This window comes from Aotus nancymaae, unplaced genomic scaffold (genome assembly GCF_030222135.1).
Source record: "Aotus nancymaae isolate 86718 unplaced genomic scaffold, 86718_ANA_hifiasm-v0.15.2.pri h1tg000046l, whole genome shotgun sequence".
NCBI classification, from domain to species: Eukaryota; Metazoa; Chordata; class Mammalia; order Primates; family Aotidae; genus Aotus; species Aotus nancymaae.
In genome coordinates, this window is record NW_026988460.1 from 29,942,501 (window position 1) to 30,159,978 (window position 217,478).

Sequence of the window (217,478 nt, forward strand, 5' to 3'; positions counted from 1 at the left end):
GAACACAGAGGAAGCCTCCCTCACCCGCCCGCTGCTCACCTGCTGTGCTGCCTGCCCAGTTCCTAACAGGTGAGCCGGGCGCGGTGGCTCACGCCTGTAATCCCAGCACTTTGGGAGACTGAGGCGGGTGGATCGCCTGAGGTCGGCAGTTCGAGACCAACCTGACCAACATAGAGACACCCTGTCTCTACTAGAAATACAAAAATTAGCCTGGCATGGTGGCTCATACCTGTAATCCCAGGTCCTTGGGAGTCTGAGGCAGGAAAGTCGCTTGAATCTGGGAGACAGAGGTTGCAGAGAGCCAAGATCATGCCATTGCATTCCAGCCCGGGCAACAAGAGCAAAACTCCGTGTCAGGAAAAAAAAAAAGGCCAGGTGCAATGGCTCACACTTGTAATCCCAGCACTTTGGGAGAATGAGGAGGGTGAATCACCTGAAGTAAGGAGTTTGGGACCAGCCTGGCCAACATGGTGAAACCCTGTCTCTACTAAAAATACAAAAATTAGCTGGGTGTGGTGGTACATGCCTGTAATCCCAGCTACTCAAGAGGCTGAGGCAGGAGAATTGCTTGAACCTCGGAGGTGGAGGTTACATTTACCTGAGATCGCACTGCTGCACAGAGTTAGACTGCCTCAGTTTAAAAAAAAAACAGGCTACAGACTGGTACTGATCCATGGCCAGGAGGGTTGGGGACTCCAGATGCAGACAAAATATAATGATCAAATCAGGGTAACTGAGACAGTCACCACCTCAAATATTTATCTTTTGTTTAGGGAACACGAAAATCCTTCTCTTCTAGCCATCTTGAAATATTCAAATAAATTCTCATTGACTGTAATTTCCCTTGTGCACTATTGATTACTGTAACTTATTCCTTCTATCTAGGCCTTCCTGTCTTTCATTCATTCTTTTTTAAAATTGTTTTTATTTATTTCTGAGACAGTCTCTCTTTCTGCCAGGCTACAGTGCAGTGACATGATCTCGACTCACTGCAACCTCCACCTCGTGGGTGCAGGCGATTCTCCTGCCGCGGCCTCCTGAGTAGCTTGGATTACAGGTGTGCATCACCATTCCTAGCTAACTTTTTTATTTTTAGTAGAGATGGGTTTTCACCATGTTGTCCAGGCAGGTCTCGATCTCCTGACCTCAAGCAATCTGCCCACCTCGACCTCACAAAGTGCTGGGATTACAGGCATGAGCCACAGCACCTGGCCATTCATTCATTCTTCCATTCATTCATTCCACCAATAACTACTGCCTGGTTATCATATACCCGGCAGGGTTCCAGGCTCTGGGGAAACAGCAATGAGCAAAACAAAGTTGCTGCTCCCTTAATGGATCCATCATTCTAATGAGGGGGAAAGAGACAGGTGATCCATAAACAAACCATTAACACAGACAGCACATCAGGTGGAGAGCGCTATGAAGAATAAATACTAAAGCAGGTACGGCCAGGTGCAGTGACTCACACCTGTAATCCCAGCACTTTGGGAGGCTGAGGTGGATGGATCCCTTGAGGTTAGGAGTTCAAGACCAGCCTGGCCAACATGGTGAAATACCATCTCTACTAAAAGTACAAAAAAAAAATGACCCAGGCATGGTGGCACCTGCCTGAAATCCTAGCTACTCAGGAGACTGAGGTGGGAGGATTGCTTGAACTCGGGAGGTGGAGGTTGCAGTGAGCTGACATTGCACCACTGCACTCCAGCCAGGGGAACACAGTAAGACTCTGTCTTCAAAAATAAAAAAGTAAAGCGAAATCAGGTGCAGGTGTAGAGTGCATTAGCACGAGCAGGGGTGCTGTGGTGCTGGTGAAGGTGGTCAGGAAAGGCCTCTCTGTGAAGGTGTTAGACATGAGGGCTGAGCCTGGGGACTCCTGGGGAGAGCAGCACGGGAGGGCTCTAGGTGTTGGTCCCATTTGTCGTCCTTTCATTTAGTTTAGTTTTGTTTTTGAGACAAAATCTTGCTCCGTCGCCCAGGCCGGAGTGAAGTGGCACAATCTCGGCTCACTGCAACCTCCACCACCCGGGTTCAAGCCACCTCAGCCTCCCAAAGAGCTGAGATTGCAGGCATGAGTCACTGTGCCTGGCCTATGCATCAACATGTTTAAATTCTTCTGAAAGCTGTGCTTTAGGAAGAGTGTTCTGTCAGCCATCAAAAATAAATGCCAGAATGGCAGGATAAGGATCACATCAGTGACAGGGTGGCTGTGGACATCTGTTGGCCAGCAGCAGGAAAGCCACTCAGACCCTGGATTCTACCTCTGCAGCCTGCCTGCACCTGAACCTTCCTCCCTACATCAGAAGCCTGGAACTCTCTGAACAGCAGACCTCACCAGCTGCTGCCACCTTCACCAGAATGCTGTGATTAATTCATTCACGCGGAAGACAGCAGGAACCCTGAGAGAACAGGATCCAGAATGTGTGGGTTTTGATGGACAGGGTGGTAGGATCTGGGAGGCTCCACCTACCTCACCTCCTGACCCCCACACTCCTTCCCAGTCCTGCTCAGCAGAGAGACTAGAGTGACATCACCAGAAATGTAGATGCTTTGAAGGACACCAGTGACATGGAGAAGAGGAGGCCAGAGGTCCACAAGGTGCCCAGCTCCTGGCCTCAGATGCCCAGGACTCTGTCCAGAAAGGCTCCCTCCCAGTCATGGAACTTGATGGTCCTTGAGTTCCTGAGGATAGAGCTGGTTAGCCGGGCCCACAAGTCCTTCTGCCTCATTTGCTCTCCTGGGATTGGAGGGAAGAGAGAGATGAAGACACAGCTGGTCCAGAATTCTCCTCTGCACCCTGACAGCCACCCTGCAGCAAATCCCACTGATCTCACCAACTGCATCCCAAAGCTGTCTGCCTCTCTGCATCTCTGACCGTCAGTCCTGATCCATCCACTGTCATCCTGTGGCTGGACTCCTGCAGGAGCTGTCCCAGGACCACAGCCCCAGGGAGGCAGCTTCTGATGCCCAGACAACAGAGGCTGCCCCTGAGCCCACCTGGGTATGGCACCATCAGGAAGGCTACCTGGAGGTGGTGTAATGCCTGAGATACATCTTTTTTTCTTTCTTTCACATTTTTGGTGGAGTTAGGAGGGTCTCACTATGTTGCCCATGTTGGCCTCAAGCTCTTGGGCTCAAGTGACCCTCTGCCCCTGGCCTCCTAAACTGCTGGGATTACAGCCTGAGCTACACCTTAAATGACCAGGGGGTGGGTTCTGGGCAGGCAGAGGATGAGGGGATGGAGCTGGGAAGAGGATGTGGAGGCTTTGAGACAGGGGGCAGCAAAAACGCAGGCACAGGGAGCAGCATGACTCAGAGGACACACAGTGTAGCCAGAGGAGTGCGTGGGCAGGGTCACTTGGCACTTTAGGGTCAGGCAGGAGTTCGGGGTCTCCCGTGCTTCACTGGGGGAGGGGGGCATCATCAGAAGGCAGCTGCCTGGAGAAGGTTTTTTGTTATGTTTTAAGATGGAGTCTTGCTCTGTTACCAGACTGGAGTGCAGTGGAGTGATCTCAGCTCACTGTAACCTCTGCCTCCCGTGTTCAAGTGATTCTCCTGCCTGAGATTCTGGAGTAGTTGGGACTATAGGTGCCTGCCACCATGCTCAGGTAATCTTTGTATTTTTTAGTAGAGATGGCATATTGCCACGATGACCAGTCTGGTTTGGAACTCCTGAACTCAGGTGACCCACCTGCCTTGACCTCCCAAAGTGCTGGGATTACAGGCGTGAGTCACTGTGCCCAGAGGAGGCCATGCAGGAGGCTGGAGAAATGGTCCAAGTGACAGATGGACATTGGGACAGCTGGGCCTAGAGAGGAAATAAGTTCCTTCCCTCCCTCCATCTCTCCCGCCTTTCTTTCTTTTCTTCCCTACTCCTTTCTTCTGCTCTCCTGCCCTTTCTTTCTGCCTTCTCTCCTTTTTCCCTCCCTCCTCCCTCTCTTCCTTCCCTCCCTCATTCCTTCTCTTCCTCTTTCAACTCTTTCCTTCTCTCCATCTGTCCTCCCCTTCCCTATCTTTTCTTCCCTCCCTCCTTTTCACTCCTCCCCTCCCTCCTTTCTCCCCTCCCTTCCTTCTTCCCTTCCTCTCTCCTTCCCTTCTCTCCTCCGTCATTTCTTCCATAGTTCTCAAACACTGATCCAGCACCTTCTGCATGCCCAGCCTTAACTTCATACTGAGTCTGCCACAGTGAGTGGCCCATGCTGCTGTGGAGCTTCCAGTCTAAGGAGAGCGAGGCCATCGGCCCCTGCCAGGTGCTTCCTGCAGGGTCCTTTAGGAAGTGGGAAGAGCTGGGGAAAAGCAAAAATGAACCCAGGACAGGCCAAGAAAGGGAGCTGCTGGGAAGAGAGGTATGGGTGGGCCATGTCCTTGCTGGATGGTGGTGAGGGAGGTGGCCCTGACTGCAGGAGATGCTGGAGGTGACAAGGGTCTTCTGGAGTGAGGGTGGTCCAGGTGGAGGGAACAGCTAAAGCAGATGCCTGGAGAGATGTGTGAACATCAGGCAGGCTTGAGGATGGGGAAGGGTAGTAGGTGGGAAGGGAGGGAGACCAGTAGAAGGTGAGGCTGGAGGCAATGAGGTAGCTCAGGGCAGGCCTGGTGGGCCACTGTGGGGCCTTTGGCTCAGACTGAGGAAAATGGGGCAACTGTGGGTCTAAGCAGAGGAGGGTGCAATGGATTCACCTCACACATGTCTCCTGTGGCTGGAAGTGGAGAGAGGCTGGGGCAGAAGTAGGGAGTGAGCCAGGGCCTTGCTGTTGGATGCATTTTAAAGATGATGCCAAGCAGATCTGCTGACTGATGGGGTGCAGGAGAAAAAGGCATTGATCTGACCCAGGGCCTGGGGTCTGAACATTGGAGGGAGGAGCTGCCGTCCACTGCGATGGGGAAGGAGCGGGGCAGGTCTGCACAATGGGCCACTCACAGAGACAAGAACAAAGCCAGACCCACCAGCTCCCACTCAGCTCTCCCCTCCCCATTGCCCACACCAGGGCCTGTGTCCTCCTCCCTACTTCCTGCCTGGTCCATCCCTTTCCCAAAATCCAAACCTGACAGTGATTCCTCTTCTTGGTGATGAAGAAATTCAGAGGGAGGAGGCTCAGGAAGACAGTGAGGGTGGAGGGACCCAGGAGCTGGGGACAGAGGGGACAGAACATCAGGAGATCCCAGGGAGCCCAGTTCCCAGAGGCGTGTGAGCCACAGCAGCTCCATGTTGAATAGGAGCTGGGTAAAAGGAGGCTGAGACCTACTGGGCTGCATTTCCAGGTGGTGAAGGCATTCTAAGTCCCAGGGTGAGACAGGCAGGCAGCACAGGATACAGGTCACAGAGACCTTGCCAGTAAAACAGGCTGCAGTAAACAAGCCAGTCCAAAACCCACCAAAACCAAGATGGTGACCAGAGTGACCTCTGGTCGTCCTCACTGCTACATTGCCACCAGCACCATGACAGTTTACAAATGCCATGGCAGCATCAGAAAGTTTCCCTATATGATCTAAAAAAGGGGTGTCATGAATAATCTACCCCTCATTCATCATGTCATGAAGAAATAACCCTGAAGATGGGCACCAGCGCCCTCTGGGCTGCTCTATGGAGTAGCCATTCTATCTTTACTTTCCTTAAAAACTTGCTTTTTTAGGAAAGAATAAACTTGCTCTGTGGCTCACACCTGTAATCCCAGCACTTTGGGAGGCTGAGGCAGGTGAATCGCCTGAGGTCAAGAGTTCGAGATCAACCTGGCCAACATGGTGAAACCCCATCTCTACTAGAAATATAAAAATTAGCCAGGTGTGGTGACATGCACCTGTGATCCCAGCTACTCAGGAGGATGAAGCAGGAAAATCACTTGAACCTGGGAGGAGTAGGTTGTAGTGAGCCAAGATCACACCACTGCCCTCTACCTAGCTGGGGCAACAGAGTGAGACTCCATCTCAAAAAACAAAAAAACAAAACAAAAAAGTGTGCTTTCACTTTACAGACTCACCCTGAGTTGTTTCTTGCACGAGATCCAGGAACCCTCCCTTGGGGTCTGAATCGGGTCCCCTTTCCTGTAACACAGCTGCAGATCCTGAAGGGGGTCAGACTTGGGTCCTAAGATGCAGAGTCGGGGAATGTGATAAGGGCAGCCACCAGGTCCCAGGGATCTGGGCTCATGGGGGTCTGCTGGGTCAGGAGGCGCCTGCTTAAGATGGGGATCTTCAATGTCAAGGAGGGGAATGGCCACTTACACGATGGGGAGAGGGTTATATTCAAGACAGAACATGCACACACGCGAGTAGGACTGGGGGCTGTTCCTGGCCACAACAGTGAAGTTGAAACCTCTGGAATCAGGACCGGGTTCAAATCCTGACTCTGACACATGTGAGTGTGGCCTTTGGGCAAGTCGCCTCTCTAACGTTCAATTCCCTTGTCTGGAAAATGGGAACAGAGTTGTCCTCATTTTGCGTGTTTGCTTATTACATTTAAGTATTTTTCTAATCTTCATTTTACCCTCATGAGGGTTGTCAGACTTAGCAAATCATCATACAGATGCCCAGTTACCTTTGAAGACAAAGAGTGAATAAGGTTTTAGTTTAAGCCTCGTGCATTGTTTGGGACATACACTGAGAGTCCGAAACTCTCACTTCACTGGATGTCCTGTTTTCTCTGGCAACCCTGCTCCTCACCAACGTGGTGCTTTTGGGATAGTTATCTTCCCCCTCTCAGCTTTGGTTTCTATATCTGGAAAATGTGGAAGTGGGAGGTAGAATAAATGATTTTTAAGTTGCTGTGACTTTCTAAGAGTCCTTCACAGGTTACTTGACCCCATTCTCTCACCAAGCCCCACCCCAACTCCTGTCTGCATGCCTCAGTTTCCCCTCTCAGTCTGTAGGAATACTATTTTTTTTTTTTGAGATGGAGTCTCGCTCTGTTACCTAGGCTGGAGTGCAGTGCCACAATCCTGGCTCACTGCAACCTCTTCTTCCCAACCAATTCTCCTGGCTCAGCCTCCCGAGTAGCTAGGATGACAGATGTGTGTCACTATGCCTGGCTAATTTGTGTATTTTTAGTACAGACAGGGTTTCACCATGTTGCCAGGCTGGTCTCGAACTCCTGGTCTCAAGTGATCTACTCACTTCAGCCTCCCGAAGTGCTGGGATTACAGGTTTGACCCACCCCACCCAGCTCAAAGAAAGTAGAACAGTATTTTTAAATGTTCTCAGTTTGTTTCATTTATGCAGCAATGGCGTCACCTGGTGGCTTCATGGAGAAGTGCCCTGAGGGTAAACCACCCACAGCAAGGGTTGGAAAAACACTCAAAGGAATCTGACAGAAGATGATCATCTCTCTCTGGGGGAAAAATGGTTCATTAAACTGTAGCAACCCCAGTGTCCACCCCTCCTTCACCAGGATCTCATGGTGATGTTAGGAGCTATCTACCAAGAGGCAGGAAAAGTGCACAGGGAAAGTGACACGGTGCATTATCTGCGGATATCTTGGTCTTCTCTGAATTTTTTTTTTTTTTTTATGGGAAGTCTTGCTCTGTCCCTCAGGCTGGAGTGCAGTGGTGTAATCTTGTCTAACTGCAATTTATGCCTCCCAGGTTCAAGCAATTCTCCTGCCTCAGCCTCCTTAGTAACTGGGATTACAGGTACATGCAACCACGCCTGGTTCATTTTTGTATTTTTAGCAGAGACAAGGTTTCGCCTTCTTAGCCAGGCTGATCTTGAACTCCTGACCTCAAGTGATCTGTCCACCTTAGCCTCCCAAAGTGCTGGGATTACAAGCATGCACCCCCATGCCTGACAGAAGGATCAGGTTTTCTCAGTTTATTTTTATTTTTTAGATGGAGTCTCACTCTGTCACCCAGGCTGGAGTACAATGGTGTGGTCTTGGCTCACTGCAACCTCCACTTCCCCAGATTCTCTGGCCTCAGCCTCTCAAGTAGCTGGGACTACAGGCATGTGCCACCACACCTGGCTAAGTTTTGTATATTTAGTACAGATGGGGTTTCACTATGTTGGCCATGATGGCCTTGAACTCCTGATCTCAGGTGATCCTTCCACCTTGGCCTCCTAAAGTGCTGCGATTACAGGCATGAGCCACCGTGCCTGGCCATGGGTTTTCTGGAACCAAAGCATATTCCTTGTCATGTTTAACAGAATTGTGCCCCAGCCCTGTACTTTCCTTGATTCATCCTCCTTTGAATAGCGAACCTCTCAAAAGCCATAAGGAACATGGAAGAGCCACTGGCCGGGTAGGCTGGGTGGTGGCAGGGGGGCTGGGGTCCCAGCAGTTGGTATCCCCTTTCCCAGGGTGTACACATGGCCTCAGGTACCTGTCCTGTTATCTCTTAGGTCAGCTCATCGACACAGTCTGGGTGAAAAAAGGAGAACAGATTTTGTTTTCATCCATGTTCGAAGCCAGTATCACCAACCACAACATTGCTGTCAGTGCATGCCTGAGCCACCGGTAGCCTAGAAATATTGGGACCTGGTTTATTAATTATACACCTGCCAGACCCAACCCAGCCAAAACATGAAATCGACCGGGCGCAGTGACCCACATCTGTAATCCCAGCACTTTGGGAGGTCAAGGCGGGTGGATCTCCTGAGGTTAGGCATTTGAGACCAGCCTGGCCAACATGGTGAAACCCCATCTCTACTAAAAATATAAAAATGAGCTGGGTGTGGTGGTGCACACCTGTAATCCCAGCTACTCCGGATGCTCAGGTGGGAAAATCACTTCAACATAGGAGGTGGAGGTTGCAGTGAGCTGAGATCGAACCACTGCACTCCAGCCTGGGCAGAGCATGAGACTCCATCTCAAAAAACAACAGTAACAACAACAAAAACACAAAATCAAACCCCTGCCCTTTTGATTTTTATTTTTTATTTTTAGAGATAGAGAGGGACTTCCCATATTGTCCAGGCTACAGTACAGTGGTACAGTCATAGCTCACTGCAGCCTCTTACTCCCAGGCTCAAGCAGTCCTCCCACCTCAGCCTCCTGATTAGCTGGGATTACAGGTGCATGCCACCATGCCCAACTAACATTTGTGTGTGTGTGGAGATGGGATCTTACCATGTTGCCCAGGCTGGCCTCAAACTTTGGGCTTCAAGTGATCCTCCCATCTCAGCCTTCCAAAATGCTGGGATTACAGGCATGAGCCTCTGTTCCTGGCCAAAACCTAATTACACATTCATGAATGACCAAGGACATGAGCTACTGTGTCCTTTAACAATGAAATGGATTATTCCTTGGATATAACTTGGCTGGGGATGCTATAACAAAGTGCCACAAACTAAGTGGCTTAGAACAAGACAAATTTGTTGTCTCAGGCCAGATGCCATGGCTCATGTCTGTAATCCCTGTACTTTGGGAGCATGAAAGGATCACTTGAGGTCAGGAGTTTGAGACCAGTCAGGCCAATAGGATGAAACCCCATCTCTACTGAAAAAATACAAGGCCGGGAGTGGTGGCTCACACCTGTAATCCTAGCACTTTGGGAGACTGAGGTAGGCAAATCATGAGGTCAGGAGCTCGAGACCAGCATGGCCAACATGGTGAAACTCTGTCTCTACTAAAAATACAAAAATTAGCTGGGTGTGGTGGCATGCATCTGTAATCCTAGCTACTCAGGAGGCTGAGGCAGGAGAACTGCTTGAACCCAGAAGGTGGAGTTTGCAGTAAGCTGAGATTTCACCACTTTACTCCAGACTGGGGGATAGAGCAAGAATCCATCTCAGAAAAAGAAAAATTAGCCAGGCATGATTGCATGTGCCTGTGTTCCCAAGCTACTCAGGAGGCTGAGGTGGGAGGATTTCTTGAGCCAGGGAGAATGAGGCTGCAGTGAGCTCAGATCATGCCACTGCACTCCAGCCTGGGTGACAGAGAGAGACCCTGTCTCAATAAACCAATAAATAAAATAAAAGTTGTTGTCTCCCTGTTGGGGGGCTGGAAGTGTAAAGTCAGGTGTCTTTAGGCCGGGCTCTCTCTGGAGGCTCTGGGGAAGAATCTGTCCCAGCCTCTCTCCTGGCTCAGGCATCCCTTGACTTATAGTGGCCATCGACCTTCTATACATGTCTGTCTCTGTGTGCAAATTTCCCTTTGGGCAGGCACAGTGGCTCACATCTATAATCCCAGCACTTTGGGAGGCTGAGGCAGGATTGCTTGAGCCCAGAAGGTCAAGATCAGCCTGGGAAACATAGTGAGATACCGTCTCTACATAAAATACAGAAAATTAGCTGGGCATGGTGGAGCACACTTGTAGTCCCAGCTACTCAGGAAGCTGAGGTGGTAGGATCACTTGAGGCCAGGAGTTCAAGACCAGCCTGGGCAACATAGTGAGACTTCACCTCTACAAAAACAATAAAAAAAAATAGCTCGGTGTCAGGGTGTGCACCTGTAGTCCCAGCTCCTTGGGAGGCAGGAGCACAGAGTGAGCCCAGGAGATCAAGGCTGCAGTCATCTGTGATTGTGCCACTGCACACCAGCTGGGCAACAGCAAGACCTAGTCTGTCTCAAGATTAAAAAAAAAAAAAAAGGTTTGCTGATCCAATGTGGGGTCATTTTTTAAAATTTTAACTGTATTTTTTTATATTGCTTAGCTTTTCCATGTGAACTCTGTGGTTATAACCAGAAAATAGCAGTCACATTACTTTTTTTTGTTTTTTGAGATGGAGTTCTGATCTTGTTGCCCAGGCTGGAGTGCAGTGGCATGATCTCTGCTCACTGCAGCCTCTGCCTCCTGGGTTAAGCGATTCTCCTGCCTCAGCCTCCTGAGTAGATGGGACTACAGGCGCATGCCACCCTGCCTCACTCATTTTTGTATTTTTAGTAGAGACAGGGATTCACCATGTTGGTCAGGCTGGTGTCAAACTCCTGGCTTCAAGTGATCTGCCCGCCTCAGATTCTCAAAGTGCTGGAATAACAGGCATCAGCCACTGTACCCGGCCATATTTATCTTTTTGTCCATGAAATGACCAGCATTTCAATTTTTGTTTGTCTTGTTTTGTTTTTCTTAGGTGAAAACAAACTGGCAGTTATAATTGGGGAGGACAATTTGCATTATGGGAATCTGGGAGTCATGCCAAGTTCCATAACCAAAGTTGGTAAAAAGAAACTGGGGTTATGGGGTGGGGGCGGTGGCACACACCTATAATCTCAGCACTTTGGGAGGCCAAGGTGGGTGGACCACCTGAGGTCAGGAGTTTGAGACCAGCCTGGCCAACATGGTGAAACTCCATCTCTACTAAAAATATAAAAATTAGCAGGACCTAGTTGTGGGTGCCTGTAATCCCAGTTACTCATGAGACTGAGCAGGAGAATCACTTGAGCCTGGGTGGGGGAATGAGACTCTGTCTCAAAAAAAAAAAAAAAAAAAAAAAATTCATCCTTTGATGCAAGGCTGGTTCAACATACACAAGTGTATAAATGTAATTCACCACATGAACAGAACCAAAGACAAAAACCACATGATTCTCAATAAACTAGGTATTGATGGAATGTATCTCAAAATAATAAAACCTATTTATGACAAACCCACAGCCAGCATCATAATGAATGGGCAAAAACTAGAAGCATTTCCGTCAAACTCTGGCAATAGACAAGGATGCCCTCTCTCACCACTCCTATTCAATATAGTACTAGAAGTTCTAGCCAGAGCAATCAGGCAAGAAAAAGAAATAAAGAGTATTCAATTAGGAAAGGGGGAAGTCAAATTGTCTCTATTTGCAGACAACATGATTGTATATTTAGAAGAGCCCATCGTCTCAGCCCAAAATCTCCTGAAACTGATAAGCAACTTCAGCAAAGTCTCAGGATAGAAAATCAATGTGCAAAAATCACAAGCATTCCTATACAACAATAACAGACTTAAAGAGAGCCAAATCAAGAACGAACTGCCATTCACAATTGCTACAAAGAGAATGAAATGCCTAGGAATACAACTAACAAGGAATATAAAGGACCTCTTCAAGGAGAACTACAAACCACTGCTCAACAAAATAAGAGATGACACAAACAGATGGAGAAACATTCCATGCTCATGATTATGAAGAACTGATATCATGAAAATGGCCATAGTGCCCAAAGTAATCTATAGATTCAATGATATCCCCATCAAGCTACCAATGGCCTTCTTCACAAAACTGGAAAAAACCACCTTAAACTTCATATGGAACCAAAAGAGAGCCCCCATAGCCAAGTAAAATCTAGGCAAAAAGAACAGAGCTGGAGGCATCACACTACCTGACTTCAAACTATACTACAAGGCTACAGTAATCAAAACAGCATGGTACTGGTACCAAAACAGAGATATAGACCAATGGAACAGAACAGAGGCCCCAGAGGCAATTCCACACATCTACAACCATCTGATCTTTGACAGACCTCACAAAAACAAGCAATGGGAAAAGGATTTTCTGTTTAATGAATGGTGCTGAGAAAACTGGCTAGTGTTGTGCAGAAAGCAGAAACTAGACCCCTTCCTGACACCTTACACTGAAATTAACTCCAGATGGATTAAAGACTTAAACATAAGACCTAACACCATAAAATCCCTAGAAGAAAACCTATGCAAAACCATTCAGGACATAGGCATAGGCAAGGACTTCATGAAAAAAACACCAAAAGCATTGTCAACAAAGGTCAAAATAGACAAATGGGACCTAATCAAACTCCACAGCTTCTGCACAGCAAAAGAAACCATCATTAGAGTGAACTGGCAACCAACAGAATGGGAAAAAACTTTTGCTATCTACCCATCTGACAAAGAGCTGATAGCAAGAATCTACAAAGAACTAAAACAGATATACAAGAAAAAAGCCCATTCAAAAGTGAGTGAAGGTTATGAACAGACACTGTACAAAAGAAGACATACATGAGGCCAATAAACATATGAAAAATCCTCATCATCACTGGTCATTAGAGAAATGCAAATCAAAATTACATTGAGATAGCATCTCATGCCAGTTAGAATGGCAATCATTAAAATACCTGGAGACAACAGATGCTGGAGAGGATGTGGAGAAATAGGAACACTCTTACACTGTTGGTGGGAGTGTAAATTAGTTCAACTATTGTGGAAGACAGTGTGGTGATTCCTCCAGGACCCAGAAATAGAAATTCCATTTGACCCAGCAATCCCATTACTGGGTATATATCCAAAGGATTATAAATCCTTCTATTATAAGGACACATGCACACAAATGTTCATTTTGGCACTGTTAACAATAGCAAAGACCTGGAACCAACCCAAATGCCCATCGATGGTAGACTGGACAGGGAAAATGTGGCACATATACAACATGGAATACTATGCAGCCATAAAAAGGATGAGTTCATGTCCTTTGTAGGGACATGGATGAACCTGGAAACCATCTTTGTCAGCAAACTGACACAAGAACAGGAAATCAAACACCGAATGTTCTCACTCATAGGCGGGTGTTGAACAATGAGAACACATGGGCACAGGGAGGGGAGCATCACACTCTGGGGTTTGTGGGGGGGAACTAGGGGAGGGACAGCAGGGGGTGGGGAGTTGGCGAGGGATAACATGGGGAGAAATGTCAGATATAAGTGATGGGGAGGAAGGCAGCAAACCACACTGCCACGTATGTACCTATGCAACAAGCCTGCATGTTCTTCACATGTACCCCAAAACCTAAAACACAACATATATATGTGTATATGGAAAGTTCCCTTTCCACCTCTTTCTTCCAAACAAAAAAAAAGAAAGAAAGAAAAGAAAAAGAAAAATTTGGGTTATTAATCAGTTGGTAAGGAATAACGGTCTTGTTCACAAACTTCAGATCTTTTTTTTGCAGGCTAGAAATCACTCCAGTTAGTAAAATAATAACAGTAACAACAACAGCCAAAATGGAAGAGCATTTAAAATGCAGGAGGTGCTGGTCTAGGCATGTTCATGGGTAACATTATTTAGCATTGAGCATCATCTTAGGAGTACATCCTCATATGATTCCTAACTGACAGGCAGAAAAATTGAGGCACAGAGACCTACGTCGTCTGTCCAGACTCAAAGTGGTACTAAGTGGTGGTGCAGGTGTCACCTGACATTGCCTTGTGCACTGCGCATATCTAATTATCATTTTATTTTTAAGACGGAGTTTTCTTCTCATTGTCCATGCTGGAGTGCAATCTCAGCTCACTGCAACCTCCGCTTCCCAGGTTGAAGCAATTCTCCTGCCTCAGCCTCCCAAGTAGCTGGAATTACAGGCACACACCACCATGCTTGGCTAATTTTGTATTTTTAATAGAGACAGGGTTTCTGCATGTTGGTCAGGCTGGTCTTGAACTCCTGACCTCAGGTGATCCATTCACCTCGGCCTCCCAAATTGCTGAGATTACAGGCATGAGCCACCACGCCGGTTTTGTTTTGTTTTGTTTCTTGAGATGGAGTCTTGCTCTGTCTCCCAGGCTGGAGTGCAGTGGGATGATCTAGGTTTACTATAATCTCCATCTCCCAGGTTCAAGCAATTCTCCTGCCTCAGCTTCCCAAGTAGCTGAGATTGTACTCATGTGCCACCACACTGGGCTAATTTTTGTAGTTTTAGTGGAGTCAGGGTTTCACCATGTTGGCCAGGCTGGTCTTGAACTTCTGACCTCAGATGATCCACCCGCCTCAGCCTCCCAAAGTGCTGGGATTACAGGCATGAGCCACCTCACCTGGCCACTATGCCTATCTCATTGTATTTCTAAAAGGGGAGGGAAAAGAAATAATTATATTTCCATCCTCACAGTAACTCCATGAAGGAGATAATGTCATTTACCTTTTACAAATGTGAAAACAAAAGCTCCAGCTTTTTTTTTCTGAGACAGTGTCTCACTTTGCAGCCCAAGCTTGAGTGCAGTGGCATGATCTTGGCTCACTGCAGTCTTGACCTCTGGGACTCAAGTGATCCTCCCACTTCAGCCTCCCAAGTAGCTGGGACTACAGGGGGACACTGACACACCTGGAAAATTTTTTGAAATTTTTTGTAGGGATGGGGTCTTGCTATGTTGCCCAGGCTGCTCTCAAACTTCTGAACTCAAGCAATCCTCCCACATTGACTTCCTGAAGTGCTGGGATTACAGGCATGGTCACTCCAGCTTTTTATTTCCCAAGGCCACATTAAGTTGTTAGTGGCTGAGTCAAGAGTCCTGGGGGTCTACTGACTCCTACTTCAGTGTTTCTCCAGCTAGACTACAGCCACTGTAATTCCTGGAAATTGTCTGACAGTGGACTGAGATGGATTATTTGGGTGTGTAGCACAAACAGAGGAACATCTCTTAGGAGACTGAACCCTGATGTTCTGATGGGGCCAGGATGTATTCTGGGGAAAGGTTCCATAGCTCCCATCCATGACCAGTGAATAGGAATTAGGTACTAGGCATGGTGGCTCATGCCTGGAATCCCAGTACTTTGGGAGGCTGAGGTGGGTGGATCACTAGGTCAGTTCAAGACCAGCCTGGCCAATATGGCAAAACCCTGTCTCTACTAAAAATACAAAAATTAGCTGGGTGTGGTGGTAGGTACCTGTAATTCCAGCTACTCAGGAGGCTGAGGCAGCAGAATCGCTCGAACCCAGGAGGCGGAGATTGCAGTGAGCTGAGATTTTGCCACTGCACTCCAGCCTGGGTGACAAAACAACACTCAGTCTAAAAAAAGAAAATGCTGGCCATTGGCCAGGTATGGTGTGGTGGCACACATCTGTAATCCCAGCACTTGGGGAGGCTGTGGCAGGCAGATCATTTGAGGTCAGGAGTTCCAGACCAGCCTGACCAACATGGTGAAAGCCCATCTCTACTAAGAATATGAAAATTAGCTGGGTGTGGTGGTGGGTGCCTACAATTCCACCTACTCACAGTGCTGAGGCAGGAGAATTGCATTAACTTGGGAGGCAGAGCTTGCAATGAGCTGAGATCACACCACTGTACTCCAGCCTGAGCAACAGAGCGAGACTTTATCTCAAAAAAGAAAAATAAGTTGGGTGTTGTGGTGTGTGGTCTCAGCTACTCAGGAGGCTGAGGTGTGCGGATCGCTTGAGCCCTGGAATTTGAGGCTTCAGGGAGCTATGGTGGAGTCACTGCACTCCAGCCTGGGTGAAAAAATGAGATCCCTGTTTCTAAAAAACTAATTTAAAAAATTAACAAAATGAGAGACAATAGGATAGTATTCATCACCAATAAGAGATCAATCACATCACCCACTGAATCTTGCCAACATGATCAAACTCTAATCTAATGGGGTGAGCATCAATCCAGCTGCAAATATGCCACAAATACAGAAGACAGAGAGCGGGTTCACCTGCACCAGGGAAATCCAGACTTTGAGAAATGCTACAGGCCCAACAATGTGGAGTTTTCCAAAATCCATAGAAAGGAAAAGGGATAGGCCAGGCAAGGTGGCTCAGGCCTGTAATCCCAGCACATTGGGAGGCCAAGGTGGGCAGATCACAAGGTCAGGAGTTTGAGACCAGGCTGACCAACATGGAGAAACCCCATCTCTACCAAAAATACAAAAATTAGCCAGGTGTGGTAGCACATGCCTGTAATTCCAGCTATTCAGGAGACTGAAGAAAGAGAATCACTTGAACCCGGGAGTCAGAGGTTGCAGTGGACTGAGACTGTGCCAATGCACTCCTGCCTGGGTGACAGAGCAAGACTCTGTCTCAAAAAAAAAAAAAAAAAAATAGAGGAGAAACTTGTAGATTGTGTCTTTTTTTCAATTTTAGTTTTTGGCCGGGCACGGTTGTTCACACCTGTGATCCCAATCTTTGCACTTTGAGAGACTGAGGTGGGAAGATCACCTGAGGTCAGGAGTTTGAGGACAGCCAGGCCAACATGGTGAAACCCCAACTCTATTAAATTAGCTGGGCATGGTCCCATGTGCCTGTAATCCCAGCTACTTGGGAGGATGAGGCAGAAGAGTGGCTTGAACCTGGGAGATGAAGGTTGCAGTGAGCTGAGATCACACCACTGCACTGCAGTCTGGGTGGTGCAAAAAAAAAGGAACTTAGTTTTTGTAGAGACAGGAGTCTCCCTGTGTCTACAGGATTACAGGTGTGAGCACTCACCCAGCCAACAAACTTGGAGATTGAAAGAGGCTTAAAAGACGTAACAGTGCTGGGGAACAGTTATGGGCTAGAGATGCATACTAGGGTGGCTCTACTCTAAAGAAACAGAAAAAAGCCAGGTGTGGTGGCTGACACCTGTAACACAAACACTTTGGGAGGCCAAGAAGGGAGGATTGCTTGTGCCCAGGAGTTTGGGACCAGCCTGGCAACATAGGAAGACCCTGTCTCTACAGAAAAAAAAAAAAAATATGTTTTTTTTTAATTAGCCAGGAATGGTGGTGCACGCCTATGGTCCTGGCTACTCAGGAGGCTGAGGCTGAGGGGAGATGATCACTTGAGCCCAAGAGGTCAAGGCTGCAGTGAGCCATGATCGCACCACTGTACTTCAGCCTGGGTGACTGAGCAGGAACCTGCCTCAAAAAAAAAAAAAAAAAAAAAAAGAGAGAGGAACAGAAAGAAGCAATTACTGTGAATGTCAGGGTTGGGGAATACTTCTGGAGAGAAGGGAGGGGCTGGCACTGTGCCCATCTCCAGCCCCTTCTGGAAGTACAGAGTCTAGTGGGGAAGACAGCAGCACAAGCGGAGATTCAGGCTGCAGCACCAGGAAGTTCCTTTCCACCTTCCTGGCTCCTTGCCCTTTCCTTTGGGTAATGGGAGCATGATTTTCTTTCTTCTTTGCCTTTTTAACTAGGTAGAGTTTCTGACAGGGGAATTTATATACAGGATGTATAGCATCAACATGAACAGCCAGCTGGAATTGACGGCTTCGTTGATACCCCAGCCAGGCACATCCCTGATTCCTCTGCTAAGTACATCTGGATGTTTCTGCTGTCCAGAATTCTCAGCCACATGCTCGGTGCCCACTCCCAGATTCTAGAAATCCCCTGACATTGCCCCCAAAAGGAGAGACACTCACTCACAATTCTGCATAGAAATTATCTCTATGTGTCTTTTTTTTTTTTTTTTTTTTTTTTTTTTGAGACACAGTCACTCTGTCAATCAGACTGTAGTCCAATGGTGTGATCTCAGCTCACTGCAACCTCTGCCTCTGAGGCTGGAGCAGTTCTCCTGCCTCAGCCTCCCAAATAGCTGGGATTACAGGCACCTGCAACCATGCCTGGCTAATTTTGTATTTTTAGTGGAGATGGGGTTTCACTATATTGGTCAGGCTGGTCTTGAACTCCTAGTCTCAAGTGATCCACTCACCTAGGCCTCCTGAAGTGCTGGGATTACAAGCGTGAGCCACTGCACCTGGCCCTTTCTGTGTCATCTCCCTAGGCCAGCCTCTGCATGTTTTGGCTTGATGAGGCTGTGGCTGTCCAGCTGGCTGCCTGTCATCTTTAGTCTCTGTGTCTCCTCGATCCTTCTCAGCTGCCCATAAATTCATTTTCTTTTATTTGTTTTTTTCTTGACCTGGAGTTTTGCTCTGTCACCCAGGCTGGAGTGCAGTGGCATGATCTCAGCTCATTGCAACCTCTGCCTCCCAGGTTCAAGCAATTTTCCTGCCTCAGCCTCCCAAGTAGCTGGGACTACAGACACATGCCACCATGCCTGGCTAATTTTTGTATTTTTAGTAAGATAGGGTTTCATCACATTGGTCAGGCTGGTCTCAAACTCCTGACCTCAGGGGATCCACCCACCTTGACCTCCCAAAGTGCTGGGATTATAGGCATAAGCCACAGTGCCTGGCCTCAACTTCTAAACTCAGCCTGAGTGGGCTTCTCTTGCTAACAGCTAAGAACTCTGACCCTTACAGCCTTCTCCCACCCAGCAGGAAGTGTTTGGATGTTTCTGGATCTAAAATCCAAGTGTCTAAGCCTAGTATTAGTTCCAAGTGCAGAGGGTCACACAATTTTTTGACTTTACAATGGCACAAAAATGATCACATTCAGTAGAAACTGTGCTTCCGGTAGCGATACAACATTTCTGTTTTTCACTGTTAGTATAGAATTCAATAAATGCATGAGGGCCAGGTGCAGTGGCTCATGCCCTTAATCCCAGTATTTCAGGAGGCTGAGGTGGGAGGATCACTGGAACACAGGAGTTTGAGACCAGCCTGGGAACATAGTGACACCCTGTCTCTATAAAAAAGATAAACATTAGCCAGGTGCAATTCTGTGCACCTGTAGTCCCATCTACGTGGGAGGCTGAGGCAGGAGGGGGATCACTTGAGCCCAGGAGATTGAGGCTGCAGTGAGCTATAATCATGCCACTGCACTCCAGCCTGGGTAACAGAGCAGGACCTCATCTCTTAAAAAATAAAAAATGTAGGCCGGGCATGGTGGCTTATGCCTGTAATCCCAGCACTTTGGGAGGTTAAGATGGGTGGATCACAATGAGGTCAGGAGTGCAAGACCAGCATGACCAACATGGTGAAACCCCATCTCTACTAAAAAGATAAAAATTAGCTGGGTGTGGTGGCATGCGCCTGTAATCCCAACTCCGCAGGCTGAAGCAGGAGAATTGCTTAGAACCTGGGAGGTGGAAGTAGCAGTGAGCCGAGATTGCGCCATTGTACTCTAGCCTGGGAGACAGAGAAAGATTCGGTCTCAAAATAAATAAATAAGTAAATAAAAATTTAAAAGTAGGCAAACCATTGCTTCATGAGGCCAGCATTTCTGTTTGGGATGATGAGAAAGTTTAGAAACAGATGGTGGCACTGGTTCCACAATATTGTGAATCTACCAAATGCCATTGAATTGTACACTTAAGCATGGGTACATTTATCCAAGTTTATTATCTATTTCTACAAACATTCATGAAGTCTGGACCCCTGAAATGTCAAAGTCATGATCCAAGGTGGGGAAGGGTGAGTGGGTTTTGTTCTCCTTTCAGTACTGCTTGGTTTGTTCTCAACCTAAAGTCAGCTGGGCTAACCTCCAATGCTTGATAGGGTAGGTGTGTGACATGCATTTGCAGGCCGGGCATGGTGGCCCACACATGTAATCCCTGCACTTTGGGAAGCTGAGGTGGGCAGATTGCCTAAGGCCAGGAGTTCAAGACCAGCCTGGGCAACATGGTGAAACCCTGTCTCTACTAAAAATACAAAAATTAGCTAGGTCTGGTATGGTGCTTGTAGTCCCAGCTACCCGGTAGGCTGAGGCAGGAGAATCACTTGAACCTGGGAGGCAGAGGTTGAAGGCAGTGAACCAATATGGGATCACTGTACTGCAGCCCAGGCAACAGAGCCAGACTCCACCTCCAAAAATAAAAATAAAAATAAATAGGCCAGGTACCGTGGCTCATGCCTGTAATACCAGCATTTTAGGAGACTGATACAGGCAGATTACCTGAGGTCAAAAGTTTGTGACCAGCCTGGCCAACATGGTGAAACTCAATCTCTAGTAAAAATACAAAATTTACCTGGTGCTCATGCCTGTAATGCCAGCCACTCTGGTGGCTGAGGCAGGAGAATCACTGGAACCTGATAGGCAGAGGTTGCAGTGAGCCAAGGTTGCACCACTGCACTCGAGCCTGGATGACAGTGTGAGACTCTGTCTCAAAAAAATAAATAAATGCATTTTCAACTTAGTATATTTTCACTTTTTTTTTTCCATAGAGACAGGATCTCTCTGTGTTGCCCAGGCTGGTCTTGAACTTCTGGGATCAAGCAATCTTCCCACATTGGCCTCCCAAAGTGCTGGGATTACAGATGTGAGCTAATGCACTTGGCTGCTATTACCAATTTATGATAGATTTATGGGGACATGACCCCATCTTGAGTTAAGGAGCATCTGTAATCATGCTGAAAATGGGGGTGACTTGTGTGAGGATATGGGGGAGTGTCACAAAACATAAGGGGACCAGGGCCTGCAGGGGAACACCACCGGCTGCCACTGGCTCAAACCCAGGGCTCCCTCCTCTGTGTCTCCTGCTGCAGGACAGACCCCAGGCTCACAGCTCTGCAAATCTATGCTGTCTGCATTGCAGGACTTTGAATCCACAGCTGGGGGTTGTGGGTGATGTTGGAGCAGGAGCAGGGCAGCGGGGACACATCAGGGGTTGCACCTGCAGCCACATTTGAAGAGCAAGTTCATTTTCTTTTTCCTTTTTTTTTTTTTTTTTTTTGAGACGGAGTTTCACTCTTGTTGCCCTGGCTGGAGTGCAATGGCATGATCTTGGCTCACCACAACCTTAGCGTCCCACATTCAAGCGGTTCTCCTGCATCACCCTCCTGAGTAGCCAGGATTACAGGCATGCACTGGCATGCCTGGCTAATTTTGTATTTTTAGTAGAGATGGGGTTTCACCATGTTGGCCAGCTGGTGTCAAACTCCTGACCTCAAACGGTCCACCTGCCTCAGCCTCCCAAACTGCTGGAATTACAGGCGTTAGCCACCGCACCTGGCCCTGGTTGCCCTGTCCTGCCTGCTGGCTCTGTACAGCCTCAGCTTCACTTCCCCCCACCCCTAGGTGATAGAGAGCAACCCCCACTCCCTGGGGTTCTAGGCCACCTTCTATGAGAGCGGTTACAAGTTACATGGGAACACCAAGTACAAGCTGGTGAGCTATGTCCCCACCAAACCTCACTGCACGCCCCCCAAGGGCCCCCTCTTCCTTCTTCCCTTACCAGCATAAGGAGCTGAGGAGTTTCCAGAGGACACAGCCCCTGGCCCTGCCCCGTGGTGGGAAGATGATCAGGCAGCCATCACCTACACACCTGACTTCATTGAAGTGTCACATGGGTCAGGGGCGGTGTGAGCTGGTAATCCCAGCACTTTGGGAGGCTGAGGTGGGTGGATCACAAGGTCAAGAGTTTGAGAACCACCTGACCAACATGGAGAAACCCCATCTCTACTAAAAATACAAAAATTAGCAGGTTGTGGTGGCATGTGCCTATAATTCCAGCTACTCAGTAGGCGGAGGTAGGAGAATCACTTGGACCCGGGAGGCAGAGGTTGCAGTGAGCTGAGATGCTACCACTGCACTCCAGCCTGGGTGATAGAGTAAGATCCCACCTCAATAAATAAATAAATAAAGTATCACATGGGAGATTCCCACATGGCATGACACGGAGGAGCCTAACCCAGCCTGAGGCAGGGCTGGAGATCTGAGTTAGCTGAGAAAACTGAGGCATAAGGATTTAGTGGGGGCAATTTCCACAGGGCAGGGGCCTGACCAGCTGCAAGTCAGCAACAGCAAACTTCTTTGACCAGGCTCATCACATCTAGATGAGTGAGGAAAACAATCACTCCTCACTGTGGGTCCCCAGAACTCCGGGACCAAGGGAGTGGGAGCCATCATACTGGGGCCATTGTTTCCGTGAGCTCCCAGAAACCTTTCACAGGTGGTGGGATTAGAACGGAGCAGCGCTTGGCTGGAATCCCAGCACTTTGGGAGGCCAAGGTGAGTGGATCGCCTAGGGTCAGGAGTTGGAGACCAGCCTGGCCAACATGGTGAAACCCCAGCTCTACTAAAAATGCAAAAATTAGCTGGGTGTTGTTGCACTCACCTGTAGTCCCAGCTACTCAGGTGGATGAGGCAGGAGAATCTCTTGAACCTGGGAGGCAGAGGTTGCAGTGAGCCAAGATTGCATCACTGCACTCCAGGCCTGGTTGACAGAGCAAGACTCCATCTCAAAAAAAAAAAGTTGGGGCAGGGGACAGAGTGGGGCTCAGTGGCCTCCAGGTTCACCTCTCCTCCAACACCCCATCTCTCCCACAGTCCTGAGTTGGGGGATGCCATGGTGTTCCACAGGTGCACTTGGGATTTTCTCTGCTGACCCCACAGAATATTTACCTAAAACAGAAGCAGCACTGTGGCAGGACCGACCCAACTTCACTTCCAGGTATGCTGTGTCCTGGACAGAGGTGGGGACTGGGCTGCCTATGGGGAGTCCCTTAGCAGGAGCAGAGAGAAGCAGGCCTGAGATCATAACCCCAGCTGAAGAACAGTAAAACAGGATGATTAAAACACTATACAAGAGCCAGGTGAGGTGGCTCACACCTGTAATCCCAGCACTCTGGGAGGCTGAGGTGGGCAGATCACCTGAGGCCAGGAGTTTGAGACCAGCCTGGCCAACATTGTGAAACCCCATCTCTACTAAAATTACAAAAATAAGCCAGGTGTGGTAGCAGGTGCCGGTAATCTCAGTTACTCAGGAAGCTGAGGCACGAGAATGGCTTGAACCTGGGAGGAAGAGGTTGCAATGAGGCCAGATCATGCCACTGCACTCCAGCCTGGGTGACACAGTGAGACTCCATCTCAACAACAACAACAACAACAAAACACTTTACAAACTGTGGTCTCTCAAAACACTTGCACACAGCATTACCATTTGCTCTAACAAAGCCACTGCCATCCATCCCAAAACAATAGAAAGCAGGAACTCAGGGAGGTATTTGCACATCTGTGCTCATAGCAGCATGATTCACAGCAGCCAAAAGGCAAAATCAACCGACGGGTCCACCATGAGATGAAAAGATAAACACAGTGTGATCCATCTGCACAGCAGAATATGACTCGGACTTAAGAAGGGAGGCCAGGCAAGGCGGCTCATGCCTGTAATCCCAGCACTCTAGTAAGTCACGGTGGGTGGAGACTCTGTCTCAAAAAAATAAATACATACAAATAAAGAGAAATAACAAAGGAAGTGAGAAGATATCATGAGTGACTCTAAGTAAGGACTGAAAGCATTCTCAGCTGCTGATAGCATTACTACCAGCCAGTTCAGTTATGTTCCTTTTCCCAGCTGGGAAGACCTGCACTTGTCTCCTGGGGCTCACCTTTCTGTACACCAGGCCAGTGATGGCCGACTGCAGCCTTATCTGCAGCACCTCGGGCAGGTACGTGTTCTGCTGCTTAAACAGAGTTTGCAGGCAGGCCGAGAGGAACATCAGCACCTCGAGGAGGTAGCCCTTCCAGGCCGGAGACTTGGGATCACCAATAAACTCCAGGAAAAGACTTGCAGGGGAAGGAGGGAGAAGGTACAGCTGATGAGAGGAGGTGCCCATGTGTGTTGCCTTTGCCCAAACCAGGCCAAGTGTGGAGGATTGGTTGACGTGGTTGACTTTTTCACAATTATGATCTCGGTTATTTCCCCCACTTTTGATGCTTCTTTTCAATCTTACTGCAGCTCCCCAATATCAAGAGATGGAGTTTTCTCCCCCCTTGTTATGGGCTAAATTGTGTCCTCACAAAATTTGTATGTTGAAGTCCCAACCCCCAGTACCTCTGAATGTGACTGTATTTGGAAATAGGGCCTTTAAAGAGGCAATAAAGTTAAAATGAGGTCATTAGGCTGGGCCCTCATCCAGTCTGGAGTCCTGATAAGAGGAGAAAAGGTAGACACACAGGGAGACACCAGGGTGGACACAGAGGAAAGGCCATATGAGGATGCAGGGAGGAGGTGGCCAACTGCACACCAAGGGCAGAGGCCTCAGATGGACCAACCTGCAGATACCTGATCTGGAACTTCCAGCCTCCAGAATCATGAGGAAAATACATTTCTGTTGTTGAAGCTACTCAGTCTGTGATGCTTTGTTATGGCAGCTGAGCAGACACCACTTGAACCTGGGCTGGCCACAAAACCACCTTTGACCAACAGAGTAGAGTGGAGGTAAAGCTATGCTGGCTCTGAGCCTCAAGAGAAAATGTGGCTTTTGGCCTATTGCTTAGAACCCTCCCAAGCAGCCACATGAACAAATCTGAGCTAACTTTTTGGAGGATAGGAACCCACATGGAACAGAAAGCCAACCCTGTTTCAGACACACAACTGCAGGCACATGAGAATACCCAAAGAAAAGAAGAAGCACCCAGCAGAGCCCAGTCCACATTACTGACCCACATTACCATGAACTAAATAAACGAATGCTTGTAATTTTAAGCCACTCACTTTTGGGGCATTTTACAGGAAAATCTAATTGATGCAGTCAGGTAGGAGCTTGCTTATTTGCCCTTTTGGGGGACAGTCACTTTCTCATTAATCATTTCCCTTTTTCAGTATCCTTCTCACCCACCCTCCAGTGTCCTGAGCACCAGATCTATAGACAGAGACATGAGAGGTGAAGCCCCCTGACCCTGGAGGGATGCCATTAAGAGACCACCAGCCTTAGCAGAGCTCCTGAAGTCTGGACTCACCTAAGCAGCTTGAGGACAGTGAACCTGAAGACATGACTGATGAAGAGGCTGTGGGTCCCAGCAGGAAGGTAGAATGGAACACCTGCCAGATGGCCCTCAGCAGTGGGTCCCACTGCCTCCCTTTCTGCCATAGGAATGGCTCAGTCTCTGGAGATTCCATGCCACTGCCTCCTTTCCTTTTAAACACTATTGCCTTGGTGTGTCTTAGAGGAAGGGAGAGGCAGGATCTGGGTCCCATTTTATACTCTCAGCCACCAACAGCAGGGCCAGGCATTAAAAGCTTGTTTTCCTAACAATGGGCATAGATGGGTGTGGATCCAGCCTGGGTCCCTCACCTGTGCCTCCTTATCACCCTGAGTACCCATTTAACAGGCAGTCACAGGAGTTGTGGGGGAAGGGCAGGAGGGCAGCCCTGAGGTCTCTTAGATGGCCATGGGAAAGCACACACGTTGAGCACCTACTGCGTGCCAGACACTTCCCAGTCATCCCAAGACCCCCGGCAAGCCAAATGTTGTTCCCATTTCACAGATGAGAAAACTGAAGCTCAGAGAAGTGAACTTGTCCAAGGGCACACAGCTGAGAAGTAAAAACTGGGATTCAATTCCATCTCTCTGCCTCCAGGGCCCATGCACTTTTCTTTTCTTTTTTCTTTTGAGACGAAGTCTCACTCTGTCACCCAGGCTGCAGTGCAGTGCTGAGATCTCAGCTTACTGCAACCTCTGCTTCCTGGATTCAAGTGATTCTCCCACCTCAGCCTCCTGAGTAACTGGGATTACAGGCAAATGCCACCACACCCAGCTAATTTTTGTATGTTTAGGAGATGGGATTTCACCATGTTGGCCAGGCTGGTTTCGAACTCCTACCTCAGGTGATTCAGAAGCCTCAGCCTCCCAAAATGCTGAAATTACAGACCTGAGCCACTGCACCCAGCCTCCCATGTATTTTTCAATCTATCATGTTGTCAACCTGGAGGAAGAACAGCACCCCCTCTTCCACATGCACAACCAGCCAGCCCTTAGGTGGTTTTGAACAGGTGGAGAATCACAGCTGATGTGCATGGGGCCTGGTGCTCTGGCTCTGGGTAAAAGAACAAACAGAGGTTCAGGCTGCCTCAAACTCATAAGATCCCCAGCCTTTTGCCATAAACAGGGGCACAGAGAAAAGCTAAAGTGAGGAAGGGAAGGGAGGTGGTAAGGGGAGGCCCAAGGGCCCCTCCGGGGCAGGTCGGAAGCCCTGGGCCATAATGGAGATGCTTAGGCTATGGAGATGCTTAGGCTATGTAGCTGCTGACAGCCAGTCTCTGTGTGGTCTAGGGTAGGTAGACTGCTCCCCTCTCTGTGTGTGAGAGGTTGGGTGTGGTCCCCACTCTGAGTCTCTGTAAGGTTATCAGTAATTGCTTGCTTGCTCTTTTGAGACAAAGTTTCACTCTTGTTGCCCAGGCTGGAGTGCAGTGGCATGATCTCAGCTCACTGCAACCTCCATCTCCCAGCTTCCAGTGATTCTCCTGCCTAAGCCTCCTGAGTAGCTGGGACACACTCCCATGCCTGACTAATTTTTGTATTTTTAGTAGTGATGGGGTTTCACCACATTGGCCAGGCAGGTCTTTAACTCCTGACCTCAGGTGGTCCACTTGCCTTGGCCTCCCAAAGTGCTGGGATTATGGGTGTGAGCCAACATGCCTGGCCACTTATGAGTAATTTCAATCCCCATTACAAATCTCTGACCCGGGGCCACATGCAGACATCAGCTCTTTACATGAAGGAGCTCACTGACTTCCCTGGACCCCCTTGCCAGGTGGGTATTATTAGACTCTCCATTTTACAGAAGGGGAAGGAAGCTGAGGCCCTGAGGGGTGGTGATAGCAGCCCGAGGTCCCACAGCAAGGGCAGAGCAGGAATTGGAGCTTGGATCTTGACTTATGGTTCCCAGAGTGTTTCTTGTGCACTAAGGACCCCCAACCCCACCATAATAATAATAGTAATAATAAAGAAGCATAACAAAAATCCCCTTGTGAGCTCAAGTGGCAAGCCCCTTCCAGGCCAAGGTCTTTGTCCCTCATTGCTGGCCTGATCTGGTGTTTGGTTTGGCATCTATGGAGGGCTGTGGCTCAGCTCTGTTACTGAGTGGGCAAGGCTTGCTGCTCACAGGTATTTTGGCATTTGGGTCTCAAAGCCAAGAAGATGCCCCTTCCATGCAAAGAGCATCCCTGACCACCCTTCCTGTCTGACCCCACCATTTCATTCATTGCCTTCACAGCCTTGGCCGTGGCACCAACCCTCTTTGTCTTGTTAGAACCCCAGGTGGGTAGATTTTGCCTGAGTTTTTTGCCAAGATGTCCCTAGTATTGAGTCCAGCTCATGCACACAGTAGGAACTCAATAAATACTTGTCAAATGAATGGGAAAAGCAGACTGAGTGATATGTGTAAAAGGGCCTAAGAGTGCCCAGTACATACTGTTATAAACATTTACAGAAGGAAGGATGGAGCCTGGCTGGGTGGACAGAACTTGGCTTTGGAGCCAGGAGACTATGGTTCCAATGCCAACCCTGTCTCCTCTCCTCTGAGCCTTAGTGTTTCAATCTGTAAAATAGGGTCAAGGAAGAGTTGACTGGGAAGTTTTCTTTCTGGCTGGAGATTTTACTCAGTTCTGTTCTAGCTGTTTGCCTGGAGAGTCACTGTGTTCAGCCTGCAGGCTCCAAAGCAGGTGTTTTCCTCTTCTGGAGGTCTCATGTCCCATCAAGAAAGAGGTCCAGATTGCTGTCTGATGTCTGGTCTCTGGGCTGAAGTCCATTTAGGGCAGGACTCACAAATGACTGTGGGGCAAGGCAGGGGGTGTGCATGAGTGGCATGGGCAAGGTGTGAGTTGGGGGATACAAAAGGGAGTGGTGGAGGCCGGGTGTGGTGGCTCACACCTGTAATCCCAGCACTTTGGGAGGCTGAGGTGGGCCAATAACCTTAGGTTAGGACTTCAAGACCAGCCTGATAACCTGTGCAACATGGAGAAACCCAGCCTCTAATAAAAAATACAAAACTTAGCTGGATCTGGTGGTGGGCGCTTGTGGTCCCAGCTACTTGGGAGGCTAAGGAAGGAGAATCATTTGAACCTGGGAGGTGGAGCTTGCAATGAGGCAAGATGGTGCCACTGCACTCCAGCCTGGGTGACAGAAGCAGAGAGAAGGAGGGAGGGAAGGAAGGAGGGAGAAAGGGAGGGAGAGAGGGACGGAAGAAAGGAGAAAGAAAGAAAAAAGAAAGAGAAAGAGAGAGAAAGAAAGAAAAATAGAAATAGAAAGAAAGGAAGGAAGATAAGAGAAAGAAAGAAAGAAAAAGAAAGAAAGAATAAAACAGTAACACTCTACTTATCATAGTCACGTTGCAGAAAAAAGAAAGAGAGAGAGAGAAGGAAAGAGAAAAATAAAGGAAGAATGAAAGAAAAGAGGAAGGAAGGAGGGAGGGAAGGGGGGAGGGAAGGAGGGAGGGAAAGAAGATAAGAGAGAAAAGAAAAAGATACATGCACACATATGCTTATTGCAGCATGATTCCCAATAGCAAAGAACCAAAACCAACTTAAATGCCCATCGATGGTAGACTGATAAAGAAAATGTGGTACATGCACACCATGGAATATGATGGAGCCATACATCGATGAAGGTAAAAGGCATTATCTTACATGAACTAACAGAGGAACAGAAAACCACATACTACATGTCCTCACAAGTAGAAGCTCAACATTGTGTACACATGGACACAACAGACACTGGGACTTATTTTAGGATGGAGGGAAGGGGAGGATCAGGACTGAAAAACTACCTATCAGGTACTGTGCCTACCACATAGGTGACTAAATAATCTGTACACAAATCCCCAGTGACACCTATGTAATAAATCTGCACAGGTACCTCTGAACCTAAAATAAAGTTTAAAAAAAACCTGATAAACTAAATCAAAAGAAAGCATAAGGAAAGGAAAATGTGAGATAAAAACCAAAAAATAGTAGATATAATAAATAGTTTGGTGCCTTGAAAAAAAGGAAATAGACAAATTAGTAAGAAAGGAAATAAGCACAAAGCCAAAAAAGACAAGAAAAACATTATAAGTTAACTCTAAGAGACTATTTTACACAACTCTGTGCAACTATATTTGAAATCTGCATTGATTACTATCGAATACAACTTCTCAATCATAAAAATGTCCTACATCTGCACTGTTCAATATGTAGCCACTAGCTACGTGTGTTGAGTGAACACTTGTATACTTAAATGTGGCTCATGCAACTAAGAAATTGAATTTTCCTGATTATTAATTTACTTAATTTCTAATTATAATTGCATTCTAATTAGTTTAAATTTGAATAGTCTCATGCAGCTAGTGGTATTGTATCAGAAAGCACAGAATATGAAATTGAAATTTTCTTAAGACAGTGCTATTTACCAAAGTTAAATCCAAAAGAGTATTTATTTTTAAAAAAAGCTTAAACAGAGCAACTATACAAAAGAAATAAAGTTATTAAAGAATCTCATTCTCTCCCTCTGACACACACACATACACGCGTGCATGCACACACACACACGGGTGTTACAAGGAAAAGGAAAGCTCTTCTTTATAACACAGAACAGGACTTTGACAAATTACTACTCATGACTCAAATCATGCTGCAGACTATTTTCCTGCAGTCCATGAGCTAATAATTTTTACACAGCTAAAGAAAAAACAGAATATGTAACAGAGACCATATGTGGCCCACAAAGCCTAAAATACTTAGAATGTGGCTCTTTACTGGAAAAATATACTGGCCCCTGATCTAGAAAAATGCCTGAAATTTAAAATCACTGTTTTGCAAATACCACCAAGGTAATATGAGATTCTGGCATGAAATTACTCCTAACACTACACATTAACATATTGTTAGGAAAAGGACATTCATATATCTCTATTACCCATCAAATGTTTATTAAGTATGGAATTTAAAATAAAGAGATGAAACTTAGCTTCACAAATATTGAGACACAGTGACATTATAAACTTCCTGATGTAATGCAATGGGAAACGTAACATTTGCCTAAACATTTTATCTAATCCAGAAGAACAGTTAGATGAATCCAGTTTGTGAAACATTCTTTGAGACAATTAGTCTGGACCCTTCAGAAATATCAAGGTTGTAAAAGATGAGGGAAAAAGATGGAGAGGTAGCAATATTCTAGACTGATGAAAATAAGAAACATGACAAAAAAATCCAACATATGATCCCTAATATAAAGAATATTTGAGAGCAAGTGGATACATTTAAATTTAGACTGTATACTACATAATATTAATTATCAGTAGCAAATGTCTTGTGATTGTTATAGTGGTAATATAAAAGAATGTGCTAATTTGGGGAAAAATACCGTAAGTATTTTTGTAAAATCTTGACGTCTGCAGTTTGACTTCAAGCAGTTCAGAACTCCCCAAAGTGTGAGTGTGTGCATGTATATTTACGTGTGTTTAAGAGAGAGAAAATGAGTGTGTATGTGAAGAGGAAAAGAGACATAGAGACACACAAAACCAGTCCCAGAAAATGTTAATAATTTGCAAATCTAAATAAAGGGCACATGTGTCTTTACGGTACTTCTTTTTCAACTTTTCTGTGTTTGAAGTTAAAAGTTGGAAGAATTTTTTTTAAGGCATTTGTTTATTCGGGGTGAACATGATCTTCAAATTTATTTTCTAGATCTTGGTTTCCTGTAGTTTTTAATACTTTTCTGCCACTTGATTGCCTTATGACTAAAATAAACTTAGCTATGAAAGAAAAACTGTGTAGCCATAAAGCCAAACAATTGCTTCACTGAATAGGAAAAGAAAGTATGAAGTTTATTGGCAAGTAATATTGTTATAAATTGTTATTCTGCTAATACAGTATAACCAATTATTACCTTGTAAAAGTTCTTTGAAACCAACAAGAACAAAGAGACAACATACCAGAATCTCTGGGATACAGCTTAAGTAGTGTTAAGAGGGAAATTTATAGCACTAAATGCCCACATAAGAAAGTTAGAAAGATATCAAATCAACAACCTAACATTGCAACTAAAAGAACTAGAGAGGCAAGAGCAAACTAATCCAAAAGCTAGCAGGAGACAAGAAATAACTGAGATCAGGCAAGAACTGAAGGAGATAGAGACATAAAAAAACCCTCCAAAAAAAATCAACGAATCCAGGAGCTGGATTTTTGAAAAAATTAACAAAATAGATAAACCCTAGCTAGATAAATAAAGAAGAAAAGAGAGAAGAATCAAACAGAGAGAGTGAAAAGTTATTAAAGGAGATATCACTACTGACCCCACAGAAATACAAACTCAGAGAATACTATATTACCTCTATGCCAATAAACTAGAAAATTTAGAAGAAATGGATAAATTCCTGGACACATACACCCTCCCAAGAATAAACTGGAAAAAAGTCAAATCCCTGAATAGACCAATAAGTTCTGAAATTGAGGCAGTAATTAATAGCCTACCAACCAAAAAAAAATCCAGGACCAGATAGATTCACAGACCAATTCTACCAGAGGTACAAAGAGGAGCCTGTACCATTCCTTCTGAAACTATTCCAAACAACTGAAAGAAGAGACTTCTTTCTAACTCATTCTATGAGGCCAACATCATCCTGATACAAATACGTGGCAGACACACAAAAAATACAAAACTTCAGGCAAATATCCCTGATGAACATCAATGTGAAAATCCTCAATAAGATATTGGCAAACTGAAACCAGCAGCACATCAAAAAATTTATCCACTATGATAAAGTTGGCTTCATCCCTGGGATGTAAGGCTGGTTCAACATACGCAAATCAATAAACATACCACATAAACAAAACCAAGGAGAAAAACCACATGATTATCTCAATACATGCAGAAAAAACCTTTGATAAAATTTAACAATGCTTCATGTTAAAAATGTGCAATAAACTAGATATTCATGGAACATATCTCAAATTATTCTTAAACCTTTCTAAAGTTTAGAACTAGAGGGAATACTTTCAAACCCAATTTTGGGGCCAGTATCATTCCTATGTCAAAGTCAGACACGATAAGAAAACTAAAGGCCACTTTCTAAGATGAACATAGATGGAAAAATCATCACTAGAACACCAGCAAAATGAACTCAAGAACACATCAAAAAAATTGCATATAATGACCAAGTTGGATTTATCCCTGTCTCAACATTGTTTTTATCATGAAACAATGGTAAAGAGGCTGAAGAGACAACTTAAATACTGAGAGAATAGATTTACCAACCATAGTCTCTCTTAAAAGTTTAATACGTAAAATATGTAAGGAATTCAAACAACCCAATAGCAAAAAAAAAAATAATAACCTGAATAAAAAATAGGTAAAGGACCTGAACAGACTTATCTCCAGAGAAGACATAAAAATGGCCAACAAGTACCTGAAAAGGTGCTTGACATCACTAGTATTCAGGGAAATACAAATCAAAACCACAATGATTTATCCTCTAACATCTGTTGGGATGCTTGCTATGAAAAAGTCAAGAGATAAGTGGTGGTGAAGGTGTAGAGAAAAGGAAACACTTGTAAACTGTTGATAGGAATGCAGATTTATGTAGCCACTTTGGAAAACTTCACAGAGCTTCCTAAAAGAAATCCAATGTAGAACTACCATATACTAATTCATTTAGAATTACCACAGTAATCCCTCTTCTGGATATATACCCAAAGAAAATGAAATCACCACCATATAAGGATATCTGCATGTCCATGCTTTTTGTAGAATTATCCTCCTTAGCTAAGGTAGGGAAACAACCTAAGTGTCTACTGAGAGAGGAATGGACAAAGAAACCATGGTATACATATACAACAGAATACTATCTGGCCTTATAAAGGGAGATCCTGCTATTTTCAGCAACATGGATGACCCTAGATGTTCAGTAAAATAAGCCAGATATAGGAAGACAAATACTACATGAACTCACTTATATGTGGAATCTTAAAAAAGTAATAATAAACACAAAGCAGCAGAGTAGAATGGTAGTTGAGAAAGGTACAGAAGAAATGGGAGATATAGGCCAAAGGGTACGAATTTTTTATTTACACACGATGAATACGTGTAGAGAACTAGCATACAGCATAAGCACCAGAGTTGATGATATTGCATTGTATATACTGGAAATTTGTTAAAACAATAAATTTTAGACACTCTTACACACACACATAAATGTAAAAAGGAAAGGTAACTATGGAAGATAATGTAGTAATTTATTAATGTATTTGACTGTTATAAGCACTTCACCATGCAGATGTACACGAAAACATGTTGTACATCTTACATTTATACAATAAAAATATTACTCATCATTATTATTACTGAAAAATAATTTTTCATAGAAACTTAAAATATAAATATTAACTGTATATGTATTTTAAGCATTTCTCAGTATTAATTTTTAACATGGTGAATATTAATAGAACCCACATAAATTATTACTAAAAATAATGTCTGATCCATTCTACTGAGAGATCTTCAGGGAAAATATTACAGTGGTCTGGGTAAATCTTTTTTAACTCTATAAATAGTTTTTGTGGACAAAATTACCAAGTCAAAAAAGAATTTGCCTATGAATCATCGATTATTTCAGTGTCCTAGGCATCTCTAAAAATAAGCTGCAAGACAACCTGAACCTGGAAAATAATTGAAATTTTCCCCATTCAGATGTATTCTTTTTGTTTACTGATAACTGTAGGAATTTTTAGAAATCAAGTTGCATTCTAGATGTTCACTGCATTCAATAGTATGGATGTCATGAAAATGTTCCCTTATTAATCTGTATGCTTAATCATTAAACTGTATTATGAAGTAAATACTCAATAATTCACTTGAAATGCTCCTCTCTAGTTACTGCAGATTTGAGTGTGATTATTTAAATGTCACCAAATGAGACAGAGTAGGATGATTACCAATGAGCTGCCCATCTAATATATTCCTCTTGAAAGGCATCAAAACTCATGTGCTTGCAGGTAAGAAGCATGATATAATTATTTCATTTTATCTTAATAAAATATGCTTCAGTTTACTACTGTGAGCCAGGGAGGAGTGAAGAGAAAGTGGAATGGACTAAAACCTCTGAGAAATAAAGCACAGCTAAGGAGACAGCCAGAAAAGTTGCAGTTCTGAAATTGGCTGCTTTCTCTCAAATACTAAGAGACTTTGTTTCACATAGAGATTAGCTTATTTTTCCCACAAAGGTGGAAGGGGACATTTGGAAATTAAAAAAAAAAAAAAATCACACACTGGTGTATAGGAAGAAAAATTTAACAATACAGTGAAACCCCTGGATCTTTCATACTGATATGAATTAAAACATAAGACATATATATCCTGACAAAGACCAAATGTACAATTATATAAGCCAATATTCATCATCTTTCTCAACATCATCATCCACTGAGTGTTTACTGTGTGCCAACAAGTTAAGTGCTTTCAAGGCAACCCCAGAAAAACCTTTATGAGCCAGGTACCTTTATGAGCCCCTTGTTTCAAATGAAGAAATTAAAGCCTACAGAAGTTGAAAATAACTGGTCCAAAGTGGCTAAGCTACTAAAGATCTTCTCACTCCAAAGTCCCAGTCTTCCCAAAGAGGAAAAAAGAGATTAACGTGGCTCTAGAATAAGAATACTGTGTAGTATTTGGATAAGAAAATGAGCATTACAGGAAGAAGGAGAAAGCACACAGGATGAAGAGAGAAGAAAACAAGTTATGTTTGTGGTACAATTAGGAGACTGACAGAGTCAGTGGAGCATTTGTACTGAGAAATGGTAGGAAGCAAGCTAGAATAGAAGACTGTGGGCAAGTCAGTCAAGTAGATTTAAATGCCAGTCTAAAACCCAGGGCAATTGGAAGCCATTGCACATTTTTTATCAGAGTCCAATACCTGAATAATCCTGTGTTTGTTTTAGGAAACCACACAAGATCATCAGCATTTACAGCTAAAATTAATTTTATTGACAATCTGGTTAAATACCTTTAATTTAGAGATTAGACACTGAGACTTATGTTAAGGATCCCTACTCTTTGCTAATTAAATGTCAAGATAAGTGAACATTATATTTAGCTGAGAAAAGAAATATCCAGTAACTGCCTTTTGAATATGAACCTTTTAATTACTGTTACATTATTTTGTTCCTTGAGATTCTGTGATCTTCTAAAGAAAACAGATTCTTATTTTTATGGTAGGAACTTTAAGAATGTAGACACTTAGTGAAGAAGTAATATAAGTGGTATCAATAAGAGAAAATGCATTTAGGAGAAGTAAGTGACATGAATTGGGGGAAAGTCATAGGCCCATTATAGCCATGTTCCCCAAGACCCCCAGAATGTGCTTCACCCACAACTACTCACTAACATGGTGGCTTTAAAGTGAATGCCATGGAGCTTGCTAGAGCAAGGACCATGGAGAATACCAATCAGAAAATGCCTCAAGTCACTTGCCCATGTAAGATATCTCCCCTTTCAGGCTCTTTTCATTCTGCACTTTCTCAATAATCAGCTACATCTGATGCTCTTCTTGTTTCATTTCATTCATTTTTTTTAAGAGATAAGAAGCATGAGATTACATGAAAAGACCTAATCTATGTTTGACAGGTGTACCTGAATGTGATGAAGAGAATGAATCCAAGCTGGAAAATACTTTTCAGGATATTATCCAGGAAAACTTCCCCAAACTAGCAACACAGGCCAATATTCAAGTCCAGGAAATACAGAGAACACCACAAAGATATTCCTCAAGAAGAGCAACCCCAAGGCACATAATCATCAGATTCATCAGGGTTGAAATGAAGGAGAAAATGCTAAGGGCAGCCAGAGAGAAAGATCGGGTTATCCACAAAAGGATGCCAATCAGACTCACAGAAGATCTCTCAGCAGAAACCCTACAGGCCAGAAGAGAGTGGGGGCCAATATTCAACATCCTTAAAGAAAAGAACTTTCAACCAAGAATTTTATATCCAGCCAAACTAAGCTTCATAAGTGAAGGAAAAATAAAATCCTTTATGAACAAGCAAGTACTCAGAGATTTCATCACCACCAGGCCTGCCTTACAAGAGCTCTTGAAAGAGGCACTAAACATAGAAAGGAACAACCAGTACCAGCCACTCCAAAAACATACCAAATAGTAAAGAGCACCGGATGGCCGCTTAGGAGGAACTCGGGAATGCAGCTCCGAGAGAAAGCACAGAGGGTGAGTGGACGCCGTATTTCCAGACTGATTTTTACTGCCCACAGACCAGGAGATTCACACGCAGAGAAGCCACACGGGTCGCCAGCGCCGCTGGCACCGCTGGCTTGAACGGCGCAGCCGCTGGGCCGGCACCCTGAGGCAACGGCTCACTGTACAAAGTGAGAGAGTCTGAGTCCCCTATAAGCCAGCAAGGGGAGCTGAAACGGGGAGCCAGGCCAGCGCCACGAATCTCAGAGCCGCGGCTTTAGCCAACGCAGCGGCTCCGGAGGCAGATCAGACGAGACGGTGTCCCCTCTTACCCAGCAAGAAGACCTGAAACACAACTGAAACCGGGACGGTCCAGCTCTGTGGAGGAGGGGCGTTCTCCATAGGCACCCTGCTGTTCCCAGGGCAATCTACTAAAGCAATCCGCCACTACAGAGACTCCGTCACTACAGGGGCGGGCCAACATAGCGGAAGCAGTTCTAACTACACCCAGAAGTTCACACGGAAGCTGGGTGGAGCCCACAGCAGCTTAGCGAAGCCTCTGCAACCTGAGTGTGACTAGGCTGCCACCTTGTGGGCAGGGAAAACAGCAACCGCACAGGGGAACATCATAAAACCGTAACTCCCTGGGACAGAACACCTGGGGGGAAGAGCAGGGGGTTTATGAGTTCTGCCACAGCAGACTTAAAATTACCAAAATCAGAAAGACAACAACTACAAAGTCAACAGGTGGATAAATCCACAAAGATGGGAAGAAACCAGCGCAAAAAGGATGAAAACACCCAAAACCAGAACACTTCTCCTCCTACAAGGGATCACAACTCCTTACCAGCAAGGGAACAAGACTGGATGGAGAATGAGTGTGATGAAATGACAGAATCAGCTTTCAGAAAGTGGATAATAAGAAACTTCCGTGAGCTAAAAGAACATGTTCTAACCCAATGCAAAGAAACTAAGAACCTTGAAAAAAGACTTGACGAAATGCTAACAAGAATGGACAACTTAGAGAGGAATATGAGCGAATTGATGGAGCTGAAAAACACAACACGAGAACTTCGTGAAGCATGCACAAGTTTCAACAGCCGAATTGACCAAGCAGAAGAAAGGATATCAGAGGTCGAAGATCAACTCAATGAAATAAAACGAGAAGGCAAGATTAGAGAAAACAGGGTAAAAAGGAATGAACAAAGTCAACAAGAAATATGGGACTATGTGAAAAGACCTAATCTACGTTTGATAGGTGTACCTGAATGTGACGAAGAGAATGCATCCAAGCTGGAAAATACTCTTCAGGATATTATCCAGGAAAACTTCCCCAACCTAACAAGGCAGGCCAAGATTCAAGTCCAGGAAATACAGAGAACACCACAAAGATACTCCTCTAGAAGAGCAACCCCAAGACACATAATCATCAGATTCACCAGGGTTGAAATGAAGGAGAAAATACTAAGGGCAGCCAGAGAGAAAGGTCAGGTTACCCACAAAGGGAAGCCCATCAGACTCACTGCAGATCTCTCAGCAGAAACCCTACAGGCCAGAAGAGAGTGGGGGCCGATATTCAACATCCTTAAGGAAAAGAACTTTCAACCCAGAATTTCGTATCCAGCCAAACTAAGCTTCATAAGTGAAGGAAAAATAAAATCCTTTGTGAACAAGCAAGAACTCAGAGAGTTCATCACCACCAGACCAGCTCTACAAGAGCTCCTGAAGGAGGCACTACACATAGAAAAGAACAACCAGTACCAGCCACTCCAAAAACACACGAAAAGGTAAAGAGCATCAACACAATGAAGAATCTGCATCACCCAAAGGGCAAAACAGCCACCTAGCACCAAAATGACAGGATCGAATTCACACATAACAATATTAACCCTAAATGTAAACGGACTAAATGCCCCAATCAAAAGACACAGACTGGCAAATTGGATAAAAAGCCAAAACCCATCAGTGTGCTGTATCCAGGAAACCCATCTCGCATGCAAGGATACACAAAGGCTCAAAATAAAGGGATGGAGGAAGATTTACCAAGCAAATGGAGAGCAAAAAAAAGCAGGAGTTGCAATTCTCATCTCTGATAAAATAGACTTTAAAGCAACAAAGATCAAAAGAGACAAAGAAGGACATTACATAATGGTAAAAGGATCAATGCAGCAAGAAGAGCTAACGATCCTAAATATATATGCACCTAATACAGGAGCACCCAGATACATAAGGCAAGTTCTTAAAGACTTACAAAGAGACTTAGACTCCCACACAATAATAGTGGGAGACTTCAACACACCATTGTCAATATTAGACAGATCAACGAGACAGAAAATTAACAAGGATATCCAGGACTTGAACTCAGACCTGGAACAAGCAAACCTAATAGACATTTACAGAACTCTCCACCCCAAATCCACAGAATATACATTCTTCTCAGCACCATGTCACACCTACACTAAAATTGACCACATAATTGGAAGTAAATCACTCCTTAGCAAATGCAAAAGAACGGAAACCATAACAAACAGTCTCTCAGACCACAGTGCAATCAAGTTAGAACTCAGAATTCAGAAACTAACTCAGAATCACACAGCTTCATGGAAATGGAACAACTGGCTCTTGAATGTTGACTGGATAAACAATGAAATGAAGGCAGAAATAAAGATGTTCTTCAAAACCAACGAGAATGAAGACACCACATACCAGAATCTCTGGGACACATTTAAAGCAGTCTCTAGAGGAAAATATAGCAATAAGTGCCCACATGAGAAGAAAGGAGAGATCTAAAATTGACACCCTATCGTCAAAATTGAAAGAGCTAGAGGAGCAAGATCAAAAAAAAACTCAAAACCTAGCAGAAGACAAGAAATAACTAAGATCAGAGCAGAACTGAAGGAATAGAGACACAAAAAACCCTTCAAAAAATCAATAAATCCAGGAGCTGGTTTTTTGAAAAGATCAACAAAATAGACAGACCACTAGCCAGATTAATAAAAAAGAAAAGAGAGAATAACCAAATAGATGCAATAAAAAACGAGAAAGGGGATATCACCACAGATTCCACAGAAATTCAAACCATCATCAGAGATTATTACAAACAATTCTATGTACATAAACTAGGAAACATGGAAGAAATGGATAAATTCCTGGACACTTGCCTCCTCCCAAGCCTAAACCCAGAAGAAGTCGAAACCCTGAATAGACCAATAATAAGGTCTGAAGTTGAGGCAGCAATTAAGAGCCTACCACCCAAAAAAAAGCCCAGGTCCAGACGGGTTCACAGCCGAATTCTACCAGACATACAAAGAGGTGCTGGTACCATTCCTTCTGAAACTATTCCAAATAATCCACAAAGAGGGAGTCCTTCCCAAATCATTTTATGAGACCATCATCCTGATACCAAAACCCGGCAGAGACTCAGCAAGAAAAGGAAACTACAGGCCAATATCCATGATGACCATAGATGCAAAAATCTTCAATAAAATACTGGCAAGCCAATTGCAACAGCACATCAAAAAGCTTATCCACCATGATCAAGTAGGATTCATCCCGGGGATGCAAGCCTGGTTCAACATACCCACGTCTATAAATGTAATTCACCACATAAACAGAACCAAAGACAAAAGCCACATGATTATCTCAATTGATGCAGAGAAGGCCTTTGACAAAATTCAACAGCCCTTTATGCTAAAAACTCTCAATAAACTAGGTATTGATGGAACGTATCTCAAAATAATAAAAGCTATTTAGAACAAAACAACAGCCAATATCATACTGAATGGGCAAAAAGTGGAAACATTCCCTTTGAAATCTGGCACTAGACAAGGATGCCCTCTCTCACCACTCATATTCAATGTATTACTGGAAGTTCTAGCCAGAGCAATCAGGCAGGAAAAAGAAATAAAGGGTATTCAAATAGGAAAAGAAGAAGTCAAATTGTCTCTATTTGCAGACAACATGATTGTATATCTAGAAGACCCCATGGTCTCACCCAAAATCTCCTGAAACTGATAAGCAACTTCAGCAAAGTCTCAGGATACAAAATCAATGTGCAAAAATCACAAGCATTCCTATACACCAATAATAGACTTAAAGAGAGCCACATCAAGAACGAACTGCCATTCACAATTGCTACAAAGAGAATAAAATACCTAGGAATACAACTGTAAAGGACCTCTTCAAGGAGAACTACAAACCACTGCTCAATGAAATAAGAGAGGACACAAACAGATGGAGAAACATTCCATGCTCTTTGTTAGGAAGAATCAATATCTTGAAAATGGCCATACTGCCCAAAGTAATTTACAGATTCAATGCTATCCCCATCAAGCTACCAATGACCTTCTTCACAGAACTGGAGAAAAACACCTTAAACTTCATATGGAACCAAAAGAGAGCCCATATAGCCAAGTCAATTCTAAGCAAAAAGAACAAAGCGGGAGGCATCACACTACTGGACTTCAAACTATACTACAAGGCTACAGTAATCAAAACAGCATGGTACTGGTACCAAAACAGAGATATAGACCAATGGAACAGAGCAGAGGCCTTAGAGGCAACACAACATATCTACAATCATCCGATCTTTGACAAACCTGACAAAAACAAGCAATGGGGAAAGGATTCTCTGTTTAATAAATGGTGTTGGGAAAACTGGCTAGCCATGTGCAGAAAGCAGAAAGTGGACCCCTTCCTGACACCTTACACTAAAATTAACTCCAAATGGATTAAACACTTAAACATAAGTCTTAACACCATAAAAACCATAGAAGAAAATCTAGGCAAAACCATTCAGGACATAGGTGTAGGCAAAGACTTCATGACCAAAACACCAAAAGCATTGGCAACAAAAGCCAAAATAGACAAATGGGACCTAATCAAACCCCGCAGCTTCTGCACGGCCAAAGAAACAGTCATTAGAGTGAATCAGCAACCAGCAGAATGGGAAAATATTTTTGCAGTTTATCCATCTGACAAAGGGCTGATATCCAGAATTTACAAAGAACTAAAACAGATTTACAAGAAATAAACAAACAAGCCCATTCAAAAGTGGGCAAAAGATATGAACAGATATTTTAAAAATGAAGACATACATGAGGCCAACAAACATATGAAAAAATGCTCATCATCACTAGTCATTAGAGAAGCTCAAATCAAAACTACATTGAGATACCATCTCACGCCAGTTAGAATGGCGATCATTAAAATATCTGGAGACAACAGATGCTGGAGAGGATGTGGGGAATTAGAAACATTTTTACACTATTGGGAGTGTAAATTAGTTCAACCATTGTGGAAGACAGTGTGGCAATTCCTCCAGGACCTAGAAATAGAAATTCCATTTGACCCAGCAATCCCATTACTGGGTATATATCCAAAGGATTATAAATCATTCTACTATAAGGACATATGCACACGAATGTTCATTGCAGCACTGTTTACAATAGCAAAGACCTGGAACCAACCCAAATGCCCATTGGTGATAGACTGGACAGGAAAAATGTCACACATATGCACCATGGAATATTATGCAGCCATCAAAAACGATAAGTTCACATGGACATGGATGAACCTGGAAACCATCATTCTCAGCAAGCTGACACAAGAACAGGAAATCAAACACCAAATGTTCTCACTCATAGGTGAGTGTTGAACAATGAGAACACATGGACACAGGGAGAGGAGCACTACACAATGGGGTCTGTTGGGGGAAAATAGGAGAGGGACAGCATGGGGTGGGGAGTTGGGGAGAGATAGCCAGTGGAGAAATGCCAGATATAGGTGTAGTGGAGGAAGGCAGCAAATCACACTGCTACGTGTGCACCTATGCAACAATCTTGCATGTTCTTCACATGTATCCCAAAACCTAAAATGCAATAAAATAAAAAATAATAATAATAATGTATTAGTAATGGCCTACTAATTGTAACAATTTAATCATATTAATGTAAGATCTTAATAATAGGGAAAACTACAGGCAGGGGATATGGGAACTCTCTCTACAATAGTCTCAGTTTTTGTGCAAATGTAAAACATTGAAAAAAATCACTTTTTTTTAGAAAAAGTAAGTTAAAAGAAATTTTCTCTTTCAACAAAATTCTGAACTAGATGATCTGCAACACCCTTCCGCTGTACAACAACCAGATTCTGAAAAACAAAACAAAACAAAACAAAAACTTATCTATGCATTACTGAACTTGAGGGAAGTAGGAGAAATTTCCATGTGTACTGCTGACATCTCACCCTCCAGATCTCTGCCCCACAAATAAATGAAACCTTGTGATAGTAAGCAATTAAGAATAAAAAGAGGCCGGGCACAGTGGCTCACACCTGTAATCCCTGCACTTTGGTAGGTTGAGGCAGGCAGATCACAATGTCAGGAGTTCAAGAACAGCTTAGCCAATATAGTGAAACCCCATCTCTATTAAAAATACAAAAATTAGCCGGGCGTGGTGGTGGATGCCTGTAGTTCCAGCTACTTAGGAGGCTGAGGCAGGAGAATTGCTTGAACCCAGGAGGTGGAGGTAGCAGTGAGCCGACATTGTGCCACTGCACTCCTGCCTGGATGACAGAGTGAGACTCTGTCTCAAAAAAATAATAATACATAAAAAAGAGTACAAAGGTTAAGATGAGAAAATGCCAAGGGAATTGAATTCAGAAAACAAACCTTACATCAACGGCAATATGGAAGAGCTAAATTTGAGACCTCTGTGCTAAGCTAAAAACTGAAAGAGGCTAAAAGTGGACTGGTATCACCCCAACAGTCCTACCAGATTCAAACACAGATCTTCTTCAAGAAAAATTTCCTAGTTGAGCCCACCAGATTCCCAGGTTAAGATTAAAAAATGTGAATTCACCAGCAAAAATCACCAGACATAAAGGAAGCAACTCATTGTGAGTGTAAAATTAGAAGATATAACAAATATTTAGACCTCCATGAGATTCAGATATTAAAATTTTATCAGCTGTGAAATATAAAAAATCTATTTAGAAAGAAATAGACATAAGGGACAGAATCACAACAATGAGCCATCAACAGGAGACCATCAGGAATGACCAGGCAAATGTGACAAATAATCAAATGACGCTTTTAGATATTGCACACGTTTGTTGAAATGAAAATACTCAATGAATAGGTCAAATGGCAGATTAGAAACATATAATTAGTAAACTATAACATATCTGAGAAAATTATTCAGAATGAACATAGAATGGTTAAACAGTAGAGATGTTAGACTGAAAAGATCTGACATCTCAAAAATCAGATTTCAAGAAGGATTTGAAAAATTGAGAAGCAATATTTAAAAAGTTAATTTCTTAGAATTTTCCAGAATTTAGGAAAGATACAAATGTGTAAGTTCAAGAAGCACAGTGCATCACAAAGAGGATAAATCTTTAAATATATTCCTAGAGCTGTCATATATGGCAAAACACCAAAGAAAAAAGAGATCTTTAAAGCAGGCAAGAGGAAAAAAAAGACAGATAACCTACAAAGAAGCAATTAAAGTAGGTGTTTTAGTAGCTACAATGAAAGTCAATATGACAGTAAGTAATTAGCAGAATTTGGTGATAATAAACCCCATTATAATGAAACTTTGGATCCAGCATGCTTGGTTATTCATGATCAATTACTCACTAATAGAACTGCTAGAACTATGGCAGATACTTAAGAAGAGAATACAGAGGGATAGCAGACCACTACTATAAACTATGAGATATCACCCCACGCAGAATTCCTTTTTACTTTTTTTTTTTTTTGAGACAGAGTCTCACTCTGTCACCAAGACTGGAGTGCAAATGGTGTGATCTCAGCTCACTGTAACCTCCACCTCAAGTTCAAGCGATTCTTCTGCCTCAGCTGGGTGCCACCACACCCAGCTAATTTTTGTATTTTTAGTAGATATGGGATTTCACCATGTTGACCATGGTAGTCTCTTTTCTTTCTTTTTTTTTTCTATATATGGGAATATAGGAGTGCCCAGGGTGGTCATAATTTTATTTTATTTTTTTAAATTAATTTAATTTATTTATTTATTTATTCTGGAAGAAAGAAATAAAGAAAAAAAAGAATGAAGAAGAGGAAGAAAAAGGAAGAGAAAGAGAGAGAGAGAATGGGAGTATTGCTTTCTTGCCCAGGCTAGAATGCAGTTTAGTAATGGGTATTGAAAACCTCTTTTATACCAATAATTATACTTAATGATGTAGACAGGAAGGAATAAGGGAAGAAAATAACAAACAAGCAGCCAACCAATATTTCATTTAAACCTATGAAATGCTATGCGATTACTGAGGAGTGATTTACTTTCAATTATGTAGTCACTTTTGGAATAGGTGTGAGGTGGTAATGTACGTTTTGTGTATTTGAAGTGGAGAGTTCTATAAATGTTTATTAAGTTTACTTGTTCTGGGTCTGAGTTCAAGTCCTAGATGTCCTTGTGAATTTTCTGTCTCATTGATCTATAGAATCATTAGCTCTTCTTGTTACATTGATCCTTTTGTCATTATGTAATGTCCTTCTTTGCCTCTTTTGATCTTTGTTGCTTTAAAGTCTACTTTATCAGAGTCAAGAATTGCATCTCCTGCTTTTTATTTATTTGTTTATTTTCACTCTCTGTTTGGTTGGTAAATCTTCCTCCTTCTCTTTGTTTTGAGTCTTTGTGTATCATTGCATGTGAGATGGGTCTGGATGCAGCATACCGATGGGTTTTGGCTTTTTATCCAATTAGAATATATATAAGTTTAATACTGCCATTTGATGGTAGCTGGCTGTTTTGCCCATTAGTTGGTGTAAATTTTTCATTGTGTTAATAATGCTCTTTGCTTTTTGATATATTTTTGGAAAGGCTAATATTGGTTGTTCCTTTATATGTATAGTGCTTCTTTCAGAAGCTCTTGTAAAGCAGGCCTGGTGGTGGTGAAGTCTCTAAGAACTTGTTTGTTTGCAAAAGATTTAATTTTTCCTTCACTTGTAAAGCTTAGTTTGGCTGGATATGAAATTCTGGGTTGAAAGTTCTTTTCTTTAAGGATATTAAATATTGGTCCCCACTCTTTTCTGGCTTGTAGGGTTTCTGCTGAGAGATCTGCTCTAAGTCTGATAGGTTTCCCTTTATGGGTAACCTGACCTTTCTCTCTGGCTGCCCTTAGTATTTTCTCCTTCATTTCAACCCTAATAAATCTGGCGATTATGTGCCTTGTGGTTGGTCTTCTTGAAGAATATCTTTGTGGTGTTCTCTGTATTACCTGGAGTTGAATATTACCCTGCCTTGCCAGGTTAGGAAAGTTTTCCTGAATGATATCCTGAAGAGTATTTTCCAACTTGGATTCATTCTCTTCATCACATTCAGGTACACCTATCAAACGTAAATTAGGTCTTTTCACATAGTCCCATATTTCCTGGAGACTTTGCTCATTCCTTTTTATCCTTTTTTCTCCAATCTTGTCTTCTTGTTTCATTTCACTGAGCTGGTACTTGACTTCTGATATCCTTTCTTCTGCTTGATCAATTCGACTGTTTAAACTTGTGCATACTTTGTGAAGCTCTCGTGTTGTGTTTTTCAGCTCCATCAATTCACTTATATTCCTCTCTAAATTGTCCATTCTCGTTAACATTTTGTCAAACCTTTTTTCAAGGTTCTTAGTTTCTTTGCATTGGGTTAGAACAAGTTCTTTTAATTCACAGAAGTTTCTTATCACCCACCTTTTGAAATCTGCTTCTCTTAATGGAATACACTCGTTCTCCATTAAGCCTTGTTCCGTTACTGATGAGGAACTGTGATCCCCTGTTAAGGGAGAGGCATTCTGATTTTGAGTATTCTCTGCCTTTTTAGGCTGGTTTCTTCCCTTCATTATATATTTATCCCTCTGTTGTCTTTGTAATTACCAACTTTCTAACTAGGTCTCTGAGCAGACGTCCAACTTGTTGATTCCCAGTGCCGAAATCTGAGCAATCCACTGCGCCGGCCAAAACAGCGGTGTTAAGATTGATGGTGCTTTAGCCTAGGAATCTCCAGACTCTGCACCAAGAACTGCCACGCTGAGGTACCAGCAAAACTGCCACACCGGCCACAAGAGTAGCCCTGGTGATCCGTGGGGCTCCTCTGCTGGGAATCTCTTGGCCCGTGAGCAACAAAAATTCATCTGAAAGTGTGGCGTCCTCTCGTTCTCTGTGCTTTCACTGGGAGCTACGAGCCTGAGCTTCTAGTGATCAGCCATCTTGGATCTCTCTCCGGCCATGGTAGTCTCAAACTCCTGACCTCTAGTGATTGGCCGCCTCAGCCTCTCAAAGGGCTAAGATAACAGATGTGAGCCACCAGGTCCAGGCACCTTTTTCTTTCTTTTTTATTTTTAATTTTTAAAATTTTATTTTATTATTTATTTATTTACTTATTATTTTTTTAGATGGAGTCTTACTCTGTCTTGCCCAGGCTGGAGTGCAGTGGTGCCATCTTGGCTCACGGTAGCCTCCGCCTCCCGGGTTCAAATGATTCTTCTGTCTCACCCTCCCTAGTAGCTGGAACTACAGGCATATGCCCCCATACCTGTCTAATTTTGTGTTTTTAGTAGAGATGGGGTTTCACCATGCTGGCCAGGCTGGTCTCGAACTCCTGACCTCAAGTGATCCACCTGCCTCAGCCTCCCAAAGTGCTGGAATCATAGGCATAAACCAATGTGCCCAGCCCTATTTTCTTTATTTTACTGCTTTAGAAAGAGTCATAGTTGCATATTGATTTGTCTCTAGGATCAAGTCAAGGGGATAATGAAAATGACTCATCAAGAATATGTGAAAGACAAAACTCCATGATGCCATGGAGGAATTTGCTGCCACAGACGCTAAAAAACAATATACAGGCCAGGTGAGGTGGCTCACACCTTTAATCCCAGCACTTTGGGAAGTAAAGGCAGGTGAATCACTTGAGGTCAGGAGTTTGAGACCAGCCTGGTCAACATGTTGAAACCCTGTCTCTACTAAAAATACAAAAATTAGTCGGATATGGTGGCAGGTGCCTATAATCCCAGCTACGTGGGAGGCTGAGGCAGGAGAATCACTTAAGTTCAAAAGGCGGAGGTTACCATGGGGCACGGTAACACTAAGAGACACCCTAAGGGATCTCCTGTATTCCACACATACTCTTCTTTAGCTCCATTATAGGGTAGTAGTCTGATTTCATTTCGATAGTCAATCACCCCAGCCAACACTGTAACTCCCTTCTTAGCCTGTTGACTTAGAGGAAGGAGAAGCCAAAAGTGGCCAGGTGGCAGTCTTAACTTCCAGTTTGATGGAATCATTGCTGTGTGTCTTGGTGGCAGCATTCCTCCCTCTGGAACTAAGACCTCTAGGCCAGCAGAACAAATGTCATAGGAACAGAAAACAAAAATATTGTTAGTAGGTCACTAGGGGTGATTGTGAGTGATGCCACTTTCTCTTCCACCCCTTGATTCCTGGACCTGTGAATACTAACTATGGGAGAAACAGTACCATATATTGGATGCTGATTCAAAACATACCCAGCCTTCTGGAGAACTTTGCCCCAGCCCTGCAAAGTATTATCACCTAGTTGGCATTGTACCTGTGACTTCAAAAGGCCATTCCACCATTCTTTTTTTTTTTCCTTTTTTCTCAACATGGATATGTTCTGCCATTCCACCATTCTATCAATCCAGCTTCTATAGGATCATGAGGAACATGGTAAGACCAATGAATTCTATGAGCATGAGCCCACTGCCACACTTCTTTAACCATAAAGTGAGTGCCTTGGTCAGAGGCAACACTGTGTTGGAATACCATGACACCTTCTTTGCAGAAGCATTGCATGCAGGATAGGCAAACCCATATCCAGAGTGTCTATTCCAGTGTGGACAAACCTCTGCCCTTTCCATGATGGAAGAGGTCCAATAAAATCAATCTGCCACCAGGTAGCTGGCTGATCATCCCAAAGAATGGTGCCATATCAAGGGCTCAGTGTTGGTTTCTGCTGCTGGCAAATTGGGCACTCAGCAGTGGCCGTAGCCAGGTTAGCCTTGGTGAGTGGAGGTCCATGTTGCTGAGTCCTTGAGTAACCTCCAACCCTGCCATGATGGCCACTTTGTTCATGGGCCCACTGGGCAATGACAGGGTTGGCTAGGGAAAGAGGCTGAGTGGTGTCCACAGAATAAGCCATCCTATCCACTTGATTATTAAACTCCTCCTCCGCTGAGGTCAACCACTGGTGAACACTCACATAGGATACAAATATCATCTTCACAGTTTTTGATCACTCAGAGAGATCCATCTACATACTTCTTCCCCAAATTTATTTGTCACCAATTTTCCAATCATGCTTCTTCCCAGTCCCTGATCATCCAGCCAAATCACTGGTTGAAGCCCATGAATCCGTATGTAATCGCACATCTGGCCATTTCTCCTTCCATGCAAAGTGCACAACCAGGTACACTGCTCAAAGTTCTGTCCACTGAGATGATTTTCCTTTACCATTGTCCTTCAGGGGTGTTCTAGAAAGGGACTACAGTGATGCAGCTGTCCACTTTCAGGTGGTGCCTGGTGCCCTGGTCTTCTCTTCCTCTGTCAACTGATCATAGGGAGCTCCCCATGAGGCCATCAGTGCAGACTAGGTAAGAGAAAGCAGGGTGGCAGAAGTGAGGATCATGGACATTCAGGCCACTTTGTCATGTAATGTGCTTGTGCCTTCAGGACCTGCTTGAGCCCAGTCGTGTATATACCACTTCCATTTGATGATGCAGTGCTGCTGTACATGCCCAACTTTATGACTAGATTGGCCAGAAAACACCCAGTTCATGATAGGCAGTTCAGGTCACATGGTAACTTGGTTGACTCACAGTCAAACGTTCATTTTCACCAAGGCACAGTAACAGGCCAAGAGCTGTCTCTCAAAAAGACAGTAGTTATCTGCAGAAGATGGTAGGGCCTTACTCCAAAGGCCTGGAGGTCTCCACTGTGATTCACCTATGAGGGCCTGCCAAAGGCTACAAAGAGCACCCCTATTTCCCACTGACACCTCAAGCACCATTGGATCTGCTCGGTCATATGGTCCAAATGCCAAAGCATAAATGGGCCAGAGTAACACACCTGAATGAGGAATGTATTGCCTCCAAAATCCAAATAGGCCCACTAGGTGTTGCGCCTCTTTCTTGGCTGTAGGAGGGGCCAAATGCAGCAACTTATCCTTCACCTTAGAAGGAAATTCTCAACAGGCCCCATACCATTGACCCCTAGAAGGTCCCTGAATTTTTAGTTGATTTCTTTGCTTTTTTTAAGATGGAGTTTTGCTCTTGTTGCCCAGGCTAGAGTGCAATGGCACTATCTCAGCTCACTGCAACCTCCACCTCCTGGGTTCAAGCAATTCTCCTGCCTCAGCCTCCCAAATAGCTGGGATAACAGGTGTGCGCCACCATGCCTGGCTAATTTTGTATATTTTTAGTAGAGACAGGGTTTCATCATGTTGGTCAGGGTAGTCTCGAACTCCTCAAGTGATCCACCTGCCTTGGCCTCCCAAAGTGCTGGGATTACAGGTGTGAGCCACCACACTCAGCCTCAGTTGATTTATGTCCCAACCCCTGGCATGAATTTCTCACCAATAAGTCGAGTGTTTGCTACTTCTCACTCACTGGGCCCGAAGCTTTTGATGCAAGTCCCAGAGTCCAAAGTCTGAAAAACCTGGAGTCTGACGTCCAAGGGCAGGAAGAATAGAAGGAAGCATCCAGCATGGGAGAAAGATGAAAGCCAGCTGTTTTGTTCTAGCCATGATGGGCAGCTGATTGGATGGTGCCCACACACTGACAGTGGGTCTGACTCTCTCAGTCCACTGACTCAAATGTCAATCTTCTCTAGCAACATCCTCCCAGACACACCCAGAAACAATACTTTACCAGCTATCTGGGCGTCCTTCAATCCAATCAGGTTGACACCTTATATTAACCATCATAGCATTCTAGAGGAATTCATTTTCACCATGTTTGAAAAATTTCATATTTCAAAATTGCTTGTGCAGGATCTGGATTTTAAATAAACTTTTTAAAAAAATTTTTTTGAGCTGGAGTCTCACTTTGTCCCCCAGGCTGGAGTGCAGTGGCGCCATCCCAGCTCACTGCAACCTCCACCTCCCCATGTTCAAGCGATTCTCCTGCCTCAGCCTCCCAAGTAGCTGGGACTACAGGTGTGCACCACCACGGTTGGCTAATTTTTGTAATTTCAGTAGAGACAGGGTTTCACCATGTTGCCTAGCCTGGTCTCAAACTCCTGACCTCAAGTTATCCACCTGCCTCGGCCTCCCCAAAGTGCTGGGATTACAGGTGTGAGCCACTGTACCTGGCCAAATAAACATTTTTTAAAAATTTACTTTGGCAACAGGTTCATACAGTAGAGACTTGTGCCAGCCTGAGGCAAAACCAAATGAGAAGAGTGAGGTGGACAGGTTACAGGGTCAAATTGAGATGTGTCTAATCCTCCAAAGACAGGATATCTCAGTGAAGTCCCCAAGGCAAAAGACGTCAAAGTCTGAGGACAACAGATGGGTTTTATTACTGCGAGTGGAGCCAGATCATCTTTACAAGGGTTGGGCCTGAGATGGAGCATTTTGTTTTTTGTGGGTTTTTGAAACATGGTCTTGCTCTGTCACCTGTCACCCAGGCAATAGCACCATCATAGCTCACTGCAGCCTTGATTTCCTGGGCTCAAAGAATCCTCCCACCTCAGCCTCCCCAGTAGCTGGGACTACAGGTGCATGCCACCACATTCAGTCTCATCACACTCACCACACTCAAAAAGAAAAAAATTTTTTTTTGGTAGCGATGGGGGTCCCACTGTATTGCCCTGGCTGATCTCAAACTCTTGGCCTTAAGCAATCCTCCCACCTCAGCCTCCCAAAGCACTGGGATTACAGGGATGAGCCCCCATGCCTGGCCAAGACTGAACATTTTGTATGGGACTTCTCTTCCCCCAGTCCAACTTTTTTTTTTTTTTTTTTGAAGTTACAGGGTCTCATCATGTTGTCCAGGCTGGTTTTGAACTTCTGGGCCCAGGCAATCCTGCCTCAGCCTAGCAAAGTGCTGGAGTTACAGGTGTGAGCCACTGTGCCTGGTAGTCCATTATTTTTTTGTGTGTAAATATGGTTTAAATGATTAAGTACAGGCTATGGCAAACAGAAGGAGCTAGTAGATATAAGCATTAGAATAATTGTATAGGTATTCGTTTTTCATTCAGCATAATGGAATACTTCATTCATTCAGCAGTTGACATCTCATAGGGTTTGTGCTTCAGTGCTACAGACATCAAAACACCTCTCAGCTTCCAGGAGCACACTTTTTATTGGAGAAGATGAAATTGACAAGCATGAACACAGACAGCTTTGCTCAGAGTGTGCCAAGAGCCCGGAGGGGCTGTTGGAACATATTAGAGTGGACTTAGCTTTTCTGAGAATGGAGAGGGACAGTAATGCTTGAGTTTGTCACCCAGGCTGGAGTGCAGTGGTGCTATCATGGCTCACTGCAGCTTTGACCTCCCAAGCTCAAATGATCTGCCCGCCTTGGCCTTCCAAAGTGCTGGGATTACAGGCATCAGCCACCTCGCCCAGCCAAGACTGTATTTTTCATTATTAATTGACAGCTGCTTTTCTGGTTGCTACATTAGTCTATTGTGAGTTTGGTTAGCATGAGCCAGTCTCCGTATCTCATTACTACTGGGAGCAAAACAGCCTCCATACCATTTTTTCTTGGACAGAAGAGTTTAGATTTATTATATTAATAATGAAGGTTCTTCGAATGATTCAGAGTTTTATAGGGGGCCAATCTAGATTTGTGATGCATGACATGTGTAGCACAGACGGAAAGTAGAGAGCCCTGTAAGAACATCACTGCACTATTGTAATCGCCCAATGGGTTCATCTTGCCCACTGCCTAGACAGCAGATTTATCAAGACAGAAGAATTGCAATGGAGAAAGAGTAATTCATGCAGCGCTGGCTGTGCTGGAGACCAGAGTGTTATTATTACTCAAATCGGTCTCTCTGAGCATTCAGGCATCAGATTTTTAGGGGGTGGGTGGGTACAGGCTTTGGAAGTGAGGAATGCTGATTGGTCAGGTTGGAGATGGAATCATAAGGGGTTGAAGTGAGGTTTTCTGGCTGTTTTCTGTTCTTGGGTGGGATGGCAGAACTGGTTGAGCCACGATTGTGGGTCTGGGTGGTGTCAGCTGATCCATCGAGCACAGGGTCTGCAAAATATCTCAAGCACTGCTCTTAGGTTTTACAATAGTGATGTATCCCCAGCAGCAATTTGTGGAAGTTCAGACTCTCGGAGCCAGAGGCTGCACAACCCTTAAGCTGTACTTTCTAATCTTGTAATTATTTGTTAGTCCTTGTTGGAAATAGATGCTAGGTGCCACAAAGAAAAATTAGCACTGAGACAAATGATCTTTCAGCAAAGCAATTTTTACTTCCTGGACTGCAAGACGGGTACCCTCGCTAGCCATCGTGCCACGAGACTACAAAGAACAAAGAAAAACAGACAAATTTATCCCTTACGCATCTGGGGTCATCCTTACTGCTGTGTCTGATCTCCGTTGGTTGGAGCCAGACCTCACAATCTAAACTAAACCCGATTGGCTAATTATTTAAAACTTTTCTAAACAGGTAAAAGCAATGGAGAGCTGGGACATGCCTGTGAGCACGTCCAGCACAGATATCTTGGTTAAAGTACAAGGACTTAGAATGTACTACGTGCCTATAAGCATAGCATGTCTAACAGCTACATAGGATAGGGCTTAATAAAGAGTTATTAGCACACTTATAATTTATTTTTTAACAAGAAAGGAAACTTTAAAGAGGAACTTTTCTACTTCCCACAGTTCTGCAAAGGCAGACTGATCCCTAGGCAAAGAGGGGGTCTTTTTGGGAAAGGGCTATTATCAATTTTGTTTCAGAGTCAAACCATGAACTGAATTCCTCCCCAAAGTTTGTTTGGCCAATGTCCAGGAATGAACAAGGACAGCTTAAAGGCTAGAAGCAAGATGAAATCAGGTCTGATTTCTTTCACTGTCATAATTTCTTTCATTATAATTTTGCAAAGGCAGTGTCACTATTGCAAATCCAGTCCATTTGCAGTACTGTGGCCCCATCCCAGACACAGCTTGGATCCATTTACTTCTCTCTATCCCCACTGCCACCACTCTGGTCAAAGCCACTATCATTTCTGCCCTCATTCCCTATAATATCCTCCTAACAGTCTTCCTGCTTCCTCTTTTTCTCCCACTAAAATTAATTCTCCATGTGGCAGCTAGAGAATTTTTTTTAAATAGCTTTATTGCAATATAATTCATCCACAATAAATTCACCCATTTAAAGTATAAAAACAAGTGAGTTTTCATATACTTACAAGATTGTACAACCATTGCTATTATCTAATTTTAGAACAGTTTTATTAACCCCACCCCCAGAAAACTCCATACTCATTAGCAGTCATTTCCCATTCCTCCTTTCTTCTACCCCTAGCAACCACTCATCTACTTTCTATCTTGATAGATTTGCCTATTCTGGACATTTCACATAAATGGGGAAACATACAGTATGTGATTTTTTTGTGTCTTGCATCTTTCACTTAGAATCATGCCTTTTTTTTTCTTTTTTATATTTTTATCCTACAAGCTTTTTTCTACTTTCATATTTATTTATGTATTTATTTAAAGAGACAGGTCTTCTATGTTGCTAGCCTCAAACTCCTGGGAATAAGTGATTCTCCCACCTCAGCTTCTCAAGTAGCTGGCACTACAGGTGTGCATGACCACGTTCAGTTTTCTTTTCTTTTTTTCTTTCTTTCTTTATTTTTTTTTCTTGAGATAGAGTCTTTTTGCTCTGTAGCCCAGGCTGAAGTGGCACCATCTCGGCTTACTGCAACCTCCATCTCCCAGGTTCAAGCAATTCTCATGCCTCAGCCTCAGGAGTAGCTGGGATTACAGGAGTGTGCCACCATGCCCAGCTAATTTTTGTATTTTTAGTAGAGCCTGGTTTTCGCCTGTTGGCCAGGCTGGTCTCAAACTCCTGACCTCAGGTGATCCACCCACTTTGACCTCCCAAAGCGTTGGGATTACAGGCGTGAACCACCACAACTGGCCTAAATACCACATATACTTTGCCCATTCATCTGTTGATGGACACAGGCTGGTTCCATATTTTCGCTATTGTGGATAGTGCTGCAGTAAACACGTGAGTGCAGGTATCCCTCTAATATGCTGATTTCTTTCCCTTTGGATAGATACTCAGAAGTGGGATTGGTGGATTGTATAGAAGTTTCCTCGTTTCCTTCCTTCCTTTCCTTCTTTCTTTCCTTTCTTCCTTTGGTGAGTGCAGGTACCCCTTTGATATGCTAACTTTTTTCCCTTTGGATAGATACTCAGAAGTGGGATTCCTGGATTGTATGGTAGTTTCCTTCCTTCCTTCTTTCCTCCCTCCCTCCCCCTTTCCCCCCCTTCCCCCCTCCCTTTCTTCCTGATTGAGTCTCACTTTGTTGCCAAGGCTGGAGTACAGTGGCACTGTCTTGGCTCACTGCAACCTCTGCCTCCCAGGCTCAAGTGAGTCTCCTGTCTCAGCCTCTCACGTAGCTAGAATTACAGGCACACACCACTATGCCCGGTTAATTTTTGTGTTTTTAGTTGAGATGGGGTTTCCATATGTTGGCCAGGCTGCTCTGGAACTCCTGACCTAAAATGATCCACTCACCTCGGCTTCCCAAAGTGATGGGATTACAGGCGTGAGCCACAGCGCCTGGCCTCAAGTCATGTTATTGGAAACTAGAATTAACAATTAGGAGAGACTTTAGAAATCTAGACACGCAGTCTTGTTTTATAAATGCAAAACCAAGGCCTAAACAAGGTTTGTCTGGGGTATGGAAGGGTACCTAGGTCTGTTCTGAGATCTCTAATTTCCATGACAGCTTCTTTTTCATTTATAATATTGATTCGTTTTACTCCAATGTCATGCTTGCCCTCCGCTCCCCCCGTCTATCCCCAAATGACTAAAACGTACAGATGTTTGCTTCGTTCTCGTACTTTCTTATCTTTGTTGAGCTTTCTTCCTAAAATGCTTGAAACGGGCCCTCAAATGGAAGGCGAGGACGTGGTTAGGAAGGCCGGCAGTCACACACCAGAAAGGAACTCTCTATATGTCCGCTGGCTCCTTTGTCTCTTCCTCCTTCACCGTCAGGGTTCCTCGTTCCCCTGTGGCCCCCTCCCTAGCCCTTCCTCGCCCGTCAGCCAGTCGCCCAGTTACCAGCTCCCGGAGGCTCCGCCCCCTTCAGGGACCAGATGCCCTGACCCAAGATGGCGCCAGGCGCTTCGGCAGTTAGGGAAGTGAGCTCACGCTACTCCGGAAGGGAAGGCGGGGAAGGAGCAAGAGGGTGGCTGACCCACTGTGGGGCTGTGGGTGGGGCGGCGACCGCGGCCGTGGCATTCACGCTTGGATCTGGAGTGAGCGCGAGAGACTCACCGGCTCCCGGAAACCCGGTCGAGAGCCCCGGGCCAGGGGCATAGGAGGAACTTGCCCCGAGTGGCTCGCCTCTGGCCCTGGGAGAGGCGGCCCCGGGAGCCGGCGTCCCGCCCCCGGAGGCCTCCTTCACCGACCCTCCTCCTGGGCTGCGTGCTTCGGCCCAGGCTGTATCTTGGGGGCTGCGGCGGGAACCGCCGTGCGGGCTTGATGGGACCCACTGCCTGAGGACCGGCCGGAGGAGAAGAGGGAGCGCGGCGGGTCAGCCCCGAGGTTAGGCCGCGGGTCCCCTGTCCGTGGCGCTTCGTCCTTTTCCCAGCCGTGTTGGCTACAGAATCTGCGACCTCCCCGCGCTCCTTCTCTTTCGAGTATGTCACCTAAGTCCTCTCGCCGGATGATTTTTCCTCCTTGCTTTTGCCGGAAAGGAGAAATCCATATCTGAAGGATATCTGTCCTTGTCGCTTCCCCTGCCCTCTTAAAAGTTTAACTTCAGTGGAAATGTGTATCTTCCTTTTCTGGACCATTTGACAGTCCCACTCCAGCCGCCGTCTGATTTAGCAACCGGGATCATAATCAGATCAAATCTTTAAAAAAAAAAAAAAAGTCACCTACGAGACAACAGAATTGTTCCTTCTCGCTCAAGAAGGGCAAGTGGACTTTGGCGTTAAGATGCAGGGGGGTGAACCAGTGTCCACAATGAAAGTCTCGGAGAGCGAAGGAAAACTGGAGGGCCTGGCCACAGCGGTGACCCCGAATAACAAGAACAGCAGCTGTGGAGGTGGAATCAGCAGCAGCAGCAGTAGCAGCAGCAGCAGCCGTGGTGGCAGTGCAAAAGGCTGGCAGTACAGGTAGGTCCTTTCTCCAAAATTATTTCCTGAGGTGGAGATAGGGGTGAATATGCCGGAGGCTGCATCCCGCAATTGTTGAAAGATAAAGTTTTTTCATTGGCTTCCAGAAGCAACTGATACATCTGGTTTGGATCTGGGACCTCACCTAAAAGATTCATTTGTTCATTCAACAGGTATTTATTGAGGGCCTTTTGAGGAATACAGAAATGTATCCCCAAACTTCCTCTACAACCAGAGAGTCAATGCTTCCTCTGATTTAATTCTGTACTCACTTCTGCTTTTGCCTGTGTTGCAATTTATTTACAAGCCAGCCTTCTCTGATGGATTGCGAAGGCAGGAACTGTTTAACTCAGCTTTCTCGAGAGGAGAGGCTAGCAAATTCTGGTGCTCAAAACTTACTTACCCAGAGATTGGAGTAACTCAATCAGAAAAGATTCTTGCCCTGAGGGTATTTGTGACTTGGACAGGGTCATGTATATAGATAATTTGAATACAAGGACAAAGGTAGAGCTCCTAATGCCTCTGATAAACTAAACCTGAGCCTGGAGATGTTTCAGTTTGCTTTGCTCAGGCCACTTCAGTGCTCTGTCTTGATGAGAAATTCTACGTTTGTTAATTTTTCACTAACATGAATAAACAACTTAAGGAACAGGAAGACAGTCCTGGAGAGGCAACAAGTTTTGTTTTTGTTTTTTTAATACATAAAGTGTAGGGAGAAAGAACTATACAGAACCTTAAGAATGAATGAAATAAACCAGCACATCCCATCCTATTGGAACTAAAGGGATGAATTCTTAAGTTTTGATTTACGCCTGTGTGCCTAACTGTAGTCCTTTTAGCCCTTGTGCTTATTTGTGCTTGTGTAATTTGTGTGAAACTTGGAAGGGGTTAAAGCCAAGATTTTTGTGAGGGATATACATTTATCATGAATAATATTCATATGTATGAAATATGCATGACTGTATTAACATACAGAAGTGAAATGTAGAAGATTATAACTTTTTTTGAGACAGAGTCTGGCTCTGTCACCCAGGCTTTAGTGTGGTGGCAGGATCTCGGCTCACTGTAACTTCCACCTCCCAGATTCAAGCCATTCTTGTGTCTCAGCCTCCTGAGTAGCTGGGATTACAGGCATGTGCCACTATACCTGGCTAATTTTGTATTTTTAGTAGCGACAGGGTTTCACCATGTTGGCCAGGCTGGTCTCTAACTCCTGACCTCAAGTGATCAGCCCTTCTCTGCTTCCCAAAGTGTTGGGATTACAGGCCTGAGCCACTGTGCCTGGCCAGAAGATATTAACTTTTTATTGGTAAATGACTATAGGATAAGAAAATATATTCAGTTTCTGTGAGATGTCTAAGCTCACTTTTGGAATCAGCATGATGTTTTGTGTGTGTGTGGCTTTAGACTGATTATGTAAGATTATCGATTACTTGAGAGATATATTTTGATAGTACCTAAGAAAGCAAGATAAAGGAATTCCTAGTAATCAGTGGTCAGTCTTCTGATACTCAAGCTCTGAAACCCAGCCTCGATTAAATTGAAAAGTGAAATAGACTTCTTAGCACTGGGGAGAGTTGTCATAAAGCCATGCACTTCACTAATATACTTATATCTGGACCCCCATTATTCCTTAATCCCTTACTTGGGGCATTATTATTATTATTACTATTATTATTTTGAGACGGAGTCTCTGTTGCCTAGGCTGTAGTGCAGTGGTCAGATCTTGGCTCACTGCAACCTCCACCTCCTAGGTTCAAGCAATTCTCATGCCTCAGCCTCCTAAATAGCCGGGATTTTAGGCACTTGCCACCAAGCCTGGCTAATTTTTGTGTTTTTAGTAGAGATGAGATTTCACCATGTTGGTCAGGCTGATTTTGAATTCCTGGCCTCAAGGGATCTCTGCCCACCTTGGCTTCCCACAGTGTTGGAATTGGGGCATGAGCCACCACACCTGGCCTTTAGGGCCTTATATAATGGTTATATAATTTTTTATTTTTTAAAACTTTTTGTAGAGATATGAGGTCTCACTATATTGCTCAGGCTGGTTTTGAACTCCTGGACTCAAGCAATTCTCCCATCTCAGCCTCCCAAAGTGTTGGGATTACAGGCTTGAGCGTATGATTTTCATACTAGAATCTGTTGAAAACACAAATGAGAAAGGTTTTTAGGGGAAATGTAACAGAGGAAATGGCAACTGACAATGTAGGGCATCCAAGGAAGATTTGAAAAATTGACATGTAGACTCAGGTACATTACTTCCTAGTACAATAATCATGGTCGTAATAACCTTAAGTTGTCCAGGAAAGAACTCTCTGTTTAAGAGGCAGAGAACTGTATGATACAGTGGTGAACAGTTTAAATAAAATCCCTTAAATTAAAAAAAAAATGCTGAAGTGTCTGGACAGTTCAGTTATGTGGAACTTTTCTTAAATAATGAAGATAAATAAGGCACGATGACTGCATTTACATCCCAGCATATCTTTTTATTTTAATGTGGCTTGTCCAAGGCTAATCTTTCAATGTGGCTCTCAGTCTAATTTCTCTCGTTGTCCTCTAGGTCATAAGCAGTTTTCCCTATTGTCCTGTATTGCTTCCTCTTCCTGGTTTTTTCCCTTGAGACTCAGTCACTAGACTTGATTGATTGATTGACTGATTGATTAGTTGACTGGGACTTGCTCTTTCACCCAGGCTAGTGTGAAGTGATATGATCTTGGCTCAACTGAAACCTCTACCCCACTGGGTTCAAGCGTTACCCCTGCCTCAGCCTCCTGAGTTGCTGAGATTACAGGTGCTCACCACCATGCCTGGTTAATTTTTGTTTCTTTTGTTTTTTGTGTTTTTTTTTTAGATGGAGTCTTGCTCCGTCGCCAGGCTGGAGTGCAGTGGCACTACCTCAGCTCACTGCAATCTCTGCCTCCCAGATTCAAGCGATTCTCCTGCCCCAGCCTCCCAAGTAGCTGGGACTACAGGCACGTGCCACCACACAAGGCTAGTTTTTGTATTTTTAGTAGAGATGGGGTTTCACCATGTTGACTAGGATGGTCTCAATCTCTTGACTCTGTGATCTGCCCGCCTCAGCCTCCCACGGTGCTGGAATTACAGGCGTGAGCCACCGTGCCCGGCCCAATTTTTGTATTTTCAGTAGAGGCAAGGTTTCATCATGTTCACCAGGCTAGTCTTGAACTCCTGACCTCCGGTGATCTACCTGCCTCTGCCTCCCAAAGTGCTAGGATTACAGGTGTGAGCCACGGTGCCTGGCCTTCAGTCCCTATAGTTTAAAAACAAAACAACAACAATAACAAAAACTAAACTAATCTTTCCTTCTTGAAAGCAGTTTATACTCACTGTCTCCATTTCTTTCTCATTTATTGCCCAACTTATTTATGGCAGTTGGCCCTGTCCTCACCAAAGAATATAAGTGAAAGGTGTTTTTGGTATCTTAGTCCAACTTACTACTCTATGTAAGTATATGCTGTTAGAATTATTTTAATTTTGGCCGGGCATGGTGACTCATGTCTGTAATCCCAGCACTTTGGGAGGCCAAGGTGGGTGGATCACCTGCGGTCAGGAGTTCAAGACCAGCCTGGACAACATGGTGAAACCCCATCTCTACTAAAATTACAAATATGTTAGCTGGGCATAGTGGTGGGCGCCTAAATCCCAGCTACTTGGGAGGCTGAGGCAGGAGAATCGCTTGAACCCAGGAGGCAGAGTTTGCAATGAGCCAAGATTGCACCACTGCACTCCAGCCCGGGTGAGAGAGCGAGACTCCATCTCAAAAAAAAAAAAGTATTATTTTAAGCTCTTTTTTTTCTTTTTTTGAGACAGAGTTTCTGTCACCTGGGCTGGAGTACAGTGGCGCGATCTCATCTCACTGCAACCTCTGTCTGCCAGGTTCAAGTGATTCTCCTGCCTCAGCCTCCCAAGTAGCTGAGACTACAGGCATGCGCCATCATGTCCAGCTAATTTAAAAAAAATTTTTTTTTTTTAAATGTAGAGACAGGATGTCGCCGTGTTGGCCAGGCTGGTCTTGAATGCCTGATCTCAGGCGATCTGCCCGCCTCGGCTTCCCAAAATGCTGGGATTACAGGCATGAGCCACTACACCCAGGCTATCTTAACGTTTTTTGACGCTACTTTCTCTTGGTTTCCCTTTTACTCATTTGACTATTCCTTTCTCAGTTCCAGTGGTTAATACTTTTCTTTGAAGGCTAGTGTGATAGTCCAATGTCTTTTCTTATGCTACGTGCTTTCCATTTGTCTCATTCTCTTCCATAGCCTCAGCTAATAGGTTCTTGAGTCAGGAAACCTCTCTCTGGAACTCCACCTGCCTACCTGAACATTTCTATTAGGTATCCCATTAGTACTTTTAACTCTAATATCTACTATAATTTGCTACTGTCTCTATTTTTTAAATGGAGACTTCAGGTTATATCTTATGGAGGGGTTGAAATTTAGGGAAAACCTTGTTCAGAACCTTGGCTTTGGCTTTGCAGACTTAGGGATTTAATTAGCATAATGTTTTCAAGGTTCGTTCTGATCCAGACCCTAAGAGAGGGTTCTTGGATCTCACGCAAGAGGGAATTCAGGGAGAGTCTGAAGTGCAAAACAAAAACAAGTTTTTTAGAAAGTAAAGAGGTAGCCAGGCATGATGGCTCACTCCTGTAATCCTAGCACTTTGGGAGGCCAAGGCAGGTGGGAGGCCCAGGCAGGTGGATCACTTGAGGGCCAGGAGTTCAAGACCAGCCTGGGCAACATGGCGAAACACCATGTCTACAAAAAATACAAAAATTAGCCAGGCATGGTGGTGCAAGAGTCCCAGCTGCTTGGGAGGCTATGACACAAGAATTGCTTGGGCCACAGAGTGAGACTCTGTCTCAGCAACAAAAAAAAGTCAAGTGGTGAAAGAACAGTTACTCCATAGACAGTAGGGTGTTCCCAAAAGTAAGAGGAGGAACACATCCATCCTAGGTACAATGCTTGTATGTTTAGGATTTAAAAAGATCATGGGGAGAGAGATGTGCTTTGCTACAGTGGTTTGTGATATAGGATTAATTTTCTTAATTACTACATTTTGCAAGGATCAATATTATTATCTTTAAAGCAAAATTAGGAATGCCTTTGTTCTCAAGATATAGCGATATTAGGACACTTGCAAGTCTGAGTCTGTTTCGTAAACATTATCAATCTGTTCCCTTAATCGTAAACATCTAGAAGCTAGGAATACCTTTCCGGGAATGCAGCCTAGCAAGTCCCAGCCTCATTTTCCCAGCCCTCACTCAAGATGGAGTTGCTCTGGTTCAAATGCCCCTGACAGAAAGGTTGTAATTTTTTCACATCCTAACTATCGCTTGTTATTGTCTGACTTCTTAGTTTTAGCCATGCTAGTGGGTGTGGGTAAGTGGTGTCTCACTGTGGTTTTCATTTACATTTCTCTGATGACTAATGATGTTGAACATCTTTTCATGTAATTACTGGTCATTTGAATACCATCTATGGAGAAATGTCTATTCAGATCCTTTGCTCATTTTATTTATTTATTTATTTATTTATTTTGAGGCGGAGTCTCACTCTTTTTGCCCAGGCTGGAGTGCAATGGCATCTTCTCGGCTCACAGCAACTTCCACCTCCCAGGTTCAAACGATTCTCCTGCCTCAGCCTCCCAAAGTGCTGGGATTACAGGCATGAGTCACCGTGCCCGGCCAATATTTTTATTTTTAAATTGAGACAGGGTCTCACTATGTTGACATAAATTCCTGACTCTGGCAATCTTCCCACCTTGGCCTCCCAAAATTGTCGGAATGTTTAAGTTTCTTATCTAGCCAATCTTCAGAGATATGGGGTATTGGAAATATAGAAATTGTCTTTATGGTATCCAGAATGTTTTCACTTCTGTTACTGCATTTAATCCTCACAACTCTGGAGGAAGGTAGGGCATTATTATCCCTATTTTGCAGTTGAAGAAAACAAAAGTCTCAATGACAGTATAGACTTAGACAATATATTATATGTAGTTATATATTGCATGTAGCCAAGGTTACGTAGCAAGTGGAAGAACTTTATTTCTACATATTTACATAGAGATATTAAAAGTAGATAAACTCTCTAAAAGGAATGAATAATTACTGATAATAACTAATTTGGTACATGGTTGGTTTTATGGTTTACTGGTGTTCTAACTTATGTAACAAATATTTTTGAGGCTCTGCTATGTTTGAAGTACTGTTAGTTAATGTCAAATTAATGTGCACACGCAAAACAATGTAAGTAGGAATTCTAAGGCTTATTTTGGGAGGATCTTCAAAATAATCAAGAAAAGGAAGGACATCAGTGAGATTTGCAAAATAATCTCAGGATGGCCTTTTAAAAAAAAAAAAAATTTTAAATCAGAGTCTTGCTCTCTTGCCCAGGTTGGAATGAGGTGGCAAATCTTAGCTCCCTACAACCTCTGCCTCCTAGATTTAAGTTCAAGTGATTCTCCTGCCTCAGCTTCCTGAGTAGCTAGGATCACAGGCATGTGTCACCACACCGGGCTAATTTTTGTATTTCTAGTAGAGAAGGGGTTTCACTATGTTGGCCAGGCTGGTCTCAAATTCCTGACCTTAAGTGTTCTGCCTGCCTTGGCCTCCCAAATTGCTGAGATTACAGGCATGAGCCACCACACCCAGCCCTTTTGAAAAATTAAATTTAAGAACTTATTAGATTAGCCTTAAATTTTTTGTTTTCAGAGTAATTTATATTCATATGATGTGAGCTTTCTTTACCATTTATAGACAAATTTCCCAATTCTGGATCTTCCCATTTTCATAGTGAATATTCACAGTTTATAAAATGTGCATATTTTCATTATTTTTATATTCTTCATGTCAGCATGTAGAGAAATTCACAAATCTGCAAATATGCCACCTGCTTATTAAAATGGGCAGAAGGGAACTATTCAAAAGAGGAACTGAAAGACAAACCAGGGTGTTTGATGGACCTCCTCACTAGCTAACCATATTAACAGATAAATCTGTCTTCCTCATTAGCAAATAGTTATGCTTTTCAATAAATGTGTAAGAGTCTGCAAATGTATAGTATAGAAATAATTTTTGTGGTCAGACCACAATAATTTTGTGGTTTCTCCCACTGTCAATACTATTATAAGGAAAAGTGCCTGTTTGCAAATGGGAAAAGGAGAGTGGCCTAAAGATAAATAAATGTTTACAATTTTAGAGGTTTTACCTCTTCTTTTGAATTGATTTGAAGAAAAAGTCATAAATATTTTTTCTTTTTCTGCAGGGGTTAAAGGAAAATTGATATATATATTTCTGTACTCTAGTTTTTGTTTTCTGTATCTGAAATCCACTATAGGTGCTGGTAATTACAAGAGAAAGATGTTTGTAGGCATGTAACTGAAAACTATAAAATATTGTTCCAAAATCTAACGAAGTATACCAAGCCTTGAGGAGCAAGATGTGGTTTATTATAGTATGCCCTGATTTCTTCATTTCCTTACATTTTTGCACTACATATCTAAAAACAGCTTATTTGAGTTCATGTTTTCCATAGAAGTTCTGCTATTTCAGAACTAATCAAATAGATTAAGGTTGGAATATGCCAGTTAGTCTTTTTACTCCTTTTTGGATAAATCACATAATTTAGATCCTGGAGGAAATTATCTATCAGGCTAAAATTCTTATGATTTTGCTTTTGAATTACATGAATTGTCAGCCTTGACCAAGTAGTTATTGAGGAATTACCAGCTACCTCAATCTGAGTTAAGCTTTACATTGTACAAAATCATTTTTTAAAAGTTTTTTTTTTTTTTTTTTTTAATTTAAAAATAGAGATCGGAATCTCACCATGTTGACCAGGCTGGTCTCGAACTCCTGACCTCTGGTGATCCACCTTCCTCGGCCTCCCAAAGTGTCGGGATTACAGGCATGAGCCACCTCGCCTGGCCAGGTGGTATTTTGTTTTTATGCTACAGAGTTGTCTGAAAGATAGTTATAGAGATTCTTTAAACTCTAAACTTCGTGAGTATAGGGACTTAATGTGAATTTGTGCAATGATGGTCTTAAAAGACGGTATTATTTTTCTTTGTTCATAGTCTTTAGACACTAGTTCATTGAAGGATATATTTGAAAATTATATTGGCTTGTAGATTACTATTATCTTCTCTTTCTACTATTACCTTGTCTGGTATAGGTATGCTTGCGTGCGTGCGCGTGTGTGTGTGTGTGTGTGTGTGTGTGTGTGTGTATTTTCAGCTCTTTAAAAAAAAAAAGTGATTGGAGATCCAAGATGGCCGCTTAGGAGGAACTCGGGAATGCAGCTCCGAGAGAAAGCACAGAGGGTGAGTGGACGCCGTATTTCCAGACTGATTTTTACTGCCCACAGAACAGGAGATTCACACGCAGAGAAGCCACACGGGTCGCCAGCGCCGCTGGCGCCGCTGGCTTGAACGGCGCAGCCGCTGGGCCGGCACCCTGAGGCAACGGCTCACTGTATAAAGTGAGAGAGTCTGAGTCCCCTATAAGCCAGCAAGGGGAGCTGAAACGGGGAGCCAGGCCAGCGCCACGAATCTCAGAGCCGCGGCTTTAGCCAACGCAGCGGCTCCAGAGGCAGATCGGATGAGACGGTGTCCCCTCTTACCCAGCAAGAAGACCTGAAACACAACTGAAACCGGGACGGTCCAGCTCTGTGGAGGAGGGGCGTTCTCCATAGGCACCCTGCTGTTCTGTACCAAGGCAATCCGCCACTACAGAGACTCCGTCACTACAGGGGCGGGCCAACATAGCGGAAGCAGTTCTAACTACACCCAGAAGTTCACACGGAAGCTGGGTGGAGCCCACAGCAGCTTAGCGAAGCCTCTGCAACCTGAGTGTGACTAGGCTGCCACCTTGTGGGCAGGGAAAACAGCAACCGCACAGGGGAACATCAGAAAACAGTAACTCCCTGGGACAGAACACCTCGGGGGAAGAGCAGGGGGTTTATGAGTTCTGCCACAGCAGACTTAAAATTACCAAAATCAGAAAGACAACAACTACAAAGTCAGCAGGTGGAAAAATCCACAAAGATGGGAAGAAACCAGCGCAAAAAGGATGAAAACACCCAAAACCAGAACACTTCTCCTCCTACAAGGGATCACAACTCCCCACCAGCAAGGGAACAAGACTGGACGGAGAATGAGTGTGATGAAATGACAGAATCAGCTTTCAGAAAGTGGATAATAAGAAACTTCCGTGAGCTAAAAGAACATGTTCTAACCCAATGCAAAGAAACTAAGAACCTTGAAAAAAGACTTGACGAAATGCTAACAAGAATGGACAACTTAGAGAGGAATATGAGCGAATTGATGGAGCTGAAAAACACAACACGAGAACTTCGTGAAGCATGCACAAGTTTCAACAGCCTAATTGACCAAGCAGAAGAAAGGATATCAGAGGTCGAAGATCAACTCAATGAAATAAAACGAGAAGGCAAGATTAGAGAAAACAGGGTAAAAAGGAATGAACAAAGTCAACAAGAAATATGGGACTATGTGAAAAGACCTAATCTACGTTTGATAGGTGTACCTGAATGTGACGAAGAGAATGCATCCAAGCTGGAAAATACTCTTCAGGATATTATCCAGGAAAACTTCCCCAACCTAACAAGGCAGGCCGAGATTCAAGTCCAGGAAATACAGAGAACACCACAAAGATACTCCTCTAGAAGAGCAACCCCAAGACACATAATCATCAGATTCACCAGGGTTGAAATGAAGGAGAAAATACTAAGGGCAGCCAGAGAGAAAGGTCGGGTTACCCACAAAGGGAAGCCCATCAGACTCACTGCAGATCTCTCAGCAGAAACCCTACAGGCCAGAAGAGAGTGGGGGCCGATATTCAACATCCTTAAGGAAAAGAACTTTCAACCCAGAATTTCGTATCCAGCCAAACTAAGCTTCATAAGTGAAGGAAAAATAAAATCCTTTGTGAACAAGCAAGAACTCAGAGAGTTCATCACCACCAGACCAGCTCTACAAGAGCTCCTGAAGGAGGCACTACACATAGAAAAGAACAACCAGTACCAGCCACTCCAAAAACACACGAAAAGGTAAAGAGCATCAACACAATGAAGAATCTGCATCACCCAAAGGGCAAAACAGCCACCTAGCACCAAAATGACAGGATCGAATTCACACATAACAATATTAACCCTAAATGTAAACGGACTAAATGCCCCAATCAAAAGACACAGACTGGCAAATTGGATAAAAAGCCAAAACCCATCAGTGTGCTGTATCCAGGAAACCCATCTCGCATGCAAGGATACACAAAGGCTCAAAATAAAGGGATGGAGGAAGATTTACCAAGCAAATGGAGAGCAAAAAAAAGCAGGAGTTGCAATTCTCATCTCTGATAAAATAGACTTTAAAGCAACAAAGATCAAAAGAGACAAAGAAGGACATTACATAATGGTAAAAGGATCAATGCAGCAAGAAGAGCTAACGATCCTAAATATATATGCACCTAATACAGGAGCACCCAGATACATAAGGCAAGTTCTTAAAGACTTACAAAGAGACTTAGACTCCCACACAATAATAGTGGGAGACTTCAACACACCACTGTCAATATTAGACAGATCAACGAGACAGAAAATTAACAAGGATATCCAGGACTTGAACTCAGACCTGGAACAAGCAAACCTAATAGACATTTACAGAACTCTCCACCCCAAATCCACAGAATATACATTCTTCTCAGCACCACATCACACCTACTCTAAAATTGACCACATAATTGGAAGTAAATCACTCCTCAGCAAATGCAAAAGAACGGAAACCATAACAAACAGTCTCTCAGACCACAGTGCAATCAAGTTAGAACTCAGAATTCAGAAACCAACCCAGAACCGCACAGCCTCATGGAAAATGAACAACTTTCTCCTGAATGTTGACTGGATAAACAATGAAATGAAGGCAGAAATAAAGACGTTCTTCGAAACCAACGAGAATGAAGACACCACATACCAGAATCTCTGGGACACATTTAAAGCAGTCTCTAGAGGAAAATATATAGCAATAAGTGCCCACATGAGAAGAAAGGAGAGATCTAAAATTGACACCCTATCGTCAAAATTGAAAGAGCTAGAGGAGCAAGATCAAAAAAACTCAAAACCTAGCAGAAGACAAGAAATAACTAAGATCAAAGCAGAATTGAAGGAGATAGAGACACGAAAAACCCTTCAAAAAATCAATAAATCCAGGAGCTGGTTTTTTGAAAAGATCAACAAAATAGACAGACCACTAGCCAGACTAATAAAAAAGAAAAGAGAGAATAACCAAATAGATGCAATAAAAAATGACAAAGGCGATATCACCACAGATTCCACAGAAATTCAAACCATCATCAGAGATTATTACAAACAACTCTATGCACATAAATTAGAAAACCTGGAGGAAATGGATAAATTCCTGGACAGCTGCCTCCTGCCAAGCCTAAACCAGGAAGAAGTCGAAACCCTGAATAGACCAATAACAAGGTCTGAAGTCGAGGCAGCAATTAAGAGCCTACCACCCAAAAAAAGCCCAGGCCCAGATGGGTTCACAGCCGAATTCTACCAGACATACAAAGAGGAACTGATACCATTCCTACTGAAACTATTCCAAATAATCCAAAAAGAGGGAATCCTTCCCAAATCATTTTATGAGACCAACATCATCCTAATACCAAAACCTGGCAGAGACTCAACAAGAAAAGAAAACTACAGGCCAATATCCATGATGAACATAGATGCAAAAATCTTCAATAAAATAATGGCAAGCCGATTACAACAGCACATCAAAAAGCTTATCCACCATGATCAAGTAGGATTTATCCCGGGGATGCAAGGCTGGTTCAATATACGCAAGTCTATAAATGTAATTCACCACATAAACAGAACCAAAGACAAAAACCACATGATTATCTCAATTGATGCAGAGAAGGCCTTCGACAAAATTCAACAGCCCTTTATGCTAAAAACCCTCAATAAACTAGGTATCGATGGAACGTATCTCAAAATAATAAAAGCTATTTACGACAAACCGACAGCCAATATCATACTGAACGGGCAAAAACTGGAAGCATTCCCTTTGAAATCTGGCACTAGACAAGGATGCCCTCTCTCACCACTCCTATTCAATATAGTACTGGAAGTTCTAGCCAGAGCAATCAGGCAAGAAAAAGAAATAAAGGGTATTCAATTAGGAAAGGAGGAAGTCAAATTGTCTCTATTTGCAGACGACATGATTGTATATCTAGAAGACCCCCTCATCTCAGCCCAAAAGCTCCTGAAACTGATAAGCAACTTCAGCAAAGTCTCAGGATACAAAATCAATGTGCAAAAATCACAAGCGTTCCTATACACCAATAACAGACTTAAAGAGAGCCAAATCAAGAACGAACTGCCATTCACAATCGCTACAAAGAGAATAAAATACCTAGGAATACAACTAACAAGGAATGTAAAGGACCTCTTCAAGGAGAACTACAAATCACTGCTCAACAAAATAAGAGAGGACACAAACAGATGGAGAAACATTCCATGTTCATGGTTAGGAAGAATTAATATCGTGAAAATGGCCATACTGCCCAAAGTAATATACAGATTCAATGCTATCCCCATCAAGCTACCAATGACCTTCTTCACAGAACTGGAAAAAACCACCTTAAACTTCATATGGAACCAAAAGAGAGCCCGCATAGCCAAGTCAATTCTAAGCAAAAAGAACAAAGCAGGAGGCATCACACTACCAGACATCAAACTCTACTACAAGGCTACAGTAATCAAAACAGCATGGTACTGGTACCAAAACAGAGATATAGACCAATGGAACAGAACAGAGGCATCGGAGGCAACACAACATATCTACAACCACCTGATCTTTGACAAACCTGATAAAAACAAGCAATGGGGAAAGGATTCCCTGTTCAATAAGTGGTGTTGGGAAAACTGGCTAGCCATATGCAGAAAGCAGAAAATGGACCCCTTCCTGACACCTTACACTAAAATTGACTCCAGATGGATTAAAGACTTAAACATAAGACCTAACACCATAAAAACACTAGAAGGAAACCTAGTCAAAACCATTCAGGACATAGGCGTAGGCAAGGACTTCATGACCAAAACACCAAAAGCATTGGCAACAAAAGCCAAAATAGACAAATGGGACCTAATCAAACTCCACAGCTTCTGCACAGCAAAAGAAACAGTCAATAGAGTGAATCGGCAACCAACAGAATGGGAAAAAATTTTTGCAGCCTACCCATCTGACAAAGGGCTGATATCCAGAATTTACAACGAGCTAAAAAAGATTTACAAGAAAAAAACAAACAAGCCCATTCAAAAGTGGGCGAAGGACATGAACAGATACTTTACAAAAGAAGACATACATGAGGCCAACAAGCATATGAAAAAAAGCTCATCATCACTGGCCATTAGAGAAATGCAAATCAAAACTACATTGAGATACCATCTCACACCAGTTAGAATGGCAATCATTAAAAAATCTGGAGACAACAGATGCTGGAGAGGATGTGGAGAAATAGGAACACTTTTACACTGTTGGTGGGAGTGTAAATTAGTTCAACCATTGTGGAAAACGGTGTGGCGATTCCTCAAGGACCTAGAAATAGAAATTCCATTTGACCCAGCAATCCCATTACTGGGCATATATCCAAAGGATTATAAATCGTTCTACTATAAGGACACATGCACACGAATGTTCATTGCAGCACAGTTTACAATAGCAAAGACCTGGAACCAACCCAAATGCCCATCGATGATAGACTGGACAGGAAAAATGTGGCACATATACACCATGGAATATTATGCAGCCATTAAAAACGAGGAGTTCGCGTCCTTTGTAGGGACATGGATGAACCTGGAAAACATCATTCTCAGCAAACTGACACAAGAACACAAAATCAAACACCACATGTTCTCACTCATAGGCGGGTGTTGAACAAGGAGAACACATGGACACAGGGAGGGGAGCACTATACATGGGGGTCTGTTGTGGGGGAGTGGGGGGGACAGCGGGGGGGTGGGGAATTGGGGAGGGATAGCATGGGGAGAAATGCCAGATATGGGTGAAGGGGAGGAAGGCAGCAAATCACACTGCCATGTATGCACCTAAGCAACAACCTTGCATGTTTTTCACATGTACCCCAAAACCTAAAATGCAATTAAAAAAAAAAAAAAAAAAAAAAAAAAAAAGTATTTTATTTGTTTATTTTGAGACCAGGTTATGAGACTGGGTAATTTTTAAATTTTTGTTGGAGATGGGGTTTCACCGTGTTGCCAAGGCTGGTCTCAAAACTCCTGGGTTCAAGCGATCCACCCACCTCTGCCTCCCAAAGTGCTGGGATTACAGATGCGAGCCACCAAGTTGATTCTGAAAATATTACTGATATAAATTATACTCTTTGGAGGAAAGAGAACATCTTTGTATTCTTCCCTAGCTAAGCACAATTCCTGTGCTTATCGTTTAATGAAGTGATTTGTGTCCAGACTTCTTCAGTAATTAATATTTATGAGTATTTTAAGAAAAGCTTAAATGTTTGGATTTGTTGAGAGAGAGAAGGAACAATCAAGAGAGCTTTCTTGGTGTCTCTTCTAACACTAATCTCATATCATGAGGACCCGACTCTTATGACCTCATCTGAACTTAATTATCTACCAAAGGCCCTATCTCCAAATGCCATGAGAGTTCGAACTTCAACATAAGAATTTTGGGAGGATAAATTTAGTTCATTCTGCCTTTAATAAATTCTCTGTTGATGAACATTTAATTTGTTCCCACATTTTGCTATTACAAATTATGCTGCAGTTAATAACCTTTGTACATGTGTCATCTTGCAAGCTTATGAATATAACTGAGGGGAAAAATACCTAGAAGAGGAATTGCTGAGTCAATTTATAATCTTGACATTTATTGTCTGATTTCTCTTGATTGGGGTATATGATGCCATGAGTGCCTATTTCCCAATAGCCTTATCAGTGTAATTTGTTAACAGTTTTTATAACTTTCAAATTGATACAAATTTAAAAGTTTGATAGGTTAAAAAATGCTATTTTCATGTAGTTTTAATTTCTCATTATGAGTGAAATTTTAACGTAAGATTTTGAGTGGGATTTTATCCTGTTTTGCTGTCATGGTACGTAGTGATTCCATTTAAATCAGCAGTTAGGGCTGGGCACGATGGCTCACAGCATTTTGGTGGTTGCTGGGATGGCGAAATCCCAGCATTTTGGGAGGCTGAGGCTGGCAGATCACTTGAGGCCAGGAGTTTGAGACCAGCTTTGCCAACATGGTGAAACTGTATCTCTACTAAAAAGACAACAATTAGCTAGGCATATTGGCACATGTCTCTAATTCCACCTACTCAGGTGGCTGAGGTAGAGGATGGCTTGAGCCTGGGAGGTTGTAATGAGCCGAGATTCCACCACTACATTCTAGCCTGAGTGACAGGGCAAGACTCTGTCTCAAAAAAAAAAAAATCAGCAATTAGAAAGATTCTATACTAAATATAGGACTTACATACCTTTTGAATATTTTTTTAATTGTTAGATTCTTGGTAACTCAGATGTGGTTTCATTTTAGAGTACACATTGTTTATTTTAAAGTAATATTTTAAAATTTTCAGATGGTTTTATAGCTCTTCAAGATATGGAATTATTTGATTATATGAATATTTGTATTTGTAATTGGGAGGTGCTCAATTTCAATAGGGAGTTTCAGTAGTCAGTGGGAGTTTGAAGGTATAGATTTTGATAGCTAAAATTATGATGAACACTATTATAAGGAATCCAACTCAGGAAGCTGACACAGGAGGATTGCTTGAACCCAGGAGTTCAAGTACAGCCTGGGTAAGATAGCAAGACCTTGTCTCTTAAATGAAACCTTTTTCTTTTCTGTGTCTTTTTTTTCAATAGTATTTCAATAATATTGGTAGGTATTTTAGGAGAAAACCTGAATGTTTGAAGTTGTTGTTACTTAGATCATAAAGATGAAATTTTTGAAAGAAGACTTGACTCAGGTAATAAATGAATGAAAGTGAACATTACCTGGTGCTTCTTGTATGCCATTCACCTGCTTTTTTCTGTTTAATAAGGAGAAAGGGAAATGCTTTTCTGCTTTTTCTTATTACTTTCAATTTAGAAAGATTAAGTCTAAAGGGAGAATACATTCTTTGTTCCTAGTTCATGGATTATGCTATTATGGACAAATACTGTGTTATTATAAGTATATTTTGGAACTAGGCATTGTTTGAATCCAAAGAGGTATCTACAAAGATAGAATAGACATTCAGATGGGGGTGGTGGCAGTGAGATTTTTAGTGATCTCTCATTCCGTTGGTCTGTGGTGTCTTGGTCTCGTTGAAATGGCTACTGAGAAGATGTTTTAGAAGTATACGAGGTATCGGCTGGGTGCAGTGACTCACGCCTATAATCCAGCACTTTGGGAACCCAAGGTGGGTGGATCACTTGAGGTCAGGAGTTTGAGACCAGCCTGACCAACACGGTGAAACCCCCTCTCTACTAAAAATATAAAATTAACCAGGCATGGTGGCACATGCCTGTAATCCCAGCTACTCTGGAGGCTGAGGCAGGAGCATTGCTTGAACCCGGGAGGTGGAGGTTGTGGTAAGCCAAGATCACACCATTGTACTCCAGCCAGGGCAACAAGAGTGAAACTCCATCTCAAAAAAAAAAAAAAAAATAAGCAGCATATGGGACATAAGTAAATATTACTATGTCAGTGAAATATTGTACTAAAAAAAGTTCTACTTTTCTCTAAAAGTTTTAATGTGAAATATAATGTTGCCCTTATTTTCAGACTTCATTTGAGAAATAACAGTTTTCTATTGAACAAAACAAAACCTTTAGCATTTTGATTTTTGAGGATCTTTTTTAGTTGTTATTGAGACAGGGTTTTGCAATATCACCCAGGCTGGAGTGCACAGCTTACTGCAGACTTGACCTCCTGGGCTCAAGCAGTCCTCCCACCTCATCCTCCCAAGTAGCTGGGACCACAGGTGCATGCCACCACACCCAGTTAATTTATTTTATTTTTTGTAGAGACAGGGTCTTGCCATGTTGCCCAGGCTGGTTTCTAACTCCTGGGCTCAAATGATCCTCCTGCCTTGGCTTCTCAAGGTGCTAGGATTACAGGTGTGAGCCACTGTGGGTGGCCATTGAGGGTCTTTTACACGCATTTTAGTTTAGGCTGAAAAGGGCATCTCACTTACACATGAGAAAACTGAGGCCCAGAAAGATTAAGTGATTTCACTAAGGTCACTCATGGAGCCAGTCAATGGGAAAGTCAAAATGAAATTCTCTGTCCCACTTAGGTGCTCATTCTGCTGTGTAACACTACCTCACACTTAACCTCACACTTAACTTTTTTTTTTTTTTGAGATGGAGTCTCACTCTGTCACCCAGGCTGGAGTGCAGTGGCATGATCTCTGCTCACTACAACCTCTGCCTCCCAAGTTCAAGCAATTCTCTTGCCTCAGCCTCCTGAGTAGCTGGGATTACAGGCATGTGCCACCACGCCTGGCTAATTTTTTTTGTATTTTTAGTAAAGACAGGGTTTTGCCATGTTGGCCAGGCTGGTCTCAAATTCCTGACCTTAAGTGATCTATCCGCCTTAGCCTCTCAAAGTGTTGGGACTACAGGCATGAGCCACTGTGCCCAACTTTAACTTTTTAAAAACAGAGATAAGAGTTTCGTTCGCTGTGTTGCCCAGGCTGGTCTCAAACTCCTGGGCTCAGACAGTCCTCCAACCTTGGTCTCCCAAAGTGCTGGGATTATAGGTCTGAGCCACCACACCTGGTCACACTTAACTTTTAGAAACTTAATTTTCAACATTGGAGATGTTGAAAAGCCTACTAGTAATGTCCAAACATCCTGTTAATAGGTAAAAGCCGCACCCTGTTTTTGCTGGCAGACAATGCTGTCATAGCGCTGGTGTGGGGAATCAAGCCCCCTTTACATGGAAGGCTGAGAGTTAAATTGGTGAAGCTTTTTTGGAGAGTAGGTTAGCAATATCTATAAAAACTAAAAATGCATCTAGTTCTCACCTTGCAATTTCACTTTTAACAAATATACACAAAGATCTGTATAACTCGGTTCATTGCAGCATTGTTTGTAATAAAAGCCTGAAAATGTCCATTGGTAGGGGGAGTGGTTAAATTTGTAAATGCTATACAATGGTTTACTGTGCAGATGTTAAGGATGAGTTATGTGTTGAAATGAAACCATTCCTGAGAAAACTGTTTCATGAAAAAAAGCAAGCTGCAGAACAGTCTATATAATTGCAGCCATTTCCTTAAAAAACAAAGTTGTGTGTGTGTATGTGTGTGCTTGTAGGTGCATAGATTATTTTTGAAGAGGCATGCAAGACATTGAGGGAAGTCCTTGCCTTTGTCTGGTATAAACCCAGTTGGACATTAAAGTGATGAGAACAGATTTTATTCAGTAGCTACTGACAGGGAGGGAAAGAGCTGAGCTGCCAAGGCGATTAGGCATTTTGAAGGGAGAATGAAGGAGAAGGGAGAGTGGGGCCTCGTAAGAGTCAGAGAAGTAGAAAGTTACCAAGAGTTGACCAATGTAATGTGATTAGACCAGATTGTGTTTTGCTAGCTGGCAGTTACTGAAGTTAGGATTCTCTCCTCCCATAGAGACCGGGAAATAGGGGCCCCATCCTTCCTGATGAATGTATTTCAAAATAATGGCTTTCAAGTCCCTGAGAAAGACACTTCTGACTTTTAAGAGATGCATATGCACAATTGAAAGCCTCTTTAATTGTTTTTATTTTAATTAAATTTATTTATTCTGAGACAGTGTCTCTTTAAGTCCCCCAGGATGGTGTGCAGTGGTAAGATCACAGCTCACTGCAGCCTCCAACTCCTGGGTTCAAGCGGTTGTCTGACCTGAGCCTCCCAAGTAGGTGGGGCTGCAGGCATGTGCCACCATGCCTGGCTAATTTTTGTATTTTTTGTAGAGATGGGGTTCCACCATGTTGCCCAGTCTGGTCTCGAACTCCTGGGCTCAAGTATCTGCCTGCTTTGGCTTCCCAAAGTGCTGGGCTTACAGGCACAAGTCACCATACCTGGCCTTTATTTTTGTTTTTGAGACAGGATCTTGTTCTGTCATGCCTATGCTAGAGTGCAGCGGCATGATCATAGCTCACTGCAGCCTTGAACTCCTGGGCTCAAGTGATCCTTCTCCCACAGCCTTCTGAGCAGATAGGAGTACAAGCACCTGCCCCCACGCCTGACTGATTTTTTGGCTTGTTTGTTTTGATATGGAATCACCCAGGTCACCCAGGCTGGAATGCAATGGTGCAATCTTGGCTCACCTCAATCTCTGCCTCCTGGATTCAAACAATTCTCCTGCCTCAGCCTCCCAAGTAGCTGGGATTACAGGTACCGGCCACCATGCCCAGCTAATTTTTGTATTAATTTTTTAAATAATTTTTAGAGATGGGGTCTTGTTACATTGGCCAGGCTTTTCTCAAACTCTTTGCTTTCAAGTAATACTCCTGCCTTGGCCTCCCAAAGTAGAGGTGTGAGCCAATGCACCCAACCTGTAAACTTTTAAAAAAATGCCCCAAGAAAGGGAAGTCAGGAACCTATGGTCAGATGTTGGCTAGAAAAGATGGTAAATTCTCCTGGCAACATTGAACTTTCTCAGGCAAGTAATTTAGTGGGGGACTGGGGTCATCCTAGGGATGCAGCCTTATGCTGCTAGAAACCAAGTGAGAGTTTTGGTCAAGTCTCTTACAGCAGAGATTTGGATGGAGTTGTTAGGTGCCGAGAAAGTTCTGTAGTTCTTACTTCTGAAAAGGCGAACTGGCAGCTGGAAGATAGGGTTGGATAAGAAACTTTTCTCTGTAATAAACATGTAATACTTGCTGGGAGACAATTCATCATGCCTCTCTTATGTTCCTGCATGTCTGTGAGCAGAGGTAGTGTCATTTGTTCTGTACTATTTTTTTTCAAGATTGTTTGTATGGCAGACAGCCTTGAAAGTTAGAGATTGTATCTCCCTCCAAAACAAATATCAGGTTTATTTACTGTCTAGTATGATAATGTCTCTCTCAAGCAGAAGTCAGGCCCACTTAGTGTTGATTAAAAGATTCGAGTTTCCTAAGCTTTAAGTTCCTTTCCTGTAACATCACCCACTGCATACGTAGGCATCACATGTTCCTCAGCAGTTGCCCTGTGTGATTGAGCTGATAATCTGTCTATTGCTGTTGCTGTGAGAACCAAAGTCTTTGTCTCTAATTTAGGAGTCTTATGTCCTCTGCCAGCATATATGAAACTGTGGCAAGTTAATTTGTTAGCTTGCAAGTAGGGTAAATCTCAAATACTTTGTAGTTGCTGACAAAATACCTACTGGAAAAAATACAATAATTATTTTTTAAAATAAGGTTGGGTGTGGTGACTCATGCCGAGTGGAAGTCTGAGGACCTTTTAGGTCCCATTATTCCCATTTGAAAGTGTCAGGCTAACAAGGTAAGAAAGATAACTAATCTAGAAAATGACCAGTTGGAGCTGGGTGTGGTGGCTCACATCTGCAATCTCAGAATGCCGAGGTCGGAGGATTGCTTGAGCCTGGGGAGTTCAAGGCTGCAGTGAACCATGATGATACCACTGTATTTCAGTCTGGGCAACAGAGTGAGACCCTGACTCTTAAAAAAAAAAAAAGAAAGAAAAAGGAATCCTTTGTCTGCAGACCTTTGCCTGCAGAAGAATTGACTTCCTGGAGTGGAGAGAATCAATATTTCTTGCGCTTACCATGTTGAAATATACTTCAAATATACAGAGGTTGATCAACTGATGAGTGAAGAAAATGTGAGATATATACATGCTGGAATGCTACTGAGCCATAGGAAAGATTTAAAGTGTTTTGCAGCAACTTAGGTAGAGCTGGAGGCCATTATTCTAAGTGAGGTAACTCAGGAATGGAAAACCAAATACCCTCTGTTCTCACTTATAAGTGGGAGCTAAGCTAAGTTATAGGTATGCCAAGACATATAGAGTGGTATAGTGGACATTGGAGACTCAAAATGGGAGAGAGTGGACAGAGGGGTGAGGGATTAAAGTACATATTGAGTACAGTGTACACTACTCAGATGATGGTTGCACTAAAATCTCAGACTTCACTATAAATTCATCCATGTATCCAAAAACCACTTGCAACTCAAAAGTTACTGAAATTTAAAAAAATACATGTTTTTAAAAACACAAATATATAGAGGTTGAAATGTATTATTTCTTATTCTCTCCTCGTTATAAATCTGCAAGATATTTGTTCTCGTCCCCATTTGGAGATGAAGAAATCCAGGTTGAGATTCAGTGCTGTTTGCCTAAGGTCACACTGAAATTTAAATCCTAGGTGTTAAGCCTGTGCTCTTTCCAAAGCTCCCTAACTTTGCAGAGATACTAGAGGTAACTTTCTACTTTTCCATGTAGGAGTTTCTTCCATCATGTCTTCATTCAGTCTCTGTCATCAAATGGCCAGTTAGTTGTCTGTGATAATTGGATTAAGTATAAGTTTTTTCTTCTCTTCTTTCTTTTGATTTTTATAGGCAAACATTTTATATAGCTCTGCTTCTCAAACTTTGTGAAATATCTCTAAAAGTATAAGACAGTACCCTCAAGGCATCTAGTTTGTGATTGATTGATTGATTGATTGATTTTTGAGATGGAGTCTTGCTCCATTGCCCAGGCTGGAGTGTAGTAGTGCGATCTCGGTCCACTGTAATCTCTGCCTACCCGGTTCAAGTGATTTTCCCACCCCAGCGTCCTCTGAGTAGCTTGGACCACAGGTGTGCACTATCACACCCAGCTAATTTTTGTATTTTTAGTAGAGATGGAGTTTTGCCATGTTGGCTAGGCTGGTCTTGAACTCCTGACCTCAAATGATCCACCCACCTCAGCCTCTCAAAGTGCTGGGATTACAGGCATGAGCCACTGTGCCTGGCCTGAGAAAGGGTCTTGCTCTGTTTCCCAGGCTGGAGTGCAATGGCATGATTGCAGCAGCCTCAACTTCCTGGGCTCAAGCAATCCTCCCATCTCAGTGTTCTGAGTAGATGGGATTACTGGCATGTGCCACCCTGCCTGGCTAATTTTTAAATTTTTTGTAGAGACTAGCTCTCACTGTGATGCCCAGGCCCTAGTCTCAAACTCCTAGCTCAAGTGATCCTCCTAAAGTGCTGCTGGGATTATAGGTGTGAGCCAAGGTGCCTGGCCTCTGAATATTCTTGACCACAGACTTATCTTGAAACACTGTCTCTGGTTTCTGTCTTTCCATACTCCTAGTTTTCTTCCCACTACTCAGCTGTTCCTGATCTCTTCTCTGTATTCCCCTTTCCTTAAAACTTTTCCTTAGAGTTTTCTCTTAGACCCTGTCCCATCTCTTGCCATTTAGTAATATTTCCTGAGTGACCTTCTTTACTGCTGTAGCTTCAAATACCAGTTATATGCTTATATGCTGATGACTGCCAAGCCCTAATCATGCTGCCTTACTGGATGTCTCCCTGTGTAGTCTTGCAGGTCCATTAAATTTAACATTTTAAATTGGAACAAATCCAAAACTTCTCTATGATCCCTATCTCAATGAAGGCATTAGTTATCTACCCTGTTGTTCCAGCTGGAAATCTGAGTATTGCCCTTGTCCTTTCTCTCTCACCTTCATTCTTTCTCTCACTTCACATCTACTCATTCATCAGATCTAGTCATTTCAGCCTTCTCACTCACTACTGAATCCTGTGTGTTTGTTTAATGCCTTTTTTATTTGTTTGGTAACTGAAAATGTAGTCCCACTGTGTGTCTTTTCCAGTAGCAGGAGCCCATATTACTGTCTTTTTCTTCGAGGAGATTTATTTCTCTTAGATTAGATTATAGATTTGGGATGGAGAGTTATTCCCTTTTGATTTTATGTTTTTCTATGGTTTTTAGAGTGCTGTGAATTTGGTAGGTATTAAGTAATTGCTTTGAATTGAAAGGATTTGAAACTGTTTAAAAGGTAGCTTAATTTTGAAAACTTTTATATATCTTAAGTCTAATAAAGAGAGTTAAGAAATAAGTATGTTATGGTAATGGAGATTAAAGAATTGAAGGAATTTTTATTAAGATATTTAAAGGAAAATGAGTATCAAACTAAACAATATAATAAAGCCACTTGGCAAAATTCAGTTAATCAGCTATTTTCATAGACTATCAGCTTCCACTACTAATCTCAATTAAATGTTAACAAATTTAAAAGATCAGAAATATACCCAATTTGTTGACCAGTGAAGTTTTTGGAGGACTAAAGAAGAAATTAACTTTTTCATAGCTTATTTTTCAGTGTATTAGTCTCTTTCAGACCATCACTTCTATTTTATAGAATCTAAAATAGTATAATTAGATATGTGGTATGTTCCCACTTCAATAGCTAGATTTTATTCATATTAACAGACACATTAAATCTTCTATAAAAATTTGCACATTTTATTTCCTTTATTGTTTTTAGAGGTGGGGCGGGTCTCGCCATGTTGCCCAGGCTAGTCTCAAACTCCTGGACTCGAGGAGTTGTCCCATCTCAGCCTCCTAAAGTGTTCAGATTACAGACATGAAGCACTACACCAGGCCCTAAACTTTCACACATAACTCAATTATAAGAAGGTATAAGAAAAGAAAGTATGAACAAAAGATGTTCAGTCACAGAGTGCTTTTTATGCTGACCACCAGATGGCACGGTCGTTCCACACCAGCCGTTTACCTTGAATAGTGGCTATTTCTTGGGATACATGGAAAAGGGGAAGAATGAGGGAGGGACATTGGAACCAGCTGTTCCAAAGAATAGGATGTTTTCAAGTTGGTTCTTTGTAACCTGGAGACAGCTGTTTTATATAATAAAAACAGGCTAGCAGTTTACCCTTGCTTATTTGAGTTCCTGGTTCTTTTGAGACTGACTTTATGCTACTACCAAATAAACCATGTCAGTATCCTTATAGTTTTTTTTTTTTCCCGGAAAGTTAACTCTTTAGGTGTATGAGTCAACAAAATGCTAACAACATTAGAAAATTATACACAGAACATTACTCTAATGTGAAATATGAAGATACACTTAGGGCCAGGCGCAGTGGCTCACACCTGTAATCCCAACGCTTTGGGAAGCTGAGGCAGGCTGATCACTTGAGGTTAGGAGTTTGAGACCAGCCTGGCCAACATGGTGAAACTCCATCTCTACCAAAAATACAAAAATTACCTGGGCACGGTGGCAGGTGCCTGTAGTCCCAGCTACTTGGCAGGCAGAGTAAGGAGAATCACGTGAGCCCCAGAGGCAGAGGTTACAGTGAGCTGAGATCACGCCACTGTACTCCAGCCTGGGGGACAGAGCAAGACTCTGTCTCAAAAACAAACAAACAAAAACAAAAAAGATATACTTAGGGTCTTCTTAGCGATTGATGTTACTGAAATTATACACTTTTAAAAATTCATGGCTCATGCCTGTGATCCCAACACTTTGAAAGCTGAAGCGGTAAGATCACTTGAGTCCAGGAGTTTGAGACCAGCCTGGGCAACATAGTGAGATCCCATCTCCAGAAAAATTAAAAAATTAGCTGGTCATGATTGTACATTCCTGTAATTTTAGCTACTCACGGTGCTGAGGTAGGAGGGTCACTTGAGCTATTAAATGAATGAAATAAATAACTTAGATATGACCAAAATGGGGGAATACCTTCAGTAAGTAATAATGAGAGTAGCAACTAAATAAAGATGATATATTTTATTTTATTGCTTTGAAATAAAAATTTTATTTTTCTTAGGTATAAAAAGTATATATAAGGTTTTAAGAAAGTTTTGCCCCATAGTTCACATACATTTGAAGAATATATACAGTCTTAGAACCAGAGGAATTGAACTATAATTGAGTTGTGATGATGTCTTTATTACATGCTAATGGCTATGACTTGACACTTACCTAGTAATGAAAGCTTGGTGTAGAGAACCTAGATTAAGGAGTAATTCCCAAAATGGCGAATTAGGAAATATCTTGGCACTTTGAGAAAATATTTAGGCTGCATACTGCCTCAGACCTTTTATGGATTGATGCAGAATGTAGCAAATATTCAGATTATGGAGCAACAAATATTCAGATTATGGAGCAACAAATATTCAGATTATGGAGCAACAGGACGAAATGGACAAAGAGTAAGTTTTTCTGGTGTTTTTGTTTTGAGATGGAGTCTCACTCTGTCACCCAGGCTGGAGTGCAGTGGTGAGATCTCGGCTCAATGCAACCTTCATCCCCTGGGTTCAAGTGATTCTCCTGCCTTAGCCTCCCAAGTAGCTGGGACTATACATAGGCACTTACACCACACCCGGCCAATCTTTGTGTTTTTAGTAAAGACAGGATTTCACCATGTTGGCCAGGCTGGTCCCAAACTCCTGACCTCAAGTGATCCTCCTGCCTTGGCCTCCCAAAGTGCTGGGGTTACAGGCTCAAGCCACTGTGCCTGGCCAGTCCATTTATAATATATTTGTTTTATGTTTATATAATTTTATATTTGTATACCAATTTTACATTTGGAATGTTTATAATAATATGTAATTTATGAGTATTGCACTTGTTTTGAGGAAATTGATAAAGTCCTGTAGATATGTAATTTGGGAAATTAAATGCCTCTGTTGACCTATATGTTTTATTTCTGAGTAAAATTTGAGGCATTTATATAGCGTATATGTATCTAAAGCTATTCTGAAAATTGTACCATTATCTTCCTGGGATTTCTTCTAATTTTTACTAACTCTGGCTTCTTTTTCTTTTTGAAACAGTGATCACATGGAAAACGTGTGTGGCTATTTAATGAAGTATACCAACCTTGTCACTGGGTGGCAGTACAGGTAAGTGTGATTATTTGTGTCACATCAGTCTCTCCTAAGAGACCAGAAATAAGGCCTGATGATTTTATATTTTGATATTACTTCAGACAAACATGGCTGGGAAACCTTTTAGAGAAGGATTTGCCACATTTTCGAAAAGTTTGGTGACTTCTTCTCAGAGGGTGGGAAAAGTTGATATCTGTCCAAGTGGCAGCCTCTAAACGCCTCAGTTGTTAATGTTGTATTAGGACTAGAATCGCTTGTTCACTTGCCTTGGCCATTTTATACTTGCAGAAATTAGGTTCCTAGGGAAAGAGAGGTAGGGGTTTGGAGGTAGCAAACACATTTGTGTTAGGTTCCTGTCTTGTGCCAGATTCACAACTTCTCTGGGATCTTGGAGAAATTATGTAACCAACCCAAGGTCACACATGCTGTCAGGAAGCAGGAAAACCAGCTATCTCAAATTCTTTGTAGAATTGGTAGTTGTGGGGCAGGCATATTAAACTGGATCAAATTGTCTACCAAGTTCTAGTATAGAACAGGCTAACATGTAGAATGCCAGACTTCTCCAAACCCAAACATGAATTTTTTTTTTTTGAGATGGAGTCTTGCTGTGTCACCTAGCTGGATGATCGTGCAATGGCATGATCTCGGCTCACTGCAACCTCTACCTCCCAGGTTCAAGTGATTCTCCGGCCTCCTGAATAGTTAGAATTACAAGCATGTCCTACCACACCTGGCTAATTTTTGTGTTTTTTGTAGAGATGGAGGTTTCACCATTTTGATCAGGCTGGTCTCGAACTCCTGACCTCATGTGATCCACCTGCCTTGGCCTCCCAAAGTGCTGGGATCACAGGCATGAGGCGTCACACCTGGCCACCCAAACATAAATTTTAAAAGTTTAAAACTTTTTAGAGTTACTTTTTAACTTAATTAATTACTTTTTGGAGAAATGGTACTTGCCCAGGCTGGAGTACAGTGGTGTGATCTCAGCTTACTGTAACCTCCACCTCCTGGGCTCAAATGATCCTCCTGCCCCAGCCTCCCAAGTAAGTGGGACTACAGGCATGCACTACCACATCCGGCTAATTTTTGTATTTTTTTGTAGAGACAGGGTTTTACCATGTTGGCCAGACTGGTCTAGAAGTCCTATACTCAAGCAATCTCAACCCATCCAGCCCTTTTAGAGTTACTTTCTTTTTTTTTTTCTGAGCTGGAGTCTCTCTCTGTTGCCCAGGCTGGAGTGCAGTGGTGTGATCTCGGCTCACCGTGATCTCCGCCTCCCAGGTTCAAGCAATTCTAATATCTTAGCCTCCCAAGTAGCTGGGATTAGAGGCACATGGTGCCAAGCCCAGCTAATTTTTTGTATTTTAGTAGAGACATGGTTTCACCGTGTTGCCCAGGCTGGTCTTGAATTCCTGAGCTCAGGCAATTCATCTGCCTCAGCCTCCCAAAGTGTTGGGATTACAGGTATGAGCCACCACCTCCGCTGTAGAGTTACTTTTTAAAAAGGGGGCCTGGCACGGTAATCCCAGCTACTCAGGAGGCTGAGGCACAAGAATCGCTTCAACCCAGGAGGCGGAGGTTGCAGTGAGCTGAGATGACACCACTGCACTCCAGCCTGGATGACAAAGAGTAACTCTATCTCAAAAAAAAGAAATTATTACATTTACTTAAATTGGAATTTCTGAAGTATATTTTTGAAAGTAGTTAGTCTAGAACCAAATCAGAACATTATTTTCCAAAGTGTGTATTTCATCAAATTCTTTTCCAGAGTGTATCAGCATTTCATCATTTAGTTTCAAGTTCCTTCTGCTTCTGCATCTCCAATTGCAGCCTTTTCATTTTTAAACAGAAATAATCTTTAGTTTTGACCTATTTAATGATACATTCACAAAATCTTTTTTACCTTGTTATTCTCATTGTATATTTCACTGATTAAATCTTAAATCAGATGCATATCTTGCTTAGCATATCTTGCCTTAACTTCAAAGCTCATATTTTGATTTATTTCCAGTTAATTTTAATAAAAATTTTCACTACCATTTGTCCTTTGGCAGTTTACCCTCTGTTAATTAATTATGGGGAAAAATCTTTCTCTGAAAGGATACGATATCTTTGCTTCCTTTCATGCATTAACTGATAGGTCTATTACTTAATAAATGCCTCTCCCTCAGCTGAAGGGTTTATATCTTTTATTAAACTCATTCAATTTTTAGTAATCTTCACTGCTAGAAAACTCAATCTAGTGTTTCCAAGTACTTCTTGAAATGCTTTTAAATTTTATTTTTTTAATAGCAAAACCCCAAAATGTGTAAGGGTTGAAATTTGCTTTGCTTTAGTTTGCTGAGGGAAAATGTTTACAAATTATGGATTTTAAAAAATCATTACAGGTTTTTTGTTTTAAACAATGAAGCTGGGCTGTTGGAGTACTTTGTGAATGAACAGTCTAGAAATCAAAAACCTAGAGGAACTTTGCAGCTTGCAGGAGCTGTAATATCACCCAGTGATGAGGATTCTCACACCTTCACTGTAAACGCTGCCAGTGGGGAACAATATAAACTCAGAGGTATGACCAAGATATGAGAATTAATTCTGTGATTTTCTTCTATTTTTGAGCCGTTGGTGTATTACGTGCTTTCATTTGGGCTTTGTAAATGGTAACTACTCTTGTCAGTGATATAAGTACAATATTCCAAACCTTGAAACTGCTTTGAGAATTTATGAAATCTGTTGTAATAAGTAACTTTTTTCAAGTGGGACAATGTATGTTTGTTTAGGACTGGCCCCTCTAAAAAGCGGTGCAGATGAAACTCTACTGAAAATCTAGAAACATAGACTTTAAATGATATTTTTTTATGTATTTCTCTCTTTTACTTGGTTTGGTTTATATGCCCTCTTTGCAGTTTTCAGTAACTAATGTACATTATTGGGATTTATTTTAATGTCCATATTCATTAAGATAATGGGCCAGTGCAGTGGCTCACGCATATAATTCCAGTACTTTGCGAGGCCAGGGTGTACAGGTCATGAGGTCAGGAGATCGAGACCATTCTGGCCAACATGGTGAAACTCTATCTCTACTAAAAATACAAAATTTAGCCCAGCGTGGTGGCAGCGTGCCTGTAATCCCAGCTGCTTGGGAGGCCGAGACAGGAGAAATCGCTTGAACCAGGGAGCTGGAGGTTGCAGTGAGCCAAGATCGTGCCACTGCACTCCAGCCTGGCGACAGAGTGATATTCTGTCTCAAAAAAAAAAAGTGTAACGTCTGTTAAGGTAAATGTAATTTGTGTAGAAGTTTTTTATTTAATAAATACACAGACTATAATGGTAATCCTAAGTGGGTGTGCTCCTACAGATGTGAAAGTATTGATTACACATCAAATAATTAATAACAGGGTCCTTTCTTTAGATAAGAACCCATTTTTATGAGTTACAACGTGTCAGTCTCACATCCTCACCTCACTGCATGTAATTTATCCTTTTAATGAAGTAGCCACATCCAGCTACTGTGTTCCCTAACAAGGTTGGTGCTTTGGCCTCTTTTCTGCCTCCCTCCAGTCAGGGAAGTTTGCTCTAGTGAGAGCAAGACCAGTATCTGTGCATCAGTGATATGATATTCATACTGTAGGTGATGAATTGTGTTCCAAAATAAATAAATATAAAATAACTTTTACATTCTTTTAACAGCTACAGATGCAAAAGAGCGACAGCATTGGGTTAGCAGACTTCAGATATGTACACAACATCATACTGAAGCTATTGGAAAGGTATGTAGATTTATATACAATATTAATATACAAAAATTAGAAGGGATTTTTTTATTTTTTACCTTTTAAAATTGAGATGCTGTTCACATACTGTAAAATTCATCCTTTTAACGTGTGTATAATCCTGTGGTTTTTAGTATATTCACAAGGTTGTTCAACCATTGCCACTTTCTTTTTTTTTATTTTATTTTATTTATTTATTTGTTTATTTATTTTTTGAGATGGAGTCTCACTCTGTGGCCCAGGTTGGAGTGCAGTAGCACGATCTTGGATCACTGAAACCTTCACCTCCTAGGTTCAACTGATTCGCCTGTTTTAGTCTCCTGAGTAGCTGGGACTATAGGCACACACCACCACACCCAGCTAATTTTTGTATTTTTAGTAGATACAGGGTTTCACCATGTTGGTGAACTCACCTCAAGTGATCCACCTGCCTTGGCCTCCTAAAGTGCTGGGATTATAGGCGTAAGCCACCACGCCCTGCCCCATTGCAACTTTCTAATTTCAGAACATTTTCATCCTTCCCACCAAAAGATAAAAAACCCAGAGCCATTAACAGTAACTCTCTGTTCTCCCCTTCCCAATCCTCTAGCAAACACTAATATATTTTCTGTACCATGGATTTGTCTATTCTGGGAATTTTATGTAAATTGAACCATGTAATAGGGGGTTTATTGCATCTGGCTTCTTTCATTTAGCATAATGTCTTCAAGGTTCATTCATGTTGTTGCATGTATCAGTACTTTATCCCTTCATTCCTTTTTAAAGGCTATAGTACATAAAAAAAAAAAGGTAATATATCTATACAATATTATGCACTCAGCAATATAGTACATTTCCTAGTGGTCTCGATCTCCTGACTTGATGATCTGTACACCTTGGCCTCACAAACTACTGGAATTACATGTGTGAGCCACCATACTGGCCCATTATTTTAATGAATGTGGATATTAAAATAAATCCCAATAATGTACATTAGTTACTGAAAACTGCAATATAGTACACATCCTAATGTACTATATTGCTGAGTGCATAATATTGTATACCTTTTTAAATGTACTATATTGCTGAGTGAATAATATTGTGTAGGTATACTACTTTTTTTTAATCCATTCATTGGTTGGTGGACATTGGGTTATTTTCATTTTACAGATATTAGGAATAATGCTGCCATGAACACTTGTGTTCAAGTTTTTATGTGAACATATGGTTTGATTTCTCTAGGGTATCTATCTGGGCCAAACTGTTTTCCAAAGTGGCCACACTATTTTACGTTCCCATCAACAATGTCTGGAATTCTAATTTCTGTGTATCCTTGCCAACAATTGTTATTGTTCTTCAAAAAAATTATTATGATTATCTTAATGGATATGAAGTGGAATCTATTGTGGTTTTGATTTCGTTTTTCTAGTGACTAATCATGTTGAGCACCTTTTCATGTGCTTATTGGTTAATCATTTGTGTATCTTCTTTGGAGTGTTTTAAAAAATATTTTTCAAGGCAAAAGGATAGTCTTACTACTTGAAATCTGAAGTTAGAGATATCTGAAAAGTAATATATGGGCAGCAGATTTAAAGGATTTCATACCTAGGTGATGACAAGTTGTGTTTTACTATTTTTTTTTAATCTGGTGGTTTCTCCCAGAAGTGACTTTTTAAAACCTGTTTGTAATTTCGGCCTAAAACCTAGTCTTCAGAAAATCCAACACGACAGCTTTTCTCATACTGCAAGATTCTAGTCGTTGTCAGTGAGAAAGTACTAGTTTGTATCAAAGGATACTTGGCATGTTACATTAGGAATTGTACTATATTGCTGAGTGCATTTTTTGTGTTAATCATGGTGTTTAAGGCTGGGCACGGTGGCTCATGGCATGTAATCCCAGCACTTTGGGAAACTGAGGTGGGCAGATTACCTGAGATCAGGAGTTCAAGACCAGCCTGGCCAACATGGCAAAACCCTGTCTCTACTAAAAATACAAACATTAACTAGGTCTAGTGGCACACACCTATAATCTCAGCTACTCAGGAGGCTGAGGCAGGGGAATCACTTGAATCTGTGAAGCAGAGGTTGCAGTGAGCCAAGATCACACCACTGCACTCTAGCCTGGGTGACAGGCTGAGTCTCAATCTCAAAAAATAAAAAAATTAAAAAAAAAAACCATGGTGTTTAAAAATCTGAAATCAGAAACTTTTTGTTATTCTAATATTTGTAAAATGTGAAAGAATATTTTTTGACAGCACAAAGCTGGAAAATAATTTTCTAAATAAATTATCAGTTTACTTTGGGATATGTAAAATGTTTAAACTTTAAGTATCTCAGATTTTATCATCTTCGGAAATGTTCTTGTAATCTGTTCAGTTAATTTAGTTTAGACATTGCTCATGTGTAAGTCTTAAGTGTAGTTTGATGGCTAGACATTCTAAATTAAAGAAGAAAACAAAAGCAATGATTTTCTTTGTCTAACAGAATAATCCTCCTCTGAAGTCACGGAGCTTTTCACTTGCTTCTAGTGGTAATTCTCCTATATCGCAGAGGAGACCAAGTCAAAATACCATTTCTTTTTTTAATGTTGGACATTCCAAACTGCAATCAGTGAGCAAAAGAACTAATTTACCTCCAGACCATCTTGTGGAAGTCAGAGAAGTAAGTATGAATTAAAGTCAAGTTAAAATGTACAAAATGATCTTATCTGCTTGGTTTTGTCACACAAAAAAAATCCCATAAATATTGTTTGTGTCTTTCAAGGGCCTTCATTGTTTCCCATCTAGTGTGCTGAGATAATTTTTATTGTTTAATTCCTGAATATATAGAGTGTCTTAAGTTTCCTCATGTCTGTTAGCTATATACTAGATACGTGGTCATTTTTCAGAAGTCTGTATCTTTAAATTCTCCAGTAAAAGTACAGACTTTTTTGATGTGAATTTTATGATCAAAAGGGTAATTAAGCCTAGCAGGAAGGCTACATAGCCAAACAAGTGATTCTTTCAAAAAACAAGCAAACTGATATAGACCAGGCATGATGACTCAAGGCCATAATCTCAGCACTTTGGGAAGCCAAGGTGGTAGGATCGTGGGAGCCTAGGAGTTTGCGACCAGCTTGGGCAACAAAGTCAGACCCTGTGTCTAAAAAAAAAAAATTTTTTTTAATTTTAGCTAGGGGTGGTGGTGTGCACCTACAGTACCAAATACCCAAGTAGCTGAGGTGAGAAGACCCCTTAAGCCCAGGAGTTTGAGGTTGCAGTGAGCTATGATTGTGCCACAGCACTCCAGCCTGGGTAGCAGAGTGAAACCCTGTTGCAGAAAAACACAAATGGTGGCTGGGTGGGTGTCCCATGCCTGTAATTCTAACACTTTGGGAGGCTAAGACAGGAGGATCGCCTGAGCACAGTAGTTCAAGACCAGCCTGGGCAACATAATGAGATCTGTCTCTAAAACAAACAACACACACACACACACACACACACACACACACACACACACACACAATTTTATGGCTGGGCACTGTGGCTCACATCTTTAATTCCAGCACTTTGGGAGGCCAAGGCAGGTGGATCATGAGGTCAGGAGATCGAGATCATTCTGGCCAACATGGTGAAAGCCTGTCTCTATAAAATACAAAAAATTAGCTGAGCTTGGTGGCGCATGCCTGTAGTCCCAGCTACTTGGGAGAATGAGGCAGGAGAATTGCTTGAACCCAGGAGGCGGAGGTTGCAGTGAGACAAGATTGCACCACTGCACTCCAGCCCGGGTGACAGAGTGAGACTCCATCTCAAAAAAAATTTATATATATATATATATATTTTAATTTCAAACATATAGAATCATTAAATCCTTGATGTTGCCTTATATCACCATTTCTCTTTCTTTTAAACTGTGTACCAAATAATTCTAGTTAATAAAGCATGCAGCTTGTTAAGTTCTAAATATTCCAGACTTTGCTTGCTGAATTAAATTTGGTAGGGCTTATAGATATCTATATGAATTGGTGAAAACAATATCATAAATCACACCCAAATGATTCAAAGTAGGAGGTTAGGAGAATGTAACTGTCAAGGTATTTTGGGTTGTATTTATAGATGAAGAAATTGATGCGGCAAGATGAAGTAACATGCTTGAGATACACAGACAATTGCTTTTGATTCACTTTCTAATCCTGTTATGTAAACAAATTATGGTTACAAAAGACCCTTTTTCATAAAACTCTGTATTTTTAGTATTCATGACAATGGTATTCCATTTATAGACAAATGTCAGTGTTCGTCTTTTTTTTTTTGGAGACAGAGTCTTGCTCTGTTACCCAGGCTAGAGTGCAGTGGCGCGACCTCGGCTCACTGTAGCCTCTGCCTCCCGGGTTCAAGTGATCCTCTCACTTCAGCCTCCCAAGTAGCTGGGACAACAGGCATCTGCCAGTACGCCTGGCTAATTTTTGTATTTTTAGTAGAGACAGGGTTTTGCCATGTTGGCCAGGCTCATCTCAAACTCCTGACCTCAGATAATCCACACGCCTTGGCCTCCCAGAGTGCTGGGATTACAGGCATGAGCTAATGTGAGCAGCCAGTGTTTGTCTTTTGAGGAAACCAAGATACTTCTACCTTTATCTAGAGTGGAAGAGAAGGAAACATTAAACATGATTAAGATCCAAGACACAGAATAAAGAAAAGCATTTAGGGGCAGCCTTATGTCATAATGTATTATTTAACCCTTAAAAACTAAGCAGCCACGAAATTCTTGGAGCTTTTCAATCATGGCTAGTGATGGGAGTTTGAGGGGGGCTTCTGGGATGCTGGTAATGTTCTGTTTCTTGGTCTGAGTGTTGGTTACCTTGTGTGTTTAGTTCATCAAAATTCATTAAGCCCATATACTTGTGATGTGTAGCTGTCTGTACCCTGTATGTCCGTATACTTCGGTAGAAAGTTAGAAACAAGCAAAAAGTGCATAGTTGAAGTTGTCATGTCAATATTTAACATATAACTGGCACTTGAGAGTGGAAAGAATGAGTCCCTGTTTCACAACTACCTCTTCGGGAAGGTTCCAGCATTAATTTACAGAATTGGCATAGTTTAATGTCAGTCTCTCCTTGAATTATGGCTCTAGTAATTACTCTAGGGTTTGGGTGGTAACCATGGTTTGGCAGTCCCTGTGTCACTGCCACTCCTTCACCCCCACACATGCCAAAAAAAAATGTATTAGCTGAGTATCTGTGTCTTCATTAGGTTAGTATTTTTGCATTTAAGAACCCAACAAACTGTAAGATTAAGTCAAACTATAAGATTATAACTACATTAGGAACATTCCTATATTCCAGTGGAATAATTTTGTTTCTGAGAAAACAGTCCTTTTGGAATGTTTATATTATTTTTTATCCTCCAGACAAATATTAAACAAATACCTCCAGAACCAGTTTTTCCTTTAAATTTTAGTTTATTGCTGATATAAAGTCATTAAAACCTAGTCTCTGGAGGCATATTGTTTTCTAGTCTATTTATTTATTTAGAGATGGAGTTTTGCTCTTGTTGCTCAGGCTGGAGTGCAGTGGCCTGATATCGGCTCACTACAACCTCCGCCTCCTGGACTCAAGCGATTCTCCTGCCTCAGCCTCCCAAGTAAGTGGGATTGCAGGCACCCGTCGCTACGCCTGGTTAATTTTTGTATTTTTAGTAGAGATGAGGTTTCACCACATTGGCCAGACCAGTCTTGAACTCCTAACCTCAAGTGATCCACCTGCCTCGGCCTCCCAAAGTGCTGGGATTACAGGTGTGAGCCAACATGCCTGGCCAGCTTTTGTTTTAAGTGGGTTAAATACTGATATTATTAATATTTACCTTATTAGAAATTAAAACAGGAGTTAAAGTAACTTGTTAATTTTTAAAAAAATAATAAACAAACTACATGTTAGCATAAATAACATTTTTATGTCAAAGTTATCTTTTCCAAAACAAAATCATTATGGATAAGAGTAGGTTGTTTTACATTTTTGCAGTTCCTTCAATGTCTGGCCTTAGAGAACACAGTGGAATTCTTATATCAGTTTCTGTATTCAATCTGCTGTAGTATGTTGTTTTGGTTGGACTACATGATGAAAATTTGGCCATTTACAGATAATGTGTTTGGAAAAAAGAGGAACATTGTAATAGCATTTTTAGCTAATTGTGGCTATTCTTTGGTACTATACCAAAACTTGACAACTGATAGTTTCTTAAATGTTAGATGCAGAGTGGAATCTAATACATATCAGTGAACTTTTTGTATTTTGTTACATGAAAATCCATTGGTCTATCCTGCACTTTGAATGGATCTTTAACCCCTCCATGATTTTGTAACACTATGCATTCATTAGTCGTTTCAGAGACATTAGTTTACAGAGTTATGCAGATCTTGCAAATATTGATCCATTTTATTATTATACAATTTCTAAAATTCACATATATTAACATCCCTTGTGTCATCGAAAAAGTATTGGGAAGCTGTCAGATATACCAGATAAGGTTGTCCGAAATACTCATTTTCATTTTAAAGCTCAAATTTTGTAATTGGTAACAAATACAGTCGTTTCTTTAATTGATAGGCTCATTTTATTCAATCTTGAGAAAATGTCTACCTCATTCCCCAAACATGAATCTCCATAGTTTCTGTCATTCTTTCACATCAGAATGGTAATCTGTGAAAAAAAAAAAAATAGTTCAGCTTACAAGTCGGTCATACAAATGCTTTTCCCCAGGCAACCTCTGTGTGTTGGTATGTGACAGAAATGCTTTTTATGTACTTCCCACTTTTTATATAGAGATTTTTAAAATTGTGTACTCAAGTCAAGATGTAGTAAATTTAATGATTTTTACTGCTTTTACAAGGACATTCTTAAGTAAATTGGCTTTTTTTCTTCCTGTGAGTACATGGCAGGTAAAGAATACAGTGACCACTAGTGGGTTTGGTGTCACTGCCTTTTCCTTTTTACTAATGTTCTAGCAGTTTTACCCACCATTGCTTTTACACCATTAATGCAGATGTTACCACAGTGAAAAAGGCAAATAACTTCTTTTTTTTCTTTTATTTTTCTATTTTTATTTATTTTTTCCACATTTCTCTTGACTTTGTAGCTTGGCAATTTATTTGAATTATTATAAAAATAGTTTGACTTCACAGACTCTCTGAAAGGAGTCTCACGGGGGTCTCTGCAGAGCACACTTTGAGAATTACTGTACCAGAATTATCCAGTTCCAGGAGGTTGTGTTACAAAGATATAAATTGTTCTGAGTTTGAAAGGAACATTTTAATCAAATCTGTGAGTAAGTTTAGCATTAGATTAGGTAGCAGTTGGTAAAAGCAGTTAATTCTTGTGAGTAGTATCATATTGTACTTAGAAATGAATTTATTACAAAAGCTTTACTTTATTAAAATTATCTGTTTCCTATTTACCATTTCTTATTAGTACTACTTATCAGTTCCCTTCCTTTTCAGTGCATGCTTCATGCTGGTACTATGCTATACCCTAGGAGTAGCTCAAATGACCAGTCTAGTAAGTGAGACAGAAACTTAAAACACAGATGATTAAAATCACAATTCTAATTCGGTTTTCAGACAAACTGTGTGTCACCTGAATGATATCCTCCTATCACTATGATTGCCATTGCTAGCTACAAAACGTAGGTGCACCAAGTTTTCAGCTTTCTTGAAGTTTTCTTTTTTAAAGAAACTGGTTTTATAGTGTCAAGGAACAATCGCTAAAACAGTTTCACAAATCACTTTTCCATTTCTTTGAATATATTTGATCAGCTAATTAGCTTTGGAGAGAGCCATTACCAACTTTTAACATTTATGCTATAATTATATACTTTATTTTAAAGTAGACTCTGTAAGTCATATATATATGCACACACACATATACACACACTATATATACTATATATATATCTTACTATAGGTATATATCTTACTATATAACTTGCAGAATTGGCTTTAAAGCATGTGCGTGTGTATGTGTGAATATGTATATACATACATACACTTTATATATATATAGTATTAGTCCATATTCATGCTGCTGATAAAGACATACCCGAGACTGGGTAATTTATACAGAAAAAGAGGTTTAGTGGACTTACAGTTCCACATGGCTGGGGAGGCCTCACAATCATGGCAGAAGGCAAGGAGGAGCAAGTCACATCTTACATGGATGGCAGCAGGGAAAGAGACAGAACTTGTGCAGGGGAACTCCTCTTTATAAAATGATCTGATCCATAAGACTTATTCACTATCACAAGAACAGCACAGGAAAGACCTGCCCCCATGATTCAGTTACCTCCCACTGGGTCCCTCCTATAACATGTGGGAATTCAAGATGAGATTTGGGTGGGGACAAAGCCAAACCATATCATTCCATCCCTGGCCCCTCCCAAATCTCATGTCCTTACATTTCAAAACCAATCATGCCTTCCCAGCAGTCTCCCAAAGTCTTAACTTATTTCAGCATTAACTCAGAAGTCCACAGTCCAAAGACTCATCTAAGACAAGGCAAGTCCCTTCTGCCTATGAGCCTGTAAAATCAAAAGCAAGTTATTTACTTCCTAGTTACAGTGGGTGTTCAGGCAATAGATAAATACAGCCATTCCAAATAGGAGAAATTGGCCAAAATGAAGGAGCTACAGGCCCCCTGCAAGTCCAACATCTAGTAGGGCAGTCAAATCTTAAAGCCGCCAAATGATCCCCTTTGACTCCATGTCTCACATCCAGGTCTCACATCCATGTCTCACATCTCACTGATGCAAGAGGTCAGTTCCCATGGTCTTGGGCAGCTCTGCCCCTGTGGCTTTGCAGGGCACATCCTCCCTCCCAGCTGCTTTCATGGTCTGGTACTGAGCGTCTGTGTCTTTTCCAGGCACATGGTGCAAGCTGTCAGTGGATCTACTATTCTGAGGTCTGGAGGATGGTGGCCCTCTTCTCACAGCTCCACTAGGTGGTGGCCCAGTAGGGACTCTGTGTAGGGACTCTGACCCCACCCACATTTCCCTTCTGCACTGCCCCAGCAGAGGTTCTCCATAACAGCCCCGCCCCTGCAGCAAACCTCTGCCTGGGCATCGTCTGAAATCTAAGTGGAGCTTCCCAAACTCCAATTCTTGACTTCTGTGCACTAGCAGGCTCAACACCACGTGGAAGCTGCCAAGGCCTGAGGCACCTGAAGCCCCTGAAGCCACAGCCAAGCTCTATGTTGGCCCCTTTCAGCCATGACTGGAGCAGCTGGGACACAGGGCACAAGTCTCTAAGCTGCACACAGCATGGGGACCCTGGGCCCGGCCCATGAAACCACTTTTTCCTCCTAGGCCTCTGGGGGTTGCCATGAAGACCTCTGACATGCTCTGGAGACATTTTCTCCATGGTCTTGGGGATTAGCATTCGGCTCCTCATTACTTATGCAAATTTCTGCATGCAGCTTGAATTTCTGTTCAGAAAATAGGATTTTCTTTTCTATTGCATCATCGGGCTGCAAATTTTCTGAACTTTTATGCTCTGCTTCCCATATGAAACTGAATGCCTTTAACAACACCCAAGTCACCTCTTGAATGCTTTGCTGCTTGGAAATTTCTTCCACCGGATACTCTAAATCATCTCTCTCAAGTTTAAAGAAATGCCACCAGTTTCTTTGCTAAAACATAACAAGAGTCAAAGGTGACTCCAGTTCCCAGCAGGTTCCTATTTCCATATGAGATCACCTCAGCCTGGACTTTATTGTCTATGTTGCTGTCAGCATTTTGGGCAAAGTCATTCAACAAGTCTCTGTGGAGTTCCAAAATTTCCCACATTTTCCTATCTTCTTCTGAGCCCTCCAAACTGCCCGAACCTCTGCCTGTTACCCAGTTCCAAAGTCAATTCCACGTTTTCAGGTATCTTTTCAGCAGCTCCCCACTCCCAGTCTAATTTACTGTATTAGTTCATATTCATGCTTCTGATAAAGACATACTTGAGACTGGGTAATTTATACCAAAAAAGAGGTTTGATGGACTTACAGGTCCACATGGCTGGGGAGGCCTCACAATCATAGCAGAAAGTAAGGAGGAGCAAGTCATGTCTTACATGGATGGCAGCAGGCAAAGAGATAGAACTTGTGCAAGAGAACTCCTCTTTATAAAACCATCAGATCTTATGAGACTTATTTGCTATCATGAAAACAGCATGGGAAAGACCTGCCCCCATGATTCAGTTACCTCCCACTGGGTCTCTCTCACAACACATGGAAATTCAAGAAGAGATTTGGGTGGGGATGCAGGCAAACCATATCATATATGTACTTTTTTTGAGAGACAGTGTCTCATTGTTGCCAGGCTGGCATGCATAGCTCATTGCAGCCTTGAACTCTTGAGCTCAAGCAGTCCTCCCACCTCAGCCTTCCAATTAGCTGGGATTACAGGCACATGCCACCACACCCAGATTATTTTTACATTTTTTTGTGGGTTGGGTTTTTTTTTTTTTTTTTTTTTTTAGAGATGAGGTCTTGCTATGTTCCCAGGATGGTCTTGAACTCAAGTGACCTTGGCCTCCAAAGATACAATTATATTTTAAATTTTTTTTTTTCTAGCCAAGAACATTACTTTCTTAGACCACTTCTAACACCAGTACTAGCAGGTGGCTGATTTGGGCCTTTTACACAAGGAAGCATACTATTTTCTCTTTCAATTGTTTTTATATTGTGACTTCTGATTATACTGTGAATGTCTTAAGATTTTTTTCCTTTGTTAAACTTTTATTGGCTTATAGCACAAATCAGAAGTGTACCTCTTGTAATTTCTATATAACCACCTCCTGGATCAAGAAGTTAAATGTTATGAGCACCCTAGAGGTCATTTCTATGCTTCATCATAACACCTTTCCTCACTATCCTGACTTCTAACACCATAGATTTATTTTGCCTATTTTTGATACTTCTTTTTTATTTTTTTGAGACAGAGTCTCTCTCTGCTGCCAGGCGGGAATGCAGTGGCACAATCTCGGCTGACTGCAACCTCCAACTCCCTGGTTCAAATGATTCTCCTGCCTCAGCGTCCCGAGTAGCTGAAATTACAGGCATGCACCACAATGCCTGGCTAATTTTTGTATTTTTAGTAGAGACAGGGTTTCACCATGTTGGCCAGGATGGTCTCGATCTCCTGACTTTATGATCTATCTGCCTCGGCCTCCCAAAGTGCTGGGATTATAGGTGTGAGCCACTGTGCCCGGCCTTTGATAGTTCTAAAACTGGAATTATGTAGTATGTACTCCTTGGGGTATGGCTGCTTTTCAGCTCACATTGTGTGTTTGAGATTTACTTAGGATGTTCAGTGTAACTGTTTCTTTTCATTGATGTGTAATATTCACTGTATGCTTATGCCATAATATTTTTATCCATTCTGGTGTTGATGGACATGAGTTGCTGAACATATGCATGTATATCTCTTGGTTAGGTAGCTAAGAGTGTAATTGTTGGATCATAAGTGATGTTTACTTATGTTTAGGAGATATTGCCACACTGTATTACAGTGGTTCTACCTATTCATAAGTTTGGATTAGTGGGAGTTGGCTCCTAAATTTGTATACAAAAACATTTACACACACACACAGCACACTGTATATGCATGTATAAGTGTGTATGTATTAATAAATACCATCATACCTACATACAGTTTGTTCTCTTAAAACCTTTTTTTCTGGAAAGGGTGAATATTTGATCCTTAACTATGGTACACGTTTTCAGGGACTATTCCATATATGACACACTGATTTGCTTAGTAGGATCATTTTGCACACCTCTTTCACTCACCCCCTGATGAGCTGTATTAAAAATCACCTGGGCTGGGTGCAGTGGCTCACACCTGTAATTCCAGTACTTCAGGAGGCCACAGTGGGTGGATCTCTTGAGCCTAGGAGTTGGAGACCAGCTTGGGCATCATGGTAGAACCCTGTTTCTACTAAAAAAAAATACTAAAAATTAGCCAGGCATGGTGGCACACACCTGTAGTTCCAGCTACCTGTAGTTCCAGCTACCTGGGAGACTGACGTTTGAGGATCACCAGAGCCTGGGAGGTCAAGGCTGCAGTGAACCATGATTGCACCACTGCATTCCAGCCTGGGCAACAGTGAGACCCTGTCTCAAAAAAAAGAAAAAAAAATCACCTGGAACAGAGCCTCTGAAAGCTAAAAGAGTCTGTCCACTATATAGAGTTTATATGTGATTTTAAACTAGTGTCCAAAGGATGGTCAGTTGGAGAACCTTGTGCTTACATGAAAGTCATTAAGCATCATAAATTCAGTTTTCCTCTAAAAACTTGACTTGCTCATTAATCACTGTTACTCCATTGGCTATGTTAGGAAAACTGGCAAGGCTCCTAATAAGAGCAGAGTGTATTAAAATCTTTTAAACTGAAAAGCTTGCATCCAGTACTTGGTCTAAAATCAGCATAGCAGGACCAGAAAGTTTGGTTAGGAAAGAGGAAGCAGTTAAGCCATTATGCACTCATAGTAGATTCAAATTGAGTCTGACCAAAGGTATAAGAAGTAACTTGTTGAGAGCCCAGACTAGAACTTAATTTAACTTTGGAATGAAGTATTTGATTCTGCTCCTAAGGATCTTCTGGAATCTTTCTTTTTAATAACATGTATAAATTTAATATGGCTTAATACTCTTAATAAAAAGTGCCAGGTATTTTAAGTTTTGTTGCTTCCAAAGAAAAACTGCAGCTGCCTTATCTTTTTTTCTTTTTTCTTTTCTCTAATCAACACCTTGCCTTTTTTTATTTTTATTTTTATTTTCTTGCAGCTGCCTTATCAGTTGAGCAATGGTGCTCAATTGATAAGCACCATTAAATGTTCATTAAATGAAAATAGCCGAACAAACTTTTAAAAAGCCTAATATGTTTTTGTTTGTTTGTTTTTGTTTTTGTTTTTGAGACAGGTTTTTACTCTTTCGCCCAGGTTGCAGTTCAGTGGCGTGATCATGGCTCACTGCAGCCTCAACCTCCAAGGTTCAAGTGATCCTCCCACTTCAGCCTCCCAAGTAGCTGGGACTACAGGCGTGTACTATCATGCCTGGCTAATTTTTTTAAATTTTGTTTAGAGATGGGATCTTGCTATGTTGTCTAGGCTGGTCTTGAACTCCTGGGCTGAAGTTATCTTCCTCAGTTATCTTACCTCAGCCTCTCAAAATGCTGGGATTACAGGTATGAGACACCATGCCTGGCCTAATACGTCTTTAAAAATGGCTCAGAAGTTGACTCTGGTAATTAAAATGGCAACTGTATGTATACGTGTTATACAGAAATCATAAGTAGGACCCACAGAACTGTTTTTTCCTTAGATGATGTCTCATGCTGAAGGACAACAAAGAGACTTAATTAGAGGAATTGAATGCCTTCCTACTTCTGGCCATCTTAGTTCCTTGGACCAGGATCTCTTAATGCTCAAAGCTACTTCCATGGCAACTATGAACTGCTTAAATGACTGCTTTCATATTCTCCAGTTACAGCATGCATCACATCAGAAGGGCTCATTGCCTTCAGGTAAGTTGTCGATTAAAGGTAGGGCTTCACATTGAGGGCCAACACATGGAAGGGACTGCATTTATTGTAATTCTAATTTCAGAAAATCTTAATTTAAAAAAAGGAAAAGAAAACCAGAGCCTATTGGTTTTTAATTATCATGCTGATATTATACAAATTCTTCTTGATTGTGCTCTTTTGTGAATCTAAAATGATTTTAGGACTAATGTCTAAATATCATTGATCATTCCTGAAGAGACCTCAAGCTCAGCATGTCAAAAACTGAACTCAAAATGTGCATCTCCTATATTTCTGTTAAAATTGGTGGCATTGCTATCCATCTGTTCATCCAGTTGACCAAAGTAGAAATTTTGCCATTATTTTTTGAGTTTTGGCTTAGTCCACTTTTCATCATTATTTTCATGTATGTAAAAGTCTATCAGTCACTCCAGTCTGAAAAATAATGTATAGCTGGGTGTAGTGGCTCATACCTGTAATCTCAGCTACTTGGGAGGCTGAGGCGGGAGGATCCCTGGGACCCAGGAGTCCAAGGCTGCAGTAAGCTATGATCCCACCACTGCTCTCCAGCCTGGGTGACAGAATGAGAACTCATTTAAAAAAAAAAAAAAAAGTATATGTATTTGTTGAAATTAATTGTGCTAGGGAAATGTTACTGCAGTGGACTATAAAAATGAGTCTTTGTATAAATAAGATGCTCATCACATTGTGTGAGCAGTAAATTAACAGTGCTAGTGATGGTAGAAACTTAATATCTTACATCTCATTGTTCTCTTATTTAACTAATTCACCTTACTCATAAGAGAAAAATACTTTAGAAAGGTAGAGTCTCTGCTCAAGAGACAGTTTCCCTTAGTCAAATGGATATAGAATGGACCTCATCCTCTTGTGTGCCTAAATTCAACAATTCTTGCCAACAAACTTTTTAATGGCAAGTGTAGTTGTAGGTCAGGGCACTGTTGAGAGAGCCCAATCAGTTACGTATTTTCCTCTTACAGAATTCATAGTCCACTTAGGGAAGAAACATGTAAATATACATATATTTACAAAGTAAGTATAAAATAATGTGTAGGGTGCTACTACCAAAAGGAACAAACTGGGAGAATAGCTGAAAGGATGAAGAATTCTGATAGATAGAGGTCTGAGAAAGCCACAGAGAAGCTGCAAAGACCGATGCGTTTAGGAGTGAGAGGTAGAGGTAGAGGTAGAGGCATTCCAAAGAGATAGAAGAGCCTAAATCGTGAGTTGTGAACGTGGATTTGTGGCTTGAATTGTAAGTAGTTCAATATAAATTTTCTCATCTTATAAAGCAACATACTCATTGTAGAAAATATTGTAGAGTCAAAAGAAGAAACAAAAAACATGCATTGTCCCATCAACCAGAAACCATCACTGTTGATATATTAGTATACTCTTCCTCCCAGGTTTTCTCTTTTTTCTTCCTAGTTTTTGTTTCTTTTGCCCTGTTGTTATTAGAAAATATATGTTTATATCTTTTTTCACTTTATATCAAAAATATTTTCCAATTATATGCTATTGATAAAATTTTTATTGGCTGAATTTATATTCCTTTGAGGAGATAAATGTACTTTGATTTACTTAACTGTTTCCCTGTGTTGAACATTGGATGAGTTATGCTTAGCTGTGAAATTTGGGTTAATTCTAATGTTGGTAATCATAATTCTCAGTCAAATGAAACATAGTTTGTTTCCAGTTTGTACTACTTAATTATTTGTTTCTTTTTAAGACAATATATTTTTTATTTTTTCTCACTTTGTTGCCTAGCCTGGAGTGCAGTGGCACCATCATGGACCACTGCAGCGTCAACCTCCCTGGCTCATGCCATTGTCTTGCTTTGCCCCCCAGGTAACTAGGACTACAAGCACATGCCACCATGCCTTATTCTTTTTATTTTTTACAGAGATGGAGTCTCTCTGGGTTGGCCAGCCTTACTTAATTTTTTAAAAGTACGTCAAGTAACACAGTGCTAGACATTAGATGCTCAATAAATACTTGATTAATTAAATACTAAATTTCATAGTGGCTCACGCCTATAATCCCAGCACTTTGAGAGGCCAAGGCTGGCAGATCACCTGAGGTCAGGAGTTCAAGACCAGCCTGGCCAACATGGTGAAACTCCATCTGTACTAAAAATACAAAAATTAGCTGGGCATGGTGGCAAGCACCTGTAGTCCCAGCAACTGGGAGGCTGAGGCAGGAGAACTGCTTGATCCCGGGAGGCAGAGATTGCAGTGAACTGAGATCATGCCATTTCACTACAGTCTCGGCAATAGAGTGAGACTGTGTTTCAAAAAAAAAAAAAGACATTACATTTCCTATTCCTGTATTTCTGCAGCAGTAGTCTGAGCATCCCTTATTATAGCACTCTATAACCAAGCTTTTGTGAAACCTAGATCAGCCTCTGAAATCAAATGGAACATTTTTCATTATTGATTAGGCATAGAATCCACTTTGTTAAACTAGTTGAGGGTAACAAGAGACATTTGAATCATTAACCGAGAAGATGACAGGTCTCCAAATGTGACCACTGTCTTCATTGGGTCAGTTATTATTTATTCAGTAGAAGAGTCTTTCAGTTTAAGTTATATGGGGCTTTTTAAAAATGATTTCAAAAAAGGACATGTATTTGCAATTCTTAAATTAGATCCAGGGGATTATTTTGATTGGTTAGAAAAGTGTTGCTGAGAGTAAAGCTCAATCCCAAATAAAACTAATTTTACTATTTCACAATCCCAGATTCCTCCTGTAGTGGTGACTCCCTAAGGCTAATTGCATACTTTTTAATCGGTAGAAGGACAAGGACAGCAAATCAACTGTTAGGTCGATAATATACTTCGTGATTTGCAGACTTGTCCAAGAAGTGAATTCAGTCCTATTCAGGGGTTGATTTCTTTTAAATAGTATCTGATACCAAGTTTCAAGTTGCTCTGTTTTAAAATACCCAATCATGGTACTCATGCTAATGAAATATAAGTGGCTGTCTTGCAGGGTCTCTTAACTGGTTGAATTGCTTTTAGTCTTGTAGGCTTGAAACAACATTGTCAAATAAAATCCACATCTGCTGAACTTTCTAGATTATGAGCAAGTTTCAGCGAAAGTTTTCTCTTACTTCATCAGGAACGACAATCGAGTGGTTAGAACCAAAGATATCTTTATCAAACAACTATAAAAATGGAGCTGATCAGCCCTTTGCAACTGAGCAGAGTAAGCCGGTGGCAGTCCCAGAGGAGCAGTCTGTTGCAGAATCTGGACTATTAGCAAGGGTAAGGTAATATAAAAATATGATTTTGATGTGAAAAATTAGGTATTGCTGAAAAAGGGTCAGTTTTCTTTTCATTATCAGGGCATGCATGTCAACACCTGAGCAATATTCTTGATGATTCTAAAACATTTTAAACTGCATTGTTTTTGAAAAGGTCTCTTATATTAAACTTGTGGTATTTTCCAGGTGAAATTATGTGCTTTTTTAACTTTTAGTTTACTTTTGCTTGATAAAAATGTATTTTAAAAATTGAAATTTATGTTTTTCTAGAAAACAACTTATTTAATGAGATTTGTACAGTGTTTATCTCTTAGATTTCTTAACCCATTATCTTAACATTGTTTATTTTAAGTTTATAATCTTAAAAGTTGTCTTTTTCATAATAAGCACTTTACCAAGCCAATTGTTTCAAGTATTACCCTACTTAAAATAGTACATAATCTTAGGTTTATATTTTTACAAACTATTCATTCCACATTTCTTAGAAGCTGAAGAGTGTTTTATTCTATTCATAATCTACCACTGTAACAAATCATATTGATTTTTTTTTGCCTTTTGTGTTCACATCTGTTATTTTGAGCTATTTTTACTTGATAAGCATTTTCCTATGTTGTCAGTACAACATAGGAATAATTAAAGATTGAAATAGTCTATTGAATAAATGTCCCTACGGTTGAATATCTAGCTTGTTTGGAGGGTTTTCTTTTTTTAATTTTAAATAACACTTATTATCTCATTTCCATTTTTTTTCTCCTATTTTTTGGGTTATTTCTTTAAGTTATATTACCAAGTAGCATTACTGAGTCAAGAGTAATGCACAGTTTATGGTACTTTATATATTTGTAAGTTGCTTCTTAAAAGAAATATATGACACAGGGACTTCCAAAGTTGGCGAAAGTGTTAGCTTGATAAGGCAGGCAGTGGGGGCAAGGGTTGGCAAAGGGAGAAGAAAAAACAATAATGTATAAAATGCTTTTTTCTCTCTAGCTGTTTGACTAGCTCATTTGTGGAATCAGCAGTTAGTAAGTATTTATTAAGCTATCTGGTATATGAGAAGTCCAATGCTAGGAATTAGAGGAGAAGCACAAATTGGAAGATACAGGTTTTTCACTGAAGAGACTTAAAATCTGCTTGGAGTCACAACATATACACAGAAACAGTGAGATGATAATATAAAGCAATGTAGTTTTTAAAAAAATGATAGCATGTAGACTATTGGGATGGGGCATTCAGAGAAAGGAGGAAGACGTTGAGTGGGGTACATGAGACATGTTTTGGAGAGAAAGTGGGATTGGAATTGGGCTTTGAAAGGAGACAGGATTTGAAGAGAGGAGGAAGAGAAAGGAAATCTTGAGATGGAGGACTAATACTAGCAAGGATCCTAAGGCATGTGTATTTATTGAGGAGAAAGCTTGCCTGGTAGTTTTAAACACAAAATATGCCATTCACTAACATGTGGACCAACTAATTAACCACTCTTAGCTTCAAGTTCCTCATCTGTAAGGTAGGGGTAATAATACCTTGTAAGATTGTTAAGAGGATAAAATGAATTTAGTAGAACACCTGGCTTATGGGAAATGATCACAGTATTTTCAGATTTTACAACTCTACATGGCACTATTCATATTGTCCTCTGTGAAATGAAACTTCCAGGAGCACTGCTGCATAAAATACAGTGTAAATTGTGCCCCTAAAGAACATAAAAATCATGCAGATGGATTTAGTTGGCAATAGGGTCATGATCATGGGGAAGAATGTGCTATGTTTAAGAAGATTGGAACATGATAGGACTGGAATAAAATGTGAATAGAAGGATGTGGAAGTAGACATGAAGACAAATGAATAGATTATGTGCATTTCAAATGAAAACTCAATTGGGTTGTGCATGACTAGATAAAGGACTGGATCAAGTCAAGTCCCAAGTTTTTGAGCCTAAATGATTAGATAAAATTGTGGTGCCATTCACAAAGTAAAATTAGGAAGAAAGAACCTTTTGAGAGAAAAGGATTAGTATAACTATAAACATGTGAATTTTACATGAGAGGAGGATATGTGATTATAAATGTATATAAAAAGCAATTAAGGGGTTGGGTGCGGTGGCTCACACCTAATCCCAGCACTTTGGGAGGTCGAGGCAGGTGAATCACTTGAGGTCAGGAGTTTGAGGCCAGTGTGGCCAACATGGTGAAACCTCATCTCTTAAAAATATAAAAATCAGCCGGGTATGGTGGCTAATGCCTGTAATCCCAACACTTTGGGAGGCCAAGGTGGGCGGATCACAAGGTCAAGAGATCTTGACCATCCTGGCCAACATGGTGAAACCCCGTCTCTACTAAAAAAAAGACATAAAAATTAGCTGGGTGTGGTGGTGCGTGCCTGTAGTCCCAGCTACTCGGGAGTCTGAGGCAGGAGAATTGCTTGAACCGAGGAGGTGGAGATTGCAGTGAGCCGAGATTGCACCACTGCACTCCAGCCTGGCACCTGGCAACAGAACAAGACTCTGTCTCAAAAAAAAAAAAAAAATAAAAAAGGGCCAGGCATGGTGGCTCACGCCTGTAATCCCAGCACTTTGAGAGGCCAAGGCGGGTGGATCACGAGGTCAAGAGATCGAGACCATCCTGGTCAACATGGTGAAACCCCATCTCTACTAAAAATACAAAAAATTAGCTGGGCATGGTGGCACGTGCCTGTAATCCCAGCTACTCAGGAGGCTGAGGCAGGAGAATTGCCTGAACCCAGGAGGCGGAGGTTGCGGTGAGCCGAGATCACGCCATTGCACTCCAGCCTGGGTAACAAAAGCGGAACTCTGTCTCAAAAAAAAAATAAAATAAAATAAAATTAAATTAAAAAAAAATATATATATATATATATATAAATTAGCCAAGTGTGGTAGTGTGTGCCTGTAATCCCAGCTACTTGGGAGGCTGAGGCAGGAGAATTGCTTGAACCTGGGAGGTGGAGGTTGCAGTGAGCCAAGATCATGGCACTGCACTCCAGCCTGGGCAATAGAGCAAGACCTTGTTTCAAAAAGAAAAAAGCAATTAAGGGTGTGGTGGCTTACATCTGTAATCCCAGCACTTTGAGAGGCTGAGGTGGGTGGATCATTTGGTCAGGAGTTCAAGACCAGCCTGGCCAACATGGTGAAACCCCATCTCTACTAAAAATAAATTAGCTGGATGTGGTGTGGACGCCTGTAGTCCCAGCTACTCTGTTGTCCTCAGCTACTCTGTAGTCTTATGCCTGTAGTCCTCAGCTGGAGGCTGAGGCAGGAGAATTGCTTGAACCCAGGAGTTGGAGGTAGCAGTGAGCCGAGATTGTACCACTGCATTCCAGCCTGGGCAACAGAGCGAGACTTCATCTCAAAAAAAAATAAAAAGCAATTAAGATAATGGAACCAAAGCTTTGGAGATCCCTATTAGAGCTAGAGATATAATTTGTAAGTGAAAAATGATAAACTAAAGGTCGGATACACCAACCTCTTTATTCATCTAAATGAGAGCACAAAGCATATTGGGGTCAGGTTAGAGACAAGGCACAGAGGTAAGAAGGTCACTGTATTTCCAAATCTTTTGAAACGATGAGTTGACCAAGTATATCACCTACTGTAAGTGGAAAACAAATAACCACATAGATAAAGATTTTTCTTTTCTAATTTCCTGGGCCAGGTGCAATGACTCATGCCTGTAATCCTAGCAGTATGGGAGGCCGAGGTGGGCAGATTGCTTCAGCCCAGGAGTTCAAGACCTGCCTTGGCGACATGGCGAGACCCTGTCTCTATTAAAAAAAAAAAAAAAATTAAAAAATTAAATTTCCAAAGACAATTAGACTCCATCCAAGCACACCAGAACAAACTGAATTTTCCAAAAGCTTCACAGGTGACTTCTTTGAAATACGTGTTAATATAAGCTGGATACCTATATTATAACAGTGGACTTTTTTGCTGCCAGCTAAGAGAGAAAGTAAATCCCAGTGAGACTAGAATGAAGCCTGTAGTTTCTTCTTGCCTCAAGTCAGAAATTAGAAAGACAGAAATGGAGTTTATATGAGTTTTGTAAAATACTGTGGTTCCTCTTTCCCATGCAATCTCCAATAGTGTGAATTCCTAGAAACTCGATAGCTTTTGCCACTGTATTTGCTAACCATTCTGAGTTTATAGGGATTTTATACATTTGGACATGTTTATTTGAATTTTAGTAATGTATTTTTACCTTAAGCTTTTCTTTAAGAAAGGCATAATGACCAAGAAGAGATATTTCAAAAAGAAAGCAGAGCTTCCAAATTCTTTCACTCACACCAAGATTTAGAATCAGCATTTAAGTATTCAGATACTTTTTTTTTTTTTTTTTTTTTTTGAGACAGGGTCTCTCTCTCTCGCTCTCTTTTTTTTTTTTTTATTTTGAGACAGTGTCTCATTCTGTTGCTCAGGCTGGAGTGCAGTGGAGCCATCTTGGCTTACTGCATCCTCTGCCCAGCGATCCTCCCACTTCAGCCACCCAAGTAGCTGGGACTAAAGGCAAAGCTACCACACCTGTCTGGTTTTTATATTTTTTGTAGAGTTGGGGTTTCACCATGTTGCCCAAGCATGTCTTGAACTCCTAAGCTTAGGCAATCCAGCCACCTCAGCCTCCCAAACTGCTAGGATAATTGGTATGAGCTACCTTGCCTGGCCTGATTTCTCTTTTTATATTCTAATAAGTGATATGACTTTTTATAGAAACAAAAACTGTATCCTTTTAAATAGTTTTTCTACCAGGTTAAGTTTTATTTCTTTAATGTAATATTATTTTCATTGGAGAACATTCTAAACCATAAAATAAACTATAGCATTAAAGCTATATTTGCATTATTTGTGGCCAACTTCTGACCTCAGATGTAATGGTACCTTTTCAGAGAATTGGAGAACTTTTTTAGTTTGTTTGAGACAGGGTCTTACTCTGTCACCCAGAGTGAAGTGTAATGGTGCAATTATGGCTCACTGCAGCCTCAATCTCCCAGGCTCAAGTGATCCTCTCATCTCAGCTTCCCAAGTAGCTGAGAATACAGGTATACACCACTATACCCAGCTTTTTTTTTTTTTTTTTTTTTCGGTAGAGACAGGGTTTCCCCATGTTGCCCAGGCTGGTGTCAAACTCCTGGGCTCAAGTAATCCACCTGCTTCGGCCTCCCAAGGTGTTGGGATTATACATGTGAGCCACCATGCCTGGCATGGAGAACATTATTTAATCAAGACCTAGAAAGGTTTTTCTCAACATTTGATTTAATCTCCTATAATATATTTGGTGTCCATAAACATTCACAAGTATACTTAAACAATGTTGTATAACTGATTTAGGCTACGTAACAGAAAATACCTTCTCACACTCTTACTAGCCGTTAAAAACGGGAATTGAGAAAGCCTTTGAGATCTCTCCTGAAGGTCATAAAAACAGAAGTAATTCTGATAAATGTAAATGTTAGTTATTTGAGTGGTCTTAATATAAGGAAATGAACTAGATCATTAATTGCTTTATCAGAATGTGAGCTGATACAGATTTCATTGATATAAGGGAGGAGTAAAAAGGATAAAGGCAAAAGAATATTCAGAAACCCATTTTTTTTTAACACTGTCACTATATTTTATATTTTTCATGTTTTGAGAAAATGAAGTTCTTGATTTTATACCTGATTAGGATTTTTTTTCTTTGAGACAGGGTCTCACTCTGTAGCCCAGGCTGGAGTGCAGTGATGCAATCTCGGCTCACTCCAACCTCCACCTCCCAAGCTCTAGCAATCCTCCCACCTCAGCCTTCCATGTAGCTGGGACCACAGGTGTGCGCCACCACTGTCAGCTAATTTTTTGTACTTTTTGTAGAAATGGGTTTTGCCATGTTGCCCAGGCTGATCTTGAACTCCTGGACTCAAGCAGTTCTCCTGCCTGGGCCTCCCAAAGTGCTGGGATTACAGGCGTGAGTCACTGGGCCCGGAGGGATTTGTTTTCTTTGTCTAGAACAGATGGCTTCTTGTATGATAGGATTTGATTGTGGGAGGGAAAAATCAAAGATAGACATTAACAAAATCATTTCCTTTAAAATCCTTGTAACTTAAAATGTAATAGAATACCAAAAGTTATACTATATAAAGCCCTCTCACACAGAGATACTAACAAGGTTTTCCACAGAGCTGTTTTATTGATTGATCTATCGATTGATTGAAGAGCTGTGCAGATAATTTTTTGTGACATTATGACTGCATAAGCAAATACAGGGTTTTCATTCTTATACTTAAGCATTCTCCTCAACCCTAAGACTTCCTCCTAGGAACTTCAAGAATGAGCATATATCAAAATATATTCATGAGCAAATATCAAAATGTAGGTTATAGGCTGGACACCTCATGCCTGTAATCCTAGCACTTTGAGAGGCCATGGCGGGCGGATCCCTTGAGCTCAGGGGTTTGAGACCAGCCTGGGAAACATGGTGAAACCACATCTCTACCAAAAATACAAAAAATTACCTGGGCATGGTGGCCCATGTCTGTGGTCCCAGCTACTTGGGAGGCTGAGGTGGGAGGCTCACTTGAGCCTGGGAGACAGAGATTGCAGTAAGCTAAGATAAGCCACTGCACTCCAGCCTGGATGACAGAGTGAGATCTCCATATCAAGGAAAAAAAAAAAAAAAAAAAAAATATATATATATATATATATATAAAATACACACACAAACATATTTATCACTTTATATAATTACCTTATGTGTGTATATATATATATAAAGTGATATATGTCACTTTTAATATTATTGTTTTAAGTTAAAAAATGGCAAATATTTAAGTCTTAAAACATTTGAACTTAATTACAGTAGTAGTGCTGTTTCCAGTCTGATGCTTAAAGCCTGCAAGGCCTAAGAGTCAGATAAGACATTGTTCACTGTTTTTGAAAAATTCTGTTTTTTTTTTTTTGAGACGGAGTTTCGCTCTTGTTACCCAGGCTGGAGTGCAATGGCGCGATCTCGGCTCACCGCAACCTCCGCCTCCTGGGTTCAGGCAATTCTTCCTGTCTCAGCCTCCTGAGTAGCTGGGATTACAGGCATGCGCCACTATGCCCAGCTAATTTTTCGTATTTTTAGTAGAGACGGGGTTTCACCATGTTGACCGGGATGGTCTCGATCTCTTGACCTCGTGATCCACCCGCCTCAGCCTCCCAAAGTGCTGGGATTACAGGCGTGAGCCACCGCGCCCGGTCGAAAAATTCTGTTTTATTCCCAAAAAAGAAAAATAGTTCATATGTGATATATATATATATATATATATCTCAGAACTGCAATATGGTCAATATCAGCAATAATGGGGGTCTTTGAAGGAAATTTATTCCATGGACAAATAGTTATATTTCTGAAAGATTTTTGCCCATACTCAGATTCACTTAAGTCAAATGTAAATGTCTTCATGTCTGATATTTATACTTTTGTTCTCAATGGATATGAATAGGTAGTTCAGCTACTAGACTTTTGCTTTGTTTTCCATCAAGGAGCCTGAAGAAATAAATGCAGATGATGAGATAGAGGATACATGTGACAACAAAGAGGATGACTTGGGAGCTGTAGAAGAACAACGTAGTGTCATTTTACATCTCTTGTCACAGCTCAAACTGGGCATGGACTTAACGAGAGTAAGTAATGACATAAGCTTGCTATGGAGATTGTTAAGGACTGCCAGTAATTGTTCATGTTCATGTCAGGGCTTTTTATTTTTTATGATTTTTTTTTTTTAAGTCTCCTGATCACCATTTCTTATTTTCATAAAAAATGGCTTTCTTGGCCAGGCACAGTGACTCACACCTGTAATCAGACTGGTCTTTAACTCTTGATCTCAAATGATCCCTTCTCCTCGGGAGGCCAAGGCGGGTGAATCATTTGAGGTCAGGAATTCAAGATCAGTCTGGCCAACATAGTAAAACCCGTCTCAGGAGGCAAAGGCAGGTGGATCACTTGAGGTCAGAAGTTCAAGACCAATCTGGCCAATGTGGTGAAACCCTGTCTTAGGAGGCTGGGGCAGGCAGTTCACTTGAGGTCAGGAGTTCAAGACTAGCCTGGCCAACATGGCAAAACCCCATCTCAGGAGGTGGCTGAGATAGGTGGATCACTTGAGGTCAGGAGTTTGGGACCAGCCTGGCCAACATGGTGAAACCCCACTCTACTAAAAATGCAAAAATTAGCCAGGTGTGGTGGCCTGTAGTCCCAGCTACTCAGGAGTCTGAGGTGGGAGGATCACTTGATCCTGGGAGGTGGAGATTGCAGTGAGCTGAGATCATGCCACTGCACTCCAGTCTAGGCGACTCTATCACAGGAAAAGAAAAAAAAACAGGGCTTTCTGGCTTTTTTGTGCAGCAGGAAGTTGTCTGGCAAGTAATACCAATCAATCATCTTTGAGTTTCAGAACAAAATTAAAGGGATCCATTGGTATACTATACTGGAAAATGTAGAGAAAATTATGTAATCCTACAAAACTATGAAAGGCATTGACACTTCCACTTACTTCCCACATGTGGATCATATATTTGGGGTATTATCTATAAAAGGAATCTGCAGACTTTTTCTGTAAAGAGCCAGATAGTAAATATTTGTAGCTATTTGGACATAGGTCTCTGTTGTAGCTATTTAACTCTGCCTTTGTAGTATACAAGCAGCCACAGACAATATGCTGGATTGGGCATGGCTATATTGCAACAAAACTTCATTTACTAAAATAGGCAGCCAGATTTTACCCCAAGACTACAGTTTGCACATACCTGGCCAAAAGCTTTACTACTTTAAGTGTCATCTGAAGACCAGTAGCATTGCCATCACCTGGAAATTTGTTAGGAATGCAGAATCTCAGGCCCCAGTCCCAGACTTAGTGGACCAGAATCTGCATTTGAATAAAATCCCTGATGATTCATATATACATTAAAGTTTGAGAAGCACTAATCTGTAGTTTTAAATTTTAGACCAGTTTTCTCTGTTGCCAGTTTATTTAACTAGTGTGCCTTAATTTGTCTTAACAATCCATGACATTAATTTAAAAAGCAAATCAGATTCAAAACCTATATATGTCAAATATTTATTACTGTAGGATTATTTACTTTGAATCACTGATGAAACAATTTTGCATTAGTATGGAATTTCAAAATTGACTTTAGGAGTTAGGTATTAATTGGAGATTTTTTGATGCCATTGAAGGTAGATTTAAAACATTGTCTCCAATGAACTGTTCATCTAAAAATATAAATAGAAAGCATAAGAAGAAGACATTTTAGGAATTAACAAAGAAACCGTAAAGCTTTCATTTATCTAGCTTCAGTATTTCAACTGGGAATCACTTCTGTTCTAGAAATGTTTTTATATTAATGGTTTGGAAAAGACCTCATAGTTATGAAATTGGTGAAAAATGAATAGTCTTCTGGAGGGGTTCTTTGGTATTCGTTAGTATGGTGTTTGCAGTCCCTGAATAGATTTGGATTTATAAGGCACAAGAACAGCACTGAGGTTTATGAGGCATAAGTGCATTTGAAAAAAATGTGCTACGATAGATAATAACCCACATAATAAAAGTTCTCTCATGACATGAATAACTGCATATACTATACTTTCTCCACATTTGTACCTTGTTGATTAAAAAGTTATATGTGGCTGGGTGTGGTAGCTCATGTCTGTAATCTCAGTACTTTAGGAGGCCAAGGCAGGTGGATCACATGAGCCCAGGAATTCAAGACCAGCCTAGCCAACATGATGAATCCCTATCTCTACTAAAAAATACAAAAATTAGCTGGGCATGGTGGTGCATGACTATAATCCCAGCAACTAGGATGGCTGGAGGTGCAAGAATTGCTTGAACCTGGGAGGTGAAGGTTTCAGTGAGCTGAGATTGTACCACTGCACTCCAGCCTGGGCAATGGAGCAAGACCCTGTCTCAAAAACAAACAAACAAACAAAAAAGTTATATGTGTTACACATCACACATATATTACGTTAATATTAACCAACCACAAATTAAGAACATTTACACATTAATGGAATTATACTTTTCAGGCAATATTAAAGAGCCTGGTGGCTGGGCGCAGTGGCTCACGCCTGTAATTCCAGCACTTTGGGAGGCTGAGGTAGGCAGATCACTTCAAGTCAGAAGTTGGAGACCAGCCTGGCCAACATGGTGAAACCCCGTCTTTACTAAAAACAAACAAAATAATTAGCCAGGCAGGGTGGCATATGCCTATAATCTCAGCTACTCGGGAGGTTGAAGCAGGAGAATCACTTGAATCCAGAAGGCAGAGTTTACAGTAAACTGAGATTGCACCACTGCACTCCAGCCTGGACAACAGAGCTAGACTCAATCTCAAAAAATAAATAAAAATAAATGAAGAGCCTGGTGACTAAACTGCAGTCACAGCTACCTCTTATCTTAACACTTATTTATCGACTATTTACTAGGCCCCTGTTATATTCCAGACAATGTGCTAGGTCTTGGGACAGCAACAAAGAAGATAACCATGGTCCTAGCCTTCATGTTGTGAATAAGTAATGTACATTTTCCCTACTGCTCATTTTGTTCCTTTTTAAATAATATTATGGAATTAGTATAAACACAAAAAATTTTAGAAAATCTGTCGTTTCACTACCCTAACATAACACAGCTCTCACTTTGGGTATTCCTGTTCAGTCTGTCTTCACGCTGTCATAGTTATATGCAATTTTATTTCCTTTTTTAAGTTAATTTGTGTGTGTGTGTGTGAAATGTGTTAAACACACAGAATACTGAATAGAATACATATAAACATTCAAAGAAAAAAGATAAAATGAATACCCACCTATCTTCCTCTGACATTGTTATAGAACAATGCCTGAACTTGGAATCTCTGAGTTTACCTCTCGTTTATAGTCTTCTACTTTGTCCTCCATAAAACAATTTACTTGACTTTTGTGTTAATTATCCCTCTACTTTTAGCTATAGTTTTACCACCTTTTTGTACTTCATAATGATGATTAGGAAAAAATGAATAGCTAACACAAGCTTAGCATAAGGAAAAGACCATGTTGCCATTCATAGAAAGACAAGCTAAACATTTGCATCTCTGGCTTTAGCATTTTATAAGTTACTGAGAAAGTTTAGAACAGCCGTTTCTGGTGAAATTAGAAGGCAAAGTTGTGAGTCCTGTAAAATATACATCCCAGAGTGTTTGGTGTGAGCCAGCTACAGGACATCATGCAGGAATGTGGGCTGGGTGAGTGAGCTGTTCAGTATTTTCAGTTTCAAAGCAAACTGACCTACCTCTAACTCTCAGGAATAGATTGAAGTGAGCAGGCATCTGTGGGGGAAATGAGCATCTTCAGCCAATCCAGATAGCAGAACATGGAGAGGAGAATTAGAAATTCATCAGCAGATAGTCAACACAATCCAAATACAGATAAACTTGGGATCGGTTTCACTAGGCTATTCTATCCTCAGGTTTGAAAAGATGATAAAATGGCATCATGAAACATGTGGATGACAGTCTTCAGTATGTCTTTCTCTTGAGTCACATCATTCTAATCTGGACCAGGATTTCCTTTAGCTTTCTCTTTGACTAAATCTGTTTACTGTATCCATTTCTTCTTTCTTGGTTGCCTCTCATTTTTTGGAGCACATCCTCCTTTAATTTCTCAGAAAGGTCTGTGAGAAGCAAATGTGAAAATGTGCATCCGAAATGTCTGTGTTGCCTTCATGTTTGATTGCTGGTTTAGATATAATATGTTACTTGTGGCTGGGTGCGGTGGCTCACACCTGCAATCCCAGCACTTTGTGAGGCCAAAGCGGGAGGATCACTTGAGGCCAGGAGTTTGAGACCTGCCTGGCCAACATGGAGAAATCTTGTATCTACCAAAAATACAAAAATTAGCCAGGCATGGTGGCACACACCTGTAATCCCAGCTACTCAGGAAGCTGAGGCACAAGAATCACTTGAACCTGGGAGGCAGAGGTTGCAGTGAGCTAAAATTGCGCCACTGCACTCCAGCCTGGGTGACAGAGCAAGACTCTGTCTCAAAAAAAAAAAAAAAAAGAGAGAATTTGTTACTTGTAAATAATTTTCTTTTATGATGTTGTCTCCTTTCTACAGGGTTCTAATAAAAAGACTAAAGTCATTCTGATTCCTGATCTTTTGTTGGTGACTTGTTTTGTATGTTTTTCTCTCTGAAATTGTTTAGAATCTTCTTTGTCATGTATTAGTATTGTGACATTGATGTAGGTTTCTTTTATCCATTGTATCTGGGCACTTGGTGGGCCTTTTCAGTGTGACAACTCATGTTTTGAGTTCTCTGAAATTTTCTTAAATTATTTCTTTGATGATTGTATTAGGGTTCTCTAGAGGGACAGACTAATAGGACAGATATATATATATATATATGGGAGTTTAGTAAGGAGTATTGACTCACACAGTCACAAGGTAGAGTCCCATAATAAGCCATCTGCAAGATGAGGAGCAAGGAAGCCAGTCTGAGTCCCCAAACCTCAAAAGTAGGGAAGCCAGCAATACAGTCTTCAGTCTGTGGTGGAACATCCAAGAGTCCAAAAGCTGAAGAACTTGGAGTCCGATGTTCGAGGGCAGGAACCATCCAGCACAGGAAAAAGATGGAGACCAGAAGACTAAGCCAGTCTAGTCCTTCCATGTTCCTCTGCCAGCTTTTATCCTAGCAACTGATTAGATGGTGCCCATCAGGATTGAGGGTGGGTCTGCCTGTCCCAGTCCACTGACTCCAATGTTAATCTCCTTTGGCAACACCCTCACAGACACACCCAGGAACAATACTTTGCATCCTTCAGTCCAATCAAGTTGACACTCAGTATTAACCATCACAGTGAATTTTCTTTCTTCCATTTCTTGTTTGTTTGTTTGTTTTCTCTGAAATCCTTATATGGCCATTGGACTTCCTGGTCTGGTCTTTTATTTTTCTCTCCTACTTTTGTTTTTCTGTCCTTGTCTGTCTTCTGTGTTTTGGGGAGATTTCCTCACCTTTTATCTTTTAACACTTCTTTTGACTTAATTATCGTTATGTTTTCTTTTTTTTTCTTTTTTTTTTTTTGAGATGGAGTTTCGCTCTTGTTACCCAGGCTGGAGTGCAATGGCGTGATCTTGGCTCACCGCAACCTCCGCCTCCTGGGTTCAGGCAATTCTCCTGCCTCAGCCTCCTGAGTAGCTGGGATTACAGGCACGCGCCACCACGCCCAGCTAATTTTTTGTATTTTTAGTAGAGGCGGGGTTTCGCCATGTTGACCGGGATGGTCTCGATCTCTTAACCTCGTGATCCACCCGCCTCGGCCTCCCAAAGTGCTGGGATTACAAGCGTGAGCCACGGCACCCGGCCCTATCGTTATGTTTTTAAATTTTCTGAGTTTTTAAAAAAGCATTCTTGTTGTGTATATATATATAATACCTTCTTAATTCTCTGAAGATAATATTTTTTATTTTTGTTTTTTCCCCTCCTCTGAGATTTCTGTTTCCTCCAAGTCTGTTTATTTTGCTCTTTGTATTTCTAGTTAGAGGTTTTGTCAGAAATCAGTATTTCTTTTCTTCCCACAATTAAGTTTAGGGAAACTAAAACCTGATTTTAAGCTTTAACGCTTAGGTGGCCCCTGTGTTTTTCATTGTCTCATAATCTGTATGGGCCATTTGTTGGGAAACTTGGTGTCAGTATCATTAGGTTTTTCCTCTGAGTTTAGTCAAATTTCCCAGAAAAAAAATTTTTTCATCTCATACTTGGTGAGTCAAAAGGAGTTAAAAAAGAGAAGAAGCCTGCATGAGAGAGGGCGTTAATAGCTAACGTTTAGTTTATATGGAGTTATTAAATGCCCTTGTGATCTGCCACTTGGTATCCACTCTCTTAGAAGTCCTTGCTATTCTCCAGTCTAGAGAATAGACCACCTTGTTTAACTATCCGGAGGCTAAACCTCTAGACTTTGAGGTCCAAGAGAGGATTTACTAACAATAAGTTACTAGAGTTGGAGTAGCAATAAATTACTAGAGTGGAGTTGAGGGGATGAGTTAGCCATCTAATGCTTTGCATACAGATTTTACTCAGTTATTTTTATTTTAGCATTTGTCTGAACCCCTAGATCCAGAGGTACCTAGTGCTGTCAGTTCTTGAGCCTCTTCAGGAATCTGTGCATATTGTAAACTACTGCCTAAGATTCAGCTTACTAGTTAGGAACTCTGAAAGTTTTGTTGTGTTTTGTCTACTTTCCTGGTATCTCTGGGTTTGTCTTTATATGAAGTTAATATTTCAATGGAATTTCGGTAGAAAGTGAAATTAAGATGCATGTGTTCAATTCACCAGCTGAACCTGCAACATCCACTGTCTTTGTATTATTTGTATCATCTTCAAAACCATCTTTTTAAATGACTATAATAGTCAAGTTTCCTTCTTCAGTTAGCTAAAACCATAGTTTAAAATGCAGGTTGTTCTGATTATTTTTTCACATTGCTTTTCCTTCATTCAATTATTTATTTCCTAAGGTAGATTCTTGGAACAGTAAGTACTAGGCTAAATGGGTAAGAACATCTTAGGGCTCTTGAAAAATATTGCCAGATTTTGCTTTCTCAAAGCATTGAACCATTTTGCAGTGCCTCTCCAACTCTGCTTTAAGTAAAATATTTAATCTTTCTTACACTTACCTGGTTTTAAGATGAAGTATATGTTGCGGGTTTTGCTTTGGTCTATGATCTCTTTAGTCTATTCTCAGGGAATAAGATTTATTGACCCTTCTCATGTCTTGGTCATTCATCTACAATTGATTTTGACATAGGAAAGGAGAAAAGGCATGGCTAACATTTACTTTGAGTTTTAACACCATTTTCCTTGTGCTACTTTTATCTAGTCTAGAAATTTGAGGGTTTTTTTTTTGAAGCTTCTTCTGACCCTCTTGAATTTATGTTTAGTCTTGGGTAGGTTTGCATTTCCTCTTAAGTATGCTTTTTTTTTTTTTTTTTTTAAGATAGGGTCTCACTTTGTTGCTCAGGTACAAGTGCAGTGGTGCAGTCATGGCTCAATATAGCCTTCACCTCCCAGGCTCAAGTGATCCTCCTGCCTCAGCCTCCTGAGTAGCTGGGGCTACAGGTACAAGGCACCATACCCAGCTAATTTTTGTCTGTTGTAAAGACAGGGTTCCACTCTGTTGCTCCAGCTGTTCTCGATCTCTTGTGCTGAAACAGTCCTCCCAACTTGGCCTCCCAAAGTGCTGGGATTATAGCAATAGCCACTGTGCCTGGGCAAGAATGCTTATTTTTTTAATGTGACTAAGTACTTTTTCTTTGTGAATTTATTTTTAACACCCATCTAGAATGAAATGTTTTCAGAGAGAGAGAATAGTTGTCTACAGATATGCTACACGTGGATTAAACTGCCCTTATTTTGTTGATTGTTGTTGTTGTTTTAGGTGGTGCTTCCTACATTTATCCTAGAGAAGCGTTCCTTGCTGGAAATGTATGCAGACTTTATGTCTCATCCAGACCTATTTGTAGCCATAACTAATGGAGCCACAGCTGAGGAAAGAATGATTCGCTTTGTTGAGTACTACCTTACCTCATTTCATGAAGGCCGTAAGGGAGCCATTGCTAAAAAACCGTACAATCCTATCATTGGAGAAACATTTCACTGTTCCTGGAAGATGCCAAAAAGCGAAGTAGCATCCAGTGTTTTTAGTTCTTCCACCAAGGGAGTCACAAATCATGCTCCTTCATCAGAGGAGTCTTTGAACCAGGTGGGATCAGACTGTTATACAGTCAGATTTGTTGCTGAACAGGTTTCTCATCATCCTCCAGTCTCAGGATTTTATGCAGAATGTACAGAGAGGAAGATGTGTGTAAATGCGCATGTCTGGACTAAGAGCAAGTTCTTAGGCATGTCAATAGGCGTGACAATGGTTGGAGAAGGTAAGTAGAAAAATTATTTTATATTTTTTCTCTGAGCAGCAATGAAAGTTTATTTTAAAAGACTTCAGAACAGTAAAGAAAGGAAAGTTCGCTTGGAAGAAACCCACGCAGGCATATGAAGGTCAAGTGCCTGTTTTATAATTTTTAATATCCAACTACAATCTTAAATTTAGGAACCCTAGATAAATATTAACTCTAAGTTTAAAATGTTACTGCTTTTTCACCCCAGTTCCTGGAGTATTCTGGAATGCTTCTTGCGGGGGATGGGAGGAGTATATCTATGAACTAACATAAATTCATTTTAAATTTTTTTTTTTCTGATTTTAAATATTTCTTTTTTGAGATGGAGTCTCACTGTGTCACCCAGGCTGGAGTGCATTGGCGCGATCTGGGCTCACTGCAACCTCTACGTCCTGGGTTCAAGCAGTTCTTCTGCCGCAGCCTCCTGAGTAGCTGGGATTGCAGGTGCCCGCCACCATGCCCAGCTGATTTTTGTATTTTTAGTAGAGACAGGTTTCAGCATGTTGGCTAGGTTGGTCTTGAACTTCTGACCTCTGGTGATCCACCCACCTCGGCCTCCCAAGTAGTGGGATTGCAGGCATGAGCCATCATGCCTGGTAATTTTAAATATTTCTTATCAAATATTTGGAAAACTAGAAAAGTATAAAGGAGAAAATAAAAGCTTCTATAATGCCTACATCCAGATATATATGATTTAATATTTTATACTCTGTGTGCTTATGTACATACTTTCAGCCTTATAAAATTAAAATTAATAATATGTATAGTTTCGTGTCCTGCTTTTTAAATTAAGTATATTCATTTTCTCATGTCATTGATAAAACATATTTTAATGACTGCATAATATTCTATGAAGTACATTTTCTATCTTTTATTTAAACATTTCCCTCTACTTTGGACATTGAGGTTGGTCCCAAATTTTTATTATTATAAAAACCACAATAAACTCTTCTAGGTAAATCTTTTTAAAAAAATTTTTTTAATTTTTTTTTTTTTTAGAAATAAGGTCTTTCTCTGTTACCCAGGCTGAAGTGCAGTGGCCCGGTCATGACTAACTGCAGCCTTGGCCTACTCGGCTTAAGCCATCCTCCTGCCTCAGTCTCCCAAGTAGCTAGGACTACAGGCACACACCACCCATGCTAAGCTAATTTTTTTAATTTTAATTTTTAGAGACACGGTCTCAATATGTTGCCCAGGCTGATCTTGAATTCCTGGGCTCCAGTGATCCTTTGGCCTCCACCTCCAAGCATTAGCCTATAATCTCAGTACTTTCGGAGATGGAAGCCAGAGGTGCTGTTCATAGAATATTTTAAAATATATACTGATAAAATTTAATTCTACTTCATCAGAAGATTATGAAAAAATAATTTTTGGAAATACAGTGTTTGTTGGCCAAGAATAGAATATGAAACAAAAACACAAATCTTCACAGAAATTATTCAAGAGTTAATGAAAATGTAATGATAGGAAAAAACTACCACTTTATGTTAAAGGAAAGCTCTTATGCAAAGAATACTTTGTTCTGAATGTAAACTTACAATGTAAGCATGGCATCATTAAGCCTGTGACTCTTAATAGTTTGATATTGTGTTATAGTCATTGTGCAGAAAATATCTTCTTTTTCACTTTTCCCCATTTTTAAGTTCTGTTGTAATATGTCTTACCAATCTCCAAATAATATTTCAAGTTAATTACAACTTTTATAACATTAGAAAGTACTCTCTCTCTGGTTGTTTTTATTTATTTTTTTATTTTCTTTTTTTTTGTAACAAGTTCTAGCTGTCGCCGAGGTTAAAGTGCAGTAGTGCCATCTTGGGTCACTGTGACCTCTGCCTCCCAAGCTCAGGCCATCCTCCCACCTCAGCTTCCAGAGTAGCTGGGATTGCAGGCATACACCACCACGCCCAACTAATTTTCATATTTTTTGTAGAGACAAGTTTTGCCATGTTGCCCAGGCTGGTCTCAAACTTCTGAGCTCAAGTGATCCACCCACTTTGGCCTCCCAAAGTTCTGGGATTACAGTTGTGAGCCACCACACCCAGCTGAAATTATTCATATTTTATTAGTTTAAAAAAAAATGTTTGCCATCTTTGGTTATAAGCTCCCTAACAGTAGCCTTAAGTACTTCATAGATCAATTTGCTCATTCTGTAAGTGAAAAAAAACTGAAGTCTACAGGTGAAGGGACATGTGTAAGGTCATAAAAGTTAAGAAATAGACACATTTAGAACCATATTCTTTGATACTCTCCCAAAGGACAGTAACTCTTAACAGTTTATGTAACCTTAAGAATCTGGAAATGGTAGCCTCTCACTCTACAAGAAAGGAAATACTTCAAGAAGTGAAGAAAAGCCGAGCACAGTGGCTCACACCTGTAATCCCAACACTTTGCTGGGCCAAGGTGGAAAGATAGCCTGAACCCAGGAGTTGGAGACCAGACTGGGTAACATAATGAGACCCTATCTCTACAAAAATAAAAATAAAAAAATTAACTAGACATAGTGGCTTGCTTCTGTAATCTCAGGTACTTGAGAGACTGAAGTGGCAGGATCACTTGAGCTCAGGAGATTGAGGCTACAGTGAGCTGTGATCATGCCACTGCACTCCAACCTGTGTGACAGAGGAGGACCTTGTCTCAAATGTAAAAACTTAAAAAAAAAAAAATGGAGAAAGCATTCATATCTTAATCATGCTCTAATTATAAAAGAGGTATGTAAATAATTTTTGATTAAATGCTGTTATATATTAATGGAATATACTGGAAATTAAATGGTTACTGTTACTCTCAACAGAAAGTGTGTAAAAATCAGGAGTGGGGCTGGGCATAGTGGCTCACGCCTGTAGTCCCAGCACTTTGGGAGGCCCAGGAAGGTGGATTACTTCAGGTCAGGAGTTCGAGACTAGCCTGGCCAACATGGTGAAATCCCATCTCCACTAAAAATACAAAAAATTAACTGGGAATGGTGGTGGGCATCTGTAATCCCAGCTACTCAGGAGGCTGAGGAAGGAGAATCACTTGACCCGGAAGTCAGAGATTGCAGTGAGCCAAGATCACACCCCTGCACTCCAGTCTGGGCAACAGGGGCAAAACTCTGTTAAAAATATATATATATATTTTAGGAGCATTAGAGGAAACTCTTGAAATGTTTCCACTGTAACATTTACTGGGCCCGTGAACCTCAAAGGGACAGAAAGATCATAGTGAAAGTAACCTTAATTCACTACTACCTTGTAATGATGTCAGATATAGTTATAAATGAAGTCAATTTCATTGAAAGTTAAATGAAGATTAGGAAAAATGATGATGTTTATTTACTAGACAGGAAAAAAATAATATGGATTTCTTTGGTAGCTGTTTCTTTAAAAAGATGTTAACCACCCTCATGTTTTCATATTCAGGTATCCTTAGTCTGTTGGAGCATGGAGAAGAATACACATTTTCTCTACCTTGTGCATATGCCCGGTCAATTTTGACTGTTCCATGGGTAGAACTGGGTGGCAAAGTCAGTGTCAACTGTGCAAAAACTGGATATTCAGCCAGCATCACTTTTCATACCAAGCCATTTTACGGTGGTAAACTGCATCGGTAAGAACATTTTAATGATATTTAGTTCTTATTCTTCCACTTTGATTTTGTATTAAAACTCCTTATTCTTTTTCTCCTCTGTTTTATGTGAAGTTGGATTTGTATTCATGTTAATTTCTTGTTTAAAATATTTCATCTTTTTTTTTTTTTTTGAGACCGAGTCTCACTCTGTCGCCCAAGCTGGAGTGCAATGGCGCAATCTCAGCTCACTGCAACCTCCGCCTCCCAGGTTCTAGCAATTCTCCTGCCTCAGCCTCCTGAGTAGCTGGGACTACAGGTGCACGCCACCATGACCGGCTAATTTTTGTATTTTTTAGTAGAAACGGGGTTTCACCATATTGGCCAGGCTGGTCTTGAACTCCTAACCTCGTAATCCACCCACCTCGGCCTCCCAAAATGCGGTGATTTCAAAAGTAAGCCACTGCACCCTGCCAAATATTTCATCTTTTAAGGCATTCTGAAAATTATGCTCTATTTTTTCAAGTAGTAACATTAAGATATCTACTCTTTTAAAAACTTTCCTGATTAAGTAACTAGTGAGATTTACAATAGAATTTCTAACGAATGAACATGCAGTCTCTGGCCCAATTCTGCCCTTATTGGGATACAGATTTGTATCTGGACCTCAGTGAGGGCAGCTATAGCTACAAGTTAGGGTGGAAACTATCTAATCATGAGGAATGGTTCAGGAAGCACAATGATCGAAACCAGTGTATGTGCTTCAGTAGATGCTTAGGTGGAAGCAACTTGCAGTGATAAATTTCCAGATTCAGCCCTTCTTATTCAGTGATGTTGATGTATATCTTTTTCTTTCTTTCTTTTTTTGTTTTTTGTTGTTGTTGTTGTTGAGACAGAGTCTTATTCTGTCACCCAGGTTGGAGTGCAGTGGCATGATCTTGGCTCCTTGCAGCCGCCTCCTGGGTTCAAGTGAGTCTTGTATCTCAGCCTCCCAAGTAGCTGTGATTACAGGCATGTGCCACCATGCCTGGCTACTGTTTGTATTTTTAGTTGAGACGGGCTTTCACCATGTTGGCCAGGCTGGTCTCGAACTCTTGGCTTCAAGTGATCATCCTCCTTCGGCCTTCCAAAGAGCTGGGATTACAGGTGTGAGCCACCACATCCAGCCGATATTGATGTATTTCTTAGTCGCATGTGATTTTTTAGTCGCGAGTGGATCACCTGAGGTCAGGAGTTTGAGAGCAGCCCGGCCAACATGGCGAGACCCCATCTCTACTAAAAATACAAAATTAGCCAGGTATGGTAGCGCATGCTTGTAATCCCAGCTACTCAGGAGGCAAGGCTGGAGAATCGCTTGAACCCAGGAAATGGAGGTTGCAGTGAGGTGAGACCGAGCTACTGCACTCCAGCCAGTACTCAGGAGGCTGAGGCAGGAAAATCGCTTGAACCTGGGAGGCAGAGGCTGCAGTGAGCTGTGATCGTGCCACTGCGCTCCAGCCTAGGTGACAGAGTAGGACTCTGTCTGAAAAAAAAACAAAAGGAAAAGAAAGAAAGAAATAGACTTTCCTATTCTTTTTTTTTTTTAAGAGACAGGATCTCCCTGTGTTGCCCAGGCTGGTTTTGAACTCCTGCACTCAAGCAATCCTTGGCCTCACAAAGTGCCAAGATTACAGGCTTGAGCTACCACACTCAGCCAACTTTCCTATTGTTGACACCTTTTCTTCTTTGCACTTACAGACTATTGTAACTAATGTCTTCTTCATGTGTTTATTTAATGCCCATGCCTCCTTCCTCAGAAATAGCCTAGTTTTTTTTTAACTGCTTTCTGCAATTGGAACAGACACATTATCTGCTGTCTGCATTTGGTATAAATATATTATATTCTACCTGTCTTCCCTTACTCCCTCATTTTCCACATCTATCTCTGATAGCCTACTTAACTAATCCCCATTCTCATGCCTACCTTCTGTTTCCATTTTCTACATTCACTCTAGGATGCCTGTATATATAGTGTGTGGTGTAATATCATAAAGATTTTAGAATATATATATATGTGTACATATACATTTATACATTTATTTATATACTTTTCTGCATACTAGAAATACAGAGAAATAAAAATAAAGACTCTCTCTGCCTACAAGAAGCTTTCTGCCTAAGATTAGAATCCAGAATACTATTTTTAGAAAGCTTTTGTAAGGCTTTAGGAAAAACTCATATATAATAGTTAAAAACAAAGTCTGTCATAATACCATAAGGATGGATAAGCATAATGGTACTGTGAAGCTATGATTAGATGATTACTATAGCTAAAAAATCAATTTTTAGTTCTGATTCATCTGTTAAAGCAAATAAAGAAACATGATGCTTAACTTACTTCCCATTGTCTGATAAAGGAAGCATATCACTTTTTCAAGATAGACAAACTATTTTCCTGGCACTAAATTCTAAAGGGATTTGTTGCATGTGTCCTTACATAGTGACATCGAGTAACAGAATAGACAGTGTCTTCTTCATTAGCTCTCCATAAAATGTAATTACCCTTAATGTGAATTTCTTGTATATACCATCAATGAAACCCAAAGCTAACTTTGAGTCAATATTTTCTATCTGAAGCTAAGTTAACATAACCAGTGTTTTTCTGGTATCTCAGGGAGCGCTAGAGACAGGGTCTAGAAAATCTAAAAGGCTGACTTGTCAAGTCTTTAAAAAGCAAGAAAGCATATGTTTTATTATTTATCAATTATTCTCACTTTAGAGATGAATGGGATAATAATTTAAGATTTAGCTCTTTGCTAACTGTCTTAAGGGCAGCATACTCTGTATTCTGTGTCATTTATTGGTACAAGATGTACATACTTGAGATGTTGTGGCTTTAGTCAAGAAACCTTTTTTTCTTTGAAAATAAAATTTTAATTGCATTCTCACCCGCATATAGGGCCATCTCATTTCCATAAGCCTGAGCTGTGGAGAGAGGCAAAGTTTTTGTCAAGGAGAAAATTCTGATCTGTTCAAATGCCTAGGCAAGTGCTTTGTTGAAATCTTAGATTTCTGTGTTAGAAATATTTTTTAAGACGGCCTTTCAATTGCCTCAGTCATAATGGATCAATGATAGTCCCAGATAAATTAATAATTCAGTTACTGTTGGACAAAGAGATAACGAAATTGTTACTTTTATTTATTTGTTTATTTATTTTTATTTTTGAGATGGAATCTTGCTATGTCGCCCAGGCTGGAGTGCAGTGGTACAATCTCAGCTCACTGCAACCTCTGCCTACCAGGTTCAAGCGATTCTCCTGCCCCAGCCTCTCAAATAGCTGGGATTACAGGCATGCACTATGATGCCCAACTATTTTTTGTATTTTTAGTAGAGATGGGGTTTCACCATCTTGACCATGGTGGTCTTGAACTCCTGACCTTAAGTGATCTGCCCACCTTGGACTCCCAAAGTGCTGGGATTACAGGTGTGAGCCACCTCGCCCAGCCAAAATGACTGTTTTGAGACGCAAAGCTTAGCAGGGAATGAGGATATGTCAAATTGACATATTCCAGTGAAACCAGAGATTTGATCACAACTTTAACTTCTTGTCTACTACTGATGGTCACATTTAAAAATTTACTTAAAACAAGTAAATAAGTGTTTTTATAAATATTACCTAAAATATGTGACTAGGTAGGGCGAAGTGTCTCACACCTTTAATCCCAGTAATTCAGGAGGCTGAGGCGGGTAGATCACTTGAGGTCAGGAGTTCAAGACCAGCCTGCACAACATGATGAAATGCCGTCTCTTCTAAAAATACAAAAATTAGCTGGGTGCAGTGGCATGCACCTGTAATCCCAGCTACTAGAGAGGCTGAGACACGAGAATCACTTGAACCCGGGAGGTGGAGGTTGCAGTAAGCCAAGATCATGCCATTGCACTCCAGCGTGGACGACAGAGTGAAACTGTCTCAAAAAAAAAAAAATCTTGTTAGCCATATAAAGGAGAGGTATTAGTTTTATAGATGAGAAAATTGAGACTCTTTAAGACCCTCAGCAGAACTGGTCTATCTGATCCAATAACCATTTCCTTTCTACTCTTACCAGGCAAGCTTTTAAAGAGCTATCAATTATTTTACAATTTCCCTAAGATTAAGAATCACTTTCCGTAAGCTAACTTCTTTTGCCTCGTGTTCATCATTGGCGTAACTTTTTAAATGTACCTGTCTTACAGTAGTTTGGTACAAGCTTTTACTTCCTAAATTCCTAAGCTCCGCCTTTGTATCTTCTGTTCGTGCAGGAAATCTATGCTGATGCATGTAAGTGGAATGACAGATTAGAATCTGAGCAGAAGTTTATTTCTTTGGGTTATTTTCTCAGTTTTCTTTAGTCCCGTAAAATATTTCTCTGAAGTACCTAATTTTTGTTTGTATATCATAGCTACAAAATAATGGTAATGTCAGGCCTCAGGTCAGGTTGTTTTAAGGAAATTTGTACCTAGAAGTATTGGGAAGAACTTGGGCTTTGGAGTTCATTAGACATGTATTCAAATCCTGCCTCTGTTATTTACTAACTGTAAGATTTGGGGGCCAGGTATAGTGGCTCACACCTGTAATCTCAGCACTTTGAGAAGCTGAGGTGGGAGGATCACTTCAACCCGGGAGTTTAGTAACAGCTTGGGCAACATAGTGAGATACAGTCCCTACAAGAATAAAAATAAAAAAAGCTAGCTGAGCATGATGGCACATGCCTGTAGTTCATGCTACTAAGGTGATTGAGGCGGGTGGATGGCTTGATCATAAGTGGTCAAGGCTGCAGTGAGCCATGATTGAACCATTGAAGTCCAGCCTGGATGATGGAGCAGGACTTTGTCTCCTAAAAAAAAAAGAGAGAGAGAGAGATTTGAGGCACCTTACCTAAATTTTTGAGGCTTAGTTTCTTCATCTACTGAAATGGGATAGTCACAAGGCTTGACAAATAAGTTAATTTATGTAAAATGCCCAGCATATTTTAAATGTTCAAAAAATGTTAACTTCCCCTCCATGCACACACAGGCATCCTCTTGTGTATGTATGCTTTTGCTCACTCTTACTCTACATAGTAGGATAAGATAGTATAATTGAGGTTTAGTTTTCTCATTCATTAATTCAGGCAACATTTGTTAAAGTGCTTACTGTTTATCAGACACTTTGCTAAGTGCTAACTGGGGATGTAGAGATGAGACCCATTCCATGCCTATTATAGAGCTTACAGACCGGGGGAGGGGCAAGGATGGCAAACCAATAATAACATTACTGTGTGATCAGTTCCCTGAGGACATACAATGTAAGTAAAGAGCTCAGGCCATTAGTGACACCTGTTTTTGTACATTAAATTTTACTGGAACACAGCCATGCCCATTCATGTACTTGTTTCTGTCTGCTTTCGTGCTGCAGTGAGAAAGTCAAGTAGTTTTAACAGACTGTCTGGCCTGAGAATCCTAAGATATTTACTTTCTGGTCCTTTATAGAAGAAGTGTACTGGTCACCTTAGACTGTTGTAAAGAATTGTTATAAGCAAAGTGATGAGGCCTTCTTCCTCCTTGTACTCCTTTGCAAGCTTCTCATGGCCTGCCTGTAGTGTATGTAATTCCTGTCGCCTGCCCCACTTCACTTCGTGCTGTTTTTGCTGTGTAGCTGCTGCAAACAATACGAACCCTGTATAACTCAGCAGTCATGAACAGGGCCCTAAGATTGTCCACTGGAAAGCTTTATGGGAGATAAAAATAACTTGAGAGATGTGCTGTGGCAGTAAAAGAAAGATCAAGTAAGGAACTGATTATCTTAGGATATAGTTCTGGGTATATGTGGATGGGAAATGGACTAAATAAATGTTCAGTGTCGCTTCCTCATATCCTGTTTGGTAGAGATAAATTTTCAAGGAAGGAAAGGATGTTGGCAAGTGGGATCAGAGAGGAAGCATGCAATGACTTCACAAGAAACATTCACACTGGCAAGAGACCCTTAGCTGGGCAATTATTTAAATGTGTATTATACTTTGAGGCATAACCCAGAGTAGTTCCCTCCATGGCTCTAATCAAGCTGACCAATAGTCATGGTGTTCTTTGTGTCCAGTGAGCTACAACTACTCTTTTTTTTTTTTTTTTTTTTTTTTTTTGAGACAGAGTCTTCCTCTGTCACCCAGGCTGGAGTGCAGTGGTGCAGTCCTGGTTCACTGCAACCTTTGCCTCCCGGGTTCAAGCAATTCTTGTGCCTCAACCTCCTAAGTAGCTGAGATTACAGGCTGTCCCACCATGCCCAGCTAATTTTTTTGTATTTTTAGTATATAAAATTACTCTTTTTTTTTTTTTTTGAGATGGAGTTTCGCTCTTGTTACCCAGGCTAGAGTGTAATGGCGTGATCTTGGCTCACCGCAACCTCCGCCTCCTGGATTCAGGCAATTCTCCTGCCTCAGCCTCCTGAGTAGCTGGGATTACAGGCACGCGCCACTATGCCCAGCTAATTTTTTGTATTTTTAGTAGAGACGGGGTTTCACCATGTTGACCAGGATGGTCTCGATCTCTTGACCTCGTGATCCACCCACCTCAGCCTCCCAAAGTGGTGGGATTACAGGCTTGAGCCACCGCGCCCAGCCCATAAAATTACTCTTAACTCTTAATTTTGAATGTTTGATTTGCTCTGATACTCCAGAGATCTGGCTTATAAATAATTTGGTTACTGGGCTCCTTACACCTCTCTGTTGAACTGAGTTTACAGACCTTTACTGCAAAAGCTGAAACTGTGGACTCCCTGAATTCTACTTTGTCCTTCTTGGTCCCTTAGCTTATGCCAGACAGATGCTACTTGGGATTCCTGAACTGTCACTTGAACCTCTAGGCTTCGGTCTTTTGGATTTTTTTTAAATCTAGATAAGCCATATTCTCTGGCACACTGATTCGACCCTAACATTTGCCTATCATTCCCTAAGTTCTGAACCTCTATCTAATCTGACCCTGTTGTTATCTGTGTCCTATAGTGAACATAAAATACTTCACTAAAAATAATTACAGGCCAGGCGCGGTGGCTCACACCTGTAATCCCAACACTTTGGAAGGCTGAGGCAGACAGATCATGTGAGGTCAGCAGTTTAAGACCAGCCTGGCCAACATAGTGAAACCCCATCTCTACTAAAAATACAAAAATTAGCTGGGCAGGATGATGCACACCTGTAATCCCAGCTACTCCAGCTACTTGGGAGGCTGACACAGGAGAATCACTTTAACCTGGAAGGTGGAGGTTACAGTGAGCCAAGATCACACCACTGCACTCCAGCCTGTAATAATAATAATTACAAAATAATAAAAATAATAAATACAAATATAATAATAATAATTACACCCGTTCCTATTCCTAGCCTGTTCCTATTCATGTATTTGTGCTGCATCAATACAGCTATCTGTTGACTTAAACAGCCATATATATGGCTATTTTATATATATGGCTATGGTGACTCTTGATTAAACTTCAATAGCAGTAGTGTTTAAGGTCTCTCTGAGTTCTATGGTGATAATGATAGCTTTTATATACCAGTGCTCTTTTAATTGTTCTCTTTTAGCAAGATGATTTTTAATATTTTAATGTATTCTTTTATATTTTTCTATCTCTTATTGTTTTGTGTGGTTTCTAAATTTAAAATTAGGCTTATATAGTTTAAACAGGATTGATGTATCCAGAACTTCAAGTGTAGGAATGCCAAATATTTCAATAAATAGAATTAACTAGAGAAAAGAAGTTAAATAGATTGTAATGTTGTAACATTTTTTAGACCATAATAAAGAAACTATTGATATTTTTCATATTTCTATTTAATTTAGTTTTGTTTGTAGCTCCTGGCATTTTTTCTAAAGATTAAAATTGATGTTTGAACAAATTATGAAGGAAGCTGTCATAGGACATACAAATAATCTAACTTTAGCACTGACATATCGAAGTGAGGTATATAGCTAATTTCAACAGGATCCACAGGGTATGTTCTTGAGTTTCAGATCTAAGAAGCAAACATGATATCACTTATTAGATCATATCTTTCTTTTCTCTCTGCTTCTAGGGTTACAGCTGAAGTAAAGCACAACATCACCAACACTGTGGTATGCAGAGTGCAAGGGGAATGGAATAGTGTTCTCGAGTTTACCTATAGCAATGGAGAGACAAAGTATGTGGACTTGACTAAATTGGCAGTGACGAAGAAAAGAGTGAGACCTGTGGAGAAGCAGGATCCGTTTGAATCCAGGTATGTCATCCTTGCATCCAGCCAGGAAAGAGTCAGAAGCTCTGAATCTTAATCTAAGCCTTTTCACTAACTGTTGACCTTGGGCAAATCACATCACCAGTTTGCATCAGCTTCGTAAATCGAAAGCGTTAGTCTTGTCTGATGTTAAACACCTTGCCAGCTGTGAGATTATATGATATACAGTCACATTTTAGTAAAAGCCAAACATTGTAAATGGAGCAAAAATATTAAAAATATTTACTGTCAAAGAATGACTGTCTATATCATAAAAACTTTATCATAAAAAAATTTGTAAAATTATTAACAAAAAGGCAGACACCCCAATACAAAAAATGGGCAAAGGATGTAAAGAGGTAGTGCATGAATACAGGAACGTCTGGTCAGCCAAGGAAGTGAAAAATTGTTTGGGTAATCAGAATTCAAAGGTACAAATTAAACAATAAGACAAATTAGGTTTTAAAATAATACCTCTTTGGGGAAAAGGTGTGAGCAAATGGGCATTTTCATACTGCTGATTAGATATTAAACCAGTATAATCTTCAGAGAGAGTATTTTGGTAGTATGTGTCATAGGCCTTAAAAAATAAAGTGGATCTATATGTGTTAATAAAGTATAGCTTCCAAAATGTGTTGACAGTGGTTGCTTCTGGAAAAGAGTTCTGGGATCTGGAATAGGAAAGAGACTTAATTTTTACAAGATTCCTCTTTGTACTGTTTAAATTTTATATCATGAGGGATTATTACTCTTATCAATTAAAAATAGAAAAAAAAAAGGGAATACAGGGAACCACTAAACATCTTACATTAAGATCACGTAAATAGAACCAAACAATTTTTAACTAGGTGTGAAAGGGATTAAATGTCCACATTCAAACATTCAGAGTGGTTAAAAAAATACAGCAATAATGAATTTTTAAAGAATTCTTTCAGGGATTTATCCTAAGGAGAAGGTCTCAAAGTTTGCTTTACAGACCCCCATTACAGATCTGCATTACAGATGCCCCCATTTTCAGGGCATCTGCAAGTTCACAATTTTTTTGTAATAATACTAAGATGTTATTTGCCATTCTCTGTGGGCTCTTATGATGGTGTAAAAGGAATGCTATGTGTAGCACTGGTGGACCTTAAGACTAATCTAGGCAATGGCACCAAACGTCACAGGCAGTCATTATGTTCTTCACTGCCCTGTACTCTCATACTCATGCCACTTTCTCTTAAGACGTCCTTGAAAAAGCAATAGAAATTATTAGTTTTATTAAATCTGGACCACTGAGTACATGTTTTTGTTTGTTTGTTTTGAGACAGGGTCTCACCCTGTCGCCCAGGCTGGAGTGTGGTGGCACGATCTCAGCTCACTGCAACCTCCACCTCCTGGGTTCAAGTGATCCTCCTGCCTCAGCCTTCTGAGTAGCTGGGACTGCAGGCATCAACCACATGCCTGGCTAATTTTTTGTATTTTTGGTAGAGACAGGGTTTCACCATGTTGGCCAGGCTGGTCATGAACTCCTGACCTCAAGTGATCCTCCTGCTTCAGCCTCCCAAAGTGCTGGGATTACAGGCGTGAACTACCATGCCTGGCTGAGTACATCTTATTAGTATTCTGTATGACAAATTGGAGTATATGTAAGCATTTGTGCTGGCTACTGAAGAAATACAGTGTTTATCTGGAGGAAGAGCACTTGTATAATTATTTGATTCACAAGCAGAACTAATCACTTTGTTCATGAAATACCATGTTTACTTAAAAGAATGACTGACAGACAAACTATGGTTATTCTAATTTCAAAATTGAGTAGAGTAGGTATTTTACTTGTAAATGAAAGACCTGAACGTGATACTTCAAGAAAAACAATTGACATTATTTGTTACTAATAATAAGATTTGAGCTTTGAGGCAAAAGTAGAATTTTAGAAAATGTTATCTGCCACCATGAACTTGAAAGCTTCCCAATTAGAGTCATCTGGTGAACTTGGTGGTGATATTATTGAATGTGATTTTTAAAAATATTAGACAATGAAATATGTCAACATCTGAAAGATCTGCATAACTCATTGAACCAGTATTTTGCAAATGACCGATGCATGATATTATAGAATCATGCATGGATAAATGAACCATTCAAGGTGCACATTAGATACGTGGATTTCCATATAAATTATTTGAAAAAATAATTGACATTCTTAATTTTCCACATTGTAATTAGCCTTTTTAAAATTACCACTTGTTGAGTTTCAATACATTATGAAACAATTGAATTATTTGAAAACTTTGTTAAAATATTCTTCTCTTTTCAAACTATCTGTATTAGGCCAGATTTTTCTTTTCTTTTCTTTTCTTTTCTTTTCTTTTTTTTTTGAGACGGAATCTCACATTGTCACCCAGGTTGGAGTACAGTGGCACAATCTTGGTTCACTGCAACCTCTGCCTCTTGGGCTCAAGCGATTCTCGTGCCTCAGCCTCCCAAGTAGCTGGGATTACAGGTGTGCACCACCACACCCAGCTGATTTTTTAAAAATTTTTAGTAGAAATGGGGTTTCTCCATGTTGATCAGGCTGGTCTCGAACTCCTGACCTTAGGTTATCTGCCCACCTTGGCCTCCCAAAGTGCTGGGATTACAGGTGTGCTCGAGCCACCATGCCCAGCCCAGATTTTTCTTATATATGCTTTAACTGAAACAATATATCACAGCAGATTGAATGTATGGGCAGATAAAGAGATGCCTCTGGGCCAGATGTGGTAGCCCATGCCTGTAATCACAGCATGTTGGGAGCCCAAGGAGGGTGTGTCACTTGAGGTCAGGAGTTCAAGAGTAGCCTGGCCAACTTGGTGAAGCCCTGTCTCTACTAAAAAATACAAAAATCAGCCAGGCATCTCTACTAAAAATACAAAAATCAACCGGGCATGGTGCCACACGCTTATAGTCCCAGCTACTCGTAAGAGGTTGAGGCACAAGAATCGCTTGAACCCAAGAGCTGGAGGTTGCAGTGAGCCACGATTGCACCACTATACTCCAGCCTGGGTGACAGAGCAAGACTCTGTCTCAAAAAAAAAAAAAAAAAGAGAGAGAAGACATGCTTCTGAATTTTATTTGCTAAAATTTTGTAATGAATTTTATAGTTTCTATATACATGAGGGATATTGCCCAGTTCTTTTCTTTAGGGAAAATTTTGAATTACAAATTACATGTTTAATATATAGGGCCATTAAGGTTTTCTATTTCTTTCTTTCTTTTTTTTTTTGAGACGGAGTTTTGCTCTTGTTACCCAGGCTGGAGTGCAATGGCGCGATCTTGGCTCACCGCAACCTCCGCCTCCTGGGTTCAGGCAATTCTCCTGCCTCAGCCTCCTGAGCTGCTGGGATTACAGGCACGCGCCACCATGCCCAGCTAATTTTTTGTATTTTTAGTAGAGACGGGGTTTCACCATGTTGACCAGGATGGTCTTGATATCTTGACCTCGTGATCCACCCGCCTCGGCCTCCCAAAGTGCTGGGATTACAGGCGTGAGCCACTGTGCCCAGCCAAGGTTTTCTATTTCTTCAATGAGCTTTGGTAGTTTGTGTCCTTTAAGGAATTGGTTCATTTCAGCTAATTTGTCACATTTATTGTCATGTAGTTCCTAATAATATCTTTTTTTAAAATCTGTGTAGGATCTGTAGTAATATTCCCATGCGTATTCCTTATATTTGTAATGCCTTTTTTTCTAATCAGTGTGACTAAAGGTTTATTAATTTTACTAAAAGAACCAGATTTTGGCTTCACTGATTTAGTCTGTTTTTGTTTTCTTTCTCATTGAAATTTGCTCTTTTATAAAATTTCCTTTTTTTCCACTTACATTGTAAATCACTTACTGTTCTTTTTTCTAATTTCTTACAATGGAAGCTTAAGTCAGGAGTCAGCAAACTTTTTCTGTAAAAGTCCAGACAATAAATATTTTAGCCTTAGTGGACCAGATAGTCTCTGCCACAGCTACTTAACTCTGCCATTGTAACATGAAACATCCATAGACAGTAAGTCAATGGTTAGACATTGTTACGTTGCAATAAAAATTTATTTATAAAAATGAGCAGTGGCCATAGTTTGATCCCTGGTTTAAGTCATTGATTTTTCTTCTTTCCTAAATGTTTAATGCTATAAATTTTCCTCTAAGGACTGCTCTATTTCTATCCAATGACTTTTTATGTGTTTTCTTTTCAAAATATTTTCTGATTTCCTTTGTGGGTTTTTTTTTTTTTTAACTCATGAACTTATTTACTAATGTGTTGATAATTTCTAAATGTTTAGAGATTTTCCAGTTATCTTTCCATTATTTTTTTCTAACTTAGTTTCATTTTGGTCAAAGAATATACTTTGTATGATTTTAATTTAAATTTATTTAGATTTGTTTAATGATTCTGAGTATGTTCTATGATTCTGAATATGTTCTGTCTTGGTAAATGTTTCCCCCTTTTTTTTTTTTGAGACAAAGTAGTGTCTCACTACCCAGGCTGGAGGGAGGGCGGTGGTGCAATCTTGGCTCACTGCAACCTCCGCCACCCTGGTTCAAGCGATTCTCATGCCTCAGCCTCTTGAGTAGCTGAGACTACACCTGGCTAATTTTTTGGCATTTTTAGTAGAGATGGGGTTTCACCATGCTGGCCATGTTGGTTAAACTCCTGGCCTCAAGTGATCCACCCACTTCAGCCTCCCAAAGTGCTACAATTATTTGTGAGCCACTGCACCTGGCCTTGGTAAATGTTTAATGTGTACTTGACACAAATATGTATTCTTGAGCCCAGGAGTTTGAGACCAGCCTGGGTAACATGGTGAAACTTCGTCTCCACAAAAAATATAAAAATTAGCTGGATGTGGTAACATGTGTCCATAATCCCAGCTACTCAGGAGGCTGAGGTGAGTGTGTTCTATAAATATCAGGCCAAATGAGTTGACAGTATTTTTCTAGTCTTCTGTAGTCTTACAGATTTTCTGTGTATTTATTCTATCAGTTAAGTTTAGTTATTGAGATTGGTTATTAAAATTACCAATTACAATTGAATATTTCGCTTTGTAGTTCTGTAAGTTCTTCATTTTATTAGAAGTTCTGTTGTTAGGGCAGGTATTTATATTTAGGATTTTTTTTATGTTTTTGTTTTAATGTCTTTTATTTATGGAGAGTTCATATAAATTCATTTTTATATTTGAGCCATCTCATATTTTTTTAAAGTAAACTTGATATTTTATTTTCAGAAATGTGTTAGGAAACCTTTTGGAGCCATTTAGATACATCTGTAGCCTTAAGTCTTTAAATTATAAGACTTTTGTAATAGTAGAGTTATGTCTTCTGGATGTTTTGGGTTTTTTTTTTTTTTTTTTTCTAGATAGAGTCTCTGTTGCCCAAGCTAGCATGCCGTGGTGAATTCTTGGTTCACTGCAGCTTTCAGGCTAAAGCAGTCTTCCCACCTCAGCCTCCCAAGTAGCTGGGACTCTAGGCATGTGCCACTAGACCCAGCTAATTTGTATATTTTTTTGTAGAGACAGAGTTTCACCATGTTACCTAGGCTGGTCTGAAACTCCTGGGCTCAAGCAATCCGCCTACCTTGGCCTCCCAAAGTGCTGGTATTACAGGGGTGAGCTACTGTGCCCAGCCCTTATGAGGTATTGACCCTTAATCATTATGAAATGTTTCTCTTTATCCCTGGTAGTAGTCCTTGTTTGAATTCTACTTTGATATTAAAATTGCCTCTTTAAGAAAACTTGAGGGCAAGGTGGCTCATGCCTGTAATCCTAGCACTTTGTGAAGCTGACGCAAGCAGATTGCTTGAGCCCAGGAGTTCAAGACCAATTTGGGCAATGTGGCAAAACCCTTTCCCTACAAAAACTACAAAAATTAGTCAGGCATGGTGGTGGGCACCTGTAGTCCTACCTACTCAGAAGGCTGAGGTGGGAGGATCACCTGAGGCTGGAAGTCAAGTCTTCAATGAGCCATGAGTATGCCATTGCATTCCAGCCTGGGTGACAGAGTCAAGACCCTGTATCAAAAAAAAAAAAAGGAAACTTGGCCAAGTATAGTGGATCATGCCTGTAATCCCAGCACTTTGGGAGACCAGGGCAGAAAGATCACTGGAACTGGAAATTTAAGACCAGCCTGGGTAACATAGTGACACCCCCATCTCTATTGAAAAAAACCAAAACAAAACTTTATCCGAGTATATTTTATATATCATAAAATTCACCTGTTTCAGGTGTACCATTCAAAGATTTTTAGTAACTCTCTGGCTGGGCTTGGTGGCTCATGCCTGTAATGCCAGCACTTTGGGAGGCTGAGGTGGGCGGATCACTTGAGGTCAGGAGTTCAAGACCAGCCTGGCCAACATGGCAAAACCCTGTCTCTACTCAAAATACAAAACTTACGCGGGTGTGGTGGCACATGCCTGTAGTCCCAGCTACTCTGGAAACTAAGGCGGAAGAATTGCTTGAGCCCAGAAGGCAGAGGTTGCAGTGAGCTGAGATGGCACCACTAAGCACTCCAGCCTGGGTGACAGTGAGACCCTGTCTCAAAAAAAAAAAAAAAAAAGATTTCTAGTAACTTTCTTGAGGAGTACAATCATTACCATAAATCAGTTTTAGAATCTTTTTATCCTACCGTAAGATCCCTCATGTTCATTTACAGTTAATCCCCATTACCCTCCAGCCCAGAGAACCACTAACTTACTTTCTGTCTCTATAAATTTGCCTTTTCTGGATATTTCATATAAATCATAAAATATGTGATCTTTTATTCCTGGCTTCTTTCCTTAGTATAACATTTTTGAGGTTCATCCATTAAGTTTGTTTTTTGTTTTTTTTTTTTTGAGATGGAGTCTCGCTCTCTCACTAGGCTGGAGTGCAGTGGCATGATCTCGGCTCACTGCAACCTCTGCCTCAGCCTCCTGAGTAGCTGGGACTACAGGTGTGTGCCACCACACCCAGCTAGTTTTTGTATTTTTAGTAGAGATGGGGTTTTACCATGTTGGCCAGGATGGTCTCTATCTTTTGACGTGATCTGCCTACCTTGGCCTCCCAAAATGCTGGGATTACAGGTGTGAGCCACTGCGCCCGGCCCCATGAAGTATTAATTGCATGTATCACTGGTTCATTGCTTTTTATTGCTGAATAGTATTGCACTGTATAGATATATCACATTTTCCCTATCCATTCACCAGTTGGTGGACATTTCCAGTTTGGGACTGTGATGAATAATACTGCTGTGAACATTCTCCTACAAATCTTTGTGTGGATATTTATTTTCATTTTTCTTGGGTAAATACCTAGGAGTGGAATTGCTGGGTTGTATGGTAGTTTTATGTTTAACAAATTTGCATCTTTTTACACATGTATATCCAGTTTTCCCAGCACCATTTGTTCAACAAACAGTTCTTTCCCTAAAGAATTGTTGTGGCAGTTTTTTTTTTTTTTTTTTTTTTTTTGCTTGAGATCTGTTAAGTTTCCCTCTACTTGTGTGTGGCCTAGAAACTCTCTGGGCAGTGAGTTAGAGCACTCAGAGGATTCCCCTGATTTGTTTCCTTTCTCAAGGATCACTGTCCTGCACTGTCTTTTGTCACTGCTCATTATCTGAAAACCACTATTTTATTATATGTTGCCTGGTTTCCTGGTTGATGAAGGCAGGAAAATAAATGTGTTCCCCATTATTTCATCATGTCCAGAAGCACAGTTGGTCTTGCTTACATTTCAGCTTTGAAAATTTACTTCTCCTTTTACTTGTTAATTTCTAAGTTTTCTAAAAACAAAAATCCTTCTTTTATAACTTGGAAAAATACAATTTTTTTAAAATTAAAAAGCAGAAGCAGCAGCATCCTGGACATAACCATGGGCAGCATAGTATCATTGTTCCTAGAATTCATAAGCTCGAAATTGTAGTTATAAAATTACTGTAATTTTGAGGGTATTGATTCTGTTTAATTATCGCTTTTAAAGAATGTTTGTAAAATATGTGGTTTTTGGATTACAGGCGATTGTGGAAAAATGTGACAGACTCTCTGAGGGAGTCTGAAATTGATAAGGCCACAGAGCATAAGCGTACCCTGGAAGAACGTCAGAGGACTGAAGAAAGGCATCGTACTGAAACAGGCACGCCTTGGAAAACCAAATACTTTATTAAAGAGGTATGCTGTACATGTGTTCAAGATAAAACATATCTACTTGGTGAGAACTTTGGCTTACTAGGCTTTGTTGAATTGCTATCACTTATACATCTTTATTTTTAAAAATAGTACAACTATATATAAATACCAACTGTTTTTGAGACCAGCCTGGGTGATCTGTCCCAAAAAAAGAGCCGGGAGCGGTGGCTCACGCCTATAATCCTAGCACTTTGGGAGCCTGAGTTGGGTGGATCACTTGAGGTCAGGAGTTCAAGACCAGCCTAACCAACATGAAAAACCCCATCTCTATTAAAAATATGAAAAATTAGCCAGGTGTGGTGGCACGCGCCTGTAATCCCAGCTACTCGGGAGGCTGAGCAGGAGAATGGCTTGAACCTGCTCAGCCATTCTGAGCAGGTTGCGGTGAGCTGAGATCGTGCCATTGCACTCCCGCCTGGGCAATAAGAGTGAAACTCCAACTCAAAAAAAAGAAAAGGTTTGGGGGTGGGGGCAGATAAAAGACACCATGAGCAGATTCTAAGAAAGAAGAGTTTCTAAGCAAGAACATCTGTATATCATTAAAATGAGCTCTGGGGCCAATCGTGGTGTTGTGGGTCTATAGTCCCAGCTGCTCAGGAGCCTGAGGCAGGAGGATCACTTGAGCTCAGGAGTTTGAGGCTCCAGTGAGCTATGACTATACCACTGCATTCTGGCTTGGGAAACATAGAAAGACCCTATCTCTTTTTTTTAAAAAAAAAAAAAAAAAAAAGAGCTCTGGAAGCTGAGAGTAGAGAGCTATATCTGTAAAAGATACAACCAGTGAGATTTTACAGGATGGATACCCTGATTCTTGCTGCTGACATGACATGTAAGCTTTCTCCTTTTTTTTCTTTTTCAGACAGAGTCTGGCTTTGTCACCTAGGCAGGAATGCAAGGGTGCAATCTTTGCTCACTGCAACCTCCGCCTCCCAGGTTCAAGTGATTCTCCTGCCTCAGCCTCCCAAGTAGCTGGGATTACAGGCGCATGCCACCACACCTGCTAATTTTTGTATTTTTAGTAGAGGTGGGGTTTCACCATGTTGGCCAGGCTGGTCTCAAACTCCTGACCTCAGGTGATCCACTCACCTGGGCCTCCCAAAGTGCTAGGATTATAGGTGTGAGCCACTGCACCTGGCCAGCTTTCTACTTTTCATTTATTCCTTATGTGACAGACAGTAAGCATCTACCTCTTAATCTTTGTTTCACACTTTGTGATGTTGGACAGATAGATGCAGAAAACTGTAGCAAGATATGGCTATTCCGTTAAAATAGTGAATTTCTGGATGGTCTTGAGTAACTGCCTGATGGAACAGTAGATTGGAGATGTGGACTCAGATTTGGGCTCATTTGGGTGGGGCATGGTGTCTTCGGCCTATAATCAATCCCAGCTACTCAGGAGGCCAAGGCAGGAGGATCACTTGAAGCCCAGAGCAGACTGGGCAACATAGCAAGAACTCATCTCTAAAAAAATAAATATAATAAAAGTATTTGGGCCCATTTGGGTGATAAGATGTAAGCACGGTTTTCTAAGTGGTATGCCAGGGCACAGTGGTGCAGCAGATGCTTTAGAGTGGTCATGGTATTAGCACCTAATGGTTGCTATTGTGAAAGAGGAATTATTCTGCACAAAGTAACTTTATTCAGTACTGTTGGAATAGGTGAGAGAGATCAAACTCAATTCTGAATATAGCAGTAACAAATGGGGATTTATAGCCCACCAGCAGGGTGTGGGAGTAGGTGAAAAATTACTAAGAGGAGCTTAGTTAGGTATTAAGGGTTGGGTGAGAAGAGCTTGATTAAATATCAGGGCTGTGACATTCTCAATAAACTGGGTTTATCAGGATTCTTTGCTAAAACTGGGCTCAGCAGGCCAAGGACAAGGCCTACTTAGTCAAAGGAGCCTGACTAGTTTTGGAGAAAGTCTTTGTCACAGTGAGCCAAATAATTGCCAGCCTTAAATCATTTTTCAATCAAGGTAAATATATTTTCTTAAAGTTGTTTAATAACAGTAAATTGAAGTTGAAGGAGACGTAGGACTTAAGGACAGAGGTTCAAATCTGACCTATTTTGCCTAGTCTCGTAAACACTGAACTCCAATCTTCACTACCTTGGTCTTAACTCTGCGAAGTTCCCACTCTAGTGGACTCCTTATGCATTTGCAACAGCTCCTCACTATGCTCTTCTCCTGTCTTTAGTTTACTCTTGCTTTTTTTTTTTGAGACAGGGTCTTACTCTGTTGCCTAGGCTGGAGTGCAATGACACGATCTCAGCTCACTGCAACTTTCTCCTGGGTTCAAGTGATTCTCCTGCCTCAGCCTCCTGAGTAGCTAGGCCTACAGGCACCCGCCACCACACCCAGCTAATTTTTGTATTTTTTTGATAGAGACGGGGTTTCACCATGTTGGCCAGGCTGGTCTCGAACTCCTGACCTCAAGTGATCCACCCGCCTCTCAAAGTGCTGGGATTACAGGTGTGAACCACCACATCCGGCCTCTTTAGTTCACTCTTTGACTCTAACTTTGTCTTCTTTTATTATCCTCTTTCAGGGAACCTGGGAAATCTAATGGTAACAGAGTCAGGACAAAAACAAAACCAGCACTTAGATATTAGAGATGCCAGTGGAGATGGGGAGAACAGTTAGTACCTTCCCTATCATTTGTCTGCTCCACTTGCTGTCCATAACTCTGTGAGTGAGGCTCAATCCGTAGTGTCTTGGCGAAATTGGCAAAGTTGCTACAAATGGTTCTTGCAAAATTAAATGTTCATGGGTCACAAACTAGATCCTCCCATACCATACCTTCTAACCTAAATCCTAGCTAAACCACAGGCATTGTTTGATGTTTTAATCCCAGAGACTTTATTCCTTCACAAAAACTCGTTTTTTTTTTTTAAGACAGAGTCTTGCTCTTTCGCTCAGGCTGGAGTGAGATGGCGCAATCTCGGCTCACTGCAACCTCTGCCTCCCTGGCTCAAGCAATTCTCCTTCCTCAGCCTCTCAAGTAGCTGGGATTATAGGCACGTGCCACCGCGCCTAGCTAATTTTTGTATTTTTAGTAGAGACAAGGTTTCACCACATTGCCCAGGCTGGTCTTGAACCCCTGACCTCAGGTGATCCACCAAAGTGCTGGGATTACAGGCGTGAGCTACTACGCCAGGCCACAAAAACTCTTTTTAAATGTGAAAATAGAATTTCATTTCAGTGAAGGTGTTGCTTCTAGTTTTGGTTACTGATTTTGAAAATACTAGAGGGATGATTCTTTATCTTTTTATTTGTTTCAGGGAGATGGCTGGGTTTATCATAAACCGCTTTGGAAAATAATTCCAACAACACAACCAGCAGAGTGACACATACTGTCTAAAACTCAACCAAATGAGGTTCTTCTCTGTTTACCCTAAATCCTCCCAGAATGGAGTCATTGCACTGAATGACCTGCTTCCTGATTGGGCAGACTGAAACTAGCTAAATCTGAATGTACCTACTAGGGCACCATAATACTGCAGCAAGACCAAAGTGGTAAAGAAACACAGTGGACCTCTTACCAACCTGTTCATGTGATGTGAGCAATACCATCTTAACTTGTTACCTGAATTAGTAGATGAATCTTTTATCCAGTTCTTGCTCCTAAAATTAAGTTTAAATCCCCTATTTTTGCACAGGGGTAGCAGATACACGCAACAATGAGAACTCGGTGACTTTGATTTCTTTGTAGTGAAAAGTGAAGTCTCTGTTTCAGAGTTTGTGTCTTTCTTTCTGTCCATAACTGAAGTATTCACTACTCTTATAAACCAACCAAGAGGAGGAGAAAGATGACCCAGAAGTGGATTCAGCCATTGTGCCTGAAATCAGTGTTTAAAAAAAAAAATCAACCAGGTTGTGGTTAACAAGGCATTCTATTTCCTCAAAAAGACTGTGTGCCTATGTCTGAGGAATTTATCCATTATCCACCTCTGTTGGAACTCTCTTTTAAAAAGTACATTTATAGATTGATTAGAATTATAACCATGGAGAATTTTTTCTTCTGAGCATTTTAATATACTTGAAAACAACATTGACTTGAAAAATTTCAGAACATTTTTCAGTACCTAGTTTTATTAAATATTACACTTGAGACAATTTTTAAAAATGTGTTCATGTCAATATGATGAGATTTTAGCCTTTCTCCAGAACTAAGGCATTAAAGAAAACAGCAAATATTGAGAAAACTGTTACTTTTTTCCTTCTTTTTTTTCACTTCTAGGTTAATATCCAGTATTATGTATTATCCTTTTGGATAAGTATGCTTTATTTTACCTTTCTTAAAATAAATGATTCTATTCATATTTGTCAGTAATTCAGAACTTAAATGTGTAACTGAACATGCATGTAAGGCATGGTTTTAATTTTCGAGGAAACTTAAATGCTAAAGAAAGAGAATGAAATTAAGAGGTATCAGGAAAAAAGATCAGGAAGTTGTGTATTCAGGTACAAATCTTTTTTTAAATATTTTGTTGAGGTTGAAGAATTGCTGGCAATTAAAAGAATAGAGCTAATTATGGCTTTCATCATTCATTCATGTATTTATTGAGCACCTACTTATGGTGCTCAACACTTGTTACTGCAAGCTACCTTAATTTCCCAAGAGTGGTGCCTTACTCTGTTTTTTCTGACATGGTCTTCCAATCAGTGTGTATAACATACCTGTTGTTCATCAGCCATTTTAGATGGCTGTGTCTGTTGCATCATCATAAGAAGTTTAAGCTTTGTGCTCTGATAAATTGTGTTCTGTTAAAGCGGTTAGTAGGATGAAAACAGCAAAACAAAAATTTTTTCAACAAATTGTAAATTATAAGAAAAAGAGTTGGTTTGTGTACAACAATTTTAATGATTTACTTGTTCATTTTTGCTGTGAAATGCACTGAAAAAAATATCAAAATGAGTTACAGTTCCTGTGTTGGGAAAATTGACAAATAATAAAACTAGAGAAGAATGATGCTTCTGTCTCTTTTATAAATAGAGAGAAATGAAGAGTTTATATTCAGTAGAGTTATTGCCCTGTTCATTTGGGAGGGGCATTGATTTTTTGTTTAAGTCCTTCAGGAATCTTCAGCTAGGCAGTAAATTTAATAAGAGTTTCTAAAAATCAAGATGTTTAACTTATAAATATTCTGGAGATAGAACAAGAATATAAAATGAGACCAGGTTGATCTGCATGCAGTAGCATTTACAACTAATTGATCACAACCAATTATAGATTTCTTATTTTGTTTGTTGTGAAACAGAGTCTGACTCTGTCACCCAGGATGGAGTGCAGTGCATGGCTCACTGCAGTCTTGACCTCCCGGGCTAAAGCAATCATCCCACCTCAGTCTCCTGAGTAGCTGGGACCACAGGCACACACCACCACACCCAGCTGATTTTTGTATTTTTTTGTATAGACTGGATCTCACTATGTTGCCCAGACTGGTCTTAAACTCCTGAGCTCAAGCTGTCCTCCCACCTCGGCCTCCCAAAGTACTGGGATTACGGGTATGAGCTACCATGCCCAGCCCGCTTTACAAATTTCTTTTTTCCTTCCTGCTCCCACTGCTTAACTTGATTAGCCTAAAAACAGAAATAAAAATTTTTAAAAATAAAATGAAACCAGAGATTTTTGTTTCATTTGAACTGTTTGAGTACTATATTAATCCACTTTCACACTGCTGATAAAGACAGATAAAGACATACCTGAGACTGGGAAGAAAAAGAGGTTTAATTGGATTTAAAGTTCCACATGGCTGGGAGGCCTCAGAATCATGGTGGGAGGCAAAAGGCACTTCTTACATGGCAGCAGCAAGAAAAAATGAGGAATAAGCAAAGCAGAAACCCCTGATAAAACCATCGGCTCTCGGGAGACTTATTCATTACCATGAGAACAGTATGGGGAAAACTGCCCCCAGGATTCAAATTATCTCTCACTGGGTCCCTCTCACAACTGTAGGAGTACAATTCAAGATGATATTTGGGTGGGGCCACAGAGCCAAATCATACCAAGTGCCCATTTATTTCTTTGGATTGTTGAGCCATTTTAAGAATTACTGAACTAGTAGTTTTAGTGGCCGGGTGCAGTGGCTCAGGCCTGTAATCCCAGCATTTTGGGAGGCCAAGGCAGGTGGATCATGAGGTCAGGAGATGGAAACCATCCTGGCTAACACGGTGAAAAAAATTATCTGAGCATGGTGGTGGGTGCCTGTAGTCCCAGCTACTTGGGAGGCTGAGGCAGGAGAATTGCTTGAACCCGGGAGATGGAGGTTGCAGTGAGCCGAGATTGTGCCACTGTACTCCAGCCTGGGTAACAGAATGAGACTCCGTCTCAAAAAATAAAAAAAAATCAAAAAAGAAGTCTTACTTTTAAAATTCTTATGGAAAATAATACATTTATGAGTAATGAAATCTCCCCAACATTGTTGGGTTGAACTCTTTGACAAGAATGAATTATTATGCTTCTGGCTGACTGTTTTACCTTCTCCCTATCTGCTTGCCTTTCCACTGCTCTCCTAGAAACAGGGACCAGAGAGTGAGGAAGGAGCAGCATCTGTTTCCAGAAGCTACAGCTTACCCACCTCATGAGAGCTAAAAGCTTTTTCTATTTTTATTTTTTATCTACACCTTAGTACTATTTGGCTAGGGAAACAAGTCTGTGGCAGTTTTGCCATATTTGTATCTCTTTCATTTGGGCCAAAATTTTAAATGTACACTTCTTTCTGGCTGTTAGCAATTGTGTGTTAAGAAGTCCAAGACTGCGGGACACGGTGGCTCACGCCTGTAATCCCATCACTTTGGGAGGCCAAGGAGGGCGGTTCACCTGAGATCAGGAGTTCGAGACCAACCTGGCCAACATGGTGAAACCCCTTCTCTATTAAAGATACAAAAAATTAGCCGGGTGTGGTGATACACACCTATAATCCCACCTACTTGGGTGGCTGAAGCAGGAGAATCACTTGAACCCGGGAGGCAGAGGTTGCAGTGAGCCAAGATCGTGCCATTGTACTCCAGCCTGGGCAACAGAGCGAGACTCTGTCTTAAAAAGAAGTCTAAGACTGGGCCAGGCACAGTGGCTCATTCTGACACTTTGGGAGACAGAGGCGGGTGGATCACCTGAGGTCAGGAGTTTGAGACCAGCCTGGACAACATGGCAAACCCCATCTCTACCAAAAATACAAAAATTAGCCGGGCATGGTGGCATACGGCTGTAGTCCCAGCTACTTGGGAGGCTGAGGCAGGAGAATCACTTGAACTCAGGAGCCAGAGGTTACAGTAAGCCAAGATTGTGCCACTGCACTTCAGCCTGGGCAACAGTGAGACCGCATCTCAAGAAGAAAAAAAGAAGTCCAAGACTGGAAGTAACAAAAAGAGAGTGTTCCAGCCATATATTTGGGCTTTTAATTTTTTTTCCCATGGTGAGGACACTATTCCTTCTGCAAAATATTTGTATTTAAGCCCTATGTTCATATTCCAGTTAGACAGTTTTTAAGCCTCTAAAGGTAATTTTATATTGTATTTTTGGTAAGTTATGGCTTATCTGTATTGATTTACTGAACTCACTATGTTATGGCCATCATTATCTCTAATACCTGGCTGTCACCAAAAACAATAAGAAGTGGTACTGGGCCAGGCACCCAGTAGTACTGAATTCCTCACCCCACACACAATTCTAATCCTATGCTTAACTCCCACTATGCATGTCTACTACTTGATACCTAACTTTTACAGATTCTTAGAAGGAGTTAATAAGGGAAAAGGCTATATTTTTAGTTTCTTATTTTTGCTTGTTAATATTTCCTTAATTTAAAAAATGATTGCCGGGTGTGGTGGCTCATGCCTGTAATCTCAGCACTTTGGAAGGCTGAGGCAGGTGGATCACTTGAGGTTGGGAGTTTGAGATCAGCCTGGCCAGCATGTGTTGTTTTTTATTTGTTTTGTTTTTTGAGACAGAATCTCACTCTGTCGGCCACGCTGGAGTGCAGAGGCGTGATCTTGGCTTACTGCAACCTCCGCCTCCCAAGTTCAAGCGATTCTTGTGCCTCAGCCTCCTGAGTAGCTGGGATTATAGGCACACATCACCATGCCTGGCTAATGTTTGAATTGTTAGCAGGGATGGGGTTTCGCCATGGTGGCCAGGCTTGTCTCGACTCCTGGCCTCAAGTGAATCGCCTGCCTTGGCCTCTCAAAGTGCTGGGATTACATGTGTGAGCCACCATGCTCAGTTGCGTTATTGTGATTCTGAATATCGTTACATATTTCTCAATTTCTACAGAAGCATCCTCAGTGAGTTTCCTTGTGTGAGAAAATGACACCCTTGTCCATATCACTCTCCATTCCGTAGAGGGACACAACCCTATCTAGCCAAACCCAGAAGGTCGCAGGTGCTTACACAACTTAGAGAGTCAAGAAAACCCAAAAGTAGTCTTTGGGCTTACCTGAAATCTGAATGGAATCTACCACTATGAGATGGTCATAATAGGGACATTGTCATTTGCACAAGTGTTACAGGAAAGGTGTCCTGATCCAGACCCCAAAAGAGGGTTCTTGGATCTCGCACAAGAATGAATTCAGGGCAAGTCCACAGTGCAAAGTAAAAGAAAGTTTATTAAGAGAGTAGAGTAGTAAAATAACAGCTACTCAGGCTGGGCACAGTGGCTCATGCCTGTAATCCCAGCACTTTGGGAGGCCAAGGCAGGTGGATAAGGGCTTGAGCCACCATGCTGGGCCAAAAGAATCTTTTTTTTTTTTTTTTTTTTTTTGAGACAGAGTCTCACTCTGTTGCTCAGACTAGAGTGCAGTGACATGATCAGATCACTGCAACCTCCTGCCTCCCAGGTTCAAGTGATTCTCATGCCTCAGCCTCCCAAGCAGCAGGAATCACAGGCACACGCCACCACGCTTGGCTAATTTTTTGTATTTTAGTAGAGACAGGTTTCACATATTGGCCAGGCTGGTTTCAAACTCCTGGTCTCAAGTGATCTGCCCACCTGGGCCTCCCTAAGTGCTGAGATTACAGGCATGAACCACCACTCCAGGCCAAGAGTAATTTTTTATTTTATTATTTTTCTTTTCTTTTTTCTCACAGTATGCTTAAATTGTGGCTTTTATTTTTTTTTAATGCCTAACTTTATTTTCTAATTTTCCACAATGAACATGTATTATGTGTATATAAAATAGGGGAAAATAACCATCGGATCCATTTTGCCCTGATTTTAACATTTTTTTTTTTTTTTGAGACGGAGCTTTGTTCTTTTGTCCAGGCTGGAGTGCAATGGCATGATCTTGGCTGAGATCAGCCTCCAGCCTCCTCCTCTTGGGTTCAAGTGATTCTCTTGTCTCAGCCTTCGCAGTAGCTGGGGTTACAGGTGCCCGCCACGACACCTGGCTAATTTTTGTATTTTAATAGAGATAGGTTTCACCATGTTGGCCAGGCTGGTCTTGAACTCCTGACGTCAGGCGATCCGCCCGCCTCAGCCTCCCGAAGTGCTGGGATTACAGGCATGAGCCACCGCACCCAGCCCATAACAGATTTATGAACAACTTAGCACTTGGAAATGATTACTGAGCTGAGGTTTTAAAAATGAATGGAAATTTGCTCCCAGGCCAGAGAAAGCATTCCAGGAAGAGAAAAGTGTGTGTTACAGCTTGAAATAACTAAGTGGGCAGAAAAATGTTTCTTTATTTGAAAAATTGAGACCAGACTTTGTATAGAAAGTAGTTCAAGGTACCACAGTCTGTTACAACCAGTGAGCATTTTCCATCCGGTTACCATGGTGAAAGCTTGTCAAGGAAGCAGGTTTGGAAAATTTCAAAAGGGGATGTTTGTAGAAAATTATCAGAGGTCTCCAGGGCTTCATGAAACACAATAGAACTCAAGCCCTGCTTCAACGGGACGCTTCACTTTCCTCAAAGCCTTTCAAGTATTACCTTTTGCTGAATGTGTTACTCAACCTGCTGAAAGTTAATAATTTATGGAGCTCTGATCTTTCCGGGAGAAAACAAACCCGATAATGACAGGCAAGGCAAAGTCAGGTCAGACTACGCCTCCAATTTCTTTTGAGTTTCGTTGGCTTTAGGATCGTCATGCCTACTTCAGGTGTTCACTTTCCCCTTGCCTTTCTCTTTGTCTCTCTCTTCACCAGCTCTCCCAGCTTTATGGGTGTCCTGGCTTAGCAGCTGACCAAGTCCTCTGCAGGCTTGCTTGTCCTCCCACCCCTACCTCCGCCTCCAGCTGCAGCTCTCTGAGCCCTCCAGGTCCCTGCCGCGGCCAGCTGACCGGAGGGGCGGGGCGATGGCGAGTGGAGGGGCGGGGCATCGCTAACGGAGAGACGGGGTGGCCGCAGGCGGGGCGGCAGCGCAGGCGCACTGGGTTCACCGCGCCGAACTGCAGCCATGGAGCAGGCATCTCCGGACCCCGAGCGGCAGCTCCAGCCGGGGCTCTTGGAGCCGCTGGGCCGCTCAGACGCTGGGCTAGGGGTTGCGGTCGATGAGGAAGTGGAGGGGGCCCGAGAAGAGGGCTCCGGGGGCGACACGGTGAGGAGAAGGGGCAGCATAGCCCTTATGGCCTGTGTCGTGGCCTAGCGGGCAGGGCCAGGCTGGGCTGGGCTCGGCTCCGCTGGCGCGGACCGGTGAGCTTGGCCAGGAAGGCCCAGCGGTGAGGGGAAGCAAGGTGGAAAGGCGGGGACCGCAGGTGCAGTAAGGGGAGGCTCGGTGGAAAAGCGGGGTGCTGGATGCGAGGCTAGCGCCAGGCGCTGCACGTGACCGAGGGAAGGGTCGAGACGGCGGAGGAGAGGGAAAGGGACGCGTGGGTGCCGGAGTCCCGGATGGGCGAGGCTGGAGGGGGTTTTCAGTGGTCGCGTAGCCGGGAGATCTGGACCGCGAGAGGAACGCTGATGTTTCAGGCAATTGCTAAGGGGTTTTGTTGGGGAGGGGCTTAAAGGGACGCAGTGGGGAGTGGGCAGCTGTGCTTGAGAAGGAGGGGAATGCGGGACTAGAGTGAGGTGCAGGTCGAGGCAATAAGCGTGGTTGGTCTGGTTCTGCCATCAGGAATTGAAGAAAGTGTCAGCTTCAAGAAAAGGTACAAATGAGAAAACATTTTTTAAACTCCTTGTTTGGCTGTAATTTATTTGGGGGGAAGTGCCATATTTCCCATTGGAGATTTATTGAAATCCCATGTACTTTTTGAAGACCCTTTAGTAATTAGTGATTTTCATTTGCTTGAGGAAAAGGAGAAAAATGTATCATATATGTGTTTCATTTCAAAATGTTTTCATATATAAGGCAAGATTTGTAGACCTGCTTATATTGAAGCCTTTAAGAAACAAACTGCAGTGCTCCACATCAGACCACCCTGCCCAAAGTCTCCTTTTGTGTGCGTTGCTCACACAGCTCACTTCAACCTCGAACTCCCAGGCTCAAATGATCCTCTTGCCTCAGCCTCCCGAGTAACTGGGACTACAGGCACACACTACCACGCCTGGCTAATTTTTTTTTTTTTTTTTTTTTTTGAGTCGGAGTCTATCACACAGGCTGGAGTGCAACAGGCTGGAGTGCAGTGGGGCGATCTCGCTCACTGTAACCTCCACCTCCCAGGTTCAAGCGAGTCTCCTTCTGAGTAGCTAGGATTACAGGTGGGCGCCACCATGTCCAGCTAAGTTTTTTTTTTTTTTTTTTTTTTGTATTTTTAGTAGAGATGAGGTTTCGCTATGTTGGTCAGGCTGGTCTTGAACTGCTGACTTTTGGTGATCTACCCTCCTCGACCTCCCAGAATGTTGGGATTACAGGCATAAGCAACCATGCCCCACCAAATTTTTGTATTTTTTGTAGAGATGAGGTTCCACCATGTTGCCCAGGCTGGTCTGCAACTCCTGGGCTCAAGCGATCTGCCCACCTGAGCCTCCCAATAGTGCTGGGATTATAGGTGTGAGCCATGGTGCCTGGCCTGGAAAGACTTTTAAGTTTAGAGACCAGCTAATAGGGGCTTCAGGATTTGAAGGTTTTGCCTGCTGAGGAATATCTAGGTATATAGGGTAGCATGAAGACTTTTTTGGGTGTACTTTTTTTTTTCTTTGAGACAGCGCCTCACTGTGTCCCAGGCTGGAGTGCAGTGGCACTGTTATGGCTCACTGCAACCTAGAACTCCTGGCCTCAAGCGATCCTCCTGCCTCACCCTCCTGAGTAGCTGGGACTACAGGTGCCTGCCACCACACCTGGCTAAATTTTGTATTTTTTTGATAAAGATGAGGTATCTCTGTGTTGTCCACACTTCCCTTGAACTCTTGGGTTCAATCAATCCTCCTGCCCCGGCCTCCTGAGTAGCTGGGACTACAGGTACACACCACCACACCCTGCCATTAGATATTTAGTTAATATGAAATTGCAACTAGAATATAAAATCTGTTTATGTTATTTTAAAAGATAGTGTATATGTCTTTTATTAATTAAAACAACTCTATGTATATATAGTATAGATATTTGAAAACTCAGGGATGCTATAGTAGAAGTTATAGTTACATACTATTTCCTGACCTTTTTCTTCTTTTTTTTTTTTTTTTTTTTTTTTTTTTGAGCAATCTCTTGTCCTGTCACCCAGGCTGGAGTGCAGTGGTGTGATCTCTGGTCACTGCAAACTTCCGCCTCCCAGGCTCAAGCAATTCTCATACCACAGCCTCCTGAGGCGTGTACCAACACAGCCAACTAATTTTTTCTGTTGTTGAGACGGAGTCTTGCTTTGTCACCAGGTTGGAGTGTAATGGCGCCATCTCGGCTCACTGCAACCTCCACCTCCCAGGTTCAAGCGATTCTCCTGCCTCACCCTCCTGAGTAGCTGGGATTATAGGCATCTGCCACAATGCTCAGCTAATTTTTTTGTATTTGTTTTTAGTAGAGACGGAGTTTCACCATGTTGGTCAGGCTGGTCTTGAACTCCTGGGACCTCAGGTGATCCACTCACCTCGGCCTCCCAAAGTGCTGGGATTATAGGTGTGAGCCACTGCACCTGGCCCTAATTTTTATACATTTAATAGAAACGGGGTTTCACCATGTTAGCCAGGCTGGTCTTGAACTCCTGACCTCAAGTGATCCACCCACCTCAGCCTACCAAAGTGCGGGATTACAGGTGTGAGCCACCGCGCCCGGCCTATTTCCTGACATTTTTGGAAAATACTTGTAAATATGTGTTACAGGAGGCTGTCAGTTAATCACCAAAGTTACGCAGGTTTTTTTTTTTTTTTTTTTTTGAGATGGAGTTTCACTCTGTCATCTAGGCTGGAGTGTAGTTGTCAGCTCACTGCAACCTCTGCCTCCCTGGTTCAAGCAGTTCTCCTGCCTCATCCTCCCGAGTAGTTGGTACTACAGGCCTGCACCACCACATCCGGCTAATTTTTGTATTTTTAATAGAGACGAGGTTTCACCATGTTAGCTAGGCTGGTCTTGAACTCCTGACCTCAGGCAATCTGCCTGCTTCAGCCTCCTAAAGTGCTGGGATTACAGTGGTGAGCCACTGCGCCTAGCCTATGTGGTTTCTTTTTTTTTCTTTTTTTTTTTTAATTGCATTTTAGGTTTTGGGGTACATGTGAAAAACATGCAAGGTTGTTGCATAGGTGCATACGTGGCAGTATGATTTGCTGCCTTCCTCCCCTTCACCCATATCTGGCATTTCTCCCCATGCTATCCCTCCCCAACTCCCCACCCCTCCGCTGTCCCCCCCTCCCCCCAACAGACCTCCGTGTATAGTGCTCCCCTCCCTGTGTCCATGTGTTCTCCTTGTTCAACACCCACCTATGAGTGAGAACATGTGGTGTTTGATTTTGTGTTCTTGTGTCAGTTTGCTGAGAATGATGTTTTCCAGGTTCATCCATGTCCCTACGAAGGATGTGAACTCATCGTTTTTGATGGCTGCATAATATTCCATGGTGTATATGTGCCACATTTTTCCTGTCCAGTCTATCATCGATGGGCATTTGGGCTGGTTCCAGGTCTTTGCTATTGTAAACTGTGCTGCAATGAACATTCGTGTGCATGTGTCCTTATAGTAGAACGATTTATAATCCTTTGGATATATGCCCAGTAATGGGATTGCTGGGTCAAATGGAATTTCTATTTCTAGGTCCTTGAGGAATCGCCACACTGTTTTCCACAGTGGTTGAACTAATTTACACTCCCACCAACAGTGTAAAAGTGTTCCTATTTCTCCACATCCTCTCCAGCATCTGTTGTCTCCAGATTTTTTAATGATCGCCATTCTAACTGGCGTGAGATGGTATCTCAATGTAGTTTTGATTTGCATTTCTCTAATGACCAGTGATGATGAGCATTTTTTCATATGTTTGTTGGCCTCATGTATGTCTTCTTTTGTAAAGTATCTGTTCATATCCTTCGCCCATTTTTGAATGGGCTTGTTTGTTTTTTTCTTGTAAATCTGTTTTAGTTCTTTGTAAATTCTGGATATCAGCCCTTTGTCAGATGGGTAGGCTGCAAAAATTTTTCCCCATTCTGTTGGTTGCCGATTCACTCTATTGACTGTTTCTTTTGCCGTGCAGAAGCTGTGGAGTTTGATTAGGTCCCATTTGTCTATTTTGGCTTTTGTTGCCAATGCTTTTGGTGTTTTGGTCATAAAGTCCTTGCCTACGCCTATGTCCTGAATGGTTTTGCCTAGGTTTCCTTCTAGTGTTTTTATGGTGTTAGGTCTTATGTTTAAGTCTTTAATCCATCTGGAGTCAATTTTAGTGTAAGGTGTCAGGAAGGGGTCGAGTTTCTGCTTTCTGCATATGGCTAGCCAGTTTTCCCAACACCACTTATTGAACAGGAAATCCTTTCCCCATTGCTTGTTTTTTTCAGGTTTGTCAAAGATCGGGTGGTTGTAGATATGTTGTGTCGCCTCCGATGCCTCTGTTCTGTTCCATTGGTCTATATCTCTGTTTTGGTACCAGTACCATGCTGTTTTGATTACTGTACCCTTGTAGTATAGTTTGATGTCCGGTAGTGTGATGCCTCCCGCTTTGTTCTTTTTGCTTAGAATTGACTTGGCTATGCGGGCTCTCTTTTGGTTCCATGTGAAGTTTAAGGTGGTTTTTTCCAGTTCTGTGAGGAAGGTCATTGGTAGCTTGATGGGGATAGCATTGAATCTGTAAATTACTTTGGGCAGTATGGCCATTTTCACGATATTAATTCTTCCTAACCATGAACATGGAATGTTTCTCCATCTGTTTGTGTCCTCTCTTATTTCGTTGAGCAGTGATTTGTAGTTCTCCTTGAAGAGGTCCTTTACGTTCCTTGTTAGTTGTATTCCTAGGTATTTTATTCTCTTTGTAGCAATTGTGAATGGCAGTTTGTTCTTGATTTGGCTCTCTTTAAGTCTGTTATTGGTGTATAAGAATGCTTGTGATTTTTGCACATTGATTTTGTATCCTGAGACTTTGCTGAAGTTGCTTATCAGTTTCAGGAGATTTTGGGCTGAGGTGATAGGGTCTTCTAGATATACAATCATGTTGTCTGCAAATAGAGACAATTTGACTTCCTCCTTTCCTAATTGAATACCCTTTATTTCTTTTTCTTGCCTGATTGCTCTGGCTAGAACTTCCAGTACTATATTGAATAGGAGTGTTGAGAGAGGGCATCCTTGTCTAGTGCCAGATTTCAAAGGGAATGCTTCCAGTTTTTGCCCGTTCAGTATGATATTGGCTGTCGGTTTGTCATAAATAGCTTTTATTATTTTGAGATACGTTCCGTCAATACCTAGTTTATTGAGAGTTTTTAGCATAAAGGGCTGTTGAATTTTGTCGAAGGCCTTCTCTGCATCAATTGAGATAATCATGTGGTTTTTGTTTTTGGTTCTGTTTATGTGGTGAATTACATTTATAGACTTGCGTATATTGAACCAGCCTTGCATCCCCGGGATGAATCCTACTTGATCATGGTGGATAAGCTTTTTGATGTGCTGTTGTAATCGGCTTGCCAGTATTTTATTGAAGATTTTTTGCATCTATGTTCATCATGGATATTGGCCTGTAGTTTTCTTTTCTTGTTGAGTCTCTGCCGGGTTTTGGTATTAGGATGATGTTGGTTTCATAAAATGATTTGGGAAGGATTCCCTCTTTTTGGATTATTTGGAATAGTTTCAGTAGGAATGGTACCAGTTCCTCTTTGTATGTCTGGTAGAATTCGGCTGTGAAACCATCTGGGCCTGGGCTTTTTTTGGGTGGTAGGCTCTTAATTGCTGCCTCGACTTCAGACCTTGTTATTGGTCTATTCAGGGTTTCGACTTCTTTCTGGTTTAGGCATGGGAGGATGCTACTGTCCAGGAATTTATCCATTTCTTCCAGGTTTTCTAATTTATGTGCATAGAGTTGTTTGTAATAATCTCTGATGATGGTTTGAATTTCTGTGGCATCTGTGGTGATATCCCCTTTATCATTTTTTATTGCATCTATTTGGTTATTCTCTCTTTTCTCTTTTATTAGTCTGGCTAGTGGTCTATTTTGTTGATCTTTTCAAAAAACCAGCTCCTGGATTTATCGATTTTTTTGTAGGGTTTTTCGTGTCTCTATCTCCTTCATTTCTGCTTTGATCTTAGTTATTTCTTGTCTTCTGCTAGGTTTTGAGTTTTTTTGATCTTGCTCCTCTAGCTCTTTCAATTTTGATGATAGGGTGTCAATTTTAGTTCTCTCCTTTCTTCTCATGTGGGCACTTATTGCTATATATTTTCCTCTAGAGACTGCTTTAAATGTGTCCCAGAGATTCTGGTATGTGGTGTCTTCGTTCTCGTTGGTTTCGAAGAACATCTTTATTTCTGCCTTCATTTCAGTGTTTATCCAGTCAACATTCAGGAAAAAGTTGTTCAATTTCCATGAGGCTGTGCGGTTCTGGGTTGGCTTCTGAATTCTGAGTTCTAACTTGATTGCACTGTGGTCTGAGAGACTGTTTGTTATGGTTTCTGTTCTTTTGCATTTGCTGAGGAGTGATTTACTTCCAATTATGTGGTCAATTTTAGAGTAGGTGTGATGTGGTGCTGAGAAGAATGTATATTCTGTGGATTTGGGCTGGAGAGTTCTGTAAATGTCTATTAGATTTGCTTGTTCCAGGTCTGAGTTCAAGTCCTGGATATCCTTATTAATTTTCTGTCTTGTTGATCTGTCTAATATTGACAATGGTGTGTTGAAGTCTCCCACTATTATTGTGTGGGAGTCTAAGTCTCTGCAGGTTGTCTTGGTTACAGCAAATTGCCCCGGGAACTGCAGGGTGTTTCCCGATGGAGGACGCCCCTCCCCCACAGAGCTGGACCGTCCCGGGTTCAGCCGTGTTTCCAGTGGGGCCCTCTTTGCCCGGGAATCTCTTGGCTTGCCTCCTTGCCTCAGCTCCCCTTGCTGGCCCAGAGGGGACACAGTCTCGTTCACTTTGCTCAAGGAGCCGCTTCTCCCTGCCCCCGGTGCAGGCCGAGCGGCTGCCCTGGTCCAACCAGCAGCGCTGGGAACCCGTGGAGCTTCTCCGCCTGTGAATCTCCTGGTCTGTGGGCAGTTAAAATCTGCTGCCTTGTGTGCCGCTGTGTCAGCCGAAGCAGCGGCTCTGAGGTTCGTGGCACGTCCTTGCCCGGGGGTCTCCTGGCTTGACTCCCTGCTTCAGCTCCCCTTGCTGGCTCAGAGCCCTATGTGGTTTCTTAAAACAACTCCCTAATTTAGTAATTTATAAAGAGACACAAGTCATTTGGGCAGATATTTCAGAATTACTAGGCATTCAAACAAACATACATTTAGTGCATTCCTTCCCCTTCCCTTGTTCTCCCCTCAAAGAGAAAACCAAACTAAAAACTCATCCTTTGAAGATCTTCACATCCCTTCACCTCTCTCTGTACGCTCTCAGTCTGTCTTCAGTTGAGAATTACTGCAGTATTTTTATGGCCTCATTGTAGCTGTTACTGGTAGGAAGGAATGTGGTCTGGGCACAAAAGTAAGTTAGTTTTCTGTGGGCTATGCACAGTGGGGCTCTACTTTTTATTTAATTCTCATAATTACCTCCAATAGATGAGTAAATGGAACCAGCCAGAAGCTCAGAGAGAAGTAATTTGGCCGCGGTCACAAGCTAGTCAGTAGCATGGCTGGGATTTGAATCTAGGTTCACCTGGCATTGAAATCAGTGCTTTTTCCATTAAGCCATTTTGCTTCATTAAAAAAAAAAAGTTTAAAATAGTCTTGTACATTGTTCCAATACTGTATTTAAAGTATTTAGTGAAGACTAAGTTGTAATTTTTTAGACTAGTCAAGTGCAATAGTGGGAAGGGGAAAACAAGTAGAACAAGGAGTTTCATCTGTGACTGATAGTGTGAAAATCAGTTGAGATAACTTACATTCAGACCAGCCCAAGCTGTAATTTTGCAAAAGACAAAAACGTGTGAAAGATGTGTTGATTTATCCATTTTTTACTAGAAAGATATCTAGGCAAATAGTGTTCAGAGATTTAAAAAAAAGCTTGCTTACCCACCCTTTTTTTCTTTTTTGAGACAGTGTCTTGCTCTGTTGCCCTGGCTGGAGTGCAGTGGCAGAATCTTGGCTCACTGCAAACTCTCCCTCCTGGGTTCAAGTGATTCTTGTGCCTCAGCCTCCCGAGTAACTGGGGTTAAAGTCATGTGCCTCTGTGCCTGACTAATTTTTTATTTTTAGTAGAGAGGGAGTTTCACCATGTTGGCCAGGCTGGTCTCAGACTCCTGACTTCAAGTGATCCACCCCGCCTTGGCCTCCCAGAGTGCTAGGATTACAGGCGTGAGGCACTGCGCCTGGCCCAGCCTTATTTTTGACTGCAGATTTTAAGAGGCAGAGTAATTTGTACGAATTATTTTACCCCAAGAGGTTTTGCAAACTTCACTGCCAAAGAATCACAAGACTCTTGGTTTTATTGCCACTAATCGGGATGCTTTAAACTCTATGTAAGCTCTTTTTCTGTACAAGTACATTTGTTTTTTAAAGCTATCGTTCTATTTAAAATAATTTGGAAAATGGAAAATATGAGAAGGGAATTCATTCTCTTAAGAAAGGAGTAATTAGTCCAAGCAGAAGGAGAGGAAATAGCAAGGGAATGGAAGACAGAGTGCTTTTTTAGATTCCATTGAGTTGGCAGTTAACAGATAGGTATTTGCCAGAGAAAAACCATTTACAGTATTTGCCAGAGAAAACCCATTACCTGAGGAATTCATAAGTGATTTTTAGGGAGAGTGCCTTACACCTGGGAGTGCTGAAGGAGCAAAAACTGGTTAAGCAGCCGGTGGTTAAAAATTCCAGTGCATACTGAATAGTTTCACTGATTGGCAGCAGAGAACTAAGTGGAATAGACCGTAATTGTGAGTAAGGTATGAGGCATTCTGTGGAGAAGGATAACATTAAAAAGGAAGAGAAAATTTATAGGCATAATTACATAATTCATCAGTTTAGCAGCTAATGATAAAAGCATACTCAAGAATTTTTTATTGATTGAGATTGAGAAGAGGTCTCATTTTGTTGTCCAGGTTGGTCTCAAACGTCTGGGCTCAAGTGATCCTCCCACCTCAGCCTCCCAAATAGCTGGGATTACAGGTGTGAGTCACCATGCCCAACTGTAAATACTTTTTTTTTTTTTTTGAGACAAAGTTGCGCTCTGTGGCCCAGGCTGGAGTGCTGGGGCATGGTATCTGCTCACTTCAGCTTTCACCTCCCAGGTTCAAGTGATTCTCCTGCCTGAGTCACCCAGGTAGCTGGTACTACAGCCACATGCCACCATGCCTGGCTAATTTTTGTATTTTTTTAGGAGAGATGGGGTTTTGCCGTATTGGCCAGCCTGGTCTCGAACTTCTGGCCTCAAGCAATCCTCCTGCCTTGGCCTTCCAAAGCAAAATACACTTTTACCTCATAATTAGCATATGCATACTTTCATATGTGATTGCTGTTTCAGGAAACAGTACTTAGCAGCTACTTCATGCAACACTTTCTCATATTTTTTTTTTCCTTAAAAAATTTTTTTCTTTTTAAAGATGAGGTTTCACCATGTTGGCCAGGATGGTCTCAATCTCTTAACCTTGTGATCCGGCAGCCTTGGCCTCCCAAAGTGTTGGTATTACAGGTGTGAGCCACCATGCCCGGCGATATTTTTCTTTTCTGTATTTTTTAATTAAAAAGAAGCACTGGGCTGTATGCAGTGGCTCACACTTGTAATCTCAGCACTTTATGAGGCTGAGGCACATGCCTTGAGACCACGTAGGGCAATGTAGGGACACCCAGTCTACAAAAAATAAAAAACTTAGCTGAATGTGGTGACATGCACCTTTGGTCCTTGGCTACTCATGAGGCTGAGGTGGAAGGATCACTTGAGCCAGGGACGTTGAGGTAGCAGTGAGCCATGATCTTGTCACTGCACTTCAGTCTGGGTGACAGAGCAAGACCTTGTTAAAAAAAAAAGTGTTGGAGGCCAGGTACGGTGGCTCATGCCTGTAAACCCAACACTTTGGGAGGCTGAGGTGGACGGATCACCTGAGGTGAGGAGTTTGAGACCAGCCTGGGCAACATGATGACACCCCGGCTCAACTAGAAATACAAAATACAAAAATTAGCTAGGCATGGTAGCGCATGCCTATAATCCCATCTACTTGAGAGGCTGAGGCAGGAGAATTACTTGAACTTGGGAGGCGGAGGTTGCAGTGAGCCTCTATCTTGCCACTGCACTCTTCCTGCCTCAGCGACAGAGCGAGACTCCGTCTCAAAAAAAAAAAGTGTTAGTCACCACCCACCAAATTAATTTCATAGACCGTGAATATGTTACTCAGTTTGGAACACTGTTCAAACAATGTATTGTTTATTTTAAATAAAAATTAATGTTTTCTGAATAGCTGTGCTGTTACTTAAAAAATATTTTAATAGAAAAAAGCACAAGAGAACAGATCGTGTATTATTACCCTAGTTTTCTTAATTACTGCTTTGGACTGAATGTTTCTGTCTCCCCAAAATTTATATGTTGAAACCTAATCCCAGGTGATGATGTTTGGTGGAAGAGTTTTGAGAGGCGTTTAGGTAATGAGGATGGAGGCTTCATGAGTGGGATTAGTGCCCTTACTACAAAAAAAAGAAAAAGAACCCCAGAAATCTCCTTTCTTCCTGCCATTTTAGGACACAATGAAACACAGCTGTCTGTGAACCAGGAAGCAGACCTTCACCAAATCTGCCAGTTCCTTGATCTTGGACTTTCGGGCCTCCAGGACTGTGAGCAATAAATTTCTGTTGTTTATAAACCACCCAGTCAATGGTTGGTTGTTTTAGCAGCCTGAACTAAGTTATTTACAGCTGAAGTAAGCATCACTATTAGTAAACACATCATTTTTAACCTAGTACCAGCTACCTCTGATCAGTGTAGACAGAGCCCTGAAGGGAAGTAATTTCAGTAGGTGGTTCTTTTTTTATTTTTTGAGATGGAGTCTCACTCTTTCGCCAGGCTGGAGTGCAGTTACGAAATCTCAGCTCACTGCGACCTCCGCCTCCTGGGTTCAAGCAGTTCTCCTGCCTCAGCCTCCCAAGTAGCTGGGACGACAGGCTTGTGCCACCACGCCCAGCTATTTTTTTTTTTTTTTTTTTTTTTTGAGACAGTTTCACTCTTATTACCCAGGCTGGAGTACAATGACACGATCTCAGCTCACCGCAACCTCTGCCTCCTGGGTTCAAGCGATTCTCCTGCCTCAGCCTCCTGAGTAGCTAGGATTACAGGCATGTGCCACCATGCCCAGCTAATTTTGTATTTTTAGCAGAGACAGGGTTTCTCCCTGTTGGTCAGGCTGGTCTCGAATGCCCGACCTCAGGTGATCCACCCACCTCTGCCTCCCAAAGTACTGAGATTACAGGCGTGAGCCACTGTACCTGGCCTAATTTTTGTATTTTTAGTAGAGACGGGTTTCACCAGGTTGGCTAGAATGGTCTCCATCTCTTGACCTTGTGATCCACTCACCTTTGCCTCCCAAAGTGCTGGGATTACAGGCGTGAGCCAACACACCCAGCTCTAGTTGGTTCTTATCGTTAGCTCTGTGACCTATTTCAGTAACACAGAAGCATCACACCTAGAAAAAGGGTGATAAGGAAGTATACCATTATAGTAACGGTGGTTAGCTTTTGGGTTGTGGGATACAGGTGATTTATATTAATTTTTTTCAGTCTTTGTACATTAAGCCTGTTTAATTTTCATCATCAAAAAATTTAAGCCTAAAAATAATGGGGGAAAAGTAATACTTGTGCTCTGGCTATGTGCCAAGCAACTTTAAAAACTCTATATGCAGCCGGGCACAGTGGCTCATGTCTGTAATCCCAGCACTTTGGGAAGCCAAGGCGGGAGGATCACAAAGTCAGGAGATCAAGAGGAGACCATCCTGGCCAACAGGGTAAAACCCCGTCTCTACTAAAAATACAAAAATTAGCCTGGCGTGGTGGCCCGCACCTGTAGTCCCAGCTACTTGGGAGGCTGAGGCAGGAGAATTGCTTGAACTCGGGTGGCAGAGGTTGCAATGAGCCGAGATCACACCCCTGCACTCCAGCCAGGCGACAGAGTGAGACTCCATCTCAAAAACAAATTAAAAAACTCTTTATATGTATTAACCCATTAAATGTTCCCAATGACTTTGTGAATTAGGTCTGTTCAGGCTGCTGTAACAAGGTACCACAGACTGAGTGGCTTATAAAGAATAGCAATGAATTGCTCACAGTCTTGGAGGCTGGGAAGTCCAAGATTAAGGAACTGGCAGATTCAGTGACTGATGAGGGACTGCTTCCTGGCTCATTGTAGGCTGTCTTTTCACTGTCCTTACATGGTGGAAGGAGGAGAGGAACTCTCTGGGGTCTCTAACCCCACTTATGAGGGCCCTACCCTTATGACCTAATCTTCCTAAAGGCCCCACTTCCTAATACCATCACCTTGAGTGTTAAGATTTTAACATACAAATTTTAGGAGGACACAAACATTCAATATATTGCAGGTACTATTATCTCTGTTTTCCAGATGAGGAAACTGAAACACAGGCAGGCTAAATTACTTGCCCAGCCTAGCCATCATGGTGATACCCCATCTCTACTGTTAATAAAAATACAAAAATTAGTTGGGTGTGGTGGCACATGCCTGTAATCCCAGCTACTTGGGTAGCTGAAACATGAGAATCACTTGAACCCAGGAGGTGGAGGTTGCAGTGAGCCAAGATTGAGCCACTGTACTCCAACCTGGGTGACACTCTGTCTCAAAAAAAAAAAAAAAGTGGTATCTGTTGATGCTGCATTGAGGTGAGAGGATTGCTTGAGCATGGGTAACATAGTGAGACCTCGTCTCTACACATAATATTTAAAATAAAATAAAAATTATGTCTCTCTATAAAGGGTCCCTGGTCTCATCTGCCATTCAACAAGCCAGTCCATCTTTAAATCTGTTGAATGTGTCCTTTTAACAATTATGTGTTAATCTTGGCACTGTTCTGTGCTTTAATACTGACAGTTTAAGTAATTTTATATCATCTACCAACCCTACTAGTATTATTGTTGTGTGCTTGTTTGTATTCTCTAGCTTTTATGATAGCTGATATTATACTTTTTTTTTTCCTTCTTCTTAACTGGATTGTATGTCAGGGTAAATTTATGATTCACATGTCTTATCCTTTTGACTGAGGAGATATTAATAACTTTATCAGTATATGCTTTCAGAATTCAGGGAATTTTTAACTGGAGCAGATGGTAAATCAAAATGCTTGGCTGTGGGCCAGAAGGTATTATTAATACATGTATATATGTATGTGTCAACCAGTGAGGGCTTCATAACCAATCCTAATGTTGAGTGGCTTGTGCTTATGTGATTTCTTGAGCTTTCTTTTCGTTGATGATTTCCTTCTGTGTCTCTTATTTTCTATCTTAGTACACAAATATATAAAAACTTACATTTTATAAAAATGGCTTGAGGACTGAGTGATTTGTTTTTGTTGGCTGATGATTTCAGCCTATTGGGTTGGCTCTTTTTCTTTATCTTCTTTTAGCATTTTTACCTTCTTCTGCATTTTTCCTATACATTTTGGGAGTGCTCCATAGTGTATCATCTGTTTTCATTGCTGATTCATATTTTTGCACTGTCACAGCGCTTTCAGACCTCATACTGCCTAGGTTTAATTTTATATATGTAGCTTTTTCTTTTACCTTTTGCTGCACCTATGTTCCTACTTTCATCTCTCCTTCATAAAATACCCCAATTATAATACAGTACAACATTTTAAATTAAGTTAAAACCTACCTCAATTTTGACAGTGAGCAAAGAAGAAAAAAAGCCATAGCATAGCAGTTATCCCGTGGTCTCACTTTTTCTTCCTCATTTAGACTTGGAGTTCGTTTGGGTGTATTTGAAACCTTTCTGCAGTGATGCACTTCCCAAACATACAGCCTAGGGGCTACCAGTGGTGTGTTTGTTGTTTTTTTTCATCCTTTGGTATAGACCTGAGATGTTCTAGTGGGAAAAGAAAGGAGTCTGCTCTTAAAACTGGGCTGCCTCAAGGGTGGAACCTATTAACCACTGCCAAAAGATTAAGTGAATTTAAAGTTTAATGTAAGATGACTCCTGATTGTTTAAAAAAACTTATGCTGCCTGCTTGATAATCTTGCCTTTTGGTGTATGTATAATATTTGACTTTTTATAGAGAGAGATTTGACTTTGGTTAAACCCAAAATTAGATATTAATATTGAGGATCATTTTTATTTGTATAATGTGTTTTTTCTTCAGTTTTAAAAATTGTGTTAAAATACATATGATATAAAATTTACCATCTTGATGGTTTAAAAATGTTCAGTCTTAAGTACATTCACATATATTGTACAACCAGCCTCCAGAACTCCTTTCATCTTGTGGAACTGAAACTGTACCCATAAACCACAGCTGCCAATTATTCCCCCTCCCCAGCTGCTGGCAACCATCATTCTACTGTCTGTATGATTCTGGCTATTCCAAGTACCTCATATACGTGGAATCATACGGTATTTGTCTTTGACTGTTTTATTTCGCTTATCATAATGTCTTCAAGATCCATAATCATGTTGTAGCATATGACAGAATTTCCTTCCTTTTTAAAGATGAGTAGTATTCCGTTGTTTGTATATATTACGTTTAAAAAATCTATTCATCTGTTGATGGACATTTGCGTTGCTTCTACAGTTTACCTGTTGTGAATAATGGTGCTGTGACATGAATATACAAATGTATATTTGAGACCCTGCTTTTAATTCTTTGGGGTATATAGCCAGAAGTGGAATTGCTGGATTATATGGTAATTCTATTTTTAATTTTTTGAGGCACCACCGTACTGTTTTCCACAGGAGCTGCACCACTTTACATTCCCACCAATAGGGCACAAGGGTTTCAATTTCTCCACATCCTCACCAATGCTTATTTTCTTTTTCTTTTTTTGGTTTTGTTTTGTTTTTTGAGACGGAGTCTCTCTGTGTAACCAGGCTGGAGTGCAGTGCTGCAATCTCGGCTCACTCACCAGGCTGGAGTGCAGTGCTGCGGTCTCGGCTCACTGCAACTTCTACCTCCTGGGTTCAAGTGAGTCTCCTGCCTCAGCCTCCCCAGTAGCTAGGACTACAGGTGCGCAACACCACGCCCAGCTAATTTTTGTATTTTTAGTAGAGACAGAGTTTCACCATGTTGGCCAGAATGGTCTCAATCTCGACCTCATGATCTGCCCGCCTCGTGATCTGCCCGCCTCGTGGTCCGCCCGTCTCTGCCTCCCAGAGTGCTGGGACTACAGCCACCTGGCCGGGCCCCAACACTTATCTTCTATTGTTTGTTTGTTTTTCATAGTAGCCATTCTGATAGGTGTGAAGCAGTATCTCATTGTAGTTTTGATTTGCATTTATCTAATGATGAGTGATGTTGAGCATCTTACGTGCTTCTTCAGAGAAATGTCTATTTATGTCCTTTGCCCATTTTTCTATTTTTGAATTGGATTTGTTTTGTTTTGTTTTGTTTTTGAGACAGAGTCTTCCTCTGTCACCCAGGCTGGAGTCCTGGCATGATAGCTCAGTGCAACCTCTGCCTCCCAAGTAGCTGGGATTACAGGTGCCTGCCACCATGCCCAGCTAATTTTTTATATTTTTAGTAGAGACAGGGTTTTGCCATGTTGGCCAGCTGGTTTCAAACTCCTGATCTCAGGTGATCCACCTCTCTCAGCCTCCCAAAGTGCTGTAATTACAGGTGTGAGCCACTGCACCCAGCTGAATTGGGTTGTATTTTGTTGTTGAGTTTTAGGAGTTCTCTATATAGTCTGGATTCATGAGAGAAAATACTTTCTCCCATTCTTTGGGTTGCCTTTTTACTCTACTAATAGTGTCTTTCCCCCATCCCGAGACATTGTCTTTCCCCCATCCCGAGACATAGTCTCACTCTGTCACGGAGGCTGGAACGCAGTGGCGTGATCTTGGCTCACTGCAACCTCTGTCTTCTGGGTTCAAGCAATTTGCCTGCCTCAGCCTCCTGAGCAGCTGGGATTACGGACATGCCACCATGCCTGACTAATTTTTGTATTTTTGTAGAGTCGGGGTTTCGCCATGCTAGCCAGGCTGATCTCAAACTCCTGACCTCAAGTGATCCACCTGCTTCTGTCTCCCAAAGTGCTGGGATCACAGGCATGAGCTACTGTGCCTGGCCTGTCTTTTGATGTGTGACATTTTTAATTTTCATGAAGTCCAATTTGCCAATTTTTTTTTTTTTTTACTGCCTGTGCCTTTGGTATCATATCCAAGAAACCATGGCCAAATCCAACATCTTGAAACTTTTTCCCTGTGTTTTCTTGTAAGAGTTTTATGATTCGGTCTTTGAACCATTTAAAGTTAATTTTTGTATAGGGTGTTAGGTAAGGGTACAATTTCTTTCTTTTTTTGTATGTGGATATTCAGTTTTCCCAGCATCATTTGTTGCAAAAATTGTCCTTTTCCCATCAAACTGTCTTGTCATAAAATTGTTTGACCATATATTCAAAGGTTTATTTCTGGGCTATCCATTCAGTTTCATTGTTCTACATGTCTGTCTTTATGCCAGTACCACACTGTTTTTATTACTGTAGCTTTGTAGTAAGTTTTGAAACCAGGAAGTATGAGTCGTCCAATTTTATGCTTCATTTTCAAGATTGTTTCGGCTATTTGGGGTCCCTGAAGATTCCATATGACTCTTAGGGGTTTTCCTCTTTCTGCAAAGAATGTCATTGGGATTTTCATAGGGTTTGCGTTGAATATATAGATTGCTTTGGGTAGTTTTGATATCTTAATAAAATTAAATTTTCCAAATCATGAATATGGGATGTGTTTTTATGTCTTTTTTTAATTTCTAGCAATGTTTTATAGTTTCCATTGTACAAGTCTTTTACCACCTTAATTCTCAAATACTTTTTGATGCTATTGCAAATTGACTTATTTTTATAATTTCATTTTCTTTTTTTGTTTGTTTTGGTTTTTTATTTTTTGAGACGGAGTCTCACGGTTGCCATGGCTGGAGTGCAGTGGCCTGATCTTGGCTTACTGCAACCTCCACCTCCTGTGTTCAACCTATTCTCCTGCCTCTGAGAATGTCTTAATTTTTCCCACATTTTTGAAGGACAGTTAGCTAGATATAGGATTCTTGATGGACAGTTATTTTATTTTTTAGCACTTTGAAGATATCAGCTCCGTCTTCTAGCCTCCAAAGTTTCTGATGATAAGTTTGCTGATAACCTAACCTTATTGAGGATTCCTTATATCCGATCGGTTGCTTCTCTCTTGCTGCTGTCAAGATTCTGTCTTTGAAAAGTTATAAAGTCTCAGTAAACATCTTATTTGGAATTTGTTGAGCTTCTTGGATATTTATATTTATTTCTTCCATCAAATTTGTGAAATTTTCAACCATTATTTCTTCAGATACTGTTCCTTCCCCTTTTTCTTTCTCCCCTCTCCTTACTACCACAGTGCACATGTTGGTCTGTTTGATGGTGTCATGCATGTCCTTTAAGCTCTGTTTACTTTCCTTCCATCTTTTTTCTGTTCCCCAGACTTGATAATTTCAAACATTCTATCTTCCATTTTGCCAGTTTTTCTTGTGCCTGCTCAAATTTGCCTTTGAACCCCTCTAGTGAACTTTTAATTTTAGTTATTGTACTTTTCAGCTCTAGGATTTCTTTTGGTTTCTTTTTTTTTCTCTTCTCTATTGCCCAGGCTGGAGTGCAGTGGCATGATCTTGGCTCACTGCAACCTCTGCCTCCCAGGTTCAAGTAATTCTCCATGCCTCAGGCTCCTAAGTAGCTAGGATTACATCTGTCCAGCACCATGCCTGGCTAGTTTTTGTATTTTTAGTAGAGATGGGGTTTCGCCATGTTGGCCAGGCTGGTCTTGAACTCCTGACTTGGTGTGATTCGCCCACCTCAGCCTTCCAAAGTCCTGGGATTACAGGCATGAGCCACAGTGCCTGGCCACATTTTGTTTTATTTTTAAGTTTTCTATCTCTTAACTGATACTTCCATTTTGCTCATACATCTTTTTTTTTTTTTTTTTTTACTTTCTCCACATCTTCCTTTAAGTTCTCTAAGCATCTATAAGATGATTACTGTAAAGTCTTTGTCGACCAGGCATGGTGGCTCATTTGAGGCTGAGGCAGGTGGATCATTTGAGGCCAAGAGTTCAAGACCAGCCTGGACAACATGCTGAAACGCTGTCTTTACTAAAAAACACAAAATTAGCCCAGTGTGGTGGCACACACCTGTAATTCCAGCTACTCAGGAGGCTGAAGCACAAGAATCGCTTGAACCCAGGAGGTGGAGGTTGCACTGTGTCGAGATTGCACCACAGCGCTCCAGCCTGGATGACAGAGCTAGACTCTGTCAAAACAAACAAACAAACAAAAAGGAATGAAAAGGGGCTAAAGGGATAAAGTCTTTGTCTAGCAGATCTGTCATCATGTCTTTTTCAGGAGCAGTTTCTGGTGATTTAGTTTTTTCCCTCTGAAGGCATCATACCACCCTGTTTCTTTGTATGCCTCGTGATTTTTTTTTGTTGACAACTGGGCATTTGCATGTAATAATATGGTAACTCTGGACATTGAATTCTTCTCCTACCCTGAGGTTTGCTGTTTGTTATTGTTTTTATTTTATTTTCTAAATTACTGTAGGTTGTCTCCATGCCAAAGATCAGCCTGAGGGAGGTGTAAACTTGCAGTCTTCTCAGATGTTTCTTAGCTTGAGCCTTTTCCTGGGCATGTGTGGTTGTTTTCTAATTGTCCTCATATATCCAGTTGTATTTAAATATCCAATTTTTTCTTTTTAAGAGACAAGGTCTTCTGTGTTGCCCAGGCTAGTCTTGACCTCCTGGATTCAAGTGATCTACCAGCCTCAGCCTTTTTAGTAGCTGGGCTAAAGACACACACTGCCACACCTAGATAAATGTCCAAGTTTAAACATCTGGCTCAAAAAAGGGGGTCAAAAGAAAAATGAAGGGAGGAAAAACAGAATGCCGGCCTTTGATGTCCCCTGGAAGTCACTTCAGGTAGGGCAAGAGGTTTGCAACAATGTGGGGAGGAGCAGCAACAATGGCCACCACTTCTTTGTCTGTGCCTCTTAGAAGAAGCAGTCGGTGATCACAAGACACATCCTGGATGTTTGGAGAACAAGGGTCCTTTTTGCCTACCAGGGCTTCATCAGGCTGTTCAGGAATGCTGCACAGCTGCCTGCCAGGGACTAAGGGATAGGTAGCTGAAATTGATAGAAATTAACCACATCTTGCCATCTAAGCCTTTCCCTGGAAGTTGCAAGCCTTTATCGGACTCCAGAGTTCTCAAATATTTACAGAGTCTGCCAGTGCAGTTGTTGGCTTGGTGGGGAGATGGATTCCTGATGCTTCCTACTCCACCCATCCTCCCAGAATCTTTTTGTCTAACGTGTTTTTAAGATATTTTCTTATGCATTTCTATAGATTACTCTTGGTCACTAATGAAATGTCTAAATTTTAATCATTAAATGTACATAGTACCTTTTAAACTACCTTTGGAAGGCTGTGCGCAGCGGCTAATGCCTGTAATCCCAGCACTTTGGGAGGCCAAGGCAGGTGGATCACCTGAGGTCAGGAGTTTGAGACCAACCTGCCAACATGGTGAAACCCCATTTCTACTAAAAATATAAAAATTAGCTGAGCATGGTGGTGCATGCCTGTAATCCCAGCTACTTGGGAGACTGAGGCAGGAGAATCTCTTGAACCCAGGAGGCAAAGGTTTCAGTGAGCCGACATCACACCACTGCACTCTAGCCTGACAAGAGTGAGACTTGGTCTCAAAAAAAAAAAATAAAATATATAAATAAATACCTCTGGAAAAGTTAATGTACTATTGTATATTGATAAAGAACGACTATCATTTGCTGCTGTCATTTTGCAACCCCTGGCAACTCAAGAAATATAAGAAACTATTTTGAAATATGTAAACCCAATAATGGGTTTAATTTATAGCTGAGGCTTTTTTTCAGTACCATCGTAATTTTTGTTGTTTTATTTATTTTTGTCCAGATGACACACAATAATTTTTGGTTGAAGAAGATAGAAATCAGTGTTTCAGAAGCAGAAAAGCGAACTGGAAGAAATGCCATGAACATGCAAGAAACATATACTGCTTACCTCATTGAAACAAGGTGGGTGATGAAAATTACACCTGGACAGGTATATGTGGAAAGCTTTTTCTGGTAGCTATTGGTGCAGACTCTGTTGTATAACAGAATTAAGGTTTTGTTTTTTCTTTTTTTTTCAGGATTGATTTTGTTTACTTTTTTTAGATACAGGAGTCTCATTCTGTTGCCTGGGCTGGAGTGCATTGGTGCAGTCATGGCTCACTGCAGCCTTAAACTCCTGGAGTCAAGTTTCCTGAATGCTGGCATCTAGGCATGAGCCACCATGGCTAGCTAATTCTTTCTTTTTTTTTTTTTTTTTGAGACAGAGTTTTGCCCTTGCCCTTGTCACCTAGGCCGGAGTGCAATGGCATGATCTCGGCTCACTGTAACCTCTACTTCTTGGGTTCAAGTGATTCTCCTGCCTCAGCCTCCTGAGTAGCTGGGATTACAGGAGCCTACCACCATGCCCAGCTAATTTTTGTATTTTTAGTAGAGACGGGGTTTCGCCATGTTAGCCAGGCTGGTCTCAAACTCCTGACCTCGGGTGATCCACCCACCTCAGCCTCCCAAAGTGCTAGGATTACAGGCATGAGCCACCGCACCTGGCCTGGCAGGCTAATTTTTAAATATTTTTTTTGTTTTGAAATGGAGTTTCACTCTGTTTCCCAGGCTGGAATGCAGTGGCATGATCTTGGCTCACTGCAGTCTCCATCTCCTAGGTTCAAGTGATTCTCCTGCCTTAGCCTCCCAAGTAGCTAGGATTACAGGCATGTGCTACCACATTCAGCTGATATTTTTGGTATTTTTAGTAGAGACAGGGTTTCACCATGTCACGCAGGCATGAACCACTGCTTCCAGCAATTTTTAAATTTTTTGTAGAAACGGGACGTCACTGTGTTGCTCAGTCTGGTCTCAAACTTCTGGGCTCAAGCAATACTCCTGCCTCAGTCTCCCCAAATGCTGGGATTACTGGTGTGAGCCACTACATCCGGCCCCCTTTCTTTACCTTTTAATGGGTAAGCTCTATCTTTTGCTGTGATGCTATTGGTATATTTTAGTGAATTTGTTTTGTGGAGAGAGGGAAGGCTAATGGAATACTTTTGGAATCTGGAATGTTACTTGATACATGCTTTGGTGGATTCCTTGGTCTTAGAGTCCCTGTGCAATTTTGTAAAAGGATACCAGATTCTCAGGCGTGTATGAAGTGAACTTGGGCAGGTGGAAATGGTTAACAAAAAATTCTGGGAGTAGAGAATAAAGTCTGAGTCCTCTTAGGACAGCTGGGAATTACAAAGAAATTAATCAACAAAAAAATTAATTGAGATTGGCGCTTTAGAACTTGGAGTAAATTTAAGAATAAAGGGAAGTAGACACCTTTAAAAAAACAAAGAAAAAGAACTTGGTTAGTAAAAATAGAAAAGACAAAGTAAATTATGGAGTAGGAAATCAAAACTCACCAGAAAAATTGTCTTTTAACCTCATAAGGAAAAAGCTAAAGGAATTAAATTTGTTTTGTCTAAGGAAAGGCAACAGAAGACTCAATTTGTTGTTACCAGTTATAAACAGTTTATATAAAAAATAAAGAATGTACTATTTCTTTTCTGTCTGCAGGGAGTGAGCAGAAATGCTTTCAATTAAAACAAATAGATATGAGAGAATTTTTGATAGCCAGTAAAATAATAGACTACCAAACCTGGCCAGGCATGGTGGCTCACGCCTGTAATGTCTGCACTTTGGGAGGCCAAAGCAGGCGGATAACCTGAGATCAGGAGTTCAAGACCAGCCTGGCCAAGATGGCGAAACCCTCTCTCTACTAAAAATACAGAAATTTGCCAGGCATGGTGGTCCCAGCTACTCGGGAGGCTGAGGCAGGAGAATCAATTGGAGGTGGAGATTGCAGTAAGCTGAGATTGCATCACTGCACTCCAGCCTGGGGACAGAGTGAGACTCTTGTCTCAAAAATAAATAAATCACAAACTAGATCCCCCAAGGGATGGATCTGAGCGCTTTATCCACAGACCTTTATGATCATAGGCAAACCATATGCTATGCAGCTGTGTTCTCATCTGTAAAATGATAATAAATCCTGCCTCACAGGGTTGTCATAAGAATTAAATATGAAAATATACGAAGCCGAGGCAGGAGCATGGCTTAAGCCCAGGAGTTTAACACCAGCCTGGGCAACATAGCTGGACCCCATCTGTACAAAAAATTGAAGAATTAGCCAATGTGGTGACATGTGCCTGTGGTCCCAGCTACTCAGGAGGCTGAGGTGGGCTGATTGCTTGAGCCTAGGAGGTAAAGGCTGCATTGAGCCGTGATTGCACCACTACACTCCAGCCTGGGCGACAGTGAGACTCTGTCTTGGAAAAAAAATAGTATGAAAAGTTCTTTACTTAGTACCTGGTTCATAAGCATTCTGTAGTTATAATTTTAAAGGTGATTGTTTTTATGTGTATGTTTTTGTTTTTAAAAAATAACCTAAGTGTTGCTCTGTTCCTTTTCAGGTCAGTTGAACATACTGATGGTCAGAGTGTCCTAACAGATTCACTGTGGCGGCGATATAGTGAATTCGAGTTGTTGAGAAACTACCTTTTAGTTTACTATCCACATATTGTTGTGCCACCTCTGCCAGAAAAACGGGTAAGAAGTGAAATGGCAGTAGTTTAGAGGTATTCAGCATTTAGGCTATTCTTAATGATTATTTTGTTTACCTAGGCAGAATTTGTTTGGCATAAACTTTCTGCTGACAACATGGATCCAGATTTTGTGGAGAGGCGACGGATTGGTTTAGAAAACTTTCTCTTGAGGATTGCTTCACATCCCATCCTTTGTAGAGACAAAATTTTCTACCTATTTTTAACACAGGTATTTTTCTTGTATTTAGCCTTAGTAAAATATTCATTTAATTTTGGTTTCTTTAAAATATTGTAGAATACTTACTTTAAGGTTCCTTTTGTTAATTTATATGCAATTTATTTTTTATGAATTTCTAATTATTGGATTATGTCATTCTTTTGGCTAACATTTTTCTATTTGAAGATACTGATGATGGTATTTTTGGTATCATTTAAATAATATTAAAATTTGTCTTTAGTAATTTGAAGCCCAGATCTGTAAAATCTTGGGTTCACCTTTTGGTAATCTTTTAGAAGCTGGATTGAATGTTTAATTTTGAAGTGAAAAGAAATTTTTTTAAGTCTCTCTCTCCTATCCTTGCTGAAGTAAGAACAGAATGATAAGAATTTAATTTGGAATATTTGCTTTGCAATAATGATCTCGAAAATTAACTTCAATTTTTAGGAAGGTAACTGGAAGGAGTCTGTGAATGAAACTGGGTTTCAGCTGAAGGTAAGAATATTTCTGTGAAATAATTTGCCATGTTTCTTTACAGTTCCCAGCATAGTGCCATGCACTTAATAGGAACTTGGTATTTATTGAATAAATGAATGCTGGAAATCATCTTTATAATAAATATCATTAGTAAGGTTTTCAAAGAAACACTACAATTCACTTTTGATTCGTGTAATTTTAGTTACTAATGAGACTATAATGGGCAGATTTATTAATTTAATTCTACAAGGAAAGAACATTTTGAAACAGTAATTTATTTTGTTTTGTTTTTTTAGTTAGTGTTTACAGTAATGAAGCAGTAATTTAAATGCAAGTTGTAGATTTTCCCCAGTGTACTCATATTATACTTTGCCCCTTTTTCTTCTACTGTCCTGTTTCCACTTATATCCCTGCCCCTGACAATGCTCACTCTATCAGATATGAAAAAGTCCAAACTTAGTAGACTAAAAGGTAAGCCCTCTGTCATGCTGCTGCTGTCTGTTGAGACATGGTGGCCAGTTTGAAATGGGGACAAAGGAGTCATTTTGAAATAGTTCTGAGTTAGTTTTATCTGTTAGTGATACAGGATTATTTAGTTTTTAATAACAGCTTTTTAAGTTTACTCATTAGAATTAGTGTTTGGGAATGAGATTGTTATCTGGAAATCGAGGAGCATAGTGGTGGTGAGCTGGACACCTTAATTCTATGCTGCTCTTTATGTATTCCTTAAAAGAAATAACAAAGGTTATTATAAACTTTTAAAAGTTTTTAAGCTGGTGTAAACTGAAAATAAATAAGTAGACTAATAGAATATAAATTGATATATAACATAATATAAATTGTTAAATGACTCACATGATAATACAGTACCAAAAGTTTAATATGTCCAGACAAGAAGAAGAAAATTATTTTACAGTAATTTAAAAAACACTTCTCATGCATTGGCAGATAGGTATTTGAAATTTTGCACAAAACAAACTAGAAAGAGAAAATTTTTTTCTGCTAAGAAAATATAAACTAATTCTGTCATAAACTGAATTTATAAATATTTTGGGGATTTTATGATTTTGAGACAGAGTCTTGCTCTGACACCCAGGCAGTGGTGTGATCATGGCTGACTGCAGCCTTGAACTCCTGGACTCAAGTGATGTGCCTGCCTCAGCCTCCCAAGTAGCTGGGACTGCAGGTGCTTGCCACCATACCTGGCTAATTTTAAAATTTTTATTGTGTAGAGATGAGGTCTCACTATGTTGCCCAGGCTAGTTTCAAACTCTTGGGCTCAATTGATTCTCTCACCTCAGCCTCCCAAAGTGCTAGTTTTACTGTGCCCAGCTGTACATATTTTATTAACAGATATACTGAAACAATTAGAATTTTCTTGGCTGTAATTCATCACTTTATGACACTCAGAGGGAATGGTAGAATTTTTGTTTAAGGATGGATTTGAAATAACTTGGAAATTTAAAAACTGATTTATGTTTAGATAGAGTTTTCTGAAAAATAGTTTAAGATCTGTTAAAAGCTAACAATAAGGAAAAGATTAAAATACAGTTGTTTTAGTGAATTATTTTTATATAATAAAAATTTTTTAAATTCCAGTCATTAAGTCATTAGTGTAGTTAATAATTACCTAGTTTTGTCCTTGAATCCAGTTTTTGACCATAACTTTACTGATTCTGAGAAAACTCTTGAGTTTCTCCATCGTTATAAAATTGCTATTTACCAGGTGCCTTGAATCTTATGTGTGGGTGCTACTTAAATATTTAGATATAATGTTTCATTTGGGGGGAGCCTTATATATTGTACTCTTAAAAAGTATTTGAAAGGTAATATTGAATTCAGTATTAATAATTCAAAACATCAGACTTGTAATGAGGTGAGCCACAAATAAAATTGATGGAGAGAATTCAGAAACCCATGTTTCTGTCTGTATTCCTTATTTTGTTGTGGATGTTTCTTGTTTTAAGTCCTTCCTTCCGTTAGGGAAATGGTACCTTTTTGCATAGCCTCATATACATGTGTACATCATACAAATATGAGTTTGTCCACAAACATATGTATATAACGTGTGTGTGTGTCTGTGTATATATATATATATATAGAGAGAGAGAGAGAGAGAGAATGAATGAATGTGTCACGTTTCACATATCTGGAGGTCATATATTTAGCAGTTACAGCTAACCTGATCACAGTTGAAAGCTGGGATTTAAGCAAAACTGACTTTTGAGATGTTCAAGGGGATGTAACATGGCTTCCTGCTATACTTTTCTGCTATACTTTGGTCTTCCTGGAGAGGACCCATTAATTTTATTATAGGTATTCAGACAAACTTCACTGTTTCTTAGGTTACAACATATTTTAGCAGAAGATTAAAAAGTGAGTGGAGACAGGCACATTGTGACAATAGTGACAATTGACAGCTGAGCCTGATAGCAGAAAAGGAGGTAGCTGTGATATGTGAGTCATACATTGCAGTCTGGGTACATTCGGCATGAGGCAAAATCCTTACCCACCTGTAACCCCTGGGGCTTTACTGTGTCATAGATGGGTTCAGTATTAGTTGTTTATAATGGTTACCTGGAGGCCTCAAGAAAAAGTAGAATTTTGCTTGTGTTCACTTAATTCAACGTGTGGTCAGTGGACTGCATGTAACTCAATTGATGGGATTGTTTGTTCAAAATACTGAATTCATCCCAGACATACTTAATCCCATTGCCTAAAACTTGACAACTATTGCTGTAACGTGGTAAAGAAAACTATTTTTAGGAAGATAATTTTAGAAAGATTGTCAAAAATGGTAAAAAAGAAAACCTTTTTAGAATCTAAAGCAGTTTCTTATCTGAGTATTACCATCATCATGTATGCTTACTATGTGCTAAGCACTATACTATAATTATACTATATTTTACTTTGCTGAATGTTGCCTTAGTAACTTTGAGATGAGTCAATATTCCCATTTTTAGGTAAGGAACTCTAGAATGTGACTTAGCCACGGTCATATAATTACAAGTGATAGAGGTTGAATCCAAGACTAACTCAAAGCCCTCCTTAATTACCATCCCATATTACCTCTTCTTGCTTATTAATTATGTAATTACTCTATGCAGAGATGATTGTTAAAGGAAGTGTTGGAAGCTTTATTTTTGTGAAAATGGCGTCATTCTGAATCAGACCAAATATTCATATTTTAGAAGAATATTTGACTTTGGCTCTTGGATTGTTACCCTCAAATTGAAGTGTTATCTTACTTTAATTTTTGTTTTCTCAGTCACATTTAATTTAATGGGTAGTTTTGGCCTACTAGATTAATATTTTCTTAAAATTTTTGAGAGTGATTATTACAGCCAGCAGGATAATCATAAAATTTAGTTTCCTTTTATTTGTGTTCTATTTAACATAAGCATAAGCAACTAATTTTTTCATCATTACTGGTTATTGGCATTTCTTCTTTTTTGAGGGGTGGATATTTATATAAATACTCAAGCTGGGCTTGGTGGCGTGTTCCTATAGTCCCAGCTACTTAGGAAGCTGAGTCAGGAGGATCAGTTGAGCCCAGGAGTTTGAGACTAGACTGGGCAACATAGCGAGACTCTGTATCTATTTAAAAATAAATACACAAAATATAAATACTCATTTTACTTAATTCAGGGAAAGAAGAGCAAAGGGTTTATACCTAAAGTAATGAACATATAAACTAGTCACTTTAATATAAAAGTAACATTTTAACTCAGTTAACATAGTCATGAAAGTATTTTACTAAATAATCCTTAAATGAATTTAGGCTGATTCATAAGAACCCAGGACCCTGCCTCTTCCTTGGAGCAGGGACTACCGGAGCCAAGGTCCAGGCCCTTAGTTAGGATCTCTGTTAATCTCTTTATTGCACAGGAACTCAGAGAGATCCAGTGTAGAGATTCCAAATGCGGGTGCCTGCAGGAAGAGGTACTCTTCTAAGTATTGTGAATACAGTAGTGAATGAGCTAGAAATATTCATAAGCTCCATATTATTGTGGAGCTTGTATTTCAGTGGTCAAAGACATTAAGTTAGCATTTAAATAAAAAACAAGATTAAAATAGTGATAAGTGGTAGAAAGGAAATAAAGCATTGTCCTTGTTAAGGAACATGACAGCAGGGATTATTTTTCAGGGATTACCCTAAGGTGAGTGACCATAAAGTTTATTATCCGAATGGGACCCCATTAGAGAGGAAATAGGGACACTTAAGACTAGAACAACAGTTGTAAACCAGGACTGTCCTGGGCAAACCGGCCCACCTGGTCACCCTTCTTTGAAAAGCTTACATTTGAGCTGAGACATTAGTGATGATAAGAAACCTGCAGTGGAGTCACCAGGAGGCCAAGGAAGAGGAATGTGCCTTGAGAGAGAGGCCCAGGCTGGGTATGCTTTGCTAGGTAATGTGTGGGGGAAGATAAAGCAGGTTAAAGTGTTGACACAGCAGCCTTTTTGCAGTCCAGGGGCCACCTTCAGACTGTGCCTTTTTGTGGCTCGTATATTAATGGTCAACCAAGAATCAAGTGAACAAGATGATTTCAAATAATGCTCTTTTAAAGGAAGTAAAATAGGATTGTAGGAAACAATAATGAATTAAGGGGCATCTTTAGCTGTTGAATGGGGAATCTGATTAGATGGATGATAACCTGTCAGATTTGGAACAGTCCAGGAGATCCAGCTTTTGGGAAAAGTTTCTGGTTTGGTGACATTTCAGGCCCATTTTTTATGGAATCTTGTGAAATGAGCAGGTTGAGTTGGGTGTGGAGATAGACCTGATCTGACAAAACATTTGGTAAGCAAAGGTTAAAATGGTGACCTTTTACATTTATATGACTTCTAAATTGGTAAATTGGTGACTTTAAAAGTAACAAATAAATTGCTGCTGTTAAAAAGTGTGAGATTCAAGAAAAGATACAAATGAATATTTTTTTCTTAGTGTTTAATATAGTTTCATCCTCATTTAAAGAATCATATAGTATACACCAAAAGTAAAATAAATTTTTAAAAAATCATATTTTGCATATGACTGAAGTCATAAACACGAGATCCTTTGGTTTTTAGTGATTTTTAATTTATGCCTTAATTCATAGGTGTTTTTATTTATAAGGGCTTTGACGTATATTAGCTCATTTGTTCTTGAGATGTAAGAAAGGTCAAGAATTTGTGAAATACTGATTTTAGAAATAGGAGAATTCCATAAGAGAATTCCCTAAAATCGAAATAAGCTATTTTAAATAATTCTTTAGATAGCTCTTTAAATCTCTTTTCGTCTGAAGTTCTAGGAGGCTGAACTTGTGAGTAGTGTATTTGTTGTATTTGTTTTTATTTTCTTAGCCAAGTAATCTGGGAAGCCTTAGTAATACTTTTGTTTAGTTTGTTAATTCATTAGCAGTATTTGTAATTATGGGTTGGAAGTTATAATAATGTAAAATTTTCATGGTGGGATTTTCAAAACCAGACCACATTTTGAAATTGATTCCTGATTGAGCTACCTTTTATGAACCCTATAGTTCTTTTACTTTGATTAAAAAAGTTGTTTGGTTGTCTTTTTTTAAATGAGAATTTAGGATAGGACTTAACGTGTACATTTTATGCAATGAAATTATTATTTAGTGTTTATCCCTCTGTTCCTTCTTTGAGAGTAATTATCTAGAAATAAGTGAAGAAAATAGTTAAAAAGTTGTATTGTCTTACAACATTTTCTGCTAGCTAGAAAGTAATTCCTGTCATCTAGCTTGTTTTATTTAGTAATTATTTAAAGTATTTCTGTATTCTTTCTTCTAAAATATAGATTGTGAAAATGAGAAAAAACATTGTACATTTGGTTTAGATTCCATCTGAGAACTACCTTCAGTAGGTGCAGACTCTAAAGCAGTAGTTTCTTTTTTAAGATGGTGTCTCACTCTGTCACCCAGGCTGGAGTGTAGTGGCGTGATCTTGGTTCACTGCAACCTCTGCCTCCAGTTCAGGTGATTCTTCTGCCTCAGCCTCCTGAGTAGCTGGGATTATAGGCACGTGCCACCACACCCAGCTAATTTTTTTGTATTTTTAGTAGAGACATGTTTTCACCATGTTATCTAAGCTGGTCTTGAACTCCTGACCTCACGTGATCCTCCTGCCTCGGCCTCCCAAAGTGCTGGGATTACAGGCGTGAGCCACCATGCCTGGCCATTAAAGCAGTAGTTTCATTTAGTTTATATATACAGATCATTGCTTTTCTTGGCTTAGAGAAAAGGTAAACACTATTTTGACGTGCTCTCTCCCGAATTCTAATAATGCAGTGCTATGTGCCTGTTCATGTATTGGTTGGTGTTTACAGTTGTTTTACTTTGGTACCTTTGAATGCCATGTATTCAGTCTATTTTATATTATGTTTCTGTAGTGTTTTCAAAAATGATTACTAAGCCTTTTTTAGGCATGTTTAATGTGTTTACAACAATTGATATGAAGAAAACTGTACTTGAACATCTTAATTCTAAAGGGAAAGTAAAACTGTTTGAATTTTATACCCTGAAATGTAATTGTATTAAGTGAACAAATTATTTTTTCCAGGCAGACTCCAGGTTAAAAGCGCTTAATGCAACATTCAGAGTGAAAAACCCAGACAAGTAAGGTTTTGTTTTAATAACAGTTACAATGTTGTTTTGAATGGTGCCTATCAATCTATTTAATTTTTCATTTCTGAATGTATGCACTTTATTTGCTAAATATTTTACATATTCACATTTAGTGAAATTCTTTTAAAGTCTAAAATGAATTTGAAATTTGATAACTTGATTGGGTGTATGATTGTGACTGAAGTTTGGTAAAATTAAACCATTTTTTTTCTAGAAGGGTTTATTAAGTGTTGTTACAGGTATCAGAAAAATAAACGTAATTTTAATTTTATAGTTTTCCTTATATGGTTTTACTTATTAAATATGCACTGCTCAAGATGAGAAAATTATATACTTTTTACATACACTTAGTAGTGAACCATCTAGTTTGTATACCAAGAAAATTTGATAGATAAATGTATACTAGCATAATAATTTCATGAAGGTATATAACAAATACTTGATTTTATTAATATCAGTGTTTGTGAAAGCATTTCCATGTTAAAAGAAGCCAGTGTATTCAGATATTACTTAACATAGGGTGGGACCTGTGTATTTAAGATTTTGGTTTTGCTTACTCTTAAAATTTGTTGAATAATTTAAACTACATTATACGGGACTTTACTTGGCAATTTGGTTTGGTTAGAGGAGTTTCTTAGTTTGACATGTGCTTAGGTAGATGAGGCTCTTTTGTTTTGGAGGATCAAATTTATGAGGTCTGTTAGAATTTCTCTAGTGAATCCTTCAGCACTAATTTCTACATTTTGTAAATTCTTACCAAACAAAGGCTAGGTCTGCATATTCTGATGACCTGTTATGCCTGACTTTACAAACCATAACATATTAACAATAATGCCTCTGATTTTTAATATAAATTTTGAATATAAAATATAAATGATTTTATCAATTTTGGTAATTAGGAGCTTGTGATGGTAAATTGATTTTTCTTTTTTTTTTTTTGAGAGAGTCTTGCTCTGTTGCCCAGGCTGGAGTGTAGTGGCACAATCCTGGCTCACTGCCACCTCCACCTCTCGGGTTTAAGCGATTCTTGTGCCTCAGCCTCCCAAATAACTGGGATTACAGACACCTATAATGCTCAGCTAATTTTCTTATTTTAGTAGAGATGGGGTTTCACCGTGTTAGCCAGGCTGGTCTCTAACTCCTGACATCAATCAATCCACCCACTTTGGCCTCCCAGAATGCTGGGTTTACAGGTGTGAGCCACCATGCCCAGTCTTGTTTTTTTTTTTAAATAGACGATTTTTTTAGAGCAGTTATAGGTTTAGTAGAGTTAGCAAAATTGAGCGGAGTATACGGAGAATTCCCATATACCTTCTCTTCACACCCCTCCCCACTGACCTGCCGCAGCCTCCCTAACTGTCAGCATCCCACACCAGAGAGCTGTGTTTGTTACAGCTGGTGAACCTACACTGACACAGCATTATCAGCAAGGACCATCATTTACATTAGGGTTCACTCTTGGTGTTGGACAGTTTTTGAGTTTGAACAACTGAATTAATGACATGAATCCACCATTATCGTTTCATACAGAGTAGTATTACTGTCCTAAAGTCCTCTCTGCTGTACCTGTTCATCTCCTCCCTAAAGCCCTGGCAACCACTGATCTTTTTACTATCGCCATAGTGTTTTTTTGTTGTTGTTTAGAATGTCACATCATACAGTATGTGAACATTGAGACTGGCCTCTTTCACTTAATTTGCATTTAAGGTTCCATTGAAGTTTTTATAAGTATTATACTAACATGTATGGCATATAAGAGGTGTTCTCTAGATTAAGGACTAAAATTATAAATCAGTATTTTTCAGTTGAATGGAAAATATTTTGTCAATTGAATGTTTTTCTTCCCTTTTCTGACCCAGCCAGGTTTTCTGAACTGCTGAATTTTATTTATTATCCAGTTAGTGTGTAGAATTTTAATATGACCAATAATGTTAACCAAGGCAATATTTTGCCCTTATATGTTCATGTTCTTCTTTTTTTTTTTTTTTTTGAGACAGTCTTACTCTGTCTCCCAGACTGCAGTGCAGTGGCACAATCTCGGCTCACTGCAACCTCCACCTCCTGGGTTCAAGCAATTCTGCTGCCTCAGCCTTCCGAGTAGCTGGGACTACAGCCACCTGCCATCATACCTGGCTAATTTTTTATATTTTCAGTAGAGATGGGGTTTCACCATGTTAGCCAGGATGGTCTTGATCTCCTGACCTCGTGATCCATCTGCCTCAGCCTCCCTAAGTGCTGGGATTATTGGCGTGAGCCATGGTGCCCGGCCAGTGTTCTTCTTAAAGTGTGCAATTGCTGTATAATTAGTAATAGGATTTGTTTGTCTTAAATTCTAGATAAGTGCATATATTGGTCATTGTTATATCAGATTCTTTTTTTTTTTTTTTTGAGAAGGACTCTTGCTCTGTCACTCAGGCTGGAGTGCAGTGGTATGATCTCAGCTCACTGCAACCTCCGCCTCCCGGGTTCAAGTAATTCTCCTGCCTCAGCCTCCCAAATAATTGAGACTATAGGCACACGCCACCACGCCTGGCTAATTTTTGTATTTTTAATAGAGACGGGGTTTTGCCTTGTTGGCCAGGCTGGTCTTGAACTCCTGACCTCAGGTGATCCGCCCACCTTGGCCTCCCAAAGTGCTCGGATTACAGATGTGAGCCACCTCACCTGACCATCAGATTCTTAATATGTAGAATCTATGTTCTAGATCTAGCTGTTCCAATAGATTATTATTTATATTATTATTAAAATAATTTATGTTACTGAAATAGTTTTGTTGTTTCTTAAAATTCAGAAAACCAGAAAGATTGTTTTAGAGGGATTACCAAAATGATTCTTCTAGTACTTGCTTCATTCATGTTTATCTTTCCCCAAACTATTATATTGGAATCCAATATGCAAAGAAAAGCATTTGCAGAGTACCTAAGGCCACTTAAAAGTAGAAGACTGAAGGTCCTCCCACTCACTGCTATTAACAGTCTAGTTTGGGGAAAGATAAACATGAATGAAGCAAGTACTAGAAGAATCATTTTGGTAATCCCTCTGAAACAATCTTTCTGGTTTTCTAAATTTTAGGAAATAACTATTTTAATAATATAAATTATTTTAACAATAATCTATTATTCTACGTATTAAGAATCTGATGGCCAGCTGCGGTGGCTCACGCCTGTAATCCCAGCACTTTGGGAGGCCAAGGTGGGCAGATCACCTGAGGTCAGCAGTTCGAGACCAGACTGGCCAACATGGCAAAACCCCATAAATACACACACACACACACACACACACACACACACACACACACACACACACATTTTTGAGATGGGGGTCTCACTGTGTTACTTAGGCTGGTCTGGAACTGTTGGGCTCAACAATCCTCCACCTCAGCCTCACTGGAACTACAGGTGCATGCCACTGCCTGGCTTTTATATTTTTCTTAAAAGAGATATGCCCAAGGTCTATCTCCATTTATTGAGCATCTTATATTGTTTCAACTAAACCCACTAAGTCAAAATCTAGGTGGTAAATTGACCAGATTATGTAAGTAATATATTCTTTTAAAAATCTGTCTCTAGTAGAAATAAGCAATACTAACCACTCATGTACTGTGTTACATTGCATAGTAGAAGTTTCATCTAATGTGGCCAGTTTATCTTGGCTGAAAAAATCTATGTGACTTCAGTTAAATCATTTATAAAGTGATAGTTTTTTTCTTTTAAAAGAAAGCCAGTTAGATAATTGAGGTTATGATTTGTCAGGTTACTCTTTGAGTTTCCAAACATCAGGTTATATCATTTTCTTATATTGAGTTTGGGACAGGAAGTATGGATAGAGAGAAATTTGTATAGTGAGTTTTCTTCAAGGACCTCAAGGTGCATTGTATTAAGAATGCTTACAGAGGCTGGGCATGGTGGCTTACGCCTGTAATCCCAACACTTTGGGAGACTGAGGCTGGTAGATCACGAGGTCAGGAGTTTGAGACCAGCCTGATCAACGTGGTGAAACCCTTTCTCTACTAAAAACACAAAAATTAGGCGGGCGTGGTGGCACGCACCTGCATTCCCAGCTTCTCAGGAGGCTGAGGCAGGAGAATCACTTGATCCTGGGAGGCAGAGGTTGCAGTGAACTGAGATCACACCACTGCACTCCAGCCTGGGTGACAGAGCGAGACTCTGTCTCCAAAAAAAAAAAAAAAATGCTTACAGATAGGGAGACAAGACCCAAAGTGTAGAAACTAGAAGAGGAGGATGGGGAGTGGACTGTCATTTATGATTTCTAAAGTCACTTAGACTACCAGAGTTTATTTTCTTTCAGGGCTTTGTCTTAGATAATAGTTGCACAAGTTGTAAAGAAGCGTAAGACAATCTGTATGGCTTGATATGCTTTCAGTACACTAGGGTAGAGAAAACTATAGCCATATGCAAATATGAAATCTAAGGCCAGGCATGGTGGCTCACGTCTGTAATCCTAGCACTTTGGGAGGCCAAGGTGGGTGGATCACTTGAGGCAAGGAGTTCAAGACCAGCCTGGCCAACATAGTGAAACCCTGTCTCTACTAAAACTACAAAAATTAGCCAGGCATCATGGCATGTGCCTTTAATCCCAGCTCCTTGGGGGGCTAAGGCATGAGATCATGCCACTGCACTCCAGCCTGAGTGACAGAGTGAGACTCTGTCTTAAAAAAAAAAAAAGAGGAAAGCCATATAAAATAGATAAGTTATACCCCAAGCTGTGTTTTGCCTTTGTTGTTGTTTTTAAGCAAGGTCTCACTCTGTCACCCAGGCTGGAGTGCAGTGGCATGATCTCAGCTCACTGCAGCCTCGACCTCCCAGTCTCAAATAATCCTCCCACCTCAGCCTCCCAAGTAGCTGGGACTGTAGGCATGCACCACCACATCTGGCTGTTTTTTTTTTTTGTTTTTTTTTTGGTTTTGGTTTTGAGATGGAGTCTCAGTCTCACCTAGGCTGGAGTGCAGTGGTGCAATCTTGGCTCACTCAACCTCCACCTCCTGGGTTCAAGCAATTCTCCCTGCCTCAGTCTCCCAAGTAGCTGGGATTACAGGCGCCTGCCATCACACCCAGCTAATTTTTGTGTTTTTAGTAGAGACAGGATTTCACCATGTTGGCCAGGTGAAATTAAAAAATTAGCTGGTTGTGGTCTTGAACTCCTGACCTCAGGTTATCCACCCATCCTGGCTGATTTTTAGTACAGACAAGGTCTTACCAGCTCAGGCTGGTCTCAAGTGATCCTCCCACCTTGGCCTCCCAAAGTGCTGGGATTTACAGGTGTGAGCCACTGCACCCAGCCATGTTTTTGCCTTTGAAATTGGGGAGAAGTATTCTCAAAAAGCCTTGATGTAGGGTCTTTTCAACCTAAGTCTTGAGTAATTGGTGAGATCTGATTAGGAGAGGCACCTGTCGAGGCTTACTTACTAAAAGTATGTTAAAGAATATGGAGAATAAGGCAGGGCATGGCAGCTCATACCTGTAATTCCAGCACTTTGGGAGACCAAAGTGGAAAGATCACTTGAGGTCAGGAGTTCGAGACCAGCCTGACCAACATGGTGAAACCCCTTCTCTACTAAAAATGCGAAAATTAACCAGGTGTGGTGGCACATGCCTGTAATACCATCTGCTCAGGAGGCTGAGATGGGAGAATCGCTTGAACCCAAGAGGCAGAGGTTGCAGTGAGCTGAGATCCTGCCACTGTACTCTAGGCAGGGCAACAGAGCTAGATCCCATCTCAAAAAAAAAAAAAAGAATATGGAAAATAAAGGAAAGCATAAAGCCTGTAATGGCAATAGGTGTATTTTGAGGAGAATAGAAAATATGGCTTATTCAGGCCTTAGGATGTAGTGGGTTTGGATATAGACAACCTTAAACTACAGGCATATCAGAGTCTGAATTTACATGTTCAGTTTTGCATGCCTCCAAAACGGGATTATAGATATTTAGTATTTTAGGAGGGGAGTTTTATGTCACCATCTTTCTAATATGGACTATCTTTTTAAACTCCCTGCTTTCAAGTGAAACTGCATCTTGACATTATATATGATTTTTAGTCTTCTCTAAGAATACCTAATCATTTATGATAAGATTCCTCATTTTAATATGTAGACATTCTAGATTTTGACTTGGGCTAAGAAGTTATACCCTCATTTTCAGAAAAGTCATTCCTTTATTTCTTAAACATACATTGTTAACTAAAATTTAATGAATTTTTCGCTCTTCACCTTTAGGTCTTGTGATTTTTTTTTTTTTTTTTGAAGGTGCACATCTGTCTCTGTCTCCTAGGTGTTTAGAATCTTTTAGCCCTGACTTTCTGGTGATGTGATCACCTGGGGATGATTTCTGTGTTGTCACCCCTCTTCCCCCACAAGAGATTGTGCCACTCGATTAATCAAACAGAGAAACTATAGTGTGCTTTATATGTTCTGTGACCAAAGGTGTTAGGACCATTTAACTCCGGAAACCTCTGCTTCACCTAATTTAAGTGTTCTGAGGCTTACTGTTTATATTCTTATACATTTCTAATATCCAAATATGACAGCTAAGAATTTTTCAGTCATGCCAGATCCAGAGTGTGGAAGCTGACAAATGTTTTTAGGGGATCTAATCAGTTCTGGAGAAGCTCCAGAAGACCTGATCTTTCAGAATTTCTGGCTCCCATGACCCAGCACAAGAAGATCTGATCAAAGAGTTTAACAAAGTATTAGCCCTCTTGAAACTTAAATTCAAATCATAAAACTTCTAAGGGAAAATTATACCAGCTCAGTTGTAACTGGCTGTACATAAAGAAAGCAGCTCACGTTATCTAAGATTTTATATGTATATAAAAATATGTATATATTGAAATTTAATTTTATTTAAATAAAAATGTCTTGGAGTATATAGTATATTCTTTTGGTTAACCAAATATATACGTAGATTGATAGGTATGGAAAAGTTCTACAGTTGCAAGGTCTCACTCCTATCCCCTTCTGTCCATTTCCCCTCCCCAGAGATTAACACCTGGTTAGATTTTAGGTTTATATTCCTTCAGAGTTTTACCCTACAAATGCAAGTGAGATCCAAGAGTACATTTTCCATCTTCCATCTTGGATATAAAAAGGGAGATTTGTATTCCACTTAATTGGGAGTCAATCTTGCCAGCCCTTTTATCTCTGAATTATTTTCCTTGCTGAAAAACACCGCCTTGGGGGAGTAAGAGTGATTAAATATTTTATCTAAGGATTTGATGTCCTCAACCTCACCACTGGCTCTTTGTTTAAATGAATCACAGGTCTGTGAAAAGTTTTTTAAGCCACATTACAGAATTTGGACTTGGTCTCAGGATCAGTGGATAACCTTTGCAGCAGAAAGCTGCTTAAAAGCAAGGGGGTGAAACAGATTTGGACTTTGAAAGATCATCTAAGCAGAATGGACAGTAGGTTAGAGAAATGTGGGAGTGGGCTAGGAGGCCAGTCAGGAGGACTGGTGAGAAATGATGATGCTAATCTGAATTTAGGGCATTGGCAGAGAGGCCAGAGAAAAGTGAGTTGATTGGGGCAGTGTGTAGGAGGTATAGTCAACAGACTGGGCAATTAGTGAAATGTATGGGGTGAAGGAGAGGAGAAGGTAATACAGATGTCACTCAGGTTTCATTCTTTAGAGTGCAAAGGAGCACAAGGGAAAGAGATTTTGAGGAGTAGTGGAAGGTAGGTTGACCTTTGGCTATGTAAGCAAGTACAAATGTCTGTTAATTGGTTTTATATATCTGGAGTTAGGAGAGATTTGGGCTGATGGTAGAAATTTGGAATTTAGCAATATGTAGATCATAATTGTGAAGCTTTGTGAATGACAAGTCACATAGGAATGTATAAATTGAAAGATTGATTGGAAGATGGCTGAGGACCTAGGACTGAACTTTGAAGAATTCCAGCACTCTGGCATTCTTTAAGGGTGTTTTCAAAGCATAACCACCTAAGGTTAGCTGGGTGTGGTGATGTGCACCTGTAGTCTCAGCTATTTGGGAGGCTGAGGCAGGTGGATCTAGGGCTGCAGTGAGCTAGGATCAAGCCACTGCACTCCAGCTTGGGTGACAGAGTGCCCTGCCTCTAAAAAAAAGAAGAAGGAAAGAAAAATAAAGTGTAACTTGAGGATTACCAGCATGTGACCTGTGGATGAGCTATAAAACTCAGATTCCTGAGTGCCATGAGGACCTTGGTTTATTCACATCCTTCTGAGAGACCATCAATAGTGTTTTTAAGGAACATTTCAGGAATGTTTTGCACACTGCAGTTGGAGATGTAAGATATGGGTGAAGGAAGTGAGTACTACAAAAGAAACTTCAGGAGTGACCAGAGTAAAATAAGAGGAAAGCCATGAGAAAATAACACTGGCAAGGAAACAGATTTTTGAAAAGGAGGGTGATGTTAGCTCTTGCATTGCCAAGAGGATCAAGTAAGAGGAGAAGTAAAATGGATCATTGGATATTACAATGTGAAAATAGTTGGTGACTCTGAGGTCAAAGGCCCCTTGTCTGTCCTTGCAGAGACAATATTTCCCTACTATATGATACTGGAGGCAGAAGCTGTTCAGTGAATGGGAATGAAGAAGTGGTTATTGCTGAGGAAGTGATGCCTTGTAAAAGCCTGGCTATAAAGAGGGTAGATATTGACAGGGTGTTAAGAGCTGGGTATGTTGTCAAGGGAATGTGCATTTTAATCTAAGGGAGACATGAGTTAATTGACATTCTAGTTAGAAGAAGCTTATAGAGATGGGAAGTTAGAAAATAGGAATACGGGGTGTAGCTGGAATGGAATGTAGAGCGTTCGATGGAAAGGAATCCGAGAGCGAGGGAAAAAATGATGTAGATAAGGGAAAGTATGTAAGTTGATGACAGGAGGTAAAGGTGGGGGTCATTCCCATTTGATGACTTTTGTTTATCTGTGAAGCTTGGTTTTTGGATAATGACAGGTGGTACATCAGAAGCTTTTGGTCTTTATGGAAAATGGCAGTTATTAGATGAGGGAAGCAAATTACTCGAGCAGAATTAAGATTGAGGTTAGAGACAGTGAGTTTATGGTTGCACCATAACATATCTTTTAGCTCCTCAAATTATTTCCTGTTTTTTATTTCCAAAGTAAGTTTTCATACCAACAGATTTTTTTCTCTATCTCAGTTCCACGATATAAATTATGGAGTGTGATATCTTGACTTTCAAAACATCAAAAGAAAATATCATTTTATTTTAGAGTTTTCTAGATTTATATTAATAGGTAAATGTTTAAGGCCAGCATATGGTTAAATAGAATCAGTTTTGTTTTGTGATTCTTGGGAAGTACTGTTTTTTTCTTTCAGTTGTTGACTGCTTGTTTTCATTTGAAAAATGATGTTTTATTTGTTTCCTGTTTCAGGAGATTTACTGACCTTAAGCACTACAGTGATGAACTGCAGTCTGTCATCTCACATCTTCTTCGAGTCAGAGCTGTAAGTGATCCCCAAAAGCTTTTTGATGCACATTTATAAGGAAGTACTTCTCATTTAATCATTATGTTTTTAAGTAATAGGTGGTATTTATTATGAGTAACTGATTTTTGCATTTGAATTTCATATGTTCATCATCCAAACTGTACTTTTTAAAAAAATGTGAAATGGTTTCTGTTATAAAGAACTCAAGAGAATTTTTTGTAATAGAATAGTAGTTTTGGATGTTGTCAAAAGGCCTGCCATTTCAGTGATGGAATGTAAATAAGTTTAGGATTTTAGATCTACATATCTTATTCTTTCAGTTTTGTTTTTTAAAAGGTCTGTGAAGTAGTTTCTAGATGTTAGGCCATCCTGTGTCTGTGCCCTTAAATTCTACCAAATAAACTAATGTAGGATAATAGTCTGCTATACTAGAAATCAAGGAATAATAATTATACTTAACCATATAGTCTGGCTGTAATAGCTATGGAGGAAAATACTTTTCAGTAAATTAATGTACCTGGAAAATGTACCATCCATTCTGGTCCCTTGTGGTAACCTAGAAGGAACCTTAGAACATGCCTGTGCCAAAGGCTTTGAAAGAGACTGGGTTAACAGGTAGGGTCACATTTTATGCTGATTGGCATCTGGAATCCTCTTTTTTTTTTTGAGACAGAGTCTTGCTCTGTCACCTAGGCTGGAGTGCAGTAGCATAATCTCAGCTCACTGCAACCTCTGCCTCCTGGGTAGCTGTGATTACAAGTGTGCACCACCATGCACAGCTAATTTATATATTTTTAGTAGAGATGGGGTTTCACCATGTTAACCAGGCTGGTCTCAAACTCCTGGCTTCAAGTGATCTGCCCACCTTTGGCCTCCCAAAGGGCTGGGGTTATAGGCATGAGCCACTCCACCTGGCTGGAATCCTCTTGAAATGAGATATATTGTCTGGATTTTTTTTTTTTTTTTTTTTTTTTTTTTTTGAGTCAGAGTCTAACTCTGTCGCCCAGGCTGGAGTGCAGTGGTGCGATCTCTGCTCACTGCAGCCTCCACCTCCCGGGTTCAAGCAATTCTCCTGCCTCAGTCTCCTGAGTAGCTGGGATTATAGGTGTGCACCACCACATCCAGCTAATTTTTGTATTTTTAGTAGAGACGGGGTTTCACCATGTTGGCCAGGCTGGTCTTGAGCTACTGACGTTGTGATCCACCTGCCTCAGCCTCCCAAAGTTCTGGGATTACAGGCGTGAGCCCCCGCATCTGGCTGGAATTTTTTTACTAAGAGTTCACTGATGAGCAATGGAGCATGGGGGCAGTTTTAGGTGAAACAAGATTGGCCATATAATAATTCTTGAAGCTGGGTGTTGGGAAATAGAGGTATATCCTTCTGTTCTCTATTCGTGTTTTTTGTTTTGTTTGAGATGGAGTCTCACTCTGTTACCAGGCTGGAGTACAGTGGTGTGATCTCAGCTCACTGCAACCTCTACCTCCAAAGAAGCAATTCTCCTGCCTCAGCCTCCTGAGTAGTTGGGATTATAGGCGTGTGCCACCACGCCCAGCTAATTTTTGTATTTTTAGTAGAGACAAGATTTCACCTTGTTGGCCAGGATGGTCTCAATCTCTTGACCTCATGATCCGCCTGCCTCAGCCTCCCAAAGTGCTGGGATTACAGGTGTGAGCCACCATTCCCGGCCTGTGCTTTTTTTATGTTTCAAGATTTCCATGATAGTACAGAAAAAAAGAAAAGAAAAGAAAAAATTCTTCTGAAGATCTTTTTTTGAGACGAAATTTTGCTTTTGTTGCCCAGGCTGGAGTGCAACGGCACGATCTCGGCTCACTGCAACCTCTGCCTCCCAGATTCAAGTGATTCTCCTGCCTCAGCCTCCCAAGTAGCTGGGATTATAGGCATGTGCTACCATGCCCGGCTAATTTTGTATTTTTAGTAGAGACGGGGTTTCTCCATGTTGGTCAGACTGGTCTCAAACTCTCGACCTCAGGTGATCCGCCCACCTCGGCCTCCCAAAGTGCTGGCATTATAGGCGTGAGCCACCACGCCTGGCCTCTGAAGATCTTATATCATCTTGATCTGCAGTTTAACTGTTCAGAGTATCATTGGACTCTCTGAATAAATTACAAGATACCTTCATAAAAGAAAAGGTACCAATAAGAATTATTAGGCAAGAGGCAAGAACTGGGTATTAGAAAAGTCTGTGGATTAATGAGATGCAATTTCTAGACCTTTGGTTGCCTTGAAATTACCCAGACAAATTAGGCAGTAGTTCTTGTGGGAGGTGCAGATAGGGTACAAACATTTAGAGAATCTGCGTTGTGCACTCACGTTGCTTCTAGTTTTTTTTCTTAAGTGTTTTTTTCAGCAAGTTCTCTTCCTCTCTTCCATGCTTAATATCTTAGTAGATGATGAATGCTTAGCTTTTAGGAAGGAGGTTTGGTATCTAAAAACTACAGAGACCTAGAAAATTAGTGGTCTAGAATAACATTTTCCATCATGTATTCTTTGGAATGCTTACCCTGTAAGATGTTCCCTACTGCAAACCATATCTCCCTTGAGCAGTCATGATTCATATGTGATGTTAGAGGTCTAAAGTCCTGCAGGAAAACACCTGTTAAATTTTATTATCTCAGTGTTTCCCAACCTTACTTGATGATGGAACCACTTAAAAAAAAAAAAAAGAAAAACATTGAACACTGCACAGAATGCTCAAAAAATAATTGGGAGCCAGGCACAGTGGCTCACACCTGTAATGCCAGCACTTTGGGAGGCCAAGGCAGGTGGATCACTTGAGGTCAAGAGTTTGAGACCAGCCTGGCCAACATGGTGAAACCCTGTCTCTACTAAAAATATAAAAACTAGCTGGGCATAGTGGCGCACGCCTTTAATCCCAGCTACTCGGGGGACTGAGATGGGATAATTGCTTGAACCCAGGACGCAAGGGTTGCAGTTAGTTGAGATCATGCCACTGCACTCCATCATGGGAGACACTCTATCTTAAGAAGGAAGTGACATCCTAGAGAAATTAGTTTAGAGGTCTGGAGACAACCAGTAAGAGTTTCAAGTAGAAATGACTATGAGCTTTGTCCTTAAAGCTGATTCTAGTGCAGGGACCAGTACTTTTTTCTGAAGGCTAGATAGGAAGGAGATGTTTTCAGCTTAGTTGGCTTTATGGTTTCTGTTGCATCTATTCAGCTCCACTGTGAGCCTGGCTGTGCTCCAGTGAGACTCTACTTACAAAACAAACGGTAGACCTGTATTGTGCAGACCCCTGATCTAGTGGATATGTGTTTCCTCAGAGCAGGCCAATGATAGATGGAAAATATTTTATGATCCTCATACACCTGCTTGAAGTATCAGCATTGGCAATTCTGTCACTGTCAGGTGAGATCTTGAAAGGGTTGATTTGTTCTATCATGAATGCCTAATTCCTCATACTTGTGTTGGAGTAAGGAATCAGGGCGATAATTTATCCTTAGAGCTTATATTTAGAAACTGTATACCAGAGCTTTTTCTAGAGCTTTTTGTAGGATGAGCTTTTGGTCTTCCAGTTTGTATTCATAATGCTTCGGGGGAATGTAAAGCAAATTAATTACCATATTGAGGTTTTATTTTAACTTGTAAGATTTCTGTGAATAGCTAGGCAGTACACATTTAATTTGTAATACACATTTCATTTCAGTGATGTAAACTGTAATTCTGTTGTTATTAAAATAATGTGTTGATTAGAAGGAGTTATCTTTTGACAGAGTAGCCTAGTGGTGCATGTATTTAGCATTTATATATAAAACTATATCTCAATAGAATTAAAAATGTTTGTATCCCTTCCCTTGGTTAATTCCACTTTGGGGATTTTATTATAAGGAAACAATTTGAAGGAAAAAGCCTTATTCTCAAAGATAACTTTTTATAATACTGAAAAATTAGGAATAACTAAATTCCAACAAGATTATTCAACAAGGAATGTTTGTATATTTTATACACTACTTAGTGTAATTTTATGCAACTATTTATAGTGGTATTTATTAAAGGTAATACTAACCTCATGGGTAAGCATATTACTACTTATGCTATAAGCAATTTAAAAATAGTAATTAAAAACTTTACTTAAAAAGAAGTACAAAAGTACAAGATATGATAAATATGGCAAGATCACTGGTTTTAGTTTTGGGAGGATGGGATTTTTGGAGATTACCATTTTTCTTTTTTCTGTTTCCAAATGTATTGTACTAAGGATGGTTTTTGGTTTTGGGTTTGTTTGTGTGTGTGTGTGTGTGTGTGTGTGTTTTTGGAGGGGGATGAGGATATAACTTTGACCTAAAAGCAATTTCTATTAAATATTTATTTCAGAGAGTAGCAGATCGACTCTATGGTGTATATAAAGTACATGGGAATTATGGGCGAGTTTTCAGGTAAGCATCATACTACAAACTTTAAAAATAAATAATTATCTTAATTAGCTTTTTGCCCAAAAACAATAATACTTGAAAATTTATGAGTCTGGAGAGAAGATTATTTTTTGTTTGTTTGTTTTTGTTTTTTGAGACGGAATTTCTCTCTTTTCACCCAGGGTGGTTGCAATAGTGCAATCTTGGCTTACTCAACCTCTGCCCCCCAGCTCAAGTGATTTTTCTGACTCAGCCTCCTAAGTAGCTGGGACTACAGACATGGCACCACCACACCTGGTTAATTTTGTATTTTTAGTAGAGATGGGGGTTTCACCATATTGATCAGGCTGGTCTCAAACCCCTAAACCCAGGTGATCTGCCTGCCTTGGCATTCAAAATGCTGAGATTATAGGCATGAGCCACTGCGCCTGGCGTGAGAAGATTATTTCTTTAAAATAATGTCCTACAGTAGTGGTTTTCAAGGCTTTCATTTTAAAGCCTTTCTTTAAATAAAAATTAGTGAGGATTTTCACTATATTGATCAGATAAAAAGTATAAACTACTCTGATTGAAGCAGCGGTTGGGGCCTTTTGCTTTCTTGGCAGAATGCCTAAGAATATTCCATTGGAAATTACTGGATTACAGAATTAGTGATTTTCTCTTTCTTTCTTTTTGTCATTTTATAATTTACGAAAGCTTTTGCAGAGTGAGTTTTTCACTCTCAGGATAACATTAGTGATAATTAGAATATTTGTTTGTATGACTTGCATATTTTGGTTATTATTGAACCATTTTTCTTTTGTGAATTTTTCATATGTGTTCATTATTTTGGTTGTGACACTTTAGAAGTTATTATCTAGATCTTTTTATAAGAAAAATATCCTTGCAAATGTTCCATTACAAGTCCTTTTGATTGAGTTAATTTAAAATATGGCTTATTTTATATTTTTGATTGGATCATATATTCAAGTAGGACAAAATTCAAAAGGAATAAAAGAGTATACAGTGAAAGGTCTCAGACAGGTGTGGTGGCTCATGCTTATAATCCCAGGACTTTGGGAAGCCACAGCAGGAGGATGACTTGAGGCCAGGAGTTCAAGACCAGCCTGGGCAACATAGTGAGTCCCCATCTCTACCAAAAATTTTAAAAATTAACCGGGTGTGGTGGCATGCACCTGTGGTCCCAGCTACTTGGAAGGCTGAGTTGGGAGGATCACTTAAGCTCCGGAGGTTGAGACCACAGTGAACAGTGATTGTGCCACCATACTCCAGCCTGGGCAACAGCATGAGACCCCTATTCTGGTCTTCTGCTCTGACATAACTATCAATTTCTTATATCCTTCTAGTAAAAAGTAGCACCATAATGGAACACATTAACATACAAACAAATGCATTTTTCCTTTCTTTAAAGTGAAAGGGGAGGCTAGGTATAGACGCACACCTATAATCCCAACAGGTGTGAGAGGTTGGGTGGGCAGATTGCTTGAGTCCAGAAGTTTGGGACCAGCCTAGGCAACATGACAAAACCCCATCTCTACAAACAGTACAAAAATTAGCTGGGCATGGTAGCACATGCCTGTGATTTCAGCTTCTTGGGAGGCTGAGGTAGGAGGATCACTTGAGCCCAGTGAGGTTGAAACACCCCAGGCTGGATGACAGAGTGAGACTGTCTCAAAAAGAAAGAGGGAGAGACATTGTATACATTACATTGTTCATTTGCTTTACCTTGCTTCCCCACCCCCTCCCCACCCTTTCTTTTTTTAAAAGATCCTCCTGCCTCAGCCTCCCAAAGTGCTGGGATTGCAAGCATGAGCCACCACACCTGGCCTTTCCTACTTTGTTTATTGTGTATTTTGAGACAGACTCTTACTCTGTCACCCAGGCTGGAGTACGGTGGTGCAAGCTCAGCTCACTGCAACCTCTGCCTCCCGGTTCAGGCGATTCTCCTGCCTCAGCCTACAGGTACATGCCACCACAGCCAGCTAATTTTTGTATTTTTAGTAAAGACAGAATTTCACCATGTTGGCCAGGCTGGTCTCGAACTCTTGACCCCAAGTGATCCACCTGCCTTGGCCTCCCAAAGTGCTAGGATTTCAAACGTGAGCCACTGCACCTGACCCAGTTTGGTTTTGTTAAGACAGGGTCTCACTTTGTCACCAAGGCTGGAGTCCGGTGGCATGATCTTAGCTCACTGCAACCTCTGCCTCTCAAGCTGTATTGATCCTCCTGCCTCAACCCCTCAAGCAGCTGGGACTATAGGCACACACCAACATGCCCTGCTAAATTTTGTATTTTTTTTGTAGAGATGGGGCTTCACCATGTTGCCTAGGCTGATCTCGAACTCCTGAGCTCACGTGATCTATTGCTCCCATAGTGCTAGGATTACAGGCATGAACCACTGCACCTGACCCCCTACTTTGGATTATTAAAAAATTTTCTCGGCCAGACACAGTGGCTCATGCCTGTAATCCCAGCACTTTGGGAGGCCAAGGCAGGCATTCACCTGAGGTCAGAAGTTGGATACCAGCCTGGCCAACATGGTGAAACCCCATCTCTACTAAAAATACAAAAATTTGCCAGGCATGGAGATGGGCTCCTGTAATCCCAGCTACTCAGGAGACTGAGGTAGGAGAATCGCTGGAACCCAGGAGATGAAGGTTGCAGTGAGCTGAGATGTGCTAGTATACTCCAGCCTGGACAGTAGAGGGTGAGTCTGTCTCAAAAAATTTAAAAAAAAAATTTTGCTCAGGAGGGTTTTAGGTGGAGAAAAAAAATTCTCATTTCTTCTACATTTTATGGTTTCATAAGTTTTTGATTGATCTGGAATCTATTTAAATGTAAGATGTGAGATAGAGATTTAAATTTAATTCATTTATTAGAGTAGTAGGTTATCTGTATGTCTTTGGTTCATTAATACATTAAAATTAAATGCAGGTTGAGACAGATCAGGGTTATATGACTTTTTGAATTAGGAGAAGTTTATTGATATAAAAATGTAAACTTCATAACTAGGACTAGGAATATATGAAAATATTTGGTCAAACATTGAAGAATAATATAATGGGAAGACAGACAAATAGTATTCTGTTTTTTGAAGTCTACCTCATGCTGTCTGACTTAACATTAATTGCTTTTAGATTTATGCAGGAGTCATCTCTGATTTTTAGTATTATTCAAACTGGAACCCAATTAAACTTGAGAACAATGCTTATTTAAAAACAAAAATTATATCCCATAGGAGACATGGGGGAAAAGTTAGCGTAAACCAAACATTCTCAAAGGTAGCACATTTATTATAGTTAATAGTAAATGAACTTGTTTTTATTAGTTTGAGAGGCAGGTGGACAAAAGATCAATTGGTTGAATCAAACTTCAAAGAAAATTATTTGCATTAATGTCACATGACAAATATTGTACAGGTTCTTTTTTTTTTTTTTTTTTTTTGCTAGCTTAATATATTATTAGAAAACCACTTTGCATTTAAAACATTTCATGAGGCTGGGTGTGGTGGCTCATGCCTGTAATCCCAGCACTTTGGGAGGCCAAGGCAAGAGGATCTCTTGAGGCCAGGAGTTCAAGACAAGCTGTGGCAACATAGCAAGACCCCATCTCTACAAAAATAATTTAAAAATTAGTCACACATGGTGGTACATTCCTGTAGTCCTAGCTGCTTGGGAGGCTAAGGTGGGAGGATCACTTGAATCCAGGTCTTCAAGGTTATAGCAAGCTGTGATCACGCCACTGTACTCCAGCCCACGTGACAGAGCAACACTCTGTCTCTCAAAAAAATAAAAACAAAAATAGTTAAATAAATAAAAACATTTCATGAAAACTAAGCCAGAGAGACCAAAGGTGGTTGAGGTCATTTAATCAAGACCTAAACTAGAGCAGTTGCCAGTGAAGAATAGGGAGGCCTAAATGATAGACTTCCCAATGGATTTTTTCAGTCATTCAGCACACAGTAACTGAACACCTGTTACCATAGTAGGTGCTAAGAATACCAAGATTTAATTTGAGGGCAGTTGAGTGCCTAGGAGGATTGTATAGAAAATGTAGGTGGAATGGTGGGTTTGAGGTTTGAGTTAAAGGGTTCGGTTGTAGATAAATTGCATTCTAACTAAAGATTTCTATTAAGCAGCTAGAAATTTGGATTAGGAATTTAAGAAGCTAGTAAGAATATGAGTTGTATATACAAGGTGTGTCGTTACAGAGTGATTTTTTAAAAAGTAGGGTTAGGTGATAATATTAGAGGCTTAGAGCAAGTCTACAAGAGACCCAAGGGCCACGTCTTAGGGAATACCTGCATTCAGGGATCATGCAAGAAATTGATGAGGAACCTGGAGTATGCAAAGTCAAGCAAGTGAAGGGAACATTTCAGTAAGGATTGGAGTTATACTGTAGAGAAATTGAGTTTAGGCTGGGCACGGTGGCTCACAACTATAATCCCAGCGCTTTGGGAGGCTGAGGCGGGCAGATCACTTGAGGTCAGGAGTGCAACACCAGCCTGGCCAACATGGTGAAACCTCGTCTCTACTAAAAATACAAAAATTAGCCAGGCGTAGTAGCATGTGCCTGTAATTCCAGCTACTTGGGAGGCTGAGGCAGGAGAATCACTTGAACCTGGGAGGCAGAGGTTGCAGTGAGCCAACTTCGTGCCACTGCACTCCAGCCTGAGTGACAGAGCAAGACTCCGTCATAAAAAAAAAAAAAGAGAGGGAAATTGAGTTTAGATGAGAAAGGGGAAAATGGGTAAGTACATCTTTGGTGTGAATTTGGAAAGCAATTTCAGTGTTATGATGTTATGTCCTAGTGATCCTAGGAATAAGAGGAAAGGATTAAGGAAGGAAAGACAAGTTATTGATTAGTCTTTTAAGAAAGTCCTTACTCATGGATGTGAAGATGGCAACAGTAGACACTGGGAACTGCTAGAGCAGGGAGGGAGGGAGGGGACAAGGATTGAGAAACTAACCATTGGGCACTGTGCTCACTATGGGGTGATGGGCTCATTTGTATCCAAAATCTCAGCACCACCCGGTGTATACATGTAACAAACCTACACATGTACATGTACTCCCTGAGTCTAACATAAAAGTTGAAATCTTTTTTTTTTTTTTTTGAGACGGAGTTTCGCTCTTGTTACCCAGGCTGGAGTTCGATGGCACGATCTCGGCTCACCGCAACCTCCGCACTCTGGGTTCAGGCAATTCTCCTGCCTCAGCCTCCTGAAGTTGAAATTATTAAAAAAAAAAAAAAAAAGAAAAAAGAAAAAAGTCCCTGAGGAGAAAGATGAACTGTGGTTATTTTTGAAGGGGAATAGGACATTTTTAGGGAGAGGCTGGGACTGAGGTGGGATAGTGGACAGGGGAGGGATAGGAGCATGGAAGAGGGAGAAGATAGGGAAGGCGCAGAGCTGTCTTAAAGCAGGGAGAGGTGAGTTGTAGAAGGCTCCATGAAGTAGGTGTCTTTTTGAGAACAAGTTTGCATAATTGTGTGGTTGTGAGGATTGAGGGGAATGACATTGGGCAGTCTGTCTCAAACAGTGCAGAGAATTCTCTTTTAGGGGATTGGGAGGAGGGGCGCTGATAATACTTAAATTTGTCCTACTGCAAAACCTCCTTTACCTCCCTTCACCAATTCACAGGGCATTGGCAGCTGTACCGAGTGCAGGAACTCTCTGAAGGCTTGAGTTTTGTCAATTCACGCAAAATCTATATTGTATTTTATATAATGTCCACAGATATTTTAATATTTATTTTTAAAAGTTTATTTTTCCCCTCTAATGTTTAAGTAAAATTTATTCTTCAGAAAGAGCGTGCCATATCTGTCATATGGCTTCTAATATCCATGATGAAAACATCCCAGCTTGAGAAGCACTGATGAAGGCATCACTTAGGAATGTGGAAAGGATTGCCTAGCAGCACCTGTTTGTGGGAGATGGTTTTTATCTTTTCAGTGCTGCTGACCTATAAGGGTAATGAAAAAATTCAAAAGTGTGGGGGTCACATAATTGGAAAAAAAACTTAATTTGTTCTTTGATTTGCAGTTTGAGAGGGGAAGAAATACAAAGCTGGTTTTTATCAGCTTTGTTTCTTAATTGAAATTTTTTCAATATATTCCTCAAGTAATTTTTGTAAAATTATGACTTGTTAAATTGGAGGTTGGAGTGAGAGAATGGACTAAGAAAAAAGACTGAGCTATGAGTAGAAGAGACAAATGTTATATAAGTGAGAAATGAGCAACAATTAGTCTCACAGAAAAGAAACAGGGAAGATTTTGTAGTATGTTCTTGGTGCTGCTAATGCATGTTTATTTTGTTTGTTCATTTAAGTAGGGGAGTTTATTTTGTGCTCTTATATCCCTAGGCCTTTTTCAGCCTCCTTCCCCTATTACAGCACCTGACCCAATTTAGGATAAGCCTAAAAAAGGTCTGTTCCCTATAGGGGCTCATAGAACTAGTTTCGTGCACAGGAACTTTCAGATCCACCTGTGCAGAAATGGACTAAATACATAGGTGGGGTTTCCTCTACAGAAGACTTAGAGAAGAGAGGGCAAGAGTTTTAAGTACCAATAACTATGCATTTAAAGCTGATGAAAGCAGTCAGGAACTAATAGGCTAAAATGCTGTATTCTGTTAAATTGAACGTTTTAAAATATTCATCTTAATTCATAGGTTGAATCCTCATGGAAGCAACTAAAAGTAACTGTCTCTCCCAGATTCAGTGTTATAGTTCCTTTCAAGAGATTCCAGGAAAATATACAAACAAATTTCTTTCAAAAAGCCATGTGCAAAGGCATACCAACTTGTTACGTACCTCAAAGCTCAAAGCCACAAAGACGTACTTGTGTTTAATGATTCCATACTTTTAATTTTTTAGTTATTTGCATGGTAAGTGGGGTGAAAAGCTCTTTTGACTAAGATAACAAAAAAAGTTAAGTGTCTTAAGTTGGGACTAGCAGATAGAGGACTCTGCTGGAGGTTGATGCTAGGCTCAGCTCTGTCTCTGACGAGCTGCCTGACTTTGAGTAAATCATGTTAGGTTTCTGGGCGTGACTGTCTGTTCAATTGTGGGAATAGTTGAGGACATTGATTTTCAAACCTTTTTTTAGCATGGAACTCTTATGTTTAAACAAAGTCTTATACAGAAATATAAACAAAGAGAACCTATTTCCACAGTCCTGTTTGGGGCTGGAGACTTTATCCTTGATGAACACCAGATTTGGTGACTAAATTTAGCTCTAAACCTTTCTTTTTGTTGTAATTAATAATGTTTTTCATTCCTGTCCAAAATCTTGACTCTCAGGCGTTCCTGGAGCCTTTTCCTTTTTTTTTCTTTCATGGAGCTATAAAATACTAGAGCAGGAGGGGCCCTGGTGGTTTTTTAGTTCGAGTTCTAGATCCAAGAGGTGATGATGGACTTTAGATTGTCTGAAGTCTCTGAAATTGTATACAAAATTTTGTGTGTGGTTTTTTTTTTTTTAACTTTTTAGGGAAAAGATACATAGTTTTTATCTATACTAAGACTATAATACTATTTTATTTTTTATGATATGTTGGAATTGAAGATGTTTATTATGCATTCTTTAAATAGCAGAAAAATTGGAAACAACCTTTATAGCCAGGAAAATGGTTAAAAAAATGGTGAGTTGCCATTTAAAATGATGTTTAGAACAAATTATTTTAATAGTATGGGAAAATACTATTAAAAACAACATGATATAAACTCGCATATACCATATTATCTCAGCCACTTTAAATTACAGAAATAAAAAGACTAGAAGGAGGTATATCAAATTATGTTATCCCTTGGCATTTGGGATTATAGATTTGTTTTCTCAGTTTACTTTAATAAGCATATTTAACTTACATAAAAATATTTTTAATGTGATGCATTTCACAGAAATGACAACAAAATGATCTGTGGCTCTAGTAGCTTTCTTGTGTAATATGCATATTATTATTAAAACTACTCTGCACCTACTGTTTCTATACAGTTGTGTTTTTTTTCTGTTAGCTACTAGAACAGTGGTGTGTAATCAGGTGTGTTCATCAGAGCCATACATGGAGTGTTTTAAATGTACATGTCTCCCTCTACCCCTACAGCTTCTGATCAAGTAAAGAGTAGGGCTAGCATCCATATTTTTTAAAAGCTTTACAAATGATTAAAATCAGCCTCCTAACTGAGAATGTTATCTATAGGCAGAAGCAGTTTTGTATGATACTTACCTTATACTTAGCAGCAAGTATCAACTTTTGAAGCCTTCACTTACATTTAGTTGTTAAACCTAAGGGGAAAACAGCATATTTGAGTTATAGAAAATAAACCCAAATACGGGTACTATACATTCTTTTAAAGCTAGCTAGACAAGAATTTTGAAAAGAGTCCATTTAATACTACTCTGTATCTCTAATGCTTGTTGCTTTTGGTTTTATCTTGTACTCCCTAGTGAATGGAGTGCCATAGAAAAAGAAATGGGTGATGGGCTGCAGAGTGCTGGTCATCATATGGATGTGTAAGTACCTAGAGAACTTAATGTGAAGCCTAAGGTGAAGTCCTATAGTGGAGTGTTAGGGGTTCTTCTGTTCTGTTTTTATCAAGTTTGCTGGCATTTATATTGTGTTCTATGTGTACATATCTTACTTAAATTTATCTCAGGAATGCAAAGTTTGTTTAAAATTTGAAAATCAGTCTAATTCATATTTTAACAGAATGAAGATGAAAACTTAGGTATGTTCATTTCAATACATACAGAAAAAGCATTTGACAAATTTTAACACCCATTTACAGTAAAAAGTCTCATGAACTAGGAATAAAAGGGAATTTTCTCAGTCTAAAATTTATAGTTAATATTGTACTTAATAGTGAAATATTGAAGCTTTCTATTAAGGTCAAGAAAAAGGCAAAGTTGTTTTCTCTCACTGCTTTAGTAAACATTGTACTGGAGGTCCTACTCAGTATAGTTAGGCAAGAAAATTAAGAGGCCTAAATACTAGGAAGAAGCAAAAGTATATTCTCAGTTGACAAGATCTTTTACACAGAAAACCATAAGCAATCAACCAAAAACACTGTAGAGGTAACAACTGACTTTTTTTTTTTTAAGAGACTAGATCTCACTCTGTTGGCCAGGCTGGAATGTATTGGTACAATCACAGCTTACTGCAGCTTCAACCTCCTGGGCTCAAGCAAGCCTCCCACCTCAGCCTTTCAAGTAGCTTAGACTACAGGTGCTTGCCACCATGCCCGGCTAATTATCTTTATTTTTTGGAGAGACAGAGTGTTGCTATGTTGCCCAGGTCAATCTTGGACTCCTGGCCTCAAGCAGTCCTCCTGCCTTGGCCTCCCAAAGTACTGGGATTACAGGCATGAGCCACTGTTCCCAGATTGAATTTAAATTTTTTTTTCTTTTTTCAGAGATGTGGTCTTGCTGTGTTTCTCAGCCTGGTCTCAAACTTCTGGCTTCAAGTGATTCTCTTATCTCAACCTCCCAAAGTGCCCTGGGATTAGTGGTGTGAGCCACCACACCTGGCCAACAACTGAATTAATTTTATTTTTTCCAACTTTTATTATAGGTTCAGGAGGTACATGTACAGGTTTGTAAATTGTGTGACATGGGGGTTTGGTGTACAGATCATTTCATCACCTAGTAAGCTTAGTACCCAAGAGGTGTATTAATCAAAACAGAGGTTGCTATTAAAAATTAGTATAGGCCAGGCATGGTGGCTCACACCTGTAATCCCAGCACTTTGGGAGGCAGAGGCAGGTGGATCACCTGAGGTTGGGAGTTTGAGACCAGCCTGACCAACATGAAGAAACCCTGTCTCCACTAAAAATACAAAATTAGCCAGGCATGGTGTCGCATGCCTGTAGTCCCAGCTACTCGGGAGGCTGAGGCAGGAGAATCGCTTGAACCCAGAATGCAGAGGTTGCAGTGAGCTGAGATCGCTCCATTACACTCTAGCCTGGGCAACAAGAGCGACACTCCATCTCAAAAAAGAAAAAAGAATTAGTATAAAATAAGCTTCTAAAATTTTCTATAATCCTTATTTACTCTACTTTTTCTTCTGTAGTTTTTTGGCATTATAAATAAATAATTTCAACTAAGAACATATGTATACCAATTATACCAAACTCTTATTCTTTCTGCAGATTTTGTAGCCCTTTTATTTATGTCTTTGAACAAAAGATATTATAGTCTTGCAAGCTTCTTAAGCTGCCTAAAAAGGACCATTTTTTGTTTGTTTTTTATTTCCAAGTCATTGCTGACCAAAACATTTGGTAAACTTCAATAAAATCATCATGGTAATTACACATTGCTATCAGTGATTCTAAATGCTAATTCTCACTGTCTGTATTTATAACATTGATGGGTAGCAAATTGTGGGGCACACTTAGAATTACTGGGGTTTTTTTGTTTTTGTTTCTGTTTTGAGACAGAGGCTTGCTGTGTCACCTAGGCTGGAGTGCAGTGGTGTGATCTTGGCTCACTGCAACCTCCTCTGCCTGGGTTCAAGAGATTCTCCTGCCTTAGCCTCCCAAGTAGCTGGGATTACAGGTGCCTGCCACCACCCATGGCTAATTTTTGTATTTTTAGTAGAGACGGGGTTTCATCATGTTGACCAGGCTGGTCTCAAACTCCTGACCTCAAGTGATCCACCTGTTTTGGCCTCCCAAAGTGCTAGGATTACAGCACTTCTCTAGAACCCTAATACTTTGTGTTCCAATAAAAGTAACTCTATTTACTTTGTGTGTGTGTGTGTGTGTGTGTGTGTGTGTTTTAACAGGTATGCATCTTCTATTGATGATATATTGGAAGATGAAGAACATTATGCAGATCAGTTAAAAGAGTATCTTTTTTATGCAGAAGCATTGCGGTAAGTTTAATAAAAGTTCCAGGCACAGCCAGGGGGTTGTTCACCACTCTCCTCCTATGCCACTGTAAAGTACAGATAATAAAGTGTTTTTTAAATGAATGCATTCCCTCAGATAATGAATGAGGTCTTACTGTATTTCTCTGTGTTGCAGAGTGCTAGGCATAAACATGTAAGATGAGTCCTGCCCTTGAAACACCATTTTGATAAAACCTGCCAGTCCCAGGCATCAAGTCTGTCTGTATGTTGTTGTTTCCACTTTTTCCAGTTTGAAGATTGGAAGCAAAATACAGATTGAGTGTGTGTAACTGTATCTGTTACTAGGTTGTATATTGCTATTTTTATTGTTATTTTTTTCCCACATCTGTATGTCTTATTAGTATGTTGTATAACTTATGTAACAAGGACTGTGTTACCTGTTCTTACGGTATCTTTTACAGAGACAAAGGGAATTCTCTTTTAGATAGTCCTATTTGATTAGGTAAAAGTTAACGTATTTTTTCTAATCAATTTAGAAAAATGAATTATTTTCCCAGAATAGGCGGCTTTTGGTCAGTTTTCCTGTTATTTTTTGTTTTTTGAAGACACGGAGTTTGGCTGTGTCGCCCAGGCTGTAGTGCAGTGGCGTGATCTGAGCTCACTGCAACCTCCGTCTCCTAGGTGCAAGTGATTCTCCTGCCTCAGCCTCCCGAGTAGCTGCGATTACAGGCGCCCACCAATGCCCAGCTAATTTTTGTATTTTTAATAGGGACGGGGTTTCACCATGTTGGCCAGGCTGGTCTCAAACTCCTAATCTCAGGTGATCTGCCTGCCTTAGCCTTTGAAGTTCTGAGATTATAGGCATCACCATTGTCCTGTCATTTTTAAAAGCAGTATAAGAATTATGTTAGGAAAACAGCACTATTACCTGTATGGTGACTGGTATGAAATCATCTGCACATTGTTAGCTTGTTTTCCTTCTAGGGTTTTGAGTAGTAGGAAGTTTCACTAATGTATTTTCAAGTCACCAAGCAAAAGAAAGTTGGCTGGGTGTGGTGGCTCATGCCTGTAATCCCAACACTTTGGGAGGCCAAGGCAGGCAGATCACCTGAGGTCAGGAGTTTGAGACCAGCCTGGCCAACATGGTGAAACCCCATCTCTACTAAAAATACAAAAATTAGCTGGGCATGGTGGTGCACACCTGTATTCCCAGCTACTGGGGGGGTTGAGGCAGAATCACTTGAACCCGGGAGGCGGAGGTTGCAGTGAGCCAAGATTGTACCACTGCACCCCAGCTTGGGCAATAGAGTAAGATTCCACCTCAGAAAAAAAAAAAGATGGCTCACGCCTGTAATCCCAGCACTTTGGGAGGCCGAGGCGGGCAGATCACGAGGTCAAGAGATCGAGACCATCCTGGTCAACATGGTGAAACCCCATCTCTACTAAAAATGCAAAAAATTAGCTGGGCACGGTGGTGCGTGCCTGTAATCCCAGCTACTCAGGAGGCTGAGGCAGGAGAATTGCCTGAACCCGGGAGGCGGAGGTGCAGTGAGCCGAGATTGCGCCATTGCACTCCAGCCTGGGTAATAAGAGTGAAACTCCGTCTCAAAAAAAAAGAAAAAAAAAAAAGAAAGAAAGTTGCTGAGTACAGTGGAATTATCTGTAGCTCTTAAAAATTATAGAAAGGGCTGGGCGCAGTGGCTCATGCCTATAATCCCAGCACTTTGGGAGGCTGAGGCGGGTGGATCACCTGAGGTCGGGCATTCCAGACCAGCCTGACCAACATGGAAAATCCCCGTCTCTACTAAAAATACAAAATTAGCCGGGCGTGGTGGCGCATGCCTGTAATCCCAAGCTACTCGGGAGGCTGAGGCAGGAGAATCGCTTGAACCCGGGAGGCAGAGGTTGCAGTGAGCCGAGATTGTGCCATTGCACTCCGACCTGGGTAGTAAGAGTGAAACTCCATCTCAAAAAAAATTATAAAAAGGATTAATGTATATCGATGTGGAAAGATGGCCAGGGCATAAAGCCATGTGATAAAAGATGTAGGAACCATTTGGGTGCATGGATATGGTATTTGCAAATGTCTGGCTAAATTCTGGAAGGCTACATACTATCTGATAACACACATTATGTCTGGATAGTGGGATTAGAGGAAAGAGAGTGTTCTTGAACTTTCTTTTTTTATTTTTTATTTTTTGGGGACTGAGTCTCACTCTGTCACCCAGGCTGGAGTGCGGTGGCACAATCTCGGCTCACTGCAACCTCTGCCTTCTGGGTTCAAGTGATTCTTCTGCCTCAGCCTCCCAAGTAGCTGAAATTACAGGCAGGCACCACCACGCCTGGCTTATTTTTATATTTTTAGTAGAAATGGGTTTCACCATGTTGGCCAGGCTGGTCTCAAACTCCTGACCTTAGGTGATCCACCCACCTCGGCCTCCCAAAGTGCTGGGATTACAGGCATGAGCCACCATGCCCAGTCTCTTTATTTTGTACATTGCTGTATTAGAATCTTTTCTTTTTACAGTGAACATGGATTACTTTTATGATAATAAAAACTAATAGACTCTTCTAGGCTGGGCTCCATGGCTCACACACATATAGTCCTGGCACTTTGGGAAACTGAGGTGGATGGATTGCTTGAACACATGAGTTTGAGACTAGCCTGAGCAACATGGGCAAGACCCAGGCTCTCCAAAGCACAGATTAGCTGTGCATGGTGGCACACGCCTTAGTCCCAGCTACTTAGGAGTCTGAGGTGGGAGGATTGCTTGAGCCCAGGAGGCGGAGGTTATAGTAAGCTGAGATTGCACCACTGCACTGCAGTCTAGGTGACAGAGTGAGACCTTGTCTCAAAAAAAAAAAAAGGATATATGAAGTTTTTATAGTTAGGTTCTGCTCGATTCCATTTTTAATGTTGGGCTGCTACATTTTAAACTTGAAAATTGTCAGCACACACGTTCTGCCCTAGTAAGACATTGTGAATGGCTCTCCTCTACCCCTGAAAAAAATGTTTGACATGTTAAAAGAAAGAAAAAGTTAAATGGCAGCACATTTTTTCATCTGTAGGGCTGTGTGCAGGAAACATGAACTTATGCAGTATGACTTGGAAATAGCTGCTCAGGACTTAGCATCCAAGAAGCAGCAGTGTGAGGAACTGGCAACTGGGGTAAGTACTCTTTCTTTCAGCCTGTAGTATTGTTGTAGCAACGTGGAATTTTCCTCACAAGCACTTACTCTGAGTGAGTGACTCATTCCTGTGGAATCAGCTCCAGGTACAATACTCAGGATGGCTGTACCTTTTACAGGGGAATAATTTGTAAGTAACTTTATAATTCTTTTATTATCTTGACACAAAAAGATGTAAGGCATTAAAACCACGTACTGTATAGAATCATAAGAAATTTTGCCAACATTGCTCTGGTGTAATCAGTATCATCCTGTTTCTTTTTTAAAAAAAAAATTTATTGGGCTGGGTGCAGTGGCTCATACCTGTAATCCCAGCACTCTGGGAGGCCGAGGATGAAGGATCACCTTAGGTCTGGAGTTCAAGACTAGCCAGACCAACATGGTAAAACCCCATCTCTACTAAAAATACAAAAATTATCTGAATATGGTGGTACACACCTGTAGTCCCAGCTACTCAGGAAGCTGAGGCAAGAGAATCGCTTGAACCAGCCGAGGTCATGCCATTGCACTCCAGCCTGGGTGACAGAGTGAGACTCCATCTCAAAAATAATTGTTTTTATTTATTTTTATTTTTTGAGACAAGGTCTGGCTCTGTTGCCCAGACTGGAGCTCAGTGGTGTGATCAGGTCTCACAGCATCCTCAAACCCCTAGGGTCAGGCGATCCTCCTGCCTCAGTCTCCTGAGTAGCTGAGACCACAGGCATGTGCCCCCATGCCTGGCTAATTTTGTTTATAGTTTTGTAGAGACTAGTCTCCTCATGTTGACCAGGATGGTCTCAAACTCCTGGGCTCAAGTAATCCTCCTGCCTCAACCTCCCAACGTGCTACAGGGTAGGCCACCATGCCTAGCCTATCATTCAGTTTCTAAGTCCAAGTGAAAAAACATGCAATGACTTTTATCAGGTTTAACATTTGCAAGGTACTTTGTAGAAATTTTAGTCGACTTTGAAAAGCCGAACCCTCTTAGAAACAGTGCATCTTGCCTAACAAGGAGCTTTTGATGTACTTTATTCTCTAATGCTTATAGTGAGTTCTTGTGAGGAAAATTCTGAATCTGACTGCATTAGTCTTAGATCATTTTTATAATCAGCATTCTACTCTCCAGCTATTTCACTGCAATAAATTAGCTATCATGGTGAGCAACATATTCTGAAAGTAGTAAACCATGTCTCTACTTATCAGTCTCTTGATAGTTAACAAGCACTGTAGTTTTAAAAGTGCTTTTTACATAGATTACCCACTTGCTACATCTGTGAAAAGTCATAGATATATGTGGGGAAAGACTTGTGACCAGACACATGTATAAACTAGGCCCATGGTTTATTTTTAAAACAGTGGAGAAGTTCCCGGGCCATTTTCAGGGAGCTTGGTTCTCTACTCCTACATGTCAAGGGAAAAATGTTCTCTTCAGTCAACTCCAGAGAGTGAGGAAATGTTAAAGCAGTGAAACTGGAGGCTGCCTTGCAATGTTTGGATTTAGGCATCCTGTTTTATTAATAGATGCCCAGGTTTGACTGTGAGTTATGCAGATTTTAAATATGCTTCTTTAGTTTGGTTTATTTCCATAGTTGCCTAGTGAATTTATCTACTTTTTTATAACATAAAGTAATTTTTAAAAATACGATCATTCATACAGAGTAAAAATAACTTGTCTAATATTTCATGTGGAAGTTTTACATTTGATTGTGAAATTCAAGCCGGGTATGGTAGCTTGTGCCGGTAATCCCAGCACTTTTAGCAGCAGAGGCATGAGCCCAGAATTGCCTGAGTCCAGGAAGTTGACACCAGTGTGGATTAATATAGCTAGACCCTGTCTCTACCAAAAATTTAAAAATTAGTTGGGTATGGTGGCATGCACCTGTGGTCCCAGCCACTTGTGAGGCAGAGGTAGGAGGATCACTTGACCCCAAGAGGTTGAGGCTGCAATGAGCCGTAATTGTGCCACTACACTACAGCCTGGGCAACAGAGCAAGACCCATCTCAAAAAATAGTTCAGTTAGAAGTTCCTCCTTTTTGACTATTCCATATTATTTCAGTGTTAGAAATTCTGTTAAGATTCTTGGCTATGACTCTGTAAAAATAAATTAAAAAATCATGAGAGTTCCTGGTGGTGAAGTTCATGGTGGTTTTGTCTGACCTAGGGGAAATATGGCAAGTGTTTTTATTTTCTTTGTGTGTGTGTGTGTGTAGTGAAATATCTGTAACATAAAATTTACCATCTTATCCATTTTTAAATGTAGAGTTCAGTAGCACAGTCGTTCCTCCGTATCCTTAGTGAGATTGGTTTAAGGATCCCTTGGATACTGAAATCCTCAGATGCTTAAGTCCCTGATATAAAATGGTGTAGTCTTTGCATATAACCTATGCATATCCTTTTGTATACTTTAAATCAGCAGTGGCCGACCTTTTTGGCACTAGGGACCTGTTTTGTGGAAGACAGTTTTTCCATGGACCAGGGCGGGGGATGCCAGGGATGGTTTCAGGATGAAATTGTTTCATCTCAGATCATCAGCCTGTAGATTCTCACAAGGAACACACAATCTGGATTCCTCACAGTTCACAATGGGGTTTATGCTCCTATGAGAATCTAATGCCTCTGTTGCTGATCTGACAGGAGGCGGAGATGAGGTGGTAATGATTTCCAGCTATGCAGCCTGGTTCCAAACAGGCCATGGACTGGTATCAGTACATAGCTCTGGGGTTGGGGAACCCCTGCTTTAAATTATCTCTGGATTATTAATACCTAATACAGTGTAGGTATTGGTGTCTCATATATATGAGTGGAATCATACAGTGTTTGTTTGTATCTGTCTTATTTCACTTAGCATAATATCCTCAAGGTTTATCCATGTTGTAGCATATATCAGAATTTCATTCTTTTAAAGACTGAATAATGTTCCATTGTATGTGTATACCACATTTTATTTATCCATTCATCTGTTTCTATTTCCTTTTAGACTGTGAGAACATTCTCTTTGAAGGGAATGACTACCAAGCTCTTTGGTCAAGAAACTCCAGAGCAGAGAGAAGCCAGGATAAAGGTACTAGAAGAGCAAATAAATGAAGGAGAACAACAGCTAAAGTCTAAAAATCTGGAAGGCAGGTAAAGTTGCTGAGATGTTTAAGTAAACTAGACTTGTAAACTATATGGCAAATTATTTTTAACAATTCCCAGCTTCATTGGCATCCCTGAATACAGCCTGTCCTTTAAAATGCAGTGGTTGCATTCCTAAGAAATTTGAGTTATCAGGCTGGATATTGTGGCTCACACCTGTAATCCTGGCACTTTAGGAGGCTGAGGTGGGGGGATTGCTTGGGCCTAGGAGTTTGAGACCAGCTTGGGCAGCACAGGAAGACCCTGTCTTTATTTATAGGTATGTATGTATGTATGTATGTATGTATGTACGTACGTACGTACATACGTACATATGTATAAATAAATAAGAAATTTGACTTATCAAAAATTATGTTATAGAAACAGTTGTTTCAGTGTGGGGGAAAGAGAAATAAAAGACTTTCGGCTTCATGATATTATTTTCTTGTAGTTTTCCTGATTGCTACCCTTTGTACTTTCCCTCTGCCCTTTGTTCTCCTCCTACCCCTCCTTTAGTACCCAGCTGAAGTGTTATTTCATTGTGAAGCATTCTCAGGACATCACAATATTTAATTCATGCCACTATGCTATGGCAATTTTGTATTAGATGATTGATTATTCTGTGTGACTATCTCTGGGTAAATTATAAAGCCCTTCAAAGTCAGTGATTGTATTTTTTTTTCACATTCATGTCCCAACGCCTTGCATAGGCATGTAATTGTTACATAAGTATTTCTAGAAATTTAATTCTCAGAGACCCACTATCACTCTTTGATTCATTCTCCTTATTGTTTTTAACTGACAGTCAGTGAATAGATCAAGGCAAACCAAGAGTGTATTATGGGTTTTGAGGTAGTTTTGTTATTTTTTAGAAATACTGGCACCAAATATGGCAAAGTCATGGGTAGAATTAAAAAGATAGGCCAGGCACAGTGGTTCACACCTGTAATCCCAGCACTTTGGGAGGCCAAGGTGGACAGATCACAAAGTCAGGAGATAGACCATCCTGGCTAACACAGTGAAACCCCATCTTTACTAAAAATAATTAGCCAGGCCTGGTGGCACATGCCTGTAATCCCAGCTATTCGGGAGGCTGAGGCAGGAGAATCTCTTGAATCTGGGAGGCAGAGGTTGCAGTGAGCCAAGATCACGCCACTGCACTCCAGCCTGGACGACAGAGTGAGACTCCACCTCGGTGCGGGGAGAGGGGTGGAGAACAAATGCCTCTCAGGATTTTTATTTTTATTATTTATGAATTTAATTTTTTTGAGACAGGGTCTCACCTTGCCGCCCAGGTCGGAGTGCAGTGGTGCCATCGTTGCTTGCTGCCACCTCAAAGTCCAGGGCTCAAGTGATCCTCCCACCTCAGCCTCTCGAATAGCTAGGACTACTGGCTACTGTGCTTGGCTAAAAATTTTTTTAAAACTTTGGTTGTCATTTAAAACAAGTACATGCTAAATGTGATTCATAATCCTTCCTGTCAAAAGAGTGTCCATTTTCCAGTGACCCCACTTACTTCATTGTGACTGACATCTGTTAGGCTTGTGAGCTGACTCAAGGAGTCATCTACATGTATTTTATAGGCATAATTTGAAGGTAGAATTCTTGTGGCAAAAAAGTGTGGATTATTATGCCAGGTGCAGTGGCTCACGCCTATAATCCCAGCACTTTGGGAGGCTGAGGTGGGCGGATCACCTGAGGTCAGGATTTTGAGAGCAGCCTGGCTAACACGGTGAAACCCCATCTCTACTAAAAATATAAAAATTAGTCAGGCATAGTGGCGCACACCTGTAATCCCAGCTACTCAGGAGGCTGAGGCAGGAGAATTACTCAAACCCAGGAGGCAGAGGCTGCAGTGAGGTAAGATCACGGCACCACACTCCAGCATGGGCAACAGAGTGAGACTCTGTCTCAAACAAAAAAAAAAGAAAGAAAAAGAAGTTAAAAGGTAGAAGAATGTAAGACTTTCTTTTTGCTTTTTCCCTGACTATAATTTTTAGGAAAAGAAAAAACTGTCTTATACAAGCAATAGCTTTTCCTTCTACATAGGCAATTAAAAATCAACTCAAAAGGGAACTGGTTAGTTAAATTTATAATATACAGTTTATGTAATTTAAATAAGAATAATAATGACTATACCTTTTATTTCAGAGAATTTGTGAAAAACGCATGGGCTGATATTGAACGCTTCAAAGAACAAAAGAACCGAGACTTAAAGGAGGCCCTCATAAGCTATGCAGTTATGCAGATCAGTATGTGCAAAAAGGTAGGTTTTGGTTTCAGTGAAGACATATGTATATTCAGAAGTACTTATAAATTTCTTTAAATTACCTTACTTGGACCAAAAAAATTTCATTTTTATTCTTCTCTTATAAAATGTTTATCAATTTCTCTATTTTAATTTTGTAGGATTTTTAATATTTAAAAAAATAGATATGGGGGTCTCATGTTGCCCAGGCTGGTCTCGAACTCCTGATCTCATGATCTGCCCGCTTCCACCTCCCAAAGTGCTGGGATTACAGGCATGAGCCACCATGCCCGTCCTAAGACCTTCTTTCAAAAAGAAAAGAGAAGAAAAAGAAAATTGTTTAAAGCCTTAATAAATGACACACTTTAATACTTAAAGAAAAAGTTCCTTTCTCATAAATTTGCAATTATTAGAGAATCTTATTTATTGAAAAAATACCTTACTTAAAAAAAAACCTTAAGTTTTCCTGTTACATCTCTATAAACATGTATTTTTGTTTATGCATATTAGGCCATCTATAGCTTTGCGCTAAGTAACTTCCAAGTATTAAGAGGTATTCAATAATTTAGCACATAGTTTTTATCAACATTTTAGTTATTAGAGTAATAATTTAATTACTCAATTTATATTTGTTAGACTAATAAAGTTTTTTGTTTCAAATATTCCATTGAAAAAGCCGGGCCGGACACTGGCTCACACCTGTAATCCCAGCACTTTGGGAGGCAGAGGCAGACGGATTGCTTGAGCCCAGGAATTCCAGACCAGCCTGGGCAACATAGTGAGATCCCATTTAAAAAAAAAATACAAAAAATAAGTCAGATGTGGTGGCTTGCACCTGTGGTCCCAACTACTTGGCAGCTTGAGGTGGGAGGATCCCTTGAGCCCTGGAGGTTGAAGCGGCAAAGAGCCGTGATTGTACTTCAGCCAAGGCAACAGAGTAAGACCCTATCTCCAAAAAAAAAGGAAAACAAACAAAAAATGACTGAAAACTTGTTTGATTTACAAATGAGAATTACCCGAGTATGTGATATGAAATGAATTAACTCAGTTTTTCAACAAGTTGTAGGAGTTCTTTCTCCATTTTGAAGAAAAGCTCATATTAGAGATTCTCGTTCTCTTTTTGGAAGCATTAGACATTTGCTTATGTTAGCCATTTATCAAAATAGTGTTGTATTTGCTCAACTTGTTAATTATTCCAAAAAGCAACACTTAGTGTATCACTAAGCCAAGTACTTGGGTTTTCAGATTCCTTCCAAATGCACATTTTAAAGTTTTTATTTTTATTTTTAGGGAATTCAAGTTTGGACCAATGCTAAGGAATGTTTTAGCAAGATGTAATCCTGTGAAACGAATTTCTCTCCAATCAAAGTGCCCCAAAACAGAAGCACAAGTAAATAAAAGAATTTAAGTCACTACCTAGTATATATAAACATATACAATAAGTTGAATAAATTCAGCTTTCTTTAACTTAATTGTAGTTGTGTTAATGTAGCACAAAAAAGATGTATTTTAATGAAGATTAGATGTTATAATTTGAGGTTTTGGGGACTGGTGCTGATTCCAAAAAGTTATTTAATAATATATACCAACAGATTGTTTGTCAGGCTTCTGAACCAATGACTGAATGTCAGAATGTTTGTTAATTTCTAAATGTTTGTTTCAAGGCCAACTGTTTCAGATCTATTAATGTAGGGAATTTTTCCCTAAGATTGAATTCCTGTATTTACTTGGTAAGATCCACTAATCTGTTATAGGAAGTTATTTTCTCTTGCCTTATAGCTGAGCTATTTGGTTTGACAAAGCTCAGCAGAAACTTGATGTGAAAAATCTGAGATTTTCTTTCACATTCATTGATGCCCCTTGTAACATTTGCATACACTAGAAAATGCCTTCAATTTGTGTGTTCCCAGAATTTTGATACTGGTCAGAAATTTTATACTGCCAACAAAGAAGACTCAACTTCTCAGATATATATTGGAATACATTGTCATCTTCTAGCAATTGCTATATAGACAGTATTAATTAAATTCTTTTCAAATTATTCTTAACCTCAGTAATGAGCCTAAATTTACTCTGCTTGGCTCTCTACACATGGCATTTCAGGGTACAAGATGTAGCATTTCAATGTGTAAGGTATATGTACTAAACGTGTTGCTATCTTCATCATTAACATTCTTCTTTTCTATTGCTTGGCTGTAATTTTTGTAAAGATAAATTATATTGTTTCTTTATATGTGTGTTTGTGGTATATGTTCAGAAGACAAGCGTCTTCATTTTGCTAGCTTTGCAGAATCTTAAAATGTGTACTGGTTATTTCTAATGAAGTAAAAAAAAAATCCCCAGTCCTGTTTAGCATTTGACTTTTTTATATGTTTTAAATGTTGCTGGATTTTTGTGCTGTTCGCCAAACTTATACAATAAATAAATGAAATATTGTGCTGATTTTCAGATGATTTCTGTTAACAGGCTGATCCATACATATTAATATCTGATGCTCTGTAAGAAAATGATATCCGTCATACTGGGTTTTAAAGTGATTAATGCCACATGTTCTCACTTAAACAGACATTGAGTACACATGAACACAAGGATGGGAACAACAGATGCCAGGGCTTACTTGAGGAGGCCGGGTGGGAGGAAGGTGAGGGTCAAAAAACTTGCTGTTGGGTACTATGCTCGCTCCCGGGGTGTTAAAATCATTTGTACACAAATCCCCAGCAACACATAATTTACCCATGTAGCAAACCTACACAGGTATCTCCTACCCTAAAAAAGTTGAGGAAAGAAAAAAAAAGTCATTAACGGTATAAATTTGTCATTGTCATCTACCAAAATACTGGTTTTTAAAAATATAAGATGCTGAAATGAGACATGATTTTTAGCAGTTTACTCTGTGTGTGTGTGTGTGTGTGTGTGTGTGTGTGTGTGTGTGTGTGTTTTAATGTCAGATGGGTAATGGTTGAATTGTAACAAGCTTTGAGGGAGGCACATCTCACACACGTGTATGAATACCCAGTCATCATGTTTATGAACCCAGCCATCATGTTTACAAAATGATCATGGAATTTCTTGTTTTTGTTTTACTTAAAAAAAAAAAATAGAGACAGAGTCTCACTTTGTTGCCCAGGGTAGTCTGAACTCCTGAGCTCGAGGAATCCTCCCGCTTCAGCCTCTCAAAGTGCTGGGATTACAGGCGTGAGCCACCCAGACCCAGCCTGTGTTTTTTGAGACAGGGTCTCATTCTGTCACCCAGGCTGGAGTATGGTGGCACAATTATGGCTCACTGCAGCCTCAACCTCTGGGGGCTCAAGTGATCCTACCTTAGCCTCTCAAGTAGCTGGGACTACAGATGTACACCACCATGCCTGGCTAATTTATTTTATTCTTGTAAAGATGCAGTTTCACTGTGTTGCTGTGATACCCCAACTAAAAAAAAATAAAAAAATAAAAAATAAGATGAAGTCTCACTGTGTTGCCCAGGCTGGTCTCGAACTCCTGGGCTCAAGCGATCCCCCCTGCTTGGCTCCCAAAGTGCTGAGATTACAGGCAGAAGCCACTGTACCAAGCCACGTCAGGGTTTTATAAAAGATAAAACTGGTAGAAGCAAAAGTCATCTGTGTAGGTACACATTTCATTCCACTGAATTGTATCATCTCTTGACTAAGATAAGATACCTTTTCCCTTGGCATTTAAAGATCAAAAGCCTTTTCCCCAAACTAGCTTTGGACTCAGTGTAAAATGTTAGACTTTCTTCTGCTAGCAAACTTAATTTGAGAAGGCCGTTATTAACTATGTTTCAAAAATGATTTAAGCTCAGTGGCTCATGCCTGTAATCCCAGCACTTTGAGGTGGTTCGACTGCTTGAGCCCAGTTCAGGACCAGCCTGGGCAACATGGTGAAACCCCATCTCTACAAAAAATACAAAAATTAGCTGAGTGTGGTGATGAACGCCTATGTAATCCCTACCCAGCTACTCAGAAGGTTTAGGTGGGAGGATCACTTGAACCTGGGAGCTCAAGCGTACAGTGTGTCATGATCACACCACTGCACTCCAGCCCAGGCGACATAGCGAGATCCTGTCTCAAAAAAAACAAACAAAAATTTTTTTTTAAGAAAACTAGACTGGGTGCAGTGGCTCATGCCTGTAATCCCAGCAGTTTGGGAGGCTCAGGCAATTTAAGGCCAACTTAAAGAGTTCAAGAACAGCCTGGGCAACATAGCAAGACTCTGTCTACAATTAAAAAAAAAATTCTGTTATTTTCTCTAAAATAAACAAACATACATTTGGTTATATGTATATTTAGGAATATCTTGACTGGGGTTCCTTTTGAAAATTGTTTCATGTTACAGCACAATTATTCCTTTTAAAAAAAATTTATGATGAAATTTTTTGTACTATCCAGAATAAGTCTAAAGAAAATAACCTTTAGTAACCCTTTTCAGTATTTAAAAATCAGAAATTAAAATGAATTATTAAAAAGATGGGGGAATTAGTTCCCCAAAGGTAATATAAGCAATAACTAAAGAAAAGTGATTAATGTAATTAGTAGCAAAAGAAAATTGCATCTTGACAGTGAATTAGTGATGCAGTTGGTATGGTATAGTTAAAGCATTAAATTAACCAGAGTCATACTTAACCTTTATTTGTA

The 217,478-nt window shown here is 40.9% G+C and overlaps 2 protein-coding genes and 1 pseudogene across 2 annotated transcripts; 2 read left to right on the top strand and 1 right to left on the bottom strand.

The window, feature by feature from the left end:
- Positions 1-55,727: 55,727 nt before the first annotated feature.
- Positions 55,728-143,989, top strand: OSBPL11 (oxysterol binding protein like 11). The gene is made up of 13 exons (XM_064362120.1): positions 55,728-56,663; positions 82,519-82,587; positions 84,960-85,135; positions 86,257-86,336; positions 88,803-88,979; positions 99,655-99,856; positions 102,992-103,137; positions 110,641-110,781; positions 118,557-119,052; positions 122,472-122,658; positions 130,681-130,863; positions 138,848-139,001; positions 142,299-143,989. The coding sequence occupies exons 1-13, from the start codon at positions 56,485-56,487 to the stop codon at positions 142,362-142,364; spliced, it is 2,256 nt and encodes a 751-aa protein (XP_064218190.1). The 5' UTR covers positions 55,728-56,484; the 3' UTR covers positions 142,365-143,989.
- Positions 143,990-149,382: 5,393 nt separating this feature from the next.
- On the top strand, positions 149,383-215,271 carry SNX4 (sorting nexin 4). The gene is made up of 14 exons (XM_064362121.1): positions 149,383-149,553; positions 169,555-169,676; positions 172,160-172,295; positions 172,371-172,520; positions 172,956-173,003; positions 179,550-179,605; positions 189,006-189,078; positions 193,415-193,476; positions 201,898-201,963; positions 204,233-204,322; positions 207,368-207,467; positions 210,445-210,590; positions 212,733-212,847; positions 214,120-215,271. Exons 1-14 carry the CDS (start codon positions 149,413-149,415, stop codon positions 214,165-214,167), a joined length of 1,353 nt encoding a protein of 450 aa, XP_064218191.1. The 5' UTR covers positions 149,383-149,412; the 3' UTR covers positions 214,168-215,271.
- Positions 215,272-215,771: 500 nt separating this feature from the next.
- On the bottom strand, positions 215,772-215,887 carry LOC135268948 (small nucleolar RNA U13; annotated as a pseudogene).
- Positions 215,888-217,478: the final 1,591 nt, after the last annotated feature.

What these genes read in the sequence shown, in the direction of transcription:
- OSBPL11 (XM_064362120.1), top strand. Translation starts at nt 56,485, where the DNA reads ATGCAGGGGGGTGAACCAGTGTCCACAATGAAAGTCTCGGAGAGCGAA. An exon ending in ATCTTGTGGAAGTCAGAGAA is followed by an intron (nt 88,980 to 99,654) that starts GTAAGTATGAAT and finishes TTTTTTCCTTAG; the next exon opens with ATGATGTCTCATGCTGAAGG. An exon ending in TACGGTGGTAAACTGCATCG is followed by an intron (nt 122,659 to 130,680) that starts GTAAGAACATTT and finishes CTCTGCTTCTAG; the next exon opens with GGTTACAGCTGAAGTAAAGC.
- SNX4 (XM_064362121.1), top strand. Translation starts at nt 149,413, where the DNA reads ATGGAGCAGGCATCTCCGGACCCCGAGCGGCAGCTCCAGCCGGGGCTC. An exon ending in GCTTACCTCATTGAAACAAG is followed by an intron (nt 169,677 to 172,159) that starts GTGGGTGATGAA and finishes GTTCCTTTTCAG; the next exon opens with GTCAGTTGAACATACTGATG. An exon ending in TTTTATGCAGAAGCATTGCG is followed by an intron (nt 204,323 to 207,367) that starts GTAAGTTTAATA and finishes TTTCATCTGTAG; the next exon opens with GGCTGTGTGCAGGAAACATG.